This window comes from Cherax quadricarinatus, chromosome 30, assembly GCF_038502225.1.
Source record: "Cherax quadricarinatus isolate ZL_2023a chromosome 30, ASM3850222v1, whole genome shotgun sequence".
In the NCBI taxonomy this organism is placed as follows: Eukaryota; Metazoa; Arthropoda; class Malacostraca; order Decapoda; family Parastacidae; genus Cherax; species Cherax quadricarinatus.
In genome coordinates, this window is record NC_091321.1 from 36,154,010 (window position 1) to 36,442,367 (window position 288,358).

Consider the following 288,358-nt stretch of genomic DNA (forward strand, 5'->3'; position numbering starts at 1 on the left):
CAGAGAGTTATTAGAAAGTATCAGTCCAAGATATCTAATATTGTTATACCCAAGGAAGCATTTCTTCGGCTTGGCAGTGAGGCCATGTGAGCGTAACCTACACAAAACTGATGTTAATGTTTGGATATGTTTGCCCCACGTGGATGTCATTACGTAAATGTTATCAAAATAAACTGAAACATTTGGCATATTACCCAAGACCTTTCTCATCAGTCTCACGTAGGTAGCACAGGCAGTTACCAAACCGAAGGGCATAGTCCTATACTGCATCAGTCCTTGGTGTGTAGGAAAAGCGGTGTACTGCTTAGAAGAAGGATCTAACATTACTTGATATGCCTGCGCAATATCAATCTCTGAAAAGAAGGAAGCCTCATAAAATTTGTGTAGATCGCTATCTATTAAGGGCATAGGTTCAGCATCCCACCGAGTTATAGCATTAAGGCCTCTGAAGTCAATAGCAAGTCTATATGAATTATCCTCCTTCTTAACCATGACTACTGATGAGCAACATGCAGATACTGAAGGTTCAATGATCTTTAGTTTTAATAATTTTTCTACCTCTCGGTCAAATGCATCCCTAAGGTGAACTGGAACTGGGAATAATTTCCGTTTGATCGGATTGTCCGTCACTAAGTCAATCTTATGGACTACCGTGGAGGTAACACCTGGAATATCAGTAAAGACGTCTGAAAAGTTACTCACACATTGAAGTAGTTCATGTCTCTTATGGTCATCCAAAGATTCATTAATATTAATGGTGGTTGCATCCGAGTGGTCAAGAGTCACCACGTCATGTAGTTCTTCATCATAGTCTAAGTTAGAGGTGTCAATTACACACACTTTACATTCTTCAGTTGTCTTATCAAGTTCGTGTGGAAAAACTAAGTCAAAGTTGTTAAGGCAGTTAACCGAATTTCTTCGGTAATATTTCTTAAGGATGTTGATATGATAAAGCTTAGGTTTCCCCTTGACTTCTATGAGGTAGTCAACTTTCCCTCAAATTTTTAATACTTTATATGGACCTTTCCATGCTACTAATAATTTATTTGACTTGATAGGCAAAAGTACCAGACCTTCATCCCCTACTTTAAAACTTCTCCTCTGACTTTTGGAATCAAAATAGGTTTTGTACTGGTCCATTGACAAGCTTAGTTTTTTCGAAACTATGTCAGAGGTCTCCTCAACTTTGGATCTAAGGTCAAGGAGAAACTGGTAAGAAAACTGAACCTCAGCATTTACCTCCTCATTAGTCCATAAGTCATGAAGGATGGACAATGGGCCTCTGGCCTGTCTACCATAGAGAAGTTCAAAATGTGAAAACCCCAAAGAGTCACTTGGAACTTCCCTCATGGCAAACAAAGCACAGGGTAGGTAACGATGCCACTCCTTAGGTTTAAGGGAGCAAAGTTTCCTTAAAATGGGCTTGAGAATCGAATGCTGGCGCTCAATCCTCCCATTACAGCTGGGATGATAGGGTGTTGTGAAGAGAGGCTTCACTCCCAGAAGTTGGTATAGATGTTGCATTAAGTCAGATGTAAATTGTGTCCCACGGTCAGACAAAATTTCTCTAGGAATGCCCATTCTGGAGAAGATGGACAAAAGGGCTTCAGCCACCTCTGTAGTAGTTATTGTCTTTAAGGGTATGGCTTCAGGGAAACTCGAAGCATAATCAACTAATGTTAATGTATATCTATGTCCCCCAGATGAAAGTGGTGATAAAGGACCAACGATGTCAATAGCTACTCTTTCAAAGGGTACCGTAAAGACTGGCATTTTGACCATAGGTACTCGCCCTTAGGGTTCGATCCCTTTAGGTCTTTATAGGAATTGTGAGCCTCAGCATACAAGTCAGCGGCCTCAGGAACTTCCTCAGATTTAATCAGATTACATTCTCTAATGAATGTTCTTATCTGGTGGGGAAGAGCTGCCAGGAATTGGTCAGCAACCATGAAGTCTCTAAGAGATTCATAACTGTGATCAATTCCTGAACTCTCTATCCAAAAGTCAAACAAACGAAAGGGTGTTACCTGTAACTGCTGAAAGTTCTGGCCAGGCTGTAAGGTGGCATACCTGAAATCTTTCCTGTAAGAATTAGTGGTTTTTTATATGCTTTAAGGATTGCCTTCTTCAGTAGGTTATAATTACATATGATATCCTGTGACAAAGTTGCGTAGATATTCAAGGCTGTACCAGAAAATAACATTCCTAACCTGGTAGCCCAGGTGTCAGCAGGCCATTCACAGAGGGTAGTGGTATTTTCAAACCTGATGATGTATGAAGTAATCTCTTCACCCTCTGTAAAGGGAGGTAAATTAGGTGTTGGAATATGTGCACTTGCTGCATGATGTTCCCTTACTCCTTCCTCTAATTGTTGTTGTGTAAGAGTTAACTTTTTATTCTCTAATTCAAGGGGAGCTTTTTCAAGGTCGCAATCCTTTTCTCTCTCTATTAACCCAAGTTCTCTAGCTTTTTCCTCACGTTCTCTAGCTTTTTCCTCAACTTCTCTATCCTTTGCTCTTTCCTCAAGTTCTCTTAATTTAACTTGTTCCTCACGTATTTTAGCCTGTTCTTCATGTTCTCTAGCTCTTTCTTCAGGATCAAGTCTATCACGCTCCTTTTTGTCTTTTCTTTCTCTTTCTAACTGTCTTTCTTGGATTTCTCTGTCAATTCTCTCTCTCTCCTTTTTCTCCTGTCTTTCAAGGCTCTCTTTCTCCTTTTCCTCTTCTTTTTCGATTCTCTCTCCCTCTCTCCTTTTCTTCTTCTCTTTCCCTTTCTACTGTCTTTCTTCTCTCTCAATTCTCTCTCTTTCAAGTCTTTCCTGGATCTTAGCACTAATGAAAGATTCTAAATTTTTCCCTGTTATTCCTAACTTACTTCCAGCGTTCATCCAAAACTGGTATTCCTCCATACTTGCAAGAATAACTTAAACTATCAGGGGAAATGAAACGGGTATTAAAGAAAACGGAGGGTTCAATTCCTGCTCCGCTCAAACTGTAAATAAACCAGAGGGCTCGATCCCTGCTTCAATTAAACAATATGTATTAATGAAAATGAAGGGTTCTATTCCGGCTCCGAGCAAACAGTAAGTAGAATGGGGTCACTTGACCATCCAATCTTCTCACCAAGAAATCAAGAGTGTCCTACGACAGTTCCCTTGATATAATAAAGAGCTCAATGAAACAAATTGTCACTGGAAAATCTCGGGTCCCTAGAGTCTAATCCTCCAAAGTGTTTCAAGCTCCAAAAGGTGGCAGAATTAAATATTATATCCTGCCTGACTTGACTTACAATAAATTGAGACTATAACAACCACCAAATCTTTTAGTCCTACCATAGAGAATGATTACTCATGACTGGTGGTAACCATCTGTGGTATGTGGCATTGAAGTTCCAATGGTAGATTCGAGATGTAATTGAATCTTGATTCAGTAGAGTTGATCCTGGCAAGGTCGCCACTTGTGAAGGGTTATTCAGCCCTGTAACAACTTCAATCAGTATTACCAAGGCTGGCTCCTCCTCAGGAAAATTAATGAATAGAAAAAGAAATAATTATGATAAACACTTTATTATTTAGAAACGGAAAATGTAAAACAATAAAACATGAATGGGTATCCTAATTGAAAGAAAAATGAAAAATGAAATGAAAAAAATTAAATTTGAACTCAACGCTAATATAGGTAAATCATGGTAATGGGGTGACAGGTGTTGGTGACACTGAGTGTTATTGAAATTGTAGCCGTTGCTGATGTTGGGGGGGGGGTAGCAGGAGCATACCGTGTGTAATTTCTTCAGATGACAGGAAAACAGGTTTGTTACCACTGCTATGATGAGGGGTTAGGTCCTGTGTTGGCTTACATAACAGGTAAATAGGTTAAACATGGGACGTCTCAGGATGTTAGTCCATCTTCTATTCTTCTCATTGGTTTTCAGGTGACCCTCTCTGTCATTCCAAGCTGTAAAGAGAGACAGATTGCCCACTGCTTAAGAAATCACTCTCCATGGTAAGTACAATACCTAAAAGATGTGGTGATTATTAAAACATTTAACAGATAAAGACTGAAAGGACTAAGTTAATTTTTGTTCAAAAGTGAAGCTTTCAACCAATAAGTCCACTAAAATATGATCAGGCATGTACTTACATTAGTGTTGGGAGCTGTGAGTCGAGTGATTTACTGTTTGACCGGAGCCCCACACGTCACCTTTCGGGGGGGGGGGAGAGAAGAGGGAGGGGAAGGGATAGCAGGAGCTAGACTGACCCTACCTTAACAAGCAGCCGGCAATCAAACTATCACTTTCTGGGAGGGGGAAAAAAGGAGGGGGGGGGGAATAGCTGGAGCTGGACTTGCCCTACCTTAACAAGTAGCCGGCAATGAAACTATTGTTACTATACTCTCCCTTGCTACTCCTATCTATTGAACTTTTCCCTCACAATGTTCCTGTGATTTAGACTGCCATGTGTGATTTTTGCTTACCATTTGGCAGGCCAAAACGACATAGGTTCGAATCCTCGGCTAGGCGCAGTGCTATTATTGATACAATACCACTCGTTCGTGGTTACAAGAATATACTGCTGGTGGAGGCTAGTACACCAAACTGGGATTAGAACGAAATTAGCTAAGGGGCACCCACTGCATCGTATGTCCTCGGATCACAGTAAAAAACCTAGCTCTGCTTGGTGTGTGATTCTTTTAGAACAGTGTTCCTGTGGGTTAGAGCATCATTTATGCTTACCATAGGGTGGGCCAAAATGACGTGAGTTCGAATCCTCAGCTAGACGCATTGTTATTGATTCAATACCACTCGTTCGTGGTTACAATAATACAAAATGCTGCTTGTGGAGGCTAGTACACCAAACGTGGAGTACAATGAAATTAACTTAGAGGCACCCACAACACCATATGTCCTCGGATCACTGTAAAACACCTAGCTCTGCTTGGTGAGTGATTCTTTTAGGATTGTGTTGTAAAGTGGTAGTGTCGTGTGTGTTTTTTGGTCACCATGGGGCAGGCTAAAACGACATGGGTTCAAATCCTCTGCTAGTCGCAGTGTTGTTATTGATTCAATAACACTCGTTCGTGGCTACAATATAAAATACTGCTCGTGGAGGCTAGTACGCAAACGGGGAGTAGAATGAAATTAGATGAGAAGCATCCACACTACCGTATGTCCTCAGATCACGTTAAAAGATGTTGCTCTTTTGGGTGCGTGATTCCTGTAGGACTGCCTGTTCCTGTGGATTAGAGCATCATGTGTAATTTTTGCTCACACTGGGTGGGCTAAAACGACATGGACTGGAATCCTCAGCTAGTCATAGTCATGGAGAGAGAGTGAGAGAGATAATGGAACTGGCTGACATCACCTGGCTGCCTACTCTGTGAAAACTGTCTCATTCTACCTTTTGCTTCTCTTGTAACATTGCATAGCTCCTGATGATGTATGGAAACTTGTGAAAGATCCTGATCTGAACATTTCCATCCCCATGGCTCGTCATTCACTGAACTGCGATTGAGTTGCATTATGAACGTTACTCGCCATCTCCCACTTCACTCGTCTGTTTCCTTCCTTGACTTGCTGTTACCTCCTTCAAATATTCACTCTTCAGAGCCCGTAAAGCTAGTCTCAAGTTAGTATTTCTGTGTAAGTGCCAAGGTGAAAAGATTCTACTGGAATCTCTGCTACTAAACATGTCTGTCAGGCTAGATATTACACCATTCTACTAGATACACAGTTTTCTTTTATACTGAAAAACTGATCTATGTCCATCATGAAAAGAACATCCTTTTTATAGAAATAATGATTATTATTATTCTTATGATCAAAAAGAAGCGCTAAGCCACAAGGGCTATATAGAAATAATGAGAGCTAAGACGGTATTCCTTAAGAAGATTCCCCCAGGGTGTCATTACTACCTACTTGATCATATTTATAGCGAGCTTAGAAGAATAAAATATAACAGAACACATTCATATTAGGAAATTAAATAATCTTATAGCACAGAGTGGATGGATTGCATGCACACACGGAGTTTGTTATTAACTTAGCTAGCAAAGAATTAAGCACTGATCAGAAAGCAGCACTAGAGTTTGGATTAAATTTCGAGCTCACATGACTCCAGACCGTCGCGTTAGCCACTGGCTAACGCGACGGTCTGGAGTTTTGAGACTCTCTGACCGCGGGTTCAAATCCCGCCCATGGTATGGTTCGAGCTCACAACTAAGGATGTTAATTATGTAAACTTAGTAAAGTCTTTTTGAATGCTAGAAAATCATGGTGCCTTGACGCCTGAAACAATTAGTATTCGTAAAGGGATGGTCTATAGGACTTCACTCCGTCGTGTGTCCCAACTGCTATTCATAGAAGCATACAAGTAGCTCAGTAACGATGAGACCTTGTATCTCTCTAGCGGCGATAACTCTAATGTGTTTGTCATTTTAGATAAGGCTGAGTATCCAAGTGAGTGATACTGAAAAGTATGAACCTCTCATTATGCAACCATCTTGACCACATCAGTTGCCACTTCAATAAACGCCTTAAAACGATATTGAAGGGGAATGGTATTGAAGGGTCGGGTCTAAGTACTCGACTTCTTTATTTATGAACCGATTACATTCATTTTTGGTGTACTATTAAAAGCTTATATTAAAGATCCTGTGCTGAAGTTTCAATCATATCGGCCAAAAAGGAAATGAAATATGCAAAATTTACGAAAAATTACATTTGGCAGTACTCAATTACTCAGTGGTACTTGGAAAAGTGGTTTTGACACTTGCTGCTGATAGAACACTTCTAATTCCATCATTGTTCAGGCCCCAATTATATAATAAATCTTATCTTCATGCTAAAAAAAAAATAAAGTTTCATAACTTTTTTGACATTTTGGAAGATGTCGGTCTTGTTGCCCACACAAATCTGAAAATATTTGGGATAGTTCAGAAAGGAACATGTTACATTGTAAAGCAATCATTCTTCTATGTTTGTTGTGAAAATCAAGTCAATTCATTCATAAATAAGGAGGTTGGGTCATAAATAGGTAAATAACTTACTTTCAAGATATAAGTCAAAGCGTGCAGCTCCCCAGGTGCCCGGAAAATTTTTTTTTTCCAAAAAAAATTAGCTTTATTTTACACTTTTTCCGCGACCTATGAGTGTTTATTACAGTTAACCATTGTAAATCCGTTTTCTCTCATTACATATGAGAGAACGCACCCTTTCTTCACCTTCAGGGAATATATCGATAGAAATTTTTTCCTCTGGGGCATCATATTATGTGCTTTTTATGTTTATATGCTATTATTATATTGCATTATGTCATAATAGATCAATTGTGATAGATAAATAAGCCTTATAATTGATATTAGCGTGGTTATGGAATATTTTGTTGGCTGGAGGTGTCGGCCATTTCACGTAATATACCCAGGGGTACCTGATTGGTTACTTGATCATATTATCTCCGCCCACTCTGGCATGATCTCAGATGGTGAATTTGTATTATATTAGACATAAAGATATAAGAAAAGGATAAAAATAACACGGGGGAAAAACATAAACAATGCCGCGTCAGCGCTTGTTACGCAATGTGAGGCAAGGCGCTGTCACCATGCCTGTTATAAATGGCTGTAATTCCTTTTAGAAACATCGTACGAGGATAATAATTATACCAGAGTGTAGCCAGAAAGTTAAGCTATTTTTTGGTAACAATAACTCAATTTTCATATTTTTTCGAGTTTTTTTTTTCTCTCCACGCTCCGACCCCTGAACCGCCCCTTTTCTTTTAAACATCTGTCAGCCAGGTACCCAATTCTAGCATATTATAGACTAATCAAGACTCATAAACCAAGGATTCCAGTCCATCCAATTATAAGTTCAGTAGGCAAGGCAGCATATAACCTATCTGAACGCACATGTCGAAAATAATGTTGACCTTACAGAGTGTCTAGAAATTAGATGTTTCACGTGACTTGTGAGTTTTGATGTCACAGCCTTGTTTACCAAAGCCCCTGTCCCTGACTTGCTGATGTACCCTGAAGAATAAGTAGAAAACTTGTCCATACCCTGCACTACGATACAATTATTGAACTTAATAAAACTTGTGTTACAGACTGTAAATATGTGCTTGAGGGTAAAACTATGCTCAAAACCAAGGCATTGCCATGGAAAAATATCCTCAGTCCCTTTAGTTGCAATTTATTTATGGAATTCAATGAGACGGGCCCCTTTTGGGCCTCTAGTATGCATTGCTCTTATTATGTCGTCATCCACTACCCCTCTGACTAGTCCTCTCGTCTCCTCAAAAGTCTATTGGTTCTTGATGAGCAGTGCAGCTCCTCCTCCCCCTCTGCTCCCCTTGTCTTTTTTCAGGATCTGATAACCAAATGGGAAGATCGCATCTGTTATTACTTATCTGAGCTTTGTCTCTGTGAATGCTATGATGTCCTGGGATGCATCAGTGATTCTTTCCTGCACTCCTCACTCTTATTTGTAATTGCATCTGCGTTGGGGTACCACACATTCAGCTTACTTTCTAGGACTGTGTTCTGTGAGGTGGGAGGGGTTGGTGCTGGCCGTGGGTGTGGTAGGCAGGCCTGAATATTATGGTAGTTAGCTGGTGTGGCTGTATTAGAGATGAGAGTGGTGGGGACTGTGGATGTGAAGTGTAGCTTGGCTCTTCTTATAGTTTTTGGTTGATATGGGGTGGAGATTATGCTGTGGGTGGGTCAGTGTGCAGTTGTGCTTGCTGTTCCCTTCGAGAATGTGCTCTCCTGTCTGTTGGTACCGGCCCTGTCTTCCCTTCGTGCCTCTGGTGCATTCTTACTTTCTCTCTCAGTTGTTCCCTTTCTTTTTGTGTTCTCTAGTGATTGAAATATTTTGGGGAACCCGTTAACAGTGGCTTCCACTATAGGATTTTGCTTTATGTCATTTCTAACTTGAATGTCAATTTGATTGGGTGGTTGTTTTCTCTCAAGAACCACCCAAGTTTCTGAAAATTTATCAGTTGATTCATGTCCTCTCCTGTTACTATGATGATGCTCTCAATTTCTTTAATCTCCCCATCTTATTTCATCATATGTCTCCCCTTCTGCCACAGGAAGCCCCTAGATAATGAGTGTCCTCTCCCTTTCCTCATTCCATCTTGTTTCTGTCCTTGTCTCTGGATCCGATTTACGAATCAACTTGGTTATTTCTCTTATCATCTCCCAGAATTCCTGGTGGTCTGATTTCATTTTCCAGAGTGACTTCTTTCCTTTTTCCTCTCCTTCTATTCCTTATTTGTCTGGTACTGTTCCTTCACCCAGTTCTTTGCTCTTATTAGTCCTTGCCTCTATATTCTGCTTCAGAACTTCTGGTTCCTCTTCCAGCCCTCTTAAAATCAAGGAGGCGCTCTGTAGTCCTATTATACCGATACCTACTTCATGCAGCGCATTTCAAATGTACCACATGAACACAGGCAGATCTCCAAGGCACAAACCTCTGAGGATGCCTGCTCGAGATTTGGGAGTATAGAATGTGAAGCTGCGGTCAAAACTGAGGTTTAGAAGAGGTGTAACAGCTCATCAATGGAGGATGAAAAAAGGATCCTCACCAAAAGCAGTAAGACGTGATTAAAGGTCCCAATTCGCTTTGTCAAATTGCCAGCGTGGGTTACGAGGAGGTGGTCAGTACGAATGAGAAGTAAAGATGATATGAAAATGATTACTATCATACAACTCTGAGAGGACAGACCAGGTAATGTCTAATGCTGTTAAGGAAGAGCAAACCGAGAGATTGATGGAAGTGAGAGATTTGAGTATGAGGATCAAAATGGGTGGGAGTACCTGTATTTAAAACATGGAAGAGGAGAGAAGTAAGAAAAGCCTCCAACTGAATGCCGCGGGAGTTATAGTGAGACCTCCCTCAGAGGAAATGGTTAGCATTAAAATCACCAAATAACAGAATGGGTGGCGGTAAGGAAGAAACCAGCAATGCAACATCTGGGATAGATAATGCCAGAGAAGGAGAAAGATATAAAGAGCAGATTATATTCCACTTATTCAGGTGGATGCATGCAGCTGTGTAATGTAGCGACGTATGAACAAAGAGCTGATGGTATGGAATACTGGTACATATAAGAAGCACACTCTCATTAAAGATTCACTGGAAGAAGGATCCGATAATATAATAAAACAGAACCCGAGGCGGGACGGATAACAGTGGAGTATAATTTGGGTTCTTGTAAACAAATACAAACAGGGGAAAACTGGGAGAGCATCACCTGAAGCTCACCCCGGTTACCTCTGAGGCCATAGACTTTCCACTGTAAATAAGCCATGATTTGCAAAGAGAAAGATACAAGAAATCGGAAGGTAGTATCTACGAAGTAGAAGGGTTAGAAAAATCCGCATGTGGAGGCAAAAGAAAGGAGTTGTGCAGATGGAGAAGAGTGAAGAGGAGTGACAGGAGGTGGATCGGTGTCCATTAATGGTTTAGTCTCCTCAGTTTATTCGGAGATAGCTCTAATTGTTTTAGAGAACAAGGACGTTGTATATGGGACGATATTGGAGATAGCAGGAGGATGAGTAAAGATCGGGGAGACGAAGAAATGTACCAACGGGGGGGTGGAGGTAGGGACGAGAGGTTAGAGGTAACTTGGGAAGAAGCTTGGAAGGGGACAGGAGAGGAAGGTAATGTACGAGGAGGAGGATGGACATCCACACTCGCAACAGAACGAGTAAGAGGTAAAGATCCAGGTACTGGAAATGAAAGAGATAAACTCTTTGGGGATTTGTTGGGTTTTGAAGTAGAGAGGCGAGGGGAAGGAGCTGTTGTGCGAGGTCTTGTAGACATAAAAGCTTGCATGTGAGATGTAGACTGAAGTACAGTTGGAGGTGACCTTGGGAATTGGGACCCCAGAGGTTGGGGGTTTCTTAGTAACTCGAGAATAAGAAATACGGGATAGTCTCCTCTAAGGGCGTAGATGGCATAAAAAAAACCCTTCTGTCTCTTTGATACAACGAATTCTACATTCGTTCAAGTAAACTAGGCAACGACGAGAATAAGATAGATGAGCTTCATGACAATTAAGGCAGGAGGGAGGTAGGCCACAAGATGTACTGGTATAGTCATCGGCACCACAGACGGGGCATTCAGTCATGGACCTGCAATATTTTGCTGGATGGCCAAACCGCCAGTAATTTCTACACTGTTGTGATGTAGGAGTCAACTGTCGGACTTGTAAGCGATGTCCTGCAATATGAACCGATGATGTAAGCTCACGGCAGTCAAAGTTAAGCAAGCCATATTGCAGGGGTAGCATCTCGGTCCGTGAGCAGACAGTACATACGTGTCTACTTTAAGGATCAGGAGGTCTTGGAGTTGCTCCAGAACGTCATCATCACGTATCTGGAAATTACGCTGAACGACAGTACCACTGTGGCAGAACGACAGTACCACTGCAAGAAGTGAGAGACTAATGTTTTTCAATTATCATAGGAATTGATCTATGGTAGCATGGAGAGAAAGATTGTGATATTGGCTAGCATTCTGTACTGTGTACTGTGACGATGCGTGCACTTCTCTTGAGAGCAGGAAACGGAATATTACGATTAACATGACGTAGGAGCACCTTGTGATCCTATGATCAGAAGGATATTCTGAAGATGATGTCGGTCACAGAGTTAAAAACTTTGACCATTGTGTACTATACTGCATAGTATGTAAAAGAAGTGATTGTCGTGTTAGTCTCTTCTGAGTAGAATGAGAGTCAGTCGAAGTAATATCATCAGAAAAAGGTCGGAGGTGGTCCATGTTTAGGTGGGCATGTGATCTCAAAACCATCGCACCAGTAGCATAGTCAAAGACATGTGGAGGTCAGACATGTGAAAGAAGTGAGGCCGAGTTTCTGTATCCAGAGTGTGGGACAAAATGTCACCCGCAAAATATACTGGGGCAGTTAAAAGGTCCGAGAAATGGTCTGGTAACAAGGCAGGGTCCTCAGAGGGTGCTGCTACAGGAAGGGTCCCAAGAGGAGGGGGTACATGGACTTGGGACTCCATGGTTAAGTCTTTCTTTACTTTTGATTTTAAGAAAAAAGAAAAAGAACAAAGAAAAAAGGTAAAAAAAGAAAAAAAGGTGGGGGAGGGGGGCATTGAAGGGCAGCTCCCAGGGGGAAAGGACAGCAAATTTCTCCTTCCCTGCCCAAGAGGACAACCTCAGCTAAGCCAGTAGTACAGATGCAGCATGGAACCCGTGTCATACCCTACCCTGCATGCCAGTAAACCAGCAATCCGGGATAGCAACCTCACATATACCGAGCCACCTCGGTGGACAAAAGGGAGGGAGTTCGAAACCCATCATAAAGCATCACTCTGTCGGCCACCACCTCCTGGAATCCGACAGGCAGCCTCCAGAGATACACCCGTCACCTGAAAGACACCCGAGGCCTCCCACCGGTAGTCCAGAGAGAGATTAGGATCTCTAGTTGATCGGATTCCACGGTAAATTACACTACCACAATGGGCCTCAACGGAAGGAGATGGGCCGTGGAAGCCCTTCTCAGGTCTAGGAACAAGAAAGCCTAAGGGAGCAACCTCAAGGCAGAAACAGTTAAGGGAAAGTGGAGGAATGGGGAGAAGAGAAAAGAGAAAAAGGTTATGGGAAGAATGTGATAGGGAAGGGGAGTAATTAGGTTCAGTCTGAAGAAGACCAAAATGTTTAATTCCTCAGACTGAAAACCTCTTCACCGCACCAAGGAACCTGTTGAAGAGATCTTGCAGTCCAACAAACTGCAGTCTTTCCCCCCCCCCCCATCTGTCTCTTGTCTTATTTCTGTCACTTTGTAGTAAGTTTCTGACACAGGATTTTCAGTCCCTGAAACCATGCTGGCTATCGTTTATATGCTCATTCCTTTCTAGTTGTTTCAATACTCTTCTCCTGATATGCTTGTCTATGATTCTGCACACTACGCATGTCAGTGAAAGTCCTCTGTAGTTGAATGCTACCTGCCTGTCTCCTGTCTTAAAGATTGTGACTACATTTTCCGTCTTCCACACTTCAGGTAGTTACCCTGTTTCTCTAATGTTACTGCTGCTAGTGCCACACACAGTACATTTGCTCCCTCTCTCAGGACCCATGGAGAGATGTATTCCGACCCCACTGCCTCCGAGGTATCTAATTTAGCAGCCTCTTCACCTCCTCTGTTGCATGTAATGTGTCCAGCACTTGTTGATGTACCCTTCCTGGAGTTCTTTCTGTCTCTACCGAAAACACTTCCTTGAATCTCGTGTTGAGCTCCTCATACTTCTTTTTGGTTTCTTGTGATCTCTCCTCCTTCCTTCCTCATTCTGATTACCTTATCCTTGACAGTTTTTTCCTCCTGATGTGGCTGTACAACAGCTCAATAAAGATTCCGATATGTTACATAAGTGTCTCAGTCTTCAATTTGTCGGTTTTTTTTAACTATTTATCGCATTTGTCAGACACTGCAACATCATGGGATCTTGATACAAAGAATTCTTCAGCCTTGTCCAACTACTTTGATTAGTGGATGGTAGCACTATGACCCCACTTCCTCCTGTTTCACCTCACCTGACTACAGTATATAAGCCACGTCTACGGCCCTATGCTGTACTTTCTACAAGATTGATGGACCGAACACATCGACTCCAGGATGAGGGACTGATTACCTCAAACTTCTCCTCTCCTTACACCCTTCTGATTTATATTGAACTGATGAAGCCACTGTGTGGCGAAACGTTTCCTCAATAAAGATTGCCATATGTTACATAAGTGTCTCAATCTTCAACTTGTAGGTTTTTTAAACCATTTATCACAAGTTAAATAACGTCGAACTTAGCCATAGAGATTGCGAAAAGGACTTGGGGGTTATGGTAAGCAGCAACCTTAAACCTAGACAGCAGTGCGTACACGTGTGTAATAAGGTAAATAGATTACTGGGATTTATATCAAGATGTGTAAGCAACAGAAGTTCAGCGGTTATGCTACAACTTTATACATCATTAGTAAGACCTCACCTAGATTACGCAGCTCAGTTCTGGACCCCATATTACAGAATGGATATAAATTCGTTAGAAAACATTCAGTGTAGAATGACTAAATTAATACATAACATTAGAAATCTTCAGTATGAAGAAAGGTTTAAGTCTCTTAAATTACATTCACTTGTAAGACGAAGAATAAGGTAGACATGATCGAAGTGTATAAGTGGAAGATGATATTAACAAAGGGGATATAAGTAAGGTTTTGAGGATATCCCTCCAAGGAGAACCTGCAATAAAGGATTCAAATTAGATAAGTTCAGATTTAGAAAGCATACAGGCAAGTACTGGTTTGGAAATAGGGTAGTGGTGATCTGTACTTAACTCTGGGAAGAAGTGTCTTGTGTGCTTCCCGTGGACTGAACCCAGATGCCCTCCATCGAACAACTTTACCAGCAGCTTAAGGAAGAATTGAGGGTAGCGAAGATGAAGATACAGCAATTGGCTGAGGAAAACAAGAGGATTCGTAGTAGTCCTCCTGTTTTCAGTCCTCAGGTCAAGAAGGGAACGTGGTAAGTGGCTGGACTATCAAGTTGACTATCAAGAAGACGAATGGAAAGGTAGAAACGATGAAGAAGAAAGAGACTGTTGTGAAAACTGTTGTGGAAACATCTAATGCATTCTCCGTGCTACCCGCCGAATGTGAGTCGACTACTGGGATCATCACGACGAACGACACCAAGGAAGGTAAGAATATTATTGTTGTTGGGGATAGCCAAGTTAGATACATGGACAGGGAGTTCTGCTTGAAGGACAGAAGTAGGAGACAGAGGGTTTGCTTTCCTGGGCCTGGGATGGAGGATATTGTTAGCTGTCTGGATGACATCATAAGAGGTAATGGGAGCAATCCTATTATCTGTCTCAGTGCTGTAGGCAACAATGTTGGCAGACATATGAGTGAGGACCTGATTAGCAGGTATAGGTCACCAATAGAGATAATTAGGAGGAAGGGTGGGAACCCTGTCATATGTGGTATTTTGCCAAGGAGAGGAGTTGGAAACGAATGGTTGTCCAGGGCAATTGGTGTCAATTGCTGGCTTGAAAAATACTGTAAGGAAAATGCGGTAACATTCACTGACAACTGGGGCCTCTTCTATGGCAGAAATAACATGTATGCCAGGGATGGGGTTCATTTATCTAAGTCTGAGGTGGGGGCACTGGCAACTGCAGTGGAGGGAGCTGTTAGGACTTTAAACTAGGAATAGTTAGTGGTATGGGTTTTGGCAGGAAAACAGTGAAGTCCCAGTGTAATAATATGAATACTAGGAGAACTAGTAATAGGCAAAATGAGGTGGATATTGGAAAGTCAGTGACACTAGGCGACAAGGATAGTAGTAATAGGTTTAGTGGAAAAACAGAAATGAGCAGGAAGGGTAGAAAAAAAGAGGGTCTTTAAATATACATTATGCTAATACCCGTAGTGCTAGGAATAAGATGGACTAGTTGAGATTAGTTGCTAGTGCAGGAACATTGATGTATTTGCCATAACTGAGACGTGGTTTAATTCAAAAAGTCGGGACATGCCTGCAGAATGACACATTCAAGGTTTTAAATTGTTCCAAGTAGATAGAAGTATCGGGAAGGGGGGTGGGGTGGCACTGTATGTCCGAGATCGTTTGAACTGTTGCATAAAAATGGGTATTAAGTCTGAAGTAACACTTATAGAGTCTGTTTGGATAGAATTTTCAGAGGAGCGTGAAAAATTAATTTTAGGTGTAATATACCGTTCCCCACACTTAGATAGGGACCAAGGGAGACTACTATGGGAGGAAATTTTTAAGGCCACTAGGCACGATAAAGTAGTAATTTTAGGAGACTTTAACTTTTGTCATATTGATTGGAATTTCTTGACTGGGAATTTAGAATCAAACGATTTCTTTGAAGTAGTTCAGGATTGCTTTTTGAAACAGTATGAGACACAGCCTACAAGGGGAAATAACCTGCTCGATTTGGTTTTGGCAAACAAGGAAACTCTTGCAAATAATTTAGAAATTACAGAGGAACTCGGCACAAGCGATCACAAGCATTGAATGGAAGTATGATAGTAGGGTAAATTAGACACATGCGCAACTCTTGGGTATCTTTATTGAGGAAACGTTTCGCCACACAGTGGCTTCATCAGGCCATACAAAGGAGAATCTTGAAGAACAGGAGGCGAATGAAGTAATCAGTCCCTCAACCTTGAGTCGATGTGGTCAGTCCATCAATCTTGAATAGAATACAGCATATGTGCGGAGAAGCTTATAAACCGTAGACAGGAGAGGTGCAGCAGTCGTAGGTGGTGTCACATTTGTTCAATGTGGAAGTAGGTCGTGCCCAAGGGTTAGGCAAGCGAGGAATTCCCAAATATTAAGATCCCAAGAAGTTGCAGTGTCTGACAGGATTGTAGATGAATGGTTCAGAGAACCGACACGTTGATAAATTAGACACATGTGCAGCTCTTGGGTATCTTTATGTGTCTAATTTATCAACGTGTCGGTTCTCTGAACCATTCACCTACAATCCTGTCAGACATTGCAACTTCTTGGGATCTTAATACTTGGGAATTCTCCGCTTGCCTAGCCCTTGGGCACGACCTACTTCCACATTGAACAAATGTGACACCACCTACGACTGCTACACCTCTCCTGCCTACCTGTCCGAGATCGCTTGAACTGTTGCATAAAAACGGGTATTAAGTCTGATGTAACACATACAGAGTCTGGATAGGACTTTCAGAAGGGCATGAAAAATCGAATTTAGGTGTGATATACCGTCCCCCAAACTTAGATAGGGACCAAGGGAGAATACTATGGGAGGAAATTGTTAAGGCCACAGGGCACGATAATGTAGCAATTCTAGGAGACTTTAACTTTAGTCATATTGATTGGAATTTCTTGACTTGGAATTTAGAATCATACGACTTCTTAGAAGTAGTTCAGGATTGTTTTTTGAAGCAGTTTGTGACAGAACCTACAAGGGGAAATAACCTGCTTGACTTAATTCTGGCAAACAATGAATCCCTTGTTAATAATTTAGAAATTTCAGAGGAACTTGGCCCAAGTGACCACAAATCAATTACATTTAGCATTGAATGGAAGTATGATATTAGGGATAACTCAGCAGCAGTCCCAGATTTTCGCTTAGCAGATTACGATGCTCTTAGAGAACACTTATCAGCTGTTGACTGGGGTAACGAAGAGAGCTATCAATATGACAGTTTTCTGAACGCCATACATGCTGCCCAGAGAACATTCATCCCGTCTAAAGAAATTAGATCGAATAGAAATGACCCAAAATGGATGAATAATAGGCTCAAATATCTTTTAGGACAGAAAAAAGAGGTGAGGGTCATCTTATGATTCATTATATTGGCATTAAGAGGGACATTAAAAGAGGGATAAGGAAAACTAAACGGGACTATGAAATTAAAGTTGTTAGGGAATCGAAAACTAACCCGAAAAGTTTTTTCCAGGTTTATAGAACAAAGGTTAAAGATAGGATAGGTCCCCATAAAGATAGCTCTGGGCATCTTACTGACAAGGAGAATGAAATGTGCTCTATTCTTAATAATTATTTTCTCTCAGTTTTCACTCAGGAGGACACTAACAATATCCCAGTAATAAATTTTTATAGTGGGCTTGAAGACGATAAATTATGCAATATCAAAGTCACTAGCGAAATGATTATCAAACAGATAGACCCACTGAAGCAAAATAAATCCTCGGGCCCTGTTGAACTTTTTTCTAGGGTTCTTAAAGAGTAAAAAATGGGACTTTGTGAACCATTGGCTAATATTTTTAATATTTCTGTGCAAGAATGGTATATAATACCCTCAACCTTGGAGTAGGTGCGAAGAGCACCGTAGTCGTGGAGAATCTCCACGACTACGGTGCTCTTCGCACCTACTCCAAGGTTGGCAATATAAACACAAATGCAGTATAATGTGATCCTTTATTGACTACGTTTCGCCCACACAGTGGGCTTTTTCAAGTCACAAACAGAACTACCTGGGGTGGAAGGAACGCGAGTATTTATAGTCCACCCCAGGTAGTTCTGTTTGTGACTTGAAAAAGCCCACTGTGTGGGCGAAACGTAGTAAGAACATAAGAACATAAGAAAGGAGGAACACTGCAGCAGGCCTGTTGGCCCATACTAGGCAGGTCCTTTACAATTCATCCCACTAACAAACATTTGACCTACCCAATTTTCAATGCTACCCAAGAAATAAGCTCTGATGTGCAAGTCCCACTCAAATCCAACCCATCCCACTCATGTATTTATCCAACCTAAATTTGAAACTACCCAAAGTCCTAGCCTCAATAACCCAACTAGGTAGACTGTTCCACTCATCTACTACCCTATTTCCAAACCAATACTTTCCTATGTCCTTTCTAAATCTAAACTTATCTAATTTAAATCCATTACTGCGGGTTCTCTCTTGGAGAGATATTCTCAAGACCTTGTTAATATCCCCTTTATTAATACCTATCTTCCACTTATACACTTCGATCAGGTCTCCCCTCATTCTTCGTCTAACAAGTGAATGTAACTTAAGAGTCTTCAATCTTTCTTCATAAGGAAGATTTCTAATGCTATGTATTAATTTAGTCATCCTACGCTGAATGTTTTCTAAAGAATTTATGTCAATAAAGGATCACATTATACTGCATTTGTGTTTATATTGCCATTGTGTCGGTATTTTATACCATTTATTTCCACTCCAAGGTTGAGGGACTGAGTACCTCATCTTCTGTATAGAGTCCTACTGTCTACAAGTTATGTCCTGGAATTTGTGTTGATAAAGCCACTGGATGGCGAAACGTCTACAATAAAGATACCCAGATGTTGCACATGTGTCTTAATTTAATATTTCTCTTCAAACAGGTGTAGTGTCTGATATGTGGAAGATGGCTAATGTAATTCCTATTTTTAAAGCAGGGGACAAGTACTTATAAGTTAAATGATGTAGAACTTAGCCATACAGATTGCGAAAAGAACTTGGGGGTTATGGTGAGCAGCAACCTTAAACCAAGACAGCAATGCCTAAGCGTACGTAATAAGGCAAATAGATTACTGAGATTTATATAAAGAAGTGTAAGCAACAGAAGTCCAGAGGTCATACTGCAGCTTTATACATCATTAGTAAGGCCTCACCTAGATTATGCAGCTCAATTCTGGTCTCCATATTACAGAATGGACATAAATTCGTTAGAAAACATTCAGTGTAGAATGACTAAATTAATACATAGCATTAGAAATCTTCCTTATGAAGAAAGATTGAGGACTCTTAAATTACATTCACTTGTTAGACGAAGAATGAGGGGAGACCTGATCGAAGTGTATAAGTGGAAGATAGGTATTAATAAAGGGGATATTAACAAGGTCTTGAGGATATCTCTCCAAGAGAGAACCCGCAGTAATGGATTTAAATTAGATAAGTTTATGTAAAGTAAAAGGACACAAGTGCAACTAATGTGACATAAATGTCACATTAGTTGCACTTGTGTCAACATAATGGACATTTCATGCAGACGTTATAATAAAGTTGGTAGAATTACCGACAATATGTAAAGTAAAAGGACACAAGTGCAACTAATGTGACATTTATTGTGGCAACGTTTCGCTCTCCAGGAGCTTTATCAAGCCATTACAAACAATACATGGACACAGAGGGTATATAAAGGCTCAGAGTGAGGTGAATACTAGTGAGGTACCATTCCGATGTCCACTAGTGGTAGTAGTAGTAGTGGTAGAGACAAAAGCAATTAATTCGTACATGAGTAAAAGGATATAAAAGCTATTACTTGGGTAACATAAAAATAGGTTGGACAAATATAAACTGGAATGAGGCAGGTTGTTTCAGTGTTCACTCTCTATGCTTTGTGTAGTATAACAGGAGAGACTATGTGATGGCAGGGTTTACTGTTTTCAGGAGGATTCTTGCTAAGACTTCGGAGATGGTGAAGCTGCCGTTGTTTTGTTTAATTGTATTCGAAACAGCGATCAGTGCTGATTCAAGGCACTTGCGTGTGCGGAAATTAGTTTCTTTTATCACTAATTGGGCGTCTCTGAATTTCATAAGATGATTGGTGGAATTTCGGTGTTGTACACAGGCGTTGTTTAAGTTGTCGTTCCTACATGCGTATATGTGTTCATTGAGGCGGGTGTCGAGGTTTCTTGCTGTTTCACCTACGTAGATCTTGTCACAGCCTCCACAGGGTATAGTGTAAACTCCTGCATTGACTGGTTCGTGGTGCTTGGGTTTTGTCCTGGTTAGATCCTTTATTGAAGTGGTAGAAGCGATGGCGACTCTGGTGTTAACTTGTGAAAGTACTTTTGAGACGTTTAGTGCAACCTGGCTGTTGGGAAGAATTATAACTTTGTTGGGAGCGGTGTTGATGCGTGGAGAATTGATGATCTGAAGAGCTCTTTTCTTACAGTCTTTGATGAAAAAAGAAGGAAATTGTAACTCAGTGAATGTTTGGTGAATGTAAGTACATTCCTCGTCAAGAAACTCAGGACTACAAATTCGGTATGCTCTTAGGAAAAACCCGATGATGATGCCTCTTTTGGTCTTGGTATCTTGACTGGAATAGAAGTGTGTGAGATCATTTTTATTGGTGGGTTTCCGATAAACTTGAAATCTTAGGTTGTTGTCTACTTTGTGAATGAGGACGTCGAGGAAAGGTAGCTTGTCATTGGACTCTTCTTCTAGTGTAAACTGAATCGCTGGTTCAACTGCGTTGAGCCTCGCCTGAAGATCCCGTACATCAAAACGTTTTGGAGTTATTACGAGGACATCGTCCACGTAACGTAACCAAGTGACGCTTGAAGGGATGATGTTGGCGAAGTGTTCGGACTCTAGGTGTTCCATGTATAAGTTGGCTAGGACGGCACTTATTGGGGACCCCATTCCCATGCCGTAGGTTTGTTTGTAGAGCTTGTTATTGAAGGAAAAACAGTTGAAGTTAACACAGAGTTCAATCAAGTCAACAAAATCTCCGGGAGGTAAAGGAAGATTAAGGTCCTGGTTGACTTTACGTCGTAGAACCTCGATGGCTTTTTTGGTAGGTACTTTTGTGAAGAGGGAAGTCACATCCAAACTGCTTAGTTTCTTGTTACGGATGGAGAGGTTACGGATGCGGTTGAGAAGGTCGCCTGAGTGTTTAAGATGAGCGGGGCTGATGGTCCCCAGAAGGCAGGAAAGATGTTTGGCAAGGACTCCGGCTAGTTTGTGTGGAGCACTGCCTATTCCTGACGTGATTGGTCTGAGAGGAATATTGTGTTTATGGGTCTTGGGTAAACCATACATGTGTGCTGGTTTAGGGTTGCTTGGTAACAAGTACAGAAGTTTCTTCCCTTCTCTAGTGCGTTTGAGTATTTGTCTGCTTTTGTATAGAAAGTCTTTGGTGAGCGTCTCCCACTGTTGATAGGTTCGTATGTAGATTGATCATTCAAAAGGTCCATCACTCAACAGTGGGAGACGCTCACCAAAGACTTTCTATACAAAAGTCCATGTATTGTTTGTAATGGCTTGATAAAGCTCCTGGAGAGCGAAACGTTGCCACAATAAATGTCACATTAGTTGCACTTGTGTCCTTTTACTTTACATATTGTCGGTAATTCTACCAACTTTATAGATAAGTTTAGATTTATAAAGGACATAGGAAAGTACTGGTTTGGAAATAGGGTAGTTGATGAGTGGAACAGTCTACCTAGTTGGGTTATTGAGGCTAGGACTTTGGGTAGTTTCAAATTTAGGTTGGATATGTACATGAGTGGGAGGGGTTGGATTTGAGTGGGACTTGCACATCAGAGCTTATTTCTTGGGTAGCATTGAAAATTGGGTTGGGCAAATGCTTTGTTAGTGGGATGAATTGTAAAGGAACTGCCTAGTATGGGCCAACAGGCCTGCTGCAGTGTTCCTCCTTTCCTATGTTCTTATGTATTAATAAAGGGGATATTAAGTTGGAGTGCGTGGGAGGGTACGAAGGGGTGAGTGTGTGTGTCCGTGCGTCCGTGTTTGTTTAGTGAGTTTTAACAGCGTCAGTAGGCGGGGAGAACTTGAGGACAGAGGACGCACGTTCAGCTGTGTTATTATAAAGGTCAACAAAGTCTTCAACAGTAAGGTAAAGTTTTCTAAACTTAACTTGTTTTTTTATTCAAAGTGGAGTAAGATGAAGCTTAATGTACAGTGAATGTGACAGTGTACAGTAGGTAGAGTCAGTGTACAATGATTAAGACAAAGTTTTGTGGATGACAGTGTACAGAGTGAATATACGATGCCTGAGAGTCAGTGTACAGTGAGTGAGGGCCAGTGTACAGTGAGAGCAAGTGTACAGTGAGTGAGAGCCAGTGTACAGTGAGTGAGAACCGGTGTACAGTGAGTGAGAACCAATGTACATAAGAACATAAGAAAATAAGAATGTAGGAACACTGCAGAAGGCCTACTGGCCCATACGAGGCAGGTCCTTATCAAAACGACATCTACCTAAAGCTACCCAAGAAATAACTCCCGTACCCCATGACACCAATCAAACCCAGCCCCTCCCACTCATATATTTGTCCAGTCTCTTCTTAAAGCTACCCAAGGTCCTAGCCTCTATCACCCCACTGGGAAGACTGTTCCACGCATCCACAACTCTGTTAGAAAACCAGTACTTACCTATGTCCTTTCTAAATCTAAATTTATCCAACTTAAATCCATTATTCCTGGTTCTTACCTTGTTCGACACCCTCAGTACTTTATTAATGTCTCCCTTGTTTATGCCCGTCATCCACTTATACACCTCAATGATATCTCCCCTCATTCTACGCCTCTCCAGAGAGTGGAGATTTAAGGCTTTAAGTCTATCTTCATACGGGAGGTTCCTTACACAGTGGAAATAAATGGTATAAAATACCGACACAATGGCAATATAAACACAAATGCAGTATAATGTGATCCTTTATTGACTACGTTTCGCCCACACAGTGGGCTTTTTCAAGTCACAAACAGAACTACCTGGGGTGGAAAGAACGCGAGTATTTATAGTCCGGCTGAGGTCAGGTGAAGAATGCTGCATCTGATGATGTACCGAGTTGGGTTGTAGAGTCTAAAAACTTGGGTAGCCTGGGAAGGAGACTGGACAAGTTTGTGAGCAGACCTTCTACAGTGTTCTTATGTGGGATAGCGATGAAGAAGTTTCTTGGCAAGTGGTTCAGCTATGTTATAGAAGCCACTATTCTGGTTGAAGTTGTCGGATATAGAAATAAGTGATGATTCCAGGATTCTTCGGTATTGAGTGTTGTCTTCTTTGGCGATAAGTCTTGAGTTTCTGTAGTTTATCAAGTGGTTGTAGTCAGTGTACAATGAATGAGAGCAAGTATCCAGTGAGTGAGAGCCAGTGTACAGTGAGTGAGTGCCAGTGTACAATGAGTAAGAGTTTGTGTACACTGAGTGAGAGCCACTATACAGTGAGTGAGATCCAGTGCACAGTGAGTGAGAGCCAGTGTACAGTGAGTGAGAATCACTGTACAATAAGTGAGAGCCAGTGTACAGTGAGTGAGATCCAGTGTACAATGAGTAAGAGTCTGTGTACACTGAGTGAGAGCCACTATACAGTGAGTGAGATCCAGTGCACAGTGAGTGAGAGCCAGTGTACAGTGAGTGAGAATCACTGTACAATAAGTGAGAGCCAGTGTACAGTGAGTGAGAGCCAGTGTACAGTGAGTGAGAGCCAGTGTACAGTGAGTGAGAGCCAGTGTACAGTGAGTGAGAGCCAGTGTACAGTGAATGAGAACCAGTGTACAGTGAGTGAGGGCCAGTGTACACTGAGTGAAAGCCAGTGTACACTGAGCGAGAGCCAGTGTACACTGAGTGAGAGCCAGTGTACACTGAGTGAGAGCCAGTGCACAGTGAGTGAGAGCCAGTGTACAGTGAGAGCCAGTGTACAGTGAGTGAGAGCCAGTGTACAGTGAGTGAGAGCCAGTGTACAGTGAGTGAGCCAGTGCACAGTGAGTGAGAGCTAGTGTACAGTGAGTGAGAGTCAGTGTACAAAGAGTGAGAGCAAGTGTAGAGTGAGAGCCAGTGTACAGTGAGTGAGAGCCAGTGTACAGTGAGTGAGGGCCAGTGTACACTGAGTCAAAGCCAGTGTACACTGAGCGAGAGCCAGTGTACACTGAGTGAGAGCCAGTGTACACTGAGTGAGAGCCAGTGCACACTGAGTGTGGTCCAGTGTATACTAAGTGAGAGCCAGTGTACAGTGAGTGAGAGCCAGTGTACAGTGAGTGAGAGCCAGTGTACAGTGTGCGAGAGCCAGTGTACAGTGAGTGAGAGCCAGTGTACAGTGAGTGAGCCAGTGTACAGTGAGTGAGAGCCAGTGTACAGTGTGCGAGAGCCAGTGTACAGTGTGCGAGAGCCAGTGTACAGTGAGTGAGAGCCAGTGTACAGTGAGTGAGCCAGTGCACAGTGAGTGAGAGCCAGTGTACAGTGTGCGAGAGCCAGTGTACAGTGTGCGAGAGCCAGTGTACAGTGAGTGAGAGCCATTGTGCAATGAATGAGAGCTAGTTTACATAGAGAGCCAGTGTACAGTGAGTGAGAGCCAGTGTACAGTGAGTGAGCCAGTGCACAGTGAGTGAGAGCCAGTGTACAGTGTGCGAGAGCCAGTGTACAGTGAGTGAGAGCCAGTGTACAGTGAGTGAGCCAGTGCACAGTGAGTGAGAGCCAGTGTACAGTGAGTGAGAGCCAGTGTACAGTGTGCGAGAGCCAGTGTACAGTGAGTGAGAGCCATTGTGCAATGAATGAGAGCTAGTTTACATAGAGAGCCAGTGTACAGTGAGTGAGAGATAGTGTACTTTGACAGACCGTGAATATTGAGTGAGTGCCAGTGTACAGTGAGAGCCAGTGTGCAGTGAGAGACTGCGCATAGTGAGTGAGAGCCCGTGTACATTGAGAGCTAGTGTACAATGAACGAGAGCTAGTGTACAGGGAGTGCCAGTTTACAGTGAGAGCCAGTGTACAGTGAGGGACCGTTTACAGCGAGTGAAAGCCAGTGTATAGTGAGAGCCAGTGCACAGTCACTATGCCAGTGTATAGTGAGAGCCAGTGTACAGTGAGGGACCATGTACAGTGAGTGAAAGCCAGTGTATAATGAGATCCAGTGAATAGTGAGAGAGCCAGTGTATAGTAAGAGCCAGTGTACAGTGAGAGCCAGTGTACAGTGAGGAACCATGTATATTGAGAGCCAATGTACAGTGAGTGAACCTTTGTACAGCGGGGGATCGTGTATAGTGAGCGAGAGCCAGTGTATAGTGAGCGAGAGCCAGGGCACAGTGTGTAGAGACAGTGTACAGTGAGTGAGAGCTAGCTTACGGTGCAAGCCAGTATATAATGAGTGAGAGCCAGTGTATAGTGAGTGAGAGCCAGTGTATAGTGAGTGAGAGCCAGTGTATAGTCAGTGAGAGCCAGTGTATAGTGGGTGAGAACCAGTGTACAGTGAGATCTTATGTACAGTGAGAGCCAGTGTATAGTGGGTGAGAGCCAGTGTACAGTGAGATCTTATGTACAGTGAGAGCCAGTGTATAGTGGGTGAGAGCCAGTGTATAGTGGGTGAGAACCAGTGTACAGTGAGATCTTATGTACAGTGAGAGCCAGTGTATAGTCAGTGAGAGCCAGTGTATAGTGGGTGAGAACCAGTGTACAGTGAGATCTTATGTACAGTGAGAGCCAGTGTATAGTGGGTGAGAGCCAGTGTACAGTGAGATCTTATGTACAGTGAGAGCCAGTGTATAGTGGGTGAGAGCCAGTGTATAGTGGGTGAGAACCAGTGTACAGTGAGATCTTATGTACAGTGAGAGCCAGTGTATAGTCAGTGAGAGCCAGTGTATAGTGGGTGAGAACCAGTGTACAGTGAGATCTTATGTACAGTGAGAGCCAGTGTATAGTGGGTGAGAGCCAGTGTACAGTGAGATCTTATGTACAGTGAGAGCCAGTGTATAGTGGGTGAGAGCCAGTGTATAGTGGGTGAGAACCAGTGTACAGTGAGATCTTATGTACAGTGAGAGCCAGTGTATAGTCAGTGAGAGCCAGTGTATAGTGGGTGAGAACCAGTGTACAGTGAGATCTTATGTACAGTGAGAGCCAGTGTATAGTGGGTGAGAGCCAGTGTACAGTGAGATCTTATGTACAGTGAGAGCCAGTGTATAGTCAGTGAGAGCCAGTGTATAGTGGGTGAGAACCAGTGTACAGTGAGATCTTATGTACAGTGAGAGCCAGTGTATAGTGATAGTATACAGTGAGTGAGAGCCAGTGTACAGTGAGTGAGAACCAGTGTACAGTAAGTGAGAGCTTATGTACAGTGAGAGTCAGTGTATAGTGATAGTGTACAGTGAGTGAGAGCCAGTGTACAGTGAGTGAGAGCCGGTGTACAGAGAGAGCTAGTTTACATTGAGACCTAATGTGCAATGAGAGCCTGGGTATAGTGAGTTTAGAGGCTGTGTATAGTGAGTGAGACCCAATGTACAGTAAGTGAGAGGCTGTGTATAGTGAGTGAGAGCTAGTGTACAGTGAGAGCTAGTGTACAGTGAGAGCCAGGGTATAGTGAGTTAGAGGCTGTGTATAGTGAGAGCCAATGTACAGTGAGAGACTGTGTATAGTGAGTGAGAGTAATATACAGTGAGTCAATGTAGATTGAAAGTTTACATGGATTGGGTGAGGGTCAACACACTGTAAGATTCAATTCAGAGTAATTGAGGGTTAATATAGAATGAGGGTTAATATACAGAGTTGGAGGGCGGACTACCACTTGGAAAAGGCCCGGGACCGGGAGAGTACCGGGAGTGTCACGGTTATTGTTGACGCCTGGATATGTTATCCAGGGTGAGCAAACCAGAGAGAAAATATAGTGGATGTTATGTAAGACAAAATCTTAGTGGAATATAAGAAATTACAAATATAGAAGGAAAGTGAGAGGTGAAAGACAATATAAAACAAGTTAGATGAGTGTGTTGTTAAATGTGGGTGGCAGTGTCACGCTATCACACAACTGCGTATAATGTTGCTGTCAAGGTTACATGAGTGTGTTGTTATGGTGAGTGGCAGTGTTGGCACTATCACATGAGTGTGTTGTTAGTGTGGCAGTGTTGGCACTATCACATGAGTGTGTTAGTGTGGCAGTGTTGGCACTATCACATGAGTGTGTTGTTAAATGTGGGTAGCAGTGTCACGCTATCACACAACTGCGTATAATGTTGCTGTCAAGGTTACATGAGTGTGTTGTTATGGTGAGTGGCAGTGTTGGCACTATCACATGAGTGTGTTGTTAGTGTGGCAGTGTTGGCACTATCACATGAGTGTGTTAGTGTGGCAGTGTTGGCACTATCACATGAGTGTGTTAGTGTGGCAGTGTTGGCACTATCACATGAGTGTGTTAATGTGGCAGTGTTGGCACTATCACATGAGTGTGTTGTTAGTGTGGCAGTGTTGGCACTATCACATGAGTGTGTTAATGTGGCAGTGTTGGCACTATCACATGAGTGTGTTAGTGTGGCAGTGTTGGCACTATCACATGAGTGTGTTGTTAGTGTGGCAGTGTTGGCACTATCACATGAGTGTGTTGTTAATGTGGCAGTGTTGGCACTATCACATGAGTGTGTTGTTAGTGTGGCAGTGTTGGCACTATCACATGAGTGTGCTGTTAGTGTGGCAGCGTTCCCACTGTCACACGAGTGTGTTGTTAGTGGTGAGTGGCAGTGTTGGCACTATCATATCAGTGTGCTGTTAGTGTGGCAGTGTTCCCACTATCACATGAGTGTATTGTTAGTGTGGCAGTGTTGACACTATCACATCAGTGTGCTGTTAGTGTGGCAGTGTTCCCACTATCACATGAGTGTGTTGTTAGTGGTGAGTGGCAGTGTTGACACTATCACTTGAGTGTGTTGTTAGTGTGGCAGTGTTCACACTATCACATGAGTGTGTTGTTGGTGTGGCAGTGTTGGCACTATCACATGAGTGTGTTGTTGGTGTGGCAGTGTTGGCACTATCACACGAGTGTGTTGTTAGTGGTGAGTGGCAGTGTTGGCACTATCACATGAGTGTGTTAGTGGTGAGTGGCAGTGTTGGCGCTATCACATGAGTGTGTTGTTAGTGGTGAGTGGCAGTGTTCACACTATCACATGAGTGTGTTGTTAGTGGTGAGTGGCAGTGTTGGCACTATCACATGAGTGTGTTGTTAGTGGTGAGTGGCAGTGTTGGCACTATCACATGAGTGTGTTGTTGGTGTGGCAGTGTTCCCACTATCACATGAGTGTGTTGTTAGTGGTGAGTGGCAGTGTTGGCACTATCACATGAGTGTGTTGTTGGTGTGGCAGTGTTCACACTATCACATGAATGTGTTGTTAGTGGTGAGTGGCAGTGTTCCCACTATCACATGAGTGTGTTGTTAGTGGTGAGTGGCAGTGTTCCCACTATCACATGAGTGTGTTGTTAGTGGTGAGTGGCAGTGTTCCCACTATCACATGAGTGTGTTGTTAGTGGTGAGTGGCAGTGTCCACACTATCACATGACCGTGCATAATGTTGCTGTCAAGGTCACTAATATAATTAGACAATGGATGACAACATTCAAGTTTCTTTATAACTTACATGGCCAAACGAACATATGACTGAACTCCGTGGAACAACACTTGTGAGTGTTACTGTGTGTTACTGCTACTGACATCCACTGTGTGTTACTGGTACTGACATCCACGCTGTGTTACTGCTACTGACATCCACGCTGTGTTACTGCTACTGACATCCACGCTGTGTTACTGCTACTGACATCCACGCTGTGTTACTGCTACTGACATCCACGCTGTGTTACTGCTACTGACATCCACGCTGTGTTACTGCTACTGACATCCACGCTGTGTTACTGCTACTGACATCCACGCTGTGTTACTGCTACTGACATCCACGCTGTGTTACTGCTACTGACATCCACGCTGTGTTACTGCTACTGACATCCACTGTGTGTTACTGCTACTGTCATCCGCTGTGTGTTTTATTGCTACTGGCAAGCACGGTTACATGTTACTGCTACTGGCATGCACGGTGTGTGTTACTGCTACTGTCATCCCCTGTGTTTTTGCTACTGTCATTCACTGTTACTGCTACTGTCATTCATTGTTACTGCTGCTCACGCTATTTATTTTTGCAGGGATACTCACAGTCCATGGCCCCGCGTCTTCGCTGATTGCTGCTAGGTCACTCTCTCCTTGTTCCATGAGTTTTATCGTATCATTTCTTAAAGCTATGTATGACTCCTGCCTCCACTACATCACTCTCCAGATTGTTCCATTTCCTGACCACTCTGTGACTGAAGAAATACTTCCTAACATTCTTTAGACTCATCGGAGTTTTCAACTTCCAGTTGTGACGCCTTGTTGCTGTGTCCCATCTCTGAACATTCTGTCCCTATACACCTTGTCATTTTTTTCAGTATTTTATGTCATTACCATGTCCTCCCTATCCCTCCCGTCCTCCAGTGTAGTCAGATTGATTACCTTTAACATATCCTCATATGGCATACCCCTTTTCTATGGGACTAGTCTTGTTGCAAACCTTAGCACTTTCTCTAATTTCTTGAGGTGCTTGACAAGGTGTGGGTTTCATACTGGCGCTGTATACTCCAATATGGACATGACGCACATAGTGTACAGTGTCTTGAATGACTTACTACTCAAATGCTAAACAGTATTCATACGTTTACCAGGCACCCATATGATGCAACTGATAATTGATTGAAGTGTACCTCAGGAGATGTGCTCGTTATGATACTCACCCCTCTATCCTTTTCCTTGACAGGTTTGCAGCCTTCGGGTCCCTTAGCCTGTACTCTGTCTGCTCTCTTCTTTGACCTTTCCCAATCTTCATGATTTTTGTATTTGGTGGGGTTAAACTCCAGATGCCAGTTGTTGGACCATGCTTGCAGTCTCTGCAGATCCCTTTGTTGACGAACCTGATCCTCATCCCACTGTACCTCGTGCTGGAAAATTTTCATGCATGTTTGGCTTCCCTCGTCTCCACTTTTAACTCTACAATGTATTCGAAGCTCAGAACCACGTGGTCACTATCTCCGAAAGGCCTTTCATATGTGTTGTTCGCACTGTCTGAACTACTCAAGGTGAATATGAGGTCCAGCCTTTGTGGTTCATCCTCTCCTCTTTCTGTCTCTGGTAGTGTCTCAAGCATATTGAGGAATGGGGTTTTCCAGTATCATCTCCATCATCTTAAGACTTCGCATTTCTGGTTCCCCATGTGGCTCCAGGTTTTCCTAATAAATCTCCTTGTGATTGAAATCACCCACAGCTATTAAGTTTACTGTACCCAAAGGGGCCTTCTCGCCACCTCAGTAAGAATGTCCACCATTGCAATATTGTTCTCATCATAAGTTTGTCTTGGCCTCCTGCTATTGTGTGGCAGGTTGTACATCACTTCAATCACCACCTTGTGACCCCCAGTCAGAAGTGTTCCTACTGTGCAATTCCGGCTTCCCTTCCGTCCACTCCTTCCAATTCCTCAAAACTCCAGTGAGGGAAACCAAACCATACCCCGGCCGGGATTGAACCCGCGGTCAGAGAGTCTCAAAACTCCAGTGAGGGACCGTGTACACTGAGTGAAAGCCAGTGTATAGTGAGAGCCAGTGAACAGTGAGTGAGCCAGTGTATAGCGAGTAAGAACCGGTGAACAGTGAAATATCCCATCTGTTATAATTCCCGTGAGCTTGGTTTCCGTCAGTGCTATGATATCTGGGGATGCATCAGTAACTCTTTCATGTCATTTCTCACACTTATTTCTTATTCCATTTGCACTGGTGTATCATTCCTTCAGCTTCTCCAAAACTGTATTCTGGTTTCTTGTTTGGGTGGCTGGGTGAGTGGGAGACCTGGTAGGTTACTATGGAAGACTGGTTGGATGGTGGGGTATGTTCTTGGGGGGAGAAAGGAAAGGTTTTTCAGCACGGAGTGTGGTTAGTTTCGAATTAATTTGCTTGGTTGCTGTGAGGGGTTAAAGGCTGAGGATGTTCTGTGGGTGGTCATGTTGGTGGTTGTTTCTGTTGGTCCTCCTGACTCTGGGTGCCCAAGCCTGTCTCCAGCCTTGTATCTCTTGCCTCTTGCGTCTTTGTTTTCATTCTGTTTCTGTCGTTGTTCTTGCGTTCTGTCACTCACTGTGTGTGTTACTGTTACTATCACTCACTGTGTGTGTGTGTTACTGTTACTATCACTCACTGTGTGTGTGTGTTACTGTTACTACCACTCACTGTGTGTGTGTGTTACTGTTACTACCACTCACTGTGTGTGTGTGTTACTGTTACTATCACTCACTGTGTGTGTGTGTTACTGTTACTACCACTCACTGTGTGTGTGTGTTACTGTTACTACCACTCACTGTGTGTGTGTTACTGTTACTATCACTCACTGTGTGTGTGTGTTACTGTTACTACCACTCACTGTGTGTGTGTGTTACTGTTACTACCACTCACTGTGTGTGTGTGTTACTGTTACTACCACTCACTGTGTGTGTGTGTTACTGTTACTACCACTCACTGTGTGTGTGTTACTGCTACTATCACTCACTGTGTGTGTGTGTTACTGTTACTATCACTCACTGTGTGTGTGTGTTACTGTTACTACCACTCACTGTGTGTGTGTGTTACTGTTACTACCACGCACTGTGTGTGTGTTACTGTTACTATCACTCACTGTGTGTGTTACTGTTACTATCACTCACTGTGTGTGTGTGTTACTGTTACTACCACTCACTGTGTGTGTGTGTTACTGTTACTACCACTCACTGTGTGTGTGTTACTGTTACTATCACTCACTGTGTGTGTTACTGTTACTATCACTCACTGTGTGTGTGTGTTACTGTTACTACCACTCACTGTGTGTGTGTGTTACTGTTACTACCACTCACTGTGTGTGTGTTACTGTTACTATCACTCACTGTGTGTGTTACTGTTACTATCACTCACTGTGTGTGTGTGTTACTGTTACTACCACTCACTGTGTGTGTGTGTTACTGTTACTACCACTCACTGTGTGTGTGTTACTGTTACTATCACTCACTGTGTGTGATACTGCTACTATCACTCACTGTGTGTGTGTGTTACTGTTACTACCACTCACTGTGTGTGTGTGTTACTGTTACTACCACTCACTGTGTGTGTGTTACTGTTACTATCACTCACTGTGTGTGTTACTGTTACTACCACTCACTGTGTGTGTGTGTTACTGTTACTACCACTCACTGTGTGTGTGTTACTGTTACTATCACTCACTGTGTGTGTTACTGTTACTATCACTCACTGTGTGTGTTACTGTTACTATCACTCACTGTGTGTGTTACTGTTACTATCACTCACTGTGTGTGTGTGTTACTGTTACTATCACTCACTGTGTGTGTTACTGTTACTATCACTCACTGTGTGTGTGTTACTGTTACTATCACTCACTGTGTGTGTTACTGTTACTATCACTCACTGTGTGTGTGTTACTGTTACTATCACTCACTGTGTGTGTTACTGTTACTATCACTCACTGTGTGTGTGTTACTGTTACTATCACTCACTGTGTGTGTGTTACTGTTACTATCACTCACTGTGTGTGTGTGTTACTGTTACTATCACTCACTGTGTGTGTGTGTTACTGTTACTATCACTCACTGTGTGTGTGTGTTACTGTTACTATCACTCACTGTGTGTGTGTTACTGTTACTATCACTCACTGTGTGTGTGTGTTACTGTTACTATCACTCACTGTGTGTGTGTGTTACTGTTACTATCACTCACTGTGTGTGTGTGTTACTGTTACTATCACTCACTGTGTGTGTGTTACTGTTACTATCACTCACTGTGTGTGTGTGTTACTGTTACTATCACTCACTGTGTGTGTGTTACTGTTACTATCACTCACTGTGTGTGTGTGTTACTGTTACTATCACTCACTGTGTGTGTGTGTTACTGTTACTATCACTCACTGTGTGTGTGTTACTGTTACTATCACTCACTGTGTGTGTGTTACTGTTACTATCACTCACTGTGTGTGTGTTACTGTTACTATCACTCACTGTGTGTGTTACTGTTACTATCACTCACTGTGTGTGTTACTGTTACTATCACTCACTGTGTGTGTGTGTTACTGCTACTATCACTCACTGTGTGTGTGTGTTACTGTTACTATCACTCACTGTGTGTGTGTGTTACTGTTACTATCACTCACTGTGTGTGTGTTACTGTTACTATCACTCACTGTGTGTGTGTTACTGTTACTATCACTCACTGTGTGTGTGTTACTGTTACTATCACTCACTGTGTGTGTGTTACTGCTACTATCACTCACTGTGTGTGTGATACTGCTACTATCACTCACTGTGTGTGTTACTGTTACTATCACTCACTGTGTGTGTGATACTGCTACTATCACTCACTGTGTGTGTGTGTTACTGTTACTATCACTCACTGTGTGTGTTACTGTTACTATCACTCACTGTGTGTGTGTGTTACTGTTACTATCACTCACTGTGTGTGTTACTGTTACTATCACTCACTGTGTGTGTGTGTTACTGTTACTATCACTCACTGTGTGTGTGTGTTACTGTTACTATCACTCACTGTGTGTGTGTTACTGTTACTATCACTCACTGTGTGTGTTACTGTTACTATCACTCACTGTGTGTGTTACTGTTACTATCACTCACTGTGTGTGTTACTGTTACTATCACTCACTGTGTGTGTGTGTTACTGTTACTATCACTCACTGTGTGTGTTACTGTTACTATCACTCACTGTGTGTGTGTTACTGTTACTATCACTCACTGTGTGTGTTACTGTTACTATCACTCACTGTGTGTGTTACTGTTACTATCACTCACTGTGTGTGTGTTACTGTTACTATCACTCACTGTGTGTGTGTGTTACTGTTACTATCACTCACTGTGTGTGTGTTACTGTTACTATCACTCACTGTGTGTGTTACTGTTACTATCACTCACTGTGTGTGTTACTGTTACTATCACTCACTGTGTGTGTGTTACTGTTACTATCACTCACTGTGTGTGTTACTGTTACTATCACTCACTGTGTGTGTTACTGTTACTATCACTCACTGTGTGTGTGTTACTGTTACTATCACTCACTGTGTGTGTGTGTTACTGTTACTATCACTCACTGTGTGTGTGTGTTACTGTTACTATCACTCACTGTGTGTGTGTGTTACTGTTACTATCACTCACTGTGTGTGTGTGTTACTGTTACTATCACTCACTGTGTGTGTTACTGTTACTATCACTCACTGTGTGTGTTACTGTTACTATCACTCACTGTGTGTGTTACTGCTACTATCACTCACTGTGTGTGTTACTGTAACTATCACTCACTGTGTGTGTGTGTTACTGTTACTATCACTCACTGTGTGTGTGTGTTACTGTTACTATCACTCACTGTGTGTGTGTGTTACTGTTACTATCACTCACTGTGTGTGTGTGTTACTGTTACTATCACTCACTGTGTGTGTGTGTTACTGTTACTATCACTCACTGTGTGTGTGTGTTACTGTTACTATCACTCACTGTGTGTGTGTTACTGTTACTATCACTCACTGTGTGTGTGTGTTACTGTTACTATCACTCACTGTGTGTGTGTTACTGTTACTATCACTCACTGTGTGTGTGTGTTACTGTTACTATCACTCACTGTGTGTGTTACTGTTACTATCACTCACTGTGTGTGTTACTGTTACTATCACTCACTGTGTGTGTTACTGTTACTATCACTCACTGTGTGTGAGTGTTACTGTTACTATCACTCACTGTGTGTGATACTGTTACTATCACTCACTGTGTGTGTTACTGTTACTATCACTCACTGTGTGTGTTACTGTTACTATCACTCACTGTGTGTGTTACTGTTACTATCACTCACTGTGTGTGTTACTGTTACTATCACTCACTGTGTGTGTGTGTTACTGTTACTATCACTCACTGTGTGTGTGTGTTACTGTTACTATCACTCACTGTGTGTGTGTTACTGTTACTATCACTCACTGTGTGTGTGTGTTACTGTTACTATCACTCACTGTGTGTGTGTGTTACTGTTACTATCACTCACTGTGTGTGTTACTGTTACTATCACTCACTGTGTGTGATACTGTTACTATCACTCACTGTGTGTGTTACTGTTACTATCACTCACTGTGTGTGTTACTGTTACTATCACTCACTGTGTGTGTGTGTTACTGTTACTATCACTCACTGTGTGTGTGTTACTGTTACTATCACTCACTGTGTGTGTGTGTTACTGTTACTATCACTCACTGTGTGTGTGTGTTACTGTTACTATCACTCACTGTGTGTGTGTGTTACTGTTACTATCACTCACTGTGTGTGTTACTGTTACTATCACTCACTGTGTGTGTGTGTTACTGTTACTATCACTCACTGTGTGTGTGTGTGTTACTGTTACTATCACTCACTGTGTGTGTGTTACTGTTACTATCACTCACTGTGTGTGTGTGTTACTGTTACTATCACTCACTGTGTGTGTGTGTTACTGTTACTACCACTCACTGTGTGTTACTGTTACTATCACTGTGTGTGTGTGTTACTGTTACTACCACTCACTGTGTGTGTTACTGTTACTATCACTGTGTGTGTGTGTTACTGTTACTACCACTCACTGTGTGTGTTACTGTTACTATCACTGTGTGTGTGTGTTACTGTTACTATCACTGTGTGTGTGTGTTACTGTTACTATCACTCACTGTGTGTGTGTGTTACTGTTACTATCACTCACTGTGTGTGTTACTGTTACTATCACTCACTGTGTGTGTTACTGTTACTATCACTCACTGTGTGTGTGTGTTACTGTTACTATCACTCACTGTGTGTGTTACTGTTACTATCACTCACTGTGTGTGTTACTGTTACTATCACTCACTGTGTGTGTTACTGTTACTATCACTCACTGTGTGTGTTACTGTTACTATCACTCACTGTGTGTGTGTTACTGTTACTATCACTCACTGTGTGTGTGTGTTACTGTTACTATCACTCACTGTGTGTGTTACTGTTACTATCACTCACTGTGTGTGTGTTACTGTTACTATCACTCACTGTGTGTGTTACTGTTACTATCACTCACTGTGTGTGTTACTGTTACTATCACTCACTGTGTGTGTGTTACTGTTACTATCACTCACTGTGTGTGTGTTACTGCTACTATCACTCACTGTGTGTGTGTTACTGTTACTATCACTCACTGTGTGTGTGTGTTACTGTTACTATCACTCACTGTGTGTGTGTGTTACTGTTACTATCACTCACTGTGTGTGTGTGTTACTCTTACTATCACTCACTGTGTGTGTGTGTTACTGTTACTATCACTCACTGTGTGTGTGTGTTACTGTTACTATCACTCACTGTGTGTGTGTGTTACTGTTACTATCACTCACTGTGTGTGTGTTACTGTTACTATCACTCACTGTGTGTGTGTTACTGTTACTATCACTCACTGTGTGTGTGTTACTGTTACTATCACTCACTGTGTGTGTGTTACTGTTACTATCACTCACTGTGTGTGTGTTACTGTTACTATCACTCACTGTGTGTGTTACTGTTACTATCACTCACTGTGTGTGTGTGTTACTGTTACTATCACTCACTGTGTGTGTGTGTTACTGTTACTATCACTCACTGTGTGTGATACTGTTACTATCACTCACTGTGTGTGTGTGTTACTGTTACTATCACTCACTGTGTGTGTGTGTTACTGTTACTATCACTCACTGTGTGTGTGTGTTACTGTTACTACCACTCACTGTGTGTGTGTGTTACTGTTACTACCACTCACTGTGTGTGTGTGTTACTGTTACTACCACTCACTGTGTGTGTGTGTTACTGTTACTACCACTCACTGTGTGTGTGTGTTACTGTTACTATCACTCACTGTGTGTGTGTGTTACTGTTACTATCACTCACTGTGTGTGTGTGTTACTGTTACTATCACTCACTGTGTGTGTGTTACTGTTACTATCACTCACTGTGTGTGTTACTGTTACTACCACTCACTGTGTGTGTGTGTTACTGTTACTATCACTCACTGTGTGTGTGTGTTACTGTTACTATCACTCACTGTGTGTGTGATACTGTTACTATCACTCACTGTGTGTGTTACTGTTACTATCACTCACTGTGTGTGTGTTACTGTTACTACCACTCACTGTGTGTGTGTGTTACTGTTACTACCACTCACTGTGTGTGTGTTACTGTTACTATCACTCACTGTGTGTGTGTGTTACTGTTACTATCACTCACTGTGTGTGTGTGTTACTGTTACTATCACTCACTGGGTGTGTTACTGTTACTATCACTCACTGTGTGTGTTACTGTTACTATCACTCACTGTGTGTGTTACTGTTACTATCACTCACTGTGTGTGTGTGTTACTGTTACTATCACTCACTGTGTGTGTTACTGTTACTATCACTCACTGTGTGTGTGTGTTACTGTTACTATCACTCACTGGGTGTGTGTTACTGTTACTATCACTCACTGTGTGTGTTACTGTTACTATCACTCACTGTGTGTGTTACTGTTACTATCACTCACTGTGTGTGTGTGTTACTGTTACTATCACTCACTGTGTGTGTGATACTGTTACTATCACTCACTGTGTGTGTTACTGTTACTATCACTCACTGTGTGTGTGTTACTGTTACTACCACTCACTGTGTGTGTGTGTTACTGTTACTACCACTCACTGTGTGTGTGTTACTGTTACTATCACTCACTGTGTGTGTGTGTTACTGTTACTATCACTCACTGTGTGTGTGTGTTACTGTTACTATCACTCACTGGGTGTGTTACTGTTACTATCACTCACTGTGTGTGTTACTGTTACTATCACTCACTGTGTGTGTTACTGTTACTATCACTCACTGTGTGTGTGTGTTACTGTTACTATCACTCACTGTGTGTGTTACTGTTACTATCAATCACTGTGTGTGTGTGTTACTGTTACTATCACTCACTGGGTGTGTGTTACTGTTACTATCACTCACTGTGTGTGTTACTGTTACTATCACTCACTGTGTGTGTGTGTTACTGTTACTATCACTCACTGGGTGTGTGTTACTGTTACTATCACTCACTGTGTGTGTTACTGTTACTATCACTCACTGTGTGTGTTACTGTTACTATCACTCACTGTGTGTGTTACTGTTACTATCACTCACTGTGTGTGTGTGTTACTGTTACTATCACTCACTGTGTGTGTTACTGTTACTATCACTCACTGTGTGTGTGTGTTACTGTTACTATCACTCACTGGGTGTGTGTTACTGTTACTATCACTCACTGTGTGTGTGTGTTACTGTTACTATCACTCACTGTGTGTGTGTGTTACTGTTACTATCACTCACTGTGTGTGTGTGTTACTGTTACTATCACTCACTGTGTGTGTGTGTTACTGTTACTATCACTCACTGGGTGTGTTACTGTTACTATCACTCACTGTGTGTGTTACTGTTACTATCACTCACTGTGTGTGTTACTGTTACTATCACTCACTGTGTGTGTGTGTTACTGTTACTATCACTCACTGTGTGTGTTACTGTTACTATCACTCACTGTGTGTGTGTGTTACTGTTACTATCACTCACTGTGTGTGTTACTGTTACTATCACTCACTGTGTGTGTTACTGTTACTATCACTCACTGTGTGTGTGTGTTACTGTTACTATCACTCACTGGGTGTGTGTTACTGTTACTATCACTCACTGTGTGTGTGTGTTACTGTTACTATCACTCACTGTGTGTGTGTGTTACTGTTACTATCACTCACTGTGTGTGTGTGTTACTGTTACTATCACTCACTGTGTGTGTGTTACTGTTACTATCACTCACTGTGTGTGTTACTGCTACTATCACTCACTGTGTGTGTGTGTTACTGTTACTATCACTCACTGTGTGTGTGTTACTGTTACTATCACTCACTGTGTGTGTTACTGTTACTATCACTCACTGTGTGTGTTACTGTTACTATCACTCACTGTGTGTGTTACTGTTACTATCACTCACTGTGTGTGTGTTACTGTTACTATCACTCACTGTGTGTGTTACTGTTACTATCACTCACTGTGTGTGTGTTACTGTTACTATCACTCACTGTGTGTGTTACTGTTACTATCACTCACTGTGTGTGTGTTACTGTTACTATCACTCACTGTGTGTGTTACTGTTACTATCACTCACTGTGTGTGTTACTGTTACTATCACTCACTGTGTGTGTTACTGTTACTATCACTCACTGTGTGTGTGTGTTACTGTTACTATCACTCACTGTGTGTGTTACTGTTACTATCACTCACTGTGTGTGTGTGTTACTGTAACTATCACTCACTGTGTGTGTTACTGTTACTATCACTCACTGTGTGTGTTACTGTTACTATCACTCACTGTGTGTGTGTGTTACTGTTACTATCACTCACTGTGTGTGTTACTGTTACTATCACTCACTGTGTGTGTGTGTTACTGTAACTATCACTCACTGTGTGTGTTACTGTTACTATCACTCACTGTGTGTGTGTGTTACTGTTACTATCACTCACTGTGTGTGTGTGTTACTGTTACTATCACTCACTGTGTGTGTGTTACTGTTACTATCACTCACTGTGTGTGTGTTACTGTTACTATCACTCACTGTGTGTGTGTTACTGTTACTATCACTCACTGTGTGTGTGTTACTGTTACTATCACTCACTGTGTGTGTGTGTTACTGTTACTATCACTCACTGTGTGTGATACTGTTACTATCACTCACTGTGTGTGATACTGTTACTATCACTCACTGTGTGTGTTACTGTTACTATCACTCACTGTGTGTGTTACTGTTACTATCACTCACTGTGTGTGTGTGTTACTGTTACTATCACTCACTGTGTGTGTGTGTTACTGTTACTATCACTCACTGTGTGTGTTACTGTTACTATCACTCACTGTGTGTGTTACTGTTACTATCACTCACTGTGTGTGTGTGTTACTGTTACTATCACTCACTGTGTGTGTTACTGTTACTATCACTCACTGTGTGTGTGTGTTACTGTTACTATCACTCACTGTGTGTGTTACTGTTACTATCACTCACTGTGTGTGTGTGTTACTGTTACTATCACTCACTGTGTGTGTTACTGTTACTATCACTCACTGTGTGTGTGTGTTACTGTTACTATCACTCACTGTGTGTGTGTTACTGTTACTATCACTCACTGTGTGTGTGTGTTACTGTTACTATCACTCACTGTGTGTGTGTGTTACTGTTACTATCACTCACTGTGTGTGTGTGTTACTGTTACTATCACTCACTGTGTGTGTTACTGTTACTATCACTCACTGTGTGTGTTACTGTTACTATCACTCACTGTGTGTGTTACTGTTACTATCACTCACTGTGTGTGTTACTGCTACTATCACTCACTGTGTGTGTGTGTTACTGTTACTATCACTCACTGTGTGTGTGTTACTGTTACTATCACTCACTGTGTGTGTTACTGCTACTATCACTCACTGTGTGTGTGTGTTACTGTTACTACCACTCACTGTGTGTGTGTGTTACTGTTACTATCACTCACTGTGTGTGTGTGTTACTGTTACTATCACTCACTGTGTGTGTGTGTTACTGTTACTATCACTCACTGTGTGTGTTACTGTTACTATCACTCACTGTGTGTGTGTGTTACTGTTACTATCACTCACTGTGTGTGTGTGTTACTGTTACTATCACTCACTGTGTGTGTGTGTTACTGTTACTATCACTCACTGTGTGTGATACTGTTACTATCACTCACTGTGTGTGTGTGTTACTGTTACTATCACTCACTGTGTGTGTGTGTTACTGTTACTATCACTCACTGTGTGTGTGTGTTACTGTTACTATCACTCACTGTGTGTGTGTGTTACTGTTACTATCACTCACTGTGTGTGATACTGTTACTATCACTCACTGTGTGTGATACTGTTACTATCACTCACTGTGTGTGTTACTGTTACTATCACTCACTGTGTGTGTTACTGTTACTATCACTCACTGTGTGTGTTACTGTTACTATCACTCACTGTGTGTGTTACTGTTACTATCACTCACTGTGTGTGTTACTGTTACTATCACTCACTGTGTGTGTTACTGTTACTATCACTCACTGTGTGTGATACTGTTACTATCACTCACTGTGTGTGATACTGTTACTATCACTCACTGTGTGTGTTACTGTTACTATCACTCACTGTGTGTGTGTGTTACTGTTACTATCACTCACTGTGTGTGTTACTGTTACTATCACTCACTGTGTGTGATACTGTTACTATCACTCACTGTGTGTGTGTGTTACTGTTACTATCACTCACTGTGTGTGTTACTGTTACTATCACTCACTGTGTGTGATACTGTTACTATCACTCACTGTGTGTGTTACTGTTACTATCACTCACTGTGTGTGTTACTGTTACTATCACTCACTGTGTGTGTGTGTTACTGTTACTATCACTCACTGTGTGTGATACTGTTACTATCACTCACTGTGTGTGTTACTGTTACTATCACTCACTGTGTGTGTTACTGTTACTATCACTCACTGTGTGTGATACTGTTACTATCACTCACTGTGTGTGATACTGTTACTATCACTCACTGTGTGTGTTACTGTTACTATCACTCACTGTGTGTGTGTGTTACTGTTACTATCACTCACTGTGTGTGATACTGTTACTATCACTCACTGTGTGTGTTACTGTTACTATCACTCACTGTGTGTGTGTGTTACTGTTACTATCACTCACTGTGTGTGTTACTGTTACTATCACTCACTGTGTGTGATACTGTTACAATCACTCACTGTGTGTGTTACTGTTACTATCACTCACTGTGTGTGTTACTGTTACTATCACTCACTGTGTGTGTGTGTTACTGTTACTATCACTCACTGTGTGTGTTACTGTTACTATCACTCACTGTGTGTGTGTGTTACTGTTACTATCACTCACTGTGTGTGTTACTGTTACTATCACTCACTGTGTGTGTTACTGTTACTATCACTCACTGTGTGTGTTACTGTTACTATCACTCACTGTGTGTGTTACTGTTACTATCACTCACTGTGTGTGTGTGTTACTGCTACTATCACTCACTGTGTGTGTTACTGTTACTATCACTCACTGTGTGTGTTACTGTTACTATCACTCACTGTGTGTGTTACTGTTACTATCACTCACTGTGTGTGTGTGTTACTGTTACTATCACTCACTGTGTGTGTGTGTTACTGTTACTATCACTCACTGTGTGTGTTACTGTTACTATCACTCACTGTGTGTGTTACTGTTACTATCACTCACTGTGTGTGTGTGTTACTGTTACTATCACTCACTGTGTGTGTTACTGTTACTATCACTCACTGTGTGTGTTACTGTTACTATCACTCACTGTGTGTGTGTGTTACTGTTACTATCACTCACTGTGTGTGTGTGTTACTGTTACTATCACTCACTGTGTGTGTTACTGTTACTATCACTCACTGTGTGTGTTACTGTTACTATCACTCACTGTGTGTGATACTGTTACTATCACTCACTGTGTGTGTTACTGTTACTATCACTCACTGTGTGTGTGTGTTACTGTTACTATCACTCACTGTGTGTGTGTGTTACTGTTACTATCACTCACTGTGTGTGTGTGTTACTGTTACTATCACTCACTGTGTGTGTGTTACTGTTACTATCACTCACTGTGTGTGTTACTGTTACTATCACTCACTGTGTGTGTTACTGTTACTATCACTCACTGTGTGTGTTACTGTTACTATCACTCACTGTGTGTGTTACTGTTACTATCACTCACTGTGTGTGTGTGTTACTGTTACTATCACTCACTGTGTGTGTTACTGTTACTATCACTCACTGTGTGTGTGTGTTACTGTTACTATCACTCACTGTGTGTGTGTGTTACTGTTACTATCACTCACTGTGTGTGTGTGTTACTGTTACTATCACTCACTGTGTGTGTTACTGTTACTATCACTCACTGTGTGTGTTACTGCTACTATCACTCACTGTGTGTGTTACTGTTACTATCACTCACTGTGTGTGTGTGTTACTGTTACTATCACTCACTGTGTGTGTGTTACTGCTGCAGTCACTTTGTGTGTTGCTGCTGCAGTCACTTTGTGTGTTGCTGCTGCAGTCACTTTGTGTGTTACTGCTGCAGTCACTTTGTGTGTTGCTGCTGCAGTCACTTTGTGTGTTACTGCTGCAGTCACTTTGTGTGTTGCTGCTGCAGTCACTTTGTGTGTTGCTGCTGCAGTCACTTTGTGTGTTACTGCTGCAGTCACTTTGTGTGTTGCTGCTGCAGTCACTTTGTGTGTTACTTCTGCAGTCACTTTGTGTGTTGCTGCTGCAGTCACTTTGTGTGTTACTGCTGCAGTCACTTTGTGTGTTGCTGCTGCAGTCACTTTGTGTGTTGCTGCTGCAGTCACTTTGTGTGTTACTGCTGCAGTCACTTTGTGTGTTGCTGCTGCAGTCACTTTGTGTGTTGCTGCTGCAGTCACTTTGTGTGTTACTGCTGCAGTCACTTTGTGTGTTGCTGCTGCAGTCACTTTGTGTGTTACTGCTGCAGTCACTTTGTGTGTTGCTGCTGCAGTCACTTTGTGTGTTGCTGCTGCAGTCACTTTGTGTGTTGCTGCTGCAGTCACTTTGTGTGTTACTGCTGCAGTCACTTTGTGTGTTGCTGCTGCAGTCACTTTGTGTGTTACTGCTGCAGTCACTTTGTGTGTTGCTGCTGCAGTCACTTTGTGTGTTACTGCTGCAGTCACTTTGTGTGTTGCTGCTGCAGTCACTTTGTGTGTTGCTGCTGCAGTCACTTTGTGTGTTGCTGCTGCAGTCACTTTGTGTGTTGCTGCTGCAGTCACTTTGTGTGTTACTGCTGCAGTCACTTTGTGTGTTGCTGCTGCAGTCACTTTGTGTGTTGCTGCTGCAGTCACTTTGTGTGTTGCTGCTGCAGTCACTTTGTGTGTTACTGCTGCAGTCACTTTGTGTGTTACTGCTGCAGTCACTTTGTGTGTTGCTGCTGCAGTCACTTTGTGTGTTACTGCTGCAGTCACTTTGTGTGTTACTGCTGCAGTCACTTTGTGTGTTGCTGCTGCAGTCACTTTGTGTGTTACTGCTGCAGTCACTTTGTGTGTTGCTGCTGCAGTCACTTTGTGTGTTACTGCTGCAGTCACTTTGTGTGTTGCTGCTGCAGTCACTTTGTGTGTTACTGCTGCAGTCACTTTGTGTGTTGCTGCTGCAGTCACTTTGTGTGTTACTGCTGCAGTCACTTTGTGTGTTACTGCTGCAGTCACTTTGTGTGTTGCTGCTGCAGTCACTTTGTGTGTTACTGCTGCAGTCACTTTGTGTGTTGCTGCTGCAGTCACTTTGTGTGTTGCTGCTGCAGTCACTTTGTGTGTTACTGCTGCAGTCACTTTGTGTGTTGCTGCTGCAGTCACTTTGTGTGTTACTGCTGCAGTCACTTTGTGTGTTGCTGCTGCAGTCACTTTGTGTGTTGCTGCTACTCTCATTGTGTGAGTGTCACTGCTACTATCACTCACTGTGTGTTTCTACTCATACACTAACTGTGAGTGTTACTGCTATTGTTACTAATTGTGTGTGTTGCTGCCACGGTCACTGAGTGTAAATGTTATTGCTACTGTCACTAACTGTGAGTATTGCTACTATTGCCACTAACTGTAAATTGTTGCTTCTCTCACTAACTATGAGAGTTGCTGCTATGTTCTCTAACCGTGAGTTGTTCCTGCTATGTTCTCTAACCGTGAGTTGTTGCTTCTGTCACTAACTGTGAGTTGTTGCTTCTGTCACTAACTGTGAGTTGTTGCTTCTGTCACTAACTGTGAGTTGTTGCTGCTATTGTCAATGTGAGTGTTGCTGCTACTGCCACTAACTGTGAGTGTTGCTGCTACTGTCACTAACTGTGAGTTGTTGCTACTGTCACTAACTGTGAGTGCTGCTGCTACTGTCACTAACTGTGAGTGTTGCTGCTACTGTCACTAACTGTGAGTGTTGTTGCTACTGTCACTAACTGTGAGTGATATTGCTACTGTCACTAACTGTGAATGTTGTTGCTACTGTCACTAACTGTGAGTGTTGTTGCTACTGTCACTGTGAGTGTTGCTGCTACTGTCACTAACTGTGAGTGTTGTTGCTATTGTCACTAACTGTGAGTGTTGTTGCTACTGTCACTGTGAGTGTTGCTGCTACTGTCACTAACTGTGAGTGTTTTTGCTATTGTCACTAACTGTGAGTGATGTTGCTACTGTCACTAACTGTGAGTGTTGTTGCTACTGTCACTAACTGTGAGTGATGTTGCTACTGTCACTAACTGTGAGTGCTGCTGCTACTGTCACTAACTGTGAGTGTTGTTGCTACTGTCACTAACTGTGAGTGTTGTTGCTACTGTCACTAACTGTGAGTGTTGTTGCTACTGTCACTAACTGTGAATGTTGTTGCTACTGTCACTAACTGTGAGTGATATTGCTACTGTCACTAACTGTGAATGTTGTTGCTACTGTCACTAACTGTGAGTGTTGTTGCTACTGTCACTAACTGTGAGTGTTGTTGCTACTGTCACTAACTGTGAGTGTTGCTGCTACTGTCACTAACTGTGAGTGATGTTGCTACTGTCACTAACTGTGAATGTTGTTGCTACTGTCACTAACTGTGAGTGTTGTTGCTACTGTCACTGTGAGTGTTGCTGCTACTGTCACTAACTGTGAGTGTTGTTGCTATTGTCACTAACTGTGAGTGATGTTGCTACTGTCACTAACTGTGAGTGTTGTTGCTACTGTCACTAACTGTGAGTGATGTTGCTACTGTCACTGTGAGTGTTGTAGCTACTGTCACTAACTGTGAGTGCTGCTGCTACTGTCACTAACTGTGAGTGTTGTTGCTACTGTCACTAACTGTGAGTGTTGTTGCTACTGTCACTGTGAGTGTTGCTGCTACTGTCTCTAACTGTGAGTGTTGTTGCTACTGTCACTAACTGTGAGTGATGTTGCTACTGTCACTAACTGTGAGTGTTGTAGCTACTGCCACTAACTGTGAGTGTTGCTGCTACTGTCACTAACTGTGAGTTGTTGCTACTGTCACTAACTGTGAGTGTTGTTGCTACTGCCACTGTGAGTGTTGCTGCTACTGTCACTTACTGTGAGTGTTGCTGCTACTGTCACTAACTGTGAGTTGTTGCTACTGTCACTAACTGTGAGTGTTGTTGCTACTGTCACTAACTGTGAGTGTTGTTGCTACTGTCACTAACTGTGAGTGTTGTTGCTACTGTCACTAACTGTGAGTGTTGTTGCTACTGTCACTAACTGTGAGTGTTGTTTCTACTGTCACTAACTGTGAGTGTTGCTGCTACTGTCATTGTGAGTGTTGCGGCTACTGTCACTAACTGTGAGTGTTGTTGCTACTGTCACTGTGAGTGTTGCTGCTACTGTCACTAACTGTGAGTGCTGCTGCTACTGTCACTAACTGTGAGTGCTGCTGCTACTGTCACTAACTGTGAGTGTTGTTGCTACTGTCACTAACTGTGAGTGTTGTTGCTACTGTCACTAACTCTGAATGTTGTTGCTACTGTCACTAACTGTGAGTGTTGTTGCTACTGTCACTAACTGTGAGTGTTGTTGCTCCTGTCACTAACTGTGAGTGTTGTTTCTACTGTCACTGTGAGTGTTGCTGCTACTGTCACTAACTGTGAGTGTTGCTGCTACTGTCACTGTGAGTGTTGTTGCTACTGTCACTAACTGTGAGTTGTTGCTACTGTCACTAACTGTGAGTGTTGTTGCTACTGCCTCTGTGAGTCTTGCTGCTACTGTCACTAACTGTGAGTGTTGTTGCTACTGTCACTAACTGTGAGTGTTGTTGCTACTGTCACTGTGAGTGTTCCTGCTACTGTCACTAACTGTGAGTGTTGTTGCTACTGTCACTAACTGTGAGTTGTTGCTACTGTCACTAACTGAGTGTTGTTGCTACTGCCTCTGTGAGTGTTGCTGCTACTGTCACTAACTGTGAGTGTTGTTGCTACTGTCACTAACTGTGAGTGTTGTTGCTACTGTCACTGTGAGTGTTTCTGCTACTGTCACTAACTGTGAGTTGTTGCTACTGTCACTAACTGTGAGTGTTGTTGCTACTGTCACTAACTGTGACTGTTGTTGCTACTGTCACTAACTGTGAGTGTTGTTGCTACTGTCACTAACTGTGAGTGTTGTTGCTACTGTCACTAACTGTGAGTGTTGTTGCTACTGTCACTAACTGTGAGTGTTGTTGCTACTGTCACTAACTGTGAGTGCTTCTGCTACTGTCACTAACTGTGAGTGCTGCTGCTACTGTCACTAACTGTGAGTGCTGCTGCTACTGTCACTAACTGCGAGTGCTGCTGCTCCTGTCACTATATGTGAGTGTTGCTGCTACTGTCACTAACTGTGAGTGTTGTTGCTACTGTCACTGTGAGTGTTGCTGCTACTGTTACTATGAGTGTTGTTGCTGCTGTTACTGTTAGTATTTTTGTTACTGTCACTAGCTGTGAGTGTTGTTGCTACTGTCACTGTGAGTGTTGTTGCTACTGTCAGTAACTGTGAGTGTTGTTGCTGCTGTTACTGTGAGTATTGTTGTTACTGTCACTAAATGTCAGTGTTGCTGCTACTGTCACTAGCTGTGAGTGTTGCTGCTACTGTCACTAACTGTGAGTGTTGCTGCTACTGTCACTAACTGTGATTTTTTTGCTATTGTCACTAACTGTGAGTGTTGCTGCTACTGTCACTAACTGTGAGAAATTGCTACTGTCACTGTGAGTGTTGCTGCTACTATCACTAACTATGAGTGTTGTTGCTACTGTTACTGTGAGGGTTGTTGCTACTGTTACTGTGAGTGTTGTTGCTACTGTTACTGTGAGTGTTGTTGCTACTGTTACTGTGAGTGTTGTTGCTACTGTTACTGTGGGTGTTGTTGCTACTGTTACTGTGAGTGTTGTTGCTACTGTTACTGTGAGTGTTGTTGCTGTTACTGTGAGTGTTATTGCTACTGTAACTGTGAGTGTTGCTGCTACTGTTACTGTAAGTGTTGTTGCTACTGTTACTGTGAGTGTTGTTGCTACTGTTACTGTGAGTGTTGTTGCTACTGTTACTGTGAGTGTTGTTGCTACTGTTGCTGTGAGTGTTGTTGCTACTGTTGCTGTGAGTGTTGTTGCTACTGTTACTGTGAGTGTTGTTGTTACTTTACTGTGAGTGTTGTTGCTACTGTCACTAACTGTGAGTGTTGTTGCAACTGTCACTAACTGTGAGTGTTGTTGCTACTGTCACTAACTGTGAGTGTTGTTATTGTCACTAACTGTGAGTGTTGCTGCTACTTTCACTAACTGTGAGTGTTGCTGCTACTCTCACTAACTTTAAGTGTTGCTACTTCAGTCGCTGTGGGTGTTGCTACTACTGTCATTGTGTGTTGCTGCTACTGTCACTATGTGTGTTGCTCCTACTGTCACTGCGAGTGTGTTGCTGATACTGTCACTCACCTAACTGTGGTTGCAGAGGTCTAGTGTGTGTTGTTGCTGCTGTCACTGTGTGTTGCTGCTTCTGTCACCCACTGTGTGTGTTGCTGCTACTGTCACCCACTGTGTGTGTTGCTGCTACTGTCACCCACTCTGTATTGCTGCTACTGTCACCCACTCTGTATTGCTGCTACTACCACCCACTCTGTATTGCTGCTACTGTCACCTACTCTGTGTTGCTGCTACTGTCACCCACTGTGTGTGTGGCAACTCGTTCAACCCGTTTCTGTTACAGCTGCTGCCCTCTCCTAGCGTTACTTGTAGCATTTACTGGTTCCTGCTCTTTCTATAATCATGTATTTAAACTGTCATGTTTCTTAAGCTACTTTGTTACTGCTGCTACTCATTTCTTGTGTTACTTTCATACTGTTGCCTGTTTCTTGTGATTCTTTGTTACTGTTAATCTTATATTATTAGCTTGTAGCTAATTCTTGCGTTACGTTGTTGTACCTGCTGCCCACTCGTTTTGTTACTTTGTTGTTGCTGCTACTCACACCTTTTGCCACTTTGTTACTGCTGCTGCTACATTCTACGACTTTTAAAACCGCTTATGCAGAGCATTTCGGGCAAATTAGGTCAATTTTTGTCCCAGTATGCAACCCACACCAGTCGACTAATAATAATAATAATAATAATATTATCTATATTTACCATAGTCGTGGAGATTCTCCACGACTATGGTGCTCTTCGCACCTACTCCTAGGTTGAGGGACTGATTACCTCATCTTCTGTACATAGTTCTACTGTCTTCAAGTTATGTGCTAGAATTTGTATTGATAAAGCCACTGGATGGCGAAACGTCTACAATAAAGATACCCAGATGTTGCACATGTGTCTTAATCTCACATATTCAAGGTATACAGGCTTAGCTGACATCAATGACATACTACTATATAGAAAGCCGCTTGTTATGCTGAGCATTTCAGGCAAATTTGGCCAGTTTTGTCCCAGGATGCGACCCACACCAGTCGACGAACACCCAGGTACACATTTTGAACTGATGGGTGAACAGGCACAGGGACAACAGTTGTCTTACGGAAACACGTCCCTAACGTTTTTCAGACGTACAGGAGGATATTCGAACCCCGGACCTCAGTGTGTGAGTTGAGTGCGCTAGTGATCGAACTACAGACACACAGGTGCCCATTTTACTGATGTGTTAACATGGACAGTAGATGCCTTGAGGAAACACGATTTACCCGTACCGGGTAAATCGCGTCCCACTGCTTGTATCGCGGTATACGGGGTGTTCCGGAGAGTATAACATCTCCCGTAGGTTTGTGGAGGTGAGAATATGTTCCTGTCATTTCTAATCAAATATTTCTGGTACCGGTTTTATGGAATACTGTAATAGGGGATGGGATCAAAATCTTTAGCTCAAGATCTATCGCACTCTTTATGCGTACTCATGAGCTATGCAATGTAGCAAGACTAACAGATAGCACGGGGAAATTCTCTCTGTGGCGAGGCAGAACAGTAAAGCGTCGGGCCAAGTACAGGTTAGCCATAGAAGTAGTCAGGTCTAAGGGAGGGATCCCAGTCATATGTAGCATCTTGCCTAGAAAGGGAGTGGGCAATGAATGGATGTCTAGGGCAATTGGTATAAATTCTGGCTACACAGGTACTGCAAGGAACTTGCAATCCCATTCATTGATAACTGGGACCTATTCTTTGGCAAACGTGATATGTATGCAAGGGATGGGGTTCATCTCTCTGGGGATGGAGTGGTTGCATTTGCCAATTCAATTGTGAGGGTAATTGGTGACTTGTCTAGGAATTTAAACTGATAGATTATAGAGGTATGGGTGTTTGTGGGAAACAATCAGGCTGCAGCATTAGGGTTAAAAACAACAGTTATTACCGGGATACCTCAGGGATATGTTTAAAAGACAATATTCAAAATAAAGTTGCTAGTAATGGCGAATCAATTGATCAACAAACAAAGAGAGATAGTAGAGGGTAACGACTGACTAGCTCCCTAAAGGCTTACTATATAAATAGTAGGAGTCTAAGAAATAAGATAGATGAGCTAAGATTACTTGCAAGTGCAGGTAATATAGATATTATTGGTATAACAGACCTGGTTCAACCTGAAAGATAGAGAAATGCCTCCTGAATGCAACAAACAGGGTTGTAGACTATCCACACTGATAGGGTCAACAGGAAGGGTGGTGGAATCTCGATGTAAGTAAGAGAAAATTTAAATTGTTGTCTTAGACATGATATGAGATTAGAAACATCGAACACAGAATCTGTCTGGCTACAGTTTCTCGAGGGACGTGACAAATTAATTTTGGGTGTGATTTATAGGCCCCCAAACCTTGATAGGGAGTGCAGTAAGCTGTTATGGGACGAAATTCATAAGGCATCTAGATATGAAAATGTTGTGATAATGGGAGATTTTAACTTTAAACAAATTGATTGGAACAATATGACAGGAAATCTTGAGTCTAGTGACTTTCTTGATATGGTTCAGGGTTGCTTTTTAGAGCAGGTTGTGACAGAACCAACTAGAGGAAACAATCTGCTTGACTTGGTTCTTGCCAGCAGAGATTCACTAATTAATAATCTTGATGTTAATGATGAGCTTGGGGAAAGTGATCACAAATCACTTAGTTTCAATATATCATGGAATTTCCCAGATAACTGCAATCAAATCTCTGTCCCAGATTTTCGCTTGGCCGACTTCATGGGACTGAAAAATTACCTGGGTGGGCTAAATTGGGATGTCCTGACTATGGGTCAGGTAGGTGATCTTGTTGACAATATGACGTTAGTAGTGATGAAGGCGGCTGCATGGCTCATTCTACAGAGTGGCTTCCTCTCTCAGTGGCTCTTTCTACAGAGTGGCTCCCACAGTATGGCTCATACCTCTGAGCGGTCCCTCCTCTGAGTGGCTCCCTTTCACACCTATATGCTAATGACCTTTTTCACACCTATGTGCTAATGACCTTGACCCCACCCACGACCCCCACCCTCAACCCCCACCCCGCGCCCCCCCGCGCCCCCCCGCCCGACCCCCACGCCCGCCACGCCCTTGCACCCGCCCGTGCCCCTCGTGCCCGTGCCCATCGCGCCCGCCCACGCCCCTCGCGCCCGCGCCCCTCGCGCCCGCCCGCACCTTCTGCTGCACCTTCTGCAGCGTCGTCTGCATCGCCCCCACTCCCCGAATTTTTTTTCTGATTTTTTTCAATTTTTTTTTCATTTTCTTTTGCTCTCCTCGAATCAAGTTTTTTGGATTGCCCCTCCCACTTTCACCCCCACCCCAAATTTTTTCGAATTTTTTTTCTCGATAATACAAAGACTCCAATTCCTCGGATCAAGTTTTTTTTTGGATTCCCCCCTCTGGGTATAAACATTCAAAATGGACTCCCACTTTCACCCCAAAATATTTCTCCTTCTTCTCCTTGGATTAAGGTTTTCTCGATAATACAAAGACTCCATATTACAAAAAAGTAATTTTTAAAAGAAGATGGTAAGATTTGTTAAGATTTACTCCTTTTGTAATAAAGAGTTCGGGATACATAAATACACACATTAATAAATTAATCTTTAATATATAAAAATCAACTATCTTTGGTCTAGAGGTATTTGAACTATGATATAATAATAATATGTATATGTTACTATAATAAATTATAATCAGCATTTTACTAAAATATAATTAATAACCCTACACAGGGTACAATTCTTGACACTACTGTGTCACTATATATATATATCTCTATGCTAAAATAATAAATTATAAATAACATTTTTATAATAATAAATTACAATCAACTGCCTCTCACGACACGAAGTCAGTCACACGACACTGTTCAGTGTACACTACAACCAGGCCATCTTCAGTGTCCCACGACACCCTTTTCATCTCAGTGTTCCACTACGGTCCTGTGCATATCTCAGTGTTCCACTCCATCGTACGTCCCTCAGTGTCACACTACGGTCCTGGCCCAGTTCAGTGTAACACTCCAACCTTTTCTTCATGTAATGTCCCACTAAACAGCATCTGACGACTCCGGCCCACAGTTGATCAACGTAGACGGTGAGTCCACAGACATCACCGGTAGTCCAGTAAATCCTCTCCAAAGGCGGTTGACACACCGCTAGCCGAACACCATGCTGCAAGCTCACTGAATGCGGCCGTCAAGTAACTGAGGCCAACAGACTCAGTGAGCTGCGGTGAGCGGTTCTTCTAACGCCAGTAGATAGGTACGATTCGGTGGTCAGGTACCTACTGCATAGACGTGTACCCTGAGGAGTTCAGGTACTTAATGTTGAAGCCAGTAGACGTGTACCCTTCGGTGGTCAGGTACCTACTGCTTAGGTGTGTACAGCGAGGTGCTCAGGTACATAATATTTCTAAAGCCAGTAGACGTGTACCCTTCGGTGGTCAGGTACCTACTGCTTAGGTGTGTACAGCGAGGCGCTCTGGTACATACTGTTACTAAAGCCAGTAGACGTGTACCCTTCGGTGGTCAGGTACCTACTGCTTAGGTGTGTACAGCGAGGCGCTCTGGTACATACTGTTACTAAAGCCAGTAGACGTGTACCCTTCGGTGGTCAGGTACCTACTGCTTAGGTGTGTACAGCGAGGCGCTCTGGTACATACTGTTACTAAAGCCAGTAGACGTGTACCCTTCGGTGGTCAGGTACCTACTGCATAGATGTGTACAGCGAGGCGCTCTGGTACATACTGTTACTAAAGCCAGTAGACGTGTACCCTTCGGTGGTCAGGTACCTACTGCTTAGGTGTGTACCGTGAGGCACTCAGGCTCTTACTGCTCTAAGGCCGGCTCAGCAGCCCCCACATTGGGTTTGATGACGCACCCAGTGGTACTGCCGGCCGGCAGGTTAACTATTTAACCGCTAGTTTGGCAGGGGCCGCAACACCCCCACCACAAAAGGACCGACACACAAAGATCAATGTAATATGTATCCCGAACCGTCATCCCGGATATGATCGTCCAGAAATCATTCTAGATAATCATTATCCTCCCGGACAGGCCCCCATATATTACAAAAAAGTAATTTTTAAAAGAAGATGGTAAGATTTGTTAAGATTTACTCCTTTTGTAATAAAGAGTTCGGGATACATAAATACACACATTAATAAATTAATCTTTAATATATAAAAATCAACTATCTTTGGTCTAGAGGTATTTGAACTATGATATAATAATAATATGTATATGTTACTATAATAAATTATAATCAGCATTTTACTAAAATATAATTAATAACCCTACACAGGGTACAATTCTTGACACTACTGTGTCACTATATATATATATCTCTATGCTAAAATAATAAATTATAAATAACATTTTTATAATAATAAATTACAATCAACTGCCTCTCACGACACGAAGTCAGTCACACGACACTGTTCAGTGTACACTACAACCAGGCCATCTTCAGTGTCCCACGACACCCTTTTCATCTCAGTGTTCCACTACGGTCCTGTGCATATCTCAGTGTTCCACTCCATCGTACGTCCCTCAGTGTCACACTACGGTCCTGGCCCAGTTCAGTGTAACACTCCAACCTTTTCTTCATGTAATGTCCCACTAAACAGCATCTGACGACTCCGGCCCACAATTGATCAACGTAGACGGTGAGTCCACAGACATCACCGGTAGTCCAGTAAATCCTCTCCAAAGGCGGTTGACACACCGCTAGCCGAACACCATGCTGCAAGCTCACTGAATGCGGCCGTCAAGTAACTGAGGCCAACAGACTCAGTGAGCTGCGGTGAGCGGTTCTTCTAACGCCAGTAGATAGGTACGATTCGGTGGTCAGGTACCTACTGCATAGACGTGTACCCTGAGGAGTTCAGGTACTTAATGTTGAAGCCAGTAGACGTGTACCCTTCGGTGGTCAGGTACCTACTGCTTAGGTGTGTACAGCGAGGCGCTCAGGTACATAATATTTCTAAAGCCAGTAGACGTGTACCCTTCGGTGGTCAGGTACCTACTGCTTAGGTGTGTACAGCGAGGCGCTCTGGTACATACTGTTACTAAAGCCAGTAGACGTGTACCCTTCGGTGGTCAGGTACCTACTGCTTAGGTGTGTACAGCGAGGCGCTCTGGTACATACTGTTACTAAAGCCAGTAGACGTGTACCCTTCGGTGGTCAGGTACCTACTGCTTAGGTGTGTACAGCGAGGCGCTCTGGTACATACTGTTACTAAAGCCAGTAGACGTGTACCCTTCGGTGGTCAGGTACCTACTGCATAGATGTGTACAGCGAGGCGCTCTGGTACATACTGTTACTAAAGCCAGTAGACGTGTACCCTTCGGTGGTCAGGTACCTACTGCTTAGGTGTGTACCGTGAGGCACTCAGGCTCTTACTGCTCTAAGGCCGGCTCAGCAGCCCCCACATTGGGTTTGATGACGCACCCAGTGGTACTGCCGGCCGGCAGGTTAACTATTTAACCGCTAGTTTGGCAGGGGCCGCAACACTCCATCTCCTCGGATCAAGTTTTTAAGGTTCCCCCTCCCACTTTCACCCCCATCCCAATTTTGTTTTTCTCGATAATACATAGACTCCATCTCCTTGGATCAAATTTTTTCTCGATAATACAAAGACTCCATCTCCTCGGATCAAGGTTTTCTCGATAATACAAAGACTCCAATTCCTCGGATCAAATTTTTCTCGATATCAAAGTCTCCATCTCCTTGGATCAAGTTTTCTCGATAATACAAAGACTCCATCTCCTTGGATCAAGGTTTTCTCCTCCATCTCCTTGGATCAAGGTTTTTCGGATTCCCCCCTCTGGGGGTAAGCATTCAAATGAACTCCTCCTATGAGGCATGGTACTTTCTCTTACTACAGGTCTAAACAAGTGTGACGTCACCCCATCTGTGTTTACTCGGCGGTCAGTGACGTCACATGATGACCTCACACATACAGGCTGAATCTTGTCGACTTCCCCCTATGTCAGTGACGTCACGTGATGACCCCGCACACAGGCTGAATCTTGTCGACTTTCCCCTACACATTTCATATACAACATAGGGAAAACATTTTCACTCTTAACCCAGGATAACCCAAATAATTTCACATTTTTTTCGTTAATACCCACAACAATCCACAATTTCTTCACAAAATACAACACAAGTCTAGACATTTTTCTCGTTTTAACTATTTCATCTCAGGTCACTCCCCAACGAAGTAACCTTCTCTCTCCTTCTCCCCACCCTCCCAAACCCTCACACTCCAACCAACACCTCACAATTTTCACTCATAACCCACAATTTTTCTCGTTTTAACTATTTCATCAGAAAAAGTCACCAGATCACTTATAACCACTTTTCGATAAATTCACTAGTCACAATTTTACATATTACGAAGTTAATACGCACACACACCTCACTTTACTTTGAACACCTTCAAAACACTCTCATAAATCATTTGAATACTCACAAAAATACCTTTGAACATTTTCCAAACAACACTGAAACACTTCCAAGACAACATTTTGAGTACTCCCAAATACACCACTGAATACTACTAAAACACTACTGAATACACTTAAACACCACCAAAATCACCATTAACTAAGATCAACACCCCACATCACCCACAACCCACAACACCCACATCCCACATCACCCACAACCCACATCACCCACAACACCCACAACCCATATCACCCACACCCCACAATTTTTTCTTGTTTTAACTAATTTCATCAGAAAGTCAAAACAACAACAACCCGCAACTTATAATCACTTTTCAACAACTCTAGTTCGAAAACAACACCCACAACCCACAACACCCACAACCCACAACACCCACACCCCACAATTTTTTCTCGTTTTAACTAATTTCATCAGAAAAAGTCACATCAACAACCCACTTATAACATCTTTTTGGGTATCTCTAGTTCGACAACAATACCTACAACCCGCAACCCACATCACCCAAAACAACAACATATTTATAACGTCTTTTCGGTATCTCTAGTTCGACAACAACACCCACAACCCACAACACCCACAACCCACAATTTTTTCTCGTTTTAACTAATTTCATCAGAAAAAATCACAACAACAACCCACTTATAACATCTTTTTCGGTATCTCTAGTTCAACAACAACACCCACAACACCCACATCCCACAGCACCCACAACCCACATCACACACACCCCACAACACCCACAACCAACACCCCACAACACCCACAATCCACATCACCCACATCCAACAACACCCACAACCCACATTTTTTTTCTCGTTTTAACTAATTTCATCAGAAAAAGTCACATCAACAACCCACTTATAACATCTTTTTGGGTATCTCTAGTTCGACAACAATACCTACAACCCACAACCCACATCACCCACAACAACAACACACTTATAAGGTCTTTTCGGTATCTCTAGTTTGACAACAACACCCACAACCCACAACACCCACAAACCACAATTTTTTCTCGTTTTAACTAATTTCATCAGAAAAAGTCACATCAACAACCCACAACTTATAACCACTTTTTTGGTATCTCTAGTTCGACTACATTACCCACAACCCTCATCACTTACCAATTTATTCACATTTTATTCGATACAAATTTTTCCCCTTCTTTTTACTGAATCTTAAATGTAATACACATTCCTCCCTACATTACTAAAATTCTAATAAAATCCTCTCCATACCCATCTCCTTGTATCCACATAAATTGATATTATACTCACAACAACTAATCTCACTACCCAACTACTGCGAGATGTTTCAACACCCTCCTTTCTTTTCCAATATATCATAACTTTTCAATTCTATAATTTCTTTTTAAAATATTCACCTATTACCTTTATTTTCAAACAAATACCCCCCCCATATTTCATTAAATTTCTAATACAACCCTCCCCATACCCCTCTCCATCTCACCCCCATCTCCCAACACAACTCTTCTGAACACACACAAAAATCACATTTCACACCCACAAAATGCATCTCATCACCCATCTCAAATCCACTAAAATCACTGTATCCAAGATATTCACAAAACTCTATGACCACCTAACACACACACACACACACACACACACACACACACACACACACACAAACACACATACACCCACACACACACACACACACACACACACACACACACACACACACACACACACACACACACACACACACACACACACACACACACACATCACTTTACTTTGAACACCTTCAAAACACTCTCATACATCATTCGAGACCACCTTTTCTCATCCACAACCTTTATCATCTCTCTCAGAACAACCCCAAGATTACTTCGAACACTTTCATAAATCATTTGAATACTCACATAAACACCTTTGAACATTTCCAAACAACACTGAAGCACTTCCAAAATAACATTTTGAATACTCACAAATACGATTTATCGTGTCTAATTTATCTACACTTACACATTTCATTAACTGAAAATACAACTCATCCACCATACTACTCCCTCAGTCTCCAGACTTTACAACATTACCACAAAAACTAACTCATACATTTATGACATGAGACATTTTATCAAAACTAACAAAAACACACCCTCACACACCACACTTTACTTTGTACAACACAAAAAACAACATTAATTACCTTTGATTACTCCAAAAACATCATTTGAACACATTCAAAAGCATCATCAAACTCCTTTGATTACTCCCAAAACACCACTGAATACTACCAAAACATCACCGAATACTGCCCAAACAACACTAAAAATCACCAGAAACTAAGATCAACACCACCAACTAACACCCATTTTATAGAAATCCCCTCAAATCACTATAACCAAGACGATCCCACTCACCTCAAAACCACTAAGATCGCAGAAAACACTCATTTTTATAAACATTCACACAAAAAATTAGAATCACCAACTCCATACAATATCTAATACACTCCTCTCACTACCACCAACACATACCAGCACAGATAGGAATACCTCCCATGATATCACACTCCATCCTGCGTTCACTTGGCGATCAGCGACGTCACACCCCACTTTTACTTCATTTAACTTAACGAGAGGAAGTTACTTGTTTCAACCTATTATATCTCCAATATCTAAGGTCACCACAATCAAGACGTTTACCAAATTCTATAATCCCTCCACTAAGATCACACATTTTTGTACACATTCTCTTAAAACATCATCATAACGAAGATCACTAAAACTATATATACTTTTACTAAGATCACATAACAATTTACATTCTCATTCACACTTACACATTTCATTGGCCGAAATTACATCTCACCCACCAAACTCCTCCCTCATTCTCCAGAATTTACAACATTAGCACAAAAAAAAACTAACTCATACACTTATGACATGAGACATTACCATAACTAACACATTGACTAACTTTGAACCAACTCTGAACATCACCAAAACACCGCTGATCATCTTCAAAAAAAAATACTCTCCACATCATTTTAACACCTTCAAAAAACACCATTAAACACCTCCGATTACTCCCAAAACACTACTGATTACTACCAAACCACCACTGAATACTACCAAAACACCGTCAAAATCACCAGAATCTAAGTTTTGCATCACCAGCTAACATCCATTTTATAGAAATTCCCTTAAATCACTATAACCAAGAACTCCCTCCCCATGGACGCAAAAAAAAAGAAAAACTTGAACACAAACCTAATACGCAAACACTTAGTACATCATCACCATCAACTGAAAACATATCTTGTACACACATAATTCTAAGACATCCACCAACAACAATCACCCATGTTCACTTACCTCAAAAATCACTAATATCACAGAAAACACTCATTATTTATAAACATTCACACAAAAAATCATATTTGACAATATCTAAGCGCACTCACCTCACTACCACCAACACACGATGTCACACCTCACAGGACCGGCGAGGTCACCTCCAGTGACGTCACACTCCCATCTGTGTTTACTTGGTGGTTAGTAACATCACACCCAACCCACCTTGTTTCAACCTGTTGTACCCTACATTATCTAAGAACACTATAACCAAGACGATTATCAGATTTTATGACCCCACAACTAATATCACAGAAAACACTCATTTTTATAATTATTCACACAAAAATCACGATCACCAATTCCATATCATGTTTACCATCATCTATCAACACTCATGACCAAGATCACCAAAAATCTAAGATCATGCATTTCAAAACTACTATGATCACTGAAAACACTTATTTTTTAATTAAACATTCGCACAAAAATAAGACGTACACAAAAATACCACGACACTTCCACCAACATTTATAGCATATCATGAGCACTATAACATATCACTATCACAAAAAAAAAAAAAAAAAAAAATAATACACAGACACCCACAACTTTTACGTTTCAATCACAAATTTAAGACATGAGACATACACACCAAATCTAAGACTTTCACCTCCAACTAAGACATACACATCTTAACTAAGACATACACCAAAACCTATACTTGTCATATTGCGGTATGAATATTCATACCGCATTTATCATTTCTCACCTATGTTGCATATCACATTCCTCATCCACATCATCCCTGAAACATCATTTCTTATTCATTCCGTATATCTCCTAGAGATATTTTAACCCCCGACTGCCCATCACGACGTAGGAGCCAGAGTGTAGTAGGTGGTGTTGGAGTGGTGATGGTTGCTCTGGCTCCTACGTCGTGATGGGCCGTCGGGTGTTGTGATTGAAACGTAAAAGTTGTGGGTGTCTGTGTATTATTTTTTATTTTTTTTTTGTGATGGTGATATGTTATAGTGCTCATGATATGTCATAAATGTTGGTGGAAGTGTCGTGGTATTTTTGCGTACGTCTTATTTTTGTGCGAATGTTTAATAAAAAAATAAGTGTTTTCAGTGATCATAGTAGTTTTGAGATGCATGATCGTAGATTTTTGGTGATCTTGGTCATGAGTGTTGATAGATGATGGTAAACATGATATGGAGTTGGTGATCGTGATTTTTGTGTGAATAATTATAAAAATGTGTGTTTTCTGTGATATTAGTGGTAGGGTCATAAAATCTGATAATCGTCTTGGTTATAGTGTTCTTAGATAATGTAGGGTACAACAGGTTGAAACAAGGTGGGTTGGGTGTTATGTTACTAACCACCAAGTAAACACAGATGGGAGTGTGACGTCACTGGAGGTGACCTCGCCGGTCCTGTGAGGTGTGACATCGTGTGTTGGTGGTAGTGAGGTGAGTGCGCTTAGATATTGTCAAATATGATTTTTTGTGTGAATGTTTATAAATAATGAGTGTTTTCTGTGATATTAGTGATTTTTGAGGTAAGTGAACATGGGTGATTGTTGTTGGTGGATGTCTTAGATTTATGTGTGTACAAGATATGTTTTCAGTTGATGGTGATCATGTACTAAGTGTTTGCGTATTAGGTTTGTGTTCAAGTTTTTCTTTTTTTTTTGTGCCCATGGGGAGGGAGTTCTTGGTTATAGTGATTTAAGGGAATTTCTATAAAATGGATGTTAGCTGGTGATGCTATACTTAGATTCTGGTGATTTTGACGGTGTTTTGGTAGTATTCAGTGGTGATCTGGTAGTAATCAGTAGTGTTTTGGGAGTAATCGGAGGTATTTGATGGTGTTTTTTGAAGGTGTTCAAATGATGTGCAGAGTATTTTTTTTGAAGATGATCAGCGGTGTTTTGGTGATGTTCAGAGTTGGTTCAAAGTTAGTCAGTGTGTTAGTTATGGTAATGTCTCATGTCATAAGTGTATGAGTTAGTTTTTTTTTGTGCTAATGTTGTAAATTCTGGAGAATGAGGGAGGAGTTTGGTGGATGAGATGTAATTTCGGCTAATGAAATGTGTAAGTGTGAATGAGAATGTAAATTGGAGGGTGAGTTAGAGAAGATAAAATGTTATGTGATCTTAGGAAAAGTATATATAGTTTTAGTGATCTTCGTTATGATGATGTTTTAAGAGAATGTGTACAAAAATGTGTGATCTTAGTGGAGGTGTTATAGAATTTGGTAAACGTCTTGATTGTGGTGACCTTAGATATTGGAGATATAACAGGTTGAAACAAGTAACTTCCTCTCGTTAAGTTAAATGAAGTAAAAGTGGGGTGTGACGTCGCTGATCGCCAAGTAAACGCAGGATGGAAGGTGATGTCATGGGAGGTATTCCTATCTGTGCTGGTATGTGTTGGTGGTAGTGAGAGGAGTGTATTAGATATTGTATGGAGTTGGTGATTGTGATTTTTTGTGTGAATGTTTATAAAAATGAGTGTTTTCTGCGATCTTAGTGGTTTTGAGGTGAGTGGGATCGTCTTGGTTATAGTGATTTGAGGGGATTTCTATAAAATGGGTGTTAGTTGGTGGTGTTGATCTTAGTTTCTGGTGATTTTTAGTGTTGTTTGGGCAGTATTCGGTGATGTTTCGGTAGTATTCAGTGGTGTTTTGGGAGTATTCAAAGGAGTTTGATGATGTTTTTGAATGTGTTCAAATGGATTTTGAGTAATCATAGGTAATTGATGTTGTTTTTTGTGTTGTACAAAGTAAAGTGTGGTGTGTGTGGGTGTGTTTTTGTTAGTTTTGGTAAAATGTCTCATGTCATAAATGTATGAGTTAGTTTTTGTGGTAATGTTGTAAAGTCTGGAGACTGAGGGAGTAGTATGGTGGATGAGTTGTAATTTCAGTTAATGAAATGTGTAAGTGTAGATAAATTAGACTCGATAAATCTTATTTGGGAGTATTCAAAATGTTATTTTGGAAGTGCTTCAGTGTTGTTTGGAAATGTTCAAAGGTGTTTATGTGAGTATTCAAATGATTTATGAGTGTGTTCGAAGTAATCTTGGGGTTGTTCTGTAGTGAGATGATAAAGGTTGTGGATGAGAAAAGGTGGTCTCGAAAGATGTTTATCTGGAGTTTATCTGGAGAGAGTTCCGGGGGTCAACGCCCCCGCGGCCCGGTCTGTGACCAGGCCTCCTTAGGTCAGTGTCCCAGGATGCGACCCACACCAGTCGACTAACACCCAGGTACCCATTTTGATGATGGGGAACATAGACAACAGGTGGAAAGAAACATGTCCAATGTTTCTACTCTGGCTGGGAATCGAACCCAGGCCCTCACCGTGTGAAGCGAGAGCGTTAACCACCAGATTGTTTTGAAGGTGTTCAAAGTAAAGTGGTGTGTGTGTGTGTGTGTGTGTGTTAGGTGGTCATAGAGTTTTGTGAATATCTTGGATACAGTGATTTTAGTGGATTTGAGATGGGTGATGAGATGCATTTTGTGGGTGTGAAATGTGATTTTTGTCTGTGTTCAGAAGAGGTGTGTTGGGAGATGGGGGTGAGATGGAGAGGGGTATGGGGAGGGTTGTATTAGAAATTTAAAGAAATATGGGGGGGGGGATTTTACTGAAAATAAAGGTAATGTGTGAATATTTTTAAAAAAAATTATAGAATTGAAAAGTTATGATATATTCGAAAAGAAAGGAGGGTGTTGAAACATCTCGCAGTAGTTGGGTAGTGAGATTAGTTGTTGTGAGTATATCAATTTATGTGGATACAAGGAGATGGGTATGGAGAGGATTTTATTAGAATTTTAGTAATGTAGGGAGGAATGTGTATTACATTTAAGATTCAGTAAGAAGAAGGGGAAAAATTTGTATCGAATAAAATGTGAATAAATTGGTAAGTGATGAGGGTTGTGCTTAATGTAGTCGGACTAGAGATACCAAAAAAGAGGTTATAAGTTGTGGGTTGTTGATGTGACTTTTTCTGATGAAATTAGTTGAAACGAGAAAAAAAAAGTGGGTTGTGGGTGTTGTGGGATGTGGGTGATGTGGGTTGTGGGTGTTGTTGTCGAACTAGAGATGCTGAAAAAGTGGTTATAAGTTGTGGGTTGTTGTTGTGGGTGTTGTGGGGTGTGGGTGATGTGGGTTGTGGGTGTTGTGGGGTGTGGGTTGTGGGTGTTGTGGGGTGTGGGTGTTGTGGGTGGTGTTGAACTAGAGATACCGAAAAAGAGGTTATAAGTTGTGGGTTGTTGTTGTGACTTTTTCTGATGAAATTAGTTAAAACGAGAAAAAATTGTGGGGTTGTGGGTGTTGTGGGTTGTGGGTGTTGTGGGTTGTGGGTGTTATTGTCGAACTAGAGTTGTTGAAAAGTGATTATAAGTTGCGGGTTGTTGTTGTTGTGACTTTCTGATGAAATTAGTTAAAACGAGAAAAAATTGTGGGGTGTGGGTGATGTGGGTTGTGGGTGTTGTGGGTGATGTGGGTTGTGGGTGATGTGGGATGTGGGTGATGTGGGATGTGGGTGTTGTAGGTTGTGGGTGATGTGGGGTGTTGATCTTAGTTTATGGTGATTTTGGTGGTGTTAAAGTGTATTCAGTAGTGTTTTAGTAGTATTCAGTGGTGTATTTGGGAGTACTCAAAATGTTGTCTTGGAAGTGTTTCAGTGTTGTTTGGAAAATGATCAAAGGTATTTTTGTGAGTATTCAAATGATTTATGAGAGTGTTTTGAAGGTGTTCAAAGTAAAGTGAGGTGTGTGTGTGTATTAACTTCGTAATATGTAAAATTGTGATTAGTGAATTTATCGAAAAGTGGTTATAAGTGATGTGGTGACTTTTTCTGATGAAATAGTTAAAACGAGAAAAATTGTGGGTTATGAGTGAAAATTGTGAGGTGTTGGTTGGAGTGTGAGGGTTTGGGAGGGTGGGGAGAAGGAGAGAGAAGGTTACTTCATTGGGGAGTGACCTGAGATGAAATAGTTAAAACGAGAAAAATGTCTAGACTTGTGTTGTATTTTGTGAAGAAATTGTGGATTGTTGTGGGTATTAACGAAAAAATGTGAAATTATTTGGGTTATCCTGGGTTAAGAGTGAAAATGTTTTCCCTATGTTGTATATGAAATGTGTAGGGGTAAGTCGACAAGATTCAGCCTGTGTGCGGGGTCATCACGTGACGTCACTGACATAGGGGGAAGTCGACAAGATTCAGCCTGTATGTGCGAGATCATCACGTGACGTCACTGACCGCCGAGTAAACACAGGTGGGGTGACGTCACACTTGTTTAGACCTGTAGTAAGAGAAAGTACCATGCCTCATAGGAGGAGTTCATTTGAATGCTTACCCCCAGAGGGGGGAATCCGAAAAACCTTGATCCAAGGAGATGGAGGAGAAAACCTTGATCCAAGGAGATGGAGTCTTTGTATTATCGAGAAAACTTGATCCAAGGAGATGGAGTCTTTGTATTATCGAGAAAACTTGATCCAAGGAGATGGAGACTTTGATATCGAGAAAAATTTGATCCGAGGAATTGGAGTCTTTGTATTATCGAGAAAACCTTGATCCGAGGAGATGGAGTCTTTGTATTATCGAGAAAAAACTTGATCCAAGGAGATGGAGTCTTTGTATTATCGAGAAAAACAAAATTGGGATGGGGTGAAAGTGGGAGGGGGAACCTTAAAAACTTGATCCGAGGAGATGAAGTCTTGGTATTGTTGATATCGAGAAAAACTTGATCCAAGGAGATGGAGTCTTTGTATTATCGAGAAAACCTTAATCCAAGGAGATGGAGAAATATTTTGGGGTGAAAGTGGGAGTCCATTTTGAATGTTTATACCCAGAGGGGGAAATCCAAAAAAAACTTGATCCGAGGAATTGGAGTTTTGTATTATCGAGAAAAAAAATTCGAAAAAATTTGGGGTGGGGGTGAAAGTGGGAGGGGCAATCCAAAAAACTTGAAAAAAATCGGAAAAAAAATTCGAGGAGCGGGGGTGATCTGGACGACGCTGCAGAAGGTGCAGCAGAAGGCACGGGCGGGCGCGAGGGGCGCGGGCGCCAGGGGCGCAGGCGGGCGCGAGGGCACGGCGGGTGCGGGGGTCGGGTGGGGGGCGCGGGTGGGGGGCGCAGGGGGGCGCGGATGGGGGGGCGCGGGTGGGGGGCGCAGGGTGGGGTTGAGGGTGGGGGTCGTGGGTGGGGTCATGGGTGGGGTCAAGGTCATTAGCACATAGGTGTGAAAAAGGTCATTAGCATATAGGTGTGAAAGGGAGCCACTCAGAGGAGGGACCGCTCAGAGGTATGAGCCATACTGTGGGAGCCACTCTGTAGAAGGAGCCACTGAGAGAGGAAGCCACTCTGTAGAATGAGCCATGCAGCCGCCTTCATCACTACTAACGTCATATTGGCAACAAGATCACCTACCTGACCCATAGTCAGGACATCCAAATTTAGCCCACCCAGGTGATTTTTCAGTCCCATGAAGTCGGCCAAGCGAAAATCTGGGACAGAGATTTGATTGCAGTTATCTGGGTAATTCCATGATATATTGAAACTAAGTGATTTGTGATCACTTTCTCCAAGCTATTCATTAACATCAAGATTATTAATTAGTGAATCTCTGCTGGCAAGAACCAAGTCAAGCAGATTGTTTCCTCTAGTTGGTTCTGTCACAACCTGTTCTAAAAAGCAACCCTGAACCGTATCAAGAAAGTCACTAGACTCAAGATTTCCTGTCATATTGTTCCAATCAATTTGTTTAAAGTTAAAATCTCCCATTATCACAACATTTTCATATCTAGATGCCTTATGAATTTCGTCCCATAACAGCTTACTGCACTCCCTATCAAGGTTTGGGGGCCTATAAATCACAACCAAAATTAATTTGTCACGTCCCTCGAGAAACTGTTGCCAGACAGATTCTGTGTTCGATGTTTCTAATCTCATATCATGTCTAAGACAACAATTTAAATTTTCTCTTACTTACATCGCCACTCCACCACCCTTCCTGTTGAGCCTATCAGTGTGGAATAGTCTACAACCCTGTTTGTTGCATTCAGGAGGCATTTCTCTATCTTTCAGGTTGAACCAGGTCTGTTATACCAATAATATCTATATTACCTGCACTTGCAAGTAATCTTAGCTCATCTATCTTATTTCTTAGACTCCTACTATTTATATAGTAAACCTTTAGGGAGCTAGTCAGTCGCTACCCTCTACTATCTCTCTTTGTTGATCAATTGATTTGCCATTACTAGCAACTTTATTTTGAATATTGTCTTTTAAACATATCCCTGAGGTATCCCGGTAATAACTGTTGTTTTTAACCCTAATGCTGCAGCCTGATTGTTTCCCACAAACACCCATACCTCTATAATCTATCAGTTTAAATTCCTAGACAAGTCACCAATTACCCTCACAATTGAATTGGCAAATGCAACCACTCCATCCCCAGAGAGATGAACCCCATCCCTTGCATACACATCAAAATCAGAAAAAAAAATCGGGGAGCGGGGGCGATCTGGACGACACTGCAGAAGGTGCAGCAGAAGGCACGGGCGGGCGCGATGGGCGTGGGCGCGAGAGGCGCGGCGGGTGCAGGGGTTGGGCGGGGGGGCGCGGGTGGGGGTCGTGGGTGGGGTCATGGGTGGGGGTCGAGGGTGGGGTCGTGGGTGGGGTCAAGGTCATTAACAAATAGGTGTGAAAGGGAGCCACTCAGAGAAGGGACCACTCTGAGGTATGAGCCATACTGTGGGAGCCACTCTGTAGAAGGAGCCACTGAGAGAGGAAGCCACTCTGTAGAATGAGCCATACAGCCGCCTTCATCACTACTGACGTTTTTCAGAGCATAGTTCTAGCTGCCCAGATAACTTTTGTTCCGTCAGTTCAAAATCACATTTAATCTACATCTACTGATCTAGTGACGCATGGAATCATTTTACCTCAGTAGTAAATATTCTCACATATTTAAGTTTTCTGTAACTTTACAATAATATATATACGAAACAGATGTATAATGTGTAACCCTATTATACAATACTTCAGAAAATGTTCCAGAAAGTGCTGATAGTGAGGATTCTTTACAAAGGTCCCAGTATATTTACCTTCTTATTTACCTACCTTGCTCCAAGGTCGTTACAATGCTTCATAACCTTGAATCCCAAAAGTGGTAGGCCATTTTGCCCGACTTCTCTAGGTTATCCTAGGAAACTCACATATATGTTACTATATACGTTACCCTAAGAAACTCATACTTATGTTACTATGTACTTATATGATGAACGCTACTATATATATTTCGTGAACCTGTGTAACTGCTCTCCTAATTATGGTCTAAACAGATTGACTTCTTCCATTAGCTGCTAACTACCTTTAACAGTACACTGTCAAAACGGTACTGCTATCTGCCTATTACAATACTCTATAAAACCGTTACCGGAAATATTTGATTAGAAATGACCGGGACATATTCTCACCTCCACCAACCTACGGGAGATGTTATACTCTCCGGAACACCCCGTATACCGCGATACAAGCAGTGGGACGCGATTTACCCGGTACGGAAGAAAACATTAAGACGTGTTTCCTCAAGGCATCTACTGTCCATGTTAACACATCAGTAAAATGGGTGCCTGTGTGTCCGTAGTTCTATCACTAGCGCACTCAGCTCACACACTGAGGTCCAGGGTTCGAATATCCTCCGGTACGACTGAAAAACATTATTGACATGTTTCCATAAGACAACTGTTGTCCATGTCCCTGTTCACCCATCAGTTCAAAATGGGTACCTGGGTGTTAGTCGACTGGTGTGGATCGCATCCTGGGACAAAAATTGACCAAATTTGCCCGAAATGCTCTGCATAAGCCGCTTTTTATATAGTAGATCAGTGATGTCAGCTAGGCCTGTATACCTAGTACACGGGTAGAAATACAGATATCATCATCATCATTCTTATATTACCGACAGAGGCGTCATAAGGGGGGGGGGCGAGCCGCCCCGGGTGACACCATTTAGGGGGTGACACCATAGAGCCCCTAAAGACGGTGACACTAATGCACAAAACAGTGCTGCACCAACATAACAGAAGAATCCTTCGTTTCTATATAACCTATAATAGGATTACAGAGTACAAATAAGCCTATATAGGGATAATCATTGATTTTGATATGATAGAGAATTTTGCATAACTGAAGGCAAAAAAAATGTAAGACCAGATTCACCGAGATGTTACCTGTACTCAAGGTCAAATGTAAGACCAGATTTACTGAGATGTTACCTGTACTCAAGGTCAAATGTAAGACCAGATTTACTGAGATGTTACCTGTGCTCAAGGTCAAATGTAAGACCAGATTTACTGAGATGTTACCTGTACTCAAGGTCAAATGTAAGACCAGATTTACTGAGATGTTACCTGTGCTCAAGGTCAAATGTAAGACCAGATTTACTGAGATGTTACCTGTACTCAAGGTCAAATGTAAGACCAGATTTACTGAGATGTTACCTGTGCTCAAGGTCAAATGTAAGACCAGATTTACTGAGATGTTACCTGTACTCAAGGTCAAATGTAAGACCAGATTTACTGAGATGTTACCTGTGCTCAAGGTCAAATGTAAGACCAGATTTACTGAGATGTTACCTGTACTCAAGGTCAAATGTAAGACCAGATTTACTGAGATGTTACCTGTGCTCAAGGTCAAATGTAAGACCAGATTTACTGAGATGTTACCTGTGCTCAAGGTCAAATGTAAGACCAGATTTACTGAGATGTTACCTGTGCTCAAGGTCAAATGTAAGACCAGATTTACTGAGATGTTACCTGTGCTCAAGGTCAAATGTAAGACCAGATTTACTGAGATGTTACCTGTGCTCAAGGTCAAATGTAAGACCAGATTTACTGAGATGTTACCTGTACTCAAGGTCAAATGTAAGACCAGATTTGCATTGTTGAAGATGAATAAATGTAGGATCTGTTGGCTGTACTCAGTGATATTTGAATTTATGTTTCCTCAATATTACTATGGTTATTTATTTTATCATTAATAAAGTTGAGAAGTATTCTCCTGTTTGGTTTATGGCCCTTAAACGTTCTCATTGTTAAACATTAGTCACTGGTCATGCAGTAGTGACGTAACTGGTCATGCAGTAGTGACGTAACTGGTCATGCAGTAGTGACGTAACTGGTCATGCAGTAGTGACGTAACTGGTCCTGCAGAAGTGACGTAACTGGTCCTGCAGTAGTGATGTCACTGGACATGCAGTAGTGACGTAACTGGTCATGCAGTAGTGACGTAACTGGTCATGCAGTAGTGACGTAACTGGTCATGCAGTAGTGACGTAACTGGCCATGCAGTAGTGACGTAACTGGTCATGCAGTAGTGACGTAACTGGCCATGCAGTAGTGACGTAACTGGCCATGCAGTAGTGACGTAACTGGTCATGCAGTAGTGACGTAACTGGTCATGCAGTAGTGACGTAACTGGTCATGCGGTAGTGACGTAACTTGCCATGCAGTAGTGACGTAACTGGTCATGCAGTAGTGACGTAACTGGCCATGCAGTAGTGACGTAACTGGCCATGCAGTAGTGACGTAACTGGTCATGCAGTAGTGACGTAACTGGTCATGCAGTAGTGACGTAACTGGTTATGCAGTAGTGATGTAACTGGCCATGCAGTAGTGACGTAACTGGAGTTTACCCCCATCCCCCCACCTTTGAATATCATGGGGGTGACACCAAAGATGCTGCCCTGGGTGACACCAAAGATACCGCCCCGGGTGACACCAACTCTAGCGACGCCGCCTCTGATTACCGATAGGCTGTGTGTGTAGATCAGTGTACCACAGTTTACCCTCAAAACAGAAACAGAAATTGAACACTGACACAATCATACACTGACTTACCTTCGGGGATGTTAAACCCAGAGGATGTTAATTTCAAAACTTTCTGGCATACCCTATTTTCGACACTGGTGGGATCTCAGAAGGGCGAAATGTAATGGGTAGCAGCAGCCGCAAACTTGTAAAAGGAGTGAAATGCAGCAGCAGCAAAGTAACACATACAGTGAGTAGCAGCAGAAATAAACTTGTAAAAGTCGTAGGATATATCAGCAGCAGTAACAAAGTGGTAGAAGGTGTGGGTAGCAGCAACAACAAAGTAACAAAAGGAGTGGGTAGCAGGTGCAACAACGTAACACAAGAATTAGCAACAAATTAATATAAGGAAAGATTAACAGCAACAAAGAAACAAAAGAAACAGGCAACAGTAGGAAAGTAACACAAGAAATGGGTAGCAACAGTAACAAAGTAGCATGAGAAATATGAAACTTTAAATACATGATTATAGAAAGAGTAGGAATAAGTAAATGCTACAAGTAATGCCAGGAGAGCGTAGCAGTTGTAACAGAAACAATGCAATGAACGGGTTGCAACACACACAGTGGGTGACAGTAGCAGCAACACACACAGTGAGTGACAGCAGCAGCAACACACACAGTGAGTGACAGTAGCAGCAACACACACAGTGGGTGACAGTAGCAGCAACACACACAGTGAGTGACAGTAGCAGCAACACACACAGTGGGTGACAGCAGCAGCAACACACACAGTGAGTGACAGTAGCAGCAACACACACAGTGAGTGACAGTAGCAGCAACACACACAGTGAGTGACAGTAGCAGCAACACACACAGTGGGTGACAGTAGCAGCAACACACACAGTGAGTGACAGCAGCAGCAACACACACAGTGAGTGACAGTAGCAGCAACACACACAGTGAGTGACAGTAGCAGCAACACACACAGTGAGTGACAGTAGCAGCAACACACACAGTGGGTGACAGTAGCAGCAACACACACAGTGAGTGACAGTAGCAGCAACACACACAGTGAGTGACAGTAGCAGCAACACACACAATGAGTGACAGCAGCAGCAACACACACAGTGGGTGACAGTAGCAGCAACACACACAGTGGGTGACAGTAGCAGCAACACACACAGTAGATGACAGCAGCAGCAACACACACAGTGGGTGACAGCAGCAGCAACACACACAGTGAGTGACAGTAGCAGCAACACACACAATGAGTGACAGCAGCAGCAACACACACAGTGGGTGACAGTAGCAGCAACACACACAGTGGGTGACAGTAGCAGCAACACACACAGTGGGTGACAGTAGCAGCAACACACACAGTAGATGACAGCAGCAGCAACACACACAGTGGGTGACAGTAGCAGCAACACACACAGTGGGTGACAGTAGCAGCAACACACACAGTGGGTGACAGCAGCAGCAACACACACAGTAGATGACAGCAGCAGCAACACACACAGTGGGTGACAGTAGCAGCAACACACACAGTGGGTGACAGTAGCAGCAACACACACAGTAGATGACAGCAGCAGCAACACACACAGTGGGTGACAGCAGCAGCAACACACACAGTGAGTGACAGTAGCAGCAACACACACAGTGAGTGACAGTAGCAGCAACACACACAGTGGGTGACAGCAGCAGCAACACACACAGTGGGTGACAGTAGCAGCAACACACACAGTGGGTGACAGCAGCAGCAACACACACAGTGGGTGACAGTAGCAGCAACACACACAGTGGGTGACAGCAGCAGCAACACACACAGTGGGTGACAGTAGCAGCAACACACACAGTGGGTGACAGCAGCAGCAACACACACAGTGGGTGACAGTAGCAGCAACACACACAATGAGTGACAGCAGCAGCAACACACACAGTGGGTGACAGTAGCAGCAACACACACAATGAGTGACAGCAGCAGCAACACACACAGTGGGTGACAGTAGCAGCAACACACACAATGAGTGACAGCAGCAGCAACACACACAGTGGGTGACAGCAGCAGCAACACACACAGTGGGTGACAGTAGCAGCAACACACACAGTGGGTGACAGCAGCAGCAACACACACAGTGGGTGACAGCAGCAGCAACACACACAGTGGGTGACAGTAGCAGCAACACACACAGTGGGTGACAGTAGCAGCAACACACACAGTGGGTGACAGCAGCAGCAACACACACAGTGGGTGACAGCAGCAGCAACACACACAGTGGGTGACAGTAGCAGCAACACACACAGTGGGTGACAGTAGCAGCAACACACACAGTGGGTGACAGCAGCAGCAACACACACAGTGGGTGACAGTAGCAGCAACACACACAGTGGGTGACAGTAGCAGCAACACACACAGTGGGTGACAGCAGCAGCAACACACACAGTGGGTGACAGTAGCAGCAACACACACAGTGGGTGACAGCAGCAGCAACACACACAGTGGGTGACAGCAGCAGCAACACACACAGTGGGTGACAGTAGCAGCAACACACACAGTGGGTGACAGTAGCAGCAACACACACAGTGAGTGACAGCAGCAGCAACACACACAGTGGGTGACAGCAGCAGCAACACACACAGTGGGTGACAGTAGCAGCAACACACACAGTGGGTGACAGTAGCAGCAACACACACAGTGGGTGACAGTAGCAGCAACACACACAGTGGGTGACAGTAGCAGCAACACACACAGTGGGTGACAGCAGCAGCAGCAACACACACAGTGGGTGACAGCAGCAGCAGCAACACACACAGTGGGTGACAGCAGCAGCAACACACACAGTGGGTGACAGCAGCAGCAACACACACAGTGGGTGACAGTAGCAGCAACACACAAAGTGGGTGACAGTAGCAGCAACACACACAGTGGGTGAAAGTAGCAGCAAGACACAGTGGGTGACAGTAGCAGCAACACACACAGTGGGTGACAGTAGCAGCAACACACACAGTGGGTGACAGTAGCAGCAACACACACGAGTGACAGCAGCAGCAACACACACAGTGGGTGACAGTAGCAGCAACACACACAGCGGGTGACAGTAGCAGCAACACACACAGTGGGTAACAGCAGCAGCAACACACACAGTGGGTGACAGCAGCAGCAACACACACAGTGGGTGACAGTAGCAGCAACACACACAGTGGGTGACAGTAGCAGCAACACACACAGTGGGTGACAGTAGCAGCAACACACACAGTGGGTGACAGTAGCAGCAACACACACAGTGGGTGACAGCAGCAGCAACACACACAGTGGGTGACAGCAGCAGCAACACACACAGTGGGTGACAGTAGCAGCAACACACACAGTGGGTGACAGTAGCAGCAACACACAGAGTGGGTGACAGCAGCAGCAACACACACAGTGGGTGACAGAAGCAGCAACACACACAGTGGGTGACAGCAGCAGCAACACACACAGTGGGTGACAGCAGCAGCAACACACACAGTGGGTGACAATAGCAGCAACACACAAAGTGGGTGACAGTAGACGCAAAACACACAGTAGGTGACAGCAGCAGCAACACACACAGTGGGTGACAGTAGCAGCAACACACACAGTGGGTGACAGTAGCAGCAACACACACAGCGGGTGACAGTAGCAGCAACACACACAGTGGGTAACAGCAGCAGCAACACACACAGTGGGTGACAGCAGCAGCAACACACACAGTGGGTGACAGTAGCAGCAACACACACATTGGGTGACAGTAGCAGCAACACACACAGTGGGTGACAGTAGCAGCAACACACACAGTGGGTGACAGTAGCAGCAACACACACAGTGGGTGACAGCAGCAGCAACACACACAGTGGGTGACAGCAGCAGCAACACACACAGTGGGTGACAGTAGCAGCAACACACACAGTGGGTGACAGTAGCAGCAACACACACAGTGGGTGACAGCAGCAGCAACACACACAGTGGGTGACAGAAGCAGCAACACACACAGTGGGTGACAGCAGCAGCAACACACACAGTGGGTGACAGCAGCAGCAACACACACAGTGGGTGACAATAGCAGCAACACACAAAGTGGGTGACAGTAGACGCAAAACACACAGTAGGTGACAGCAGCAGCAACACACACAGTGGGTGACAGTAGCAGCAACACACACAGTGGGTGACAGCAGCAGCAACACACACAGTGGGTGACAGCAGCAGCAACACACACAGTGGGTGACAGCAGCAGCAACACACACACAGTGGGTGACAGTAGCAGCAACACACACAGTGGGTGACAGTAGCAGCAACACACACAGTGGGTGACAGTAGCAGCAACACACACGAGTGACAGCAGCAGCAACACACACAGTGGGTGACAGTAGCAGCATCACACACAGTGTGTGACAGCAGCAACACACACAGTGGGTGACAGCAGCAGCAACACACACAGTGGGTGACAGCAGCAGCAACACACACAGTGGGTGACAGCAGCAGCAACACACACAGTGGGTGACAGTAGCAGCAACACCCACAGTGGGTGACAGTAGCAGCAACACACACAGTGGGTGACAGTAGCAGCAACACACACAGTGGGTGACAGTAGCAGCAACACACACAGTGGGTGACAGTAGCAGCAACACACACAGTGGGTGACAGAAGCAGCAACACACACAATGGGCGACAGCAGCAGCAACACACACGAGTGACAGCAGCAGCAACACACACCGTGGGTGACAGCAGCAGCAACACACACAATGAGTGACAGCAGCAGCAACACACACAGTGGGTGACAGCAGCAGCAACACACACAGTGGGTGACAGCAGCAGCAACACACACAGTGGGTGACAGTAGCAGCAACACACACAGTGGGTGACAGTAGCAGCAACACACAGAGTGGGTGACAGCAGCAGCAACACACACAGTGGGTGACAGAAGCAGCAACACACACAGTGGGTGACAGCAGCAGCAACACACACAGTGGGTGACAGCAGCAGCAACACACACAGTGGGTGACAATAGCAGCAACACACAAAGTGGGTGACAGTAGACGCAAAACACACAGTAGATGACAGCAGCAGCAACACACACAGTGGGTGACAGAAGCAGCAACACACACAGTGGGTGACAGCAGCAGCAACACACACAGTGGGTGACAGCAGCAGCAACACACACAGTGGGTGACAATAGCAGCAACACACAAAGTGGGTGACAGTAGACGCAAAACACACAGTAGGTGACAGCAGCAGCAACACACACAGTGGGTGACAGAAGCAGCAACACACACAGTGGGTGACAGCAGCAGCAACACACACAATGAGTGACAGCAGCAGCAACACACACAGTGGGTGACAGTAGCAGCAACACACACAGTGGGTGACAGTAGCAGCAACACACACAGCGGGTGACAGTAGCAGCAACACACACAGTGGGTAACAGCAGCAGCAACACACACAGTGGGTGACAGCAGCAGCAACACACACAGTGGGTGACAGTAGCAGCAACACACACATTGGGTGACAGTAGCAGCAACACACACAGTGGGTGACAGTAGCAGCAACACACACAGTGGGTGACAGTAGCAGCAACACACACAGTGGGTGACAGCAGCAGCAACACACACAGTGGGTGACAGCAGCAGCAACACACACAGTGGGTGACAGTAGCAGCAACACACACAGTGGGTGACAGTAGCAGCAACACACAGAGTGGGTGACAGCAGCAGCAACACACACAGTGGGTGACAGAAGCAGCAACACACACAGTGGGTGACAGCAGCAGCAACACACACAGTGGGTGACAGCAGCAGCAACACACACAGTGGGTGACAATAGCAGCAACACACAAAGTGGGTGACAGTAGACGCAAAACACACAGTAGGTGACAGCAGCAGCAACACACACAGTGGGTGACAGTAGCAGCAACACACACAGTGGGTGACAGCAGCAGCAACACACACAGTGGGTGACAGCAGCAGCAACACACACAGTGGGTGACAGCAGCAGCAACACACACACAGTGGGTGACAGTAGCAGCAACACACACAGTGGCTGACAGTAGCAGCAACACACACAGTGGGTGACAGCAGCAGCAACACACACAGTGGGTGACAGTAGCAGCAACACACACAGTGAGTGACAGCAGCAGCAACACAGTGGGTGACAGCAGCAGCAACACACAGTGGGTGACAGTAGCAGCAACACACAATGAGTGACAGTAGCAGCAACACACAGTGGGTGACAGCTGCAGCAACACACAGTGGGTGACAGTAGCAGCAACACACAGTGGGTGATAGTAGCAGTAACACATAGTGGGTGACAGCAGCAGCAACACACAGTTGGTGACAGTAGCAGCAACACACAAAATGAGTGACAGCAGCAGCAACATACAGTGGGTGACAGCAGCAGTAATGTCGTAAGGGTTCTTGAATGGAGATATCGTAGGATAAGGTAGACACACTTGTAGGATGGTAGGTGTATTGTCAGACTGAGATGAGAGATGGAGCCCGGTGCCTAGCCTGTTCACGCCTTGTAGGTCTGCCGCCGAGTGAGAGCGGGACAGAGGGATCACTGCCCATGTGTATCCCCATGACGTCACACAAAGCCAGGCCTACGAGGGATCTCGTGTCTAAAGCACAGGGATGATACTAATATGCTATGCTATATAATACTGGGAATACAGGGATCAGCAACTATGCTGACAGCTCGGTCATGTTACGTATGTCGTCCCGACATACACTACTATACTATAGGCTGAACAGGCAGGCGGATCTGGGCTGATTCTATACAATAACAAATTCATATATAACTTAGAACTAATGGATGGTACAACATGATTTTGACGTAATGGGTATTAACGTAATCATTACAAACTATAAGAACAAATCATTATACAATATGGATGGAATTGATCGATCGATCTGTATTCATGCACTCTACGGATTCTGAGGAAGAATAATTATATACAAAGAAGTGTTTAACAGAAAGGCAGATTCGGTGCACTCAAATCTAGACTGTTAATTCTCAGAATACGGAGGGAACGTGAACACTAAAATTTCTGACAAACTGATCAGCTAATAACAAAACACACAGTTGACAATTTCATTCATCTCAGACATCTAATTATACAGACTATGTACATTTAAACCCAATTCTGCGAGGGTAAGGTTTACATATGCAGAATGGTTATCATCTCTGGGAGGGTCGAATTCCTCTGCAATGGCTAACACATGCCTTGACTGAGAGAGATCTGAAGGAATATCTACAAAAGATACTTGCGGGTTTCTCATTACTTTTCGAGTACGCAAGGAGTAACGACATTCAGGTTGAGTATCTGACTGAGTATCTGAGGTAGAGAGTACAGGATCAGGAGGATTGTCAGAGTCTGTCTCATTAGTCTGGGTAGCAATATCCTCAACATCGCATACTAATTTCATATGATCTAAATGCGATTCTTTGTATTTGCCAGTACTAACTTCTCTAACCTTATACTTATTTCCAGAGATATGTTCTACAACTCGATAAGGTCCGACAAACTTTTGATCAAGCTTTGGCATTGCAGACGTTTTGTTAAAGTTAATCAGCATAACTCTCGAACCTACTTTGATTTTGGATGGCTTAGCACGGCTATTAGTTACTCTAGTAAATTCTGCTGTTGCTTTATGAAGTGTTTCACGGATCTATAGGAACTTAATCTGAACTTCACATTTCGCAGCACTTTAACAAATCTCAGATACAAGCTGTGAGAACAAACACATTGCTCAAGGGCTAGGTATTGTCTTTCAGTCAGTAAGGGAATGTTGGTACTGTGGACTGATTCATATTGACTTTGACTGGAATGATACACTAAGTGAACGTTCAAAAGTGACTGGGACATCTTCTCAGTGAAAATACCGAAGGGCATAAGTCAAGAAAAATGGAGAGAATGACACAATAAGCTTAAATGGAAAAAAATGCTTAACTATTCTGCATAAGTAATTAAAAATTGACAAGTTACACAGTAAGCAAAGGACTCACACAAGAAGAATATGCAATTTAACAAACACTAAAAATCAAGAGAACCTGTACTTTGCTCAAATCCAATCTGCTGAACTTTTACTTTAAATTGAACAAATGGCACAGTGAGTCGTCTTTACCCTCAATGCAACAAGGAAATACACAATAAAATAATAAAATGAACTCAATAAACTTGTGCAAAAATTAAAACAAACACACAATTCACTGAAAAATAAAACAAAATGACAGACAGAACAAAATACTATGCACAGAACAGAGCATAAGAAACTGCACTGCAATAAACTGTATTGCACAACACTGCATAAAATTTTCTGCAAGAAAAACTTTAATAGCAACACAATATTTGCACAAGAATTATTGCAAAATGAGTCAATGTGCAATAATAAAAATTATAACACACAAGAAAAGAAATATATCAAGGAATGAACACTTTAACTCTTAACTGCACTTAAACAACAAGCAAAAGAACAATTTACTTTAAAAGGAGAACTTAAAAATTGCACTAAGAGTGAATTTGTTCAATAAAATATGAAAAATAATAGGTGCTAAAACACACAACAAAAAGGAATACAACACTTACAGAGATGCAGGACACAACACATCAACATAAACACAGTACTAGAATTTTCTTGCAATGAAACTTGATGTGTGAAAAATTTAGTAAAATTGAGTTCTTGCTGGGACTTAAAAAATGGCACTACTGTCTGTGGAAATAAGACAAATTAAACACTGGCTGAATAAAGGAATATGAACACAAGAATGTTCAACACACAGGGAACAAAAATAGAATTACACAAATGCTGGGAAGAAAAAAAAATTACAGACAACACTGAGTTGTGATGCAGAATATGAGGTGAAAAATTTACTGAGTTAATTCACTGGAATTCTGAAGTTTAAACACAAGTTCTATGCTGCTCATATGTTGCACACACAACAAAGGAAACACTAAGTACTTACTTCAAGTGTATAAAAAGATACACAACACAACAGATATAAAATAATGCACGAAAATTAACACTGAATTAAAGAGATTAAAAGAAATGAATGCAATCAGTACATGATAAACACTGAGTCTGATCAAGAGTCACTGAATGTCACTAAGAGAAAAATTCACTGGGAACACAAAAGAAATGTCTCAACACTCGCAAATGTCTCTAAAAAAAAAATATTATCGCTGTAACAACTTGAAGAATGAGACTGATGGATTGTTTATATCGTCCTGCTGCTGTCCTCTGCAAGATGATCGTAGAATTGCGCTTAAATCGGCGAGAGACAACACATAGGAGGCTTTTAAAGATGGCGCGACACACTCTAGCTCTTGACCCCCTATGTGGTCCTTAAAATATGGTGCTACAACCCTTAGCAGTGCACCAAAACACTGATGAGGTAGGTGAGTTGTAATGGCCGACTGTAGTTGGGTTTGTGGGTAATGGCTGAGCGAGGCGTCTGAGACCGGCAATGGTGCGACACACGTGATCGTGAGTGGCTGGGCTTATGGGTTGAACGTCGTAAGCCTCACTGAGAAAACCCCCACTGCCGCGAAGATAATTCTAAGCCGGCTGGCTTAGAAGAAACCCACGAAATACTACAACACCACAAGGATGACAAGGAGCACTCAGAATGCTTGGAACTTGAATCACAAGCGATGAAGGCTACTCATGTGGCTTGCTTGAGTACTGGGGTAAGACACCTGGGTTAGTTGCTAGCTGGCTTATCTTAACCCTTCACACAGAATAGCTTGATAACTTCACACGAGGAGCACAGCAGGGGTGGAAGCTGGCTTGGCAGGCAAAATAATTGGATGGAGTAGGCTAGGCTGGACTGGACTCGGGTGTTCTGACTCCCCCACCACAGACTGGAAGCTGGCTTATTTTGCAAACTCGGGTCAACCCCTCGGGAGTAATGCAAAAGCAGATAACCACTAATACAAAGAGACTGACCAGTGAATAATGTAGAAGCTGGTAGAGTAGCTGCCTTGAGGTAGCTGGATGGGGTGAACCTCGGTAGGCCTACTGGTGACACGAAATGGCCGTCTTGCTGGTCGACAATTTTATCTCCAGAAATCGCTGTAATCGTCAGAATTACAGGCTCACCGCTGTCACCATTTGTCGTAAGGGTTCTTGAATGGAGATATCGTAGGATAAGGTAGACACACTTGTAGGATGGTAGGTGTATTGTCAGACTGAGATGAGAGATGGAGCCCGGTGCCTAGCCTGTTCACGCCTTGTAGGTCTGCCGCCGAGTGAGAGCGGGACAGAGGGATCACTGCCCATGTGTATCCCCATGACGTCACACAAAGCCAGGCCTACGAGGGATCTCGTGTCTAAAGCACAGGGATGATACTAATATGCTATGCTATATAATACTGGGAATACAGGGATCAGCAACTATGCTGACAGTAACACACACAATGAGTGACAGTAGCAGCAACACACAGTGGGTGAGAGCAGCAACACACACAGTGGGTGACAGCAGCAACACATACAATGAGTGACAGCAGCAGCAACACACACAGTGAATGACAGCAGCAGCAACACAGTGGGTGACAGTAGCAGCAACACACACAATGAGTGACAGCAGCAGCAACACAGTGGGTGACAGTAGCAGCAACACACACAATGAGTGACAGCAGCAGCAACACAGTGGGTGACAGTAGCAGCAACACACACAATGAGTGACAGCAGCAGCAACACAAAATGAGTGAAAGTAGCAGCAACACACACAGTGAGTGACAGCAGCAGCAACACAGTGAGTGACAGTAGCAGCAACACACACAATGAGTGACAGCAGCAGCAACACAAAATGAGTGAAAGTAGCAGCAACACACATAAGAACATAAGAACATGTAAAGTAAAAGGACACAAGTGCAACTAATGTGACATTTTATTGTGGCAACGTTTCGCAGCAACACAGTGACAGTAGCAGCAACACAGTGACAGTAGCAGCAACACTCACAGTTAGCGACAGTAGCAGGAACACTCACGGTTATTGACAGTAGCAGCAACACATACAGTTAGTGACAGTAGCAGCAACACACAGTGACATTAGCAGCAAAACACAGTGGCAATAGCAGCAACACGCACGTTTATTGAGGATAGCAGCAACACACAGTTAGTGACAGTAACAGCAACACAAACACAGTGACAGTAGCAGCAGCACACACAGTGACAGTAGCAGCAGCACACACAGTGACAGTAGCAGCAACACACACACAGTGACAGTAGCAACACACACACAGTGACAGTAGCAACACACACACAGTGACAGTAGCAACAGCACACACAGTGACAGTAGCAACAGCACACAGTGACAGTAGCAGCAACACACAGTGACAGTAGCAGCAGCACACACAGTGACAGTAGCAGTAACACAGTGACAGTAGCAGCAATACACAGTGACAGTAGCAGCAACACCCACAGTGACTGAAGCATCAATATTCACAGTTAGTGACAGTAGCATCAATACTCACAGTTAGTGACAGTAGCAGCAATACTCACAGTAACAGCAACACACACAGTTAGGGAAAGTAGCAGCAATACACACACTAATGTCGGCAGTAGCAACACTCAGTGACAGTAGCAGCAGCACTCAGTGACAGCAGCAACATGCACAGTTAGTGACAGTATCAGCAACTCTTACAGTCAGTGACTGTAGCAGCAACACACACAGTGCATGAGTAGCAACACAGTGAGTTATAGTAGCATTAACACACACGGTAAGAGAAGCAGCAACACACAGTGACTGCAGCAGCAACACATACACAGCAACACAGTGATAATATTAGCAACACACACAGTTAGTGACAGAATAAGCAACACAGAGATAGATAATTGCAGAAACACACAACGAAAATTGTATCAACACACACAGCTAATGACAGTAACAGCAACACACAGTGGCAGTAGCAGCAACACACAGTAACAGCAACACACAGTGGCAGTAGCAGCAACACACAGTTAGTGACAGTAATAACAACACACACACACACAGTGACAGTAGCAGCAACACACACACACAGTGACAGTAGCAGCAACACACACACACAGTAACAGTAGCAGCAACACACACACAGTGACAGTAGCAGCAACACACACACAGTGACAGTAGCAGCAACACACACACAGTGACAGTAGAAGCAACACACACACAGTGACAGTAGAAGCAACACACCCAGTGACAGTAGCAGCAACACACAGTGACAGTATCAGCAACACACACACAGTGACAGTAGCAGCAACACACAGTGACAGTAGCAGCAACACACACAGTGACAGTAGCAGCAACACACAGACAGTGACAGTAGCAGCAACACAGTGACAGTAGCAGCAACACACAGTGGGTGACAGCAGCAGCAACACACAGTGGGTGACAGCAGCAGCAACACACAATGAGTGACAGTAGCAGCAACACACAGTGGGTGACAGCAGCAACACACACACAAATTGACAGATACAGATACAGAGTAGCAGCCCAGCCACCGTGGAGAGAAGACGTCGTCGTTCCCGCTCTTCAGCTGAGCAACTCTGAACACTGTTGCTCGAGAATTTACTTGGGTTATCCTGAGTAGTTCTTCACCAGAGCTGAGAGGAGACTTGCTTGCAGTCACTTCGAGCCCCATCCCATCAAGAGGGTAAGGCGGTGACTTGCTTGCTTGTTCACCCCTCTCATCCCCATCCCCCCATCCTTCCCCATCCTCCCCCCACCCATACATCAACACTGGCCCACACACTTAACACACTACATACATTGCTATCCTTCTGACTGTCCTATCTTCTTATTTTTCGGCAACTTCGCTTTGGCGAGTTAACACAAGGCATTTTGACCATCTGGTAGCCCGTGTGGTTTTTTAAAATCCAGCCGATCTTTGCCTTGGGCCCTTTCCCCTCACTACTCGAGGGTAGGCTATCTTAGGAGCTGACCTTCATAAGTCAGCTGAAATAGGATGTTAGGCTAACATTAAGGAAAGATACCTTTTTGTTAAGCAACTCCTCTGCCACATGCTCCTTCCTAGGCATCATGGCGAGGATTCGTGTAAGATTACGCATTGATGGAAATCAAATGTCCATGAAAGACATTCTCAATTGTATTTGCTCTAACTCAACTGTTGCTCCAGTGGATGTTTTTAAAACCCACACTGGAGTAGTACTTCTCCTCTCTTCTGAAGAAGAGTTACTCCAACTCCTAAAGCATGATGTCTTGGATAAACTGAAGACTTCTGGTGTTATCCCAGTTGCACCTGACAGCTATCAAGCTCAGAGGACTGTGTTTGTGGCCAGAATCAACAGTTTTATGAAACACAGCAATGTTAATGAAATTGTTGATAACATTAATACCGAGAATTCTGACCTTAGGGCTGTTGAAGCACATAAATTCTCGAATCCCAACAACAATAAGGTAACTTTAAAATTAATACTCGAGACACCTGAAGAGGCCAAACTTGTGTGTCAAAATGGCTTCAAATGTTTCAATACCAGATGTACATCTGACCAAATTTCCATGGAACGCTTTGTCAGTGTGACACAATGTTTCAAGTGTTATGCCTTTGGTCATAACAACAACAAATGCAGTATACAAGGGCAAATTTGTAGCATTTGCTCTGGCCAACATTCCTATCGTGTTTGTACCAATAAAAATTCACCTAAATGTGTCCTCTGTAATGGAAAACATCATGCTGTTTCTGCTATTTGTCCTGAAAGAAAAAAGGAAATGCAGAAAATTCTTGACGCCAAGAAACTATCCACATCTAAGAAGACCACTCCTCAGGCACCGCCAACCATGTCCCAAACTTCCTTCCCAGCTCTGCCTGGATCAAGTGGGACTCCTCAGGTCTCTACCAATGGTTCCAATGTGTGGAATTCTGCCCCTCTTGGAGAGCCCCAATCTAACCCTCACTTACAACAGACACAACAACAAGGTTCAGTCGCATCTCATGTGTCTCAGGTATCCACAGATGGGGATATAATGAGAGCACAACTAATGTACTTGGTGGCCAAAGACACAGCTGGTGGTGATATTCAACTCTGCTCTCGTGTTTTGAATGATATGTTAAAGGCTAATGGGATCACTCCCATCATTATCCCTGAAAATGTGAAGGCCATTATGACCCAGCCTTCTCATAACAAGAAGTATGTACCATACTCTACATCTAATAATAAGCCTAAGTCATCCCTGGCTCAGGGATCGCCCTCCTCGCAAACCCAGGTTGTCAACTCTTCTCAACCCGAAAAGTCAACACCTGAACATAACAATGCCCCAGAAAGTGGTGCCTACTCTCCCGCTATTGTAGCTGAACCTGTTGAACAGGAACTTTCCCAAGGTAACTCACCTTGCCTATCTAATATTCACTTGGAGCCTACACAGTCTCCCATTAACTCTCACAAGCCTCTGATTCCTGAAACTGAGTATAGCATACCTCAGTTTCATGATGATGACTCTAACGACTCTAACGACTCTAACGATTCTATTGATTCTAATGAGTCTGTTAATATTACTGCCTCTAGTGAAGATGAAGATGATGGCATTGTTAATACACAAGCTTCCACGCAAAAGTTTCCTTCTCCTATTGAAGAGTCCAGCAAGGATAGTACAGATACAACACATAACATTACTTGCAGGCGTTCAGAACGCAGTGTACGAGCGAAGAATAAGCAATAATGGGGATTACAATTTTCCAACTTAATGTTCAACATTTCTTTAATAACCGTTACCTTCTTGAGGTTGAACTACATAACTACAATCCCGATGTTATACTTTTGAACGAGACAGCTGCAAGAGTTGATCAACATATTAAATTACGTGGATACTGTACTGTTGAGAAATCGAGAGGACAGTTTAGTGGTGTAGCCATCCTGGTTAAATTAGGATATACATTTAAAAATATTCATGTGGATGAAGATAACATTCTTGCAATAGAACTAACAACGTCGCATGGACAACTAGTAATAGGAACTGGATATTTTCCCCCGAGACAGCCATATATAGAGTCAATTCCTCTACATAGGATATTAAGCAGAAATATTCCAACAATTTTAGCTGGAGATTTTAATGCTCATCACCCTGCCCTCTTTAACTGTGGAGCTGGTATTCCACTGGGTGACTTAAAAGGAAAACAACTCTTTAATATCATGACAGCTAGAAACTTGTCATTTCAAGGCCCATTCTTCAAATCGTACATTGGACCTCATCCAGGAACACCAGATATTGTACTGACAAACAGAGACTGTGACATCTTTCACTGTCGTATATCTCCTGGTGGAAATGTAGGATCTGACCATATCCCTGTTATAATACAACTACAAACTTCTCCATTTAGAATACCTGTAACTCCTAAACCCAATCTTAACACCCTAGGATTTGACCCCTTCAGGGCATATCTGGGTGATGATGAAATTGTGTCCTTGGAAAATCTACCTTCCAGTGCAATTGATGATGCAATCAGGTCCCTGCACAATCGAATAATTGAAGCTACCAATGCAACTTGCCAATTAGCTTCCACAAAGATATACCAACAATATAAACCTACTAGAGAAATTAGAGATACTTTAAGAAATTATCAAGCAGAATGTAGAAGGCATCTTCAAACAAGACAACCACCAGCAGCTACATTGCACCGATTAAGGCAAGAATTAATTAACATGATTAGTCAACACAAACGAGACATATGGAAATTTTTAGTTCTTCAAGCTAATCAATATAAACGTGAACCAGCAAAATTTTGGAGTAAGATCCGACAACTTTTAGGGGGAAAGCACAAGGTTCCTAACTACTTAGTTCATACCTTCACTGATGAAGATGATGAAGATGTTGAAATTAAACTTGACGATCCACAGGACCAGGCTAATTTGATGGGTGAAGTATGGGAGAAAATTCTCTCTCATAATAACAGTCGTCAATTTAATAATAATCATTATCAGTTAGTAAATGAATGGAGAGATGAGAACTTGGATGATCTACAACCACTACCTACCATCGATACTTCAACTCTTGAAGATACCCACCCGCTTACTAGACCTATTACATTACTAGAGATAAGTCAGGTTATTGGAAGAATGAGAAATAGAGCCCCTGGCCTCTCTGGAATAACAATGAAACAAATAAAGTACCTACCTAGAAATTGCAAACAGTCCTTGGTAAATATCTTTAATGCCATCTTGGCCTCAGGATATTTTCCTGTTGTTTTTAAGACTGCTAGGATGATCTTTCTTGCTAAGCCCAATAAAGACATTCACCAACCTGGGAACTATAGACCTATATCTTTACTTGAAGTCACTGGAAAAGTTCTTGAGAAAGTCATTTCCAACAGATTGAATTACTATATGGAGTTTAATCACTTGTTTACTGAAAAACAATTTGGCTTTAGAACACATAGAGGTACCAACCATGCAATAAATGTTATTTTTGACACTGTAGCAAGTCTAAAACAGCAGGGCAATCTTGCCTTAATTGCCACCAGAGATGTTCATAAAGCTTTTGATAGCTTATGGCATGATGGCCTTATATACAAACTCATTGACCTACCAGACCATAACTGGACTTTTCTCAGAGTAATCTATAATTTCTTAACTCAAAGAAAAATCATTCCCACCTTTCATGGCAAGTCGACAGAACCTTTTATACCGACGGCTGGTGTCCCACAAGGTTCTTGTCTCAGTCCACTTTTGTTTAACATTTATGTGAATGACCTTCCTCAACCAGAGTTTAATGACACAATTGTGACACAGTTTGCAGATGATGTTATTCATGTCGTCTCATCAACTCCAGTAACAGGAAAATACAAGTATGAGAGAGTCATAGAAAAAATGAATATTGAACTTCGTCGAACATCTAATTGGGAGAAGAAATGGAGAATTACGACTAATCCTGACAAGGTCCTTGTTAGCACGATAGGATGTTTTGCATCAACCATTGAAGATAAAGGGGGTATCTCCATCAGAGGTACACCTGTAGCCATTAGAAACCCTAACAAGATCTTGGGATATGAAATAGACAGGCTGCTCCACTCAACATCTCATGTAACTAAAAAGATCAACACAGCCAAAGCCGGTCTTAGCAGACTCTTTCGATTCAATCAAGCCCCTCAACATGTCAAAAAACATCTGTATAAAATGATAATAAGACCTATACTTGAATACCCTTGTGTCCCAATATCATTAACAACAAAGACCAACATGCTACGGTTACAAAGGGTCCAGAATAGAGCTCTTCGATTTATTACCAATACCAGGAGGAGAGACAGAGTTAAAATGGCAGATTTACACACACAACAAGATATCACTGCCATAAATGTACGCCTTGACACCCTAAAAAAGAAACAACTTTATACAATGCAAGAACTATACATGCCAGATAGAGAACATCCTATACAAGTGATAAATACCACCGATTACACCATCAATACTCCACCTCACAGGACTCAAAGAATGACTCTCCCACAGAGGGTTCGTCGTTTTATTCATAAAGATGATTACCCTCGACCCATGATTTTGAGCAACTTACCTGACGAAGAAGATTGGATACTACCAGAACCCTTCTATGTATACTGAACAAATCATCGCCCCCAATTAGGGAGACATCTTAAATAACTTTCTAATGTAAAATTATGCTATTGACTATGGTTGGACACCACCATTAAGAAGCTATTGTCACGAGCTCATAAACTGGCCAGAAAATATTGCCTTTCCTGTCGTATAAATATCCGTTGTGCAATCGCGAAAAAAAAAAAAAAAAAACAAAAAAAAAAAAAAAAAAAAAAAAAAAAAAAAAAAAAATTAAAAAAAAACAAAACAAAAACAAAAACAAAAAACAAAAAAAAAAAAAAAGCAATTGCAACTTGTATAATTACAACCAATTCAGAGTCATGTACTTATATACCAATTATATTTATGTGACTCTGATGGGTTAGTATTATACCTCTTAAAAAATAATCTTATCAATTCAAATACACTTTTTAAATTACACCAAAGTGGTTGGGCCACTTACCTTTTATATCCTACCTCTCCCCCCCCTCCAACCCTCTTCCAATATTTCCATCCTTACCCATCCTTCTTCCTTCCCCATCTTACCAAAGCTCTGGTCATTAGAAGCTGAAAAAAGCAACACACAGTGGGTGACAGCAGCAACACACAGTGAGTGACAGCAGCAGCAACACACAGTGGGTGACAGCAGCAACACACAGTGGGTGACAGCAGCAACACACAGTGGGTGACAGTAGCAGCAACACACAATGAGTGACAGCAGCAGCAACACAGTGGGTGACAGTAGCAGCAACACACAATGAGTGACAGCAGCAGCAACACAGTGGGTGACAGTAGCAGCAACACACAATGAGTGACAGTAGCAGCAACACACAATGAGTGACAGTAGCAGCAACACACACAATGAGTGACAGTAGCAGCAACACACAATGAGTGACAGTAGCAGCAACACACACAATGAGTGACAGTAGCAGCAACACAGTGGGTGACAGTAGCAGCAACACACAATGAGTGACAGCAGCAGCAACACAGTGGGTGACAGTAGCAGCAACACACAATGAGTGACAGTAGCAGCAACACACAATGAGTGACAGCAGCAGCAACACAGTGGGTGACAGTAGCAGCAACACACAATGAGTGACAGTAGCAGCAACACAGTGGGTGACAGTAGCAGCAACACACAATGAGTGACAGTAGCAGCAACACACAATGAGTGACAGCAGCAGCAACACAGTGGGTGACAGTAGCAGCAACACACAATGAGTGACAGCAGCAGCAACACACAATGAGTGACAGCAGCAGCAACACAGTGGGTGACAGTAGCAGCAACACACAATGAGTGACAGTAGCAGCAACACACAATGAGTGACAGCAGCAGCAACACACAATGAGTGACAGTAGCAGCAACACACAATGAGTGACAGTAGCAGCAACACACAATGAGTGACAGTAGCAGCAACACACAATGAGTGACAGTAGCAGCAACACACACAGTGAGTGACAGTAGCAGCAACACACACAATGAGTGACAGTAGCAGCAACACACACAGTGAGTGACAGTAGCAGCAACACACACAGTGAGTGACAGTAGCAGCAACACACACAGTGAGTGACAGTAGCAGCAACACACACAGTGAGTGACAGTAGCAGCAACACACAATGAGTGACAGTAGCAGCAACACACAATGAGTGACAGTAGCAGCAACACACACAATGAGTGACAGTAGCAGCAACACAGTGGGTGACAGTAGCAGCAACACACAATGAGTGACAGTAGCAGCAACACACACAGTGAGTGACAGTAGCAGCAACACACACAGTGAGTGACAGTAGCAGCAACACACACAATGAGTGACAGCAGCAGCAACACAGTGGGTGACAGTAGCAGCAACACACAATGAGTGACAGCAGCAGCAACACAGTGGGTGACAGTAGCAGCAACACACAATGAGTGACAGCAGCAGCAACACAGTGGGTGACAGTAGCAGCAACACACAATGAGTGACAGTAGCAGCAACACACAATGAGTGACAGTAGCAGCAACACACACAATGAGTGACAGTAGCAGCAACACACAATGAGTGACAGTAGCAGCAACACAGTGGGTGACAGTAGCAGCAACACACACAATGAGTGACAGTAGCAGCAACACACAATGAGTGACAGTAGCAGCAACACACAATGAGTGACAGTAGCAGCAACACACACAATGAGTGACAGTAGCAGCAACACAGTGGGTGACAGTAGCAGCAACACACACAATGAGTGACAGTAGCAGCAACACAGTGGGTGACAGTAGCAGCAACACACAATGAGTGACAGTAGCAGCAACACACACAATGAGTGACAGTAGCAGCAACACACAATGAGTAACAGTAGCAGCAACACACACAATGAGTGACAGTAGCAGCAACACAGTGGGTGACAGTAGCAGCAACACACAATGAGTGACAGTAGCAGCAACACACACAATGAGTGACAGTAGCAGCAACACAGTGGGTGACAGTAGCAGCAACACACAATGAGTGACAGTAGCAGCAACACACACAATGAGTGACAGTAGCAGCAACACAGTGGGTGACAGTAGCAGCAACACACAATGAGTGACAGTAGCAGCAACACACACAATGAGTGACAGTAGCAGCAACACACACAATGAGTGACAGTAGCAGCAACACACAATGAGTGACAGTAGCAGCAACACAGTGGGTGACAGTAGCAGCAACACACAATGAGTGACAGTAGCAGCAACACACACAATGAGTGACAGTAGCAGCAACACACACAATGAGTGACAGTAGCAGCAACACACAATGAGTGACAGTAGCAGCAACACACAATGAGTGACAGTAGCAGCAACACACACAATGAGTGACAGTAGCAGCAACACAGTGGGTGACAGTAGCAGCAACACAGTGAGTGACAGTAGCAGCAACACACACAATGAGTGACAGTAGCAGCAACACAGTGGGTGACAGTAGCAGCAACACACACAATGAGTGACAGTAGCAGCAACACAGTGGGTGACAGTAGCAGCAACACACAATGAGTGACAGTAGCAGCAACACACACAATGAGTGACAGTAGCAGCAACACACAATGAGTGACAGTAGCAGCAACACACACAATGAGTGACAGTAGCAGCAACACAGTGAGTGACAGTAGCAGCAACACACACAATGAGTGACAGTAGCAGCAACACAGTGGGTGACAGTAGCAGCAACACACACAATGAGTGACAGTAGCAGCAACACAGTGGGTGACAGTAGCAGCAACACAGTGGGTGACAGTAGCAGCAACACACACAATGAGTGACAGTAGCAGCAACACACAATGAGTGACAGTAGCAGCAACACACAATGAGTGACAGTAGCAGCAACACACAATGAGTGACAGTAGCAGCAACACACACAATGAGTGACAGCAGCAGCAACACACACAATGAGTGACAGCAGCAGCAACACACAATGAGTGACAGTAGCAGCAACACACACAGTGGGTGACAGTAGCAGCAACACACAATGAGTGACAGTAGCAGCAACACACAATGAGTGACAGTAGCAGCAACACACAATGAGTGACAGTAGCAGCAACACACAATGAGTGACAGTAGCAGCAACACACACAATGAGTGACAGTAGCAGCAACACAGTGGGTGACAGTAGCAGCAACACAGTGGGTGACAGTAGCAGCAACACACACAATGAGTGACAGTAGCAGCAACACACAATGAGTGACAGTAGCAGCAACACACAATGAGTGACAGTAGCAGCAACACACAATGAGTGACAGTAGCAGCAACACACACAATGAGTGACAGCAGCAGCAACACACACAATGAGTGACAGCAGCAGCAACACAGTGGGTGACAGTAGCAGCAACACACAATGAGTGACAGTAGCAGCAACACACAATGAGTGACAGTAGCAGCAACACACAATGAGTGACAGTAGCAGCAACACACACAATGAGTGACAGTAGCAGCAACACACACAGTGGGTGACAGTAGCAGCAACACACAATGAGTGACAGTAGCAGCAACACACACAGTGGGTGACAGTAGCAGCAACACACACAATGAGTGACAGCAGCAGCAACACAGTGGGTGACAGTAGCAGCAACACACACAGTGGGTGACAGTAGCAGCAACACACACAATGAGTGACAGCAGCAGCAACACAGTGAGTGACAGTAGCAGCAACACACACAGTGGGTGACAGTAGCAGCAACACACACAATGAGTGACAGCAGCAGCAACACAGTGGGTGACAGTAGCAGCAACACACACAGTGGGTGACAGTAGCAGCAACACACACAATGAGTGACAGTAGCAGCAACACACACAGTGGGTGACAGTAGCAGCAACACACACAATGAGTGACAGCAGCAGCAACACAGTGAGTGACAGTAGCAGCAACACACACAGTGGGTGACAGTAGCAGCAACACACACAATGAGTGACAGTAGCAGCAACACACACAGTGGGTGACAGTAGCAGCAACACACAATGAGTGACAGTAGCAGCAACACACACAGTGGGTGACAGTAGCAGCAACACACAATGAGTGACAGTAGCAGCAACACACACAGTGAGTGACAGTAGCAGCAACACACACAATGAGTGACAGCAGCAGCAACACACACAGTGGGTGACAGTAGCAGCAACACACAATGAGTGACAGTAGCAGCAACACACACAGTGGGTGACAGTAGCAGCAACACACAATGACTGACAGTAGCAGCAACACACACAGTGGGTGACAGTAGCAGCAACACAGTGGGTGACAGTAGCAGCAACACAGTGGGTGACAGTAGCAGCAACACACAATGAGTGACAGTAGCAGCAACACACACAATGAGTGACAGTAGCAGCAACACACACAGTGAGTGACAGTAGCAGCAACACACAATGAGTGACAGTAGCAGCAACACACACAGTGGGTGACAGTAGCAGCAACACAGTGGGTGACAGTAGCAGCAACACACAATGAGTGACAGTAGCAGCAACACACACAATGAGTGACAGTAGCAGCAACACACACAGTGGGTGACAGTAGCAGCAACACACACAGTGGGTGACAGTAGCAGCAACACACACAGTGGGTGACAGTAGCAGCAACACACACAGTGAGTGACAGTAGCAGCAACACACACAGTGAGTGACAGCAGCAGCAACACACACAGTGGGTGACAGTAGCAGCAACACACACAGTGAGTGACAGTAGCAGCAACACACACAGTGAGTGACAGCAGCAGCAACACACACAGTGGGTGACAGCAGCAGCAACACACACAGTGGGTGACAGTAGCAGCAACACACACAGTGGGTGACAGTAGCAGCAACACACACAGTGGGTGACAGCAGCAGCAACACACACAGTGAGTGACAGTAGCAGCAACACACACAGTGGGTGACAGCAGCAGCAACACAGTGAGTGACAGTAGCAGCAACACACACAGTGGGTGACAGCAGCAGCAACACAGTGAGTGACAGTAGCAGCAACACACACAGTGGGTGACAGTAGCAGCAACACACACAGTGGGTGACAGTAGCAGCAACACACACAGTGGGTGACAGTAGCAGCAACACAGTGGGTGACAGTAGCAGCAACACACACAGTGGGTGACAGCAGCAGCAACACAGTGAGTGACAGTAGCAGCAACACACACAGTGAGTGACAGTAGCAGCAACACAGTGGGTGACAGTAGCAGCAACACACACAGTGGGTGACAGTAGCAGCAACACAGTGGGTGACAGTAGCAGCAACACACACAGTGGGTGACAGCAGCAGCAACACAGTGAGTGACAGTAGCAGCAACACACACAGTGAGTGACAGTAGCAGCAACACACACAGTGGGTGACAGTAGCAGCAACACACACAGTGGGTGACAGCAGCAGCAACACAGTGAGTGACAGTAGCAGCAACACACACAGTGGGTGACAGTAGCAGCAACACACACAGTGGGTGACAGTAGCAGCAACACAGTGAGTGACAGTAGCAGCAACACACACAATGAGTGACAGTAGCAGCAACACACACAGTGGGTGACAGTAGCAGCAACACAGTGAGTGACAGTAGCAGCAACACACACAGTGGGTGACAGTAGCAGCAACACACACAGTGAGTGACAGTAGCAGCAACACAGTGAGTGACAGCAGCAGCAACACACACAGTGGGTGACAGTAGCAGCAACACACACAGTGGGTGACAGCAGCAGCAACACAGTGAGTGACAGTAGCAGCAACACACACAGTGGGTGACAGTAGCAGCAACACACACAGTGGGTGACAGCAGCAGCAACACACACAGTGGGTGACAGCAGCAGCAACACACACAGTGGGTGACAGCAGCAGCAACACACACAGTGGGTGACAGCAGCAGCAACACACACAGTGAGTGACAGCAGCAGCAACACACACAGTGAGTGACAGCAGCAGCAACACACACAGTGAGTGACAGCAGCAGCAACACACACAGTGAGTGACAGCAGCAGCAACACACACAGTGAGTGACAGCAGCAGCAACACACACAGTGAGTGACAGCAGCAGCAACACACACAGTGAGTGACAGCAGCAGCAACACACACAGTGGGTGACAGCAGCAGCAACACACACAGTGAGTGACAGTAGCAGCAACACACACAGTGAGTGACAGTAGCAGCAACACACACAGTGAGTGACAGTAGCAGCAACACACACAGTGGGTGACAGTAGCAGCAACACACACAGTGGGTGACAGTAGCAGCAACACACACAGTGAGTGACAGTAGCAGCAACACACACAGTGAGTGACAGTAGCAGCAACACACACAGTGGGTGACAGTAGCAGCAACACACACAGTGAGTGACAGTAGCAGCAACACACACAGTGAGTGACAGTAGCAGCAACACACACAGTGGGTGACAGTAGCAGCAACACACACAGTGAGTGACAGTAGCAGCAACACACACAGTGAGTGACAGTAGCAGCAACACACACAGTGAGTGACAGTAGCAGCAACACAGTGAGTGACAGTAGCAGCAACACACACAGTGGGTGACAGTAGCAGCAACACAGTGAGTGACAGTAGCAGCAACACACACAGTGGGTGACAGTAGCAGCAACACACACAGTGAGTGACAGTAGCAGCAACACACACAGTGGGTGACAGCAGCAGCAACACACACAGTGGGTGACAGTAGCAGCAACACACACAGTGAGTGACAGCAGCAGCAACACACACAGTGAGTGACAGTAGCAGCAACACACACAGTGAGTGACAGTAGCAGCAACACACACAGTGAGTGACAGCAGCAGCAACACACACAGTGAGTGACAGTAGCAGCAACACACACAGTGGGTGACAGTAGCAGCAACACACACAGTGAGTGACAGTAGCAGCAACACACACAGTGGGTGACAGCAGCAGCAACACACACAGTGGGTGACAGTAGCAGCAACACACACAGTGAGTGACAGTAGCAGCAACACACACAGTGGGTGACAGCAGCAGCAACACACACAGTGGGTGACAGTAGCAGCAACACACACAGTGAGTGACAGTAGCAGCAACACACACAGTGAGTGACAGTAGCAGCAACACAGTGAGTGACAGTAGCAGCAACACACACAGTGGGTGACAGTAGCAGCAACACAGTGAGTGACAGTAGCAGCAACACACACAGTGGGTGACAGTAGCAGCAACACAGTGGGTGACAGTAGCAGCAACACAGTGGGTGACAGTAGCAGCAACACAGTGAGTGACAGTAGCAGCAACACACACAGTGAGTGACAGTAGCAGCAACACAGTGAGTGACAGTAGCAGCAACACACACAGTGAGTGACAGTAGCAGCAACACAGTGAGTGACAGTAGCAGCAACACAGTGAGTGACAGTAGCAGCAACACACACAGTGGGTGACAGTAGCAGCAACACAGTGAGTGACAGTAGCAGCAACACACACAGTGAGTGACAGTAGCAGCAACACAGTGAGTGACAGTAGCAGCAACACACACAGTGGGTGACAGTAGCAGCAACACACACAGTGAGTGACAGCAGCAGCAACACAGTGAGTGACAGCAGCAGCAACACAGTGAGTGACAGCAGCAGCAACACAGTGAGTGACAGCAGCAGCAACACAGTGAGTGACAGCAGCAGCAACACAGTGAGTGACAGTAGCAGCAACACACACAGTGGGTGACAGTAGCAGCAACACACACAGTGAGTGACAGTAGCAGCAACACACACAGTGGGTGACAGTAGCAGCAACACACACAGTGAGTGACAGTAGCAGCAACACACACAGTGGGTGACAGTAGCAGCAACACACACAGTGGGTGACAGTAGCAGCAACACACACAGTGGGTGACAGTAGCAGCAACACACACAGTGAGTGACAGCAGCAGCAACACACACAGTGGGTGACAGTAGCAGCAACACACACAGTGAGTGACAGTAGCAGCAACACACACAGTGAGTGACAGTAGCAGCAACACACACAGTGAGTGACAGCAGCAGCAACACAGTGAGTGACAGTAGCAGCAACACACACAGTGAGTGACAGTAGCAGCAACACACACAGTGAGTGACAGTAGCAGCAACACACACAGTGAGTGACAGTAGCAGCAACACACACAGTGAGTGACAGTAGCAGCAACACACACAGTGAGTGACAGCAGCAGCAACACACACAGTGGGTGACAGCAGCAGCAACACACACAGTGAGTGACAGTAGCAGCAACACACACAGTGGGTGACAGTAGCAGCAACACACACAGTGAGTGACAGCAGCAGCAACACACACAATGAGTGACAGCAGCAGCAACACACACAGTGAGTGACAGCAGCAGCAACACAGTGAGTGACAGCAGCAGCAACACAGTGAGTGACAGCAGCAGCAACACAGTGAGTGACAGTAGCAGCAACACACACAGTGGGTGACAGTAGCAGCAACACAGTGAGTGACAGCAGCAGCAACACAGTGAGTGACAGCAGCAGCAACACAGTGAGTGACAGTAGCAGCAACACACACAGTGAGTGACAGCAGCAGCAACACAGTGAGTGACAGCAGCAGCAACACAGTGAGTGACAGCAGCAGCAACACAGTGAGTGACAGTAGCAGCAACACACACAGTGGGTGACAGTAGCAGCAACACAGTGAGTGACAGTAGCAGCAACACACACAGTGAGTGACAGCAGCAGCAACACACACAATGAGTGACAGCAGCAGCAACACACACAATGAGTGACAGTAGCAGCAACACACACAGTGAGTGACAGCAGCAGCAACACACACAATGAGTGACAGCAGCAGCAACACACACAATGAGTGACAGCAGCAGCAACACACACAGTGAGTGACAGCAGCAGCAACACACACAATGAGTGACAGCAGCAGCAACACACACAGTGAGTGACAGCAGCAGCAACACACACAATGAGTGACAGCAGCAGCAACACACACAATGAGTGACAGCAGCAGCAACACACACAATGAGTGACAGTAGCAGCAACACACAATGAGTGACAGCAGCAGCAACACACACAATGAGTGACAGTAGCAGCAACACACACAGTGAGTGACAGTAGCAGCAACACACACAGTGAGTGACAGTAGCAGCAACACACACAATGAGTGACAGTAGCAGCAACACACACAGTGAGTGACAGCAGCAGCAACACACACAATGAGTGACAGTAGCAGCAACACACACAGTGAGTGACAGTAGCAGCAACACACACAGTGAGTGACAGTAGCAGCAACACACACAGTGGGTGACAGCAGCAGCAACACACACAGTGGGTGACAGTAGCAGCAACACACACAATGAGTGACAGTAGCAGCAACACACACAGTGAGTGACAGTAGCAGCAACACACACAGTGGGTGACAGCAGCAGCAACACACACAGTGGGTGACAGTAGCAGCAACACACACAATGAGTGACAGTAGCAGCAACACACACAGTGAGTGACAGTAGCAGCAACACACACAGTGGGTGACAGTAGCAGCAACACAGTGAGTGACAGCAGCAGCAACACACACAGTGTGTGACAGCAGCAGCAACACACACAGTGGGTGACAGTAGCAGCAACACACACAATGAGTGACAGTAGCAGCAACACACACAGTGGGTGACAGTAGCAGCAACACACACAGTGGGTGACAGTAGCAGCAACACACACAGTGGGTGACAGTAGCAGCAACACAGTGAGTGACAGTAGCAGCAACACACACAATGAGTGACAGTAGCAGCAACACACACAGTGAGTGACAGTAGCAGCAACACACACAATGAGTGACAGTAGCAGCAACACACACAGTGGGTGACAGCAGCAGCAACACACACAGTGGGTGACAGTAGCAGCAACACACACAATGAGTGACAGCAGCAGCAACACACACAGTGGGTGACAGTAGCAGCAACACACACAGTGGGTGACAGTAGCAGCAACACACACAGTGGGTGACAGCAGCAGCAACACACACAGTGAGTGACAGTAGCAGCAACACACACAGTGAGTGACAGTAGCAGCAACACACACAGTGAGTGACAGTAGCAGCAACACACACAGTGAGTGACAGTAGCAGCAACACACACAGTGAGTGACAGTAGCAGCAACACACACAGTGAGTGACAGTAGCAGCAACACACACAGTGAGTGACAGTAGCAGCAACACACACAGTGAGTGACAGTAGCAGCAACACACACAGTGAGTGACAGTAGCAGCAACACACACAGTGAGTGACAGTAGCAGCAACACACACAGTGAGTGACAGTAGCAGCAACACACACAGTGAGTGACAGTAGCAGCAACACACACAGTGAGTGACAGCAGCAGCAACACACACAGTGAGTGACAGTAGCAGCAACACACACAGTGAGTGACAGCAGCAGCAACACACACAGTGAGTGACAGTAGCAGCAACACACACAGTGAGTGACAGTAGCAGCAACACACACAGTGAGTGACAGTAGCAGCAACACACACAGTGAGTGACAGTAGCAGCAACACACACAGTGAGTGACAGTAGCAGCAACACACACAGTGAGTGACAGTAGCAGCAACACACACAGTGAGTGACAGTAGCAGCAACACACACAGTGAGTGACAGCAGCAGCAACACACACAGTGAGTGACAGTAGCAGCAACACACACAGTGAGTGACAGCAGCAGCAACACACACAGTGAGTGACAGTAGCAGCAACACACACAGTGAGTGACAGCAGCAGCAACACACACAGTGAGTGACAGTAGCAGCAACACACACAGTGGGTGACAGTAGCAGCAACACACACAGTGGGTGACAGCAGCAGCAACACACACAGTGAGTGACAGTAGCAGCAACACACACAGTGAGTGACAGTAGCAGCAACACACACAGTGAGTGACAGTAGCAGCAACACACACAGTGAGTGACAGTAGCAGCAACACACACAGTGAGTGACAGTAGCAGCAACACACACAGTGGGTGACAGTAGCAGCAACACACACAGTGAGTGACAGTAGCAGCAACACACACAGTGAGTGACAGTAGCAGCAACACACACAGTGGGTGACAGCAGCAGCAACACACACAGTGGGTGACAGTAGCAGCAACACACACAGTGAGTGACAGTAGCAGCAACACACACAGTAGATGACAGCAGCAGCAACACACACAGTGGGTGACAGTAGCAGCAACACACACAGTGAGTGACAGCAGCAGCAACACACACAGTGAGTGACAGTAGCAGCAACACACACAGTGAGTGACAGCAGCAGCAACACACACAGTGAGTGACAGTAGCAGCAACACACACAGTGAGTGACAGCAGCAGCAACACACACAGTGAGTGACAGTAGCAGCAACACACACAGTGGGTGACAGTAGCAGCAACACACACAGTGGGTGACAGCAGCAGCAACACACACAGTGAGTGACAGTAGCAGCAACACACACAGTGAGTGACAGTAGCAGCAACACACACAGTGAGTGACAGTAGCAGCAACACACACAGTGGGTGACAGTAGCAGCAACACACACAGTGAGTGACAGTAGCAGCAACACACACAGTGAGTGACAGTAGCAGCAACACACACAGTGAGTGACAGTAGCAGCAACACACACAGTGAGTGACAGTAGCAGCAACACACACAGTGAGTGACAGCAGCAGCAACACACACAGTGAGTGACAGTAGCAGCAACACACACAGTGAGTGACAGCAGCAGCAACACACACAGTGAGTGACAGTAGCAGCAACACACACAGTGGGTGACAGCAGCAGCAACACACACAGTGGGTGACAGCAGCAGCAACACACACAGTGAGTGACAGCAGCAGCAACACACACAGTGAGTGACAGTAGCAGCAACACACACAGTGAGTGACAGTAGCAGCAACACACACAGTGAGTGACAGTAGCAGCAACACACACAGTGAGTGACAGCAGCAGCAACACACACAGTGAGTGACAGCAGCAGCAACACACACAGTGAGTGACAGTAGCAGCAACACACACAGTGAGTGACAGTAGCAGCAACACACACAGTGAGTGACAGCAGCAGCAACACACACAGTGAGTGACAGCAGCAGCAACACACACAGTGAGTGACAGCAGCAGCAACACACACAGTGAGTGACAGTAGCAGCAACACACACAGTGAGTGACAGTAGCAGCAACACACACAGTGAGTGACAGTAGCAGCAACACACACAGTGAGTGACAGCAGCAGCAACACACACAGTGAGTGACAGCAGCAGCAACACACACAGTGAGTGACAGTAGCAGCAACACACACAGTGAGTGACAGTAGCAGCAACACACACAGTGGGTGACAGCAGCAGCAACACACACAGTGAGTGACAGCAGCAGCAACACACACAGTGAGTGACAGCAGCAGCAACACAGTGAGTGACAGTAGCAGCAACACACACAGTGAGTGACAGTAGCAGCAACACACACAGTGAGTGACAGTAGCAGCAACACACACAGTGAGTGACAGTAGCAGCAACACACACAGTGAGTGACAGTAGCAGCAACACACACAGTGAGTGACAGTAGCAGCAACACACACAGTGGGTGACAGTAGCAGCAACACACACAGTGAGTGACAGTAGCAGCAACACACACAGTGAGTGACAGTAGCAGCAACACACACAGTGGGTGACAGCAGCAGCAACACACACAGTGGGTGACAGTAGCAGCAACACACACAGTGAGTGACAGTAGCAGCAACACACACAGTAGATGACAGCAGCAGCAACACACACAGTGGGTGACAGTAGCAGCAACACACACAGTGGGTGACAGTAGCAGCAACACACACAGTGAGTGACAGTAGCAGCAACACACACAGTGAGTGACAGTAGCAGCAACACACACAGTGAGTGACAGTAGCAGCAACACACACAGTGAGTGACAGTAGCAGCAACACACACAGTGAGTGACAGTAGCAGCAACACACACAGTGAGTGACAGTAGCAGCAACACACACAGTGAGTGACAGTAGCAGCAACACACACAGTAGATGACAGCAGCAGCAACACACACAGTGGGTGACAGTAGCAGCAACACACACAGTGGGTGACAGTAGCAGCAACACACACAGTGAGTGACAGTAGCAGCAACACACACAGTGAGTGACAGTAGCAGCAACACACACAGTGAGTGACAGTAGCAGCAACACACACAGTGGGTGACAGTAGCAGCAACACACACAGTGGGTGACAGCAGCAGCAACACACACAGTGGGTGACAGTAGCAGCAACACACACAGTGTGTGACAGCAGCAACACACACAGTGAGTGACAGTAGCAGCAACACACACAGTGAGTGACAGTAGCAGCAACACACACAGTGAGTGACAGTAGCAGCAACACACACAGTGTGTGACAGTAGCAGCAACACACACAGTGGGTGACAGCAGCAGCAACACACACAGTGGGTGACAGTAGCAGCAACACACACAGTGGGTGACAGTAGCAGCAACACACACAGTGGGTGACAGTAGCAGCAACACACACAGTGGGTGACAGTAGCAGCATCACACACAGTGTGTGACAGCAGCAACACACACAGTGGGTGACAGTAGCAGCAACACACACAGTGGGTGACAGTAGCAGCAACACACACAGTGGGTGACAGCAGCAGCAACACACACAGTGGGTGACAGTAGCAGCAACACACACAGTGGGTGACAGTAGCAGCAACACACACAGTGAGTGACAGTAGCAGCAACACACACAGTGAGTGACAGTAGCAGCAACACACACAGTGAGTGACAGTAGCAGCAACACACACAGTGAGTGACAGTAGCAGCAACACACACAGTGGGTGACAGCAGCAGCAACACACACAGTGAGTGACAGTAGCAGCAACACACACAGTGAGTGACAGTAGCAGCAACACACACAGTGGGTGACAGCAGCAGCAACACACACAGTGAGTGACAGTAGCAGCAACACACACAGTGGGTGACAGCAGCAGCAACACACACAGTGGGTGACAGTAGCAGCAACACACACAGTGAGTGACAGTAGCAGCAACACACACAGTGAGTGACAGTAGCAGCAACACACACAGTGAGTGACAGTAGCAGCAACACACACAGTGAGTGACAGCAGCAGCAACACACACAGTGGGTGACAGCAGCAGCAACACACACAGTGAGTGACAGCAGCAGCAACACACACAGTGGGTGACAGTAGCAGCAACACACACAGTGAGTGACAGTAGCAGCAACACACACAGTGAGTGACAGTAGCAGCAACACACACAGTGGGTGACAGCAGCAGCAACACACACAGTGAGTGACAGCAGCAGCAACACACACAGTGAGTGACAGTAGCAGCAACACACAGTGAGTGACAGTAGCAGCAACACACACAGTGAGTGACAGTAGCAGCAACACACACAGTGGGTGACAGCAGCAGCAACACACACAGTGAGTGACAGTAGCAGCAACACACACAGTGGGTGACAGCAGCAGCAACACACACAGTGGGTGACAGCAGCAGCAACACACACAGTGAGTGACAGCAGCAGCAACACACACAGTGGGTGACAGTAGCAGCAACACACACAGTGAGTGACAGTAGCAGCAACACACACAGTGAGTGACAGTAGCAGCAACACACACAGTGGGTGACAGCAGCAGCAACACACACAGTGGGTGACAGCAGCAGCAACACACACAGTGAGTGACAGTAGCAGCAACACACACAGTGAGTGACAGTAGCAGCAACACACACAGTGGGTGACAGTAGCAGCAACACACACAGTGAGTGACAGTAGCAGCAACACACAGTGAGTGACAGTAGCAGCAACACACAGTGAGTGACAGTAGCAGCAACACACACAGTGAGTGACAGTAGCAGCAACACACACAGTGAGTGACAGTAGCAGCAACACACACAGTGAGTGACAGTAGCAGCAACACACACAGTGAGTGACAGTAGCAGCAACACACACAGTGAGTGACAGTAGCAGCAACACACACAGTGAGTGACAGTAGCAGCAACACACACAGTGGGTGACAGTAGCAGCAACACACACAGTGAGTGACAGTAGCAGCAACACACACAGTGGGTGACAGTAGCAGCAACACACACAGTGAGTGACAGCAGCAACACACACAGTGAGTGACAGTAGCAGCAACACACACAGTGAGTGACAGTAGCAGCAACACACACAGTGAGTGACAGTAGCAGCAACACACACAGTGGGTGACAGTAGCAGCAACACACACAGTGGGTGACAGCAGCAGCAACACACAGTGAGTGACAGTAGCAGCAACACACACACACAGTGACAGTAGCAGCAACACACACAGTGAGTGACAGTAGCAGCAACACACACAGTGGGTGACAGCAGCAGCAACACACAGTGAGTGACAGTAGCAGCAACACACACAGTGACAGTAGCAGCAACACACACAGTGAGTGACAGTAGCAGCAACACACACAGTGAGTGACAGTAGCAGCAACACACACAGTGAGTGACAGTAGCAGCAACACACACAGTGGGTGACAGTAGCAGCAACACACACAGTGGGTGACAGTAGCAGCAACACACACAGTGGGTGACAGCAGCAGCAACACACACAGTGGGTGACAGTAGCAGCAACACACACAGTGAGTGACAGCAGCAGCAACACACACAGTTAGTGACAGTAACAGCAACACAAACACAGTGACAGTAGCAGCAGCACACACAGTGACAGTAGCAGCAACACACACACAGTGACAGTAGCAACACACACACAGTGACAGTAGCAACACACACACAGTGACAGTAGCAACACACACACAGTGACAGTAGCAGCAACACACACAGTGACAGTAGCAGCAACACACACACAGTGACAGTAGCAACACACACACAGTGACAGTAGCAACACACACACAGTGACAGTAGCAACACACACACAGTGACAGTAGCAACACACACACAGTGACAGTAGAAGCAACACACACACAGTGACAGTAGAAGCAACACACCCAGTGACAGTAGCAGCAACACACAGTGACAGTATCAGCAACACACACACAGTGACAGTAGCAGCAACACACAGTGACAGTAGCAGCAACACACACAGTGACAGTAGCAGCAACACACACAGTGACAGTAGCAGCAACACAGTGACAGTAGCAGCAACACACAGTGACAGTAGCAGCAATACACACACAGTGACAGTAGCAGCAACACACACAGTGACAGTAGAAGCAACACACACAGTGACAGTAGCAGCAACACACAGTGACAGTATCAGCAACACAGTGACATTAGCAGCAACACAGTGACAGTAGCAGCAACACCCACATTGACTGAAGCAGCAATACTCACAGTTAGTGACAGTAGCAGCAAAACTCACAGTAACAGCAACACACACAGTTAGGGAAAGTAGCAGCATTACACACATTTAGTGTCGGCAGTAGCAACACTCAGTGACAATAGCAGAAACACTCAGTGACAGTAGCAGCATGCAGTTAGTGACAGTATCAGCAACTCTTACAGTCAGTGACTGTAGCAGCAACACACACACTTAATAGCAGTAGCAGCAACACTCAGTTAGCGGATGAGTAGCAACACACAGTGAGTGATAGCAGTAACACACACACGGTGAGAGTAGCAGCAACACACAAAGTGACTGCAGCAGCAACACACACACAGCAACACAGTGATAATATTAGCAACAAACAGTTATTGACAGAATAAGCAACACAGGGATAGATAATTGCAGAAACACACAATGAAAATTGCATCAACACACACAGCTAATGACAGTAACAGCAACACACAGTGACTGATAGCAGCAACACACAGTGAACATGACAAAATACCACAGTGATAGATACAGCAACACACACAAAGAGTGACAGAAGCAACAGCACACAGTGATAATAGGAGCAACACAATGAAGGTTTCATGGTAATATCAACACTCACAGTAGTAGTTTTGCTGTTGTTGCAATAGCAACAACAGCAAAACTCAAAGATGTTGATGTAAGCAGCAACATAAACAATAGTTAATAGTAGCAACAACACACACACAGTAGTTAACAGTAGCAACAACACACACAGTAGTTGACAGTTGCAGCAACACAGTGATAGTAGCAGAAACACACACAGTGATTGATGGATGCAGTAACACACACACAGTGACTGGTGGTAGCGGTAACACGCACAGTGGCTGATGGTAGCAGTAACACAGTGACTGATGGTAGCAGTAACACACACACAGTGACTGGTGGTAGCGGTAACACGCACAGTGGCTGATGGTAGCAGTAACACAGTGACTGATGGTAGCAGTAACACACACACAGTGACTGGTGGTAGCAGTAACACGCACAGTGGCTGATGGTAGCAGTAACACAGTGACTGATGGTAGCAGTAACACACACACAGTGACTGGTGGTAGCAGTAACACGCACAGTGGCTGATGGTAGCAGTAACACAGTGACTGATGGTAGCAGTAACACACACACAGTGACTGGTGGTAGCAGTAACACGCACAGTGGCTGATGGTAGCAGTAACACAGTGACTGATGGTAGCAGTAACACACACAGTGACTGGTGGTAGCAGTAACACACAGTGACTGATGGTAGCAATAACACACACAGTGACTGGTGGTAGCAGTAACACACAGTGACTGATGGTAGCAATAACACACACAGTGACTGATAGTAGCAGTAACACACAGTGACTGATGGTAGCAATAACACACACAGTGACTGATAGTAGCAGTAACACACACAGTGACTGATAGCAGTAACACACACACAGTGACTGATAGTAGCAGTAACACAGTGACTGATAGTAGCAGTAACACACACAGTGACTGACGGTAGCAATAACACACACAGTGACTGATGGTAGCAGTAACACACACAGTGGCTTATGGTAGCAATAACACACAGTGACTTATAGTAGCAGTAACACACACAGTGACTGATAGCAGTAACACACACAGTGACTGATGATAGCAGTAACATACACAGTGACTGATGGTAGCAGTAACACACACAGTGACTGATGGTAGCAGTAACACACACAGTGACTGATGGTAGCAGTAACACACACAGTGACTGATGGTAGCAGTAACACACACAGTGACTGATGGTAGCAGTAACACACACAGTGACTGATGGTAGCAGTAACACACACAGTGACTGATAGCAGTAACATACACACAGTGACTGATGGTAGCAGTAACACACAGTGACTGATGGTAGCAGTAACACACACAAACAGTAAGCGATATAGCAGTAACTGACAGAGTGACTGACAGGAGCAGCAACACACACAGTAAGTTATAGGAGCAGTAACACACACACAGTAAGTAATAGGAGCAACAACACACACAGTAAGTGATAGCAGTAACACACACAGTAGGTGTCAGGAGCAGTAACACACACAGTGAGTGACAGGCGCAGTAGCACACACATGCACAGTGAATGATAGGAGCAGTAACACACAGTGAGTGACAGAAGCAGTAACACACACAGTGACATTGGCTTGTGTTAATTTGCAAGAAATCCGGATTTCCTTCGCGAAGGGGATATAACTTAGTATATGGTCTAGTGGATAGATCTCACATTTTTGTGCATGATGGTAGATCCCCTCGCCATACACTCAGCATATACATATTGTAGGGTAATGTATTAAGTTTAATATTATTAATTTAATTATAATGGCCTAGAACGTTTTGCACTGGGACAGTTTTTATTTGAAGATATATAAAATATTCTCCTAAAAAAGTGCATTTACAATTAACGGCTGAGACATACTTCTTGATAATAACAAGTATTTTATGGCCTTTTCTTTATCTTTTCATCCAAGGACAGGAAGGTAAAGAAGAGATACAAGTAGGTAGTTTATTGGTTATCAAATAAACTGGGTACATCAAGAGTGTACCGCTCTTGTACCTCGTATGTTAGTTCCATATTGAGGAAAATAAGCTTACTGTTGTTCCTTTTTTAATTCCATCACACAGGTTGTGTTTTGTGTATGAGTTAGGAGACTTAAGTAATATTAAGAGGAATTTGTTAAGTCACAATGTGTTGTGTCACTTAGGAACTTCAAACGTTTCTTCCAGCAGTTGTGGAGTTGCTATAATTCAGGAATTATTATTATACAGGCTAGCCTATCATACACTTTGTAAATAAACCATACCCCCGGCCGGGATTGAACCCGCGGTCATAGAGTCTCAAAACTCCAGCCCGTCGCGTTAGCCACTAGACCAGCTAGCCACGATAAGATTCATCCAACTAGGTATATTTCTACACCATAGGAAGGTTAGCACAGGCACCTGTGCTAACTTTCCTATGGTGTAGAAATATACCTAGTTGGATGAATTTTATTGTGGCTAGCTGGTCTAGTGGCTAACGCGACGGGCTGGAGTTTTGAGACTCTATGACCGCGGGTTCAATCCCGGCCGGGGGTATGGTTTGTTTGCAATCGTGTCATTACGATTTCTTGAGTCACTTTGTAAATATATTGTCATTACAGAACAAAAAAAGTTAAAAATTATCATAGGCCTATCAGTACTTATTGATAAAAATTATAAAATAATCCTTTGCAATTATTCCACAAAAAAGTCTGAACATCAAGAAACAATCTCAGTCACTGATGTTCAACAACACAGATAATTTTGGGTAATCCAAGATACGATGTATACTATAACACCAACTTATGTTATATTTATTTACTATGGTCACAATGGGTCACTTATCTGGGAGTAATTAAAAAAAGAATATTCATTATAGGAGAAAAAATCAGAAAAGTCCATTCCAAATATATGAATGGATCTTCTTAGATTTTTATCTTGCTTGACTGAATGTTGAAATTAGACTAAACATAAATGCACAAAAACTTACGTACACCCGCAGTGTGCTGTTATTCTACCTTTATGATAGTTACATAGAGACTGAATTTCTTGCCACAAGTGATGAAATCTGTCAGCATCAGCTGAGAGACTTCATAAGGGCAAGACGGAAAGGTGGGAGAGAGGGATGAAAGGTAAATTGGCAAGGCGATGATTAATTTATAGAATATTCATATAAAAACACTGACATATCCTGGGATTAGTGACACAATACAATGGAAAATATTAAGTTATTTTCATTTTGATTTCAGGATGGGAATAGAGGTGTGGTTGTTGGTGGCTGGAGTAGTGATGGCAGCTTGGGCATACTCCCGCTGGCGCCACAGCTACTGGTCGTCTCGAGGAGTCTCAACCCCTCCTTATCTTCCCTTCCTCGGACATATGCACAAGCTTTTATCGTCTTCCCAGTCTCGATGGCTTTATTTCGACGAGGTCTGTACTTGCTACTTAATGATCTTCATCTAAATCCTTGTCAAGGCTTTTGATGCAAGATCTATTACATATTTTGGTAATGCATTTTGTTGTTTTAAATATACAAAAAACATTTAGGAATTTTAATTCTTGTTATAATCATAACGAAACACTAAACGCTTAAGGATCATACAGGGCAGTAAGGTGTGAGAATGGTGGTTAATGCGCTCACATTATGATGATAACCTTTTTCCAGGTGTATCAAAAGTTTGGAGGTTCAACACTCAGTGGACTGTATGAGCTGTTTCGTCCTGTTCTCATGATTGGCGATCCTGAACTGCTCAAAAACATATTCGTTAAGGATTTTGATCATTTTGTGGACCGTCGAAAGTTTCTAGCTGAAGAAGGAAGCATTTCAAACATAATGCTGAGTAACATGACCGGAGATGAGTGGAAGACTCTCCGGGGAATCATGAGTCCCACTTTCACGTCTGGCAAGATGCGCTCCATGTTTCCTCTGATCTGTGAGAAGGCCGATGCTCTTGTTTCTTTTTCTCTTAAAGAAGCAGCTAACAAACCTTTTGTTGATATGAAGGTAAACTTTGCAAGGTTTACTATGGATACTATTGCTTCCTGTGCTTTTGGTATTGAATGTAATTCTTTTAAGAGCGAGGTGCCAGAGTTTTCCAAATATGCTGAAATGTTTTTTAATTTTCCCTTTTTAAGGATCATAAAAATTACTCTTTTTAACATTTTCCCGAAGATTGGTAATGCCTTGGGAATCAAAATAGATTCACCAGCCATAGGTTTTTTCTCGAATGTTGTAGAAGAGACAATTGCAGCCAGAAATACAGGACAAAGACGGGGTGATTACTTGGACTTGCTCTTGGACGCTCGAGCTGATGTTAACCATCCCATCATTACTGACACATCAACTGTCCCACACAACCAGTCCACCACTACCCAGGACCGTACTGCCCAGGAGACCATCATTACTGACACATCAACTGTCCCACACAACCAGTCCACCACTACCCAGGACCGTACTGCCCAGGAGACCATCATTACTGACACATCAACTGTCCCACACAACCAGTCCACCACTACCCAGGACCAAACTGCCCAGGAGACCATCAACCACGACTCTTCTGTCACTAACGTTAACAACATTCCCATCGCTCAATCAAAGCAAGGTCAGTGATGATACATTATCATTATTTTTTGGTTTACTCCCAAAAAAGTGTGGTATTTAAAAATGCAATATCATGTGAAGTTCTAAACCCTTGTGGAACATTATATATAAGAGTTCCATTAAGTTAAAGTTAGATGTTTCGACAATCATCGATAACACATTTATTAGCCATTCGATCTGAATTTGTGAATATTCTTCTTGGGATCAAAAAAACATATTGTATAGTAAAATCTGACACAGTTAAAATATATATTCATTATTTTCGATCGTATAATTAAATTAAGTGGTCATGATCGATTTTCCCTATAATATTGAGGCGTATCCCATGGTATGTTGTTTCTTTGAGAATCCCAGCCCACCAACCCACCAGCCCACCAGCCCATCAACCCACCAAATGGTTACACAATATTATAGCCTAACTTGAAGCAATATTGTGTTACGTTAAAATACATAGTTAAAGCAATCATTGTGATCCAATGTTTGGAAATTATGTTAGAATTGAATTTCACGTCAGTCTTAATTCCTCCTTAAGATATGATCTGCTACGATTCCTATATAGTAGGGCCCCACTTATACGGCAGGTTAGGTTCCTGGCTACTGCCGGAAAGCAGACATCGCCGTAAAACAGAACACCATTTGTTTCCACTTTTAAATGTCAGATAATAAGTTTACACTAACATATATTAAGTTAGCAAAAGAATAATAAAACAAAAAAAAGTAAAATACACACACAATACACTCATAACTTACCTCAAAATATTTGTAGTCTTAATGTAGGGTGAGAAGTGAATAGTGTATATTGTGGTAGGTATGGTAGCCAGCCAGTCCACCCCACCCCACCCCACCCACACAAAATAATTGAAAGAGGAATAGAGTGATAAAATGCATATAGTGTACACTCATTACTTACCTTAAAATAGTTGTAGTCTTAATGATCTTAATATAGAGTGCAAGTAGAGTAGGTAGGTATCGAATAGTGTTTAAGTATCGTAATCCCATCTGGACACCCCACCCATATATTAAATATCACGCATTTGAAGCGCCTAGAATGATAAAATGCATACACAGTACGCTCATTACTTACCTTAAAATATTTGTAGTCATAATGTAGCGTGAGATTAAACGAATAAACGAAAGAGAAAGAGAGACAGAGAGAATGAGTACAGGAGAGAGGACAGCGCGAGTTATGTAAACAAACCAGCCAGACACATATGGTTTTAGTTCATTCCGCAAGTCGACTACAAAAATATTTCATATTTATGTTAATTTATTGTACTGTGGTATATTAATCATGTTTATATGTTACATAGTGTGTTTATTATATAATTTTGATAAAAAAATGGATTAAGCAATATATCTACATTAAGTAACGTTTTATATAACATTTAATGTGCCTCACTCTGACTTTTTTGGGTTGTTAGGTTCCCTACACATATGCTGTTATGTGTAAGTATATTTAGGTACAGGTACACATAAGTATAATTATCAGGGTATATATAAAATAAGCAATTGCTTTAAAACACTTGAAATTCTGGAAAATTTCCAGACATAATAGAGATGTGTTAACGGAGAATGTAAACAAACAGGGTGGGATGCGCCGTATTTGAAAGACCGCTCGCCATATAGCAAATTTTGGTCATAATATGTAATCGCTGTATTAGCGGAACGCCGTAAAGCGGGGCCTATGATATTTTATTTTTACTTTTTCTCTTTTTAGTGAAAAGTAATCGTGATGATAAAATAGAAACACTGGATAATAGTTTAAATAGTGTAATTATTTAATATCTTGCTTGAGCTAGAAAATTTGGATCTGATGAAACATAGTTTATAACAAGTTTATAATTTGTTTGTAAAATATACATTAACCATCATAACTAATAGCATAAATAAGTTATCATATCATTACAGTGTTGACCAACAAAAGCATTGTGGCACAGAGTGTGTTGTTCCTTGTCGCTGGCTACGAAACCACGGCGGCTACTCTGGCCTTCTTATCATTCCAACTGGCCAAGCATCCCATACATCAGCAGCGTCTCCGTGAGGAGATAAAGCAGATTATTCACGAATATGGTGATATTACCTACCAGGGCATCATGGAAGCCAAACTTCTCGACGCTTGTCTCATGGGTGAGATCCTGCTTTAGGGAATCATGGAACATGTGGGGTTTAAACCTTGGCTCTAATGAGATTCATCTGTGGTCACAGACTGGCCAATACTAACTTACCTTTGGTGTTTAGAAATGTAGCTAGCTGAATGAGTCCTATTAAAGCCAGCTGGTCCAGTTATTAGCGCACTGGCTAGTGAGTTTCAGGACGTACTTGCCATGGGTTCAAACCCCACTCCTTCCGTGATTTGTTTGTAATCGTGTAATTAACATTTCCTAAACCTTACCTTAGTGTAGAGTTAAGGATGTCGGTCAGATGTAAAATGGAAATTGTGTGTCAGTATTGTCATAACTGTTGATATGTCAGACGTGCATTAACTACTTATTTCTTGTTTATAACTCAAATATCGAGAGACGACCTAGTAATAATTTAGCATTACAACATAATTTATCGCTTCAACATTATCTTGTCAGCACCATTCTCCCGCTGTATCTCTATTATTTTCCTTGATATTAGGAAATGATAGATTAGATAGGTAATGTTTTGATCAGCTTATGTAATGTTGGGTTATGTTAGGTTAGATAAGTTGCGTTAGGTTAGGTTAGATAAGTTTGGTTTGGTTAGATAAGTTGGGTTAGGTTAAGTAAGGTTAGGTTAGGTTAGATAAGGTTGGGTTAGGTTAAGTAAGGTTAGGTTAAGTTAGGTTAGATAAGGTTGAGTTAGGTTATATAAGGTTAGGTTAGGTTGAGTTAGGTTGATTCAGGGTAAGTTATTTTAGAGGTTAGGTTAGGTTAAGTTAGGTTAGGTTGAGTTAGGTTAGATAAGGTTATTTTAGGTTAGATAAGGTTAGGTTACAACGGAAAAACAATTATAAAATAAAATGCGATAATAAAGTGTACCGAGCGAACAGAAAACGGTCAGTCACTACACACTGCTGATGTACAACAGTCATAGTTCAACTGTTCCAGACTCCATCAACAGTAACCCATCTGATTATTTAGACAACAGTGCTATGATGTCTATGGTTAAGTGTCAGTAGCTCCGTTGCTAGCGCACTCAGCTCACACAATTAAGTTCGTGGTTCGATCCCCGGTACGGATGGAAACAATAGGATGAAATTCCTTAAGACACCTTCTGTCCACATTCACCTAACAGGAAAATAGGTCCCTGGTTGTTAGTTGACTGGTGTGAGTCGCATCCTGGAGACTCAATTCTCTGCGTAATAAGCTGCTTTCAATATAGAAGTATGTCACTGATATCAGCTAGGCCTGTAAACTTATAGAAATAAAGATTATTATTATTATTATTATTATTATTATTATTATTATTATTATGATTATTTAGAGGGGAAGCCGCGGTGCAAGTATTGAGAAAGGGGCACTGCCGAAGGACTACTGATCTTTTCTCTGCCCATCTTTTGTATAAACAAGACATTGACAGTACACGAGCACACACAAGGACTGGTAGTCCTCAAGTGCTCATGTCTCGCACTACAACCACTCTAACTTTACTCTGCTTGTATTAAATATACTGGTTCTTCATCACTGTGTACTGAGTGAAGAAGTTTGAGCCACAGGTGAAACATCTCAATGTATTTACTTTGTCAATACTGTCTGATCCAAGGAGTTGCAGTGTAAGACAGTGAGTTGGTATTTACCTCGGGGTCTTCAGCGAGAGATATTGAGCTTGTAGTCTGAATGATTCTCTAACTAATGTAACACAGAAAGTGTCTTACACTGAGTGTAGCAACATGCTGGTGGTCACACTAATGTAACACAACAAGTGTCTTACACTGAGTGTAGCAACATGCTGGTGGTCACACTAATGTAACACAACAAGTGTCTTACACTGAGTGTAGCAACATGCTGGTGGTCACACTAATGTAACACAACAAGTGTCTTACACTGAGTGTAGCAACATGCTGGTGGTCACACTAATGTAACACAACAAGTGTCTTACACTGAGTGTAGCAACATGCTGGTGGTCACACTAATGTAACACAACAAGTGTCTTACACTGAGTGTAGCAACATGCTGGTGGTCACACTAATGTAACACAACAAGTGTCTTACACTGAGTGTAGCAACATGCTGGTGGTCACACTAATGTAACACAGCAAGTGTCTTACACTGAGTGTAGCAACATGCTGGTGGTCACACTAATGTAACTCAGAAAGTGTCTTACACTGAGTGTAGCAACATGCTGGTGGTCACACTAATGTAACTCAGAAAGTGTCTTACACTGAGTGTAGCAACATGCTGGTCACACTAATGTAACACAAAGTGTCTTACACTGAGTGTAGCAACATGCTGGTGGTCACACTAATGTAACAGAAAGTGTCTTACACTGGGTGTAGCAACATGCTGGTGGTCACACTAATGTAACACAGAAAGTGTCTTACACTGAGTGTAGCAACATGTTGGTAGTCACACTAATGTAACACAACAAGTGTCTTACACTGAGTGTAGGAGCATACTGGTGGTCACACTAATGTAAGACAGGAGGTGTCTTACACTGAGTGTAGCAACATGCTGGTGGTCACACTAATGTAACACAACAAGTGTCTTACACTGAGTGTAGCAACATGCTGGTGGTCACACTAATGTAACACAACAAGTGTCTTACACTGAGTGTAGCAACATGCTGGTTGTCACACTAATGTAACACAGCAAGTGTCTTACACTGAGTGTAGCAACATGCTGGTGGTCACACTAATGTAACACAGCAAGTGTCTTACACTGAGTGTAGCAACATGCTGGTCACACTAATGTAACACAAAGTGTCTTACACTGAGTGTAGCAACATGCTGGTGGTCACACTAATGTAACACAGAAAGTGTCTTACACTGAGTGTAGCAACATGTTGGTGGTCACACTAATGTAACACAACAAGTGTCTTACACTGAGTGTAGGAGCATACTGGTGGTCACACTAATGTAAGACAGGAGGTGTCTTACACTGAGTGTAGCAACATGCTGGTGGTCACACTAATATAACACAACAAGTGTCTTACACTGAGTGTAGCAACATACTGGCGGTCACACTAATGTAAGACAGGAGGTGTCTTACACTGAGTGTATCAACATGCTGGTGGTCACACTAATATAACACAACAAGTGTCTTACACTGAGTGTAGTAGCATGCTGATGGTCACACTAATATAACACAAACGTCATACACTGAGTGTAGCAACATGCTGGTGGTCACACTAATGTAACACAGAAAGTGCCTTACACTGAGTGTAGCAACATGCTGTTGGTCACACTAATGTAACACAGAAAGTGTCTTACACTGAGTGTAGCAGCATGCTGGTGGTCACACTAATGTAACACAGAAAGTGTCTTACACTGAGTGTAGCAACATGCTGGTGGTCACACTAATGTAACACAGAAAGTGTCTTACACTGAGTGTAGCAACATGCTGGTGGTCACACTAATGTAACACAGAAAGTGTCTTACACTGAGTGTAGCAGCATGCTGGTGGTCACACTAATGTAACACAGAAAGTGTCTTACACTGAGTGTAGCAACATGCTGGTGGTCACACTAATGTAACACAGAAAGTGTCTTACACTGAGTGTAGCAACATGCTGGTGGTCACACTAATGTAACACAACAAGTGTCTTATACTGAGTGTAGCAGCATGCTGATGGTCACACTAATATAACACAAGTGTCTTACACTGAGTGTAAAAACATGCTGGTGGTCACACTAATGTAACACAATAAGTGTGTTACACTGAGTGTAGCAGCATGCTGATGGTCACACTAATATAACACAACAAGTGTCTTACAGTGAGTGTAGCAACATGCTGGTGGTCACACTAATGTAACACAGAAAGTGTCTTACACTGAGTGTAGCAGCATGCTGGTGGTCGCACTAATGTGCAGCAACAGCCTGGTTGCCTGGTCAACCAGGCTGTTGTTGCTGGAGGCCCGCTGCCCCACCTTTCCATCACAGTGTATTTGATCTGGCACCTTACGTGGAGCTTACCTGGAGAGGGTTTCGGTGGTGAACGCCCCTACGGCCCGGTCTGAGACCAGGCCTCATCCAGGTGAAGATACCTGTCTAGTTTTTTCTTGAAGGCTTCTTCTACACTTGTTCCAGCCGTGTTTCTGAAACCTTCTGGTAAGATGTTGAATAGTTTCGGGCCGCGAATGTTGATACGGTGTTTCCTTAATGTGACCACAGCACCCCTGCTCTTCATTGGATTTATTTTGCACTTACTCCCATATCTCTCACTCCAGTACGCTGTTATGGCAGTGTGGAGATATGGTATCAGGCTCTCGATTCATTTCCAGATACATGTATATTATCATGTAACTCTCCTCCGCTACAGTAAGTACATGTTCAAGATAGTTCCCAGTAATTTAAGTGCTTTACTAACTATGTGGGCCGTAAACGATCTCTGTATTTGTTCCAGGTCTGATGTTTCTCCCGCCTTGAACGGGTCCGTCAGTAGTGAGCAATATTCCTAATGATGAAGCACTAGCGATTTGAAGAGTGTTACTATTGGCATTATTTCCTTTCTTTTGAAAGTTCTCAGTACCCACCTTATCAACCTCCTGGCTGTCGTTATCTTTATCATATTATGTTCTTTGAAATAAAGATCACCTGACTTAATTATTACAATCTTTTACGTGTACCTTTGGTTCTAGTTGGTGATGCTCTTGAAATTAGTAAACAGTGTTCTTTTTGAGTTCTTCGTTCTTTCCATACCTAAGCATCTGGAACCTATCACCAATGAACGTCATATTGTTCTCTACTGCCCACTTAAATATCGTTAGGTAAGACACATATGCAACAGTTAGGTATCTTTATTCTTACCTAACAACCTGTCGGTATTTTATATCATTTTGATGTTCACTTAAATATCCTTCTTATTTCTTCTTGTAATTTTCACTGTCTTTTACCGTAGTGACTTTTATGCATATTATAGTGTCAGCAGAAAATGATCATATAAAAATGTGATGGGTGTTTTTATCTATGCTATGGGGAAGAGAAACAACAGAGGTGCCAGGACACTGCCTTGTGGAACTTAGCTTTTTACCTCGCTGAAGCTGGAGTTTGCTCTGTTTACTACAACTTTTTGTGTTGTGTGTTGGGAACTCGAATATCCATCTGCCTATTTTCCCTTCATTTTGTGCGCTATCACTCCATGATCGCATTTATCAAACGCCTTTGCAAAATCTGTGTAAATCACATCTGCGCTTTGGTCTTCTTCTTATGCCTCTTTAATTCTGTCATAGTGGTATAGCAGCTGTGACTGGCATGATCGTCCAGCTGCATAACTATGCTGGTTTCTGTTATGCAGGTTGTGCTGGTCCATGAAATTTGTAATCTGCCGTCTCATCACTTTTTCGAAGATTTTTTATGATGTGAGAAGTGTGGTTTGCAATTTTTTAGCTAGTGTGCTACTACCTCCCTTACTTAGGGGAGCTGTGTCTGAACTCTTTAAGGTTTCCGGTATTTCACCTAGATCTAGGCTTATTCTTCAAAGTATCCTGAGGGCTCATGCTAGTGTTACTTTGTACTTCTTTATAAACAGAGCATTCCATGAATCTGGCCTAGTGTTATCCATTTCTTTTTCAAAATCTGTGGAATTTGTACTAATGTTAGTCTGCGCGGCCTTCTGCTAGAGTGAAAAATGTTTCTGCATTCTCTGCCTTGCTGTCATTTAGTGAGTCGCTGAACACCGACTCATGCTGTTCTTTTAGGATTTCACTCATTTCCTGTTCACCATCAGTATACGAACCTCCTCTCAATAATGGTCCACATGGATTTTTCATAGGAATAGAAATATTTTGGGTTTCCTGCAATATCCTGTATGGCCTTTTGTTCCCTTTGTACTCCTTCTGATGTTATGACATCGAAAGTTTTATGTCTCAGTGATCTCTCGGCAAAGTCTATCTTTCCTCTGCTGGGACATATTTGTGTTTTTAAGTAATTCAATAACCCGTTTCCTTCTTCTGTGCCAACTCCTACGCTCTCTCTCTATATCTGATCTTCTGGGTTTCGTCAATGGTACATGTTTATTACATACCTTGTATACTTCTAAATTCAGTTTCTTTAGGCACTGGTAGGGATTTAGGGTGTTTCATGTCTGATAGTTCTTGAATTATTTTTTCCAGTCAATTCTATGGTTGTTGAAATTAAACTTACTGAACATCCCGTGTCTAACATTAGTGCTGCAGTTCCCTATCCCTGAGTTAATACTCGTTTGTATTTCTATGATGTTTTGGTCAGAGTATATTTATTGTCTTTGAGTAGTTCCTCGTTGTTTGTTAATACAATATCCAGGGTATTTTCATTTATAGCAGATCAGTTATCTGTTGGTTCAATCATACTTTTCACAAAGCTTCATTAATTCCCTGGTAAGTGCCTGTTGAGCTAGGGTGCTTCCAGGAGACGTTTCTGGTATAACATTGCGTTGCTCCATCTTCCATTTTACATGAGGGAGATTAAAATCTCAGAGGAGTATAATATTTTGTGTGGGATTTTCTATCCTATCCAGACAGCTATCTACCTTCTTTAACTGATCTGTGAATTCTTCAGCAGTTGCTGATTGTGGTTTATATAATAGAATAATAACCAAATTCCTATTTTCAACTTTAATGCCTCGAATTTCTACTGTTGCACAGAATTTTTACTGTTGCACAGAACTGCTGAATTCGTTGAATTCAGCAGTTCTGTGCAACAGAAAGTATCTTTTACATAAAGTCCTACTTCTCCTCGTGACCTTTTAATTCTATCACATCGATACATGTTATATTTTTGTATCTTTATCTCTCCGTCCAAAATATTCCTTGTGTATGTTTCTGTAAATGCTCCAAACATGGCATTTACTTCTGAGAGGAGCCCACTAATATAACTTTGTCGTTATCATTTTGATTTCAAACCCTGAATGTTTGCTAAGAAGAAGCAGGATTTACCATTTGGGATTTTTGTTTTGTTCATCACTATAGCAAGTGATGTTATAACAATATAGTTCATTAGAGTAATAGATTGAAATATCACCCCCAACTTGGTATGGTCTGCAGCTGTGGATTGCTGTGTATACTGGCAATGAGTAGATATTTATTATGTCCTGCTTAAGCCAGGTCTCATTGAAAAAAATGCAGGAGAAAGTTGTCTTTAGGGAATCAAGGATTGCCAGGAGGTCATCATAGTGTTTGCTTAAGGACCTGATGCTGTAGTTAAGAACTGCTATACTTTTAGCAGTATTTAGGACAGTGCTGGCTGTCCTAAATACTGCTAAAAGGCAGTTACTTAACAATAAATTTTGATTTGGAGCCAGATTATATTATTTGGTAGCAAGGCGTTCTTCCCCAGCTGTGGAAAACTGCCATTGTTCTGTCTTTTTGTAAACCAGATACTTCGAGCCATGATGCGTCACACTATTGTTCAATTTCTCTTACAAGTGTAGTCTGCAAGTTGATGGAACATCTAGTAAATAAATGTATGGTGTGGTATTTAGAGATGCACAATAGCCTCTCCACTAATCGAATTGGGTTTCATAAGGTCCACTCCGCTACTGACCTTTACTCTGCTTAGGTACCCATGTTTGTAATGCCTATGCTAGTAACCACTTTGTTATTGCAGTCTTTTTTTAATCTTGAAAAGGCATACGACACATCTTGGCCCAAGCTCATTCCTTAAGCCTTTGAGGCAAACTGCTAATTCCAGGTTTGGCTTAATAATTTGCTGTCTCTGAACTTTGTCCAGGCTGAAGATGTCCAGCATATTTTGATAAATAACTAAAGTCTGTGTGAAGCATAATATGACTGCACCATGCAACTGAAAAAAAGTGCAAGGAAAATGGCCTGAAAATATACGGGCCCGCTGTTAAGTTCAAATTAGCAATTTCAGTAAATAAATATTTATAATAATTTTTCTACTTGCTATGAATGATCTGGCCTCTGTTCTCCCATCTAATATTTGGTCATCACTTTATGTTGTTGACTTTGCTATAGGCGCTGACTGTCGCCTAGAAGCAGCCTCACTCCAGAATACTGTCAACTGTGTTTTCCATTGGGCCACTACTCATTGGATTAAATTTATTTGCTGCTAAAATTCACGTACTTGCTTTCACCAGACGTTCTGTTGTCTCTGATATTCTATTGTACCTGTATGGCTCCCATATCAATGAACATGATATGGTCAGATTTTTCGGCGTTCTGTATGAACTCTGGCTGTCCTGGAAACCACACATTACCTCCCAGAAAGCAACTTGCCATAGCTGGCTGAACCTTAAAGTCCTTGCTCATCTTTCATAGGGGAAGGACCGTCAAATTCTTCTTCAACTGCATTCAGGCTTAATTTTATCGAAAATAGACTGTGGCGATCAGATATATTCTGCAGCCTCTCCCGCAAGTCTTTTTAAACCTTATCCTATCCATCATTAGGGGTTACTTTATGTCCAGGTGCTTTTTCACTCCTCATCGAGAGCCTATGTGTATAGGTGAACGTTAAATCCTTGAACTATCATTGTGATGCTCATTATCTCCGATATTTTTGTCTGCTGTCATGACTGTCACGATCTTTCTGCATACAGGAAAGTAAAAGATGTTAGTACAGTAGGGCCCCACTTAAATGACATGTTAGGTTCCAGACTACCACTGGAAAGCGAACATCGGTGGTAAGCAGAACGCCATTTTTTCCACTTATAAGAGCATATAAATGCCAAATAATAAGTTTACATTAACCTGTATATAGGTAAGTAATGAGTGTACACAGAGTACACTCATTACGTACCTCAAAATATTTGTAGTCTTAATGTAGGGTGAGAGATGAGTAATGTTTATTGTAAGAAGTCAGGTGTGGTAGGTATGATAGCCCACCTGGCCAACCCACCCACATGTAATATACTACGACATTTAAAGTGACCTAGAGCGATAAGATAAATAATGAGTGCACACTCATTACTTAGCTTAAAATATTTCTAGTGTTAATGGTCTTAAAATAAGATGAGAGGTGAATAGTATTTATTTGTAGAAAGTCAGGTGTGATAGGTATTGTAGCCAATCTGGCCAACCCACCCACAAGTAACATACTACGACATTTAAAATGCCCTAGAAAAATAAAATGCATATGCAGTACACTCATTACTTATGTGGAAAATTAAATTTACCTGTCTGTAACTCATAAGGTACATACCAGTAAATGGTAACAAAGATAATTATTCTTTATCAAGGTTACAGAGACAAGTAGGAATTTTAGGGAACCTAGGCTGCAAAAAAATGCCCCACTTCGATACCTACCATAATCTATCTCTCCACAAGTCACTCTGGACCTACATTAATTTAAAATGAAATATACATCATCAGGAATTCTGGTAAACATTAATACAAATATGTGGACTGTATATTAAAATTAATAAATGATTACATATACACATTCAGGTAACAGAAGGAGAATTCATAATCATAAGACTCACCAATTTGTCTGGAGATTATGGTGTGTCATACCCCCCTGCCTAAATATGAAGAAAATACTGGCCAGAATCTCAACCTAAATAGACAACGACTTAGCTGGGGTTCCTAAGCTGTCCTGTCCATCTGTTTAATGCTCACATTATGCAGAACTGCAAATCTAGCAATTTCGGCTCCTATTTGGGAAGTTTCAAACACAGTTTAATTTCCAAAACAACGAAATTTATGCACATTTCATCAGCGTGCCTGTACCACATTCAAAACAATGGCGTCTCCACACTGCTCGTCAGTGCAGGTGCAGAGCTTCCCTGTCGGTTCACTTCTTTAAAATACACTTTAGAGCAATAGTAATGTATTAATCAGGTATATTTACATTATAAAAAATATAAAGCATAATTTTTGGGAGATTATTTTCCACACTGCGGCCGGCCGGAGGTCGTTTCTAAATGACTCAAATTACTCCTTCCTTTAGGAGACGATTCCAGCCGGCTTTGGCTTGAGTGGCTGTTCTCCTAGTACGTCTTACTTCAATTTCATCTTCCTGCATCACTTGGTCAGCGTTACCTTCAATATCACTCCTGTCACTTTCCCTTAGATTATTATTTACGTTTGATTGAATACCATTTAATTCCAAGGGAATCAATTTATTAATTGTACATAAACTTTCCTGGCCACGACACAACACTTTGACATTCCGGACAACACCTTGTGCATCTGGGTACAATGTCAAAACTTTGCCCAGAGGCCACAATGTTCGATGTTTTTCAGAATCAATTGACACAATGTCACTTGGTTGAATGTTCTGTCGATTTACTGCCTCTGTCGCACCATAAAAGTGTTCATGTAGTGTAAGAAGTTATTCCTTATGCCACACATTAGACCAGTGTTCAATTACTTTATTTAACATTTTAAATTTATCACACAACACTGCAGCATCGTTGTAATCTTCATTACTTTCTTCAGGATTATTTCTATAGACAGGGGCAGCTTCCAATTTCCTTCCACATATTAGGTGAGAAGGTGTTAATACATCTGCATCAGGTGTATCACTCATGTACGAGAGAGGCCGATTATTTATTCGATTCTCTGCCCCCACCAACACCGCATGAAATTCCTCCAAATTACTTCTCTTCCGGTGTAGTACTTTACGGAGACACCGCTTCACTGTGCCTATCAGTCTTTCGTACATCCCCCCTGCCAAGGGGCTCTAGGAGTAATAAATTTCCAGGTACACCCTCGCTGGGTTAACAGATATTGAACATTGTTACTATTATTTAATTCTGTCAAGTGTTGAGCACCCGCTACAAAATTTATGGCATTATCCGAAATCATTAATCTCGGACAGGATCTCCTAGCTGCAAATTTTCGAAACAGCTGTATAAACTGTTCTGTAGACAAGTCCTGAACCACTTCTAGTAGCAGTACAAGTGAACAAGCATACATACACATTCAGTGGAACACTATCCAAAGTAACTGTTAAAATGATTGAACCACTATAGTCTACACCTGTTACATCAAATGGTTCCACTAATTGTACACGCTCCTTTGGCAATGGTGGAGGACCTGGGTACATATAGGATCTGGCATCCACACGGCAACATATTATGCAAGATTTAATCACCCTTTTTACACTTTGCCGTCCTTGTGGAATCCAGAAAGTTTCCCTAATACAATTTAAGGTATCTTGTACCCCAGCATGCATTACATTTTTATGGGCATTTAAAACAATTAAATTTGTTAGATGACCAACTTGGTTAAATTGATTACTTTGGGGAAAGAAGAAAACCTATTCATATCAATGGCTAAGGAACGACAAACTATTGGAGAGTTGGTCACATTAATTTCAACAGGAGCAATATACACCTTTTGTACAGGCCAATTAGCTTTATTTGCCAACCAGCTCGGTCCTTTAAACCATGATACAGCATTTACAAATTTAGCATAAGGTAAACCTAGAGACAAGAAATCAGCTAGATTCTCCTCACCAGGTACTTGGTTAAATGTTAACATATACTGACCCAAACTATTATACTTCTCTTGCATCTGATTAATTTCAGCGACTCTGTTTTGTACGTACACAATTTTGCTGTTTCCATTACGAATCCATTGTAAGAATACCTCATTATCAGACCAAATTACAGTGTCGCTAATATTTATATCCTGCAACTTATTTATATAATTAGCTAATTTGACACCTACATAAATGGCTGTTAATTCCAACTGAGATAATGTACGTGATTTAATTGGAGACACTTTAGCCTTAGACATAAGAGAAATGACACTATTACATTGAAGGTAAGCAACTGCTCCATACGCCAATTTTGAAGCATAAAAAATATGGAGTATATTTTTCCCATCTGGATTGGCCACCTGGCGTGGGAACTCCAACATTGGATTTTTTTTTCATAATCACCAATTAATTCATCCCATCTGTTAAGGAATTCCTCAGGTAGAGTTTCATCCCAAGCACATTTAAGCTTCCATGCATCTTGTATTAATAATTTCCCTCTTACAGTAAGGGGTGACACTAAGCCTAGTGGATCAAAAGATTTGGAAACTTCAGCAAGCAAAGCTCTCTTAGTTAATTTATTGGGCATACTGTAATTATTAGGTTTTAACATTAACAAATCTCTCTCAGTATCCCAAGTTAATCCCAATACATTACTACATTTTGGTATTCATCTCCAGGGTAATCTTTACTTATTTTGTCCTTTAATTTGGACGAATTACTATTCCATTCCCTCAGAGGCATATTTGCACTTTGCATTATTTTATTAGCCTCTCCATAAGTCATTAACAGTTCCTCTTCAGTTGACGTCACACCCAGGAAATTGTCCACATAAAATTGTTTGCTCATTACTTTACTCATTAGACTTCCTGTACTTTTAAGGTGTGCATTTATCGTTGCTTGAAGTAGGAACGGGCTGGATGTAGCACCAAATAATACGCTCCTAAAGCGAAAGGTTTTCAGAGGGCTAAGTGGGTCACTCAGGCCCTAAGAAGCGGGTACAGTTCCGGTCAGTCTCTTGTAAACCCACTCTTTGCTTTACTTATGTCAGCCGTAAAGGCATAATTCTTCACCCTGAAATTTAATAAGATATATCCTAATTTTTCCATCAACGACGAACCTGTCATCAGTCATTTAAACTAGGTACATTTTTGTTACTCTTGGCACTACAATTAAACACAGATCTCAGAGGAGTGGTCTTAGAATCCTTCTTCACTCCGTGATGTGGCAAATAGTGACCATAAATTTTGGCTTGCTCAGGAGGTACCTCTTTTATAAATTTATTAATTAATTGTTCAGTAATTATATCATTATAGGCAGTCAACAATTCTGGTGTCTTACTCAGTTCGCGGACCTGAGCCTTTAATTGTCCATATGCCATTCTGTAATTAGTGGGAAATTCTGGATGGTTCAGTCTCCACGGAAGTCGTACCCAGTTTTGTCCAGATTCAAATTTTACATCTCTCAGGTACTGTTCCTGAGTAAAAGAATCGTCTGGACTTTATGTACTGGCTCAACACCATCCTCTATGGAAGAATTACATTAGGGCACGATTTCATGAGTAAGACACACAGTGATAGTATTTATAGTTTCCTCTAGTCGTGCATTATTATTACGAGGAATCCTACCATACATTACATGGCCTCCTGCAGTCTTTAAAAGGGTGACACCAGATTTCTTTACCATACCCTTTACAAAGGAGGCATAATAGTCACTATCAAAATATTTATTGGGCCTACAGAATCATCATTTACACCAGAAGGTGCTAAATTTACATTATGTGAAAGTCTTTCTGTAGCTTTACTAAGCCCTACTGTAGATATTTTCTCTGGGAGTCTTTCTACAATTACTTTATAAACACGTTTTATCTCATTGCCCAAACTGATGGTTATATAAACAGTGTCATACAACCGAGCCCTTTTATCTGAGAGAAAACCAGATAATTTTAGAGTTGTAGGATCTCCAATCTATACTTTCATACCATTAAAACATTTACGTTTTATGAAAGTATGCTGTGATCCCTGGTCTAATAATGCAGTTACATTTTTTTATTTATGCATTTTATCATAAATTTTTACCTGTAACACAGGTAAGGCTACTTCAGCAAAACCATCATTATTAACATTAGCAGCAATTTTTACATTAGCCACTGTTGTGTCAGGATTGTCAACATTATCATTATTATCAACATTATCATATAGACCCTTACACATGACTATATGGTGTCTTCCTTTGTGACATTGATAACAGTTGTTTAATTTGGCATGACAATCCTTTACATTGTGATTACCTAGACATCTGATACATCTACCAAGTTCTTCCAATCTTTCAACTTTATCATTCCACGATTTGTATGCATTGCAATTCTTAGAAAAATGAGTACCCTTGCAGAAGAGACAATGTCTCTTTTCTTTCACTAGTTTCTTATTAACTGGGCTACTCTTAGGAGGGTACTTATTCTTCTTACCTTGTGGAGAATCATTATTTCTGATTCCTGCTACTTGATATTTACCTATGCAACTCTTTTTAGGAAATGAATTTTGATTATTAACATTGGGATAATTTTTCCCCTTGTGAAACTTGACAGATACCTCAGAGTTAACCTCAGAGTTATTTTGTGTTGCACCTTTAAAATGAGTTGGTTGGCTGGTCTGCAACTGAACAATTAATTCTTGTAGCCCTAGTATTATTTCCTCCAGACCAAAATAACTTTTGTGATACTTGTTCGAGAGCCATTCAAGTGTTTTACAGCTTAATTTATCCTGTACAATGGCACTCAATAACCAGTCTGATTCCTTCAGATTATATTTATTATTTAAAGTTTTGAAAGTTCTCTCCAGTTTAACTCTAAACTGCTGTAAACCTTTGTAAGTGTGATCTGGAGGTTTTAAATTAACAATGATATTCACTAGACCCAACCTACTTTGTTCTATATTACCATAAGTGACCTTCAACAAGTCAACTGGTTCCCTGTAAGAGTCATCTACATTGGGAAAGGCTTGTATGAGCATGTGAGCATCTCCTCTTATCTGTCCTTTGAGGTAAAATAATTTAGTTACACAGGCTAGGTCACTCCTGTCATGCACAGCTGCTTTAAAAAATGACCGAAACTCCTCCCAGTTTTCTCCAGGATTAAATACACGTAAACATAATTCTGGGAATTTTGGCAAAGACATATTATTTGTTGGAATAGATTGATTAACTGCCTGGTTTACACCTTTTAATTTATTCAAAGCCTGACTTTTACAAGAAAGAATCTTTTCCTCTAATTTATAATTCTGGTTAATCATAAGAATTATTTCTCTCTCATCTCCACAATTTACTAACAAATCTCCTTCATAATCTTTATAATATAATTTGTATGAATCATATCTATTCCCTAAAGCATCTAAATACAATTTTAAATCATCAGTGTTCACAGTTTCTTGATTCATTATTTCTAAACATCTATTGTATGCCTTTGTTACATGACCCTTTCTAGCCTGCAATGATGTTTTTTTTTTTTGCTCTAAATTCCATGTGTCTGTCATCTACGTTAATTTCCTCATTTTCACCCATGGTTCAATGTATTAAATTCAGCTTAATTAATAACACTGATTATGTACTTAATTATGAACTTTATAAAGGTAATTATTGCAACTTACTTTGAATAAGTCCTAGCTTCTTGAGCTTAGCAATTACATGTAAGGAAATTATAATATAAACTTTAAATATATATATATCAGATCATTAAGCAAGCATTACGATGACCTCATAGCATTACTAAATTCCTTACATGCCAATATGTCCATCATTACACTAACTGAAACCTGGCTAAAGCCTGATAGTACAGATGTCTATGCCATTCCTGGTTACACAGCCATACACAACTGTAGGCCAGACCAACAAGGGGGTGGCACAGCCATATACTACTCAGACCAACTAGAATGTATCACTAATACTTGCACAAGGGATGAACATGGGGAATATATAATAGCTAAATTCAAATCCAAATACCTACAAAAACCTCTCACATTGATAAACATCTACAGAGTTCCACAGTCAAACATTAGCCAATTTAGTCAAAATCTAGGAAGTATGATAACTGATGCACGCATGAACAAAGATCACTTACTACTCTCAGGTGACTTCAATATAAATCTCCTGCAAGACCAGGACCCACACGTTACTGAATTCACAAACACAATGAGTAACTGTATGTTACTACCAACAGTAACAAAACCTACAAGAGTTACAGAGACTAGTGTTTCCCTACTTGACCACATCTGGACCAACACCATATCCCCTTTAAAATCAGGCATAATTACAGATAATACCACAGACCACTACCCTACTTTCCTCATAACAACTCTTGGTAAACTACCCCAAGACACTACTAAAGTCACCTTCAGACTTCACAATGAGGCAGCCATTAATAACTTCGCAACAGCATTAGCAAACATTGATTGGCACACTGAGCTAGAAATCTATACAGATATTGACGAATGTATTAATAATTTTCTAAAAAAGACCCAATACCTCTATAACAAGCACTGCCCTAAAAAAACTAAACAGATGACAGCAAAGAGACTGAACAGTCCCTGGCTAACACCCAGCATTCTCAAATCCATAAATACAAAACACCAATATGAAAAACAGTACAGAATGGGTCTCATAACCAGAGACCAAACAAAACGTTACTCGTCAATCCTAACCAGCCTGATAAGAAGGGCAAAAAAATTGTATTATGAGAACAGATTATCCAACTTACGAGGTGATATAAAAAAGACCTGGAAAACACTATCTGAAATTCTGGGAACAAAAAAGATATCACGAAATAGCGAAATAAAATTAGCAAAATCAGATGAACCCCAACTCCCACCAACAGAAACAGCAAACAGACTCAATGATTTCTTCTCCACTATAGGACAAAACCTTGCCCATAAAATCCCAAGCTCAGATACCCCACCAAATAACTACCTCACCGGCAACTACCCGAACACACTGTTCCTAGCTCCGACTAACCCATACGAAGTCTCCCTTATTATCAATGCACTAAAAAACAAGGCAGGAGATTTAAGTACCTTACCACCCTTTATATATAAAAAAGTGTCACAAGTGCTATCTCCAATCATTGCAACACTCTTTAACAAATCCATTGAATCCTCCACCTTCCCTACAGTACTCAAAATAGCAAGGGTCACCCCGATCCACAAAGGAGGAGACCAAACAGAGTTGAATAACTATAGGCCAATATCCAACTTACACCCTCTCTCAAAAATCTTTGAAAAACTAATTCATAAACGAATCTACTCCTACCTTATCTCCCAGAACATACTCAACCCCTGCCAATTTGGATTCAGGCCTAATAAAAATACTAATGATGCTATTATACACATGCTAGAACATATATACACTGCAATAGAGAAAAAAGAAGTCCCACTGGGGATCTTCATTGACTTACGTAAAGCTTTTGATACAGTTGACCATGACTTGCTCCACGTAAAATTGTCACACTATGGTATAAGAGGGCACTCCCTCAATTACCTCAAGTCATACCTCAGCAACAGAAGCCAATATGTGTACGCAAATGGGGCAAACTCTTCTGCGCAACCAATTACAGTTGGTGTCCCACAGGGAAGTGTCCTTGGCCCTCTTCTCTTTCTCCTATACATAAATGACCTTCCAAATGCTTCGCAATTACTCAAACCCACACTATTTGCAGATGACACTACATACGTCTTCTCTCACCCGAGCCCAGTCACACTAGCCAATACTGTAAATACCGAATTACAGAAAATATCTACCTGGATGAGGACTAACAAACTTACACTAAACATTGACAAAACCTACTTCATTCAGTTTGGTAACAGAGCTACAGATGTCCCTCTTAACATAATGATAAACGGATCACCTATCACAAAGCTAACAGAGGGAAAATTCTTAGGAATCCACCTTGATAATAGACTCAAATTTCATACACATATACAACAAATTTCTAAGAAAATTTCCAAGACTGTAGGCATACTATCGAAGATACGGTACTATGTTCCACAGTCAGCCCTCCTGGCCCTATATCACTCTCTTATTTACCCCTATCTCACCTATGGAATTTGTGCATGGGGCTCAACAACAGTTAACCATCTCAGACCACTAATTACCCAACAAAAGGCTGCAGTTAGAATGATAACAAATTCTCACTACAGGCAGCACACTCCACCAATATTCAATACACTAAACCTACTCACCATACAAAACATCCATACTTATTACTGCACCTATTACATACATAGAACACTTAACTCTGATATTAACCCTCCCCTCAAACATCTCCTTGCCAACCTCAACAGAACACATGACCATAACACAAGGCACAGATCACTCTTTGATGTTCCTCGTGTTCATCTCACACTATGCAAAAACTCAATGCACATAAAAGGCCCTAAAATCTGGAATTCATTACCTGTAAATATAAAAGAAACACTTCCTGTTTATAAATTCAAGTCTCTACTCAAAGATCACTTACTCACCCAAAACCAAATAAATACTGAATAACTGAACCTTATAAATTGTATATCTTAAATGTTTCTCACAATTATATCACATAAATGTTAAACCTAAAACCCAATCTAACTTTATTACTTTTTAAATACACTACCTAACAGAATCCTTCATATGACCTGTCTTTGTAATACTCACTTGTGCTTTATAGTAATCTGTTTACATTAATGTTTTATCACTGACTTCATCATTGCTTAATTAATCTTAAGTTAATTTTAAGCCAGCCCGTAATGCTATGCATAGTATAAGTGGCTTTGGCATACTGCTCTTAATAATTTTAGCTACACTTGAGCTTAGCAATTACACATGTAAGGAAATTACAATATAAACTTTAAATGCATTAATATGAATCCTGGTTACACTTGAGCTTAGCAATTACACATGTAAGGAAATTATAATATAAATTTTAAATGCATTAATGTGAATCCTAGCTACACTTGAGCTTGGCAATTACTCATGTAACAAAATTATAATATAAATTTTAAATTCTCATTAATATAAATCTTAGCCAGACTTGACTTATCCTTGCCAGACTTGGCTTAGCAAATTTAGTACTGTAATAATTATAATCCACTACACATTAAGTAAATTTGTGGACCTAACATCCACCTCCTTCTGTCATTTCACATATAATTATTAAGTATTAATTCACTAATTATTGACTTCACTAATTACATCCAGTTCAATCAAGGACCAATGGGCAACTTTTGTGGAAAATTAAATTTACATGGATATAACTCATAAGTTACATACCAGTAAATGGTAACAAAGATAATTATTCTTTATCAAGGTTACAAAAACAAGTAGGAGTTTTAGGACACCTAGGTAGCAAAAAAAAAAAGTCCCCCTTCAATACCTACCATAATCTATCTCTCCACAAGTCACTCTGGACCTATATTAATTTTAAATGAAATATACATCGCCAGGAATTCTGGAAAACATTAATATATGTAGACTGTATATTAAAATTAATAAATGATTACATATACACATTCAGGTAACAGAAGGAGAATTTATGATCATAAGACTCACCAATTTGTCTGGAGATTACGGTGTGTCATACCCCCCTGCCTAAATATGAAGAAAATACTTGCCAGAATTTCAGCATAAATAGACAATGACTTAGCTGGGGTTCCTAAGCTGTCCTGTCTATCTGCTTAATGCTCACGTTATGGAGGACTGCAAATTCAACAATTTCGACTCCTATTTGGGAAGTTTCAAACACAATTTAACTTCCAGAGCGACGAAATTTATGCGCATTTCATTAGTTTGCCTGTACCACGTTCAAAACCATGGCGTCTCATCCCTGCTCGTCAGCGCAGACGCAGAGCTTCCCTGTCGGTTCACTTCTTTAAAATACACTTTAGAGCAATAGTAATGTATTAATTAGGTATATTTACATTATAAAAAATATACAGTACAATTTTTGGGAAATTATTTTCCACAACTTACCTTAATAATGTAGGGTGAGAGACGAGATAAAAACGAATGAATGAGAGAGAGAAATAGTAAATGAGAGAGGACAGAGCAGCAGAGGATGTAAACAAGCAGACGAACGCAGCTGGTGGGTTGATACACGTTTATTTCCATATTTGTAAAGCTTATATCATAGTACAAGCACCATATATTGTGTACAAGTTGCTTTCACGTTGGTGCAGTACAATAAAAAATGAGCATTACTCCCATTCTCATGTAACACACCATTTTTAAAAGGAATGATGCTCTGAGTGAAAGCATACGAAAGGAATAATTTTCTACAGTTACCTCTTGTAATACTATTGTGTGCACATTTTCTTTGCTGTTGGACTAGAGAAAACGTTTTTCTTTCCAACACTCGGACAAAATGACTAGAAAAACATCTCGTATTTGTTAATTTATTCTATTGTGGGTGCATTTATAATGTTTAAATGCTACGCAGTGTGTTTATTATATTGAAGAAAATATCATAGATGGATTAAGAAAAATGTCTATATTAAGGTTTTATATGAGTAATTATTAGTGTTATTATTATCATTATTAATATGTACCTGTATGCCAAATACAGGTACACATATGTATAATTATCGGAGAATATATAAAATATGAAATAACTTTAAAACACTTGAAATTTTGGAAAGTTTCCAGGCATAATGGAGAGACGCAGTGCTCAAGTAAACAAACTGGATGGCTCGCGGTGATGGTGACCGTATTAGAAAGTCAGGTTGGGGAGCCATATAGCGAGTTTCGTCATAATTTGAAATGTCCATATTAGCGGAATGCTGTAAAGCGGTGCCCTACTGTAGAGGTCCATTATTTATTTGGTGCCTCTGTTTACTCCCTCCCTTTTCTCTTCATCTGCACTGGCTGTTGACTTCTCTTCGGTTGCCCACTTTATATGTTCTTCTAGAATGTAACTTTTTTCTTCCCTCTTTGGAGGTTCCGACAGTTCTTGTCTGTTTTTCCCCACTGCTGTTTATGAATTCTCAAATACCAACAGTTGCTTCTCACTTACTTTAAACCACCTCCAGCATCACTTTCAGGCTATCACAGTGTACACTGATGGTTGAAGTTCCTCTGACCGTGTCAGGTTTGGAGTATTGTTCCCAGACAGCATTTTCACTGCTGAAGTGTATGCAGTTGTCATCATGATTCTACTTGCAGAATCTATGCCTACCTCAACATTCATGGTAGTATTAGACTAGCGTTTTACAGCCACTAAAAAATTTAATTTGTCTCACCCCATAGTTCTTCATACACAACTTAATATGAATGATCCTGCATTTTTGGAAAGTATCATGTTTGTGGTGACCCAAATCTTAAAGAAAATTGCCCTAAGATCAAACATGAGACTGTTACCTGGTTACCTGGAGGTTATTCCGGGGGTCAACGCCCCCACGGCCCGGTCCATGACCAGGCCGCCTGATGGATCAGGGCCTGATCAACTAGGCTGTTACTGCTGGCCGCACACAGTCCAACATACGAGCCACAGCCCGGCTGATCCGGCACTGACTTTAGGTATCTGTCCAGCTCTCTCTTGAAGGCAGCCAGGCGTTTATTGGCAACTCTCCTAATGCTTGATGGGAGGCTGTTGAACAGTCTTGGGCCCCGGACACTTATGGTGTTCTCTCTTAGTGTACCAATGGCGCCCCTACTTTTAATTGGGGGCATTTTGCATTGCCTGGCCAGTCTTTTACTTTTATAGGGAGTGATTTCTGTGCGCAGATTTGGGACCATTCCTTCCAGGATTTTCCAAGTGTAGATTATGATATATCTCTCCCTCCTGCGTTCCAACGAGTACAAGTGCTTCCAAGCGTTCCCAGTAGTTAAGGTGCTTGAGAGAACTTATAAGTGCAGTAAAGGATCTCTGTACACTCTCTAGATTTGCGATTTCACCTGCTTTGAATGGAGATGTTAATGTACAGCAGTATTCCAGCCTAGAGAGAACAAGTGATTTGAAAAGGATCATCATTGGCTTAGCATCTCTCGTTTGGAACGTTCTCATTACCCATCCTATCATTTTCTTTGCACTTATGATCTTGGCACTGTTGTGATCCTTGAAAGTGAGATCCTCAGGATTACTACTCCCAGGTCCCTTACATTATTTTTCCACTCTATTGTATGGCCATAGTTTGTAGTATACTCTGTTCTAGTTATAATCTCCTCCAGTTTTCCATAACGGAGTAGTAGAAATTTGTCCTCATTGAACATCATATTGTTTACCGTTGCCCACATAAGAACATAAGAAAGGAGGAACACTGCAGGAGGCCTGCTGGCCCATACTAGGCAGGTCCTTTACAATTCATCCCACTAACAATACATTTGCCCAACCCAATTTTCAATGCCACCCAAGAAATAAGCTCTGATGTGAAAGTCCCACTCAAATCCAACCCCTCCCACTCATGTACTTATCCAACCTAGATTTGAATCTACCCAAAGTCCCAGCCTCAATAACCCAACTAGGTAGACTGTTCCACTCATCAACTACCCTATTTCCAAACCAATACTTTCCTATGTCCTTTCTAAATCTAAACTTATCTAATTTAAATCCATTACTGCGGGTTCTCTCTTGGAGAGACATCCTCAAGACCTTATTAATATCCCCTTTATTAATACCTATCTTCCACTTATACACTTCGATCAGGTCTCCCCTCATTCTTCGTCTAACAAGTGAATGTAACTTAAGAGTCTTCAATCTTTCTTCATAAGGAAGATTTCTAATGCTATGTATTAATTTAGTCATCCTACGCTGAATGTTTTCTAACGAATTTATGTCCATTTTGTAATACGGAGACCAGAACTGAGCTGCATAATCTAGGTGAGGCCTTACTAATGATGTATAAAGCTGCAGTATGACCTCTGGACTTCTGTTGCTTACACTTCTTGATATAAATCCCAGTAATATTTGCCTTATTACGTACGCTTAGGCCTTGCTGTCTTGGTTTAAGGTTGCTGCTCACCATAACCCCCAAGTCCTTTTCGCAATCTGTATGGCTAAGTTCTACATCATTTAACTTATAAGTACTAGGGTTATGGGCACTCCCAAGCTTCAGAACCTTGCATTTATCTACATTGAACTGCATCTGCCACTTTTCTGACCAAGAATATTTTGTCTAAATCCTCCTGAAGTTCCATAACATCTACGTTTGAATCAGTTATCCTACCTATCTTTGTGTCATAGGCGAATTTGCTCATATCACTAGTAATTCCCTCATCAAGATCATTTATATATATTATAAACAACAACGGGCCCAAGACTGATCCCTGTGGAACGCCACTTGTTACAGATCCCCACTCGGATTTAACCCCATTTATGGACACTCTCTGCTTCCTGTCAGTGAGCCATGACTCGATCCACGAGAGCACTTTTCCCCCAATGCCATGAGCTGCCACTTTCTTTAACAGTCTATGGTGCAGAACTCTATCAAAAGCCTTATTAAAATCTAAGTAAATAATATCAAATTCTTTATTGTGGTCAACAGCCTCAAAAGCTTTACTGAAGAAAGTTAATAAATTAGTATCATTAATCAAGCTATGCTTATCGAGATGGCTTCTTATAATCTCAGCTATAACTGACTCTAGTAATTTGCCTACAATTGAGGTCAGGCTTATTGGGCGGTAATTTGACGGTAACGACTTGTCCCCTGTTTTAAAAATAGGAGTTACATTAGCCATCTTCCACATATCAGACACTACACATGTTTGAAGAGATAAATTTAAAATATTAGTTAATGGTTCACAGAGTTCCATTTTGCATTCCTTAAGAACCCTTGAAAAAACCTCATCAGGACCCGGCGACTTATTTTGCTTCAGTCTGTCTATCTGCTTCACAACCATCTCACTAGTGACTGTGATGTTACATAATTTATCTTCTTCTAGCCCACTGTAAAAATTAATTACTGGAATATTGTTAGTGTCTTCCTGTGTAAAAACTGAGAGAAAATAATTATTTAAAATCAAGCACATTTCATTCTCTTTGTCAGTAAGGTGCCCATAGTTATTTTTAAGGGGACCTATCTTATCTCTAACTTTTGTTCTATAGATCTGGAAAAAACTTTTTGGGTTAGTAAAAAACTTTTTGGGTTAGTGGAAAAAACTTTTTGGGATAGTAAGGAAAAAACTTTTTGGAAAACTTTGTTTATATCTTCAATTCAATTCAATTCAATTCAAAGTTTATTCTCTATAAGGATTACAATGCTGAGTTTACAGAAATTTAGTTATTGTTTGGTTTACATGTAGTAAAATTGTGATTACAGAGTGTACCACTAGAACGCTTAGCATGGCTAGGCATTTCGGGCATACTTAGTTTTATTCTTAATTGTAAAATATTACAAATTATGAGGTAAGTTGGTATTATAGCTAAGTGACTAAATACTAGTTTGTGAGTTTAGCAATGTGAATGCTTTTGTTTTGGCACAGTTCATAGTTTCAGTATTGGAGTATCACAGGATTCATTATTTTAAGACTGAGATTAATATTTCTGTTTATGGTCAAATGAGTGAGTGAGTGTAAGTGTGAACCACAAGGTGGTATTCGTGTAGTTAGTTGACGGGGTGTATCAGGGAGATAAGATGTTTTCTAATGGTAGTTTTGAAGGTGATGAATGTGTCTGCAGTTCTAGAGTTCTCAGGTAGGGTATTCCAGATTTTAGGGCCTTTGACATACATTGAATTTTTGTAAAGGTTTAGTCGGACACGGGGAATGTCGTAGAGATGTTTGTGTCTGGTGTTATGCCTGTGGGTTCTGTCACAACTATCAAGAAAGCGTTTTAGGTCAAGGTTGATATTAGAGTTTAAGGCCTTGTAGATATAGATTGCACAGTAGTAAGTGTGGATGTACTGAACTGGGAGTAAGTTTAGATCTATGAAGAGTGGGGTGGTGTGTTGCCAGGGATGGGATTTAGTGATTATTCTTACTGCAGCTTTTTGTTGGGTTATTATTGGCTTTAGGTGTGTTGCTGCAGTTGATCCCAAGCACAAATAGCATAGGTGAGGTATGGATAAATAAGTGAGTGGTATAGTGTGTGAAGGGCATTTTGCGGCACGTAGTATCGTATCTTGGAGAGGATCCCAACCGTTTTGAATACTTTTTTGGCTATATGCTGGATATGGGTGCTGAAATTCAGGTTGTTGTCAAGGTATAAGCCTAGGAATTTTCCCCCATTATTTCTGGTAATTAGAGTGTTGTCAATCTTAATGTTAATTTGTGCTTCTCCTGCTCTGCTACCAAACATAATATAGTAGGTTTTGTCAGTGTTAAGCGTAAGTTTATTGGCTGTCATCCAAGTCGATATTTTAATCAGCTCCTCATTCACAATGGTGTTGAGGGTGGCAAGATTAGGGTGAGAGATGACATAAGTCGTGTCATCAGCAAAGAGAATGGGTTTCAGGTGTTGGGATACGTTTGGAAGGTCATTGATGTATATGAGGAAGAGCAGGGGACCAAGGACACTTCCCTGCGGAACTCAAGTATCAAGTGGCCGTGTTGCTGATGCTGTGTCTTTAATGGTGACGTACTGATACCTATTAGTAATTTAAGATTTGAAATAAGCAAGCTCATGGCTTGGAGGTTAACCGCGTCCTCAGCAGATGACAGCTTCATGCAGATCCTAGTATCATCCGCAAAGGATGATACGGTACTGTGATGTATATCTGTATGTCTGATATGAGGATGAGCAATAAGATGGGGGCGAGTACTGTGCCTTGTGGAGCAGAGCTCTTCACTATGGCAGCCTCCGATTTAACACTGTTGGCCACTACTCTTTGTGTTCGATTTGTTAGGAAGTTGAAGATCCATTTCCCGACTTTCCCAGTTATTCCTTTAGCACGTATTTTATTGGCTATTACGCCATGATCGCATTTGTCAAATGCTTTTGCAAAGTCTGTGTATATTACATCTGCATTCTGATTTTCTTCCAGTGCATCCAAGGCCATATCATAGTGATCCAGTAGTTGTGAGAGGCAGGAGCGACCTTCCCTGAACCCATGTTGTCCTGGATTGTGCAGATTTTGGGAATCCAGGTTATTTGCAATTCTGCTTCTTAGCACTCTTTCAAAGATTTTTATGATGTGGAACGTCGGAGCTATTGGCCTATAGTTCTTAGCTAATGACTCAGCTCCTGGCCCCGCATCTTCACTGAGTGGCACTAGGTCCTCTCTCTCCCTGCTCAATGAAATTTATCATGCCTCATCTTAAAGCTATGTATTGTTCCTGCCTCCACTACCTCACTTGCTAGGCTATTCCACTGCCTGACAACTCTGACTGAAGAAATACTTCCTAACTCATCTGAGTCTTTAACTTCTAATTGTGACCCCTTGTTTCTGTGTCCTCTCTCTGGAACATCCTGTCTCTGTCCACCTTGTCTATTCCACGCAGAATTTTGTATGTCGTTATCATGTCTCCCCTAACCCTCCTGTCCTCCAATGTCGTCAGGCCGATTTCCCTTAACCATTCTTCGAAGGACATTCCCCTTAGCTCTGGAACTAACCTTGTCGCAAACCTGTGCACTTTCTCCAATTTCTTAACATGCTTGATCAAGTATGGGTTCCAAACAGGTGCCGCATACTCCAGTATGGGCCTGACGTACACGGTGTACAATGTCTTGAATGAATCCTTACTAAGGTATTGGAATGATATTCTCAGGTTTGCCAGGCATCCATATGCTGCAGCAGTTATCTGGTTGAAGTGTGCTTCAGGAGACGTGCTCGGTGTTATACTCAGCCAAAGATCTTTTTCCTTGAGCGATGTTTGCAGTCTATGGCCACCTAACCTATACTCCATCTGCGGTCTTCTTTCCTCTTCTCCAATCTTCATGACTTTGCATTTGGCAGGGTTGAATTCGAGAAGCTAGTTGCTGGACCAGGTGTCCAGCCTGTCCAGGTCTCTTTGAAGGCCTGCCTGATCCTCATCTGATTTAATTCTCCTCATTAACTTCACATCATCTGCGAACACGGACACCTCTGAGTCTATCCCTTGCATCATGTCATTCACATATACCAAAAATAGCACTGGTCCTAGAACCGACCCCTGTGGGACCCCGCTCGTCACAGGTACCCACTGTGATACCTCATCACGTACCATGACTCGTTGTTGCCTCCCTGTCAGGTATTCTCTGATCCAATGAAGTGCTCTTCACATTAAACACGCTTGATCCTCTAGTTTCTGCTCTAATCTCTTGTGAGGAACTGTGTCAAAGGCCTTCTTGCAGTCCAAGAAAATGCAATCAACCCACCCCTCTCTCGTGTCTTACTTCTGTTACTTTATCATAAAACTCCAGAAGGTTTGTGACACAGGATTTGCCTTCCATGAAGCCATGCTGGTTGCTGTTCATACTCTTGTTCCGTTCCAGGTGCTCCACTACTCTCGAGAAACTCCTAATAATCTTCTCCATTACTTTGCATACTATACACGTCAGTGACACTGATCTGTAGTTTAGTGCCTCTTTTCTGTCTCCTTTTTTAAAAATGGGAATTACATTTGCCGTCTTCCATACCTCAGGCAGTTGCCCACTTTCAAGGGATGTGTTGAAGATTGTGGTTAATGGTACACAAAGCATTTCTGTTCCCTCTCTAAGGACCCACGGGGAAATGTCCAGTCCCATTGTCTTTGAGGTATCAAGATCACTTAGCAGCTTCTTCACTTCCTCCTCAGTTGTGTGTATGTCATCCAGCACTTGTTGGTGTATTCCCTGTTGGTGTCCTCCTCTGTCCTGTCTTCCCAGAGTCCTTCCTGTCTCGACTGTGAATGCTTCCTTAAATCTCGTGTTGAGCTCCTCACATACCTCTTGATCATTTCATGTGAGTTCCCCACCTTCTTTCCTTAGCCTGATCCTAATGTGGTTATACAGCAGTTTCGGGTCAGACTTGACTTTCGATGCTATGTCATTTTCATATTGTCGCTGGGCCTCCCTCCTTATCTGTGCATACTCATTTCTGGCTCTTCGACTGATTTCCTTATTCTCCTGGGTCCTTTACCTTCTGTACCTCTTCCATTCTCTAATGCACTTAGCTTTTGCCTCCCTACACCTTCGGGTAAACCAAGGACTCGCTTTGGTCTTCCCATTATTTCTTTTGCCCTTGGGAACAGACCTTTCCTCTGCCTCCTTGCATTTTGTTGATACATATTCCATCATTTCGTTTACTGACTCTCCTACCAGTTCTCTGTCCCACTGGACCTCCTGCAGGAAGTTCCTCATACCTGTGTAGTCCCCGCTTTTATAGTTTGGCTTTTCCCATTCGACTCTTGTTACCCTCTCCACTTGTAACTCTACTATGTAATCAAAACTCAGAACCACATAATCACTAGCTCCAAGGGGCCTCTCATATGTGATGTCATCAATGTGTGAACAGCTCTGGGTGAACACAAGGTCCAGTCTTGCTGGTTCATCCTCCCCACTCTCTGATAGTGCCCCTGACGTGATGATACATGAGGTTTTCCAGTACCACATCCATCATCTTGGCTCTCCATATTTTGGGACCCCCATGAGGCTCCAGGTTTTCCCAATCGACCTCCCTGTGATTGAAATCACCTGTAACCAGTAACTTTGCTCTGCACAATAGAGCTCTTCGTGCAACCTCAGCCAGTGTGTCCACCATCGCTCTGTTGTTCTCTTCATATTCCTCTCTTGGCCTCCTGCAGTTCTGTGGTGGGTTATACATCACTGCAATAACTACCATATGTTCCCCAGACTGAATTGTGCCTACTATGTAGTCCCCTTCTCCAATCTCGTCCATGCCTTCATTTCCTCAAAACCTCATCGGTATTTTATGAGCAGTGCAACCCCCTCCTCTGCCTCTGCTCCTATCTTTCCTCAGGATCTGATATCCTAGTGGGAAGACTGCATCTGTTATTGTCTCAGTGAGGTTCGTTTCTGTGATTGCTATGATGTCTGGCGACTTCTCATTGGTTCTTTCATGCCACTCCTCATATTTATTTGCTATTCCATCTGCGTTAGCGTACCACACCTTCAGCTTCTTATCTATCAAGGTAGTCCTGGGAGAATATTGGGGTTGGGGTAGTGGGAGCCCTGGAGGAGGCTTATGGGGGTTTGTGGTGTGGGTGGAGTTTGTGATGGGGGGTGATGGCAGAGTGCCCATAGGGAGCTGCTCTAGGGGTGGGGCTTATGTGGGGGGTGGGGGCAGAGGGAACAGTGTGTGGGTTTTGGTTTAGATTGTTCAGTTGTATTGGGGTTGTCGCAGTGTGGGTGGGGTTTGTGATGGGGTGGGGGCAGAGTGCCCATAGGGGGCTGCTGTAGGGGTGGGGTTTGTGATGTAGGGGGTAGGGCAGAGGGAATAGTGTGTGGGTTTTGGTTTAGATTGTTCAGTTGCTTTGGGGTTGTTTTGGCTGGAGTCCTTCTGCGGGTGTTTCTGTAGTGTGTGTTTGCCCTTCCACCTGAGTCTGGGTTCTGTTCATCTTCATCAATGCATCCCATTCCTCCTTTCGTCTTTGCACCCTCTCTCTCAGTATAATCCTTTCTTCTTGTGCTCTGTTGCGATCGAGGTGCATTCTCTGGTACTCCGGTTTGTCCCTCAGTCATGCTTTCTCCTGCAGGAACCTGGTTCAGGCTGATTCTGCCTTGAAAATTACTTTGACAGGCCATTTCCTTCCACTCGCAAACCACCCAATTCTCCGAAAATTTGTCACCTAGGTCATGTCTCCCTCACCTATTGCTCACCTTCGACCACTTTCTTCTCCCCCTGCTTTCTTTCATCGTAGGTTTCCCCTTCCATAGACAAACTCTGACCTCTCCCTCCTTCCACTGTGTCTCCCTTTGTATCCTCTGAGGCATTTTAGTTCCTCCCATCAAAATGTTCCTGCCTTCAATCCCTGCCTTTGCTGCAGCCCCTATGGTCAGTGGACTGTCTTTCCTGCTCAGCTGTTCCTTGCCACTGCAGTTGTCTGTTGGAGTCTGTGCATATGTCATAACTCCTTGTCTTCAGGCCTCTCATTTGATCTTAGTGTGCTAATCTTTTCCTGGATCGCTACAGTCCCCTTGTTTGTGACTGGAATTAAAGTTCCTGATGTTATGGCTGTACTGCCATTTGTCTCTCTAATCTGTTTCAGTTTTTTTAGTTCCTCTTCTAAGCACTGCATCTTATGTTCTGCTGCTAAGACTCGTAGTCCCCACTTCCTGCTCACTTCAGCTCTCCTCTCCTCCATTTCCTTGCCAAGCTCTGTTAGCTTCCTTTCCCACGCTTTCTCCATTTTTTTGAGCTCTAACTCCCAACCTTCCCTCCCAGGTTCTTCCCTCCCGGGTTCGTCCACCAGACGCCTGGGTTTCCTCCGTCTTGGGTAACCCATTTTTTTTTACCCCAGAAACAAGCTTATGCATTTTCAGAGTGAATGTGTGTGGGGGGTGAGGGAAGAGGCTAGGGATGAAATGGAAGAGGGGGGAAGTGAGGGAAAGGCTAGGATAGGGGTGAGAGGGAAGAGGGGGAAGCCAGGGAGGAGGAGTAGGAAAAAAGGAAGATGGGTGAAAGGTGGAGAGGAAGAGAGAGGGATGCACAAATAATCCGCACATAAAAGAGAGAAGCTTACGACGACGTTTCGGTCCGACTTGGACCATTGACAAAGTCACACTAACCAGAAGTGGAGCAGGACGGCTATATATAGGCAGGAAGAGGTGGTGGTAGTAGTAGTAGTAGTAGTAGTAGTAGTAGTAGTAGTAGTACATGAATGGTATATAATACCGGCAAGATGAAATTAAGACACATGCGCAACACCCGGGCATCCCTGTCGTAGACGTTTCGCCATCCAGCCAGCCACTGAATGGCGAAACGTCCACAACAAAGACAACCAGACGCCGCACATGTGTCTTAATTTCATCAGTAGTTGTAGTAGTAGTAGTAGTAGTAGAAGAGGTAGTAGCAGTGGTGGTGGTAGAAGTGGGAAATAAGGGGGACGAGCCAGTCAAATACAAAGGAAGGGGAGCACTGCAAGAGAGCTAGGTGCCCACTGAGGGAGGGCAAGCGCACAGAGGTGCGTGAAAGGGGAAGTGGTGAAATAAATGAAGAAGGAACAGAAACACGAGACAGAAGAGAGAAAGACAACCCAGAGGAGAAAAGGAAAGAGGAAAGGGGAAGAGTGAGAAGAAGAAAAAGAAAAAGAAAAAGAAAAAGAAAAAGAAAAAGAAAAAATGAGGATTCAGGTTAAGTCACGGGTGTTCTGAAGTTTGGAGCATTTTACAATGTAGTGGGAGAGGAAGGCATCTACAGAGACAAAGCCAGGGCTAAGGTTCATACAAGGAAAGTTGTGTATTAGAGAGGATTCAACTAGACGGCGACTGTTCGAGTTGGAAGTAGGGAAGACAGTTTTAGCAGAAGACCAGTCAATAGGATGGCTATGATCTCTGACGTGACAGAAAAGAGCATTGTTAGCGTCGGCAAGCCTAACACTATTTTTGTGCTCCCTAAGTCTGTCAGAAAGAGATCGACCAGTTTCTCCGAAGTATTGAAGAGGACAGGAGGAGCAAGAAATAGAGTAGACACCAGGAACATCTGTAGAGGGAGGAGAGGTATGAACGAGATTAGTGCGAAGAGTGTTAGTCTGGCGGAAGGTAAGCTTGATGTCTAAGGGACGGAGAGAATTGTTGAGATTAGAAAGACCGGAAATATAGGGAAGGCAGAGGATAGAAGAGTTCCCAGGAGTAGAGAGTTTGGGAGAGAAGAAATTGCGTTTAGCACGTGAGAGGGCAGAGTCTATGAAATGGGAAGGGTAGCCAAGACGGGAAAACGAATTATGAAGAGTGGAAATTTCTGCTGGAAGGAACTGAGGATCACAGATGTGGAGGGCATGGAGAAAGAGGGAGATAAGAACACTTTTCTTGACAGGGGAGGCATGGTAGGAAAAGTAGTGAATGTACATGCCACTGTGCATAGGTTTTCGGTAAACAGAAAAGGAAAAACCTGTATCTGAGCGGTGGACATGGACATCAAGGAAAGGAAGCAAGGAATTAGATTCCCATTCAGCTTTAAACTTAATGGAAGGGGCAACATTATTAAGAGCTTCAAGAAAAGGTTGGAAGAGACTGGAGTCATGAGGCCACAGAGCAAAGATGTCATCCACATAGCGGAGCCAGAGTGAAGGTTGCACATCGATGGTAGGAAGAAGAACAGTCTCGAAGTATTCCATGTAAAGATTAGCAAGGACAGGAGAGAGAGGAGAGCCCATAGCGACGCCGAAGGTTTGAGAATAATATTTCCCTTGGAAGGAAAAGGAGTTAGAGTCCACACAGAGGCGGATAAGATCAAGAAAGACATCAGTAGGTATAGGGAGATGAAGAAACCCTTCATGGGCCTTCTCTCTAAGGAAATCAAGAACATCATCAAGAGGGACATTGGTGAAGAAGGACTCAACGTCAAGACTAAGCATCTTACAGGTTGGGAGAGAGCGAACCCGTTCAATGAAGTCTTGAAAGTGACGGAGGTGGGCAGGAGAAAAAGTACCAAGAAAGGGAGTGAGGGTTTTGGCCAGCCAAGAAGCAAGAGAATAAGGGACAGAACCTCTAGAGGATATGATAGGACGAAGAGGAATATCAGGTTTATGAGTTTTTGGAAGGCCATAGAAATAGGGAAGAGAGGGACAGATGACACGAAACTGTTGAACAAGGTCAAAGTCAGGAGGATAGAGGTCGGAGAGAGTCCTTAGTTTTTTGTTGAAAGTTCTCTTGATGCGATCAAGACGGTTGGAAACGAGAGGAGTGTAGGTACGTGAGTCAGAGAGCAAGACATCAGCTTTACGGAGGTAATCCTCGCGATCAAGGATAACTTCCGAATTACCTTTGTCAGAAGATAGTATGACAATGTTAGTGTTGGATTTAAGAGAAGAAAGGCAAGTTGGTAACGGCGTGGAAGGTGGTGATTCTTAGAAAACAGACTAACAAGAGCAGGAAGGAGAGCGCCACGAAAAGTGGACAAGTCAGGAAGATTACGGGAGCGAGATTGACGAAAGGAATCAAAAGAGCTAATCAGGGAAATACCAGCGCGAGGAGTAGGCGAAGTGGCAAAGGAAAGGCCAAAACCAAGAAGTTCAAGCTCATACTGAGAGAGTGAGACAGAAGACAAGTTAGTAACACAGTCAGTGAGGGAGAATTTAGACCAAGGGCTAGCTGAGATGAGACGTTGAAGTTTATTCTGTAGTTTGGAAGAATGAATTTGTGTATTCAGGAGAGCAGTGTCAAAGGCAATGGTCGAGAGAAGGTTACAGAGATCCTGTGGTAGAACCGCAAAGAGAGCACGTTGACGTTGACGGAAAGTAAAGAGGGCATCTTCAACCTGTGATTTAGTAGAAAGAATGAGCTGTTGAAGTAGGAGACCTGGAGTTTACCTGGAGAGAGTTCCGGGGGTCAACGCCCCCGCGGCCCGGTCTGTGACCAGGCCTCATGGTGGATCAGAGCCTGATCAACCAGGCTGTTGCTGCTGGCTGCACGCAAACCAACGTACGAGCCACAGCCCGGCTGATCAGGAACTGACTTTAGGTGCTTGTCCAGTGCCAGCTTGAAGACTGCCAGGGGTCTGTTGGTAATCCCCCTTATGTGTGCTGGGAGGCAGTTGAACAGTCTCGGGCCCCTGACACTTATTGTATGGTCTCTTAACGTGCTAGTGACATTGGGGGGAGACGGGCATGATCAGGAAAGGGAGCGCCCAGTGGGTTGGTTTTCAGGAAGTGGGAGAAGTAAGCTTCTCTCTTTTATGTGCGGGTTATTTGTGTATCGTTCCAGTCACGGTATTGTGCCTTTTTTTTGTTATTTAAGAGAGAGAGAGTTAGACTGGTAGGTGTGTGTGTGTGTGTGTGTGTGTGTCCCAACAATTAATATTTGCACCAATAATTGACTACAATTGTGACGGGTGTGGACTTGTGAATTGCTCATTACTCTATAATTTATTCATGATTGTAGCCATGTATAAACGTAAGTAAGCAAATTTTCTTATAGGTTTCATTACCTTTGTAACTTGTAACTTTTGTACTTAGTTCAGCTATCAAAACTTTGGGGACCCAGTCCCTGGATCCATTATGTACCTCTGTAACCTGTTGGTAGGTAAGACACATAGGCAACAGTTAGGCAACTTTATTCCGAAACGTTTCGCCTACACAGTAGGCTTCTTCAGTCGAATACAGAAAGTAGGCAGGAACTGTAGAGAAGACGATGTAATCAGTCCATCACCCTTAAAGTCGTAGAATTTGAGGTTGTCAGTCCCTCGGCCTGGAGAAGTTCAGTTCCATAGTCAGGAACTATCTGAAGATCAAGCGACAGTGCGGAGACTTAAGTACTGTCGGAAGGAGAGGTGCAGAGTAGTAGTAGTAGTAGTGAGAATGTAACCACTGAAAGGTCAGGTCCCTCTCAGATCCAACAATTCTCACTTGAAAAGTTTGTCCAAGGTGTTTTCTGTATCAAGATGCTATGTGTTGCAGTGTCTGACAAGATGAACATCAAAATGGTATACAATACCGACAGGTTGGTAGGTAAGACACATAGGCAACAATTAGGCAACTTTATTCCGAAACGTTTCGCCTACACAGTAGGCTTCTTCAGTCGAATACAGAAAGTAGGCAGGAACAGTAGAGAAGACGATGTAGTCAGTCCATCACCCTTAAAGTCGTAGAATTTGAGGTTGTCAGTCCCTCAGCCTGGAGAAGTTCAGTTCCATATTCAGGAACTATCTGAAGATCAAGCGACAGTGCGGAGACTTAAGTACTGTCGGAAGGAGAGGTGCAGAGTAGTAGTAGTAGTAGTGAGAATGTGAGAATGCCTACTTTCTGTATTCGACTGAAGAAGCCTACTGTGTAGGCGAAACGTTTCGGAATAAAGTTGTCTAACTGTTGCCTATGTGTCTTACCTAACAACCTGTCGGTATTGTATACCATTTTGATGTTCATCTTGTCAGACACTGCAACACATAGCATCTTGATACAGAAAACACCTTGGACAACCTTTTCAAGTGAGAATTGTTGGATCTGAGAGGGACCTGACCTTTCAGTGGTTACATTCTCACTACTACTACTACTACTCTGCACCTCTCCTTCCGACAGTACTTAAGTCTCCGCACTGTCGCTTGATCTTCAGGTAGTTCCTGACTATGGAACTGAACTTCTCCAGGCCGAGGGACTGACAACCTCAAATTCTACGACTTTAAGGGTGATGGACTGATTACATCGTCTTCTCTACTGTTCCTGCCTACTTTCTGTATTCGACTGAAGAAGCCTACTGTATAGGCGAAACGTTTCGGAATAAAGTTGCCTAACTGTTGCCTATGTGTCTTACCTACCAACCTGTCGGTATTGTATACCATTTTGATGTTCACCTCTGTAACCTGTAAAAACTTTTTTTTTTTTTTTTTTTTTTTTTTTTTTTTTTTTTTTTTTTTTTTTTTTTTTACACAGGGTTTGACAAGGTTAAGGATCCCTAGCATTATTGACAAGCTATTTACAGGTTAAGGATTCCTAACTTTATTGGCGAGCTAAGAGCTGTTACCTACATCAGCTCATTTGAAAGTATTTTTATTGTTATGAGACATACAAGTAGGGAACAGGATGAAGTTGGAGCCATCTGTGGGCCAGCATTTTCATTTGATCAACTGTCTCTATCTCGTTGACATCATTATATTCAAATTCAAATTCAAAGTTTATTCTCTATAAGGATTACAATGTTGATTTTACAGAAATTTGGTTATTGTGTGGTTTACATGTTGTAAAATAGTGATTACAGAGTGTACCACTAGAACGCTTAGCATGGCTAGGCATTTCGGGCAGACTTAGTTTTATTCTTAATTGTAAAATATTACAAATTATGAGGTAAGTTGGTATTATGGCTAAGTGACTAAATACTAGTTTGTGAGTTTAGCAATGTGAATGCTTTTGTTTTGGCACAGTACATAGTTTCAGTATTGGAGTATCACAGGATTCATTATTTTAAGATTGAGATTAATATTTCTGTTTATGGTCAAATGAGTGAGTGTAAGTGTGAACCACCAGGTGGTATTCGTGTAGTTAGTTGACGGGGTGTATCAGGGAGATAAGATGTTTTCTAATGGTAGTTTTGAAGGTGATGAATGTGTCTGCAGTTCTAGAGTTCTCAGGTAGGGTATTCCAGATTTTAGGGCCTTTGACATACATTGAACTTTTGTAAAGGTTTAGTCGGACACGGGGAATGTCGTAGAGATGTTTGTGTCTGGTGTTATGCCTGTGGGTTCTGTCACAACTATCAAGAAAGCGTTTTAGGTCAAGGTTGATATTAGAGTTTAAGGCCCTGTAGATGTAGATTGCACAGTAGTAAGTGTGGATGTACTGAACTGGGAGTAAGTTTAGGTCTATGAAGAGTGGGGGCGTGTGTTGCCAGGGATGGGATTTAGTGATTATTCTTACTGCAGCTTTTTGTTGGGTTATTATTGGCTTTAGGTGTGTTGCTGCAGTTGATCCCCAAGCACAAATAGCATAGGTGAGGTATGGATAAATAAGTGAGTGGTATAGTGTGAGAAGGGCATTTTGCGGCACGTAGTATCATATCTTGGAGAGGATCCCAACCGTTTTGGATACTTTTTTGGTTATATGCTGGATATGGGTGCTGAAATTCAGGTTGTTGTCAAGGTATAAGCCTAGGAATTTGCCCACATTATTTCTGGTAATTAGTGTGTTGTCAATCTTAATGTTAATTTGTGCATCTCCTGCTCTGCTACCATACATAATATAGTAGGTTTTGTCAGTGTTAGGCGTAAGTTTATTGGCTGTCATCCAAGTCGATATTTTGATCAGCTCCTCATTCACAATGGTGTTGAGGGTGGCAAGATTAGGGTGAGAGATGACATAAGTCGTGTCGTCAGCAAAGAGAATGGGTTTCAGGTGTTGGGATACGTTTGGAAGGTCATTGATGTATATGAGGAGGAGCAGGGGACCAAGGACACTTACCTGCAGAACTCCAGTATCAATTGGCCGTGTTGCTGATGCTGTGTCTTTAATGGTGACATACTGATACTTATTAGTAATGTAAGATTTGAAATAAGCAAGTGCATGGCCTCTTATACCGTAATGATCAAGTTTGTGGAGTAGGATGTCGTGGTCTACTGTGTCAAAAGCTTTTCTTAGGTCAATAAAAATTCCTAGTGGATATTCCTTATTTTCCAATGCTGTGTACAGCAGATCTAGCATTTTTATGATTGCATCATTGGTGCTTTTATTTTTCCTGAATCCAAATTGGCAGGGGTTGAGTATGTTTTGAGCCGTTATAAATGAATACAGTCTCCTGTGCACGAGTTTCTCAAAGATTTTGGATAGCAATGGTAAGTTAGATATTGGCCTATAGTTGTTTAAGTCTGTAGGGTCACCACCTTTATGTATTGGTGTAACCCTTGCCATCTTGAGTAGTTTCGGGAAGGTGCTAGTCTCTAGTGACTTGTTAAAAAGTAATGAAATAGCATGCGAAAGGACATGGGTCGCTCGCTTGTACAGTAATGGTGGGACATGAGACAGATTCCCCGAGTTATTTTTAAGTGACTTTATAATCTCGGTGACTTCCATGGGCTCAGTTGGTGCAAGATAGAAGGAATTAGGGAAATTCCCATCTAGGTAGTCCCCGGCATGGGCATTGGTATGTGGGATTTTACTGGCGAGATTAGATCCTATGGTTGAGAAGAAGTCGTTTATCTTGTTAGCTGTGTCAGTGGGATGTAGTGGTGTTTCATTAGGTTTAGTTAGGACAATATTCTTGTTTTTTCTCAGTTTGTGGGTCCCTAGAATCTGAGAGAGTGTTTTCCAGGTCTTTTTTATATCTCCTCTAGTGTCTGTGAATCTACTGGAGTAGTATAGTTGTTTGGCTTTCTTTATTAATTTGGTGAGAGATGATGAATAGTGTTTAAGAATATCTTTGTGTATTAAGCTCTGTCTATATTGTTTTTCATATTGGTGTTTCTTGTCAATGGATTTCAGAATGGTGCTGGTTAGCCATGGGCAACCAAGCCGTTTGTTTGTGATCTGTTTTGTTTTTATAGGACAATGTTTGTTGTATAGTCTAAGTAATTTGTTAAGAAAAATGTCTGTCCAGTCATCAATACCATTGGCCTTGGAGAATTCTGTAGGCCAGTCAACAGTCTCTAGGTCAGCTGTGAACTTCCTTACTGAGGCCTCGTCATGGAGTCTAAATGAGACTTTGTTGTATTCAAGTGGTGGTTTACTAATGTTTGTCAGGAGGAAGGTAGGGTAGTGGTCTGTAGTGCTATCTGTGATTATCCCTGATTTAAGGGTGGCTAGTATATTGGTCCATATGTGGTCTATTATGGTTGCACTTGTCTCAGTGAGCCTGGTTGGTTTAGTTATTGTTGGTATGAGAAGTGTGTTGTTCATATATACCTGGATACCTGGAGAGAGTTCCGGGGGTCAACGCCCCCGCGGCCCGGTCTGAGACCAGGCCTCCTGGTGGATCAGAGCCTGATCAACCAGGCTGTTGCTGCTGGCTGCACGCAAACCAACATACGAGCCACAGCCCGGCTGATCCGGAACTGACTTTAGGTGCTTGTCCAGTGCCAGCTTGAAGACTGCCAGGGGTCTGTTGGTAATCCCCCTTATGTGTGCTGGGAGGCAGTTGAACAGTCTCGGGCCCCTGACACTTATTGTATGGTCTCTTAACGTGCTAGTGACACCCCTGCTTTTCATTGGGGGGATGGTGCATCGTCTGCCAAGTCTTTTGCTTTCGTAGTGGGTGATTTTCGTGTGCAAGTTCGGTACTAGTCCCTCTAGGATTTTCCAGGTGTATATAATCATGTATCTCTCCCTCCTGCGTTCCAGGGAATACAGGTTTAGGAACCTCAAGCGCTCCCAATAATTGAGGTGTTTTATCTCCGTTATGCGCGCCGTGAAAGTTCTCTGTACATTTTCTAGGTCGGCAATTTCACCTGCCTTGAAAGGTGCTGTTAGTGTGCAGCAATATTCCAGCCTAGATAGAACAAGTGACCTGAAGAGTGTCATCATGGGCTTGGCCTCCCTAGTTTTGAAGGTTCTCATTATCCATCCTGTCATTTTTCTAGCAGATGCGATTGATACAATGTTATGGTCCTTGAAGGTGAGATCCTCCGACATGATCACTCCCAGGTCTTTGACGTTGGTGTTTCGCTCTATTTTGTGGCCAGAATTTGTTTTGTACTCTGATGAAGATTTAATTTCCTCATGTTTACCATATCTGAGTAATTGAAATTTCTCATCGTTGAACTTCATATTGTTTTCTGCAGCCCACTGAAAGATTTGGTTGATGTCTGCCTGGAGCTTTGCAGTGTCTGCAATGGAAGACACTGTCATGCAGATTCGGGTGTCATCTGCAACGGAAGACACGGTGCTGTGGCTGACATCCTTGTCTATGTCGGATATAAGGATGAGGAACAAGATGGGAGCGAGTACTGTGCCTTGTGGAACAGAGCTTTTCACCGTAGCTGCCTCGGACTTTACTCTGTTGACGACTACTCTCTGTGTTCTGTTAGTGAGGAAATTATAGATCCATCGACCGACTTTTCCTGTTATTCCTTTAGCACGCATTTTGTGCGCTATTACGCCATGGTCACACTTGTCGAAGGCTTTTGCAAAGTCTGTATATATTACATCTGCATTCTTTTTGTCTTCTAGTGCATTTAGGACCTTGTCGTAGTGATCCAATAGTTGAGACAGACAGGAGCGACCTGTTCTAAACCCATGTTGCCCTGGGTTGTGTAACTGATGGGTTTCTAGATGCGTGGTGATCTTGCTTCTTAGGACCCTTTCAAAGATTTTTATGATATGGGATGTTAGTGCTATTGGTCTGTAGTTCTTTGCTGTTGCTTTACTGCCCCCTTTGTGGAGTGGGGCTATGTCTGTTGTTTTTAGTAACTGTGGGACGACCCCCGTGTCCATGCTCCCTCTCCATAGGATGGAAAAGGCTCGTGATAGGGGCTTCTTGCAGTTCTTGATGAACACAGAGTTCCATGAGTCTGGCCCTGGGGCAGAGTGCATGGGCATGTCATTTATCGCCTGTTCGAAGTCATTTGGCGTCAGGATAACATCGGATAGGCTTGTGTTAATCAAATTTTGTGGCTCTCTCATAAAAAATTCATTTTGATCTTCGACTCTCAGTCTGGTTAGCGGCTTGCTAAAAACTGAGTCATATTGGGACTTGAGTAGCTCACTCATTTCCTTGTTGTCATCTGTGTAGGACCCATCTTGTTTAAGTAGGGGCCCAATACTGGACGTTGTTCTCGATTTTGATTTGGCATAGGAGAAGAAATACTTTGGGTTTCTTTCGATTTCATTTATGGCTTTTAGTTCTTCCCGCGATTCCTGACTCCTAAAGGATTCTTTTAGCTTAAGTTCGATGCTTGCTATTTCTCTGACCAGTGTCTCCCTACGCATTTCAGATATATTGACCTCTTTTAGCCGCTCTGTTATTCTTTTCCGTCGCCTGTAAAGGGAGCGCCTGTCTCTTTCTGTTTTACATCTACTCCTCCTTTTTCTTAGAGGAATAAGCCTTGTGCATACATCGAGTGCTACCGAGTTAATCTGTTCTAGGCATAAGTTGGGGTCTGTGTTGCTTAGTATATCTTCCCAGCTTATATCGGTTAGGACTTGGTTTACTTGGTCCCACTTTATGTTTTTGTTATTGAAGTTGAATTTGGTGAATGCTCCCTCGTGACTAATCTCATTATGTCGGTCTGGGGCTCCGCGCATACATGACTGAACCTCAATTATGTTGTGATCTGAGTATATTGTTTTTGATATGGTGATATTTCTTATCAGATCATCATTGTTAGTGAAGATGAGGTCTAGTGTATTCTCCAGTCTAGTAGGCTCTATTATTTGCTGGTTTAAATTGAATTTTGTGCAGAGATTTAAAAGCTCGCGTGAGTGTGAGTTTTCATCAGAGCTGCCTCCTGGTGTTATTACTGCAACAATATTATTTGCTATATTCCTCCATTTTAGGTGCCTTAAGTTGAAATCCCCCAGGAGCAAGATGTTGGGTGCAGGAGCTGGAAGGTTTTCCAGACAGTGGTCAATTTTTAACAGCTGTTCCTGGAATTGCTGGGATGTTGCATCCGGAGGCTTGTAGACTATCACAATGACTAGGTTTTGGTTCTCGACCTTTACTGCTAAAACTTCCACTACATCATTTGAGGCATTTAGCAGTTCTGTGCAAACAAGTGACTCTGCAATGTACAGGCCAACCCCCCCCTTTTGCCTGTTCACTCTGTCACATCTATATAGGTTGTAACCTGGGATCCATATTTCGTTGTCCAAGTGATCCTTTATGTGGGTCTCAGTGAAAGCCGCGAACATTGCCTTTGCCTCTGCAAGCAGTCCACGGATGAAAGGTATTTTGTTGTTTGTTGCTGGCTTTAGACCCTGTATATTTGCAAAGAAGAATGTTATCGGACTGGTGGTATTGTTGGTACTGGGGGGGGATTTTTTTTCCGGCATTAGTATCTGTATCTGTTGGTTTGGAGTGGAGGCCATCGACTGTGGTTCCACTCCAGGAATGACTGGATTTGGTGTACGATTTCTGCCATTTCCTGCCAGTTTTTTTTCCTTCCTGGCACTAAAAAACCTCTCCCTCTTGAGTGACTGTGGCTACCCAGGTTTTCCCATGGCCTGGATGTTTTGTATCTTTTTGTCCCCTTTAGATGGTATGCCTGGCAATTTAAGTTATAGCACAGTCTTTCCTGTACTGAAGAGGTACACAGTTTAGGGTGAAAAAGCTTACAGGAAGGGAGTTTGCATTTTCCTGTTTTCATATGGGCATGGCATTTCCTAGGGTGGTCATAGTTGCACGTCCCATCTGTTTTTCCAGATTTCCCATGCCAGCAGATACCGAGTGCATAGTATGTGCACAGGCTTGGTTTCCGTTTGCCTTGGGTTTCTGTGACTGTATTCCCTGTTGGTGCATGTTTCCCTGTCTTACTTCTATCCTCCCTAGCACCAACAATGGAGCTCCCACCATTTGTTTTTGGTAATATATCCTCACTATTGCTAGTGGAGTCCTCTTGTTTGCTATTTCCTGCGGTATTTCTAGTTTGCAATATTGGTTTTATCTTATCTTTGACTACACTTGTTTCCCTACTATGGCTCCTGTCCCCTATGCGGTCATTCATATGTATTCCTTCCTGCGTATAATTCCCGACTACCTGGACAAAATCTCCAGCTTCACCATTACTGTCTCCCAGGACAGCATCTCCAGCTTCCCCATTACTGTCTCCCAGGACAGCATCTCCAGCTTCACCATTACTGTCTCCCAGGACAGCACCTCCAGCTTCACCATTACTGTCTCCCAGGACAGCACCTCCAGCTTCCCCATTACTGTCTCCCAGGACAGCACTATCAGCCCCCCATTTACTGACTACCAGGACATCATCTCCAGCCTTACAGTTTCTGACTACATGGCCAGTATCAAGGGCAGTACCATTCAGCCCGGACTTTTTATGTTCCCATCTGTTGTAGAAAGCTTCCAGGTTTTCTATGAAAGCAGCTTTGATGTTGACCTCTTTTAATACCCTTGTGATTTTAGTCCACAGATTTATCTCATTTGGGCATACCCAAAAACACTTCCCTGTTGTTGAAGTCAGTTACAGGCTGATCATCTAGTAAGCCAAGGTTGATGTTAAAGTCTCCAGCTAAGAGAAGGTGGTGCTTATTCATTTGTCTGTTTGTTATTAGTGACTTTAATTTCTCACTGAAATTTGGGATGTTTGTGTGAGGTATCCGGTAAATGGCACCGATTGTTATAGGAGTCTTAAGGTTTTTTACAGTAAAATTAGCAATAATGTATTCCCCATATTCATCACTAAAGCAAGTGGTGCTAAGACAAGATAATTGGTTAGAGTAATAGATTGCAATACCACCCCCAACTTGGTTTGGTCTGCAGTTGTGAATTGCTGTGTATCCTGGTAGAGGGTAGATATCTATTGTGTCCTGCTTAAGCCAGGTCTCAGTAAGAATAATGCAGGAGAAGGGTGTCTTTAGTGATTCAAGGAGTGCTAAGAGGTCATCATAGAGTTTGCTTAAGGACCTGATGTTGTAGTTAAGTACTGATAGACTTTTAGCATTGTTTAGGATAGTGCTGGCTTGTGATGCTGTGTAATAAAGGCAGTTACTTTCCAATAGGTTTTGATTGTGTGTCAGATTATGGAGGTTTAGATCAGGGTCAACGTGATCAATCATCTTCTAGGTTTAAATTATGGTTATTTATATCCTGAGTTGTGTGTTGAGTTCTAGTACTGATATCTGTAGTGGTAGGAAGTTTGGACAAGTATATAGCTAGAGTATTTTGGTCATGTAGATTATAGTAACTACTACACATAATGAAGTTGATGTTGTCTGTGTGTTGTGCTGGAATGAACCAAAGTACAACTAGGTGTAAACTAGTAATATAAAAATACAAATTAAAAATAGAACAAGACTCTCACTTGTAATTGCACTAAGGTCTAATAATGACTTTTGTGGAGTCTATGTTTTGAGCTAGAATGAGCTATAGTACAATAGGTTTAATCTAATAATATAAAAATACAAATTAAAAATAGCACTAGTCTCTCACTAGTAATTGCACTATGGTCTAATATAGTGAATTTGGTATTGACTATGTATTGAGTTAGAATGAGCTATGGTACAACTGAATTTAATCTAATAATATAAAAATACAAATTAAAAATAGCACCCGTCTCTCACTAGTAATTGCACTATGGTCTAATATAGTGAATTTGGTATTGACTATGTATTGAGCTAGAAAGAGCTATAGTATAACTAGGTTTAGTCTAATAATATAAAAATACAAATTACAAATAGCACCAGTCTCTCACTAGTAATTGCACTATGGTCTAGTATAGTGAATTTGGTATTGACTATGTATTGCGCTAGAATGACCTAGAGTAAAACTGTGATTAATCTAATAATATAATAAAGGCACAAGACTCTCAGTTGTAATTGCATTAAGGTCTTATATAAGTTGTTTACAAGAATTAGTGTATAATTAGATTAAAATTGACAGGATAAAATACAAAAATTATGGTAGCAAAAGAATAATAAAAAAAATGATAAAAATAAAAATGGCAATGACTTGGTTATAATATGCTAGTAAGATGGTAGACAGGATAATATAAAAGTTGTAGTAGAAAATACTAGTTTAAAAAAGTATGGAATAAAAATGGTCAATAAAAGAAGTTTACAATAAGTTTGATCAATATAGTTTAAAGTAAAATTGGGCAATAATAGGGATTTAGAATAAAATTGGGCAATTGAGTATTTCTAAAGTGAGGTAGAATTATTGAAGACAAGTTATGGTTAGTTTATAATAAAATAAGATGGAACAGTGATGTGGTAAGTTGTAAAAAAGGAGATAGATTCTGTAGATATTAAACACAATTAAGACTATGAGGTAGAATGGTTGTTGAATACAACAATGACAATCAAAAGTAGTTGGGGTATTAGAATTTTAGGGGGGCACAAATTTATGACAATATTACACTAACAGTGGACTATGGGTATTATCTGCACTTTACTCTGATTCTGTTAGTCCAGCCTCACTTAGGAATGTTTTAAGGTCATGTTCTGTAGAGATGAAGTATCTCTTCTCAGTGGGCTGTTTCCTAACTGCGATTTTTCCATCCCTCACAAAGCACTGGTGGATTTTTTGGGCATAGCGTAATTTTCTTAGCCGATAAAGAAGGTTTTGTCTTGTTTTGGTAAGGCACTCATTGACGTAAACATCAGTTTTCATAGAAATAGATGTTTTTAGTAGGTTGTTTCTTTGTAGGCTAGTTTGGAATTTTAACAGCACTTTTTTTTACTTGCTTGGTAGCCCATCAGTTTGCAATCCTTTAGGTCGTCACTACGTATGTTAAGGCGAAGGTGGTCCTTGATAAGCTGTAGGGTGGTCTCCATGCAGGTCTCTTGGGTGACTGTGGCTGGGAGATGTTTGCTGTTAACTACAACAGCGTCAGTTAGCTGCTGTTGATATGTTCCATACTCGAGTCATCCTGGGTATATATGATGTCAGATGGAGTGATGTTCTGGAGAAGGGTACAGCCAGAGTGAAGTTGCTCTGTAACTTGTCATGATTGTGACCAGATCTACCCGGAGTTCATTACCTTTGTAACTTGCTCTCCTATCAAAACTTTGGGGCCCAGTCTCTGGACCCATTATGTACCTCTGTAATCCTTTGACTACCACCCACAGGATGGGTATGTGGTGCATAATAAACATATTAAACTAACTAACTGTTGATGTTAGAGGTGTGGGGCTACATTGCATAGTGAGGCCTTTGATAGAAGATGTGTTTATGGTGGAAATATTTATGTTGCTCTTGAAAAGTTCTTGGCGAGTATTCGTGGCGACATCAGCACATGGGAACACTATGAACTGCTTAAAAGACTGTTCTGTGGGGGATTTGTTGATGATACTTTGTGCCTTGAATCTGCAATCCTGGATGAAAAAAGATGGTCCTCCTGAACTATCACTGAAATGCCAGCAACAGAGACGATTTAAGGTATGCCTACGTATGCAACAGGGACTCCACAGAACATTTGATGAATTGTAATGAGGCACCTCTCGTTTTCACCGAACAAGATCTTAGACGCTGACAACGTCTACAAGCCTTACCAAACGCCGTCACTGACACCACAAAACATAATTTCAAAAATACAAAATTTCAAAAACATTAATATGATACTCAACCAGACAAAGCACCATCTACTTAACAATGTAGAAATCACATGATCTCATTGTCTACTTGTCCTCATCTCACCATGTGCCAATCACACCCCAGTCTCCGTCTATACATACTGTCATTTTAAGGACACGTGAGCCTACGCGGCGTGCAGATAAAAATCCCATTGTTACATAATATTTCTACAGCAAATTATAGCTTTTTGAACATGTCTTGTGACGAAGCGCCATGTAAATGTGTGACTCCGAGGTGAATATTTAGACTTTTTTTAATTTTCTTGTCTCTTTTTCTTTCTGATACACTAAATTTATCACTAAACATCATTACAGTGTGGGAGGATCTATAGCATAGTAAGAGGAGTCACAAGGAGAAGCAAGCAAAGAATTTGCTTCATTAGCGATCTGGTCATCGGCCACAAAATGCTTGGTACTGACGCTATTATTATTAATAAACTTTATCTGGCTATACCACTTATTCAATAATGATGTCATACATAAGATAAATAAGATCAAATTATAATAAAAACGGCAAATATAATGTTATTTGACATATAACAGAGGGTGGTGGCCACCAGAGTCAATAATTTAGTCAAGTGCCTGACTACAAAAAGGTTTTCTCTTACCTTTGGTCTCGTACTAAAAAAAACGGTATAATGTACAGGGGAAACAATAAGAAATCACTTATATTACAATTATAAAAAAGCCAAAAGTAGTACGATTTTCACGATTTTGTTTTTTTACGTAATCAGATGTGCGCGTGTTTTCCCCAGTATCTCAGAAGTAAGATTTTGACCAATTGCTTGCAACAGCCGCATTATTAATAATTAAACTAATGATTTTTCACAAGAAATATGAAAGTGTTTTTGAATTTCTAGTGTAATTACTTTTGGAATATGTCAAATATTTTTTATTTTGTGGGGGGGGGGGTAAAAGGAAGACGTTTTTTATTTTGTGGGGGGTAAAAGGCAGATATTTTGGCGAATGTCAAAAGCGTACCAAATGTATTCTTTTTTGGCATAAAGACAGTGGACAGTGTGACAGTGTCAGCGTGCCTTGTTGTGCTCCGGGTTTTCTGGTGTTTTCACGGTCGCTCTTACGTGCTAGAACTTTAATTTGTGTCATCAATCCTATACGATACATCCCTCTAGCGCCTGGAACCAATCTTAGGCGGAAAACATTATATACTGAGTCAAAAAAGGAGAATTAGTGTGCACTACCTAGCAGAGTTTACTGCCAGAGGGGAATCATAGGCCTGTGTCCCGTGTGAAAAAAATAATAATTGAACTTTTCATGTCAGAGGAAAGAAAGTCTCCCTGATAACATTGAGTATACATAGTGTATAGTGTATACTACAGTGGCTCCCTAGTATAATGATGATAAAGGCTAAAGTGTCATTTGAAAACAGGTGAATTTGTAAATGAAGTGATAAGCCTATAGAGGCAGGTGCCAGAAGTCGCCAGAAACTTACCACAGGTCAGCTGTTTTTAATAATCTTCCTGGCCTGCTAGTGTACTCACATATAATCTAGTGATACCAGTGAATAGTGTTGTAGTAGCAACTAACCAGTATTATAATGGTACTTAGTGGAGTGGAGTGACTTTCATTAGTTTCTTTTTTCTTGAAATAAAAGACATATACTGTGAATTTCATATAACCTGTAGTTACCAGCGGTCGCAATATACACAACGAGAAGCAATTATTACTACAGAAAAAGCGTCCTTCCTCCAAAATTTGCACCAGTCACCTATAGTGATAATATAGCATTTATTGTGGTGGAGACAGGAAAAAAAAAATAGAAAAGCTAGATACAGCGATTGATAAACAAGGGTGGAGGTCGACCGTTCGTCATTGTAGGAGTTGCCAGCAGTCACCGGCTCTTCAACACGCAAGTTATACTTTTGTATCAATCAAATCACAGATTACTCGGGTAGATAATTTCCAGTAGATCCTTCATGTGTTAGCTCAAATCAACGACCAGTATGGTTTAAATAAGTGACCCACTGATCAGATCAGATCGACTGGTCCGAACCCTTGACTGGTCCGAACCCTGGACTGGTCCGAACCCTTGACTGGTCCGAACCCTTGACTGCTTTCAAACGGTTTCGTTGGACAATAAAACAGACTGTAAACAGATGGGGTTGTAGGCACCCTTATAAACACAAACATTAAATATATACCAGGAACGTACACGGTAAGCTGTCCAATATACAAAAACAGAAACAGAAATACAAATAGCTAGAGCTTCATTTAAGGAGGTTATTAATAGAATATTCAAGAGGTTGCTAGTAGAATTGCAGTAAATCAACCATTCAAATCATTATGAAGCTGTGTGTAGTCTGTGGTCAGTCAAACAAACGGGCTTCCACATGCATAAATTGTCATTTTTGTGGAAATTGGTGTCACGCCCCTTGTGCAGATATCCAAGAACTAGCTACAAGCAGTATTAAAACAGGGAAGTGTTTTTGGGTATGCCCAAATGAGATAAATCTGTGGACTAAAATCACAAGGGTATTAAAAGAGGTCAACATCAAAGCTGCTTTCATAGAAAACCTGGAAGCTTTCTACAACAGATCGGAACATAAAAAGTCTGGGCTGAATGGTACTGCCCTTGATACTGGCCATGTAGTCAGAAACTGTAAGGCTGGAGATGATGTCCTGGTAGTCAGTAAATGTGGGGCTGACAGTGCTGTCCTGGGAGACAGTAATGGTAAAGCTGGAGGTGCTGTCCTGGGAGACAGTAATGGTGAAGCTGGAGGTGCTGTCCTGGGAGACAGTAATGGTGAAGCTGGAGATGCTGTCCTGGGAGACAGTAATGGTGAAGCTGGAGATGCTGTCCTGGGAGACAGTAATGGTGAAGCTGGAGATTTTGTCCAGGTAGTCGGGAATTATATGCAGTAAGGAATACATATAAATGACCTCATAGGGGACAGGAGCCATAGTAGGGAAACAAGTGTAGTCAAAGATAAGATAAAACCAATATTGCAAACTAGAAATACCGCAGGAAATAGCAAACAAGAGGACTCCACTAGCAATAGTGAGGATATATTACCAAAAACAACTGGTGGGAGCTCAATTGTTGGTGCTAGGGAGGATAGAAGTAAGACAGGGAAACATGCACCAACAGGGAATACAGTCACAGAAACCCAAGGCAAACGGAAACCAAGCCTGTGCACATACTATGCACTTGGTATCTGCTGGCATGGGAAATCTGGAAAAACAGATGGGGCGTGCAACTATAACCACCCTAGAAAATGCCATGCCCATATCACAACAGGAAAATGCAAACTCCCTTCCTGTAAGCTTTTTCACCCTGAACTGTGTACCTCTTCAGTACAGGGAAAACCTGGGTAGCCACAGCCACTCAAGAGGGAGAGGTTTTTTAGTGCCAGGAAGGAAAAAAAACTGGCAGGAAATGGCAGAAATCGTACACCAAATCCAGTCATTCCTGGAGTGGAACCACAGTCGATTGCCTCCACTCCAAACCAACAGATACAGATACTAATGCCGGAAAAAAAATTCCCCCCCCCAGTACCAACAATACCACCAGTCTGATAACATTCTTCTTGGCAAATATACACGGTCTAAAGCCAGCAACAAACAACAAAATACCTTTCATCCGTGGACTGCTTGCAGAGGCAAAGGCAATGTTCGCGGCTTTCACTGAGACCCACATAAAGGATCACTTGGACAACGAAATATGGATCCCAGGTTACAACCTATACAGATGTGACAGAGTGAACAGGCAAAATGGGGGGGGGTTGGCCTGTACATTGCAGAGTCACTTGTTTGCACAGAACTGCTAAATGCCTCAAATGATGTAGTGGAAGTTTTAGCAGTAAAGGTCGAGAACCAAAACCTAGTCATTGTGGTAGTCTACAAGCCTCCAGATGTAACATCCCAGCAATTCCAGGAACAGCTGTTAAAAATTGACCACTGTTTGGAAAATCTTCCAGCTCCTGCACCCAACATCTTGCTCCTGTGGGATTTCAACTTAAGGCCAGACATAATGAGATTAGTCACGAGGGAGCATTCACCAAATTCAACTTCAATAACAAAAACATAAAGTGGGACCAAGTAAACCAAGTCCTAACCGATATAAGCTGGGAAGAAATACTAAGCAACACAGACCCCAACTTATGCCTAGAACAGATTAACTCGGTGGCACTCGATGTATGCACAAGGCTTATTCCTCTAAGAAAAAGGAGGAGTAGATGTAAAATAGAAAGAGACAGACGCTCCCTTTACAGGCGACGAAAAAGAATAACAGAGCAGCTAAAAGAGGTCAATATATCTGAAATGCGTAGGGAGACACTGGTCAGAGAAATAGCAAGCATCGTACTTAAGCTAAAAGAATCCTTTAGGAGTCAGGAATCGCGGGAAGAACTAAAAGCCATAAATGAAATCGAAAGAAACCCAAAGTATTTCTTCTCCTATGCCAAATCAAAATCGAGAACAACGTCCAGTATTGGGCCCCTACTTAAACAAGATGGGTCCTACACAGATGACAGGAAGGAAATGAGTGAGCTACTCAAGTCCCAATATGACTCAGTTTTTAGCAAGCCGCTAACCAGACTGAGAGTCGAAGATCAAAATGAATTTTTTATGAGAGAGCCACAAAATTTGATTAACACAAGCCTATCCGATGTTATCCTGACGCCAAATGACTTCGAACAGGCGATAAATGACATGCCCATGCACTCTGCCCCAGGGCCAGAGTCATGGAACTCTGTGTTCATCAAGAACTGCAAGAAGCCCCTATCACGAGCCTTTTCCATCCTATGGAGAGGGAGCATGGACACGGGGGTCGTCCCACAGTTACTAAAAACAACAGACATAGCCCCACTCCACAAAGGGGGCAGTAAAGCAACAGCAAAGAACTACAGACCAATAGCACTAACATCCCATATCATAAAAATCTTTGAAAGGGTCCTAAGAAGCAAGATCACCACCCATCTAGAAACCCATCAGTTACACAACCCAGGGCAACATGGGTTTAGAACAGGTCGCTCCTGTCTGTCTCAACTATTGGATCACTACGACAAGGTCCTAAATGCACTAGAAGACAAAAAGAATGCAGATGTAATATATACAGACTTTGCAAAAGCCTTCGACAACTGTGACCATGGCGTAATTGCGCACAAAATGCGTGCTAAAGGAATAACAGGAAAAGTCGGTCGATGGATCTATAATTTCCTCACTAACAGAACACAGAGAGTAGTCGTCAACAGAGTAAAGTCCGAGGCAGCTACGGTGAAAAGCTCTGTTCCACAAGGCACAGTACTCGCTCCCATCTTGTTCCTCATCCTCATATCCGACATAGACAAGGATGTCAGCCTCAGCACCGTGTCTTCCTTTGCAGATGACACCCGAATCTGCATGACAGTGTCTTCCATTGCAGACACTGCAAAGCTCCAGGCGGACATCAACCAAATCTTTCAGTGGGCTGCAGAAAACAATATGAAGTTCAACGATGAGAAATTTCAATTACTCAGATATGGTAAACATGAGGAAATTAAATCTTCATCAGAGTACAAAACAAATTCTGGCCACAAAATAGAGCGAAACACCAACGTCAAAGACCTGGGAGTGATCATGTCGGAGGATCTCACCTTCAAGGACCATAACATTGTATCAATCGCATCTGCTAGAAAAATGACAGGATGGATAATGAGAATCTTCAAAACTAGGGAGGCCAAGCCCATGATGACACTCTTCAGGTTACTTGTTCTATCTAGGCTGGAATATTGCTGCACACTAACAGCACCTTTCAAGGCAGGTGAAATTGCCGACCTAGAAAATGTACAGAGAACTTTCACTGCGCGCATAACGGAGATAAAACACCTCAATTATTGGGAGTGCTTGAGGTTCCTAAACCTGTATTCCCTGGAACGCAGGAGGGAGAGATACATGATTATATACACCTGGAAAATCCTAGAGGGGCTAGTACCGAACTTGCACACGAAAATCACTCACTACGAAAGCAAAAGACTTGGCAGACGATGCAACATCCCCCCAATGAAAAGCAGGGGTGTCACTAGCACGTTAAGAGACCATACAATAAGTGTCAGGGGCCCGAGACTGTTCAACTGCCTCCAAGCACACATAAGGGGGATTACCAACAGACCCCTGGCAGTCTTCAAGCTGGCACTGGACAAGCACCTAAAGTCAGTTCCTGATCAGCCGGGCTGTGGCTCGTACGTTGGTTTGCGTGCAGCCAGCAGCAACAGCCTGGTTGATCAGGCTCTGATCCACCAGGAGGCCTGGTCACAGACCGGGCCACGGGGGCGTTGACCCCCGGAACTCTCACCAGGTAAACTCCAGGTAATATTACATTAATTTATTTCACTATAAATTCGGATAAGACTTGTTGTGTCAGTCGAGTGCCCCCAGAGCCACTAGCAGTGCCACTACACGGCGGCTTACTACAGTTTTAAGTTGCAGTTTAATATGTTTATTATGCACCCCACACCCATCCTGTGGGCGGTAGTCAAAATATTACAGAGGTACATAATTGGTCCAGGGACTGGACTCCAAAGCCAAGTGCCATAACAGTAAATATTTTTTTCTCTCATTTGTTTGTTGGCCGATCTTATTGAAACTTTGTGAGAGTTCATTAAACATACGCTTCTAAAAGTACGTACACACAAAAAAAATCGGACGAAAATTTTTTTTTTTAGACGCACTTGTTCCTAATAGGTCATGTGTGGTAGTAACGAGACACTGGTTTGCGTGGTTTATTTGCAGGTTTAGGGTGGATGTAGTTTTAATTTTTTTGTGTAGTTGATATTGTTTAACCACGTGATAGTTGACATGGTTTTAACTGGTGGGGGGGGAGGGGTTGCAGAAGTGTGGTTTGTATGTGTTAGGATGTAACTGGTGGGGAGGAGGGGTTGTAGGTGTGGGTTGTATGTGTTAGGATGTAACTGGTGGGGGGGAGGGGTTGTAGAAGTGTGGGTTTTATGTGTTAGGATGTAACTGGTGGGGGGGAGGGGTTGTAGAAGTGTGGGTTGTATGTGTTAGGATGTAACTGGTGGGGGAGGGTTGTAGAAGTGTGGGTTGTATGTGTTAGGATGTAACTGGTGGGGGGGAGGGGTTGTAGGTGTGGGTTGTATGTGTTAGGATGTAACTGGTGGGGGGGGAGGGGTTGTAGAAGTGTGGGTTTTATGTGTTAGGATGTAACTGGTGGGGGGGGAGGGGTTGTAGAAGTGTGGGTTGTATGTGTTAGGATGTAACTGGTGGGGGGAGGGGTGGTAGGTGTGGGTTGTATGTGTTAGGATGTAACTGGTGGGGGGGGAGGGGTTGTAGAAGTGTGGGTTGTATGTGTTAGGATGTAACTGGTGGGGGGGAGGGGTTGTAGAAGAGTGGGTTGTATGTGTTAGGATGTAACTGGTGTGGAGGAGGGGTTGTAGATGTGTGGGTTGTATGTGTTAGGATGTAACTGGTGGGGGGGGGAGGGGTTGTAGAAGTGTGGGTTGTATGTGTTAGGATGTAACTGGTGGGGGGGAGGGGTTGTAGAAGTGTGGGTTGTATGTGTTAGGATGTAACTGGTGGGGGGGAGGGGTTGTAGGTGTGGGTTGTATGTGTTAGGATGTAACTGGTGAGGGGGGAGGGGTTGTAGAAGTGTGGGTTTTATGTGTTAGGATGTAACTGGTGGGAGGGGAGGGGTTGTAGAAGTGTGGGTTGTATGTGTTAGGATGTAACTGGTGGGGGGAGGGGTTGTAGAAGTGTGGGTTGTATGTGTTCGGATGTAACGGGTGTGGGGGAGGGGTTGTAGGTGTGGGTTGTATGTGTTAGGATGTAACTGGTGGGGGGGAGGGGTTGTAGAAGTGTGGGTTGTATGTGTTAGGATGTAACTGGTGGGGGGGGGAGGGGTTGTAGAAGTGTGGGTTGTATGTGTTAGGATGTAACTGGTGTGGAGGAGGGGTTGTAGAAGTGTGGGTTGTATGTGTTAGGATGTAACTGGTGGGGGGGGAGGGGTGGTAGAAGAGTGGGTTGTATGTGTTGGGATGTAACTGGTGTGGGGGAGGGGTTGTAGGTGGGGGTTGTATGTGTTAGGATGTAACTGGTGGGGGGGAGGGGTTGTAGAAGTGTGGGTTTTATGTGTTAGGATGTAACTGGTGGGGGGAGGGGTTGTAGAAGTGTGGGTTGTATGTGTTAGGATGTAACTGGTGGGGGGGAGGGGTTGTAGAAGTGTGGGTTCTATGTGTTAGGATGTAACTGGTGGGGGGGAGGGGTTGTAGGTGTGGGTTGTATGTGTTAGGATGTAACTGGTGGTTGGGGAGGGGTTGTAGAAGTGTGTGTTGTATGTGTTAGGATGTAACTGGTGGGGGGGGGGAGGGGTTGTAGAAGTGTGGGTTGTACGTGTTAGGATGTAACTGGTGGGGGGGAGGGGTTGTAGAAGTGTGGGTTGTATGTGTTAGGATGTAACTGGTGGGGGGGAGGGGTTGTAGAAGTGTGTGTTGTACGTGTTAGGATGTAACTGGTGGGGGGGAGGGGTTGTAGGTGTGGGTTGTATGTGTTAGGATGTAACTGGTAAGGGGGAGGGGTTGTAGAAGTGCGGGTTGTATGTGTTAGGATGTAACTGGTGGGGGGTTGTAGAAGTGTGGGTTGTATGTGTTTGGATGCAACTGGTGGGGGGAGGGGTTGTAGGTGTGGGTTGTATGTGTTAGGATGTAACTGGTTGGGGGGGTTGTAGAAGTGTGGGTTGTATGTGTTAGGATGTAACTGGTTGGGGGGGTTGTAGAAGTGCGGGTTGTATGTGTTAGGATGTAACTTGTGCGGGGGAGGGGTTGTAGAAGTGTGGGTTGTATGTGTTAGGATGTAACTGGTGGGGGGTTGTAGATGTGTGGGTTGTATGTGTTAGGATGTAACTGGTGGGGGGGAGGGGTTGTAGGTGTGGGTTGTATGTGTTAAGATGTAACTGGTGGGGGGGAGGGGTTGTAGAAGTGTGGGTGGTAGGTGTTAGGATGTAACTGGTGGGGGAGGGGTTGTAGAAGTGTGGGTTGTATGTGTTAGGATGTAACTGGTGGGGGGAGGGGTTGTAGGTGTGGGTTGTATGTGTTAGGATGTAACTGGTGTGGGGGAGGGGTTGCAGAAGTGTGGGTTGTATGTGTTAGGATGTAACTGGTGGGGGGGGAGGGGTTGTAGGTGTGGGTTGTATGTGTTATGATGTAACTGGTGGGGGGGGGTTGTAGAAGTGTGGGTTTTATGTGTTAGGATGTAACTGGTGGGAGGGGGAGGGGTTGTAGAAGTGTGGGTTGTATGTGTTAGGATGTAACTGGTGGGGGGGTTGTAGAAGTATGGGTTGTATGTTTTAGGATGTACCTGGTGGGGGGGGTTGTAGAAGTGTGGGTTGTATGTGTTAGGATATAACTGGTGGGGGGGAGGGGTTGTAGAAGTGTGGGTTGTATGTGTTAGGATGTAACTGGTGGGGGGGAGGGGTTGTAGAAGTGGGGATTGTATGTGTTAGGATGTAACTGGTGGGGGGTGGAGGGGTTGTAGAAGTGTGGGTTGTATGTGTTAGGATGTAACTGGTGGGGGGGAGGGGTTGTAGAAGTGTGGGTTGTATGAGTTAGGTTGTAACTGGTGGGGGGGAGGGGTTGTAGAAGTGTGGGTTATATGTGTTAGGATGTAACTGGTGGGGGGGAGGGGTTGTAGAAGTGTGGGTTGTATGTGTTAGGATGTAACTGGTGGGGGGGAGGGGTTGTAGAAGTGTGGGTTGTATGTGTTAGGATGTAACTGGTGGGGGGGAGGGGTTGTAGAAGTGTGGGTTGTATGTGTTAGGATATAACTGGTGGGGGGAGGGGTTGTAGAAGTGTGGGTTGTATGTGTTAGGATGTAACTGGTGGGGGGGGAGGGGTTGTAGAAGTGTGGATTGTATGTGTTAGGATGTAACTGGTGGGGGGGGAGGGGTTGTAGAAGTGTATGTTGTATGTGTTAGGATGTAACTGGTGGGGGGGAGGGGTTGTAGAAGTGTGGGTTGTATGTGTTTGGATGTAATTGGTGGGGGGGAGGGGTTGTAGAAGTGTGGGTTGTATGTGTTAGGATGTAACTGGTGGGGGGGAGGGGTTGTAGAAGTGTGGGTTGTATGTGTTAGGATGTAACTGGTGGGGGGGAGGGGTTGTAGAAGTGTGGGTTGTATGTGTTAGGATGTAACTGGTGGGGGGGAGGGGTTGTAGAAGTGTGGGTTGTATGTGTTAGGATGTATCTGGTGGGGGAGGGGTTGTAGAAGTGTGGGTTGTATGTGTTAGGATGTAACTGGTGGGGGGGAGGTTGTAGAAGTCTTGGTTGTATGTCCTAGGATGTAGGTGGTGGGGGGAGGCGTTGTAGAAGTGTGGGTTGTATGTGTTAGGATGTAACTGGTGGGGGTAGGGGTTGTAGGTGTGGGTTGTATGTGTTAGGATGTAACTGGTGGAGGGGAGGGGTTGTAGAAGTGTGGGTTGTATGTGTTAGGACTGGTGGGGGGGAGGGGTTGTAGAAGTGTGGGTTGTATGTGTTAGGATGTAACTGGTGGGAGGGGGAGGTTGTAGAAGTGTGGGTTGTATGTGTTAGGATGTAACTGGTGGGGGGAGGAGGGGTTGTAGAAGTGTGGGTTGTATGTGTTAGGATGTAACTGATGGGGGGGAGGTTGTAGAAGTGTGGGTTGTATGTGTTAGGATGTAACTTGTGGGGGGAGGGTTGTAGAAGTGTGGGTTGTATGTGTTAGGATGTAACTGGTGGGGGGGAGCGGTTGTAGAAGTGTGGGTTGTATGTGTTAGGATGTAACTGGTGGGGGGAGGGAGGGGTTGTAGAAGTGTGGGTTGTATGTGTTAGGATGTAACTGGTGGGGGGGTTGTAGAAGTGTGGGTTGTATGTGTTAGGATGTAACTGGTGGGGGGAGGGTTGTAGAAGTGTGGGTTGTATGTGTTAGGATATAACTGGTGGGGGGGGGAGCGGTTATAGAAGTGTGGGTTGTATGTATTAGGATGTAACTGGTTGGGGGGAGGGGTTGTAGAAGTGTGGGTTGTATGTGTTAGGATGTAACTGGTGGGGGGAGGGGTTGTAGAAGTGTGTGGTGTGTTAGGATGTAACTGGTGGGGGGGGTTGTAGAAGTGTGGGTTGTATGTGTTAGGATGTAACTGGTGGGGGGGTTGTAGAAGTGTGGGTTGTATGTGTTAGGATGTAACTGGTTGGGGGGGTTGTAGAAGTGTGGGTTGTATGTGTTAGGATGTAACTTGTGGGGGGGGTTGTAGAAGTGTGGGTTGTATGTGTTAGGATGTAACAGGTGGGGGGAGGAGGGGTTGTAGAAGTGTGGGTTGTATGTGTTAGGATGTAACTGGTGGGGGGTTTGTTGAAGTGTGGGTTGTATGTGTTAGGATGTAACTGGTGGGGGGGTTGTAGAAGTGTGGGTTGTATGTGTTAGGATGTAACAGGTGGGGGGAGGATGGGTTGTAGAAGTGTGGGTTGTATGTGTTAGGATATAACTGGTTGGGGGGAGGGGTTGTAGAAGTGTGGGTTGTATGTGTTAGGATGTAACTGGTGGGGGGGGGGGGGGGGAGGGGTTGTAGAAGTGTGGGTTGTATGTGTTGGGATGCAACTGGTGGGGGGGTTGTAGAAGTGTGAGTTGTATGTGTTAGGATGTAACTGGTGGGGGAGGGTTGTAGAAGTGTGGGTTGTATGTGTTAGGATGTAACTGGTGGGGAGGAGGTTGTAGAAGTGTGGGTTGTATGTGTTAGGATGTAACTGGTGGGGGGAGGGTTGTAGAGGTGTGGGTTGTATGTGTTAGGATGTAACTTGTGGGGGGGAGGGGTTGTAGAAGTGTGGGTTGTATGTGTTGGGATGTAACTGGTGGGGGGGGTTGTAGAAGTGTGAGTTGTATGTGTTAGGATGTAACTGGTGGGGGAGGGTTGTAGAAGTGTGGGTTGTATGTGTTAGGATGTATCGGGTGGGGGGGAGGGGTTGTAGAAGTGTGGGTTGTATGTGTTAGGATGTAACTGGTGGGGGGGAGGGGTTGTAGAAGTGTGGGTTGTATGTGTTAGGATGTAACTGGTGGGGGGAGGGGTTGTAGAAGTGTGGGTTGTATGTGTTAGGATGTATCGGGTGGGGGGGAGGGGTTGTAGAATTGTGGGTTGTATGTGTTAGGATGTAACTGGTGGGGGGTGAGGTTGTAGACGTGTGGGTTGTATGTGTTAGGATGTAACTGGTGGGGGGGAGGGGTTGTACAAGTGTGGGTTGTATGTGTTAGGATGTAACTGGTGGGGGGGAGGTTGTAGAAGTGTGGGTTGTATGTGTTAGGATGTAACTGGTGGGGGGGAGGGGTTGTAGAAGTGTGGGTTGTATGTGTTAGGATGTAACTGGTGGGGGGAGGGGTTGTAGAAGTGTGGGTTGTATGTGTTAGGATGTAACTGGTGGGGGGGAGGGGTTGTAGAAGTGTGGGTTGTATGTGTTAGGATGTAACTGGTGGGGGGGAGGTTGTAGAAGTGTGGGTTGTATGTGTTAGGATGTAACTGGTGGGGGGGAGGTTGTAGAAGTGTGGGTTGTATGTGTTAGGTTGTATGTGTTATCATAAGTGTATTATGAAGATGTTTGTGATTATATAACACTGTGTTACCAAGTAGGGTGTAAGATGTGTTAGGTTTGTGTTAGCACAATATTATATTGTATATTTGCTCAGTGGACTTTAGTAGTACCGGTGTTCAGTTCTTCCTTATAACATGTCACACTGAATGGTATCAATGTGTGTTTTTTGTAAATATATTGATCCGTTTATGGATTAGTGTTTAAAATTAATATTTTCAGCTTTGTGTTTTGGCATGTGAAAGTCGACATATATGTAGTTTGTGTGTACTCACCTGATTGTGGTTGCAGGGGTCGAGACTCAGCTCCTGGTGTGTGTGTGTGTGTGTGTGTGTGTGTGTGTGTGTGTGTGTGTGTGTGTGTGTACTCACCTATTTGTGGTTGCAGGGGTCGAGTCTTAGCTCCTGGCCCCGCCTCTTCACTGATTGCTACTAGGTCCTCTCTCTCCCTGCTCCATGAGCTTTATCATACCTCGCCTTAAAACTATGTATGGTTCCCGCTTCCACTACTTCATTTTCTAGGCTATTCCACTGCCTGACTACTCTATGACTGAAGAAATACTTCCTAACATCCCTTTGATTCATCTGAGTCTTCAACTTCCAATTGTGACCTCTTGTGTCTGTGTCCCATCTCTGGAACATCCCGTCTTTGTCCACCTTGTCTATTCTGCTCAGTATTTTATATGGCGTTATCATGTCTCCCCTGACCCTTCCTGTCCTCCAGTGTCGTCAGGCCGATTTCCCTTAACCTTTCTTCTTAGGACATTTCCCTTAGCCCTGGAACTAACCTTGTCGCACTTTCTCTAATTTCTTGACGCGCTTGATCAGGTGTGGGTTCCAAACAGGTGCTTATACTCCAGTATGGGCCTGATCTACACGATGTACAGTGTCTTGAACGATTCCTTACTAAGGTATCGGAACGCTATTCTCAGGTTTGTGTGTGTGTGTGAGGGAGAAGGTTAGAAGTGTAAGCTGTATTGTGTTGGCAACAGTATGACCAATACCTTTATTGTGTAGCACTAGGTATTTAGACTTAGGATGTGGGTTGTGTTGTAGGTTAGTATTAACGTCATTATGTAAGGTGTCAGTATTTAATGGACTGGAGTTGTGCCAGTGAAGATTCTTTGTTCACAACCAGTGTCTTTGTACCATATTGATGTACGTATATGTATTTTGTACATGGTATTAATTAAAATATAAAAAAAAATATGACACCTCTAATGTCTGACACTCCTCGCAAGAGCAGACTGATAGTCACGGTAATATGTGACATCTTTGTGTCACACTGCCCATAACAGGAGGATGATACTTGAAGCTTACCTGGAGGTTATTCCGGGGATCAACGCCCCCGCAGCCCGGTCCATGACCAGGCCTCCCGTTGGATCAGGGCCTGATCAACCAGGCTGTTACTGCTGGCCGCACGCAGTCCAACGTACGAGTCACAGCCCGGCTGATCCGGCACTGACTGATAGTCACAGTAATATGACATCTCTAGTGTCTGACACTCCTCGTAACAACAGGTTGTTATTCATGATAATACATCATCTCATTTATGTCATACAGCCCACAGCAGCAGGCTGATAGTCATGGTAACGTGTCACCTCTACTGTGTCACATAGCCCGTAGCAGCAGATTGAAGATCAGTCCTATGACACCTCTGCTGTCTGCCACTGTTTGTAGCAGCAGATTGAAGAACAGTCTTATGACACCTCTGCTGTCTACCACTGTCTGTAGCAGCAGATTGAAGAATAGTCTTATGACACCTCTGCTGTCTGCCACTGTTTATAGCAGCAGATTGAAGAACAGTCTTATGACACCTCTGCTGTCTACCACTGTTTGTAGCAGCAGATTGAAGATCAGTCTTATGACACCTCTGCTGTCTGCCACTGTTTGTAGCAGCAGATTGAAGAACAGTCTTATGACACCTCTGCTGTCTACCACTGTTTGTAGCAGCAGATTGAAGAACAGTGTTATGACACCTCTGCTGTCTACCACTGTTTGTAGCAGCAGATTGAAGAACAGTCTTATGACACCTCTGCTGTCTACCACTGTTTGTAGCAGCAGATTGAAGATCAGTCTTATGACACCTCTGCTGTCTGCCACTGTTTATAGCAGCAGATTGAAGAACAGTCTTATGACACCTCTGCTGTCTACCACTGTTTGTAGCAGCAGATTGAAGAACAGTCTTATGACACCTCTGCTGTCTGCCACTGTTTGTAGCAGCAGATTGAAGAACAGTGTTATGACACCTCTGCTGTCTACCACTGTTTGTAGCAGCAGATTGAAGAACAGTCTTATGACACCTCTGCTGTCTACCACTGTTTGTAGCAGCAGATTGAAGAACAGTCTTATGACACCTCTGCTGTCTGCCACTGTTTATAGCAGCAGATTGAAGAACAGTCTTATGACACCTCTGCTGTCTACCACTGTTTGTAGCAGCAGATTGAAGAACAGTCTTATGACACCTCTGCTGTCTGCCACTGTTTGTAGCTACAGGCTGATAGTTACATTAATACATCAATATTTTCTGTGATATAAAACTGCACCTATGGTGAATATTGATTTTTATATTTTAAACAACGACGGATTAATAATTTATCAACAGAGACGATAATAATTGATGATCTAATTAATATTTTGTAAACTTGATCTTTAATTATGACTTTTGTTTCTTTTGTACAGATTCTAGTTTATTTCTCTCTAAACATCTACAGAAGAGTCATGTTCTATTCTTGGTTATGTTAAATTATATTATGTTGAAAAAGGTATAAAATACCAACAAGTTGACGAGTAATACACATGTTACACAGGTGTCTTACTTGTTAAGTTAGATTATGTTAGAATAGGTTAACTTAAACATAAATTTAAATAAATTTAACCACCAATAATAAAATAACTAACGGCCTACGGAAATATTTGTCCTGTTTCCTGACGAACCTAACCTAACCTAACCTAACCTAACCTAACCTAACCTACGGTTGAGGCTGGACAAATATTAACATATAACTAAGATGTATTTTTTTTCGTTACGTAATTGTGTTCATGAATATAATAATAGAGGATTCATTCTAATAATTCTTCATATAATGTTTTTTTCAGTTAATTAAGACTATATATTTCAGAAACTCTGAGACTCTACCCTCCCGCCACCTTCGGGGAACGCAAGTGTACCAGAACCTACAAGTAGGTCTTACCTTCACAATTATTTACATAAAGTGGTTACTCTTAGTTATATGATAAATTATTTTATCATGTATAATAGTTTTTAGCTAAATTCATAACTATTTGTATTACACTAGCAATGTTTTCCCTTACAGGATTATTTTTTGTTTAAATATGTGTGTGTACTTCTATGGACGTATTTTTAAACATAATAATTTTCGGTTCTCGAATAGGTACAATATAATGAAATGTTAGGTAAATTATCTCATATTCATCATAAAGTTAAACTAATACAGGATGAGTTAGTGCACAACAAACTGCCAAATTATTCATAATTTTTTTCAAAAACAGTCCAATACACATTTCAAAAAACTGGAAAGTGCTTCCCAGTACTTTTCAGTTGCATACATCATCTATCTCAACTGCTGTTTTACCGTCCACTTGCTTTTCCCACTGCACCTCATTAAAGAATTGCCTCATACCTGTGCGGTCACCTCTTTCGAAGTTTGGTTTCCTATGCCATCTCTCTTTTTCCCCAGGCTGATGTCTGGCATCTTAGCTCTCGTCATTCCTGGTCCGTCTGTGTGGCTTGAGATTCTCCCAGTCTAATTCCTTGATCAACAGCTTTGCATTGCTCATATAGGCTCTTCTGTTACTGTATACACAACTGCTCTGGTGTTGTCGCATTCTTGTCCCGGTTTCCTGCTATTTAGTGTAGAGTTGTGCATCACTGTTATCACCACCTTCATTCTCCTGGTCTTGAGTGTACATACTATGTAGGCATTTGCCTCTACTTTCTTTCTTCTGGTCCTATTAATTCGAAAAGTTTGTCCTTAACTGCCGTATTAACGTCTCATAATATTTTGTATGAATAATGTTTTAATATATTTCTCTATGTCAAGGCCTTTCAACTTTCTCAAAGTGTTGATACTATCCTGTGGCATTTAATAAAGCTTCGTAATGTGCATGACCAGGTCTATTCTTTATTCTGTGTCCTCTTTCTCAATGATCAGCCTAACGTATATTGTATATAAGGTTCAGAAGGATTCTTTACTAAATTTTCTTCAATGATTTTCCGAGGTTATCTAATCTTATTTATGACGTTAAATGGATTATGAATTTCTCTGGTAATATGTTTGACGTTAAATTATCCCCAGGTCCTCTTCGCTCTCTGGTAATTGCAGGTTATCCCTTTCCATGCTATCCTCTGTCCTATCTGTGCTCATCATTTTAAATTTGTTAGGGATGAAGTTATTAAGTCACTTGTTTGAGCACATCTGTTGTCCGTTCAAGTCTCTGGAGTTTATAACTTTTATTTTGTTCTTATACTTGACATTAGTTATACAACATCGGCAAAAAGTCACCCAAAGAACACCATCCAGTGAGGTAGGTCCTTCATATATATCCACGTGGCCCATTATTCATTGTCTCCCAGACACAGACACAGACTCAGACACAGACACAGACACACTGACAGGAAGCCGCCCAGCCGCCGCGGAGAGAAGACGTCGTCGTTCCTGCTCTTCAGTTATCCTGAGTAATTCTCGAGCTGAGCAACTCTGAACACTGTTGCTCGAGATTTTTCTTGGGTTATCCTGAGTTGTTCTTCACCAGAGCTGAGAGGAAACTTGTTTGCAGTCACTTCGAGCCCCATCCCGTCAAGAGGGTAAGGCGGTGACTTGCTTGCTTGTTCACCTCTCTCTTCCCCATCCCCCCATCCTTCCCCTTCAAACAACTACACTGGCCCACACACTAGCACACTACATACATTGCTATCCTTCTGACTTTCCTATCTTCTTCTTTTTCGGCAACTTCGCTTTGGCGAGTTAACACAAGGCATTTTGACCATCCAGTAGCCCGTGTGGTTTTTTAAAATCCGGCCGATCTTTGTCTTGGGCCTTTTCCCCTCACTACTCGAGGGTAGGCTATCTTAGGGGCCCTGTGTCCCCCTCACCACTCGAGGGTAGGCTATCTTAGGGGCTGACCTTCATAAATCAGCTGAAATAGAATGTTAGACTAACACTAAGGAAAGACCCTTTTTGTTAAAGTAACTTATGTGCCAGATGTACCTTCCTGGACATCATGGCGCGGATAAGAGTAAGATTACGGGTTGATGACAACCAAAAGTCAAGGAAGGAAATTCTAGCATGCATTTGCTCAAATTCAACTGTTGCTCGAGTGGATGTTTTTACAACTCTCGCTGGGGTAGTACTTCTCCTCTCTTCTGAAGAAGAGTTACTTCAACTACTTAAGCAGGACGTCCTGGACAAATTGAAGACTTTGGGTATCCACCCAATTGCACCTGAAAGCTATCAAGCGCAACGAACTGTGTTTGTTGCCAGAATTAACAGCATCATGAGAGATGGCACAGTGAATGAACTTCTTGCTGACTTTAATGCAGAGAATTCAGAATTTCATGCTGTCCAAGCACATAAATTTTCTAAACCTGGCAACAACCAGGAAACATTAAAATTAATACTTGAGACACCTGAAGAAGCCAAAGTAATGTGCCAAAATGGCTTCAAATGTTTTGGGACAAGATGTACACCTGACCAAATCTCTATTGAGCGGTTTGTCAGTATGACACAATGTTACAAATGTTACGCATTTGGGCATACCACCAACAAATGCAGTAACCAAGCACTGATTTGCAGCATATGCTCTGGGCAACATTCTTTTAAAACTTGTGATAAAACTAAACCCAAGTGTGTCCTCTGCAATGGTAAACATCATGTTTCTGCTATCTGTCCTGAGAGGATAAAGGAAATGCAGAAAATTCTAGAAGCTAAGAAACTGTCCACTTCTAAGAAGATCACTCCCCAGGCACCTCCAACAATGTCCCAAACTTCCTTTCCAGCTTTGCCTGGATCTAGTGGGACTCCTCAGGTCTCTTCCACTGGTTCCAATGTTTGGACTTCTGCCCCTCTTGGAGTTCCCCAATCTAACCCTCACATACAACATACACAAATGCAACAACAAGGTTCAGTCTCATCTCCTATGTCTCAGGTATCCACAACCGGGGATATGACGAGAGCACAACTGATGTATATGATGGCCAATGACATAGCAGGTGGTGACATTCAGCTCTGCTCTAAGGTTTTAAATGATTTGTTAATGGCTAATGGGATCACTCCCATCACTATCCCAGAAAATGTGAAGGTTATTATGGACCAGCCTTCTCATAACAAGTATGTTCCCTACTCTACTTCTACAAATAAGCCTAAGTCATCCTTGGTCCAGGGATCACCCACCTCGCATACCCAGGTTGTCAACTCCCCTCAATCCGATGAGTCAATACCTGACCATAACGATGCCCCAGAGATTGGTACTTACTCTCCCGCTATTGAAGCTGGTCCTGTTGAACAGGAACTTTCCCAGGGTAATTCACCTTGCCTACCAAATTTTCCTTTGGAGCCTCCACAGTCTCCCATTAACTCTCACGAGCCTCTGTTTCCTGTAACTGGGAATATCATACCTCAGTTTTCTGATGATGACTCTAATGACTCTAATGATTCTGTTAATATTACCAATTCTATTGAAGATGATGACACTTTTAATACACAAGCAACTACGCAGAACTTCCCTCCTACCCTTGACGAGTCCAGCAGGGATAGTGTGGATACCAAATATAACATTACTTGCAGGCGTTCAGACCGCAGTACACGAGCGAAGTGCAAGAAATAATTGGGATTACAATTTTCCAACTTAATGTTCAACATTTCTTTAATAACCGTTACTCCTTGAGGTTGAACTACATAATTACAATCCCGATGTTATACTCTTGAATGAGACAGCTGCGAGAGTTGATCAACATATTAAATTACGTGGTTACTCTACTGTGGAGAAATCGAGAGGACCTTTTAGTGGTGTAGCCATCTTAGTTAAATTAGGCTATACATTTAAAAATATTCATGTTGATGAAGATAACATTCTTGCAATAGAAATGACAACGTCTCATGGCCAACTAGTGATAGGAACTGGATATTTTCCCCCGAGACAACAATATATAGAGTCAATTCCTCTACATAGGATATTAAGCAGAAATATTCCAACAATTCTGCCCTCTTTAACTGTGGAGCTGGTATTCCACTGGGTGACTTAAAAGGAAAGCAACTATTTAATATCATGACAGCTAGAAAGTTGTCATTTCAAGGCCCATTCTTTAAATCGTACGTTGGACCTCATCCAGGGACACAAGATATAGTACTGACAAACAGAGACTGTGACCTCTTTCATTGTCGTATCTCTCCTGGTGGAAACGTAGGATCTGACCATATCCCTGTTATAATACAACTACAAACTTCTCCATTTAGAATACCTGTACCTCCTAAACCCAATCTTAACACCCTAGGATTTGACCCCTTCAGGGCATTTCTGGGTGAAGATGAAATTGTGTCATTGGAAAATCTACCTTCCACTGCAATTGATGACGCACTCAGGTCCCTTCACAATAGAATAATTGAAGCTACTAATGCAACTTGCCAATTAGCTTCCACAAAGATCTATCAACAATATAAACCTACTAGGGAAATTAGAGACGCTTTAAGAAATTATCAAGCAGAATGTCGAAGGCATCTTCAAACGCGACAACCACCAGTAGCTACATTGCACAGATTGAGGCAAGAATTAATTAACATGATTAGTTATCACAAACGGGACTTATGGAAATTGATAGTTCTTCAAGCTAATCAGTATAAACATGAGCCAGCAAAATTTTGGAGTAAGATTCGACAACTGTTAGGGGCAAAGCACAAGGCTTCTAACTACCTAATTCATACCTTCACTGATGAGGATGATGAAAATATTGAGATTAAACTTGATGATCCACAGGACCAGGCTAATTTGATGGGTGATGTATCGGAGAAAATTCTCTCCCACAATAACACTCGTCGATTTAACAATAATCACTATCAGTTGGCAAATGAATGGAGAGATGAGAACTTAGATGATCTACAACCACTACCTTCTATCGATACATCAAATCTTGAAGACGCCCACCCGCTTACTAGACCTATTGCATTACTCGAGATGAGTCAGGTTATTGGAAGAATGCGAAATAGAGCCCCTTGTCTCTCTGGAATAACAATGAAACAAATAAAGTTCCTACCCAAAAATTGTAAACAGTCTTTGGTTAATATCTTTAATGCCATCTTGGCCTCAGGACATTTTCCAGTGGTTTTTAAGACTGCTAGGATGATCTTTCTTGCTAAGCCCAATAAAGAATCCACCAACCAGGGAACTATAGACCTATATCTTTACTTAAAGTCACTGGAAAAGTTCTTGAGAAGGTCATTTCCAAGACTGAACTACTATATGGAGTTTAATCACCTTTTTACTGAAAAACAATTTGGCTTTAGAACACATAGAGGTACCAATCATGCATTAAATATTATTTTCGATACTGTAGCAAGTCTAAAAAATCAGGGCAATCTTGCCCTAATTGCCACCAGAGATGTTCAAAAAGCTTTTGATAGCTTATGGCATGATGGCCTTATATACAAATTCATTGACCTACCAGACTATAACTGGACTTTTCTCAGATTAATATATATTTTCTTAACACAAAGAAAAATCATTCCCACCTTTCATGGCAGGTCGACAGAACCTTTTATACCAACAGCTGGTGTCCCACAAGGTTCTTGTCTTAGTCCAATCCTCTTCAACATTTATGTAAATGACCTTCCTCAACCAGAGTTTAATGATACAATTATAACACAGTTTGCAGATGATGTTATCCATGTCGTCTCATCAACTCCGGTAACAGGAAAATACAAGTATGAGAGAGTCCTAGAAAATGAATATTGAACTAAGTCGAACATCTAATTGGGAAAAGAAATGGAAAATTACGACTAATCCAGACAAAGTCGTTGTTAGCACGATAAGATGTTTTGCATCAACCATCGAAGATAAAGGGGGTATCTCCATCAGAGGTACACCTGTAGCCATTAGAAACCGTAACAAGATCTTGGGATATGAAATAGACAGGCTGCTCCACTCAACATCTCATGTAACTAAAAAGATCAACATAGCCAAAGCCGATCTTAGCAGTCTCTTTAGATTCAATCAAGCCCCTTCACATGACAAAAAACATCTGTATAAAATGATAATAAGACCTATACTCGAATACCCATGTGTCCCAATGACAACAGCAAAGACCAACATGCTACGGTTGCAACGGATCAAGAATAGAGCTCTTCGCTTCATTACGGGTACCAGGAGGAGAGACAGAGTTAAAATGGCAGATTTACACGTACAACAAGATATTACTGCCTTAAATGTACGTCTTGACACCCTGAAAAAGAAACAACTCTATGCAATGCAAGAACTCTACATGCCAGATAGAAAACATCCTCTACAAGTTGTAAATACCACGGATTATATCATCCATACTCCTCCTCACAGGACTCAAAGAATGACTCTCAAACAGCGAGTCCGTCGTTTTATCCATAAAGATGATTACCATCGACCTGTGGAGAAAATTTCTCCAGGAGGGGGGTATCAGCCCCCTTCAGCCCTTCAGCCCCCTTCAGCCCTCTCAGCCCTGAGGGGCCACTCAGAAGGGGCGAGCGTCTTGTTTACTGCTAGAGTGAGTAATTGATCACAGATGCTATGCCACGTAATCATGTGACCTCTGCTCCTTGCAGCGGTGTTACAACGTGTATTTTTATAAGAGACAGTACATCTCTTACTTAGCAGGACAATTAAGGAAAATCCTGCTCCCACTTTATTACCATAGTAAAACTAGTGTACATTGTTGTCTATGATTAAGACAGCAAGAAACAAACATTCTGCTTTGCTTCATCGAGGAGGTGACAAGGATGCAAGGTACTAGGTCAGCGTTTTTTTTTGTGCTGGGGGCAGTGACGGGATGGAGCGCTGTAGCGTCTGGCAGATTACTTTTGACTCTAGAGAGAGTCACACTGACGCCAGGATAACCAGCAAAGGACACTGATCTGTGCGTTAGTGTGAATAAAGTGTCTCACAAAACACAATAAACTCTTAAGAGAAACCAGTGTGCGTTTCCTAGACAATGGAAGACGTGGACATCCTAGGACACTTCAGCTTCTATCAAGTCACCGATAACTGTCGAAGGTGTTGAGACCACCATAGCTCACGTTACAAAGAGCAAGGTATGTTACGAATTTCTTGTAGATCGGGGGATTGCGCAATTCTTGAGTCACAAGGAGTTTGTAATCAACCTATAATCGGCAGTAAGGTGTGGACTTTTGAGTCCAAACAAGTAAGTATTCGTCAGCCATCATCGAATGAAATATGCTGACATAACACCCCCTAGGGGTAATTTATACTTACAAATTGTATCTCTTGACAGCCCACTGTTGTGATGGTTTCGACAGCTTCTAGACCTCGTCTGCAGGGGCGGCTGTGTAGACGATTTGCTGTCATTTATCAGCTAAGTGTTCATTATATATATATATAATAAACACAGCAGGTAAGGCCAAATTCTCAACAGAGTTTTGGAATCACAGCGAGTCCGTCGTTTTATCCATAAAGATGATTACCATCGACCAATGATATTGAGCAGCCTCCCTGATGAAGATGATTGGGTAATACCAGAACCCTTCTATGTTTACTGAGAAAATCATCGCCCCCAATTAGGGAGACATCTTATATAATCTACTGTAAAAATTATGCTAAATTTACTATGGCGGGACACCACCTGTAAGAAGCCATTGTCAAGTAATTCTTTATAAACTGGACAGAAAATTATTGCCTTTATTGTCGCTTAAATATCCGTTGTGCAATCGCAAAAAAAAAAAAAAAAAAAAAAAAAAAAGAGCAATTGGAACTTGTATAATTACTACCAATTCAGGGTCATGTACTTATATATCTGTTATATTTATGTGACTCTGATGGGTTAGTATTATACCCCTTTAAGAATATCTTATTATTTCACATACACTTTTTAAATTACACCGAAGTGGTTGGGCCACTTGCCTTTTATATCCTATCTCCCTCCCCCCTCCCACCCTTTTCCAATATTTCTATCCTTACCCATTCTTCTTCCTTACTCATCTTACCAAAGCTCTGGCCATAAGAAGAAGAAATATTGTCTCCCATTCTGATATGTTTTCCTTTACTGATACTTTCTACATTCTATTAATCAAATATTCTTTGACCCACTGGAACAACTTGCCTTTTAACCCTTCCTGTTCCTCTTATTTTTTAATTAATCTCTGGTATGGTATTGTATCAAATATTTCCTCTGTAGTCCAATAAAATGCAATCTATTCAACCATGTTTTCTTGTTTTATTTTTCTGATTCTGTCTTTGAACTTCAGCATATTTCTAATAGAGGATTTTCCACTCCTTAATTCGTGCTGCTTTTCTGTACAGATTATTCTCAAGTGCTTGAGTATCTTTTTATTGTCTTTCTTCTTCAACACTTCCAACACGTTGTGTACGAATGGTATATAATACCGACAAGATGAGAGTAAGACACATGTGCAACATCTGGGTATCTTTATTGTAGACGTTTCACCATCCAGTGGCTTTATCAATACAAATTCTAGGACATAACTATAGGTAGTAGGTTGGTAGACAGCAACCACCCAGGGAAGTACTACCGTCCTGCCAGATGACTGTGAAACAAAACCCTGTAACTGTTTTGCATGATGGTAGGATTGCTGGTTTCTTTTTCTGTCTCATAAACACGCTAGATAACAGGGATATCTTGCTACTCCTACTTACACTTTGGTCACACTTCACAGACACGCACATGCATATATATAGTATATACATACATCTAGGTTTTTCTCCTTTTTCTAAATAGCTCTTGTTCTTTTTTATTTCTTCTATTGTCCATGGGGAAGTGGAAAAGAATCTTTCCTCCGTAAGCCATGCGTGTCGTATGAGGCGACTAAAATGCCGGGAGCAATGGGCTAGTAACCCCTTCTCCTGTATACATTTACTAAAAAAGAGAAGAAGAAAAACTTTATAAAACTGGGATGCTTAAATGTGCGTGGATGTAGTGCGGATGACAAGAAACAGATGATTGCTGATGTTATGAATGAAAAGAAGTTGGATGTCCTGGCTCTAAGCGAAACAAAGCTGAAGGGGGTAGGAGAGTTTCAGTGGGGGGAAATAAATGGGATTAAATCTGGAGTATCTGAGAGAGTTAGAGCAAAGGAAGGGGTAGCAGTAATGTTAAATGATCAGTTATGGAAGGAGAAAAGAGAATATGAATGTGTAAATTCAAGAATTATGTGGATTAAAGTAAAGGTTGGATGCGAGAAGTGGGTCATAATAAGCGTGTATGCACCTGGAGAAGAGAGGAATGCAGAGGAGAGAGAGAGATTTTGGGAGATGTTAAGTGAATGTATAGGAGCCTTTGAACCAAGTGAGAGAGTAATTGTGGTAGGGGACCTGAATGCTAAAGTAGGAGAAACTTTTAGAGAGGGTGTGGTAGGTAAGTTTGGGGTGCCAGGTGTAAATGATAATGGGAGCCCTTTGATTGAACTTTGTATAGAAAGGGGTTTAGTTATAGGTAATACATATTTTAAGAAAAAGAGGATAAATAAGTATACACGATATGATGTAGGGCGAAATGACAGTAGTTTGTTGGATTATGTATTGGTAGATAAAAGACTGTTGAGTAGACTTCAGGATGTACATGTTTATAGAGGGGCCACAGATATATCAGATCACTTTCTAGTTGTAGCTACACTGAGAGTAAAAGGTAGATGGGATACAAGGAGAATAGAAGCATCAGGGAAGAGAGAGGTGAAGGTTTATAAACTAAAAGAGGAGGCAGTTAGGGTAAGATATAAACAGCTATTGGAGGATAGATGGGCTAATGAGAGCATAGGCAATGGGGTCGAAGAGGTATAGGGTAGGTTTAAAAATGTAGTGTTAGAGTGTTCAGCAGAAGTTTGTGGTTACAGGAAAGTGGGTGCAGGAGGGAAGAGGAGCGATTGGTGGAATGATGATGTAAAGAGAGTAGTAAGGGAGAAAAAGTTAGCATATGAGAAGTTTTTACAAAGAAGAAGTGATGCAAGGAGGGAAGAGTATATGGAGAAAAAGAGAGAGGTTAAGAGAGTGGTGAAGCAATGTAAAAAGAGAGCAAATGAGAGAGTGGGTGAGATGTTATCAACAAATTTTGTTGAAAATAAGAAAAAGTTTTGGAGTGAGATTAACAAGTTAAGAAAGCCTAGAGAACAAATGGATTTGTCAGTTAAAAATAGGAGAGGAGAGTTATTAAATGGAGAGTTAGAGGTATTGGGAAGATGGAGGGAATATTTTGAGGAATTGTTAAATGTTGATGAAGATAGGGAAGCTGTGATTTCGTGTATAGGGCAAGGAGGAATAACATCTTGTAGGAGTGAGGAAGAGCCAGTTGTGAGTGTGGGGGAAGTTCGTGAGGCAGTAGGTAAAATGAAAGGGGGTAAGGCAGCCGGGATTGATGGGATAAAGATAGAAATGTTAAAAGCAGGTAGGGATATAGTTTTGGAGTGGTTGGTGCAATTATTTAATAAATGTATGGAAGAGGGTAAGGTACCTAGGGATTGGCAGAGAGCATGCATAGTTCCGTTGTATAAAGGCAAAGGGGATAAAAGAGAGTGCAAAAATTATAGGGGGATAAGTCTGTTGAGTGTACCTGGTAAAGTGTATGGTAGAGTTAAATTGAAAGAATTAAGAGTAAGACGGAGAATAGGATAGCAGATGAACAAGGAGGCTTTAGGAAAGGTAGGGGGTGTGTGGACCAGGTGTTTACAGTGAAACATATAAGTGAACAGTATTTAGATAAGGCTAAAGAGGTCTTTGTGGCATTTATGGATTTGGAAAAGGCGTATGACAGGGTGGATAGGGGGGCAATGTGGCAGATGTTGCAAGTGTATGGTGTAGGAGGTAGGTTACTGAAAGCAGTGAAGAGTTTTTACGAGGATAGTGAGGCTCAAGTTAGAGTATGTAGGAAAGAGGGAAATTTTTTCCCAGTAAAAGTAGGCCTTAGACAAGGATGTGTGATGTCACCGTGGTTGTTTAATATATTTATAGATGGGGTTGTAAGAGAAGTAAATGCGAGGGTCTTGGCAAGAGGCGTGGAGTTAAAAGATAAAGAATCACACACAAAGTGGGAGTTGTCACAGCTGCTCTTTGCTGATGACACTGTGCTCTTGGGAGATTCTGAAGAGAAGCTGCAGAGATTGGTGGATGAATTTGGTAGGGTGTGCAAAAGAAGAAAATTAAAGGTGAATACAGGAAAGAGTAAGGTTATGAGGATAACAAAAAGATTAGGTGATGAAAGATTGAATATCAGATTGGAGGGAGAGAGTATGGAGGAGGTGAACGTATTCAGATATTTGGGAGTGGACGTATCAGCGGATGGGTCTATGAAAGATGAGGTGAATCATAGAATTGATGAGGGAAAAAGAGTGAGTGGTGCACTTAGGAGTCTGTGGAGACAAAGAACTTTGTCCTTGGAGGCAAAGAGGGGAATGTATGAGAGTATAGTTTTACCAACGCTCTTATATGGGTGTGAAGCGTGGGTGATGAATGTTGCAGCGAGGAGAAGGCTGGAGGCAGTGGAGATGTCATGTCTGAGGGCAATGTGTGGTGTGAATATAATGCAGAGAATTCGTAGTTTGGAAGTTAGGAGGAGGTGCGGGATTACCAAAACTGTTGTCCAGAGGGCTGAGGAAGGGTTGTTGAGGTGGTTCGGACATGTAGAGAGAATGGAGCGAAACAGAATGACTTCAAGAGTGTATCAGTCTGTAGTGGAAGGAAGGCGGGGTAGGGGTCGGCCTAGGAAGGGTTGGAGGGAGGGGGTAAAGGAGGTTTTGTGTGCGAGGGGCTTGGACTTCCAGCAGGCATGCGTGAGCGTGTTTGATAGGAGTGAATGGAGACAAATGGTTTTTAATACTTGACGTGCTGTTGGAGTGTGAGCAAAGTAACATTTATGAAGGGATTCAGGGAAACCGGCAGGCCGGACTTGAGTCCTGGAGATGGGAAGAACAGTGCCTGCACTCTGAAGGAGGGGTGTTAATGTTGCAGTTTAAAAACTGTAGTGTAAAGCACCCTTCTGGCAAGACAGTGATGGAGTGAATGATGGTGAAAGTTTTTCTTTTTCGGGCCACCCTGCCTTGGTGGGAATCGGCCAGTGTGATAAAAAAAAAAATAACTTGAAGACAGTAGAACTATGTACAGAAGATGAGGTAATCAGTCCCTCAACCTAGGAGTAGGTGCGAACAGCACCATAGTCGTGGAGATTCTGAAGCAGAAGAAAGAATCCTGGCGCTTATATAGTAACGTCAGGTGAAGCAGACGAGGGCAAATTCACTGGTAGGCAGGATTCCCCAGTGGAAGTAGGTCCTTCCCAAAGAGATGGGTTAGTTGTAGTAGTAGTGTCGTAGTCGTGAAGGTTATGTACATGTCCTCAGAATTAAGATTCCATGATGTTGCAGTGTCTGACAAGTTGTGTACGAATGGTATATAATACCGACAAGATGAGAGTAAGACACAATGCGTATCAGAAACTAACTTGTAACTCAGTGTTTTATGCCTATTGTCCATTCTATATCTGAGACGACATTTGCCTTTTTCCAATTTTCTGCCACTTGTCTTGATCAGAGAGACTTGGTTCTTCAAAGTTGTCTTTTTTCTTATAAGTTTGTCGCTATAGAGAAACTTTGGTTCTGTAATGGTCTTTGATGCTATATCATTTTTAAATTGTCTTTCGGTTTCTTTTTTTTTTTAACCTGGTGCTGCATGATCATAAACAGGTGTGACTTATGTCGTATATAGTGTCATAAATGAAGCTTTGGTGAGAGTCTTATAAACTAATTTTGGATTTCCCTAAAATACAGATGCGACATAGGTTTTTTTGTTTGTGTACCTCCAGGAATTTGCTCAGTAATATGTTTTCCATGAAGACATATTCTTGGAGTAAGTTTTACTCTTTTTGTCCCCTAACGTGTACTCCATTTCCGATCAGAATTTGACCTTCCTCTGTTTTATAACCTTGTATTGGTGTCGCTGAATTCCAGTAAGCAACCATTAGATCAATCCTGCACTTTATCCTAGGTAGTTTTATGTCATTACTTGTTTTTCCTATTTGTATTATCCATGCTGTTGTTTCATCGTTTGTGAACGGGTAAAACTGACGCACTCTCTCTTCAGTAAAATCGTTTACATAAACAACAAAAAAAAATACTGTTACTAATTCTTATGATTGTCAATTCCTTCTAGTCACATCCACATATTTTGATGCCTCTTCACAGAAAATAACTCTGACATAGGTCTTTTTACCATAAGGGAAACCACTCTATATGTTACGTGTAGAGTGATTTGTGTATTAATGTCACTGTATTTTGGCCTTAGAATAGGCTTAGTGGTTAACACCCTGGTCAGCCAGACTGTTCAGGTTACATAAGAACATAAGAACATAAGAAAGGAGGAACACTGCAGGAGGCCTGCTGGCCCATACTAGGCAGGTCCTTTACAAATCATCCCACTAACAAAACATTTGCCCAATTTTCAATGCCACCCAAGAAATAAGCTCTGATGTGAAAGTCCCACTCAAATCCAACCCCTCCCACTCATGTACTTATCCAACCTAGATTTGAAACTACCCAAAGTCCCAGCCTCAATAACCCAACTAGGTAGACTGTTCCACTAATCAACTACCCTATTTCCAAACCAATACTTTCCTATGTCCTTTCTAAATCTAAACTTATCTAATTTAAATCCATTACTGCGGGTTCTCTCTTGGAGAGATATCCTCAAGACCTTGTTAATATCCCCTTTATTAATACCTATCTTCCACTTATACACTTCGATCAGGTCTCCCCTCATTCTTCGTCTAACAAGTGAATGTAACTTAAGAGTCTTCAATCTTTCTTCATAAGGAAGATTTCTAATGCTATGTATTAATTTAGTCATCCTACGCTGAATGTTTTCTAACGAATTTATGTCCATTTTGTAATACGGAGACCAGAGCTGAGCTGCATAATCTAGGTGAGGCCTTACTAATGATGTATAAAGCTGCAGTATGACCTCTGGACTTCTGTTGCTTACACTTCTTGATATAAATCCCAGTAATCTATTTGGCTTATTACGTACGCTTAGGCATTGCTGTCTTGGTTTAAGGTTGCTGCTCACCATAACCCCCAAGTCCTTTTCGCAATCTGTATGGCTAAGTTCTACATCGTTTAACTTATAAGTAATTGGGTTATGGGCACTCCCAAGCTTCAGAACCTTGCATTTATCTACATTGAACTGCATCTGCCACTTTTCTGACCAAGAATAGAGTTTGTTTAAATCCTCCTGAAGTTCCATAACATCTACGTTTGAATCAATTATCCTACCTATCTTTGTGTCATCGGCGAATTTGCTCATATCACTAGTAATTCCCTCATCAAGATCATTGATATATATTATAAACAACAACGGGCCCAAGACTGATCCCTGTGGAACGCCACTTGTTACAGATCCCCACTCGGATTTAACCCCATTTATGGACAATCTCTGCTTCCTGTCAGTGAGCCATGACTCGATCCACGAGAGCACTTTTCCCCCAATGCCATGAGCTGCCACTTTCTTTAACAGTCTATTGTGTGGAACTCTATCAAAAGCCTTACTAAAATCTAAGTAAATAATATCAAATTCTTTATTGTGGTAAACAGCCTCAAAAGCTTTACTGAAGAAAGTTAATAAATTAGTTAGACAAGACCGGCCTCTTGTGAATCCATGCTGACTATCATTAATCAAGCTATGCTTATCGAGATGGCTTCTTATAATCTCAGCTATAATTGACTCTAGTAATTTGCCTACAATTGAGGTCAGGCTTATTGGGCGGTAATTTGACGGTAACGACTTGTCCCCTGTTTTAGAAATAGGAATTACATTAGCCATCTTCCACATATCAGACACTACACCTGTTTGAAGAGATAAATTAAAAATATTAGTTAATGGTTCACAGAGTTCCATTTTGCATTCCTTAAGAACCCTTGAAAAAACCTCATCAGGACCCAGCGACTTATTTTGCTTCAGTCTGTCTATCTGCTTCACAACCATCTCACCTTTTTAATGTCCCTCATAATGTCAATATACTGATTCATAAGATGACTCTCACCTCTTTTGATACGCCTATAAATTCCTTTCTTATGCCCTAGTAGATATTTGAGCCTATCATTCATTCATTTTGGGTCATTTCTATTTGATCTAATTTCTTTATATGGGTTCGCTATACACACTTCCATGAAAACTCCAAAGCCTAGTTTATCAGAATTTGTCATAGGAACGTCTAAATTTATATATTGTTTGCTGTCATATATAATATCCAGAATGAATCATGCTTCATACTATTCTTTCATAATAAAAAAGAAATTTGCACTAACAGAATACCTGGCACTGAAGTAACTCTGCATCCCGGTGACCTGGTGACTGTCCCGTTCTGGAGTCTGCACCACGACCCTCGCTACTGGCCAGAACCCGAGGAGTTTCAGCCAGACCGCTTCCTGCCGGAAAACAAACCCAACATCACCAGCTTCACTCACATGCCCTTTGGAATGGGACCTAGGAACTGCATAGGTAAGATTAATCACTTATATTTATGAAGGTATATATATATATATATATATATATATATATATATATATATATATATATATATATATATATATATATATATATATATATATATACATATATACATATATATGGTTTAGAAAGACACGTAAGCAAACACTATAACATATTTATGAGAAAACGTTTCGGTCCTGGGACCTTGATCACTTCTAACATACAGAGGTAGAAAGACATTATATATATAGGCGGAGAGTGAGTTGTGACGCACGTGACCTGAGGAATGTCTTTCTACCTCTGTATGTTAGAAGTGATCAAGGTCCTAGGACCGAAACGTTTTCTAATAAATATGTTATAGTGTTTGCTTACGTGTCTTTCTAAACCAACTTGTCGGTATTTATTACCAAGGTTTATACCATACATATATATATATACATATATATATATATATACATATATATATATATATTCATATATATATATATATATATATATATATATATATATATATATATATATATATATATATATACATATATATATATACATATATACATATATACATATATATTCATATATATATATACATATATTATTTTTTTTTTTTTTATTATCACACTGGCCGATTCCCACCAAGGCAGGGTGGCCCGAAAAAGAAAAACTTTCACCATCATTCACTCCATCACTGTCTTGCCAGAAGGGTGCTTTGCACTACAGTTTTTAAACTGCAACATTAACACCCCTCCTTCAGAGTGCAGGCACTGTACTTCCCATCTCCAGGACTCAAGTCCGGCCTGCCGGTTTCCCTGAATCCCTTCATAAATGTTACTTTGCTCACACTCCAACAGCACGTCAAGTATTAAAAACCATTTGTCTCCATTCGCTCCTATCAAACACGCTCACACATGCCTGCTGGAAGTCCAAGCCCCTCGCACACAAAACCTCCTTTACCCCCTCCCTCCAACCCTTCCTAGGCCGACCCCTACCCCGCCTTCCTTCCACTACAGACTGATACACTCTTGAAGTCATTCTGTTTCGCTCCATTCTCTCTACATGTCCGAACCACCTCAACAACCCTTCCTCAGCCCTCTGGACAACAGTTTTGGTAATCCAGCACCTCCTCCTAACTTCCACACTACGAATTCTCTGCATTATATTCAAACCACACATTGCCCTCAGACATGACATCTCCACTGCCTCCAGCCTTCTCCTCGCTGCAACATTCATCACCCATGCTTCACACCCATATAAGAGCGTTGGTAAAACTATACTCTCATACATTCCCCTCTTTTCCTCCAAGGACAAAGTTCTTTGTCTCCACAGACTCCTAAGTGCACCACTCACTCTTTTTCCCTCATCAATTCTATGATTCACCTCATCTTTCATAGACCCATCCGCTGACACGTCCACTCCCAAATATCTGAATACGTTCACCTCCTCTATACTCTCTCCCTCCAATCTGATATTCAATCTTTCATCACCTAATCTTTTTGTTATCCTCATAACCTTATTCTTTCCTGTATTCACCTTTAATTTTCTTCTTTTGCACACCCTACCAAATTCATCCACCAATCTCTGCAGCTTCTCTTCAGAATCTCCCAAGAGCACAGTGTCATCAGCAAAGAGCAGCTGTGACAACTCCCACTTTGTGTGTGATTCTTTATCTTTTAACTCCACGCCTCTTGCCAAGACCCTCGCATTTACTTCTCTTACAACCCCATCTATAAATATATTAAACAACCACGGTGACATCACACATCCTTGTCTAAGGCCTACTTTTACTGGGAAAAAATTTCCCTCTTTCCTACATACTCTAACTTGAGCCTCACTATCCTCGTAAAAACTCTTCACTGCTTTCAGTAACCTACCTCCTACACCATACACTTGCAACATCTGCCACATTGCCCCCCTATAAACCCTGTCATACGCCTTTTCCAAATCCATAAATGCCACAAAGACCTCTTTAGCCTTATCTAAATACTGTTCAATTATATGTTTCACTGTAAACACCTGGTCCACACACCCCCTACCTTTCCTAAAGCCTCCTTGTTCATCTGCTATCCTATTCTCCGTCTTACTCTTAATTCTTTCAATTATAACTCTACCATACACTTTACCAGGTACACTCAACAGACTTATCCCCCTATAATTTTTGCACTCTCTTTTATCCCCTTTGCCTTTATACAAAGGAACTATGCATGCTCTCTGCCAATCCCTAGGTACCTTACCCTCTTCCATACATTTATTAAATAATTGCACCAACCACTCCAAAACTATATCCCCACCTGCTTTTAACATTTCTATCTTTATCCCATCAATCCCGGCTGCCTTACCCCCTTTCATTTTACCTACTGCCTCACGAACTTCCCCCACACTCACAACTGGCTCTTCCTCACTCCTACAAGATGATATTCCTCCTTGCCCTATACACGAAATCACAGCTTCCCTATCTTCATCAACATTTAACAATTCCTCAAAATATTCCCTCCATCTTCCCAATACCTCTAACTCTCCATTTAATAACTTTCCTCTCCTATTTTTAACTGACAAATCCATTTGTTCTCTAGGCTTCCTTAACTTGTTAATCTCACTCCAAAACTTTTTCTTATTTTCAACAAAATTTGTTGATAACATCTCACCCACTCTCTCATTTGCTCTCTTTTTACATTGCTTCACCACTCTCTTAACCTCTCTCTTTTTCTCGATATACTCTTCCCTCCTTGCATCACTTCTACTTTGTAAAAACTTCTCATATGCTAACTTTTTCTCATATATATATATATATACATATATATATATATATATATATATATATATATATATATATATATATATATATATATATATATATATATATATATATATATATATATATGTATATATATTCATATATATATATATATATATATATATATATATATATATATATATATATATATATATATATATATATATATATATATATATATATATATATAAGAACATAAGAAAGAAGGAACACTGAACAGGCCTACTGACCCATGCGGAGCAGGTCCATGTCCCTCCCGGAAAAGACCAATAACCTGGCCCCACTGACTAGCCCAATGACGCACCCAGTCTGGTCACTTAAACTCAAGGATGGAGCACTGCACCAGACCCAGCAGCACAAGCTAGTCAGGTCCAACTCACACCCACCCACACCCACTCATGTATTTATCTAACCTTTTTTTAAAACTACACAACGTTTTAGCCTGAATAACTGTACTCGGGAGTTTGTTCCTCTCATCCACATCTCTATTACTAAACCAGTGCTTTCCTATATCCTTCCTGAATCTGAATTTTTCCAACTTGAAACCATTGCTGCGAGTCCTGTCTTGGCTGGAAATTTTCAGCACGCTATTTACATCCACTTTATTTATTCCTGTTTTCCATTTATACACCTCGATCATATATCTCCTAATTCTACGTCTATCCTCATAGGGAACATTTCTGATACACGAGATCGTCTTTGTCATCCTCCTCTGTACGTTTTCCAGAGCATTTATATCCATTCTGTAATACAGTGACCAGAACTGAGCAGCATAGTCTAAATGAGGCCTAACCAAGGATATATAGAGTTGAAGAACAACCTGAGGACTTCTATTATTTATACTTCTAGTTATGAAGCCAAGAATTCTGTTAGCTTTATTGCGAACACTAATGCACTGTTGTCTTGGTTTTAGATTACTGCTAACCAGAACTCCTAAATCCTTTTTGCAATCAGTAGTATTAAGATCTACTTTATTTAGTTTATATGTGGCATGGTTATTTAACTGTCCAACATTTAGCACTTTGCATTTGTCAATATTAAACTTCATCTGCCACTTCTCTGATCATTGCATCAATCTATTCAAATCATCCTGGGGTGCTTTAGTGTCCTCATTAGAATGAATTGGACGGCCTATTTTGGTGTCATCAGAAAATTTGCTTATATAGCTATTTATTCCCTCATCTATGTCGTTTATGTAAATTGTGATCAACAATGGGCCCAACACTGACCCCTGAGGAACACCGCTTGCCCCCATTCTGATTTCTCCCCATTTATGGAAACTCTCTGCTGTCTATTTGTCAGCCATGCCTCTACCAAGGAAAAAAATTTCTCCTCCTATTCCGTGTGCCTTAAGTTTCCTCAATAGCCTTTGGTGTGGAACTCTATCGAAAGCCTTACTGAAGTCCATATACACAATATCATATTCATTACCATGATCTACCTCCTCAAACTCCTTAGTGATAAAAGTTAGTAAATTCGTAGGACAGGAACGCCCCTTTGTACAACCGTGCTGAGATTTATTAATCAATCTGTGCCTGTCAAGATGGCTATGAATTGCTTCGGCAATTATTGATTCCATAAATTTTCCCACTATGGAGGTAAGGCTTATTGGTCTATAGTTTGAAGCCAAGGACCTGTCACCTGCCTTGTAAATAGGAATTACATTTGCCATTTTCCACTTATCAGGCACTATGCCAGTTTGTAGTGATATGTTAAAAGTTTTAGCGAAAGGTATTCTAAGTTCCTCTTTACATTCCTTTAACACCCTTGCAAACAGTTCCTCAGGGCATGGGGATTTCTTAGGTTTTAGTTTCTCTATTTGTCTGAGGACCATGCCACTAGTTACCGCAATCGTTCATAGTATATTATCATCCTGTTCTACATAATATATTATTTCAGGAATATCGCTAGTATTTTCCTGGGTGAAAACTGAGAGGAAGTAGGTATTTAGAATTTCACACAAATCCTTATCAGTGTCAGTAATCTGACCAGAGTTACTCTTAAGTGGGCCTATCTTGTCCCTAATTTTACTTCTGTATACCTGAAAGTACCCTTTTGGGTTAGTCTTTGAATCCCTTGCGACCTTAGCCTCATAGTCCCTTTTTGCTTTTCTTATTCCTTTCTTCGTTTCTCTCTTTAATTGAATATATTGATTTCTTAACTGCCCATCCCCTCTTTTGATACGCCTATATATGCCTCTCTTTTGACCAATTAGATGTTTTAATCTATTCATCCATTTGGGATCATTTTTGTTAGATCTTATTTCCCTACTCAGAACAAAAGTTGTCTGGGCAGCTAGAACTATGCTCCGAAAAGCGTCATATTGGCAACCAAGATCACCTACCTGACCCATAGTCAGGACATCCCAATTTAGCCCACCCAGGTAATTTTTCTGTCCCATGAAGCCGGCCAAGGGAAAATCTGGGACAGAGATTTGATTGCAGTTATCTGGGTAATTCCATGATATATTGAAACTAAGTGATTTGTGATTACTTTCCCCAAGCTCATCATTAACATCAAGATTATTAATTAGTGAATCTTGTTGGCAAGAACCAAGTCAAGCTGATTGCCTCTAGTTGGTTCTGTCACAAACTGTTCTAAAAAGCAATCCTGAACCGTATCAAGAAAGTCACAAGACTCAAGATTTCCTGTCATATTGTTCCAATCAATTTGTCTAAAATTAAAATCTCCCATTATCACAACATTTTTATAACTAGATGCCTTATGAATTTCGTCCCATAACAGCTTACTGCACTCCCTATCAAGGTTTGGGGGCCTATAAATCACACCCAAAATTAATTTGTCACGTCCATCGAGAAACTGTAGCCAAACAGATTCTGTGTTCGATGTTTCTAATCTTATATCATGTCTAAGACAACAATTTAAAATTTCTCTGACATACATCGCCACACCATCACCCTTCCTGTTGACCCTATCAGTGTGGAATAGTTTAAAACCCTGTATGTTGCACTCAGAAGGCATTTCTCTATCTTTCAGGTTGAACCAGGTCTCTCTTATACCAATAATATCTATAGTACCTACATTTGCAAGTAATCTTAGCTCATCTATCTTATTTCTTAGACTCCTACTATTTGTATAGTAAACCTTAAGGGAGCTAGTCACTCGTTGCCCTCTACTATCTCTCTTTGTTTGTTGATCAATTGATTTGCCATTACTAGCAACTTTATTTTGAATATTGAATATTATCTTTTTGTTATCCCCTTAACCTTACTCTTTCCTGTATTCACTTTTAATTTTCTTCTTTTGCACGCCCTACCAAATTCATCCACCAATCTCTGCAACTTCTCTTCAGAATCTCCCAAGAGCACAGTGTCATCAGCAAAGAGCAACTGTGACAACTCCCACTTTGTGTGATTCTTTATCTTTTAACTCCACGCCTCTTGCCAAGACCCTCGCATTTACTTCTCTTACAACCCCGGTGACATCACACATCCTTGTCTAAGGCCTACTTTTACTGGGAAATAATTTCCCTCTTTCCTACATACTCTAACTTGAGCCTCACTATCCTCGTAAAAACTCTTCACTGCTTTCAGTAACCTACCTCCTACACCATACACCTGCAACATCTGCCACATTGCCCCCCTATCCACCCTGTCATACGCCATTTCCAAATCCATAAATGCCACAAAGACCTCTTTAGCCTTATCTAAATACTGTTCACTTATATGTTTCACTGTAAACACCTGGTCCACACACCCCCTACCTTTCCTAAAGCCTCCTTGTTCATCTGCTATCCTATTCTCAATCTTACTCTTAATTCTTTCAATAATAACTCTCCCATACACTTTACCAGGTATACTCAACAGACTTATCCCCCTATAATTTTTGCACTCTCTTTTGTCCCCTTTGTCTTTATACAAAGGAACTATGCATGCTCTCTGCCAATCCCTAGGTACCTTACCCTCTTCCATACATTTATTAAATAATTGTACCAACCACTCCAAAACTATATCCCCAACTGCTTTTAACATTTCTATCTTTATCCCATCAATCCCAGCTGCCTTACCCCCTTTCATTTTACCTAGCCTCCCAGGGAGGTACTACCGCCCTGCCAAGTGAGTGTAAAACGGAAACCTGTAATTGTTTTACATGATGGTAGGATTGCTGGTGTCTTTTTTCTGTTTCATAAACATTCAAGATATCAGGTACATCTTGCTACTTCTACTTACACTTAGGTCACACTACACACACATGTTCAAGCATTTATATACACACACCCCTCTGGGTTTTCTTTTATTTTCTTTCTAGTTATTGTTCTTGTTTATTTCCTCTTATCTCCATGGGGAAGTGGAACAGAATTCTTCCTCCGTAAGCCATGCGTGTTGTAAGAGGCGACTAAAATGCCGGGAGCAAGGGGCTAGTAACCCCTTCTCCTGTATAAATTACTAAATTTAAAAAGAGAAACTCTCGTTTTTCTTTTTGGGCCACCTTGCCTTGGTGGGATGCGACCGGTTTCTTGGATATATATATATATATATATATATATATATATATATATATATATATATATATATATATATATATATATATATATATATATATATATATGTATGTATGTATGTCGAATAGGTAAAACTTGCGATTTTGGCTTAAAAAGCAACGCTCTTCTTACCACATATGGCAAACAAAAATTTGCGTGTGCAATAATTCGCAATAGTCATTCTGGCCTTAAAGAAAAAAATTATATTTCATTGTGTTTGTTTATTAAATTATTGTAAACTTTTGTAAAATATATTTAGTTGGATTAGAGTAAATTTGATTGCACTTTTATAATAAGGTTAGGTAAGTTTTCTAAGGAGCTTTTGGGTAGAAACATATTAATTTTTCCATGAATTAACACAAATTAAAAAATATATCATTAAACATATTAGAGAAAATTTTACAAAGGAGGTAATTTTAAATGAGTTGTGTGTGTGTTGTGTATATGTGCAAGACAAGTCACAAAGGATAGTAATTTTCAGCTGATATACTTTCACACATCTCTGTGCATCATCAGGAGATATGCAGTGATGTAATAATAGCAACAGCAAGAATGAGGGTAAGTTTTCTGTAAGCGAGTTAGCGTGGTAACACTAACCAGCTTCTTTCAGATATAAGAGGCACCCTCACCACCCCTCCCCATATTGGGTAGGATAGAGAGGGTCGCCCAAGTTTGCAGAAAGCAGGTAACAGAATAATAAGAGATTTAATAGCCAGTCGTGAGCTAAATCAAATCGTTATCGTAAAGTCATGTGACATTAGAGACTACATTGTACCCCTGAATAATATTCATGCAAAACAATGATATATGTAAACGTTCTAATTAATAAAAAGTGTCGAATGAGCTCATTTGTCAGCAGAAACTACTGCATGTCCTAGGAGGTACTAGAAATTCTCAGAAGAATATCTTTACATATTTTCCAAAATGCTGGCTACTGATATCCTCAGCAACAAATATTATAATCTTTACATATTTTCCAAAATGCTGGCTACTGATATCCTCAGCAACAAATATTATAATCTTTACATATTTTCCAAAATGCTGGCTACTGATATCCTCAGCAACAAATATTATAAATGACTCTTCCTTAGTATTCCGATTATTCTTTTAAAACTAATTACAAGACGATTCATGAGTTTTTTATTATCGTTTATCACCGCTTAATAACCTAACACTGTTTCAATCACTGATTGCTGTCACTTAATCTAATGTACGTGTAACCATACAGTACCTGTACGTAGCTGTGCAGGGCACGTTCACGACGGACACAACGTGGGGGATAGGAGCTGAGTACACTGATCTAACATAATTGAATCCTCACTAGACTCCTGGCGGATTATACAAAATCTTGCGGTTTTGTATAACACTGTTGGTTACGGTCGTGCACACTTTAAAATAAGCCAATAATGTGGAAATCACATAAGTTTTTGTAACTTGGAAAAGTGTCCTGATTTTCCATTGATTAATTTATATAAGTCAGGTGATGGGTTATTGTTCTGTGAGTAAATAAAATATTCCCAACTGTCTTCAAAGAGTTTTTTAAGTCTTATGAATATCTTATTGATAATAAAAATTGGCATATTACTAAATCAGAGAAAGAAACTGATCACCAAGGTAAATTGAATAATATCTTAGACGATAAAGAAACTTATTCCAAACTTAGAAGGGCAAAGATGAAATAATTCAAAATAATCTTGACCATCAAACCATCTCTACCATATATGCATGGATTAATAAAAACACTAAAAGAAGGTAATCCAGCTAGACAGTTAAGTAAATGTCTAAAGACATATTAAGTCCAAATGTTGGCAAAATTTCTAATTTTAATATAAAAATAATGATTTAGTTGGTAAATTAAGGACCTTGACAGATTTAAATAATTACAATATCATTACTTTTCACATCACGTCTTTGTTTACGAAAGTTCCAGCTGATGATTTATTAAATTTCCTGTCTGAAGAACTCAGCAATTGCAATTCATGTTTGACATTACCTACAAATATTCATCTTATTTAACTTTGTATTGTTGATGCAAAGTTTGTGTTTAGGGATGAGTTATACACTCAGAAGTTAGGAATGGCAATGGGAAACCCTCTCTCACCTTTCCATAGCAACTTGTAAATGAAATATTTTGAAACAAGATTGCTTAACAATATCTTCCAAGTACAGCAAAGTGCTACAGATATTATGATTATGTTTCATGTCAAATGCCTAAGAATTAAATAGACTGAACCATTCCATAAATTTTACTTTTGAGCTTGAAAAAATAACTCAATGTCTTTTTTAGATGTTTTAGTTATTAAGAGGAACCATGATTTTAAGCTTAAAAATTCCAGAAAACCAACAAATAACTGTTCTTATATTCAGTATTATGATAGTTATTATGTGCATTATTATGATAGTTATTATGTGCACTATTATGATAGTTATTATGTGCACTATTGTGACAGTTATGTACACTAATATGATTATTATGTGCACCATTATATTTTTATGTGCATTGTTATGATGGTTATTATGTGCACTTTCATGATAGTTATTATATGCGCTATTATAATTATGTGCACTATTATAATTATTATGTGCATTATTATGACAGTTATGTACACTATTATGAATATTATGTGCACTTTTATGATAGTTATTATGTGCACTCTTAAACTTTCTGTATTCTCATCCATGTTTTCGAGAGTTTTCCTTAATTGCTAAATTCTTTAATATTGCTAGTAATCTATTTTACAGTTCAAAAAAAAAGGAGTGTAAGAAATAAGACAGATGAGCTAAGATTAATTGTAAGTGCAGGAAACATAGATATTATTGCTATAACAGAGACCTAGCTCAATCTCAAAGAGAGATGTCTTCTGAAAGTCACATACAAGGCCATATAAATTATTCCACACTGACAGGGTTAACAGGAAGGGTGGTGGAGTAGCGATGTATGTTAGAGATAATTTAAATTATTGTGTTAGACAAGATATAAAATCAGAAGCATCAGTTACTGAATCTGTTTGGTTACAGTTTCTCTAGGACCCGTGAAAAGCTAATCTTGGGCGTGATTTACAGGCCCCAAAATCTTGGTATGCAGTGCAGTAAACTCTATGAGACGAAATTTGTAAGGAATCTACAAACAAAAATGTTGTGCTAATGTGAGATTTCAACTTGAGACAAATTGACTGGAGGAATTTGACAGGAAATTTAGCATCAAGTGACTTGCTTGATACAGTTCAGGATTGTTTTTTAAACATTTGTGACAGAGCCAACTAGAGGAAATAACCTGCTTGACTTGGTTCTTGCCAGCAGGGAAACGCTGATTAATAATCTTCAGGTCAATGATAAGCTTAGGGAAAGTGATCACAAATCACTCAGTTTTAATATATCACGGAATTACCCTTATAATGGCAATCAAGCCTCTGTCCTTGACTTCCATTTGGCTCATTTCAAAGGGCTGAAAAATTACCTGTGTGGGCTGAACTGGAATGACCTGACTTTGAGTGAGGTAGGTAGCGATTTTGCCTTACAAATTTATTTCATTTTTCACTAAGGTATTTGAGGAGGTAGATCATGGTAATGAATATGATATTGAGAGTATGGGCTTCAGTAAGGCTTTTGAGACAGTTCCACATCAGAGAATATTGAGGAAAATTAAGGTACACATATTAGGAGGAGAATTTTTTTCCTGGATAGAGGCATGACTGACAAATAAGCAGCAGAGAGTTTGCATTAATGGGGAGAAATCAAAGTTGTGAAGCATCACTAGTGGTGTTCCACAGGGGTCAGTGTTGGGCCCCTTGTTGTTCACAATTTACGTAGACGACATAGATGAGGGCATAAATAGCGACATAAGCAAGTTAATCGATAACACCAAAATAGGCTGTCGAATTCATTCTGACGAGGACATTAGAACACTCCAGGAAGATTTGAATAGACTATTGCAGTCGTCGAGGAAATGACAGATGCAGTTTAATATAGACAAACGCAAAGTTCTAAGGATTGGACAGGAAAATAACCATGCCACATATAATCTAAATAATGTAGATCTTAATATTACTGATTGCAAAAAGGATTTAGGAGTTGTGGTTAGCAGTAATCTAAAACCAGAATAATATTGCACAGATTATGTTGCACAGTTCTGAGCACCGTATTACTGAAAGGATATAAATGCACTGGATAAAGCACAAAGGAGGATAACAAAGTTGATCCCATGTATCAGAAATCTTCCCTAAGAGGAAAGACTGAGGGCCCTGAATCTGCACTCTCTAGAGAGGCGTAGAGTTAGGGATGATATGATTGAGGTGTATAAATGGAAGACAGGAATAAATAAAGGGATGTAAATAGCATTGTGAAAATTTCCAGCCAAGACAGGACTCGCAGCAATGGTTTCAAGATGGAAAAAATCAGATTCAGGAAGGATATAGGAAAGCACTGGTTTGGTAATAGAGATGTGGATGAGTGGAACAAACTCCCGAGTACAGTTATTGAGGCTAAAACGTTGTGTAGTTTTAAAGATTGGTCAGATGAATGCATGAGTGGGTGCAGGTGGGTGTGAGTTGGACCTGACTAGCTTTTGCTACTTGGTCAGATGCCATGCTTCTTCCTTAAGTGAATGTGACCTGATTTGACTAGGTTGGGGCATTAGCTTAAGCCGGTAGGAGACTTGGACCTGCCTCGCATGGTCCAGTAGCCCTGCTGTTCTTATGCTCTTATATAACCATATTCAACCAATAACATGTTGGTTCTCCCTTACCATGAAAACTTTCTTGACATACCTTTTCTTCCTAAGAATTTTAAAATCGAAGTTGTGTTTAAAAATCTTGATAGAGTAAAAGAAACATCAGATTAAAAATTCCCCCCAAAATGTTGATGGTTGTCTACGAAATTCATTGTAAATATGTAAACATTTTATTAAGGAAAAACTGAGAATCGCCTTGAACTAAGATCACAGCAATATAAATTTAGAATTAGAACCGAACATGAGCCTAACGTTGTGTTTTTCAACCAACTGATTTTCCAAAGACCGAGAAAGTGGCATCAAGCAGGACTGTGTTAAAAAGGTATTGGTTTTAATATGAATAATAGTTTATTAATTGTATTCAAATTAGATTCATTATCACTTAGTAATATTTGGACAGAATCTAAGTTATGCATGACAGGTCCTTGAAAGTTCCTACGTGAATGATACTGAGACGGGTGTAATACCATAGGTGAGGTGACAGATCAGTCTTATATGCCTTCTACTAGTTGTTTTGAATACTCATTATTTGACCTTTTGTATTGTTATTGGTGGTTAAAGGTGCTTATCGATAGTGTGTGTGTGTGTGTGCTCACCTATATGTGATTGCAGGGGTCGAGTCACAGCTCCTTACTCCGCCTCATCGCTAGTCGCTACTTGGTCATTCTCTCCCCGACCTAAGATCCCTATCATACCTCTCCTTAAAGCTATGAATAGATCTGGCCTCCACTACTTCACTTTCCATATTATTCCACTTCCTGACAACTCTAATGCTGAAGAAATACTTCCCAACATCTCTATGGCTCATCTGAGTTTTCAACTTCCCGCTGAGGCCTCTTTCTCCCGTGTTTCCCTTCTCCGAAACATTCTAGTCCAATCTACCTTATCAATTTCTCTCTGCATTTTATGCGTTGCTGTCATGTCCCCCCTTGTCCTCCTGTACTCTGTTGTCATCAGTTTGAGTTCCCTTATCCTCTTTTCATATGACATATCCCTCTGCTCTAGTAGTAGTCTTGTTGCAGACTTTTGCACTTTCTCCAATTTCTTGACGTGTTGGACCAGGTGTGTGTTCGATACTGTTGCTGCGTACTCCGATGAGCCTGACATAAACCGTGTACAGTGTCATGAATGACTCCTTACTTGATTTCGCAATGCTACTCTTAGGTCTGCTATACGCCCATATGCTGCATCGATTATTTGATTGATGTGTGTCTCAAGAGACGTGCTCGTTATGATGCTCACCCCAAAATCCTTCTTAAGAGAGCTTTCCAGCCATTGATCCCCCTAGCCTGTGCTTCAATTGCAGTCTTCGTTGTCCTTCCAAAGCTTCATAAGATTGCACTTGCTGAGGTTAAACTCCATGAGCCATTTCTCAGTCTTGATCCCCCTTATGGTCTTACCTGATTCTTGTCTGTTTATATTTTACTCACTAGTTTAACATCATCGGGGAACAGGGACGCCTCTGAATCTATTCCTTCCATCAATTTATTTACATGTACAAGAAACAACATCGGACCTAGAACTGACCCTTGTGGAACCCCACACGACGAATGGGCGCATTCTGACACCTCATCACTTACCAACACTCGTTGTTTCTTTTCTTTCAGGTATTCCCTGTTTCATTGCAGAGAATTCCCTAATATTCCTGCCTGATCTGCTAGTTTTTGAACCAGTTTTTTGTGTGGTACTGTGCCTCTTATAATCCAAAAGGATGCAATCTACCCATCCCTCCCTCCCCCCCCCCTCTCTCTCTCTCTCTCTCCTGCCTTCTGTTACTTAGCTATGCAACTGAAGCACATTTCTGACACTGGATTTCCCATCACTGATTGCCATGTATGAGTCCATTCCTGTCTGTGTGCTCCACCACTCTTCTCCTGATAATATTATCAGTGACTTTATATACTATACATGTCAGTAACACTGGTCTGTAGTTTAATGCTGTGCTGAGGTCAGTGGTCACGTGTGGCCATACCTGTAGTTAGCTCTCTGGGAGTTAGCATGGGGTGTTACCAAGCACCATGGCTTGTTGTAGTGTTTTAGAATCTCTGGTTCAGGTGTTGAAGAAGGAGGCTCTACTTCTTCATGAGGAAAATAGGAGGCTGAAGCTTTGCCTTGAGGAGTTTAGGAGTGAGTGTGAGAAGGATTTAGCTGGTAAGGAGGAAATGGTCACCAGCAGTGAGAGTGGCACCCACTTTAAGTAGCAAGTGGTTCACAGTTCAGGAAGAAGGAAGATAAGGAGGGTTAACAGAGAAGATGTGAAAGTAGGAAATCGATTCTCTGTTCTCCAGGATGAGTGCACTTCAGTGGTTAGTGAGGTTTAAGGTACCACTGATTCCCCTGCTAATCAAAGTAAGAATGTTTTAATTGTAGGAGATTCTCAGGTAAGATATATGGACCGTGCTTTTTGTAACAGAGATAGAAAGGTCAGACAGAGGGTGTGCCTTCCAGGAGCTGGTGTTGGTGACATAGTCAGCAGGTTGGACAACATTACATCAGGTAATGGGAACAAGCCCATTATCTGTCTTAGTGCTGGGGGTAATGACATTGGGAAGGGCAGGAGACAGGAGCTGCTGGAAAAGTACAGGTCAGCCATGGAAGTAGTCAGGTCAAACTTAGGAATCCCATTCATATGTTGCATCTTGCCTAGAAAAGGAGTGGGCAATGAACAGATGTCTAGTGCAAATGGCATAAATTGCTGGGTAGGCAGGTACTGCAAGGAACATGCAATCTCTTTCGTTGATAACTGGGACATATTCTATGGCAAACATATGTCTGCAAAGGATAGGGTTCATCACCTGGTTCAATCTGAAAGATAGAGAAATGCCTTCTGAATGCAACATACAGGGTTATAAATTATTACACACTGATAGGGACAACAGGAAGGGTGGTGGAGTGGCGATGTATGTCAGAGATAATTTAAATTGTTGTTTTAGACATGATATATGATTAGAAACATCGAACACAGAATCTGTTTGGTTACATTTTCTCAAGGGTCATGACAAATTAATTTTAGGTGTGATGTATAGGCCCCCAACCTTGATAGGGAAGGCAGTAAGCTGTTATGGGACGAAATTCATATGGCATCTAGATATGAAAATGTTGTGTTAATGGGAGATTATAACTTAAGACAAATTGATTTGAACAATATGACAGTAAATCTTGAGCCTAGTGACTCTCTTGATACGGTTCAGGATTGCTTTTTAGAACAGTTTGTGACAGAACCAACTAGAGGAAACAATATACTTGACTTAGTTTTTTGTCAACAAAGAATCACTTATTAATAATCTTGAGCTTAATGATGAGCTTGGGAAAAGTGATCACAAATCACCTAGTTTCAATATACCATGGATTTTTTTTATATTTTATTTAAAACATCATAAATTACAAGGTAGTATAAAATATTAAATACCACAATAATACAGGATCTGGACAAGATTACGAAGAATTATATCACAAGTGCAAGAGAAAAAAAATTGAAACACGCAAAATTCACACACACCATGCACTGACACACATTATACAAAATGATAATATATCTGACACATACACAAAACTGTTGGAGGGGGGGAACCCCCCCCCCATGAAACTCACCTATAAATACACCCACATCATTCACACACGTATGGATCACAGCAGTGATCAAATATAAATTTTTGTAACTTTATATATATATGCAACTGATTATGATATTTAACAAAGTCTGGTAATTATCCGAAAACATTACTCTATAACAAAAATAAGCATTACACAAACTTACATAATCGTATAAAGCAACAACAACTGCAAGATTTTTACAGCATACGTTGCATCAGCAACGAAACTTAATACCATTACAAAAGTGATGGAAAACAAATTATGTAAAAACAAATGTAAACCCCATCTAAGAGGAAAGAAATTCCCTACAAAATTACAATAAAAAACTGCGAAAATACATACCAGAAAAATTATCTTTCCAAAAACTGGTAGACTAACATGGACAGTGACTTCTATAACTCCCTCTTAATCACAAGGACATATTTTATACAAATCTTGGGCTAATCAAAATCTTGCACACAAAACTTACATGTCAACACAGCACCACGCAGTACATACCTTCCCGACCCTCACATTCCTTCGCAAGTCCTTTACCTCATACACACTCCCTCCGAAAAACTAATGGCAACCCGCTTATAAAGGAAACCAGTCCTTTACGTATAATTAGCTCGCCAACTGAATGAGGCCATTGACCGTAAGTTTGCAGTAGGTCTCCGGAAAACGTGCCCTCCACTGTCCCCCGTAAATAAGGTAAATAAGTTTGTTTCTGCAAACCGTTCTATATATGCCCGCCGCAATTGCCCTAATCCTAATTCTTCCCCCTCCCGTGTCCCTCATCCCCCAGGAAATATACAGAAAATCCACCACTACATACATAATCGCCCTTTTCAGTTCTCTGGAGACCCTGCGTACTTCTAATGTTAAGGCTCGCAGGGTCTCTACATTACCCCCACCCATCAACCTAAAAACCTTCGCTAATCACACCCTTACCTCCCTCAACTCTTCACAGAAATAAACTGCATGAAAAGCTGTTTCCTGTTCCCCACAGTGATCGCAGGTCTGTTCCCTCACCAATCCCATTGAACACAAAACAGCTTTCAACGCTAATATCCCCATTATGAATCTATATACAAACTCCTGTACTCTCGAAAGTCATTCCATATCATACCCCAATCATAAAAGGGGTAAACCGATACCCCTTGTATGATTTCCGGCCTTCTGCTCATCGTCACCAAACGCCCCACCCTAAGTTTTTCCACCTAGCTAATCAATAACAATAACCTCAGCATATCCTCGCATTCAATTAATTCTTTTCCGCTCCACCATCTCCTCACATCCTCCATCACTTTCCCCACTCTAACCCCTCTTCCCCCCCCCTCCCTAACGAACTTCTGTTTCACATATAAGGCCTTTACTCTCGGCCCCAAGGCTAAAAGGCCTACTCCTCCACTGCGTATATTCGACATCACCACCTCCTTGCTTAGCCATGCCCTCCCAAAACCCCAAACATAACGTAATGCCCTCCTCTGAATCTCATGTACGTCTGGAGTCTGCAGTGGATACACCACAGCCATACTCCACACTTTACTATAAACTAATGAATTTACGATTATCTCCTGCTGTTGTAAAGTGACGTCTCCCGCCCGTAAACTCCTTAACCTTTTTACTGCCTTCTCCACCACCACCTCCGAATTCACCTGCCTAGCCTCCCGCGCATCTGCCATGTATATAACTCCACAAATTTTTAGCCTAGTCACTACTTCTCACCCAAACTCCAACCCCAAGCCCCCCCCCACCCAGGCACCCACCTCCAGCAAACTTGATTTTGCTCTGTTCACCCGCATGCCAGATGCCCTCCCGAAAAGCTCCAACACACTTTCCACTGTATGCAATCCCTCCACTCCGGCTATCAGAACAGTGGTTTCATCCACATACCCCACCACATCTATACACCCATCCTTCTCCCCATTTAAAATTCCCCTCCCCTCAACGAGCCCATAAAATGGATGCTGCATACACGCAAACAATATCTGAGACAGGGGACACCCCTGTCTGAAACCCCTCTCCATCCTAACAGGCCTTCCCAACCTGCCATTAATTTGTACTCGCACCATTGCAGATGAATACATTGTATCAACCCACCTCACCACTCCCATGCCAAAACCGAGATGCAACAAACTAGCCCTCAGAAAGTTTCTATCTACACAGTCGTATGCATTTTCCCAATCAATGGCCAAAAGCCCTCCCCCGTTGCAACCCTCCAAAAAATCCCTAATACAGCCATGCCCATCTCTCATGCTTCTGCCCGGAATACCCATCTGCCCCTTATGAATAACCCCACCTAACACATTCATCCTATTGCCCAGTATCTTCGCGAAAATCTTGTAGTCGGCACACATTAGCGAAATAGCTCTGTACTCACTCAATACTCTTCCCTCTTGCTTTTTGCGTACGAATACGACTACACCCGTTCGCTGAGTCTGTCCTAACTGTCCCTTCCGTCGCATACAATTCATGACCCTCACCAGACAGTACTTAATGTGCTCCCATTAAATTCTATAAAAATCATTTGATGTCCCATCTATACCCGGTGCCTTGCCAGTACTCATATTGAACACCGCCTCCTCAACTTCCCCCATGCTAATCTCACCTCCCATCCCCATGTTCTCCTCTCCACATGACCCTAAACCTCTCCCCCCCACACCTCCTCAATAGCATCTCCCTCCTCCCCCTTCCCCCACTTCATTTGGAACCAGAAATCAGCATAATTGCTCATGCCTTCTGTAGTATTCAGTACCTGTCCCTTGTGATAACCACCCATATCCTCAAGTACCTCCAAGTTTAAAATAGTCGAATCCTTCTGCCTTACCCTAAAACCTCGCAAAACACTTCCCGAAGGTTTATCACCCCACAGCACAGCCTCCATTCCCGCCCTTACACGTACTGCATCAAATCTACCATTATGTAACTCTGACAACCTGTCCTTGAGTTGCACCATGTTTCCGTACTGCCCCCCCTTTTCCTCATAACACCCATTTAGCTGATATTCAAAATAATTTTGCAACCCATACCTCCACCCTGCCTCTTCCCTTCCCTTCCTCTTATAGAAACCTGCTATACCCGGCTTAGCATGCCTTTCCCACCATTCTAAGACACACGACTCTACCTCTCTAGAATCCCAAAAAGTTTGCCACCATTCCCCAAAAGCCATACTCACCTCTTCACTCCTCACGAGTCTTGCATTTAATTTCCAAAAACCCAATTGTATCCTAACCATACCATCCCAATCAAGATCTGCTATAACTGCCCTATGATCAGAAAACCCCACATCAAAAGTCATGACTCCCAACACATGTACAGCTTCTGTTGCATAGATCCTATCTAATCTTGCAGCATAATCCCGTCTGACAAATGTATACTCAACCTGCCAACCACCCCTCCCCACAACATCCAAAACCCCCACGTCTCCAAACACATTATGTAACATGCCCAACATACATCCCGCCCCCCTCGGTACCACATCCCCACCCCTAATAACACAATGCCAATCTCCCCCTATGACACTGACTAAAGGTAAACCCCTTAAATAGTACATCAAAAATTCCCTCACAAAGTTCTCCTTGACTCGTGCGTTGCCATCTGCCAGCATATACACTCCTGTAAAACAAACCCTCGTTGCACCCCACTCCCCCTCCACCCGCACGACCCTCCCCCCCTCCTCCCACCCCAAAATATGCAATGGACTAGTTTCCTTTACAGCCACAGCAACCCCACCTTTTAACCTCAAAGAGCCACTCACATACAACTTATATCCTTTCAAAGACAACTCACAACCAAACTTATAATTGTGCTCCTGAATGAAACATATATCTACTGTGGAGAAATTTTCTCCAGGAGGGCCCCTTCTGAGGGGCCCAGCCCTCTCAGAAGGGGCAAGCATCTTGTTTACTGCTACAGTGACTAATTGATCACAGATGCCGTACGAGTATGCGACGTGGTCAAGTGACCGTTGCTCCTTGCAGTCCAGTGTTGCAGAGTGTATTTTAATAAGAGACAGTACATCTCTTACTTTGGCAGGACAATTAAGGAAAATCCTGCTCCCACTTTGTTACCATGGTAAAGATAGTGGACATTGTTGTCTATGCTTAAGACAGCAAGAATCAAACATTCTGCTTTGCTTCATCGAGGAAGTGGCAAGGAAGCAAAAGTACTAGGTCAGCTTTTTCTTTGTGCTAGGGGAGTAACGGCGTGGGGCGCTGTGGCATCTTGAGATTACTTTTGACTCTACTGAGAGTGACACTGATGCCAGGATAGCCAACAAAGAACGATCTGTGCGTTAGTGTGAACAAACTGTCTCACAAAACACAATAAACACTTAAGAGAAGTGTGATCAGCTTCTTTAGTGATAAGATTGTGAACAATAAAGACAAATCTTGTGGAACATAGTGTACCAGTGTGCGTATTCCTAGACTATGGAAGACGTGGACATCCAAGGACACTTCAGCTTCTATCAAGTCACCGATACCTGTCGAAGGTGTGAAGAACACCATAGCTCACGCTACAAGAGCAAGGTAGGTTACGAATTTCTTGTGGTACGGGGGACTGTGCAGTTCTTGAGTCGCAAGGAGTTTGTAATCAACCTATAGTCGGCAGTAAGGTGCGGACTTTTGAGTCCAAACAAGTATGTAATTTGTCAGCCATCAGTGAATGAAATATGCTGACATAACACCCCCTAGGGGTAATTTATAATCTTACAAATTATAAATCTTTACAGCCCGTTGAGAGATGACTTCGACAGCTTCTCAAGACCTCGTCTGTAGGGGCGGCTGTGCAGGCGATGAGTTGTCTTTCTAAGTTAAGTACAAACTCTTTAAACTTAACTGGTAATGCCATTTCTCAACATATTGGTCGTGCTTGAACCGGATAAAGGCCACACTGTGGTCCAAATATGTTGTACTACAGTGTACAAATAACCTACGAGCCAAGGTCCTTCGAAAAAAGCTGTAAAACTAGTATTTTTCAATATAAATCTGTGTAAATGAGTCCCTCCAGACTCAATCACAGAGAATGGGCAGCCAAAAGAAAACGGGCACTCACCCAGCATTCACCCAAAGAAAACGGGAGCTGGGTGACTTACCCAACAAGAAAACGGGGGATGGCACCCGGCATCCACTGCTCCAAACTGATTAAGACAACAACCCAAGTGATGTTCAGTTTGTCTGAGTGTGTATACACATAGTGTTTATAATGTTTATAGACAGAAATTAAGAGACAAGATTGTGTTAAAGTTTGTTTCTTATAGATATATCAAGATGGCAAGGGTTACACCAATACATAAAGGTGGTGACCCTACAGACTTAAACAACTATAGGCCAATATCTAACTTACCATTGCTATCCAAAATCTTTGAGAAACTCGTGCACAGGAGACTGTATTCATTTATAACGGCTCAAAACATATTCAACCCCTGCCAGTTTGGATTTAGGAAAAATAAAAGCACTAATGATGCAATCATAAAAATGCTAGATCTGCTTTACACAGCATTGGAAAATAAGGAATATCCACTAGGAATTTTTATTGACCTAAGAAAAGCTTTTGACACAGTAGACCACGACATCCTACTCCACAAACTTGATCACTACGGTATAAGAGGCCATGCACTTGCTTATTTCAAATCTTACATTACTAATAGGTATCAGTACGTCACCATTAAAGACATAGCATCAGCAACACGGCCACTTGATACTGGAGTTCCGCAGGGAAGTGTCCTTGGTCCCCTGCTCTTCCTCATATACATCAATGACATTCCAAACGTATCCCAACACCTGAAACCCATTCTCTTTGCTGATGACACGACTTATGTCATCTCTCACCCTAATCTTACCACCCTCAACACCATTGTGAATGAGGAGCTGATTAAAATATCGACTTGGATGACAGCCAATAAACTTACGCTTAACACTGACAAAACCTACTATATTATGTTTGGTAGCAGAGCAGGAGATGCACAAATTAACATTAAGATTGACAACACTCTAATTACCAGAAATAATGGGGGAAAATTCCTAGGCTTATACCTTGACAACAACCTGAATTTCAGCACCCATATCCAGCATATAGCCAAAAAAGTATCTAAAACGGTTGGGATCCTCTCCAAGATACGATACTACGTGCCGCAAAATGCCCTTCTCACACTATACCACTCACTTATTTATCCATACCTCGCCTATGCTATTTGTGCTTGGGTATCAACTGCAGCAACACACCTAAAGCCAATAATAACCCAACAAAAAGCTGCAGTAAGAATAATCACTAAATCCCATCCCTGGCAACACACCCCCCCACTCTTCATAGATCTAAACTTGCTCCCAGTTCAGTACATCCACACTTACTACTGTGCAATCTATATCTACAGGGCCTTAAACTCTAATATCAATCTTGACCTAAAACGCTTTCTTGATAGTTGTGACAGAACCCACAGGCATAACACCAGACACAAACATCTCTACGACATTCCCCGTGTCCGACTAAACCTTTACAAAAATTCAATGTATGTCAAAGGCCCTAAAATCTGGAATACCCTACCTGAGAACTCTAGAACTGCAGACATTCATCACCTTCAAAACTACCATTAGAAAACATCTTATCTCCCTGATACACCCTGTCAACTAACTACACGAATACCACCTGGTGGTTCACACTTACACTCACTCACTCATTTGACCATAAACGGAAATATTAATCTCAGTCTTAAAATAATGAATCCTGTGATACTCTAATACTGAAACTATGTACTGTGCCAAAACAAAAGCATTCACATTGCTAAACTCACAAACTAGTATTTAGTCACTTAGCCATAATACCAACTTACCTCATAATTTGTAATATTTTACAATTAAGAATAAAACTAAGTATGCCCGAATTGCCTAGCCATGCTAAGCGTTCTAGTGGTACACTCTGTAATCACAATTTTACTACATGTAAACCAAACAATAACCAAATTTCTTTAAACTCAGCATTGTAATCCTTATAGAGAATAAACTTTGAATTGAATTGAATTGAATATTATAGGAACTATATATAAAAGTGTAAGCTTTCAAATATATATTAACAGTGACATTTATATATGTGTAAGTAATATTCACGTGTGATTTACAGTTATACAGTGGCATTTATAGAGTATAGTGAATGAAGTGCATAACATCGTTATTTACGATTAATCATCGTGGTCAGGCTGACACAGCAAACTCAAGCCATATGTACTGTGTACCCTTCATGGTCATTGACCCTGAGGTTAAGCTTAGTAGGTCAGTAGTGTCTGACTGATTATTGCTGACTTAATCATAACAAAAACTCAGCTGTTTATAGCAGTACAGTGTTTTTAAACACTCTAAGTGTGGTGCTAGAAATTTCAGTATGCCATTAAAATGGCTTGTTTGAAAACTCAGTTTCAGTCTTTACAGACTAAGATTACACAATTAGAAAATCTAATTTCAGTCTGTATAGGATTATCTCAAGATACAAACATAGATTTTGATGATCTTGAGGTCAAATTTAAATTACATACACGACGTCTGGAAATAATTAATTCAGACTATACACATTATGAAAATAAATTTCTTGAGTCAGATCCGTCTGAGGATGAAATTAAAAATGTTTTGGATACTTTTAGTAATCAACAATTAAGGTGGACAGGAGTACAGGCTATCTGCCGCAAAACTCTGTCACAGAGACCTACTGTAACTAGTGGTCAAACACCTGTTACACCTGTAACAACAACAAGTGTCCCATTACCAAGCTTACCTACATTGTCATTACCTATTTTCCAAGGTCATAATTATGAAGAATTCATTAGTGGGTTTCAATCCATAGTAAATTCACGAACTGACATAGATGAGATTGCTAAGTTCAATTATCTTAAATGTCTTGTGAAGGGAGAACCCTATGAACTGATTAAGTCATTTCCGGTGGTTAAAGGTAATTATCAAATAGCCTTACGTGTCTTAGCAGACAATTACTTCGATGCTGACAAGGCTAGAGTTAGACATGCAGTCTTAATATCAAGCTTGAAGCCACCCAAACATTGTTTTTCAGACTTACAGGCATTTAGAATCACATTAGACAATAATCTCAGATCTCTAGGTGCTAAATATGACCTAAGGCAATGTGATTGTTTTATCAGTGGTATTGTACAAGATAAGTTGTCACCACAAACTATTGAACGATTAAATATTATGTTCAATAAACGCTATTTCACTTGTGAAGAAATTAGCAATGGTTTACAAACAATTGTTTCATGCATGCAAGCAACGAGACAAGATGAAAAATCCACAAATCCAGTATAAAACGAGTATACCTACTCCCACTAAACCACAGAATGGGAAATCACATATAGGCATTTATCAAGCTGTGAATACAACAGACAGTAAACAAACTGTTATACATAAACGTACTCCAAAATGTGTACTTTGTGATGGAACACATTGGGCACAGTATTGTAGTCAATACACATCAATGGAGGCACGTAAACAACGTGTTCATCAGCTGAAAAGGTGCATCAAGTGTTTAGGTGAACACAAGGGAGGTAAATGCTCACTGAGGAAGTATGCAAGGGTATGCATCATACAGCTTTATGCCCAAATACTTTTGTTGAACAACAGAAGACTTCCACAGAATCAGGAAGTCAACAAGCAACAGCATTAAATGTGAGAGATAAGTTTAAAGCAACTGCTCTCCCGATAGCTCGAGTTGAGTTATCTAATAAATTACACAAAACCAATGTGCTAACACTATTTGATCAAGGCTCACAAAGGTCCTTCATAAGAAGATCAGTGTTGCAGAAACTGAACAAACAACCCTATGCCAAAATACAGTTAGATATAGCAGGTTTTTTCCACAATTCTGGTAAACAGACACATGACCTAGCCAGAATCACTGTTGGTCTAGGAAACAGGAAAAAGACAGTAGAAGCTGTGGTAGTAGATGATTTGCCTAAGTCTGTGCAGATCCAGGGATTAAAAGAAACAGTTGCTGCACTGAAAGCAGCTAAGGTCAAGTTAGCCTGTCCTGACATACAGACGGACACAATTAGTCTAATTGTTTTGTGCAAAATATAGTAAGTAAACATGATGTTCACTTGCTGAAAACAGCAGGAGGCCACCTGATATGTGGTCCTATTCCCTCTCAAAGTGGGAAAGAAGCTGATATTGATTCAGTGGAAAATGTACTAGTTACGAGAATAACCACTGACCATGTACCACAGCAAAAATTATTATTACTGGAAGAAATGAATGAACCAGTTGATAAGTTGTAGGATTTAGATGCGACAGGTATTGATGTAAATAAACCAAGCCCACAAGAGTCTCAGACTTATAACCAATATTTGAACACTGTCAAGTATAAAGATGGACAGTATTGGGTTAGGTTACCATGGAAATTAAATCCACCACATCTGCCTAACAATTATCGCATGGCTTTCGGACAAATGAAAGCACAAATACATGAGCTCAGGAAGAATCCAGAGCTAATGACTGTCTGTGATAATGTCATACAAGAACAGTTGGACAATAAATTCATTGAGGAAATAGTCGAAGATAAGTTGAAGACAGATGCTCATTATCTCCCGCACCATGGAGTCAGAAAAGATTCTGAAACCACTCCACTACGTGTTGTATATAATTGCAGCGCACGTGCAAATAAAGATGTAGCAAGTCTTAATGACTGTCTGATGACCGGACCCTCACTAACTGAGAAGCTTGGAGACGTGCTTATGAAATTTCACACAAACCGATATGCCTACACGGCTGATATTTCCAAGGCTTTCTTAAGAGTAGGACTACAAGAAATAGATATAGATTATACTCGATTCTTGTGGCCTGAAAATCCATATGATCCTCAAAGTCCTGTGAAAACTTATCGTTTCAAATCAGAATTATTTGGTGCAACATCCTCTCCATTCTTACTAGAAGCTACTCTAAATACACATTAGAAGAAATCCGAAAGTCCCTTCAAAGAAATCTTAAAGAAAAGTTTCTATGTGGACAATCTTCAAGGTACTGTGAATAAAGAGGAGGATTTGAAATCCTTATACAGAGAAGCTAACAAGGAGATGAAAGAAGCAAATATGTCTCTATGGATGTGGAATACAAATTCAACACAATTAAGGGAACTTATCAAGGAAGATTTCCCTGAAGCTGAAATTCCTGATTGCAACAATATGCTGGGACTTAATTGGAACACACAGGAAGATACTTTGAGTCTCAAAAAGATAAACAATAAATCATGCAGTACACTCACTAAACGTAGTTTACTGTTAGAGGTATCACAATGTTTTGATCCTCTAGGACTCGTCTCACCAATTACCATAAAGGGTAAAATGCTTATGCAAGATGCATGGAAGCTCGAAATCGGATGGGATGAGAACTTGCCTCTAGAAATGAGTCAAGCATGGGATGAAATATCCAAGGAGTTTAAACAACTTAATCAAATTAAATTTCCCAGACAAATAGGTCAAGAGGGAAACAATTACACCTCACTATTGAAAAAACCGTGATCTGGAATGATAATGAAGCAGTTCTCCAGTGGTTAAGAAATAATAAGAGTAAGCTGGTCTATGTACAGAACAGAGTAGCAGAAATAAAAGAGATGCAGAGAGATTATCTCTTTCTTCACGTCTCTACCCAAGAGAATCCAGCTGACATATTGTCACGTGGTGTCCCACTCAAGAAATTTGTGGATAATAAATTATGGCTCCACGGACCGAACTAGCTCTCTAATGAAAATAACTGGCCTCAGCCAAAAGCTCACATTATGCCACAAGAAACAGTCTGCTTGAACACAGCAGAAATTATTTATTTTATTATCACACTGGCCGATTCCCACCAAGGCAGGGTGGCCCGAAAAAGAAAAACTTTCACCATCATTCACTCCATCACTGTCTTGCCAGAAGGGTGCTTTACACTACAGTTTTTAAACTGCAACATTAACACCCCTCCTTCAGAGTGCAGGCACTGTACTTCCCATCTCCAGGACTCAAGTCCGGCCTGCCGGTTTCCCTGAACCCCTTCATAAATGTTACTTTGCTCACACTCCAATAGCACGTCAAGTATTAAAAACCATTTGTCTCCATTCACTCCTATCAAACACGCTCATGCATACCTGCTGGAAGTCCAAGCCCCTCGCACACAAAACCTCCTTTACCCCCTCTCTCCAACCTTTCCTAGGCCGACCCCTACCCCGCCTTCCTTCCACTACAGACTGATACACTCTTGAAGTCATTCTGTTTCGCTCCATTCTCTCTACATGTCCGAACCACCTCAACAACCCTTCCTCAGCCCTCTGGACAACAGTTTTGGTAATCCCGCACCTCCTCCTAACTTCCAAACTACGAATTCTCTGCATTATATTCACTCCACACATTGCCCTCAGACATGACATCTCCACTGCCTCCAGCATTCTCCTCGCTGCAACATTCATCACCCATGCTTCACACCCATATAAGAGCGTTGGTAAAACTATACTCTCATACATTCCCCTCTTTGCCTCCAAGGACAAAGTTCTTTGTCTCCACAGACTCCTAAGTGCACCACTCACTCTTTTTCCCTCATCAATTCTATGATTCACCTCATCTTTCATAGACCCATCCGCTGACACGTCCACTCCCAAATATCTGAGTACATTCACCTCCTCCATACTCTCTCCCTCCAATCTAATATTCAATCTTTCATCACCTAATCTTTTTGTTATCCTCATAACCTTACTCTTTCCTGTATTCACCTTTAATTTTCTTCTTTTGCACACCCTACCAAATTCATCCACCAATCTCTGCAACTTCTCTTCAGAATCTCCCAAGAGCACAGTGTCATCAGCAAAGAGCAGCTGTGACAACTCCCACTTTGTGTGTGATTCTTTATCTTTTAACTCCACACCTCTTGTCAAGACCCTCGCATTTACTTCTCTTACAACCCCATCTATAAATATATTAAACAACCACGGTGACATCACACATCCTTGTCTAAGGCCTACTTTTACTTGGAAATAATTTCCCTCTTTCCTACATACTCTAACTTGAGCCTCACTATCCTCGTAAAAACTCTTCACTGCTTTCAGTAACCTACCTCCTACACCATACACTTGCAACATCTGCCACATTGCCCCCCTATTCACCCTGTCATACGCCTTTTCCAAATCCATAAATGCCACAAAGACCTCTTTAGCCTTATCTAAATACTGTTCACTTATATGTTTCACTGTAAACACCTGGTCCACACACCCCCTACCTTTCCTAAAGCCTCCTTGTTCATCTGCTATCCTATTCTCCGTCTTACTCTTAATTCTTTCAATAATAACTCTACCATACACTTTAACAGGTATACTCAGCAGACTTATCCCCCTATAATTTTTGCACTCTCTTTTATCCCCTTTGCCCTTATACAAAGGAACTATGCATGCTCTCTGCCAATCCCTAGGTACCTTACCCTCTTCCATACAGTTATTAAATAATTGCACAAACCACTCCAAAACTATATCCCCACCTGCTTTTAACATTTCTATCTTTATCCCATCAATCCCGGCTGCCTTACCCCCTTTCATTTTACCTACTGCCTCACGAATAAGTTGTGTAAATACTGCAGGCACAACAGAAATAGTCATTGATGGATCTAAATACTCATCTTTGGGTAAACTCTTAAGAGTTGCAACTCTTGTCTTTAAATTCATTAAAGGAATAAAACCTGATAATGAATGTCTTGAACCCATTAAATACTGGGTGAAACTAATACAGAAAAATGTTTTCTCTACAGAATATAAATTTCTAGAAACACAAGATAAATCCCCAAAGAAACCTGTCATGATTAATTCTTTAGGACTTTATCTAGACTCATAAAAGTTTATAAGATGTCGAGGAAGAATTCATAATTCTTCACTAACTAAAGAAGCCATACATCCAATATTGATCCCCAAGAATCATTGGCTAACAAAACTGATTGTGCAAAACGCCCAAAGTAACGTGTTACATGGTGGGGTAGCTGACACACTTTGTCATATACGACAATCCTACTGGATACCTCAAGGTCGACAAAGTGTGAAAAAACAAATAAGGGACTGTATTACTTTTCGTCACTATGATATGCGAGTATGTCAGTATCCAGGTCCACCTCCATATCCCTCTGAAAGAGTTTGTCATATCACTCCATTTGAGGTGGCAGGTGTAGATTACACTGGACCAATAATTTTAACCAAAACAGTTGACGAAGTTCCTATCAAGGTGTACATCTGTTTGTTCACTTGTGCTACAACTAGAGCAGTACATCTAGAAGTAGCCACTGACATGTCTGCTGAAACCTTTATCAAATTATTCAGAAGGTTTGCAGCCAGAAGGGGATATCCCAGACTGATGATTTCAGATAATGCAACGAATTTTGTTGCTGGTGCTGCTTATATAAGCAAGATCTTTGATCAACCAGAAGTACAACAGATGCTGAATCAACGCAGTTTTCGTTGGAGATACATTCCTCCTAAATCTCCATGGCACGGCGGATTTTATGAAAGAATGATCGGCATTGTAAAACGTTGTTTAAGGAAGGCTCTTCATCGTCAGAGAATAGACTTAGAAGAATTCTGTACAGTTGTGACTGAAATAGAAAATAGAGTCAACAACAGACCTCTAACTTATGTTACCGATGATCTGGACAATTTAGAAGTGTTATGTCCATCTTATTTACTCCATGGCAGAAGGCTCGAACCTGTTCCTCCCATGAATGATAAAGAAATCATAGAGGATTCTACTTATTTCGAACCTGAGCAACTCAGACATAAATTCAAACACCTTAATAAAGTGATTGAATGTTGGGAGAAAATTTGGCGAGAAGACTATCTCACCTCATTGAGAGAACACTTCTTTGGAGCTGGTGTTCCTGAAAATCATAAGTCCTTAAGACCTGGTGACATAGTGATTATCGACAATGATTGTCCGAGGTCCCAATGGCCACTTGGAAAAATTGTGACCATATATCCTGATGCAAATGGAATTATCAGGACACTTGATGTTTTAAGCAAAGGTGTAATGAATAAGCGGACATTAAATAAACCAGTGCCGTTAGAATTACACAGTGTTGAAAACAAAATTAGTGATTCTCCAGAAACCACACAGACTAAAGCTGTTCAGAAAAGACAAGCAGCAGTGGTGGCGAGTGAGAAAATCAAATTAATGTTAAGTGATGAATAGTTCACCTGCAGCGAACCTCCGCCGCCCCCCAGTGTGGAGAAATTTTCTCCAGGAGAGGGGTATCAGCCCCCTTCAGTCCCTTTCAGCCCTTTCAGCCCTGAGGGGCCCAGCCCTCTCAGAAGGGGCAAGCGTCTTGTTTACTGCTACAGTGAGTAATTGATCACAGATGCCGTACGAGTATGCGACGTGGTCAAGTGACCGTTGCTCCTTGCAGTCCAGTGTTGCAGAGTGTATTTTAATAAGAGACAGTACATCTCTTACTTTGGCAGGACAATTAAGGAAAATCCTGCTCCCACTTTGTTACCATGATAAAGATAGTGGACATTGTTGTCTATGCTTAAGACAGCAAGAATCAAACATTCTGCTTTGCTTCATCGAGGAAGTTTACCTGGAGTTTACCTGGAGAGAGTTCCGGGGGTCAACGCCCCCGCGGCCCGGTCTGAGACCAGGCCTCCTGGTGGATCAGAGCCTGATCAACCAGGCTGTTGCTGCTGGCTGCACGCAAACCAACATACGAGCCACAGCCCGGCTGATCCGGAACTGACTTTAGGTGCTTGTCCAGTGCCAGCTTGAAGACTGCCAGGGGTCTGTTGGTAATCCCCCTTATGTGTGCTGGGAGGCAGTTGAACAGTCTCGGGCCCCTGACACTTATTGTATGGTCTCTTAACGTGCTAGTGACACCCCTGCTTTTCATTGGGGGGATGGTGCATCGTCTGCCAAGTCTTTTGCTTTCGTAATGAGTGATTTTCGTGTGCAAGTTCGGTACTAGTCCCTCTAGGATTTTCCAGGTGTATATAATCATGTATCTCTCCCTCCTGCGTTCCAGGGAATACAGGTTTAGGAACCTCAAGCGCTCCCAATAATTGAGGTGTTTTATCTCCGTTATGCACGCCGTGAAAGTTCTCTGTACATTTTCTAGGTCGGCAATTTCACCTGCCTTGAAAGGTGCTGTTAGTGTGCAGCAATATTCCAGCCTAGATAGAACAAGTGACCTGAAGAGTGTCATCATGGGCTTGGCCTCCCTAGTTTTGAAGGTTCTCATTATCCATCCTGTCATTTTTCTAGCAGATGCGATTGATACAATGTTATGGTCCTTGAAGGTGAGATCCTCCGACATGATCACTCCCAGGTCTTTGACGTTGGTGTTTCGCTCTATTTTGTGGCCAGAATTTGTTTTGTACTCTGATGAAGATTTAATTTCCTCATGTTTACCATATCTGAGTAATTGAAATTTCTCATCGTTGAACTTCATATTGTTTTCTGCAGCCCACTGAAAGATTTGGTTGATGTCTGCCTGGAGCTTTGCAGTGTCTGCAATGGAAGACACTGTCATGCAGATTCGGGTGTCATCTGCAAAGGAAGACACGGTGCTGTGGCTGACATCCTTGTCTATGTCGGATATAAGGATGAGGAACAAGATGGGAGCGAGTACTGTGCCTTGTGGAACAGAGCTTTTCACCGTAGCTGCCTCGGACTTTACTCTGTTGACGACTACTCTCTGTGTTCTGTTAGTGAGGAAATTATAGATCCATCGACCGACTTTTCCTGTTATTCCTTTAGCACGCATTTTGTGCACTATTACGCCATGGTCACACTTGTCGAAGGCTTTTGCAAAGTCTGTATATATTACATCTGCATTCTTTTTGTCTTCTAGTGCATTTAGGACCTTGTCGTAGTGGTCCAATAGTTGAGACAGACAGGAGCGACCTGTTCTAAACCCATGTTGCCCTGGGTTGTGTAACTGATGGGTTTCTAGATGCGTGGTGATCTTGCTTCTTAGGACCCTTTCAAAGATTTTTATGATATGGGATGTTAGTGCTATTGGTCTGTAGTTCTTTGCTGTTGCTTTACTGCCCCCTTTGTGGAGTGGGGCTATGTCTGTTGTTTTTAGTAACTGTGGGACGACCCCCGTGTCCATGCTCCCTCTCCATAGGATGGTAAAAGCTCGTGATAGGGGCTTCTTGCAGTTCTTGATGAACACAGAGTTCCACGAGTCTGGCCCTGGGGCAGAGTGCATGGGCATGTCGTTTATCGCCTGTTCGAAGTCATTTGGCGTCAGGATAACATCGGATAGGCTTGTGTTAATCAAATTTTGTGGCTCTCTCATAAAAAATTCATTTTGATCTTCGACTCTCGGTCTGGTTAGCGGCTTGCTAAAAACTGAGTCATATTGGGACTTGAGTAGCTCACTCATTTCCTTGCTGTCATCTGTGTAGGACCCATCTTGTTTAAGTAGGGGCCCAATACTGGACGTTGTTCTCGATTTTGATTTGGCATAGGAGAAGAAATACTTTGGGTTTCTTTCGATTTCATTTATGGCTTTTAGTTCTTCCCGCGATTCCTGACTCCTAAAGGATTCTTTTAGCTTAAGTTCGATGCTTGCTATTTCTCTGACCAGTGTCTCCCTACGCATTTCAGATATATTGACCTCTTTTAGCCGCTCTGTTATTCTTTTCCGTCGCCTGTAAAGGGAGCGCTTGTCTCTTTCTGTTTTACATCTACTCCTCCTTTTTCTTAGAGGAATAAGCCTTGTGCATACATCGAGTGCCACCGAGTTAATCTGTTCTAGGCATAAGTTGGGGTCTGTGTTGCTTAGTATATCTTCCCAGCTTATATCGGTTAGGACTTGGTTTACTTGGTCCCACTTTATGTTTTTGTTATTGAAGTTGAATTTGGTGAATGCTCCCTTGTGACTAATCTCATTATGTCGGTCTGGGGCTCCGCGCATACATGACTGAACCTCAATTATGTTGTGATCTGAGTATATTGTTTTTGATATGGTGATATTTCTTATCAGATCATCATTGTTAGTGAAGATAAGGTCTAGTGTATTCTCCAGTCTAGTAGGCTCTATTATTTGCTGGTTTAAATTGAATTTTGTGCAGAGATTTAAAAGCTCGCGTGAGTGTGAGTTTTCATCAGAGCTGCCTCCTGGTGTTATTACTGCAACAATATTATTTGCTATATTCCTCCATTTTAGGTGCCTTAAGTTGAAATCCCCCAGGAGCAAGATGTTGGGTGCAGGAGCTGGAAGGTTTTCCAGACAGTGGTCAATTTTTAACAGCTGTTCCTGGAATTGCTGGGATGTTGCATCCGGAGGCTTGTAGACTATCACAATGACTAGGTTTTGGTTCTCGACCTTTACTGCTAAAACTTCCACTACGTCATTTGAGGCATTTAGCAGTTCTGTGCAAACAAGTGACTCTGCAATGTACAGGCCAACCCCCCCTTTTTGCCTGTTCACTCTGTCACATCTGTATAGGTTGTAACCTGGGATCCATATTTCGTTGTCCAAGTGATCCTTTATGTGGGTCTCAGTGAAAGCCGCGAACATTGCCTTTGCCTCTGCAAGTAGTCCACGGATGAAAGGTATTTTGTTGTTTGTTGCTGGCTTTAGACCCTGTATATTTGCAAAGAAGAATGTTATCGGACTGGTGGTATTGTTGGTACTGGGGGGGGATTTTTTTCCCGGCATTAGTATCTGTATCTGTTGGTTTGGAGTGGAGGCCATCGACTGTGGTTCCACTCCAGGAATGACTGGATTTGGTGTACGATTTCTGCCATTTCCTGCCAGTTTTTTTTTCCTTCCTGGCACTAAAAAACCTCTCCCTCTTGAGTGGCTGTGGCTACCCAGGTTTTCCCATGGCCTGGATGTTTTGTATCTTTTTGTCCCCTTTAGATGGTATGCCTGGCAATTTAAGTTATAGCACAGTCTTTCCTGTACTGAAGAGGTACACAGTTCAGGGTGAAAAAGCTTACAGGAAGGGAGTTTGCATTTTCCTGTTGTCATATGGGCATGGCATTTCCTAGGGTGGTCATAGTTGCACGTCCCATCTGTTTTTCCAGATTTCCCATGCCAGCAGATACCGAGTGCATAGTATGTGCACAGGCTTGGTTTCCGTTTGCCTTGGGTTTCTGTGACTGTATTCCCTGTTGGTGCATGTTTCCCTGTCTTACTTCTATCCTCCCTAGCACCAACAATGGAGCTCCCACCATTTGTTTTTGGTAATATATCCTCACTATTTCTAGTGGAGTCCTCTTGTTTGCTATTTCCTGCGGTATTTCTAGTTTGCAATATTGGTTTTATCTTATCTTTGACTACACTTGTTTCCCTACTATGGCTCCTGTCCCCTATGGGGTCATTTATATGTATTCCTTCCTGCGTATAATTCCCGACTACCTGGACAAAATCTCCAGCTTCACCATTACTGTCTCCCAGGACAGCATCTCCAGCTTCCCCATTACTGTCTCCCAGGACAGCATCTCCAGCTTCACCATTACTGTCTCCCAGGACAGCACCTCCAGCTTCACCATTACTGTCTCCCAGGACAGCACCTCCAGCTTCCCCATTACTGTCTCCCAGGACAGCACTATCAGCCCCCCATTTACTGACTACCAGGACATCATCTCCAGCCTTACAGTTTGTGACTACATGGCCAGTATCAAGGGCAGTATCATTCAGCCCGGACTTTTTATGTTCCCATCTGTTGTAGAAAGCTTCCAGGTTTTCTATGAAAGCAGCTTTGATGTTGACCTCTTTTAATACCCTTGTGATTTTAGTCCACAGATTTATCTCATTTGGGCATACTCAAAAACACTTCCCTGTTTTAATACTGCTTGTAACTAGTTCTTGGATATCTGCACAAGGGGCGTGACACCAATTTCCACAGAAATGACAATTTATGCATGTGGAAGCCCGTTTGTTTGACTGACCACAGACTACACACAGCTTCATAATGATTTTAATGGTTGATTTACTGCAATTCTACTAGCAACCTCTTGAATATTATATTAATAACCTGCTAGGTGGTGCACAACGAAACCGTTTGAAACCAGTCCAGGGTTCGGACCAGTCAAGGGTTCGGACCAGTCAAGGGTTCGGACCAGTCAAGGGTTCGGACCAGTCAAGGGTTTGGTCCAGTCTATCTGATCTGATCAGTGGCAAGGAAGCAAAAGTACTAGGTCAGCTTTTTCTTTGTGCTAGGGGAGTAACGGCGTGGGGCACTGTGGCATCTTGAGATTACTTTTGACTCTACTGAGAGTGACACTGATGCCAGGATAACCAACAAAGAACGATCTGTGCATTAGTGTGAACAAAGTGTCTCACAAAACACAATAAACACTTAAGAGAAGTGTGATCAGCTTCTTTAGTGATAAGATTGTGAACAATAAAGACAAATCTTGTGGAACATAGTGTATCAGTGTGCGTATTCCTAGACTATGGAAGACGTGGACATCCAAGGACACTTCAGCTTCTATCAAGTCACCGATACCTGTCGAAGGTGTGAAGAACACCATAGCTCACGCTACAAGAGCAAGGTAGGTTACGAATTTCTTGTAGTATGGGGGACTGCACAGTTTTTGAGTTGCAAGGAGTTTGTAATCAACCTATAGTCGGCAGTAAGGTGCGGACTTTTGAGTCCAAACAAGTATGTAATTTGTCAGCCATCAGTGAATGAAATATGCTGACATAACACCCCCTAGGGGTAATTTATAATCTTACAAATTATAAATCTATACAGCCAGTTGAGAGATGACTTTGACAGCTTCTCAAGACCTCGTCTGCAGGGGCGGCTGTGCAGGCGATGAGTTGTTTTTCTAAGTTAAGTACAAACTCTTTAAACTTAACTGGTAATGCCATTTCTCAACATCTATATTAAATCTCTTTAAAAATCATTCCACCCACACTCTTTTAACCTCGGCTCTCAGGGCATTAACATTGATCATTACAACCTTGAATTATGACAGTAAAGGGGGCTTGCCCCGCCGCCTTGGAATGGCACCCACGTGACCTGGCTGCTGACTAGAGCCCCGTTTGTCACCTTGTCTGTCCAGTCACCCCCCCCCCCCTTATCCTTTGAACCTTTCAGTACTTCAGCACCGCTACACCCACTCTCCGGGAGATCCAACCTGGGCTTCCAAGACTTCTTCCCAGGTCTCTGCCCTGGCGTTAAGACGTCATCCATATCAGACGTCCCAGCTGTTCTCTTGCGTGAACCTCCGTCTCCACATGTAACCTCCTCTTCCATGCACGCTCTGTGCACCTCAGCCACTACCGTGTGCTTCTTCCCCTCATTACACACGGTCTTCCCACGTCCTGATGAGACTTTAGTCTCCTCCAATGAGCGTCCACGCTGCTCATCATCCAGACTCTCCTCCACCTCACTCAGGAAGGTATTCAAAACCTCATCCAACATTCCATCCTATTGCATTACAGGCTCACCATCATCGTTCGTCGTCAACTGCTCAGGCCCCGTCCCCACAGGTAACGTAGCACATGAGTCCGTCTCCGCCTCTGCTTTATCCACTTCCTCACTCCAACTGCACGATGCCTGCCTTTCGGCCGCATCTGTCTCCTTCACCACAGGACCCAACTGCTGATCCACCGGTGTTGACATCTGTTCCCTCTGTCCTGGTTTCCTATGGCATTGGGCTACCATATGGTCAAATGATCCTCACAGCCTACAAGTCCGCCTCTGTCCTGCATAGTATACATAGACCTGCGTTCGGAACTCTTCCAGTAAAACATACGAAGGAATTGATTGCCGTAACGTCATCTTCAGATTGAAGGATCCCTTGGGCAGACCCACATAAGGCCCATCCTTCCACACTCCCAATTCCGCTGCATGAATCTTGCCATAAGAACATAAGAACATAAGAAAGGAGGAACACTGCAGGAGGCCTGCTGGCCCATACTAGGCAGGTCCTTTACAATTCATCCCACTAACAAAACATTTGCCCTACCCAATTTTCAATGCCACCCAAGAAATAAGCTCTGATGTGAAAGTCCCACTCAAATCCAACCCATCCCACTCATGTACTTATCCAACCTAGATTTGAAACTACCCAAAGTCCCAGCCTCAATAACCCAACTAGGTAGACTGTTCCACTCATCAACTACCCTATTTCCAAACCAATACTTTCCGATGTCCTTTCTAAATCTAAACTTATCTAATTTAAATCCATTACTGCGCGTTCTCTCTTGGAGAGACATCCTCAAGACCTTATTAATATCCCCTTTATTAATACCTATCTTCCACTTATACACTTCGATCAGGTCTCCTCTCATTCTTCGTCTAACAAGTGAATGTAACTTAAGAGTCTTCAATCTTTCTTCATAAGGAAGATTTCTGATGCTATGTATTAATTTAGTCATCCTACGCTGAATGTTTTCTAACGAATTTATGTCCATTTTGTAATACGGAGACCAGAACTGAGCTGCATAATCAAGGTGAGGCCTTACTAATGATGTATAAAGCTGCAGTATGACCTCTGGACTTCTGTTGCTTACACTTCTTGATATAAATCCCAGTAATCTATTTGCCTTATTACGTACGCTTAGGCATTGCTGTCTTGGTTTAAGGTTGCTGCTCACCATAACCCCCAAGTCCTTTTCGTAATCTGTATGGCTAAGTTCTACATCATTTAATTTATAAGTACTAGGGTTATGGGCACTCCCAAGCTTCAGAACCTTGCATTTATCTACATTGAACTGCATCTGCCACTTTTCTGACCAAGAATAGAGTTTGTTTAAATCCTCCTGAAGTTCCCTAACATCTACGTTTGAATCAATTATCCTACCTATCTTTGTGTCATCGGCGAATTTGCTCATATCACTAGTAATTCCCTCATCAAGATCATTGATATATATTATAAATAACAACGGGCCCAAGACTGATCCCTGTGGAACGCCACTTGTTACAGATCCCCACTCGGATTTAACCCCATTTATGGACACTCTCTGCTTCCTGTCAGTGAGCCATGACTCGATCCACGAGAGCACTTTTCCCCCAATGCCATGAGCTGCCACTTTCTTTAACAGTCTATGGTGCGGAACTCTATCAAAAGCCTTACTAAAATCTAAGTAAATAATATCAAATTCTTTATTGTGGTCAACAGCCTCAAAAGCTTTACTGAAGAAAGTTAATAAATTAGTTAGACAAGACCGGCCTCTTGTGAATCCATGCTGAGTATCATTAATCAAGCTATGCTTATCGAGATGGCTTCTTATAATCTCAGCTATAATTGACTCTAGTAATTTGCCTACAATTGAGGTCAGGCTTATTGGGCGGTAATTTGACGGTAACGACTTGTCCCCTGTTTTAAAAATAGGAGTTACATTAGCCATCTTCCACATATCAGACACTACACCTGTTTGAAGAGATAAATTAAAAATATTAGTTAATGGTTCACAGAGTTCCATTTTGCATTCCTTAAGAACCCTTGAAAAAACCTCATCAGGACCCGGCGACTTATTTTGCTTCAGTCTGTCTATCTGCCTCACAACCATCTCACTAGTGACTGTGATGTTACATAATTTATCTTCTTCTAGCCCACTGTAAAAATTAATTACTGGAATATTGTTAGTGTCTTCCTGTGTAAAAACTGAGAGAAAATAATTATTTAAAATCAAGCACATTTCATTCTCATTGTCAGTAAGGTGCCCATAGTTATTTTTAAGGGGACCTATCTTATCTCTAACTTTTGTTCTATAGACCTGGAAAAAACTTTTTGGGTTAGTTTTAGAATCCCTAGCAACTTTAATTTCATAGTCCCTTTTAGCTTTTCTTATCCCCTTTTTAATGTCCCTCTTAATGTCAATATACTGATTCATAAGATGACCCTCACCTCTTTTGATACGCCTATAAATTCCTTTCTTATGCCCTAGTAGATATTTGAGCCTATTATTCATCCATTTTGGGTCATTTCTATTTGATCTAATTTCTTTATATGGGATAAACGCTCTTTGAGCAGCATGTATAGTGTTCAGAAAACTGTCATATTGATAGCTCTCTTCGTTACCCCAGTCAACAGATGATAAGTGTTCTCTAAGCCCATCGTAATCTGCTAAGCGAAAATCTGGGACTGTTACTGAGTTATCGCTACTATCGTACTTCCATTCAATGCTAAATGTAATTGACTTGTGGTCGCTAGCACCCAGTTCCTCTGAAATTTCTAAATTATTAACAAGGGATTCATTGTTTGCCATAACTAAGTCAAGCAGGTTATTTCCCCTTGTAGGTTCTGTCACAAACTGCTTCAAAAAACAATCCTGAAATACTTCTAAGAAGTCGTACGATTCTAAATTCCCAGTCAAGAAATTCCAATCAACATGACTAACGTTAAAGTCTCCTAGAATTACTACATTATCGTGCCTTGTGGCCTTAACAATTTCCTCCCATAGTAGTTTCCCTTGGTCCCTATCTAAGTTAGGGGGACGGTATATCACTCCTAAAATCAGTTTTTCATGCCCCTCTGAAAATTCTATCCAAACAGACTCTGTATGTGTTACTTCAGACTTAATACCCGTTTTTATGCAACAGTTCAAGCGATCTCGGACATACAATGCCACCCCACCCCCCCTCCCAATACTTCTATCTTCTTGGAACAATTTAAAACCCTGAATATGACATTCCGGAAGACCGCAACCACATCATACTCTGTAGCTTCAAAGGGCACATTCCTGACTTTTACGTATGTCACATAGCTGGATACATCATGTAGACATACCTCCACTGCTGCATTCACGGCCATCCTCTTCTCCTGGTATTTGTCAACTATGCTTGAGTAAAATCCAGCATTTATAAATTTGATGAAAATCCTCGTAACTCCGTTAACAGCCACTCCATAAAGCTCTTCATTGGGTATCCCATACACATCACGAATAATCGTAGGGAGTAGCACCTGCATTGTAGAACTGCTTAGGGCACCACATACTAGTTCCACACAAACAGTATTCACATGCCTGCCATGTCTATCCGCGATGTTGATTGCTCAAAACAGGCAAACTGCGCAGAAAATCAACTGAATCGGGAGCGCCTGCGCAGCACGTCCACACGGCCCGGAAGCAATGAGGACAATGACCATGGAATTACTTAGATAACTGCAATCAAATCTCTGTCCCAGATTTTCACTTGGCCGACTTCATGAGATTGAAAAATTACCTGGGTGGGTTAAATTGGCATGTCCTGCCTCTGGATCAGGTAGGTGATCTTGGTTGCCAATACGACGTTTTTCAGAGCATAGTTCTAGCTGCCCAGACAACTTTTGTTCCAAGTAGGGAAATTAAATCTAACAAAAATGATCCCAAATGAATAAATAATAGATTAAAATATCTCATTGGTCAAAAGAGAGGCATATACAGGCGTATCAAAAGAGGGGATGGGCAGCTAAGAAATCAATATATTCAATTAAAGAGAGAAATAAAGTAAGGAATAAGAAAAGCAAAAAAGGGATTATGAGGCTAAGGTAGCAAGGGATTCGAAGACTAACCCAAAAGGGTTCTTTCAGGTATACAGAAGTAAGATTAAGGACATGATTGGCCCACTTAAGAGTAACTGTGGTCAGATCACTGACAATGATAAGGACATGTGTGAAATTTTCAATACCTACTTCCTCTCAGTTTTTACCCAGGAAAATACTAGCGCAATTCCTGAAATAATAGATTACGTAGAACAGGACGATAATAAACTGCACAATTGCAATTACTAGTGATATGATCCTCAGACAAATTGAGACATTAAAACTTAACAAATTCCCAGGCTCTGATGAACTGTTTGCAAGGGTGTTAAAGGTATGTAAAGAGGAACTTAACATACTTTTGGCAAATATTTTCAACATATCACTACAAACTGGCATAGTGCCTGATAAGTGGAAAATGGGAAATGTTATACATATTTACAAGGCAGGTGACAGGTCCCTAGCTTCGAACTATAGACCAATAAGCCTTACGTCCATAGTGGAAAAACTTATGGAATCATTAATTGCAGAATCAATTCGTAGCCATCTTGATAGGCACAAACTGACTAAGGAAACTCAACATGGTTTTACAAAGGAGCGTTCCTGTCTTACGAATTTACTAACTTTTTTCACTAAGGTGTTTGAGGAGGTAGATCATGGTAATGAATATGATATTGTGTATATGAACTTCAGTAAGGCTTTCAATAGAGTTCCACTTCAGAGGATATTGAGGAAACTTAAGGCACACAGAATAGGAGGAGATATTTTTTCCTGGGTCGAGGTATGGCTGACAAATGGGCAGCAGAGAGTTTATGTAAATAGGGAGAAATCAGAATGGGGGCGTGTCACAAGTGGTGTTCCACAGGGGTCAGCGTTGGGCCCTTTATTGTTCACAATTTATATAAACGACATAGATGAGGGAATAAATAGCGACATAAGCAAATTTGCTGATGACCCAAAAATAGGCCTTTCAATTCATTCTGATGAGGACACTAGAGCACTCCAGGATGATTTAAATAGACTGATGCAATGGTCAGAGAAGTGGCAGATGCAGTTTAATATAGATAAATGCAAAGTTCTAAATGTTGGACAGTGTGAGGGAAAAGTTCAATAGATAGGAGTAGCGAGGGAGTGTATAGTAACAATAGTTTCATTGCCGGCTACTTGTTAAGGTAGGGTAAGTCCAGCTCCCGCTATTCCCCCCCCCCTTTTTCCCCCCTCCCCGAAAGTGATAGTTTGATTGCCGGCTGCTTGTTAAGGTAGGGTCAGTCTAGCTCCCGTTATCCCTTCCCTTCCCTCTTCTCCCCCCGAAAGGTGACGTGTGGGGCTCCGGTCAAACAGTAAATCACTCGACTCACAGCTCCCAACACTACTGTAAGTACACGCCTGATCATATTATAGTGGACTTATTGGTTGAAAGCTTCACTTTTGACCAATAATTAACTTAGTCCTTTCAGTCTTTATCTGTTAAATGTTTTAATAATCACCACATCTTTTAGGTATTGTACTTATCATGGAGAGTGATTTCTTAAGTAGTGGGTAATCTGTCTCTCTTTACAGCTTGGAATGACAGAGAGGGTCACCTGCCAAAAAACGAGAAGAATTGAAGGAGAAGGACTATCGTCCTGAGACGTCCCATGTTTTATCAACTTGCCTGTGCACATGCATGAAGAATCAGGACGTAACCCCTCATCATTGCAGTGGTAAAGAACCTGATTTCCTGTCATCTGGATCGATTATTTACGGCTATAAGAACGAGCCGTTGGGTTTTCACCAACACCTGCGACCCCACCCCCCCACATCATTAGCAACGGCTACGATTTCAACAACACGCAGCGTCACCAACACCAGACACCCAAGTTTTATATATATTAGCGTTGAATTCGGATATAATTTATATTTTTCATTTTTCATTTTCTTTAATGTAGGATCAATATTTCATATTTAAGTGTTTTATATTTTAAATTTTCTAAATAATAAAGTGTTTATGTTTGTCAGTTTTTGTTCTTTTTCTATTCATTAATTTTCCTGAGGAGGAGCCAGCCTTAGTAATACTGACTGAAGTTGTTACAGGGCTGAGTAAGCCTTCACAGACAGGAAAATAACCATGCCACACACAAACTAAATAATGTAGATCTTAATACTACTGATTGCATAAAGGATTTAGGAGTTCTAGTTAGCAGTAATCCAAAACCAAGACAAGAGTGCATTAGTGTTCGCAATAAAGCTAACAGAATCCTTGGTTTCATATCTAGAAGTATAATTGATAGAAATCCTCAGGTTGTTCTTCAACTTCATATATCCTTGGTTAGGCCTCATTTAGATTATGCTGCACAGTTCTGGTCACCGTATTACAGAATGGTTATAAATGCTCTGGAAAATATACAGAGGAGGATGACAAAGTTGATCCCATGTATCAGAAATCTTCCCTATGAGGACAGACTGAGGGACCTGAATCTGCACTCTCTCGAAAGGCGTAGAATTAGGTGGGATATGATCGAGGTGTATAAATGGAAAACAGGAATAAATAAAGGGGATGTAAATAGTGTGCTGAAAATTTCCGGCCAAGACAGGACTCGCAGCAATGGTTTCAAGTTGGAAAAATTCAGATTCAGGAAGGATATAGGAAAGCACTGGTTTGGTAATAGAGTTGTGGATGAGTGGAACAAACTCCCGAGTACAGTTACTGAGGCTAAAATATTGTGTAGTTTAAAAATCGGTTAGAAAAATACATGAGTGGGTGTGGGTGAGTGTGAGTTAGACCTGACTATCTTGTGCTACTAGGTCTGATGCCGTGCTCCTTCCTTAAGTAGAAGTGACCTGACTAGGTGGGTCATTGGGCTAATCTGGGGGCGGGACATGGACCTGCTTCGCATGGGTCGGTGGGCCTGCTGCAGTGTTCCTTCTTTCTTGTGTTCTTATGTTCTTATGAGTGGGTGTTGGTGGGTGTGAGTTGGACCTGACTAGCTTGTGCTACTAGGTCCGACGCGGTGCTCCTCCATTAAGTGATGTGTGTGACCTCACTAGGTCAAGGCATTGGCTTAAGCCGGTGGGGAGAATTGGAGCTGCCTCGCATAGACCAGTAGGCCTGTTGCAGTGTTCCTTATTTCTTGTTCTTATGTTCTTATGAGGGCAAATATTTTATTAGTGGGATGGATCTGTGAAGGACCTGCCTAGTATGGGCCGACAGGCCTGCTGCAGTGTTCCTCCTTTCTTATGTTCTTATGTTCTGTATGTCTTTTTTCTTAAAAATTTGAACTACAATTGTTGTCTTTCACACTTTAAGCAGTAGCCCTATTTCAATAGATTTATTGATGATTGCTGCAAGTGGCACACACTGTTCCTCTGCTCACTCTCTCGGGATCCATGGATCCGGGATCTGGGCCCACCGTCTTTTAGGTATCTAGTTCACCTAGTGGTGTCTTCCCTGCTTCGTTATATGCAGTGTGTCCTGCACTTGCTGGTGCACCCTACTACCTTGGTCTGCTGGAAGCAATTGTCTCCACCGTGAATGCTTCTCTAAATCTTGCGTTAAGCTCTTCACATACTTCCTGGTCACTCTTTGTAAACTCTCCTCTTTCCTTCCTCAGCCTGATTACCTGGTCCTAGACTGTTATTTTACTTCTGATGTAACAATAGCAACTTTGGGTCAGATTTGCGTTTATGTGCTATGCCATTCTCATATTGCCACTGGGCTTCTCTTCTTATCCATGCATATTCGTTTCTGGTTCTGCTCAACTCCTTGTTGTCTTGAGTCCTTTTCCTTCTACACATTGGTCCATGCTCTAGCACACTTGGCATTGGCCTCTTTACACCTCCAGGTAAACCATGGGCTCACTATAGTCTTTCCATTTTTTCTGACACCCCTTGGTATGAACCTCTCCTCTGCCTTCCTCCACTTTGTGGTCACTTGTTCCATCATTTATTTGACTGTCTTTCCCTCTAGATTTCTTTCCCACTGCACCTCATGTAGGAATCGTCTCAAGCCTGTGTAGTCCGCTTTTTTGAAGTTTGGCTTCTCTCATCCTTCTTGTGCTGCTTCATTCTCAACTTTTAACTCTACAACGTATTCGAAACTCAGGATCACATGGTCACTAGCATCAAGGAGCCTTTCATGTGCAAGATCCCCTATATTTAAACAGTTTGAGGTGAATACGATGTCCAGCCTCGATGGGGCATCCTCTTCTCTCTTTCTGGTTGTATCCCTAACATATTGGTGCATATAGTTTTGCAATACTGTCTCCAGCATCTTTGCCCTCCATGTTTCTGGTTCCCCATGTGGATCTAGGTTTTCCCAGTCAGTCATGTGATTGAAAACCACCATGATGAGCAAGTTTGTCATACTCTTGTGGGGCCTTCTAGTCACCTCGGCTGGTGCACTCATCATTGCTCTGTTGCTCTCATAGTACTTTATTTTTTTTTTTGCCGATCAGTGGTGTTTTGTACATCAGTGATATCATCACTTTTGGATTCACGATCTGAAGCCTTCCTACTATGGAGTAATCTGATTCCCGTCTATCCAATCCTCCCATTTTCTCAAAACTCCACTGATTTTTAATGAACAATGCTCCCTCCCTTCCCTCAATCTTTCCTCAAGATCTGATGTCCATTTGGAAAGATCGTACTTGTTATCATCCTCTCGACCTCTGTCTTCGTGAGCGCTATGATGTCTAGAGATGCCTCAATGATTCGTCCTTACCACTCCTCAGTCATATTTGTGATTCCATCAACATTTGTGAACCATACCTTAAGCTTCCTTTCCATTACCGTATTTTGGGAGAAGAGATGAGTTGGTGCAGATTAGGGGTGTGGAAAATAGAGCAGGATATTATGAAAGGCTGCTGTGATGGTGATATTAGTGCTGGGGGGGCTATGTAGTGTGGTTTGATTCTGGTTATTGTGCTTGGTTGGTATGGGGGGCAGTAAGGGTTGATCATTTGTGTTTTTTGCTCTCCCTGAGACTGAGTAGCTGATGCCTGCCCTGTCTCTTTCTATTCACTGGTATCTTCTTACTCACACTCTTGGTTGTTCCCATTATTTTTGTGTCCTGTTGCAGTCTAGATACACTAATTTATATTCTTGGGAGTTCTGTAACAATGGTTTCTCTTATAGCATCCTGTTCCATACCACTACAGTCTTGAATATCAATTAGACTGGGCGATTTTTTTCCCACAAATACCTCCCTCCTTCAGTTCTTCCTTTTTAGACCAGGCATCCTTGCTTCCTTGCCTTTCCTTCCTCACTCTCGAAATCCGAATATTTTTTATCCTGCTATTTATCCTGTGCATGTGTGTGTGTACTCACCTGTTTCTACTCGCATATTTGTTGTTGCAGGGGACGAGTCATAGCTCATGGTCCTGCCTCTTTACTGATTGCTTCTAGGTCCTCTCCCTGCTCAATGAGCTTTATCAAACCTCATCTTAAAACTATGTATAATTCCTGCTTCCACTACATCACTTTCTAGGCTATTCCACTTTCTGACAACTCTAAGACTGAAGAAATGCGTCCTAACATCCCTTTGACTCATAGGAGTCTTCAAATTCCAACTGTGACCCCTTGTTTCTGTGTCCCATCTTTGGAACATCCTGTCTTTGTCCACCTTGTCAATTCCTCACAGAATTTTATATGTCGTTATCATGTCTTCCCTGACCCTCCTGCCCTCCAGTGTCTTCAGGCCGATTTCCCTTAACCTTTCTTCATAGGAAGATCCCCTTAGCTCTGGGACTAGTCTTGTTGCAAACCTTGACACTTTCTCTAATTTCTAGACGAGCTTCACCAGGTGTGGATTCCAAACTGGTGCTGCATTCTCCAATATGAGGCTGACGTATATGGTGTACAGAGGTTTGAACGATTCCTTGGAATGCTCTTATTAGGTTTGCCTGATGCCCATATGCTGCAGCAGTTACCTGATTGATATGCGCCTCAGGAGACGTGTTCGGTATTATATTCACTCAAAGATCTTTTTCCTTGAGTGAGGTTTGCAGTCTTTGGCCACCTCGACAATACTCTGTCTTCGATCTTCTTTGCCATTCCCTGATCTTCATGACTTTGCATTTGGCGGTGTTAAATTCAAGGAGCCAGTTGCTGGACCAGGCTTGTTGTCTGTCCAGGTCTCTTTGTAGTCCTGCCTGATCCTCGATCGATTTAATTCTTCTCATTAACTTTGCATCATCTGCAAACAGGAACACTTTTGAGTCTATCCCTTCCGTTATGTTATTCACATATACCAAAAGCAGCACAGGTCCTTGGACTGACCCCTGTGGAACCCCGTTTGCCACAAGCGCCCACTCTGACACCTCGTCACGTACCATGACTCGTTGTTGCCTCCCTGTGAGATATTCTCTGACCCATTGTAGTGCATTTCCTGTTATGTATGCCTGATCTTCTAGGTTTCGCAGTAACCTCTTGTGAGGAGCTGTGTCGAAGGCCTTCTTGCAGTACAAGAAAAGGCAGCTTATCCACCCCATTCTCTTGTGTCTTACTTCTGTTACCTTGTCATAAAACTCCAGTAGGTTTGTGACACAGAATTTTCCTTCCCTGAAGCTGTGCTGGTTGCCCTTTATAAACCTGTGTCTTCCTAGGTGCTCCACCACTCTCCTCCTAATGATCTTCATGACTTTGCATACTATACAAGTCAGTGACACAGGTCTGTAGTTTAATGCCTCATGTCTGTCTCCTTTCTTAAAAATTGGGACTACATTTACCATCTTCCATACCTCAGGTAGTTGCCAAATTTCAATAGATATGCTGAAGATTTTTGTTAGTGGCACAAACGGCATCTCTGCTCCCTCTCTAAGGACCCACGGAGAGACGTTGTCTGTTCCCACCACCTTTGATGTATCAAGTTTATGTAGCACCTTTTTCACCTCTTCAGTTGTGTGCATTTCATCCAGCACTTTTTGGTGTACCTCCATTTTTTGAATTCCTGGAGTCCTTCATGTCTCCACTGTGAATACATCTTTAAATCTTTTGTTGAGCTCCTCACATACCTCTTGGTCGTGTGTGTGTGTGTGTGTGTGTGTGTGTGTGTGTGTACTCACCTATTTGTACTCACCTATTTGTGGTTGCAGGGGTCGAGTCACAGCTCCTGGCCCCGCCTCTTCGCTGATTGCTACTAGGTCCTCTCTCTCCCTGCCCCATGAGCTCTATCATACCTCGCCTTAAAACTATGTATGGTTCCCGCCTCAACTACGTCACTTTCTAGGCTATTCCACGGCCTGACTACTCTATGACTGAAGAAATACTTCCTAGCATCCCTTTGATTCATCTGAGTCTTCAACTTCCAATTGTGACCTCTTGTGTCTGTGTCCCTTCTCTGGAACATCATGTCTTTGTCCACCTTGTCTATTCCGTGCAGTATTTTATATGTCGTTATCATGTCTCCCCTGACCCTCCTGTCCTCCAGTGTCGTCAGGCCGATTTCCCTCAACCTTTCTTCGTAGGACAATCCCCGCAGCTCTGGGACTAGTCTTGTTGCAAACCTTTGCACTTTCTCTAATTTCTTTACGTGCTTGACTAGGTGTGGATTCTAAACTGGTGTTGCATACTCCAGTATGGGCCTGACGTAAATGGTATACACAGTCTTAAACGAATCCTTACTGAGGTATCGGAACGCTATCCGTAGGTTTGCCAGGAGCCCGTATGCTGCAGCAGTTACCTGATTGATGTGCGCCTCAGGAGATATGCTCGGTGTTATACTCACCTCCAGATCTTTTTCCTTGAGTGAGGTTTGCAGTCTTTGGCCATCTAAATTATATTGTGTCTGCGGTCTTCTTTGTCCTTCCCCAATCTTCATGACTTTGCATTTGGCAGGATTAAATTCAAGGAGCCAGTTGCTGGACCAGCTTGTAGCCTGTCCAGGTCTCTTTGTAGTCCTGCCTGATCCTCATCCGATTTGATTCTTCTCATTAACTTTGCATCATCTGCAAACAAGGACACTTCTGAGTCTATCCCTTCTGTTATGTCGTTCACATATACCAAGAACAGCACAGGTCCTAGGACTGACCCCTGTGGAACCCCGCTTGTCATAAGCGCCCACTCTGACACCTCGTCGCGTACCATGACTCGTTGTTGCCTCCCTGTCAGGTATTCTCTGGTCCATTGCAGTGCCTTTCCTGTTATGTGTGCCTGATCCTCTAGCTTTTGCAGTAACCTCTTGTGAGGAACTGTGTCGAAGGCCTTCTTGCAGTCCAAAAATATGCAGTCGATCCACCCTTCTCTCTCTTGTCTTCTGTCACCTTGTCATAAAACTCTAGTAGGTCTGTGACACAGGATTTTCCTTCCCTGAAACCGTGCTGGTTGTTAATTATACACTTGTTTCTTTCCAGGTGCTCCACCACTCTCCTCCTGATGATCTTCTCCATGTGTGTGTGTGTGTGTGTGTGTGTGTGTGTGTGTGTTACCAAAATCTTTCTGAAATTTATGATAAAAGTAATCTAAGATTCACATTATCCCTCTCATATAATTTTGATTTCTTTTATTAGCTATGCGTTTTGCACTGATGGAGGCCAAGGTGGCTCTTGCTAAGCTTCTGATAGCAGCAGAAATGCATCTTGACAAGAACCACACGGAGCTGAAGATGGATAATTCTCTGTTATTTATGAGACCAGATGAAGGCGTCAATCTTGTAATAACGCCAATCCCCAGTAACACACATGGCTAAAATTAACCCACAACAATGTGAATCCTATCTTCAACGGACGACGATAAATGTTCCAGTTGCTAATTTACATTGATTTATTGTTTTCTAAACTGTTAAAGAGCTTAAATAAATTGTATGAAATATTTGTAACAAATTTCTTATGCTTTACCTAGACAACCTCAAACATTTCTTAACACATACACACCCCTCAAGGAAGGTTCCTTGATGTTGGTGAGGGGCTCTTGATTTAGGGAATTGGATCTGTGCTCCAGTTCCCCGAATTAAGCCTGAATGCCTTCCACATCCCCCCCCCAGGCGCTGTATAATCCTCCGCGTTTAGCGCTTCCCCCTTGATTATAATAATAATAATAATTAACACATACATACACACACACACACACACACACACACACACACACACAATTATGACGAGAGCAATAGAGTGATGGTTGACACACTGGGTGAAGTGGTGAGAAGGGCTCATGCGAGCAGGGCAAAACTGCTGATTATGGGTGAGTTAAACCATAAGGAAATCGACTGGGAGAACCTTGAGCCACATAGGGGCCCAGAAAATTGGAGGGCTAAGATGATGGAAGTGGTATTGGAAAGCCTCATGTACCAGCACGTAAGGGACACTACAAGAGAGAGAGAAGTGGATGAACCAGCAAGACTTGACCTAGTATTCACCTTGAGTAGTGCAGATATTGAGGACATCACATATGAAAAACCCCTCGGGTCCAGTGATTACATGGTTCTGACCTTCGAATACATAGTAGATTTACAAGTCGAGAGGGAAGCAGGAAGGGCAGGATGAATGAAGCCAAACTACAAGAGAGAGGATTACACATTCATGAAGTGTGCAGGGAACTGGCAGGGAAGTCAGTAAACGAGATGATGGAATATGTGATAACATTATGCAAGGAAGCTGAGGAGAGGTTTTACCCAACAGTAACAGAAATAATGAGAAAATCAGGATTAGCCTTTGGTTCACCCAAAGGTGTAGAGAGGCCAAAACCAAGTGTGCTAGATATTGGAAGAAGCATAGAAAGCAAAAGATCAAGGAGAAAAATGTAGAGCAGTTGTAGAGCCAGAAGTGAATATGCACAGGTAGGAAGGGAGGCCCAACGACAATACAAAAATGACTTAGCAGCAAAATCAAATCTGACCCGAAGAGGAAAACATTCAAGGACCAGGTAATCAGGATGAGGATGGAAGGAGGAGAAATCACACGAAATGACCGTGAAGTATGTGAGTAGCTCAACATGAGATTCAAAGAAGTGTTCACAGAAGGGACTCCAGAAAGACGGAGAGGTGGGGTACACCATCTAGTGCTGGACAGAATACATACAACCAAGGAGGAAGTGAACAGGCTGCTAAGCGAGCTAGATACCTCATCTCTCCATGGGTGCTGAATGAGCAGAGGTGCTATGTTTACCACTAACAACAATCTTCAACATATCTATCGGAACAGAGCGACTACCTGAGGTATGGAGGACTGCCAATGTAGTCCCAATTTTTAAAAAAAAGGAGACATGCCTACTAAGGAATGATCTAACACACTGCAGTCAGCATGGTATCAGGGACGGGAAATCCTGTGTCACAAACCTACTAGATTTCTATGACATGGTGACAGAAGTAAGACAAAAGAGAGAGGGGAGGGTAGACTGTATTTTCTTGCACTGTAAGAAGGCGTTTTACACAGTTCCACACAAGAGACTAGTGCAAATGCTTGAGGGCACTGCAGTGTATCAGGAAATAACTGTCAGGAAGACATCAGCGAGTCATAGTACATGGTGAGGTGTCAGAGTGGGTGCCTGTGATGAGCGGGGTTCCACAGGGGTCAGTCCTAGGCTTGATGCTGTTTCTGGTATTTGTGAAAAACATGAAGGAAGGAATAGACTCATAAGTATCCCTATTTGCTGATAATGTGAAGTTGATGAAAAGAATTCAATCGAACGAGGACCAGGCAGAACTGGGCAGGCTGCAAACCTGGTCCAGCCACTGGCTTCTGAAGTTCAACATCACCAAGTGTAAAGTCATAAAGGTTGGGGAAGGGTAAAAAAAAAAAACGCAGACGGAGCACAGTTACGAGGCCAGAGACTGCAAACATCACTCAAGGAAAAGGATCTTGGGGTGAGTATAACACCGAACACTTCTCCTGAAGCGCACATCAACCAAATAACTGCTGCAGCATATGGGCGCCTAGCAAACCTCAGAACAACATTCCGACATTTTAATAAGGAGTAGTTCAGGACCCTGTACACCGTGTACGTTAGGCCCATATTGGAGTATGCGGCACCAGTTTGGAACCCACACCTACCCAACACATACGGAAGGTTTACAACAAGTCTAGCCCCGGAGCTAAGGAGCATGACCTATGAGGAGACGTTAAGGGAAATCGACGTGACAGTGGAGGACATAAGAGATAGGGGGATATGATAATGACATATAAGATACTGAGAGGAATCGAAAAGGTCGATATAGACAGGATGTTCCAGAGATGGGACACAGCAACAAGGGGTCACAGTTGTAAGTAGAAGGCTCAGATGAGCCATAGGGATGTTAAGAAATATTTCTTCAGTCACAGAGTTGTCAGGAAGTGGAATAGTCTGGGAAGTGATGTAGTTGAGGTAGGATCCATACATTGCTTTATGAAGAGGTATGATAAAGTTCATGGAGCACAGTGAGTGACTTAGAAACAACCAGTGAAGAGGCGGGGCTAGGGGAGCTTTGACTTGACCCCTGCAACCACAATTAGGTGAATACATACACTCTGTACGTCAGGCCCATACTGGCGTATGCAGCTCCAGTTTGGAACCCGCACCTAATCAAGCTCGTCAAGAAATTAGAGATTGCAACGAGACTAATCCCGGAGCTAAGGGGCATGTCCTACGAGGAGAGGTTAAGGGAAATCAACCTGGCGACACTGGAGGACAGGAGAGATAGAGGGGACATGATAGCATCATAAAATAAAGAGAGGAATTGAGAAGGTCGACAGAGACAGGATGTTCCAGAGATAAGACACAGCATTAAGGGGTCTCAGTTGGAAGCTGACGACTCAGATGAGTCACAGGGATATTGGGAAGTATTTCTTCAGTCATGGAGTTGTCAGGAGAGTGATGTAGCAGATGCAGGATCCATACATAGCTTTAAGAAGAGGTATGATGAAGGTCACAGAGTGTGAACAGTAAAGAGGCAGGACAAGGAGCTATGAATCGAGCCCTGCAATTACAATTAGGTGAGTACACTCAGACTCACTCACACGCACACATAAATAAAGCTAAAAGTGAAGAGGTAACCACCACAAGTAGGTTGGGAGAAGCCAGCAGCAGAAATTTCCTACATGAGGTACAGTGGAAAAAGAACTGGTGGAAAATATAGTATTTGACCAAAAATGCAAGGAGGAAGAGGAGAGGTTCGTATCTAAGGGCAATGGAAACAATGGGAAGACCAGAACGAGGCTTTCCTTCACCCAGTGATGTTCAGAGGCCATAACAAAGTTTACTAGAGAATGGAAAAAGTATAGAAGACAAAGGACCCAGGAAAATAAAGACACTAGTAGAAGAGTCAGAAACAGGTATACAGGGATAAAGATTGATGTCCATCAGCAACACGAAAATGACATAGCATCCAAAGACAAATCTGACCCAAAGCTGTTGTATACAGTCGCATCAAGAGAAAAACAAGAGTCAAGGACCAGGAATTCATTCTGAGGAAGGAAGGAGGAGAGATGACAATAACAACCAAAAATTATATTAAGAGCTTAACACAAGATTAAAGGAAGTATTTTTAGTAGAGACAGAAAGGATTAAAGCAAACTGGGTACACCAGCAAGTGCTGGACACACTACACACGACCTAGGAGGAGGTGAAATGGTTGCTGAATGAACTTGATACCTCAAATGCGTTGGAACCGGATATATCTCTGTGGGTCCTGAGAGAGAAAGCAGAGGCAGTGTGTGTGCCACAAACAACAATCTTCAACATATCTGTCGAAATAGGGCAACAACCTGAGGAGAAGATAGCACATACAGTCCCAGTTTTTAAGAAAGAAGGCAGACATGTACCGTTTAGCTACAGACCAGTGTCATTGACATGTATAATTTGCAAAGTCATGGACAAGATTGTCAGGAAAAGAGTGATGGAGCACCTAAAAAGGAATGTGGTTATCCAAGATAACCAGCATGGTTTCAGGGAAGGGAAATTCTGTGTCACAAACCTACTGGACTTTTACGCCTGGGCGACAGAAATAACACAGGAGAGAGAGAGCGGTGGGTAGACTGCATTTTTTTGCACTGTAAAAAGGCTTTTGACACAGTTCCGCACAAAGACTAATGCAAATGATAATAGAGCAGGGAAGAATAAGAGAAAAAGTATAGCAGTGGATCAGAGAATAAATAACAGAAAAGAAATAATGATTGACAATACTTGACTTGGTGTCCGAGTGGGTGCCTGTGACGAGCTGAGTTTCACAAATGTCAGTCCATGGGCCGGAACTATTTCTGGCATGCGTGAATGATATGATGTGATGGAGAGATTCATAGATGTCCTTAGTGTGCAGATGATGTGAAGCTAATAAAGAGAATTCTAACAGATAAGAATTAGAGTGGCCTACGAAATGTTTGGAACAAGATGCAAGCCTGGTCCAACAACTGGCTGTTGGAGTTTAACCCCACCAAATGCAATATCGTGAAGATTGGGGAAAGTCAAAGAAGAATGCATATGAAGTACACACACGGGTAGCCTTTGGCCACCCCGGTTTGTAATTCGGTGTGTACAAACTTCACTCAAGGAAAAGGATCTTGGCGAGTATCATACTGAGCACACATCAACCAAAAAACTGCTGCATCTTACGCACCTGGCAAACTTAAGAATAGTTTTCTTCGTCATTCAAGTCAGTGTACACCATATACGTCAGGCCCATACCACACCAGTATGAAAGCCACACATGTTCAAATACGTCAGTAAATTAGGGAAAGTGCAAAAATTTGCAACAAGACTAGTGCGAGAGCTGAGTGGTATGTCCAATGAGGAAAGGTTAAGGGATATCGACCAAATGACAATGAAGGAGAGGAGGAACAGGAGGAACATTATAATGACATTTAAAATTCTGAAAGGAGCTGACAAGGTTGAATCAGTTTCTCATATATTGGATACAGCAACAAGGTGGGTTATAACTGGAAGCTGAAAACACAGATGTTAAGATGTATTTCTAAAGATTTAAAGTTGTCAGGAAGTGGAACAATCTGAAAAATGAAGTAGTAGAGGCAGGATCCGTACATAGCTTTAAGAAGGGGTACGATAAATCTCTTTAGAGCTGGGAGAGAGTGGAGTTAGTGGCGATCATCAAAGAGGCGGGGCCAGGAGTTGTAACTCGACACCTATAACCACATATAGACGAGTATGTGTGGGGTGAGGACACACACACACACACACACACACACACACACACACACACACACACACACACACATACACAGACGTAGTGTAGTGGGTCACAAGCGCCAGGCTCCGAGAATCTTAGTGCTTTTAGGGCTTGCTTTAGCAGCTAGAAGCAACCAGTGTTAGTGACAACGTCAGTGAACAACCCTACAAGTGATAACCAAAGTATTAGCAAAAAAAAAAATAAAGTAAAGGCGAGAGAAAGCCTGAAATTATACAACAAAATTTCAAAGTGCCAGTTCGTTGAGGCCTAGTTGGCACTTGTTGCCACACTGTTACAAATATACAAAGTACAAAGCGAGTGACTAAAGAGAAAAGATCAAATAGAATTAAGAGAGGTTGGCTAACGAGAAACTGTGATGTAGCACACAGCCAGCGTGAACAAGCTAGCCAGAAAGGGGATATATGTATATATACATACATATACATAAATATGTATAAGCAAAGAAGGTGGCAGCAGTAGGCCTGAGGAAGTAGCGCCGCCATAACAGGTTGGGTGTCATCACAAATAAGAAGTGTACTTACCAAAAGTGAAGAGTAAATTATAAAAGTAGCAGTATACAAGTGATAAGTGTGGTAAATGAGGACTCAAAAAGGCAACGAGAAAAGAATAGCTGAGGAAGTCAGAGGCGGAAGGGCGAGGTACACGAGTCATCGTACAGCGAGCATCGTACAGCGAGCATCGTACATCAGGCATCTGGATGGACGTCCCCTCTGAGTTGTAACGTACAAATCACCTGTTTGTGGTTGGCGGGAAGTTTTGAGTGGTAGAGCCGGCCCTACGATCACTGGTAGCTGGCTATCACAAACCCTGCTCCAGAGCGATTATCATACACACAACACCTAGCAGTAGTAGGAAGATAAAATTTGTAGGAGCAAGGAATAGGCAGGAGGATTAAGTCGGGGCTAATGGGACTACAGCCCTGACAACAGTTTCGAGAGATAATGTTTTAGGACACAAAGACAGTACAATCTGAGAAGCAAGTATTGGGTACACATGTAGTAAAAAGTAGTACATAACTGGGTGAAAGAAAGACTCGTTAACACACGCTAGTATTATAATTATTAGAATTACTCTCAGTGTTAATGGTATCTTATTAGTATTATGGATACACAGAGGTGAAATGTATTTCTGGGACATATAAACAACTGACGTGCTCACACACACACGTGCACACACACATACACACTCGGGGCCAGGAGCTGAGTCTCGACCCCTGAAACCACAACTAGGTGAGTACACACACCCTCTCATTCACACAGCTGATCCTTGGAATTTGACCGCGTCCCCTCAACCCCCCACACAACTTTCCCTCCCCCACAGACCTTTCCCCTCCCCACTCTTGCCTTCACTCCCTCCTCCCTCCTATCTTTCTCTCTCCCCCTCCCTCGCGTTTCTCTCTCTCATAACCTTTTTCCCTCCCCTTCCCCCTACTCTCTCTCTCTCTCTCTCTCTCTCTCTCTCTCTCTCTCTCCCATAACCCTATCCCTCACCCTCCTCTCTCTCTATAGGCTTCTCTCTCCATCTCCCTTTTTCTATATTTCTACCCCTCCCTCGCATTTCTCTCTCTCATAGCCTTTTCCCTCACCCTCCTTTCTCCCTCTCTCTCTCTCTCTCTCTCTCTCTCTCTCTCTCTCTCTCTCCCTCTCTTTCTCCCTCTCTCTACCCTTTCTCTCCCCCCTCACATTTCTCTCTCTCCCCCCCTTGGTCTTATCCCTCACCCCCATACTCTCTCCTCTCTCTCTCTCTTTCTACCCTTTCTCTCTCCTCTCTCTCCCTCTTTCTACCCTTTCTCTCTTCCCCTCTCACCCTCTCCCTCCTCTAGCCTTCTGTCTGTGGTAATAATAATAATAATAAAAAAAAATGGATGGCCCTATAGGACGGAAAACCAGAGATATGGTAGACGAACCAGAGAGGAAAGACTGGGAGTTAGAGCTCCAAAAAAGGGAGGAAGAGTGGGGAAGGAAGATAGAGCTTGGTAAGAAAATGGAGGAGTGGATAGCTGAAGAGTGCAGGATGTAGGAAGTACAGGTCTTAGCAGCAGAAGCTAGGATACAGTGCTTAGAAGAGAAACTACAAAGTCTGAAACAGATTAGAGAGACAAATGACAATTCAGATGTGACATCAGGAAATTCAATGTCAGGCGCAGACAAGGGGACAGTAAGCAAAAACGGAGACATGCCATATGCGAAGGCCCTATCAGACCCACTTGGGGCCAGGGAAAAGACGAGGAGCACACTAAGATCAAATGACAGGTCCGAAGACAATGAAGGTATGCTATATGCAGAGATTCTAACAGCCAACTGCAGTAGCAAGAGACAGCTGGTCATGAAAGACAGTTCGCTGAGAATAGAAGTTTCAGATATGACAGGGACTGAAGGCAAGAACATGTCAATGGAAGGAAATAAAATGTCTCAGAGGAAGCAGATGGAGACTCAGTGGGAGGAAGAAAGGGCGAGGTCAGTTTTTGTGTACCGGCTCCAAGAAGCCAAGGGGGACAACTTTGAAGAAATAAAACAGGAGGAGAAAAAAATGATTGAAGGCATCATGAAAACAATAGGTGAGGGCGATATGACACAGATGACAAATTTTCAGAGAATTGGGTGGTTTACGAGTGGAAGGATATGGCCTGTCAAAGCAACTTTCAAGGAAGAATCAGTTCGAACCAGGATTCTGCAAGAGAAAGCAAGACTGAGTGACAAACAGGGGTACCAGAGATTATATCTCGACCGCAACAGAACACAAGAAGAAAGGACTACACTGAAAGAGAGGGTACAGAGACGCAAGGAGGAACGAGAGGCAATGACGAAGATGAGCAGGACCCAGACACAGCAGGAAGGGCAAACACACCTCACAGAATCTCCCACCAAAAGACTCCAACGGCGACATTCCCAACGCAACTGAGCAACCTATTTTACAACCCACTCACTGTTCCCTCTGCCACCAACCCCCATATCACAAACCTCACCCCAACAGCTGTCCCTTATGGGCATTCTGACCCCACCCCCATCATCACAAACCCCACCTACACCACAGCCCCATATAGGCCCCCACCAAGGCTCTCGCTCCCCCAACCCCAATATTCTTGCATGACCACAATGATAGAAAAGAAACTGAAAGTTTGGTGCACAAACGAGGATGGAATAACGAATAAACATGAGGAGTGGAACGAAAGTATTAGTGAAAAATCCCCAGACATCATAGCAGTCACAGAAACAAAACTCGCTGAGACAATAACAGACACAATCTTCCCAAAGGGATATCAGATCCTGAGGAAAGATAGAAGGAGTAGAGGGGGAGGAGGGGTTGCACTGCTCATAAAACACCGATGGGGATCTGAGGAAATGGAAGGCATGGACATTATTGGAGGAAGAGACTACATTGTAGGTACAATTCAGTCCGGAGAACATAAAGTAGTCATTGGAGTGATGTATAACCCACCACAGAACTGCAGGAGGCCAAGAGAGGAGTACGAAGAAAACAACAGGGTGATGGTGGACACACTGGCTGAGGTGGCAAGAAGAGCTCACTCGAGCAGAGCAAAGTTACTGGTAATGGGCGATTTCAACCACAGGGAGATCGACTGGGAAAACCTGGAGCCACATGGGGGTCCCGAAACATGGAGAGCCAAGATGATGGATGTGGTACTTGAAAACCTCATGCATCAACATGTCAGGGACACAACCAGAGAGAGAGGGGAGGATGAGCCAGCAAGACTGGATCTTGTGTTCACCCTGAGCAGTTCAGACATTGAGGACATCACTTACGAGAGGCCCCTTGGAGCTAGCGATCACGTGGTTCTGAGTTTTGATTATATAGTAGAGTTACAAGTGGAGAAGGTAACAGGAACTGAAGGGGACAGGCCAAACTATAAAAGAGGGGACTACACAGGTATGAGAAACTTCCTGCAGGAGGTTCAGTGGGACAGAGAAATGGTAGTAAAATCAGTAAACGAGATGATGGAATATGTGGCAACAAAGTGCAAGGAGGCAGAGGAAAGGTTTGTTCCCAAGGGAAACAGAAATAATAGGAAGACCAAAACGAATCCTTGGTTTACCCAAAGGTGTAGGGAGGCAAAAACTAAGTGCAACAGAGAATGGAAAAGGTACAGGAGGCATAGGACCCAGGAAAACAAGGAGATTAGTAGAAGAGCCAGAAACGAGTATGCACAGATAAGGAGGGAGGCCCAGCGACAGTATGAAAACGACATAGCATCGAAAGTCAAATCTGACCGAAAACTGCTGTATAGCCACATTAGGAGGAAGACAACAGTCAAGGACCAGGTGATAAGGCTGAGGAAAGAAGGTGGAGAACTCACAAGAAACGATCAAGAGGTATGTGAGGAGCTCAACACGAGATTTAAGGAAGTATTTACAGTAGACACAGGAAGGACTCTGGGGGGACAGATCAGATGGGGACACCAGAAAGGAATACACCAACAAGTGTTGGACAACATACATACAGATGAGGATGAGGTGAGGAAACTGCTAAGGGACATCGATACCTCAAAGGCAATGGGACCGGAAAACATCTCCCAGTGGGTCCTAAGAGAGGGAGCAGATATGTTGTGCGTGCCACTTACCACAATCTTCAACACGTCCCTGGAAACTGGGCAACTACCTGAGGTATGGAAGACGGCAAATGTAGTTCCCATTTTTAAAAAAGGAGACCGAAAAGAGGCACTAAACTATAGACCTGTGTCATTGACGTGTATAGTATGCAAAGTTATGGAGAAGATTTTCAGGAGGAGAGTGGTGGAGCACCTGGAACGGAACAAGAGTATAAATGCCAACCAGCACGGATTCATGGAAGGCAAATCCTGTGTCACAAACCTTCTGGAGTTTTATGATAAAATAACAGAAGTAAGACACGAGAGAGAGGGGTGGGTTGATTGCATCTTCTTGGACTGCAAGAAGGCCTTTGACACAGTTCCTCACAAGAGATTAGTGCAGAAACTAGAGCATCAGGCACATATAACAGGAAGGGCACTGCAATGGATCAGAGAATACCTGACAGGGAGGCAACAACGAGTCATGGTACGTAATGATGTATCACAGTGGGCACCTGTGACGAGTGGGGTCCCACAGGGGTCGGTCCTATGACCAGTGCTATTTTTGGTATAGACTCAGAAGTGTCCCTGTTTGCAGTTGAGGTGAAGTTAATGAGGACAATTAAATCTGATGAGGACCAGGCAGGACTTCAAAGAGACCTGGACAGACTGGACACCTGGTCCAGCTTCTCTAATTTAATCCTGCCAAATGTAAAGTCATGAAGATAGGGGAAGGGCACAGAAGACCACAGACAGAGTATAGGCTAGGTGGCCAAAGACTGCAAACCTCACTCAAGGAGAAAGATCTTGGGGTGAGTATAACACCAGGCACATCTCCTGAAGTGCACATCAACCAGATAACTGCTGTAGCATATGGGCGCCTGGCAAACCTCAGAACAGCATTCCGACATCTTAATAAGGAATCGTTCAGGACCCTATACACCGTGTACGTTAGGCCCATATTGGAGTATGCGGCACCAGTTTGGAACCCACACCTAGCCAAGCATGTAAAGAAACTAGAGAAAGTGCAAAGGTTTCCAACAAGACTAGTCCCAGAGCTAAGAGGTATGTCCTATGAGGAGAGGTTAAGGGAAATCAACCTGACGACACTGGAGGACAGGAGAGATAGGGGGGACATGATAACGACTTACAAAATACTGAGAGGAATTGACAAGGTGGACAAAGACAGGATGTTCCAGAGACTGGACACAGTAACAAGGGGACACAGTTGGAAGTTGAAGACACAGATGAATCAAAGGGATGTTAGGAAGTATTTCTTCAGCCACAGTGTAGTCAGGAAGTGGAATAGTTTGGGAAGCGAAGTAGTGGAGTCAGGATCCATACATAGCTTTAAGCAGAGGTACGATAAAGCTCATGGTTCAGGGAGAGTGACCTAGTAGCGACCAGTGAAGAGGCGGGGCCAGGAGCTTGGACTCGACCCCTGCAACCTCAACTAGGTGAGTACAACTAGGTGAGTACATACACAGGATTTCACACCGTCCTGTGAACTGACCATCTGAACCTCGCTCCTTCTCTCTCTCTCCCTCTCTTCCTATCCTAGGTAGAGACCTATCTCTCTCTACCTATCTCACTCTTTACCTATATCTCTCTCTCTACCTATCACTCTCTACTTATCTCTCTCTCTCTCTCTTCCCTCTCCCATCTCTCCCCTCTAACATCTCTTCCCCTCTAACATCTCTCCCCTCCCTTTATCTCTCCCCTCTCCCTTTTTCCATCTCTCTCCCCTCCTCCCCTCTCTCTCCCCCTAGCCTCTCTCTCCCCTCTCGCTCTTCCATCTCCCCCCTCTTTCCCCCTTCTCCCCCTCTCTCCTCCTCTCTCTCCCCCTCTCTTTGCCTTCTCTCTCTCTCCCCACTCTCCCTCTCTCTCTCCCTCTCTCTCTCCCTCCTTCTCTCCCTCTCTCTCTCCCTCTCCCTCTCTCTCTCTCCCTCTCTCCCTCTCTCTTTTTTTTTTTTTTTTTTTTTTTTTTTTTTTTTTTTTTTTTTTTTTTTTTACACAGGGTTTGACAAGGTTAAGGATCCCTAGCTTTATTGACAGCTATTTACAGGTTAAGGATTCCTAACTTTATTGGCAAGCTAAGAGCTGTTACCTACATCAGCTCATTTGAAAGCATTTTTATTGTTATGAGACATACAAGTAGGGAACAGGATGAAGTTGGAGCCATCTGTGGGCCAGCATTTTCATTTGATCAACTGACGTTATCTCGTTGACATCATTATGCTGTACGAATGTGTTCCATACTCGAGTCATCCTGGGTATGTATGATCTCAGATGGAGTGATGTTCTGGAGAAGGGTACAGCCAGAGTGAAGTTTCTGCTTTCTGCCCGTCTTGTGGCATAAAAGCTTGTTTCACGCTGTCCTCGAAGTGGATCCAAGTGTGGTATTTTGACAATATTGGCCTTGTACATAACAGTAAGGCCACCCACATCCCTCCTATGTTGAAGGCTCTGCTGAAATGACAGATCTATCCAGGATGGGTCCAGGCGAGAGATGAGACGTCTTGCTCTGTTCTCTACTCTGTCAAGCAGTCGCAGATGAGAGGGGGGGCAGGCAAACCAAGAAAGTGGAGCATACTCAAGGTGTGAGCGTACTTGTGCCTCATACAGGATCTTGCAACCCCTCTCTCTCTCTCTCTCCCTCCCTCTCTCTCTCTCTCTCTCTCTTTCTCTCTCTCTCTCTCTCTCTCTCTCTCTCTCTCTCTCTCTCTCTCTCTCTCTCTCTTCCCCATTTTCCCTTCTCACTCTCCCCCTCTCCTACCCTTCCCTTCACTCTCTCTCCCCTCTCTCTCACTCTCACTCTCTCTTCCCCTTTTTCCATCTCACTATCCTCCTCTCTTTCTACCTTTCCTTCTCTCTCTCTCTCTCTCTCTCTCTCTCTCTCTCTCTCTCTCCATCCCTTCCACATTTTTCCCTTCTTACTCTCCCCCTCTCCTTCCCTTCCCTTCTCTCTCTTTCCCCCTCTCACACTCTCTCTCCCCCTTTCCCTTCTCACTCTTGCCCTCTCTCTCTCTCCTTCTACCTTTCCCTTCTCTCTTCTCCCACAAAAAAAAAAAAAAATGGTGGGGACTCGCAGGAACCAAGGATCAGATGAGAATGGTTCTGGTAGGGAGGAGTGGATGAAGGAGCAGTGGAAAAGGATGGAACAAGAGTGGGAGAGAAAATTAGGAGAGCTTTCTGAAAAAATGGAGAAAGAGCTCTCTGTGAAATTGGAAAAGATGTTGGAGAAGGAGACAAAGAATTGGTAGACCCAAGTCGAAACTGCAGTAGCCAAGATTAGGGTCCTAGAAGTTGAGATAAATAGGCTGAAGTGAGTTACAGGGGCAGTGACCAGAGAAGACACAGCATATGAAGCTGCGAGGCCGAACAGTAAGGAAGGAATTATGAATTATGCTAAGATCATATTGGCCTGCCAAGGAGGGCCAAGGAGTGAAAGGGAAGAACAGCTGGGTGCAGATGGAGAGGGTGATAGGTCGAATGCTGAGGTACAACCATGCTATCAAGAGCCACTGGAAAAATCAAGGGAGAAACTGACCACATACAGGCAGGATCCAGAGTCACAGAGGGTGAGGCAATGGGAGGAGGAAAGGGCAAAATCAGTGTTTATCCATGGGTTTCAGGAGAGAGAGAAAAGGACACACACTGAAAGGCAGCAGGAAGAAAGAAAGGAGATTGAGAAAATCATCACGGAAATAGGTGAAGAAATGGACGAGATTGTAAATTTTCAGAGAATAGGGGGGTACTCGAAGGGGAGAAACCGACCAATCAAGCTGATTCTCAGGACAGAAACAGTGCGGAACAGGATCCTCCAAGAGAAACCACGATTGAAATACTCAGAAGAGCACAAGAGGGTGTTCCTAGACAGAGACAGAACACAATCAGAACGACAACAGCTGAGGGAGAGGACAAAAAAACGAAAGGAGCTAGGAAAAGAGACTAGGATGGAACCAGCAGAGGTCAGTCAGAGCAGAACAGAACAGCAAGGGCAAGCACACACACAACTATTCTCAGAACCATACAACCTATCACACCATCCCAACACACACTACAATCCATACCCACAGCCTCCACCCAACACCAAGCTATAGAATCCCACAGTATGCTACCAGGTCTCCCACCCTCACAGGCCCCCCAAACCATAGTGTTGGAAAAGAAACTGAAGGTATGGTACACAAACGCTGATGGAATAACAAATAAGTGGGAGGAGTGGCATGAAAGAGTCAAAGAGGCATCACCGGACATCATAGCTCTCACAGAAACCAAGCTTGCAGGTATGATAACAGATGCCATCTTTCCAACTAGATAACAAATCCTGAGGAAAGACAGAGGGAACAGGGGGGGTGGAGGAGTGGCATTGCTGATCAAAAATCGCTGGAGTTTTGATGAGCTGGAGAGAGGAGACAGCGGAGAAGAAAGTGATTACATAGTGGGAACGCTTCACTCTGGAGGTCCCAAGGTGGTAATATCAGTGATGTATAACCCACCACAGAACAGCAGGAGGCCAGGGCAAGAGTACGACGAGAGCAATAGAGCGATGGTTGACACACTGGCTACAGTGGCCAGAAGAGCTCATGCATGCAGGGCAAAGCTCCAGATCATGGGTGACTTTAACCACAAGATCAATTGGGAGAACTTGGACCTGCATGGGGGCCAAGATACATGGAGGGCTAAGATGATGGAGGTGGTACTGGAAAACTTCATGTACCAACACGTAAGGGACACTACAAGAGAGAGAGGAGAGGATGAACCAGCAAGGCTGGACTTAATATTCACCTTGAGTAGTGCAGATATCGAGGACATCACATGTGAAAGACCCCTTGGGGCCAGTGACCATGTGGTTTTAAGCTTCGAATACACAGTAGAGCTACAAGTGGAGGGAGAAGCAGGAAGGCCAGGATGAATGAAGCCAAACTACAAGAAAGGGGACTACACAGGAATGAGGAACTTCCTGAACGGGGTTCAGTGGGACAGAGAACTGGCAGGGAAGCCAGTTAATGAGATGATGGAATATGTAGCAACAAAATGCAAGGAGGCTGAGGAGAGGTTTGTACCCAAGAGTAACAGGAATAATGAAAAAGCCAGGATGAGCCCATGGTTTACCCAAAGGTGCAGGGAGGCAAAAACCAAGTGTGCTAGGGAATAGAAGAAATATAGAAGGCAAAGGACCCAGGAGAATAAGGAGAGCAGTCGTAGAGCCAGAAAAGAATATGCACAGATAAGAAGGGAGGCCCAAAGACAATATGAAAATGACATAGCAGCAAAAGCCAAATCTGACCCGAAACTGTTGTACAGCCACATCAGGAGGAAAACAACAGTCAAGGACCAGGTAATCAGGCTAAGGAAGGAAAGAGGAGAGACAACAAGAAATGACCATGAAGTATGTGAGGAACTCAACAAGAGATTCAAAGAAGTGTTCACAGAGGAGACAGAAGGGGTTCCAGAAAGACGGAGAGGTGGGGCACACCACTATTTGCTGGACACAGTGCACACAACCGAGGAAGAAGTGAAGCGGCTTCTGAGTGAGTTAGATACCTCAAAGGCAATGGGGCCAGATAACATCTCCCCATGGGTATTGAGAGAGGGAGCAGAGGCGCTAACAACAATATTCAATACATTTATCGAAACAGGGAGATTGCCTGAGGCATGGAAGACAGCAAATGTAGTCCCAATCTTGAAAAAAGGAGACAGACATGAAGCATTAAACTACAGACCAGTGTCACTGACATGTATAGTATGCAAAATCATGGAGAAGATTATCAGGAGAAGAGTGGTGGAACACCTAGAAAGGAATGATCTCATCAACAGCAGCCAACATGGTTTCAGAGACGGGAAATCCTGTGTCACAAACCTACTGGAGTTCTATGACATGGTGACAGCAGTAAGACAAGAGAGAGAGAGGGGTGGGTGGATTGCATATTCTTGGACTGCAAGAAGGCGTTTGACACAGTTTCACACAAGAGATTGGTGCAAAAACTGGAGGACCAAGCAGGGATAACAGGGAAGGCACTACAATGGATCAGGGAATACTTGTCAGGAAGACAGCAGCGAGTCATCGTACGTGGCGAGGTGTCAGAGTGGGCACCTGTGACCAGCGGGGTCCCACAGGGGTCAGTTCTAGGACCAGTGCTGTTTCTGGTATTTGTGAACGACATGACGGAAGGAATAGACTCTGAGGTGTCCCTGTTTGAAGATGACGTGAAGTTGATGAGAAGAATTCACTCGATCGAAGACCAGGCAGAACTACGAAGGAATCTGGACAGGCTGCAGACCTGGTCCAGCAATTGGCTCCTGGAGTTCAATCCCACCAAGTGCAAAGTCATGAAGATTGGGGAAGGGCAAAGAAGGCCGCAGACGGAGTACAGTCTAGGGGGCCAGAGACTACATACCTCACTCAAGGAAAAAGATCTTGGGGTGAGTATAACACCAGGCACATCTCCTGAAGCGCACATCAACCAAATAACTGCTGCAGCATATGGGCGCCTAGCAAACCTCAGAACAGCATTCTGACATCTTAATAAGGAATCGTTCAGGACCCTGTACACCGTGTACGTTAGGCCCATATTTGAGTATGCGGCACCAGTTTGGAACCCACACCTAGCCAAGCACGTAAAGAAACTAGAGAAAGTGCAAAGGTTTACAAAAGACTAGTCCCAGAGCTAAGAGGTATGTCCTACGAGGAGAGGTTAAGTGAAATCAACCTGACGACACTGGAGGACAGGAGAGATAGGGGGGGATATGTTAACGACATTCAAAATACTGAGAGGAATTGACAAGGTGGACAAAGACAGGATGTTCCAGAGATGGGACACAACGACAATGGGACACAGTTGGAAGTTGAAGACACAGATGAATCACAGGGATGTTAGGAAGTCTTTCTTCAGCCACAGAGTAGTCAGTAAGTGGAATAGTTTGGGAAGCGATGTAGTGGAGGCAGGATCCATACATAGGTTTAAGCAGAGGTATGATAAAGCTCACGGTTCAGGGAGAGTGACCTAGTAGCGATCAGTGAAGAGGCGGGGCCAGGAGCTCGGACTCGACCCCCGCAGCCTCAACTAGGTGATTACAACTAGGTGAGTACACACACACACACACACACACACACACACACATACACACACACACACACACACACACACACACACACACACACACACACACACACACACACACAAAATGAAAGGAGGCAGAGAAAAGGTTTGTTCCCAAGGGCAACAGAAACAATGGAAAGTCCAAAGCGAATCTTTGGTTTACCCGAAGGTGTAGGGAGGCAAAAACTAAGGGTAACAGAGAATGGAAAAGATACAGAAGACAAAGGACCCAGGAAAACAAGATCAGTTGAAGAGCCAGAAACGAATATGCACAGATAAGGAGAAAGACCCAGCGACAGTACGAAAATGACATAGCATTGAAAGTCAAGTCTGACCCGAAACTGCTGTTTAGCCACATTAGGAGAAAGACAACAGTCAAAGACCAGGTTATCAGGCTGAGGAAAGTAGGTGGGGAACTGACAAGAAACGATCAAGAGGTATGCAAGGAGCTCAATACAAGATTTAAGGACGTATTCACAGTGGAGACAGGAAGGACTCTAGGAAATCAGAACAGAGGGGGACACCAACAGGGAATACACCAACAAGTGCTAGATGACATACACACAACTGAGGTGGAGGTGAAGAAGCTGCTAAGGGACAATGATACCTCAAAGGCAATGGGCCCGGAAAACATCTCCCTGTTTGTTCTCAGAGAGGGAGCAGAAATACTGAGTGTGCCATTAACCACAATCTTCAACACATCCCTTGAAACTGGGCAACTACCTGAGGTATGGAAGACGGCAAATGTAATTCCCATTTTTAAAAAAGAAGACAGAAAGGAGGCACTAAACTATAGATCAGTGTCACTGACGTGTATAGTATGCAGAGTCATGGAGAAGATTACCAGGACGAGAGTGGTGGAGCACCTGGAATGGAACTAAATTGTAAATGACAACCAGTACGGATTCATTGAAGGCAAATCTTGTGTTACAAACCTTCTCGAGATTTATGACAGAGTTAAAGAAGTAAGACACGAGAGAGAGGGGTGGATTGATTACATTTTCTTGGACTGCAAGAAGGACTTCGACACAGCTCCTCACAAGAGATTAGTGCAGAAACTAGAGGATCAGGCGCATATAACAAGTAGGGCACAGCAATGGATTAGAGAATACCTGACAGGGAGGCAACAACGAGTCATGGTACGGGATGAGGTATCACAGTGGGCACTTGTGACGAGCGGGGTCCCACAAGGGTCGGTCCTAGGACCATTGCAATTATTGGTATATATGAATGACATGATGGAAATGATAGACTCAGAGGTGTCCCTGTTCGCAGATGATATGTAGTTAATGAGGAGACTTAAATCAGATGAGGATCAGGCAGGACTTCAAAGAGACCTGGACAGGCTGGACATGTGGTCCATCAACTGGCTTCTCGAATTCAACCCTGCCAAGTTTAGAGTCATGAAGATCGGAGAAGAGCAAAGAAGACCACAGACAGAGTATAGGCTAGGAGGCCAAAGATTGCAAACCTCGTTCAATGAGAAAGATCTTGGGGTGTACATAACATCGAGCACGTCATCAAACAAATAACTGCTGCAGCATAGGGGCGCCTGGCAAACCTGAGATTAGCATTCCATTACCTAAACAAGGAATCTTTCAAGACATTGTATACCTTGTACGTCAGACCCATACTGGAGTACACAGCACCAATTTGGAACCTGCACCAGGTCAAACACGTTAAGAAATTAGAGAAAGTGCAAAGGTTTGCGACAAGGTTAGTTCCAGAGCTAAGGGGAATGTCCTACGAAGAATGGTTAAGAGAAATCGGCCTGACGACACTGGAGGACAGGAGGGTTAGAAGAGACATGATAATGACATACAAAACACTGCATGGAATAGGCAAGGTGGACAGAGAGATGTTCCAGAGAGAGGACACAGAAACAAGGGGTCACTCTTGGAAGCTGAAGACTCAGATGAGTCACAGGGATGTTAGGAAGCATTTCTTCAGTCATAGCGTAGTCAGGAAGTGGAATAGTCTAGCAAGTGAGGTAGTGGAGGCAGGAACCATGCATACCTTTAAGATGAGGTATGATAAAGCTCAAGGAGCAGGGAGAGAGAGGACCTAGTAGCGTTCAGTAAAGAGGCTGGGCCAGGAGCTGAGTCTCGACCCCTGCAACCACAATTAGGTGAATTAGGTGGGTACACACACACACACACACACACACACACACATACACACACACACACACACACACACACACACACACACACACACACACTCACTCAAACATGCACGCACACACACACACACACACACACACACACACACACACACACACACACACACACACACACACACACACACACACACACACACACACACACACACACACACACACACACACACACACACACACACACACACACACACACACACACACACACACACACACACACACACACACACACATACACAAACACACACACAACCAAAACCAAATGTGATAGAGAATGGAACAAGTGTAGAAGGCAAACGACCCAGGAGAATAATTAGGAGGAAAACAACAGTCAAAGACCAGGTAATCACGCTGAGGAAGGAAGGAGAGGAGATCACAAGAGACAGCCGAGAAGTATGCGAGAAGCTCGGCATGAGATTCACAGAGGAGACAGAAGGAACTCCAGAGTGACGGAGAGGCTGGGTATACCATCAAGTGCTGGACACAATAAATACAACCGAGGTGGAGGTAAAGAGGTTGCTAAGCGAGCTATATATCTCAAAGGCGATTGGGCCAGATACCATCTCTGCATTGGTCCTGAGAGAGGGAACAGAAGTACTCTGTGTACGACTAACAACAATCTTCAACACATCTAGTGAAAATAAAAGGAGTGGGTCAGACAGAGCTGGTACTGTCTTGGGGGACAGTAGCTGTAAATATACAGAAATGAAAGACAGTGCACTAGATGAAGATAGTGGTCCTGGTGATGACGAAAGAGGTAAAGACAAAGATACATGAATTCCAGAGTTACAAACGCAATACAGCTGGAAATGGAAAAAAGGGTTGATGCTTTGGGTAATAGTGTTGATACATATCAATATCAAGTGCTGTAGATAGTGGGTAGTCTGAATAAAAAGCACAAATAGGGAATGCAGCCACAATAAATCCTGGCAAACAGAAATCAAATGTATGCAAATTCTATGTCTTGGTTATATGTAGGAATGGAATACAGGGAAAAACAGGTGGGACCATCCCAAAAAAATTCACTCCAAAATGATAAAAGGAGGATGCAACTCTTCATTTTGTAAACTATTTTACATATCGTGTCAGACACACCAAGAATATACAGATCACTCAAACTTGGGAAGCAAACCAGGAAAAAAATCTGACAGGAAATGACAGAAATATTATACCAACTCGGATCACTACTGGAGTGGAGGCACAGTCAGTGGCCTCCAGAACAACAGATATTAGTAACAACAAACAAAGCCCCCTACCCAACATACATCAATACAACAACATTTTTTTTATTTATTTATTATCACACTGGCCGATTCCCACCAAGGCAGGGTGGCCCGAAAAAGAAAAACTTTCACCATCATTCACTCCATCACTGTCTTGCCAGAAGGGTGCTTTACACTACAGTTTTTAAACTGCAACATTAACACCCCTCCTTCAGAGTGCAGGCACTGTACTTCCCATCTCCAGGACTCAAGTCCGGCCTGCCAGTTTCCCTGAATCCCTTCATAAATGTTACTTTGCTCACACTCCAACAGCACGTCAAGTATTAAAAACCATTTGTCTCCATTCACTCCTATCAAACACGCTCACGCATGCCTGCTGGAAGTCCAAGCCCCTCGCACACAAAACCTCCTTTACCCCCTCCCTCCAACCCTTCCTAGGCCGACCCCTACCCCGCCTTCCTTCCACTACAGACTGATACACTCTTGAAGTCATTCTGTTTCGCTCCATTCTCTCTACATGTCCGAACCACCTCAACAACCCTTCCTCAGCCCTCTGGACAACAGTTTTGGTAATCCCGCACCTCCTCCTAACTTCCAAACTACGAATTCTCTGCATTATATTCACACCACACATTGCCCTCAGACATGACATCTCCACTGCCTCCAGCCTTCTCCTCGCTGCAACATTCATCACCCATGCTTCACACCCATATAAGAGCGTTGGTAAAACTATACTCTCATACATTCCCCTCTTTGCCTCTAAGGACAAAGTTCTTTGTCTCCACAGACTCCTAAGTGCACCACTCACTCTTTTTCCCTCATCAATTCTATGATTCACCTCATCTTTCATAGACCCATCCGCTGACACGTCCACTCCCAAATATCTGAATACGTTCACCTCCTCCATACTCTCTCCCTCCAATCTGATATTCAATCTTTCATCACCTAATCTTTTTGTTATCCTCATAACCTTACTCTTTCCTGTATTCACCTTTAATTTTCTTCTTTTGCACACCCTACCAAATTCATCCACCAATCTCTGCAGCTTCTCTTCAGAATCTCCCAAAAGCACAGTGTCATCAGCAAAGAGCAGCTGTGACAACTCCCACTTTGTGTGTGATTCTTTATCTTTTAACTCCACGCCTCTTGCCAAGACCCTCGCATTTACTTCTCTTACAACCCCATCTATAAATATATTAAACAACCACGGTGACATCACACATCCTTGTCTAAGGCCTACTTTTACTGGGAAAAAATTTCCCTCTTTCCTACATACTCTAACTTGAGCCTCACTATCCTCGTAAAAACTCTTCACTGCTTTCAGTAACCTACCTCCTACACCATACACTTGCAACATCTGCCTCATTGCCCCCTATCCACCCTGTCATACGCCTTTTCCAAATCCATAAATGCCACAAAGACCTCTTTAGCCTTATCTAAATACTGTTCACTTATATGTTTCACTGTAAACACCTGGTCCACACACCCCCTACCTTTCCTAAAGCCTCCTTGTTCATCTGCTATCCTATTCTCCGTCTTACTCTTAATTCTTTCAATTATAACTCTACCATACACTTTACCAGGTACACTCAACAGACTTATCCCCCTATAATTTTTGCACTCTCTTTTATCCCCTTTGCCTTTATACAAAGGAACTATGCATGCTCTCTGCCAATCACTAGGTACCTTACCCTCTTCCATACATTTATTAAATAATTGCACCAACCACTCCAAAACTATATCCCCACCTGCTTTTAACATTTCTATCTTTATCCCATCAATCCCGGCTGCCTTACCCCCTTTCATTTTACCTACTGCCTCACGAACTTCCCCCACACTCACAACTGGCTCTTCCTCACTCCTACAAGATGTTATTCCTCCTTGCCCTATACACGAAATCACAGCTTCCCTATCTTCATCAACATTTAACAATTCCTCAAAATATTCCCTCCATCTTCCCAATACCTCTAACTCTCCATTTAATAACTCTCCTCTCCTATTTTTAACTGACAAATCCATTTGTTCTCTAGGCTTTCTTAACTTGTTAATCTCACTCCAAAACTTTTTCTTATTTTCAACAAAATTTGTTGATAACATCTCACCCACTCTCTCATTTGCTCTCTTTTTACATTGCTTCACCACTCTCTTAACCTCTCTCTTTTTCTCCATATACTCTTCCCTCCTTGCATCACTTCTACTTTGTAAAAACTTCTCATATGCTAACTTTTTCTCCCTTACTACTCTCTTTACATCATCATTCCACCAATCGCTCCTCTTCCCTCCTGCACCCACTTTCCTGTAACCACAAACTTCTGCTGAACACTCTAACACTACATTTTTAAACCTACCCCATACCTCTTCGATCCCATTGCCTATGCTCTCATTAGCCCATCTATCCTCCAATAGCTGTTTATATCTTACCCTAACTGCCTCCTCTTTTAGTTTATAAACCTTCACCTCTCTCTTCCCTGATGCTTCTATTCTCCTTGTATCCCATCTACCTTTTACTCTCAGTGTAGCTACAACTAGAAAGTGATCTGATATATCTGTGGCCCCTCTATAAACATGTACATCCTGAAGTCTACTCAACAGTCTTTTATCTACCAATACATAATCCAACAAACTACTGTCATTTCGCCCTACATCATATCGTGTATACTTATTTATCCTCTTTTTCTTAAAATATGTATTACCTATAACTAAACCCCTTTCTATACAAAGTTCAATCAAAGGGCTCCCATTATCATTTACACCTGGCACCCCAAACTTACCTACCACACCCTCTCTAAAAGTTTCTCCTACTTTAGCATTCAGGTCCCCTACCACAATTACTCTCTCACTTGGTTCAAAGGCTCCTATACATTCACTTAACATCTCCCAAAATCTCTCTCTCTCCTCTGCATTCCTCTCTTCTCCAGGTGCATACACGCTTATTATGACCCACTTCTCGCATCCAACCTTTACTTTAATCCACATAATTCTTGAATTTACACATTCATATTCTCTTTTCTCCTTCCATAACTGATCATTTAACATTACTGCTACCCCTTCCTTTGCTCTAACTCTCTCAGATACTCCAGATTTAATCCCATTTATTTCCCCCCACTGAAACTCTCCTACCCCCTTCAGCTTTGTTTCGCTTAGAGCCAGGACATCCAACTTCTTTTCATTCATAACATCAGCAATCATCTGTTTCTTGTCATCCGCACTACATCCACGCACATTTAAGCATCCCAGTTTTATAAAGTTTTTCTTCTTCTCTTTTTTAGTAAATGTATACAGGAGAAGGGGTTACTAGCCCATTGCTCCCGGCATTTTAGTCGCCTCATACGACACGCATGGCTTACGGAGGAAAGATTCTTTTCCACTTCCACATGGACAATAGAAGAAATAAAAAAGAACAAGAGCTATTTAGAAAAAGGAGAAAAACCTAGATGTATGTATATATACATATATGCATGTGCGTGTCTGTGAAGTGTGACCAAAGTGTAAGTAGGAGTAGCAAGATATCCCTCTTATCTAGCATGTTTATGAGACAGAAAAAGAAACCAGCAATCCTACCATCATGCAAAACAGTTACAGGTTTTTGTTTCACAGTCATCTGGTAGGACGGTAGTACTTCCCTGGGTGGTTGCTGTCTACCAACCTACTACCTACAACATTTATCTTTGCAAATATACACGGTCTAAAGTCATCAATAAACATCAAAATTCCTATCATCAGTGGGCTGCTCAGAGATTCAAATTCAGTGTTTGCAGCTTTCACAGAGACCCACATAAAGGAACACTTTGACAACGAAACATGGATCCCTGGTTATAACTTATTCTGACACGAAAGAATTAGCAGGCAACAAGGTGGGGATGGCCTGTGTGTCACAGAGTCACTTATTTGCTCGGAATTACTAAATACCTCAAATGATGTAGTTGAAGGTTTGGCAGTAGAGATTGAAAACCAAAACCTTGTCAGTGTGGGTATATACAAGCCTCCAGATGCAACTTCCCATTAATACTAGGAACAGCTTTTGAAAACTGACCACTGTTTGGAAAATTTTCCAACAACCATTGCCCCAAGCATCTTGCTGGGGCATCTAAAATGGAGAAATTTAGCAAATTTCAGATGAAAATTCACACACACATGAGCTATTAAATCACTACAACAAATTCACCTTAAGCCAACAAGAATGGAAAATACACTTGAGGTCATCTTCACTAATAATGATAATCTGATAATAAATATAACAGTATCAAAGACAAAACAATCAGATCATAACATAATAGATGTACAGATATGTATGCACTGGGCTCCTGACCAGCATAAGGTGATCAGTTATGAAGGTGTCTTCACCAAATCTAAGTTCAATAAAATAAAACATACAGTGGGATCAACTCATCCATGGCCTCAATGAAACAAGCTGGGAAGATATCCTAAACAACATGGGTCCGAACCTTTGCCTAGAAAGAATTTTACGCTGTGATACTTGAGGTATACTCAAGGCACATTCTTTAAGACAAAAGAAGAGATGTAAACTAGAAAGGGAGAGAGATGCTCCCTATAAAGGCGAAGTCAGTGGTCAGAGAAATAGCAAATATTGAGCAGGAGACAAAAAACAGAGGAAATAAAATTCCAAATATTTTTTTTCAGATGCCAAAACTAGGGCAAAAGCAACGTTCATAATTGAATCCCTACTTTTTCGAGATGGGACTTACACAGACGACAGCAAAGAAATGAGTGAAACACTGGAGTCCCAGTATGACTCAATGTTTAGTGAGCCGTTAACCAGACTAAGAGTCGAAATTTGATTTATTAAAAAATTATGATATTATCCTAACATCACGACTTTGGAGAAGCAATATATGACATACCCATGCACTCTGTCCCTGCCCAGACTCGCAGAACTCCGTGTTCATCAAGAACTGCAAGAAGCCCCTGTCACGTGCCTTCAGCATTCTAAGGAGAGGGAGGATGGACACAGGGGTATCCCGGAGTCACTAAAAACAACAGTCATAGCCCCACTCTACAAAGGTGGCAGCACAACAAAGAATTACAGACCGATAGTAATAACGTCCCACTTCATAAAATCTTTGAAAGAGTTCTAAGAAGCAAAATCCCTGTCCACTTTGATATCCATCAGTTGTACAACTCAGAGCAGCTACAGTACCACACAAGAAACTGGCTGAAAAGCTAAATTGCCAGGCACGAATAGCAGGGAAAGTACTGCAGTAAATCAGGGAATATCTGACAGAGAGTAATCAAAGGGCGTTGGTACGTGACAACGTGTCAGAGTGGTGAAGGTATCGAGTGGGACTCCATGAGGGTTAGTCCTAGGTCTGGTGCCGTTTCTAGTGTATATGAATGACAAGAGAGATAGGATAGATTCAGAAGTGTTCCTGTTTGCAAAAGATGTGAAGCTAATGATGAGAATAGAAGTGGGCGAGGATTAGGTAAGTCTACAAGGTAATCTAGTCAGACTGCAGCCAGCCTGGTCCTTGAGTTCAATCCCAGCAAGTGTAAATTCATGAAGTTTGGGGAAGGAAAAAGAACGTGCTCCTGAGGAGCACGTCAACCAAATAACGGTTGCAGTTAATGGGCGCCTGGAAAACCTAAGCACAGCATTTCAACACTTGAGTAAGGAATCATTCAAATCACTGTACACCGTGTATGTCAGGCCCATACTGGAGTATACAGTACCAGTATGGAACCCACCCAGCACGTCAAGAAATTAGAGAAAATGCAAAGATTTGCAACAAGACCAGCCCTGGAGATAAGGGGTATGTCCTACGAGGAAAGGTTAATTAAGACAATTCAACCCGACGACACTGGAGAACAGGAGGTATGGAGGAGGTCGTGATAACGACATATAAAATATTGAAAGAAACTGAGAGGGTGGATAGGGACAGGATGCTTCAGGAATGGGACACAGCAACAAAGGGTCACCACTGGAAGTTGAAACCTTAGATGAATCACAAGGATGTTAGGAAGTATTTTTCCAAACATTGAGTTGTCTGGAAGTGGACCAATCTGGAGAGTGATGTAGTGGAGGCAGGATCCATACATAGCTTTAAGAAGAGATACGACACAGCTGATGGAGCAGGGGGAGAGTGAACCAGCAAAGAGGCAGGGCCAGAAGCTGTGGATCGACCCTTGCAACCACAATTAGGTGAGTAAACACACAGAAACACACGGAAACACACACACACACACACACACACACACACACACACACACACACACACACACACACACACACACACACACACACACACACACACACACACACACACACACACACACACACACACACACACACACACACACACACACGCACACACGCACAAACATATATACACACAACACTGCCATGTCCCCCACCCTTACCGACCCCCCAAACGTAGTGTTGGAGAGGAAACTGAAGGTATGGTACACCAATGCTGATGGAATAACAAATAAGTGGGAAGAGTGACACGAACGAGTGAAAGAGGCATCACCGGACATTATAGCTCTCACAGAAACCAATCTCACAGGTATGATAACAGATGTCATCTTTCCAATGAGATATCAGGTCCTGAGGAAAGACAGAGGGAACAGAGGGGGTGGGGGAGTGGCAGTGCTGATCAAAAAACTATGGGATTTTAATGAGCTGGGGAGAGGAGACAAGTGGAGAAGCAAGGGATTACATAGTAGGAATGCTTCAAACTGGAGGTCCCAACGTGGTATGTGAAATGATGTATAACCCACCACAGAACAGCAGGAGAGTAATAGAGCGATGCTTCACACACTGGCTGAAGTAGCAAGAAGGGCTCATGCGAGCAGGGCAAAGCTACTGATCATGGGTAACTTCAATCACAAGGAAATCAATTGGGAAAACTTGGAGCCACATGGGGGCCAAGAAACGTGGAGGGCTAAGATGATGGAGGTGGTAGTGGAAAACTTATGTACCAACACGTAAGGGACACTACCAGAGAGAGAGGAGAGGATGAACCAGCGAGACTGCACCTAGTATGCACCTTGAGTAGTGCAGATATTGAGGGCACCACATACGGAAGACCCCTTGGGGACAGCGATCATGTGGTTTTAAGATTCGAATACACAGTCGAGTTACAAGTGGATGGAGGAGCAGGAAGAACCGGACGAATGAAACCAAACTACAAGAAGGGGGACTACTCGGGAACGAAGCACGTCCTGAAGGGGTTCAGTGGGACAGAGAACTGGCAGGGAAGTCAGTAAACGAGATGATGGAATATGTGACAACAATATGCAAGGAAGCTGAGGAGAGGTTTGTACCCAAGGGTAGGAGGAATAATGAAAAAGCCAGGATGAGCCTGTAGTTCACCCGAAGGTGCAGGGAGGCCAAAACCAAGTGTCCTAGGGAGTGGAAAAAGTATAGAAGGCAAAGGATACAGGAGAATAAGGGGATCAGTCGTAGAGCCATAATAGAGGCTCAACGACAATATGAAAATGACATAGCAGCGAAAGCCAAATCTAACCCGAAGCTGTTGTACAGCCACATCAGGAGGAAAACAACAGTCAAGGACCAGGTAATCAGGCTAAGGAAGGAAGAAGGAGAGATCACAAGAAACGACCGAGAAGTATGTAAATAACTCAACATGAGATTCAAAGAAGTGTTCACAGAGGACACAGAAGGGACTCCAGAAAAACAGAGAGGTAGGGTACATCACAAAGTGTTGGACACAATACATACAGCCGAGGAACACGTGAAGAGGCTGCTGAGTGAGCTAGACACCTCAAAGGGGATGGGGCTGGACAACATCTCTCCATGGGTCCTGAGGGAGGGTGCAGAGATGCTATGTGTACCCCTAACAACAATATTTAACACATCGAAACAGGGAGATTACCTGAGGTATGGAAGACAGCAAATGTAGTTTCAATTTTTAAAAATGGAAGCACTAAACTATACACTAGTGTCACCGACATGTATAGTATGCAAAGTCATGGAGAAGATTGTGAGAAGAGTGGTGGAACACCTAGAAAGAAATGAGCTTATCAACAACAGCCAACACGGTTTCAGGGACGGAAAATCCTTTGTCACAAACCTACTGGTGTTCGATGACATGGTGACAGCAGTAAAACAAGAGAGAGAGAGATGGGTAGATTGCATTTTCTTGAACTGTAAGAAGGCGTTTGACACACTTCCACAAAAGAGATTAGTGCAAAAACTGGAGGACCAGGCAGGAATAACAGGGAAGGCACTACTATGGATCATGGAATACCTGTTAGGATAACAGTAGGGAGTGATGGTACAAGGCGAGGTGTCAGAATGGGCGCCTGTGATGAGTGGGGTTCCACACAGGTCAGCCCTAGGACCGGTGCTGTTTCTGGTATTTGTGAACAACATGAGGGAAGGAATAGACTCCAAAGTGTCCCTGTTTGCAGTTGACGTGAAGTTGGTGAGAAGAATTCAATCAGACGAGGACCAGACAGAACTACAAAGGGATCTGGACTGGTTGCAGGCCTGGTCCAGCAATTGGCTCCTGGAGTTCAACCTCACCAAGTGCAAGGTCATGAAGATTGGGGAGGGCAAAGAAGACTGCAGACGGAGTACAATCTAGGTAGACAGAGACTACAAACCTCACTAAAGGAAAAAGATCTTTGGGTGAGTATAACACCAGGCACATCTCCTGAGGTGTACATCAACCAAATAACTGCTGCAGTATATGGGCACCTGTCATGTGGGTTCGATAACGTGGATGGGGTAAAAACACTCACATAGGCTGGTTAGTACGTATAATTATAACGGAAAGTATGGGAAGCACCATCAGCTGCCCTGTCTCTCTCTGCTCTCTATCTCAGACTGACCCACCAGTGCCTACAGGGTGAGCAGCATTCAAAAACATGCTATGGTCAGCAACAACATGTATAACAGTCAGTGATTCACAGACGGTTGGTAGTGAGTCATACTACTGGTAACTGGTTACTGGTAACTGGTACTACTGAGAGCTCGGCGACGCTAACGTATGTCGTCCCGACATACAGTTAATACAAACTAGAGATGGCAGGCATATGGCTTGGGCTGATTCTATACAATGTCAAAGTACACAACAGTTGAACATTATAACATACATAAGTAGAATATTGGAACAGAAGCTTATGTAATTGACTATAATGAAACTTACTGTAATGAAACTGTAATGAAACTGTAATGCATTACAAGGTATAATATAGCACAACTCATCGAATGAGACTCAACATTGGGATTACACAATAGAAGTGATAAAAAAAATTTGATCGATCGATCTGTATTCATGTGATCTACGGATTCTGAGGAAGAAATATGCACAAAGAAATAAGTGTTTAACAGAAAGGCAGATTCGGTGCACTCAAATCTAAACCGTTAAATCTCAGAATCCGGAGAGAACGTGAACACACAAAAAAAATTCTTGAATATTAATAAGTTGATACTGTAATTATTCATCTATACAGGTTATTTACATTTAACCCCAACTCTGCTAGGGTGAGATTAACATATGCAGAATGGGTGTCATCTCTGGGAGGATCAAACTCTGTTGCACTGGCTAACTGTATTTGAGGCAAATCTGAATTGGTAGTTACAAATGATACTTGAGGATTTCTCAATACCTGTCGTGTATGTAGGGAATAACGACATTCAGGTTGATCGTCTGACTGAGTCTCAGAGGTAGAGAGTACAGGATCAGGAGGATTGTCAGAGTCTGTCACATTAGTCTGGGTTGGAACATCATTATCATCACATACTAACTTTTCTTTTTTTTTATCACACTGGCCGATTCCCACCAAGGCAGGGTGGCCCGAAAAAGAAAAACTTTCACCATCATTCACTCCATCACTGTCTTGCCAGAAGGGTGCTTTACACTACAGTTTTTAAACTGCAACATTAACACCCCTCCTTCAGAGTGCAGGCACTGTACTTCCCATCTCCAGGACTCAAGTCCGGCCTGCCGGTTTCCCTGAATCCCTTCATAAATGTTACTTTGCTCACACTCCAACAGCATGTCAAGCATTGAAAACCATTTGTCTCCATTCACTCCTATCAAACACGCTCACGCATACCTGCTGGAAGTCCAAGCCCATCACACACAAAACCTCCTTTACCCTTTCTCTCCAACCTTTCCTAGGCCGACCCCTACCCCGCCTTCCTTCCACTACAGACTGATACACTCTTGAAGTCATTCTGTTTCGCTCCATTCTCTCTACATGTCCGAACCACCTCAACAACCCTTCCTCAGCCCTCTGGACAACAGTTTTGGTAATCCCGCACCTCCTCCTAACTTCCAAACTACGAATTCTCTGCATTATATTCACACCACACATTGCCCTCAGACATGACATCTCCACTGCCTCCAGCCTTCTCCTCGCTGCAACATTCCTCACCCATGCTTCACACCCATATAAGAGCGTTGGTAAAACTATACTCTCATACATTCCCCTCTTTGCCTCCAAGGACAAAGTTCTTTGTCTCCACAGACTCCTAAGTGCACCACTCACTCTTTTCCCCTCATCAATTCTATGATTCACCTCATCTTTCATAGACCCATCCGCTGACACGTCCACTCCCAAATATCTGAATACATTCACCTCCTCCATACTCTCTCCCTCCAATCTGATATTCAATCTTTCATCACCTAATCTTTTTGTTATCCTCATAACCTTACTCTTTCCTGTATTCACCTTTAATTTTCTTCTTTTGCACACCCTACCAAATTTATCCACCAATCTCTGCAACTTCTCTTCAGAATCTCCCAAGAGCACAGTGTCATCAGCAAAGAGCAGCTGTGACAACTCCCACTTTGTGTGTGATTCTTTATCTTTTAACTCCACGCCTCTTGCCAAGACCCTCGCATTTACTTCTCTTACAACCCCATCTATAAATATATTAAACAACCACGGTGACATCACACATCCTTGTCTAAGGCCTACTTTTACTGGGAAATAATTTCCCTCTTTCCTACATACTCTAACTTGAGCCTCACTGTCCTCGTAAAAACTCTTCACTGCTTTCAGTAACCTACCTCCTACACCATACACCTGCAACATCTGCCACATTGCCCCCCTATTCACCCTGTCATACGCCTTTTTCAAATCCATAAATACCACAAAGACCTCTTTAGCCTTATCTAAATATATGTTTCACTGTAAACACCTGGTCCACACACCCCTACCTTTCCTAAAGCCTCCTTGTTCATCTGCTATCCTATTCTCCGTCTTACTCTTAATTCTTTCAATAACAACTATACCATACACTTTACCAGGTATACTCAGCAGACTTATCCCCCTATAATTTTGCACTCTCTTTTATCCCCTTTGCCTTTATACAAAGGAACTATGCATGCTCTCTGCCAATCCCTAGGTACCTTACCCTCTTCCATACATTTATTAAATAATTGCACCAACCACTCCAAAAATATATCCCCACTAACTTCATATGATCTAAATGCGATTCTTTATACTGACCAGTACTAATTTCTCTAACCTTATACTTATTGCCATTGATATGTTCAACTACTCGATAAAGACCAACAAACTTTTGATCAAGCTTAGGCATTGCAGACGTTTTCTTAAAGTTAGTCAGCATAACTCTCGAACCTACTTTGATTTTGGACGGCTTTGCTCGAGTATTTGCAACTCTTGTAAATTCTGCTGTTGATTTATGAAGTGTTTCACGGATTTTTCTAAAGACGCATTGAGCTAAGCTGGTACGAGTTGCTATGAAATCATCAGGGTTGTAATTTGGTTTCGGGATAGAATATAACAACTCATAAGGCAAACGTTTTTCTACACCATACAATGCATAATGTGGAGTGTCACCTATGGAAACATTGTAAGCAGAATTTATAGCACACTGCACATCAGATATAACTTCATCCCAAGTTTCACTGTTGGGATTGATTGTGGCTCTCAAGACATCAAGTACTTTCTCATTGGTTTGTTCCGCTAACCCATTGCTGGCAGGATGATGAGGAACAATGGTGGATTTAGAGATCTTGTACAAGGTACACAAATTTTCAAGAATCTCATTACAGAATTCACCTCCATTATCTGTTACTAGGGACTTAGGGGTGTTATGCCTGCAGATAATGCATTCTTTAAATGCTTTAGCTACTATCTCGGCAGTCTTAAATGCAATAGGAACTAACTCACAATATCTGGTGAAATGGTCTACCATAACACACAGATGTTTGTTGCCCTGGAGGGAACATTGGAAATTAGTTAACAGATCTAGCGCAACTCTTTCTCACGGTTCGCTAGTAGTTGGATACACTTGGATTGGATTAGGATCTTTAGCATTACCTTTATGTTGCATGCAGACACTACATTTCTTAACATACTCCCAAATATCAGTTGCCATACGAGGCCAAAAGTATTTCAATCTGGCTTGTTTTACTGAACGATCCATACCAGGGTGCGCAACACCTGGTACATCGTGAACTAGCTGTAAGGCTATATTCACTAGTGACTGCGGAATTACTAACTGGTATACCCTTCTGCTAGGAGTACCCAACTCGGCTGTTCGATACAGTAATTCTTGGTTCGACAAAGTCACTGATGGGTACTGGTGGCTTCACAGTCAGAATAAGATCTTCCTGGAGCAGGAATCGAACCACACCAGACCACATGGGATCTGTTCGTTGAGCATTCTTTACATTCTCGGCAGTAAATGGAGGGTCTGCAGTTACTATACTAACATGTCGCGATAAGGCATCTGCAACTACATTTGACTTGCCAGGTAAGTGTTCAAAGGTAGGATTGAACTCTTGGATAGTCAAGGTCCATCTCGCTAACCTTCCAGTAGGCTGTTTGTTGTGGAATAAAGGTATCAGTGGAGCATGGTCTGTCAAGACATGAGCAGGGTACTGATAAATAATGTCTCGGAAGTGTTTTAAAGACCATACTATTGCTAAAGCTTCTTGCTCAGTTACTGTATAATTACGTTCAGCCTTCGTAAGGACTCGGCTAGCAAATGCAACTGTGTTGTACTTGCCATCAGTCTTCTGAGCTAGTACTGCACCTGTGCCAATAGAACTAGCATCAGTTGTAAGAAAGAAGAGCTTAGAAAAATCTGGAAATTTCAAAATGTTAGTTTTTCTTTTAGAGTTTGTTAGTTTTTCTTTTAGAGTTTGGAATGCTCTTTCTTGGCGGAAGGTCCAAACAAAAGGAACATTTTTCTTAAGCAACTCATTTAGAGGAGCAGCTATGGAAGAAAAATTGGCAATGAAAGATTTATAAAAACCTGCTAAGCCCACAAAGGATCTTATGGCATCAGCAGTTTTGGGAGTTGGAAAATTTAGTACTTCAGTTACTTAACTTTGGTCAGTCATAACCCCTCTAGGAGTGACTACATGACCAAGAAACTTAATTTCTGATCTGAAAAATTGACATTTAGACAGTTTGATCTTTAAATTGGCTTCTTCAAGCTTACCAAGTACTACATCAAGTCTTTTCAAGTGTGTATCCAAGCCTTTAGACATAACGATTACATCATCTAAGTACACCATAAGTGAATTACCTATGAGACCTCTAAAGATATTAGTCATGAGCCTTGAGAACGTGATAGGGGAGGATTGTAATCCAAAGGCCATACAGAGGAAGTGATAATGACCTGTAGGAGTGGAGAATGCAGTTAGATCTTGGCTGTGCTCGTGAAGAGGGACTTGCCAAAACCCTTGTAACAAGTCCAGGGTCGAAAAGACTTTATCTCCAATGTTACATAAAAGATCACCAAGTACAGAAAGTGGGAAGCGATCTGGAATAGTTTTTGCATTTAACTTCCTAAAGTCAATCACTGGGCGTCAAGTACCATCCTTCTTAGGTACTAGGATCAAGGGCGCTTTCCAAGGTGAATTGCTAGGTGCAATAACTCTATCATCAAGCATTTGATTGATCAATTCTTTTGTGACAGCAACTTGTGAATGAGACATTCTGTACACAGGTATATAGATGGGTCTAGTACCAGGTTCAAGTGGGATACGATGGGACAATAAGTTCGATATACTATACCCATCTTCTCACCTGGTAAGGCAATGGCTTTACGACGTTCGTTCAACAGAGTCAACAAATGCTTGACCTCGTCTGGGAAGTCAGTGGGAGCTAAGTCTTTCTCCTCAACTGGTGGAACAGATTGATCAAGTGAAGTGGATGAGGTCTCCCAGGTAGAAATAGCACTGACCCAATGGTCAGGTGACAATTCATCCTCTACCTGAACAGGTTAAGGATAGTGAACAAGGTCAGCAAGATTTGTATTTGCTCTGAGACGAACACTGTGACCAGAAGTGTTAGCTAGGAAGAAATGGATTTTACTATCTCTTACAACATGTAAGGATAGCTCAACAAATAGACCTTTTACTTTGCAAGAATCACTGTCAACTAGGACGTTATCACCATCTGGAACACTAGGAACAACAACAGACACTCTAGTGAGGGCACTAGCCGCGACAGAAACGTCTTTCTACAGACGGCATGTGACATCAACAAGAGATGGCATAACTCATTACAAGTAACGTTCTTCACAAAGTGTCCCCTGGAAGGAACGACTACTTGAACAAGTCGCCATCGCAGGGCTATCCCTGCGATGGTTGTCTGAGGTTCCTCTGAAACCCTATCCTGCGTGTACGATGTGGCTAGATTCCAGACAGGAATGACAGTATTACTAGTGCCGGACTGCTAGGCTACGTTAATAAATAATTCACAGAGGAACTTAATCTGAACTTCACATTCTGCAGCATTTTAACAAGTCTCAAATACAATCTGTGAGAACAAACACGTTGTCTAAGAGCTAGGTATTGCCTGTTAGTCAGTAAGGGAATATTAGGACTGTGGACTGATTCATGTTTACTTGGACCTACATGGTACACTAAGTGAGCATTCGAAAGTGACTGGGACAGTCTGTCAGTGGATAAGAAACTAGGACTGATGACAGGCACAGCAGTAGCCTGAGAGGTCTGAGAGTCGCCATTCACTAAAGTATCACTTGAAGGTATGTGAGACATAATGGCAAAGAAGTTGCACAAAAACAAATAAGGCAAAAAATAATGAATAATAAAAATGATACAAAATGCTAAAATTGAAATAAAAGAGATGCAACTAATTCTGCAGAAGTAATAAAAAATGTCTAAGATACACTGCAAGAGGAAGGACAACTCAATGTAAGGGACTGCTGGCCAAGATAAAGAAACACATTGAAATTTACAAGAAAAAATATTAATGGAGGCTGAATTAAATGCAAAATGAGCTGTCTGTACTCTTGCTAATAAAGAAATTAACTAATAAAATTGTAAATCAATATAAACAATATAAAATAAAATCACTGCAGAACAAGTGCAACAAAATAAGGCGCAGAAATAATCAATGCATCAATAAAAGTTACACTGGGAAAATGTAGGTTGAATAATAAAAATTAAAATATGAAGAAAGACTGAACACATTAACTCTTAATTGTAAATTAAGCAAAACAATTTTACTCAGAGTAAAGAAATCACTTTACGTTAAAAAGAAATAATTACACTAAGAGTGAATTTGTTCAGAGAAATATAAAAAAATATTAATAAAAATAAAACAAGAAACAAAACTGGAAGTGTAACACTTACAAGTGGCGGGGCACACAACACTTACAAGTGGCGGGGCACACAACACTTACAAGTGGCAGGGCACACAACACTTACAAGTGGCGGGGCACACACAACACTTACAAGTGGCAGGGCACACAACACTTACAAGTGGCGGGGCACACAACACTTACAAGTGGCAGGGCACACAACACTTACAAGTGGCGGGGCACACACAACACTTACAAGTGGCAGGGCACACAACACTTACAAGTGGCGGGGCACACAACACTTACAAGTGGCAGGGCACACAACACTTACAAGTGGCAGGGCACACACAACACTTACAAGTGGCAGGGCACACACAACACTTACAAGTGGCAGGGCACACAACACTTACAAGTGGCAGGGCACACACAACACTTACAAGTGGCAGGGCACACACAACACTTAAAAGTGGTGGGGCACACAACACTTACAAGTAACAGGGCACACACAACACTTACAAGTGGCAGGGCACACACAACACTTACAAGTGGCAGGGCACACAACACTTACAAGTGGCAGGGCACACACAACACTTACAAGTGGCAGGGCACACACAACACTTAAAAGTGGCGGGGCACACAACCCTTACAAGTGGCAGGGCACACACAACACTTACAAGTGGCAGGGCACACACAACACTTACAAGTGGCAGGGCACACACAACACTTACAAGTGGCAGGGCACACACAACACTTACAAGTGGCAGGGCACAAAACACTTACAAGCGGCAGGGCACACACAACACTTACAAGTGGCAGGGCACACACAACACTTAAAAGTGGCGGGGCACACAACACTTACAAGTGGCAGGGCACACACAACACTTACAAGTGGCAGGGCACACACAACACTTACAAGTGGCAGGGCACACAACACTTACAAGTGTCAGGGCACACACAACACTTACAAGTGACAGGGCACACAACACTTACAAGCGGCAGGGCACACACAACACTTACAAGTGGCAGGGCACACACAACACTTAAAAGTGGCGGGGCACACAACACTTACAAGTGGCAGGGCACACACAACACTTACAAGTGGCAGGGCACACACAACACTTACAAGTGGCAGGGCACACACAACACTTACAAGTGGCAGGGCACACACAACACTTACAAGTGGCAGGGCACACAACACTTACAAGCGGCAGGGCACACACAACACTTACAAGTGCCAGGGCACACACAACACTTAAAAGTGGCGGGGCACACAACACTTACAAGTGGCAGGGCACACACAACACTTACAAGTGGCAGGGCACACACAACACTTACAAGTGGCAGGGCACACACAACACTTACAAGTGGCAGGGCACACACAACACTTACAAGTGGCGGGGCACACACAGCACTTACAAGTGGCGGGGCACACACAACACTTACAAGTGGCAGGGCAAACACATCACTTACAAGTGGCGGGGCACATACAACACTTACAAGTGGTGGGAAACACACAACACTTACAGGTGGCAGGGCACACACAACACTTACAAGTGGCAGGGCACACACAACACTTACAAGTGGCGGGGCACACAACACTTACAAGTGGCAGGGCACACACAACACTTACAAGTGGCAGGGCACACACAACACTTACAAGTGGCGGGGCACACAACACTTACAAGTGGCAGGGCACACACAACACTTACAAGTGGCAGGGCACACACAACACTTACAAGTGGCAGGGCACACACAACACTTACAAGTGGCAGGGCACACACAACACTTACAAGTGGCGGGGCACACACAACACTTACAAGTGGCGGGGCACACACAACACTTACAAGTGGCAGGGCACACACATCACTTACAAGTGGTGGGAAACACACAACACTTACAGGTGGCAGGGCACACACAACACTTACAAGTGGCAGGGCACACACAACACTTACAAGTGTCAGGGCATACACAACACTTACAAGTGGCGGGGCACACACAACACTTACAAGTGGTGGGGCACACACAACACTTACAAGTGGTGGGGCACACACAACACTTACAAGTGGTAGGGCACACACAACACTTGTCAGCATAGTTGCTGATCCTCCTTTACATGTGTTGTATGCATAGATTAGATGAGCATTATAGTACCATCCATGTGTTTATATAGAAGATCCCTTAGGCCTGTGACTGTGTGACATCACGGGATGCTCCATGAGTGAGCGGGACAGGCTACCTCGGTCTCAGTCGACGCATAGGCATAGTAGAAGGCAGGACACGGCATGCTGGGCTCCCTCCATCTCCCATTACCACAGTCTGACAATATAGTGTTACCATCCAACAAGTGGGTTTACCTTTTCCATCAATCTCCTACCGAACCCCACACGAAGGAGAGGAAACAGACGTCGTGGTTCTCAAACTAACCAGAACCAAGCTCATTCTTCCAATTCGGGGGAATCCGAGCACCCCAGTCTACTCGTCCAGTCGTGACAGTAGGTGATAATGAGTACACCATCCCAGTTCAAAATTCCTATGAAGCCTTAGCTGCTGAGGTTGCTTCACACGTCTCTGACGTAGAGGAATTTGGGGATGAAGTAGAAAATGCCTTCTCCGATGACAACCCACCTTTCTGTTTGCACATAAATCCTAACGAAACAATAGGTCCTTTGGTTACAAGCTTCTATCCATAATGCGCCCGTTCATGTGTTCATGGACTCTGGTTCGCAGGTTCTCAGGTCTAGCTTGTTCAAAGAGAAGCAGTTACGACGTGTCCTCCTCATTGAACCAACTACTGTAACCTCCCTTAGTGGAGTAGCTGGTTCCCTTCTGCGAGTCCGAGGTCAGACTTCGCTCACCTTTACTATCCAAGGTAGAGACTTTACTGCTGCTTTTCTTGTTGTCGACCAGATTACTTTCCCTGGTGACCTTCTACTGGGATTGGCTTCCATGCGAGACTTACGCATTGTGCTCGACCCTTACCGATAGCATGCCCAAATTGACGACTTGATCGTTCCATTTTGGGGTTACCAGCTTGGATCAGAAATCTGCCATACTGCCGCAGAGTATGATGTACGGATTAAGTCCTTACAAGCCAATGCATTCTCCAGTAGCGTACCCAAGCGGTCAGGCACTAGTAACTCTGTCGCTCCCATCTGTGTTCCACCTACACCTTCAGATATGCAAGATAGAGTATTGCCTCAAGTGTCCGAGGACGCTCAGACTGATTTGAGTGCTCAGCCTATCCCTGCAATGTCTGCTAGTTCAAGTAGTAGTTTCTCCACAGGGGAGGCCTTGTCGGAAAATGATTACTTGAAACTAGTAATGCCATCTCTTGTTGATGTCACATGCCGTCTGCAGGAAGACGTCTCTGTTGCTGCTAGTGCTCTCACTAGAGTGTCTGTTGTTGTTCCTAATGTTCCAAATGGTGATAGCGTCCTAGTTGACAGTGATTCCTGAAAGGACAAGGGTTTATTTGTTGAACCTTCCTTACACGTTGTAAGATACAGTAAGATCTATTTATTCCTTGCTAACACATCGGGTCACAGTGTTCGTCTCAGAGCAAATACCAATCTCGTTGACCTAGTTCACTATCCTTACCCTGTTCAAGTACAGGATGACGTGCCACCTGACCATTGGGTCGGTGCTATTTCAACAGGGGAGACCTCATCCACTCCACTGGATCAATCCATTCCACCAGTTGAGGAGAAAGACTTAGCTCCCACTGACCTCCCAGACGAAGTCAAGTGCTTGTTGATGCTGTTGAACAAACGTCGTAGAGCCATTGCCTTACCAGGTGAGGAGATGGGTATAACGAACTTATTGTCCCATCGTATTCCACTTGAACCTGGTACTAGACCTATCTACATACCTGCGTACAGAATGCCTCATTCCCAAGTTGCTTTCGAAGAAGAACTGATCAATCAAATGCTGGATTATGGAGTTATTGCACATAGCAATTCACCCTGGAATGCGCCCTTAATCCTAGTGCCTAAGAAGGATGGTACTTGGCACCCGGTGACTGACTTTATGAAGTTAAATGTGAAAACTATTCCAGATCGCTTAACACTTCCTGTACTAGGTGATCTTTTATGCAATATTCGAGATAACAAAGTCTTCTCGACCCTGGACTTGTTACAAGGGTTTTGGCAAGTCCCTCTTCACGAGGACAGCCACTCCCACAGGTCATTATCATTTCCTTTGAATGGCTTTTGGATTACAATCCTCTCCTATCACATTCTCTAGACTCATGACCAATATCTTTAGAGGTCTTATAGGTAAAGCACTTATTGTGTACTTACATGACGTAATCGTCATGTCCGAAGAGGTGGATACACACCTGAAAAGACTTGATATAGTACTTGGTAAGCTTGAAGAAGCCAATTTAAAGATCAAGCTGTCCAAATGTCAATTTTTCAGATCAGAAATTAAGTTTCTTGGTCACATAGTCACTCCTAGAGGGGTTATGACTGATCAAAGTAAAGTAACGGCAGTACTAAATTTTCCATCCCCCAAAACTGCTGATGCTGTAAGATCCTTTGTGGGTCTAGCAGGTTTCTACAGATCTTTCATTGCTAATTTTTCTTCAATAGCAGCTCCTCTAACTGAATTGCTTAAGAAAGATGCTCCTTTCGTTTGGACCTTCCATCAAGAAAGAGCATTCCAGACACTAAAAGAAAAGCTAATGTTCACTCCCATTTTGAAATTCCCAGATTTTTCTAAGCCCTTCTATCTCACAACTGATGCTAGTTCAATTGGCATAGGTGCCGTACTAGCTCAGAAGACTGATGGCAAGTACAACGCAGTTGCATTTGCTAGCCGAGTCCTTATGAAGACAACATAATTATACAGTAACTGAGCAAGAAGCTTCAGCAATAGTATGGTCTTTGAAGCTCTTCCGAGACATTATTTATCAGTACCCTGTTCATGTCTTGACAGACCATGCACCACTGATACCTTTATTCCACAACAAACAACCTACTGGAAGGTTAGCGAGATGGACCTTGACTATCCAAGAGTTCAATCCCACTTCTGAACTTTTACCTGGCAAGTCAAACGTAGTCGCAGATGCTTTATCGCGACACGTTAGTGTAGTTACTGCAGATCCTCCATTTACTGCAGAGGATGTAAAGAATGCCCAAATAACAGATCCCATGTGGTCTGGTGTGATTCGATTCCTGCTCCAGGAAGATCTTATTCTTACTGTGAAGCCACCAGCACCCATCAGTGACTTTGTAATGAGCCAAGAATTACTGTATTGAACAGCCGAATTGGGTACCCCAAATAGAAGAGTGTACCAGTTAGTTATTCCACATTCACTAGTGAACGTAGCTCTACAGCTAGCTCTTGATGCACTAGATGTTGCACACCCTGGTATGGATCGTTCTGTGAAACAAGCCAGAATGAAGTACTTTTGGCCACGTATGGCAACTGACATTTCAGAGTATGTTAAGAAATGTAGTGTTTGTATGCAACATAAAGGAAATGTCAATGATCATAATCCAATCCAAGTGTACCCAACCACTAGCGAACCGTGGGAAAGAGTTGCCCTTGATTTGTTAACCAATTTTAAATGTTCCCTCCAAGGCAACAAACATCAGTGTGTTGTGGTAGACCATTTCACCAGATATTGTGAGTTAGTTCCTATTGCAGATAAGACTGCCGAGATAGTAGCTAAAGCGTTTAAAGAACGCATTATCTGCATGCATATCACCCCTAAGTCCTTAGTAACAGATAATGGAGGTGAATTCTGTAATGAGATTCTTGAAAAATTGTGTACTTTGTACAAGATCTCTAAATCCACCATTGTTCCTCATCATCCTGCCAGCAATGGGTTAGCTGAACGAACCAATAAGAAAGTACTTGATGTTTTGAGAGCCACTATCAACCCCGATAGTGAAACTTGGGATGAAGTTATACCAGATGTTCAATGTGGCATAAATTCTGCTTACAATGCTTCCATAGGTGATACTCCACATTATGCATTGTAAGGTGTAGACAAGCGTTTACCCTATGAGTTGTTATATTCCACTCCGAAACCCAATTACAACCCTGATGTTTTCATAGCAACTCGTACAAGCATAGCTCAGAGTGTTTTTAGAAAAATCGGTGAAACACTTCATAAATCAACTTAGCCGTGCTAAGCCATCAAAAGTTAAAGTAGGTTCGAGAGTAATGCTGACAAATTTCAACAAAACATCCGAAATGCCTAAGCTCAATCAAATGTTTGTTGGCTCTTATCGAGTTGTAGAACATATCTCGGGCAATAAGTATAAAGTTAGAGAAATTAGTACTGGTAAGTACAAATAATTGCATTTAGATCATATGAAATTAGTATGCGATGTTGATGATATTGCTACCCAGACTGTGACAGATGCTGAAAATCCTCTTGACTCTGTACCCTCTACCTCAAATACTCAGTCAGATATTCAACCTGAATGTCGTTACTCCTTGCATACTCGACAAGTAATGAGAAACCCACAAGTATCTTTTGTAGATACTCGTTCAGATCTCCCTCAGTCAAGACATGTGTTAGCCATTGCAGAGGAATTCGATCCTCCCAGAGATGATAACAATTCTGCATATGTAAACCTCGCCCTCGCAGAATTGGGTTTAAATGTATATAGTCTGTATAACTAGATGTCCGAGATGAAGGTATTTGTCAACTGTTTGTTATTAACTGATTAGTTTTTCAGAATTTTTTTTTTTCGTGTTCACGTTCCCTCCATATTCTGAGAATTTGACAGTAATGATCTGAGTGCGCACCAGATGCCTTTACTGTTAATTTCACCTTGTATATATATATATATTTATTTCTTCCTCAGAATCTGTAGAGTGCATGAATACAGATCGATCGATCAATTCCATCCATAATGTACAGTGATTTGTTCTTATAGTTTGTAATGCATTATGTTAAAACTGATTACGTTAACACCCATTACGTAAAACTCATTTTGTTAACATCCATTATGATACCATCCATTAGTTCTAAGTTATATATGAATTTGTTATTGTATAGAATCAGCCCAGAAGAACCTGCCTGTTCAGCCTATTGCATAGTAGTGTATGTCGAGACGACATACGTAACATGACTGAGCTGTGAGCATAGTTGCTGATCCTCCTTTACATGTGTTGTATGCATAGATTAGATGAGCATTATAGTACCATCCATGTGTTTATATAGAAGATCCCTTAGGCCTGTGACTGTGTGATGTCACTGGATGCTCCATGAGTGAGCGGGACAGGCTACCTCGGTCTCAGTCGACTCATAGGCATAGTAGAAGGCAGGACACTGCATGCTGGGCTCCCTCCATCTCCCATTACCACAGTCTGACAATATAGCGTTACCATCCAACAAATGAGTTTACCTTATCCATCAATCTCCTACCAAACCCCACACGGGGTTTGCCACACGGGGCACACAGAATACTTACAAGTGTCAGGGCACACACAACACTTACAAGTGGCAGGGCACACACAACACTTACAGGTGGCAGGGCACACACAACACTTACAAGTGGCAGGGCACACACAACAAGGATTGTACACTTATTAGGTATGTTCTTACAACAAAATCTTTCTGTGACTGATTCGACAAAAATTGCTGGCAAAAATAATGGTACACATGTCTGCGAAAAGATCAAGGGAATGAGACACTGCTGGCATAAGAAAAAAAATAAAAAAGGTACACATAGAAATAAATTGATAATTTAGTATACTGGGGTGAATATCACTGCATGAATAGTGAGAAATACTTGAGAATACAATGCTGAAAGAACACAAGATAAAAAAAATAATGAATTACTTCACATGCAGTGAATGACTGGGGTAAAGAACAAAATACTGCACAAAAATAAGAAATACACTTGAACACTACAAAATAAGACTTACTAAAGGCAGGGAGTAGCATAAAAAAAACACAGATAAAAAATTATAAACGTGAAACACGAAAGACGAGCGATAACACTGAAAAATATTGCAAAAATAATGAGTCAAAGAAACACTGAGTCTACACTGAAAACACAATGCTTAGAGTACACAAGAAATTCACTGTAAATGTCTCACACACGCAAATGTCTTTAAATGCAGGAAAATGTCTCTAAACAGAAAATTACCACTAAAGTCTGGAGTAGTAGACGGGCGGTGACGGGTGACGAGGGGAAGACATGGTCCTGTGGGTGGGTGATGATTCCTCCTACACTCACACTGTTGTCATGAAGAAATGCGCTTTCTAGGTGAACTCACATAACTGGCTTTATCGTTTGCGCACAGCTACAATCTCTTGACCAATTATGTGAGCCAAAACAGTATTAGGACCCGGTACAAGGGTGGAAAAACTCACAGGTAGATGAGGTGGGGAGTGGATGGTGGGTGGGTGAAGGGAGCGTGTCTCAACTCGCTGGTCTCACTGGCGCGCACTGCCACTCACTACTCACACACCCAGGTGGCTTAACTAAGCCACAATATGCCACAGGGATGGTGAAGACCACTCTTAGCATCCAACTGGGAGCACAAAGCGATATAGGAGACAATACTTCAGAGGGACTTGCATGGCTTACTTCTCTCTCTCTCAACTGGGTTGTTATGCTGGCTTAACCCACGACAATAGCTGATTGGAAGACTTGTAACGATGCACACAGCGTAAAGGAGCAGGTGGATTACAGGAGACAGGCTGGATTATAGGCTGAGGCAGGCTGACTGGCATTCACTTTCACAGTCTGGCTTACTGGCTGGCTTAATTGCAAAATCCGGGTCAACCCCTCGGAGACTGAAGCAATTAGCACACGAACTAAACCAGGAAGCTTGAAAAGAGGCTGCAACAGGCTTACAGGCTGGAGTGACACAGGGTGGTAAGCGGCTAGCTGGAGGTGGCAGAGACGGTTCACCTTTGACGTGCCGGCACCCCACAAACAATCTTCTAACGTCGGAAATACCCGTAAATCCACATCCCACCGCTGCCACCAAATTGTCATGTGGGTTCGATAACGTGGATGGGGTAAAAACACTCACGTAGGCTGGTTAGTACGTATAATTATAACAGAAAGTATGGGAAGCACCATCAGCCGCCCTGTCTCTCTCTGCTCTCTATCTCAGACTAACCCACCAGTGCCTACGGGGTGAGCGGCGTTCAAAAACATGCTATGGTCAGCAGCAACATGAATAACAGTCAGTGATTCACACAGACTGTTGGTAGTGAGTCATACTACTGGTAACTGGTTACTGGTAACTGGTACTACTGAGACACCTAACAAACCTAAGAACAGCATCCTGACATCTTAATAAGGAATCGTTCAGGACCCTGAACACTGTGTACGTTAGGCCTTATTGGAGTATGTGGCAAGAGTTTGGAACCCACATCTAGCCAAGCATGTGAAGAAACTAGAGAAAGTGCAAAGGTTTGCAGCAACACTAATCCCAGAGCTAAGGAGGATGTCCTACGAGGAGAGGTTAAGGGAAATCGACCTGACGACACTGGAGGACAGGAGAGATAGGGGGGACATGATAATTACATATCAAATACTGATAGGAATTGACAAGGTGGACAGAGACAGAATGTTCCAGAGATGGGACACAGCAAGAAGGTGACACAGTTGGATGTTGAAGACACAAATGAATCACAGGGATGTTAGGAAGTATTTCTTCAGTCACAAAGTAGTTAGGAAGTGGAATAGTTTGGGAAGTGATGTAGTGGAGGCAAGATCCATTCATAGCTTTAAGCAGAGTTATGAAAAAGCTCATGATGCAGGGAGAATGACCCAGTAGCAGCCAGTGAAGAGGTGGGGCCATGAGTTATGAATCGACCCCTGCAGCCACAGCTAGGTGAGTACAACACACACACACACACACACACATACACACACAGCACACACATATACACACACATACACAGATACACACATAAACACAAACACACACACAAACGCACATACACACAAACACATGCACAAATACACACTCACCTTCTCTCCACCTCTCTCTCTTTCTCTTCCCCTCTTTCTCTCCACCTCTCTCTTTACCACTCTCTTCCTACCTGTCATGCACAGACACATACAAACACACACCCACCCACCCACACACACACATACACACACACACACACACACACACACACACACACACACACACACACACACACACACACACACACACACACACACACACACACACACACACACACACACACACACACACACACACACACACACACACACACACATACACACGGGGCCAGGAGCTCGGACTCGACCCCCGCAACCTCAACTAGGTGAGTACACATACACACACACACATACACACACACACACACACACACACACACACACACACACACACACACACACACACACACACACACACACACACACACACACACACACACAAACTCACAGAGACAGGATGTTCCAGAGATTGGAAACAGCAACAAGGGGTCACAGAAGTTGAAGACTCAGAAGAATACAGAGTTGTTAGGAAGTATGTGTCCGGTAGCAGAGTTGTCAGAAAGTGAAATAGTCTGGGAAGCGATGTAGTGGAGGCAGGATCCATACATAGCTTTAAGAAGAGGTATGATAAAGTTAATGGAGCAACAAGAGTGGCCTATTAACGACCAGTGAAGAGGCAGTGCCAGGAGCTGTGAGTCGACCCCTGCAACCACAACTAGGTGAGTACATGCGGTCACGAGTGTAACAGCCAAAGCAGGATTCTCATAGCACAGTAATATTTAGAGGGTATTTAGTGTCCAGGTGAGGTCAGTGTTTGTGTCATGGCCAGTGAATAACCCTATAAGTGAGAAACAAAGGTACAGAGTGAAAAAGACGAGGGGAAGGCCACAACTTACTAAGAGAAAAATTTGAAAGTACAAAATCATGTTTGAAGCAGCGAGGGGAAGGTAGGCCTACAGAGGCGCTGCTCGTACCACTGGTGTCGTAATTTCTTAACAAGAAGATGAGCAGCGATTCAAAGCCAGGGAATCAAGTGGAAAGCTCGACCAGACAGTGAAGGAGCAACAAAGGTACCAGGCAGTGAGTGGGAAAATTGACAGAGGTAAAACAAATAATAAAATAGAAGTGGAACAGGCAGAGATCTGTGTTGGTGCCAGTAGTTATGTATGTGGTGGTGCCAGTAGTTAGATGTGTGGTAGTGCCAGAAGTTAGATCTGTGGTGGTGCCAGAAGTTAGATCTGTGGTGGTGCCAGAAGTTAGATCTGTGGTGATGCCAGTAGTTAGATCTGTGGTGGTGCCAGTAGTTAGACCTGTGGTGGTGCCAGTAGTTATATCTGTGGTGGTGCCAGTAGATAGAACTGTGGTGGTGCCAGAAGTTAGATCTGTGATGGTGCCAGTAGTTAGATCTGTGGTGGTGCCAGTAGTTGTATAGTAGCTACAGCAACTGTAACTACCATACACCTACTTGCATCAAGCAAACCAAGCAGACCAAGCAAAGACATTACTCAGTGCAAACAATAACATAACCATTATGACGACCTCACAGCATTACTCAATTCCCTTCATTCCAATATATCAATCATCACACTCACAGAAACCTGGCTTAAGCCTGATATTACAGATGTCTATACCATTCCTGGCTACATGGCCATACACAACTGTAGAACAGACCAGCAAGGGGGAGGAACAGCTATATACTATTCAAATCAACTCGAATGTATCAATAAATCTTGCACAAGGGATGAACATGGAGAATATATCAAAGCCAAATTTAAATCAAAAGACCTGCAAAAAATCCTCACAGTTATAAACATCTACAGAGTACCACAGTCAAACATTTACCACTTTAGTGAAAAACTTGGAAAAATGATTGCTGATGCACACATGAATAAAGACCACCTGCTACTAACAGGTGATTTCAACATAAACATAAACAACCAGGACCCACAAGTAACCGAATTCACAAACACTATGAGCAACTGCATGTTGCTACCAACAATATCTAAACCTACAAGAATCACTGAGACAAGTATCTCCTTAATAGATCACATTTGGACAAACACCATATCCCCTTTAAAATCAGGCATAATCACAGATAACACTACAGACCACTACCCAACCTTTTTCATAACTAATCTGGGCAAATTACCGCAAGACATTACTAAAGTAACCTTCAGTCTACATAACGAGACAACAGTTAACAACTTTATAGCAGGTATGAATAACATCGATTGGCAAAATGAGATCAAAACATATACAGACATGAATGAATGTATAAATAATTTTCTAAAAAAAGCCCAATGCCTCTACAACAAACATTGCCCCCAAAAAACTAAACAGATCACAGCAAAGAGACTGAATAATCCTTGGCTAACACCCAGCATCCTTAAATCCATTAATACAAAATACAAATATGCAAAACAGTATAGAATGGGTTAAATAACTAGAGAACAGTCTAAACGTTACTCGCCAGCACTTACCAGCCTGATAAGATCTTAAAAATTGTATTATGAAAATGGATTACATAACATCAAAGGTGGTATGAAAAAAACTGGAAAATTCTATCCGTAATTCTTGGAACTAAAAAGTTATCCAAAAACAAAACAATCAAACTAACAAAATCAGACGAACCCCTACTCACACATACTGAAACAGCAAACAGACTCAATGTTTTCTTCTCCACCATAAGAAAGAATCTAGCGAGCAAAATCCCAAGCTCAAACACTCGTCCATCAGACTACCTCATAGGTACCTACCCAAATACGCTATTCCTAGCTCCAACCAACCCACTAGAAGTCTCGCTCATCATCAACACCCTTAAAAACTAGGCAGGAGACATAAATAACTTGCCTGCTTTTATGTACGAAAAAGCTTCTCAAGTATTGTCACCAATTATTGCAATGCTCTTTAACAAATCCATTGAATCATCTACCTTCCCAACAATCCTTAAAATAGCAATGGTCGCTGCGATCCATAAAGGAGGTTACCAAGCTGACCTGAATAACTATAGACCAATATCTAACTTAAAATAGCAAAGGTTGCTGCGATCCATAAAGAGGTGACCAAGCTGACCTGAATAATTATAGACCAATATCTAACTTACCACTGCTCTGTAAAATCTTTGAAAAGTTAATTCATTGACGGATCTATTCCTACTTCGTCTCACACAACATATTAAACCCTTGTCAGTTTGGATTCAGGAATAATAAAAGCACAAATGATGCTATCATACACATGCTAGAACTAATATATACTGCACTCGAAAAGAAAGAAGTCCCGCTGGGCATTTTCATTGATTTACGTACAGCTTTTGATACAGTCGACCATGAACTGCTGTACTCCAAATTAACGACCTATTTTATCAGAGGCCACTCCATAAACTTACCTTAGTAACAGAACTCAATATGTGTACACAAATGATGCAACAACCAATCAAAGTAGGAGTACCACAAGGAAGTGTCCTTGTACCACTCGTCTTTCACATCTACATCAATGATCTACCGAATGCATCACAGCTTCTCAAACCCATATTATTTGCAGATGACACCACATACGTCTTCTCCTACCCAAACCCAGCCATACTAGCAAACACTGTCAATGTCAAATTGCAGAAAATATCTGCCTGGATGAGTACTAATAAGTTTACCCTGAATACTGATAAAACATATTTCATTCAGTTTGGAAAGAAAGCTGCAAATGATCCAATTAACATAACGCTAAACGGATCATCAGTCACAAGACTTACAGAGGGAAAATTCCTTGGTATCCACCTTGACAGTAGCCTTAAGTTCCATACACACATACAAGAAATCACCAAGAAAATCTCTAAGACTGTAGGCATACTATCAAAGATAAGGTACTACGTTCCACAATCAGCTCTCCTAGCACTGTACCATTCACTCATGTACCCTTATCTCAACTATAGAATTTGTGCATGGGGATCAACAACATTCAATCACCTAAGACCCGTAATAACCCAGCAAAAGGCAGCAGTCAGAATGATAACAAATTCCCACTCCAGACAGCATACTTCACCAATTTTCAAAAGTCTGAATCTGCTCACCATTAAGAACATCCATACTTATTCATGTGCCTACTACATACACACAACAATACACGCAAATCTAAACCCTCCACTCAAACGTTAACAGGACACATGACCATAACACAAGACACAGATCTCTTTTTGATATACCTCGTGTCCATATCACACTGTGTAAAAATTCTATGCACATAAAGGGCCCAAAATTTGGAATTCATTACCATAAGATACTAAAGTAACCAGGTCTGAAAATCAGTTTAAGATTCTTCTCAAAAGCTACTTAATCACCCTAATCACATACTCATTTATGTATTCCCTTATCATAACTTCAACACTTACCTTGAACCTTTTGTCCATTGTTGACAGGATTATAACTGAATTATTGCTTTCACAAAAAGCATTTTTGAATATATAAATATATATTTTGTCTTATATAAATTAGATTCACTTATAATTAATAATCCACTGTACAACTATGACATAATTCTTAGTGTTAAGTTAATACCACATTTACTATCGGTCCATTTGTTATGCAGGGTTCTGCATGACATTGTAATGTTGTTATGCAGGGTTCTGCATGACATTGTAATGTTGTTATGCAGGGTTCTGCATGACATTGTAATGTTGTTATGCAGGGTTCTGCCATTGTAATGTATATCCAGTAGAGAAGGATGTCATAATAGTATGAATGTTATAATTATAAAGCATAATTATACAATTCATAATGTGCTATTTTCCAACTGTGTTTGGGTACGCGGGGTAAGCGTGGCTTGGGGAAGTTACATGGAGTCAGCATGGCATGGAGGCTGGCGTCGGAGCTGCTGTGTATTTAAGCTAAATTTGTAATTGTGTACTCCTTTCGTTTAGCTAACTCAAGTCAAAGGCTCTTCTATGGCTTGCCGGTATGTTCACCTAGGCTCTGACATGGTCAGGGTGCTGTGGGATGAGTGAGGAAATAAGAAATGGGGTTGGTATTGGAGTAGTGACGACCTGGCGCTGACTAGGCCTAGTGGTTATGGTTGCTGGACCGTCAGCCGCCTGCTCCTCGTGCTCGCTATTTGTGGGCGTTTAGGATACGAGATACATGAAAGTGTTTTCTAGAGTGTGTGTATATAGTGTTATATTGAAAAAATAGATATTTTTTCCAAACTAGGATTTTTTGCCTAACCCTCTATTAACTAACCTATTGAAGTACAAATGCTGGTTTAGCGCTTCCTGTTTTGACTGGGATAGCCCTGGGTGGTCTGTTTATGCTTGAGATGAGTGTAACTTTTACCTTTGCCCTTAGACAAGGCTCTAGACCCCAGGTATCCCACCTTTCTGCGTAACATGGGGGCCTGACTGGGAGAATTATAAAATTTTATGTAGTAATTCAAGTTTGCAACCTGGAAAATCAATAATCATTCTTTACTGGGTTGGTCAGAGGAAGCATTCACTATAACACTCATTCTAAAAGGATAACTTAACTTTGTGTGCAACTTTGCTGGTTTTTAGGGTGTTATTATTAACTAATACCCTGTGAATAATTTACCTTTGTGTGCAA

The 288,358-nt window shown here is 42.5% G+C and overlaps 1 protein-coding gene across 1 annotated transcript; it reads left to right on the forward strand.

Moving 5' to 3' along the window:
- The first annotated feature begins 21,981 nt into the window (after positions 1-21,981).
- On the forward strand, positions 21,982-236,964 carry LOC128692774 (cytochrome P450 9e2). Its single transcript, XM_070090107.1, has 7 exons — positions 21,982-22,141; positions 108,343-108,523; positions 108,759-109,695; positions 111,603-111,821; positions 172,584-172,644; positions 187,979-188,169; positions 236,662-236,964. The coding sequence occupies exons 2-7, from the start codon at positions 108,344-108,346 to the stop codon at positions 236,838-236,840; spliced, it is 1,767 nt and encodes a 588-aa protein (XP_069946208.1). The 5' UTR covers positions 21,982-22,141; position 108,343; the 3' UTR covers positions 236,841-236,964.
- Positions 236,965-288,358: the final 51,394 nt, after the last annotated feature.

Coding starts and splice junctions, on each gene's coding strand:
- LOC128692774 (XM_070090107.1), top strand. CDS start 108,344: ATGGGAATAGAGGTGTGGTTGTTGGTGGCTGGAGTAGTGATGGCAGCT. Junction 109,696..111,602: donor CATCGCTCAATCAAAGCAAG/GTCAGTGATGAT, acceptor ATATCATTACAG/TGTTGACCAACAAAAGCATT. Junction 111,822..172,583: donor TCTCGACGCTTGTCTCATGG/GTGAGATCCTGC, acceptor TATATATTTCAG/AAACTCTGAGACTCTACCCT.